Source organism: Globicephala melas, chromosome 11, assembly GCF_963455315.2.
Source record: "Globicephala melas chromosome 11, mGloMel1.2, whole genome shotgun sequence".
Classification (NCBI taxonomy): domain Eukaryota; kingdom Metazoa; phylum Chordata; class Mammalia; order Artiodactyla; family Delphinidae; genus Globicephala; species Globicephala melas.
In genome coordinates, this window is record NC_083324.2 from 40,611,002 (window position 1) to 40,879,113 (window position 268,112).

The 268,112-nt window shown below is 48.6% G+C and overlaps 6 protein-coding genes, 1 long non-coding RNA gene and 1 other non-coding gene across 19 annotated transcripts; 4 read left to right on the forward strand and 4 right to left on the reverse strand.

Annotated features, from left to right (window-relative positions):
- The first annotated feature begins 23,150 nt into the window (after window positions 1–23,150).
- SETD2 (SET domain containing 2, histone lysine methyltransferase) lies at window positions 23,151–108,082 on the forward strand. 2 transcript variants are annotated; one of them, XM_030845350.2, is made up of 20 exons: window positions 23,151–23,184; window positions 24,638–28,998; window positions 32,197–32,328; window positions 35,094–35,222; window positions 38,500–38,623; window positions 39,812–39,889; window positions 41,812–41,909; window positions 43,962–44,088; window positions 52,310–52,444; window positions 53,193–53,312; window positions 54,738–55,400; window positions 72,893–72,941; window positions 77,330–77,513; window positions 84,061–84,730; window positions 92,812–92,946; window positions 95,136–95,275; window positions 98,848–98,959; window positions 104,867–104,947; window positions 106,804–106,905; window positions 107,255–108,082. In XM_030845350.2, the coding sequence occupies exons 2-20, from the start codon at window positions 24,683–24,685 to the stop codon at window positions 107,414–107,416; spliced, it is 7,557 nt and encodes a 2,518-aa protein (XP_030701210.2). In that variant the 5' UTR covers window positions 23,151–23,184; window positions 24,638–24,682; the 3' UTR covers window positions 107,417–108,082. The 2 variants fall into 2 exon arrangements, with proteins under 2 accessions (XP_030701210.2, XP_030701213.2); XM_030845353.2 differs by lacking the exon at window positions 54,738–55,400.
- On the reverse strand, window positions 29,906–30,012 carry LOC115846581 (U6 spliceosomal RNA). Its single transcript, XR_004037007.1, has one exon. It is a non-coding gene; the product is annotated as a U6 spliceosomal RNA (small nuclear RNA).
- A 2,872-nt stretch (window positions 108,083–110,954) lies between the features above and the next one.
- On the reverse strand, window positions 110,955–114,099 carry LOC115846542 (death domain-containing membrane protein NRADD-like). 4 transcript variants are annotated; one of them, XM_070046658.1, is made up of 5 exons: window positions 113,970–114,099; window positions 113,624–113,699; window positions 111,984–112,173; window positions 111,722–111,864; window positions 110,955–111,619 (listed from the first exon to the last, which is right to left on the reverse strand). In XM_070046658.1, the coding sequence occupies exons 3-5, from the start codon at window positions 112,169–112,171 to the stop codon at window positions 111,258–111,260; spliced, it is 693 nt and encodes a 230-aa protein (XP_069902759.1). In that variant the 5' UTR covers window positions 112,172–112,173; window positions 113,624–113,699; window positions 113,970–114,099; the 3' UTR covers window positions 110,955–111,257. The 4 variants fall into 4 exon arrangements, with proteins under 4 accessions (XP_069902759.1, XP_069902758.1, XP_030701184.1 ...); XM_070046657.1 differs by having other exon boundaries at window positions 111,984–113,699; XM_030845324.2 differs by lacking the exon at window positions 113,970–114,099 and having other exon boundaries at window positions 113,624–113,767.
- A 931-nt stretch (window positions 114,100–115,030) lies between these two features.
- NBEAL2 (neurobeachin like 2) lies at window positions 115,031–145,448 on the reverse strand. 5 transcript variants are annotated; one of them, XM_030845315.2, is made up of 54 exons: window positions 145,174–145,448; window positions 135,738–135,826; window positions 135,538–135,666; window positions 135,355–135,436; window positions 135,147–135,271; window positions 134,880–134,962; window positions 133,164–133,249; window positions 132,782–133,064; window positions 132,513–132,619; window positions 131,951–132,031; window positions 130,426–130,509; window positions 129,922–130,020; window positions 128,864–129,465; window positions 128,649–128,781; window positions 128,443–128,562; window positions 127,916–128,237; window positions 127,604–127,686; window positions 127,397–127,489; window positions 127,027–127,204; window positions 126,765–126,898; window positions 126,233–126,392; window positions 125,902–126,004; window positions 125,581–125,734; window positions 125,319–125,477; window positions 124,970–125,129; window positions 124,708–124,793; window positions 124,028–124,540; window positions 123,187–123,365; window positions 122,933–123,092; window positions 122,555–122,692; window positions 122,106–122,462; window positions 121,869–122,018; window positions 121,558–121,715; window positions 121,291–121,415; window positions 121,072–121,207; window positions 120,437–120,597; window positions 120,022–120,338; window positions 119,826–119,921; window positions 119,394–119,518; window positions 119,169–119,309; window positions 118,871–119,001; window positions 118,645–118,754; window positions 118,438–118,555; window positions 118,233–118,330; window positions 118,046–118,162; window positions 117,332–117,421; window positions 117,136–117,245; window positions 116,795–116,967; window positions 116,587–116,681; window positions 116,213–116,329; window positions 115,958–116,116; window positions 115,733–115,881; window positions 115,253–115,388; window positions 115,031–115,168 (listed from the first exon to the last, which is right to left on the reverse strand). In XM_030845315.2, exons 1-54 carry the CDS (start codon window positions 145,222–145,224, stop codon window positions 115,067–115,069), a joined length of 8,247 nt encoding a protein of 2,748 aa, XP_030701175.1. In that variant the 5' UTR covers window positions 145,225–145,448; the 3' UTR covers window positions 115,031–115,066. The 5 variants fall into 5 exon arrangements, with proteins under 5 accessions (XP_030701175.1, XP_030701177.1, XP_030701178.1 ...); XM_030845317.2 differs by lacking the exon at window positions 145,174–145,448 and adding an exon at window positions 136,434–136,491; XM_030845318.2 differs by lacking the exon at window positions 131,951–132,031.
- A 2,233-nt stretch (window positions 145,449–147,681) lies between these two features.
- On the forward strand, window positions 147,682–197,892 carry CCDC12 (coiled-coil domain containing 12). Its single transcript, XM_030845330.2, has 7 exons — window positions 147,682–147,833; window positions 180,328–180,395; window positions 191,020–191,099; window positions 192,719–192,780; window positions 193,026–193,060; window positions 194,122–194,198; window positions 194,296–197,892. The coding sequence occupies exons 1-7, from the start codon at window positions 147,723–147,725 to the stop codon at window positions 194,379–194,381; spliced, it is 519 nt and encodes a 172-aa protein (XP_030701190.1). The 5' UTR covers window positions 147,682–147,722; the 3' UTR covers window positions 194,382–197,892.
- A 14,300-nt stretch (window positions 197,893–212,192) lies between these two features.
- PTH1R (parathyroid hormone 1 receptor) lies at window positions 212,193–234,047 on the reverse strand. 3 transcript variants are annotated; one of them, XM_030845321.2, is made up of 15 exons: window positions 233,893–234,020; window positions 232,746–232,868; window positions 222,103–222,205; window positions 220,067–220,201; window positions 218,339–218,449; window positions 218,109–218,227; window positions 217,847–217,941; window positions 217,429–217,621; window positions 216,773–216,926; window positions 215,104–215,164; window positions 214,674–214,740; window positions 214,293–214,387; window positions 213,491–213,632; window positions 213,344–213,385; window positions 212,193–212,673 (listed from the first exon to the last, which is right to left on the reverse strand). In XM_030845321.2, the coding sequence occupies exons 2-15, from the start codon at window positions 232,818–232,820 to the stop codon at window positions 212,296–212,298; spliced, it is 1,770 nt and encodes a 589-aa protein (XP_030701181.1). In that variant the 5' UTR covers window positions 232,821–232,868; window positions 233,893–234,020; the 3' UTR covers window positions 212,193–212,295. The 3 variants fall into 3 exon arrangements, with proteins under 3 accessions (XP_030701181.1, XP_060163736.1, XP_030701182.1); XM_060307753.1 differs by lacking the exon at window positions 222,103–222,205 and having other exon boundaries at window positions 233,893–234,047; XM_030845322.2 differs by lacking the exon at window positions 233,893–234,020 and having other exon boundaries at window positions 232,746–233,145.
- Window positions 221,518–223,347, forward strand: LOC132598091 (uncharacterized). The gene is made up of 3 exons (XR_011377823.1): window positions 221,518–221,846; window positions 222,076–222,219; window positions 222,941–223,347. It is a non-coding gene; the product is annotated as an uncharacterized lncRNA (long non-coding RNA).
- Window positions 234,048–252,043: 17,996 nt separating the features above from the next.
- Window positions 252,044–257,450, forward strand: MYL3 (myosin light chain 3). Of its 2 annotated transcripts, none has more exons than XM_030845331.2 (7): window positions 252,044–252,178; window positions 254,399–254,426; window positions 254,564–254,713; window positions 255,532–255,705; window positions 256,788–256,865; window positions 256,981–257,023; window positions 257,226–257,450. In XM_030845331.2, exons 1-6 carry the CDS (start codon window positions 252,044–252,046, stop codon window positions 257,007–257,009), a joined length of 594 nt encoding a protein of 197 aa, XP_030701191.1. In that variant the 3' UTR covers window positions 257,010–257,023; window positions 257,226–257,450. The 2 variants fall into 2 exon arrangements, with proteins under 2 accessions (XP_030701191.1, XP_030701193.1); XM_030845333.2 differs by lacking the exon at window positions 257,226–257,450 and adding an exon at window positions 257,119–257,210.
- Window positions 257,451–268,112: the final 10,662 nt, after the last annotated feature.

The window sequence follows — 268,112 nt, forward strand, 5'->3', positions numbered from 1 at the left end:
GTGTTAGTGGGACTTTTGTGTTTCAAATCTTCTCTGCCACTTTTCACTGTAGTGATTAATTTATTTAATCTATTCCCCTTTAGATTGAAATGCATTATGATTTACTCTAGCAGATATTTATAATTATTTTTCTTAACCCTGATATTTAGTGTTGTTCTATGAGCATTGTCAGTTTTTTCAGAGAAGCTATAATAGTCATATGCTAGAATCAAAAGTTGACTAGCTTCATCATTTCTGTTAATTTTTCCGGGATACTATAGAGCATCTTATTTTGTAATGCATTAAGGGCCATTATTGTAAGACCCTGAGAGACGTTTCATATTAGAAACAAACATTTACACCTAGCGTAACTGAAAGTCAGGTTTAGAATTCTTCCTTTCCCTTTCTGAGAGAGATCCACTCTCTAGAGGGAAGGAATCTTTTATTTTGGGAAAAAAACCAAACTTGCAGGGAAATTTTAAGAATAGTATAGTGAACTCCCATATTTTCACCTAGATTGACCAGTAGTTGAAATTTCACCACGTTTGCTTTATCTTTCTATATAAAAACATATAAACCTGTGTTTGTTTATTTTTGGCTGAACCATTTGAGAGTAAGGTGTAGGCTCCATCACCCTTCACCGCTGAATAGTTCATAGTATTACCTAAGAATAAGCATTCTCTTAGATAACCAACATGCAGTGATTAAATTCAGGCAATTTAACATTTATAATATTACACCTGATATATGTTCATATTTAAAGTGTGCCTGTTATCCCAATAGTGTCCTCTTTTTTCAGTCTGGGATTACACATTGGATTTAATTGTCATGTCTCTTAGTCTTCTTTATTCTGAGGATAGAGCTTTAAATTCAAGGTTTGAAGGCACTTTACTACTATTATCTCTTTGTACTAACCATCAATGTGATGTTTTGAAAACAATAACAATGTCTGGTAATAGTTTTGAAATGGCTTCTTTTTTAATTTTTATTTATTTATTTTTTTGGCCACGCCGAGCGGCATGCTGGATCTTAGTTCCCTTACCAGGGTTCGAACCTGTGCCCCTTGCATGGAAGCGCAGAGTCTTAACCACTGGACCACGAGGGAAGCCCTGAAATGGTTTCTTTTTTTAATTACCAAAACAATAAATGCTTATTGCGAAAGGGTAAGATAATACAGATGTTTATAGAGGAAAAAGTAAAAATCCACCTTTAGCATCTCTTTCTGGCTCCATCTCTTCAAATCCCACATTCAAGAGGTAACCACTACTGACAATTTAGTGTATACCTTTCCAGACCTTTTGTTTTTGTCTACTACACATATTGTATCATCTACATACTTGCGTTTACGTATAAGATGTGCTTATCTTTTTTTAACAGGGAATATTCTATACTGTGGATGTCCTATGTTAAGTTGCTTTGTTTTCTTACCATGTTAAGGAGTTTAAAAGGGCCTTAGGATATGTGCTGTGTGGAAAGTGTCTCCTCCCAAGTATATCTGGTAGTTTATGATGGTGTTTTGCGATTCTCTTTAGAGTTTGATTCCTATATTTCTCTCTTTTCTTTTTTAAAATTTTATTTTTTTGTCCATGCTTATTTCTGTTTGTCCTGTCTGGTGCTGATGTATTAAATAGCTTTTATTCCTGCCCTTTGATTAGTTGGTTGCTTATTTTAAAAACTCAAGATATTTAAGTATAGTCTCTTGAAAATGGTTGATTTGAAGCTAGCCAACAAACTAGCCAACTGAAAATTCAATAGGTTTGGTTTTTTTTCATAATGGGAATTATATTTGGAAGTGTACTTTCATGGATTCAAATGAGAGGCAATTTTTGTCATTCTTGGTTACCATACACTAATCAGGTGTTGTATTTGAGTCCCTTAGCTTTAGAATTAATGTATAATGTCCTTTATGTTTAATTTGGTAGTTTTTTTTTTAATCAAGCTCGATGGTTGCTTCAATATCTTTTCCAGCTGAGCAAATACTTTGGTCATTTAGATGGAGGTTTAAAGTTGGTGTGAATTCCTAAAGATGCTTTTTATTTTAGAATGCCTTTTCTGCCGATGCTAACGTCTCACAAGTGAAAATATCCTTACAATGGTGCGGGTATTGATAGGAATTTGATCGTGCTGGCAGGCTGCTACCAGGTCTGCTTATTGGGAGCACTGCTGTGAGCTTGTAAAAACCTGGAGCAAGTGGTGGTTTCTGACTGTAGCTCTTCCTGCTGCCCACTTCCTGCCAAGTGCAGTGACTCTCTTTGGGGAGGGCTGTATAGTAATCACCAATATTTGCTTCATGATTAGCTCTTTGGAGACTCATGGACTAACTTGTATTTTGAGTCTTTTGTGTGATATTTTGCTTCTTGGTGGATAGTTGTTAATTACATATGCTCTACTTTAGTAGGCAGAAGGTGCCATGTTTAAGATTTCTATGAATTTTGTATGAATGTAAATTAGAGCTAACATTTTTCATAAATTGTATCGATGGATGCAAAAACCTTTTTTTGGAAGTCCATTTTTCTGAACCTGAGCACACAGACTTTCTAAAATTGCCTGGTTAAATATATAACTCTTCCATTAATTTCTCAATTCTAGTATCTATATCAACTCTAAAACATAAGCTACACATTTTATGGTACTGCTTCTGTGCTGAAAATTTAGTTAAGGATTATCTATAGTAAACAGTTGAATTTTGTTGAGGTACAACAAAACATTTTGTTAGAAATATGTGAAAATGTACTACTAAAGTTTTCCTCAAGGTCACCATCATAGGTATCTTATTTAAGCTTAAGTTTACTGTATCCATTAAAAAATTAAAAAATCTGTTATGGGTGTATTATTATTTAGGAAACCAATTGTATAAATTATGAGAAATATGGAGTTTTCTTGGCAGATTAACAGCAGTTTGACGAATTAATGTTAATAACTACATAGTAACAAATTGAAACAGTGGTAGTTGAGTATAAAACAAGTATTTCCCCAGTTATAGAATGCTCACGTGTGTTATAGAGAGACAGTGAGACTACCAAAAAATACTTGGTGCTCACCTTTCTTTGACTCCTTTTCTTTATTACTAGAGAAGATACTGATAGTGTCAGAGGATATGAAATTGGAGCAGGAGTTGGAACCAATGATAGGACATTTTTTTCAGTTGTACATATGCTAGCTGCAAAATTTGTTACCTGTGTGCTTTTGTGAAATGTACTCATTGCTTAAGTATTTTCATTATTATTTTTTTCCATATAAGTATTTTAAAAGATGTATTTGTATACATGTGTATTTTTATAATTCTCCAACTTTTAAGATGCTTTGGGTGGTTACTAATACACAGCATCAAGAAAGACTAACATTTCATTGGAGCCTGTCTGTCTTAGCATTCATCCGTTCTCTTGCATGATCTAGACTTGTTGGTTCTGTTGCTAGGACCTAAGGGATTTTGTAGTTCTATGTACCAGAAAATCCAAGGACCATGATGAATATGTTTTAGAGACTTATTCTTTTAAATGGAGGAATCCCAGTGACTAGCAACTGGGAACATAGTAGTATGTGCTTAGTATTGATAAATGTTTGAGTTGACCTGATTCTTCATAACTATCATTATTCTATTTTCCTCATAGAGTGAATAGCAGCATTAATAATAACTGACATTGAAAGACCGTTTTAAATAACTATTACATTAGGAGAGAGGAGGTCAGGGTACTGAGTGGTATGTGTTGAGCTGATGAGAGTGATTGGTGCTCAAGACACTTTTTAGTCTTCTGTTGATCCTGGTGGAGACAAACTAATGAAAATTAGAGATCTCATGGTGGTGGTCTGAGAGAGATTATGACAGCTGCCTTTGCTGGGACAGTGTAGTGTGCTTTGTTACATCCCCCGCGCCCCCGCCCCAGTCTTTTTAGTTGTTTTATACTTGGGTGTTTTCCGGAATGGATAACCTATTTAAACTAGGCCTGTGTGCTTTTACTCTTGTTTGTCTTTTATTCAAATCCTTCAGCTCAACAGTTTCATTTATCTCTTTATGAATATTAGGGGCCAAAAGGAAGTGAGGAAGCTACAAATGCAGTGGTAAATCAAGGGGTGTTTTTGGATATACCATAAAGCTGTGACATTGAAAAATGGTAGAAAACGTGGTACTCTAAAAATTGAGGCTTTTGTTGCTCTGTAGGATAGTTGATGCTTTTTTTTTTTTAGTGTAATTGCTTAGCTCTATAATTTTCTTTCTTAAAAATTTTTTATTGAAGTATAGTTGATTTACAATGTTGTGCCCATCTCTGCTGTACAGCAAAGTCACTCAGTTATACACATATAGATGTTCTCTTTTTTATATTGTTTTCCATTATGGTTTATCCCAGGAGATTGGATATAGTTCCCTGTGCCTAGGACCTTGTTATTTATCCATTCTAAATGTAATAGTTTGCATCTAACAACCCCAAACTCCCAGTCCACCCCTCTCCTTCCCCCACTTCACCTTGGCAACCACAAATCTGATCTTTATGTCTGTGAGTCTGTTTCTGTTTTGTAGATAAGTTCATTTGTGCCATATTTTATTTTATTTATTTTATTTATTTTTTATTTTTTTGCGGTACGCGGGCCTCTCACTGTTGTGGCCTCTCCTGTTGCGGAGCACAGGCTCCGGACGCGCAGGCCCAGCGGCCATGGCTCACGGGCCCAGCCGCTCCGCGGCATGTGGGATCCTCCCGGACTGGGGCACAAACCTGTGTCCCCTGCATCGGCAGGTAGACTCTCAACCACTGCGCCACCAGGGAAGCCCTGTGCCATATTTTAGATTCCATATATAAGTGATATTATATGGTATTTGCCTTTCTCTTTCTGACTTACTTCACTTAGTATGATAGTCTCTAGGTCCATCCATGTTGTTATGAATGGCATTAGTTCATTCTTTTTTATGGCTGAGTAGTATTCCATTGTACATATGTATCATATCTTCTTTATTCATTTCTCTGTCAATGGACATTTAGGTGGTTTCTGTGTCTTGGCCACTGTGAATAGTGCTGCTATGAACATAGGGGTGCATGTATCTTTTTGAATTATAGTTTTGTCTGGATATATGCCAAGGATTGGGATTGCTGGATCATATGGCAACTCTATTTTTAGCTTTTTGAGGAACCTCCATACTGTTTTCCACAGTGGCTGCACCAATTTACATTCCCACCAACAGTGTAGGAGGGTTCCCTTTTCTCCACACCCTCTCCAGCATTTGTTGTTTGTAGACTTTTTAAGTTTTATTTATTTAATTAATTAATTTTTTGCTGCGTTGGGTCTTCCTTGCTGTGTGTGGGCTTTCTTTAGTTGGCAGCAGGCAGGGGCTACTCTTTATTGTGGTGCGCAGGCTTCTCATTGCGGTGGCTTCTCTTGTTGCAGAGCACAGGCTCCAGAGCGCAGGCTCAGTAGTTGTAGCACATGGGCTTAGTTGCTCCGCAGCATGTGGGATCTTCCTGGAACAGGGCTCCAACCTGTGTCCCCTCCATTAGCAGTCATATTCTTAACCACTGTACCACCAGGGAAGCCCTTACTTGTGGACTTTTTAATGATGGCCATTCTGACCGGTGTGAGGTGGTACTTCATTGTAGTTTTGATTTGCATTTCTCTAATAATTAGCAGTGTTGAGCATCTTTTCATGTGGCTATTGGCCATCAGTATGTCTTCTTTGGAGAAAAGTCTAGTTAGGTCTTCTGCCCATTTTTTGATTGGGTTTTTGATTGTTATTGAGTTGTATGACCTGTTTGTATAATTTGGAAATTAAGCCCTTTTCCATCACATCATTTGCAAATATTTTCTCCCAGTCTGTAGGTTGTCTTTTTGTTTATGGTTTCCTTTGCTGTACAAAAGCTTAAAAGTTTGATTAGGTCCCATTTGTTTACTTTTGCTTTTATTTCTATTGCCTTGGGAGACTGACCTAAGAAAACATTGCTAGGATTTATGTCAGAATGTTTTGCTTACTTTTTCTTCTTGGAATTTTATGGTGTCATGTCTTATATTTAAGTCTTTACGCTCCATGGCTGTGATTTTAAAGGGCATGGGAGCTAGTGCCTTCATTTCACAGAATAAGGAAGGAAAAGAAGACCCAAAGAAGTTCACACTATGCTCCCTAGCTAGTTTAATGGTATACCACAACTTGAGCAAAGGTCTCTTCATTTACCAATTTGTCAAAGACTATCTTTTTAACGGTATTAAGAAATAATATTTGGAATAGCTGCCATTCATAATCAGCTGGATTTCTGTATTCTGAGTTTTCCTAGAGGTCTTCTGGATTAGTTTTGAGGTGCTTATAATAGTTCAATTTGGAAGGTGCAGGTTGATTGAGTTGGTTCTTTCGTCAGACTTTGCAGATATGTATTCTAGAGGATTAGAGGCCTGGACATCATTTCAGCAAAAGGTACACTGGATATGTGGATCATCCAGGTCTGCCCCTTTGGCCAAGTGCCTTTAGTCTGAAATCTGCGTTGGAAATGAGCTTCTAGGAACTTTTAATCCCATTTGAAACTCAAGCCTTGGTTTGTCGTCTTTCCATAAACTGAGGAAAACTATGAGAGGTACACATGTAGAGAACTTGCCTTTTTTTGAGAGGCGTAATGTTTGTTTTTATGCCTTTCACGTGTCATGCATACTACTGCACCGCTGCTTGTGCTTTTTTTTTTTTGTCTTACCAGTGCATACTGTGTCCAGGTCTTGAGGTAGTCCTAGTTCAAGGGTGCTCTTAGGACTTTAACTCATAGGTTTTGGACAGATGGACACAGTTCATAAGTAGCAATAATGAACATATTTGTGGGAGCATAAGATGCCAAAGAGACGTTCCTCATTGCAGATACTAAGGAATCAAAGTAGTTGCGGATTAACAGGAGAGGCTATACAGTCATGGTTACTTTGAAATAAGAAACTTGAGTGTAACTTGCTAATGTCTGTAGATGTTTTTTCTACTTGAAGAATTGTTTGGGAAATGGGGACCATTATTACTTTAACTTAAGTTCTTCTCAGTTGAACATCATTAAGACCCTAATTCAATTAATCTCTGATTTAGAAATTTACATTATTCAAGGTTAATTTTAAAACCAGTGCTTATTTTATGGTGCTGCAGAGGTAGAAAGAAGGTACACAAGTTTGGCAAATATTTAAATTGAACCTGGATCATACTTTGAAATTTCCCTGTTAGTAAATTTTCTTATCTTTAGTCTTCATTAAAAGAAAGATTGAGGAGGGTAAGTAACATTGTTTTGTCTGTTTCATTAATGTTTCAGGTTAGTTACATTATAGTTTAAACCTAGGTTTGCTAGAGTAATTTTTTTTCTTTTTTTTTTTTAGTCCATCAGTGAACATAATACTTTGATTTTGGAAGAGGCACAATGTAGAACGGGGTTGGCAAACAGGCCACTGGGCCAAATCCAGCCTGCCTGCATGTTTTCTTACAGCCTGTGAACTAAGAATGATTTTATATTTTTAGATGGTTAAAAAAAATCAAAAGAATAATATTTTGTGACATGTTAGAAATTTCAACTTCATATCATTTTATGTCCATAAATAAAGTGTTATTGGAACACAGCTATGCTCGCTCATTCACAGCAGTCTGTGGCCCCTCCCGCCAGTCCTCCCTCGATCCCTCCCTCTCTCCCTCCCTTCCTTCCTTCCTCTCTTTCTCTCTCTTTCTTGTCTTTATTGAATTTGTTACAATATTGCTTCTGTTTTATGTTTTGGGTTTTGGCCAGGGAGGCATGTGGGATCTTAGCTCCCCAACCAGGGATCAAACCCGCACCCTCTGCATTGGAAGGCGAAGTCTTAACCACTGGACCACCAGTGAAGTCCCTGTCTATGACTGTTTTCACAAAAAAACGTTGGGAGTTGAGTAGTTGTGACAGAGACTGCAGGGCCTGCAAAGCCTAAAATACTTACTTTCTGTCTCTTTATAAAAAATTTGCATACACTTGCTCCAGAGCACTAATGAACAATCATATATTGAGTGTCTCATTTTCAAGACTGCTTATGTACAGTTTTTAAATGTGTTACGTTTTCCAGAAAGCATGACCCATCCCAGTTTCATGCTTTTATTTTATTATTTATTTATTTTTAAAAATTTACTTGTTTAGGGGCCTCCCTGGTGGCGCAGTGGTTGAGAGTCCGCCTGCCGATGCAGGGGACACGGGTTCGTGTCCCGGTCCGGGAAGATCCCACATGCCACGGAGCGGCTGGGCTTGTGAGCCATGGCCACTGAGCCTGCGCGTCCAGAGCCTGTGCTCCGCAACGGGAGGGACCACAACAGTGAGAGGCCCGCGTACCGCAAAAAAAAAAAACAAAAAAACTTTGTTTATTCATTTATTTTTGGCTGCATTGGGTCTTTGTTGCTGCACGCGGAAGCTCTCTAGTTGCAGCGAGCAGGGGCTACTCTTTATTGTGATGCGTGGGCTTCTCATTGCTGTGGCTTCTCTTGTTGCGGAACACGGGCTCTAGGCGTGCGGGCTTCAGTAGTTGTGGCACATAGGCTCAGTAGTTGTGGCTCACGGGCTCTAGAGCTCAGGCTCAGTAGTTGTGGTGCCCGGGCTTCGTTGCTCCGCGGCATGTGGGATCTTCCTGGACCAGGGCTCAAACCTGTGTTCCCTGCATTGGCAGGCAGATTCTTAACCACTGTGCCACCAGGGAAGTCCCCAGTTTCATGCTTTTAGAGTGGCTTGGTAAGAAGCCCCAACTTGGCATTAGAGTGGTGATATCACAGGTTGGAATAATTACTTGTATTTTATGTTTCTCTCTTTTTTTTTTTTTTTTTTTTTGCGATACGCGGGCCTCTCACTGTTGTGGCCTCTCCCGTTGCGGAGCACAGGCTCCGGATGCACAGGCCCAGCGGCCATGGCTCACGGGCCCAGCCACTCCACGGCATGTAGGATCTTCCCGGACCGGGGCACGGTGTCCCCTGCATCAGCAGGTGGACTCTCAACCACTGCGCCACCAGGGAAGCCTCTGTTTCTCTTTTATAATAAGCTTTCAAGGAAAGAGTTTTAAAATTTCATATTCTTCTCATACTAGTCAGGAGAACAGAATTTAACGTGAGGAATTGGTTAAAAGCGTTTTTGGAGAACTAAGAAAATGAAAAGGGGACACTGAGGTAACAGAAAGGCAGAAGTAGCTACTTGCCCTAGGGCTGGGAGAAAAAAGGGAAGAGGGTGTGGTTACCAGAACCCAGAAACTTGGAGTAGGGCCCCTCTTGGAGCTGAAATTTCCAAAGGAGGGGTATTGGACAACTGGTTCTTGTGTGTGAGGAATTGCAGTCAGGTTGGTCTGGGATTTTGGAAAAAAGGTAGAAACTGGAATCAGTGCCAGGATGAAATGCATTAATGGGTCCATACACATAGAAACTGTGACCAATAATAAGGAGCATATATATTCCTTCTTATTCTTCCAGCCTTTGATTCTTCCTCTAGCACATGCTATTACTATCAAAGGAGAAATGTAGTTTATAGGGTCCTAATCATACTTTAACAAACTAGAGTGTGGAAAGTGTGGGCTAGAAGCTGGAAGAAATGTCTTAATAAATGGCATGTGGTCTAAACATATTGAAAATTTCTCAAAGCCCCAGGTAAAAAATGATTGTAGTATATTTTCAGGAATCTGGGAAGGAAAAAAGAAATCCAAAAGAAGATTTTTGGATGAGCACTGTGAAGCTTCTGGGAACCTTTTTGTTTGGTTTTGTTTTTTAAAGTCATAAGGTCTGTTGAATCCCCACACATTGCACTCTTCTGGAGGCATTGTTTTAAAGTGAAAGCCTGGCTTTCTGTTTTGCTTGGTCTGTTGGGTACGAAAGGAGTGAAAGGAGTGAAGAATAGAACTTTATTAGCAGTTAAACCCTAACATACAGAAAGTGGACACTTTCTGTATATGCTTCAACTTAGCATTGTCTGCTACCACAAAGTAGAAAAATAAATACTTACTTTCTCATTGCAGTGGCTTCTCTTGTTTTGGAGCACGGGCTCTAGGCACTCAATTATCAATTACTTAGAAAGTAAGGGGTTCCAAATAGAATAAAGACAATTCATGCATGTTCTGGTTTAGTTAGTGTTTCTCAAACTGTCTGTGGTGAAAGACCAGGTTTTTTTTTTTAATTAATTAATTTTATTTATTTATTTTTGGCTGCGTTGGGTCTTCATTGCTGTGTGCGGGCTTTCTCTAGTTGTGGTGAGCGGGGGCTATCTTCGTTGCCGTGCGCGGGCTTCTCATTGCAGTGGCTTTTCTTGTTGCGGAGCGTGGGCTCTAGGTACGTCGGCTTCCGTAGTTGTGGCTGGCGGGCTCTGGAGCGCAGGCTCAGTAGTTGTGGCACATGGGCTTAGTTGCTCCGCAGCATCTGGGATCTTCCCGGACCAGGGCCCGAACCCATGTACCCTGCATTGGCAGGCGGATTTCTAACCACCGCACCACCAGGGAAGCCCCATGTTTATTTTCTAGTAGTGAAGACTGTTGTTAGAGAATATTTCAAATACGTAATTCAGATAGCTCACAGTTCTTATTTGTTGAGCACTATGTGGCAGGTGCTCTATGGAGGGTTTCACTTTTTATTTTTTTAACTGAAGTGTAGTTGATTTACAGTATTGTGTTAGTTTCAGGTGTACAGCATAGTGATTTGGTTTTTTTGCAGATTATATTCCATTGTAGGTTATATTACAAGATACTGGGTATAATTCCCTGTGCTCTCCAGTCAATCCATGTTGCTTATCTATTTTATGTATAGTAGTTTGTATCTGTTAATCCTTTACTCATTTGTCCCCTCCCCACCTTGGTAACCATAAATCTGTTTTCTGTGTCTGAGTCTCTTTCTGTTTTCTATAAAGATCCATTTGTATTATTTTTTAGATTGTACATATGATATCGTATAGTATTTGTCTTTGTCTTATTTATTTCAGTAAGCATATTCTTTAGGTCCATCCACATTGCTACAAGTGGCAATATTTCATTCTTTTTTATGGCTGAGTAATACTCCACTCACTGTACGTATATATCCCATTGTCTTAAGCCAGTCTTCTGTTGATGGCACTTGGGTTGCTTCCGTGTCTTAGCTATTGTAAATAGTGCTGGTATGAACATTGGTGTATATGTATCTTTTTGAATTAGAGTTTTCATTTTTTCCGGATATATGCCCAGGAGTGGAATTGCTGGATCATACTGTAGTTCTATTTTTAGTTTTTTAAGGAACCTCCATACTGTTTTCCATAGTGGCTGCACGAAGTTACTTTCCCACCAACAGTGTATAAGGGTTCCCTTTACATCCTCTCTAGCATTATTTGTAGACTTTTTGATGATGGGCATTCAGCCCCGTTTGAAGTGATACCTTATTGTGCTTTTGATTTGCATTTCTCTAATAATTAGCAATGTTGAGCATCTTTTCATGTACCTGTTAGCCATCTGTATGTCTTTTTTTGGGGAAAATGTCTGTATTTAGGTCTTCTGCCCATATTTTGATTGGGTTCTTCCTGATACTGAGTTGTATAAGCTGTTTGTATGTTTTGAATATTAGCCCCTTGTCCGTTGCATTGTTTGCAGATATCTTCTGTACGGAGGATTTTAAATAGATATTCTCTGCTCATCATCTTTGAAGTAATTACAGTACTACTATCTCAGTTTTATAGATAATCTGTTTGGCCACCATTTCTCTTAGCATCTTAGGTTAAAAAGTATTGTAGTTGGTTTTCAAATCCAGTTTGACTGACTTTTCAAGCTTTTGCTCTTATATATTACTCTGTTATGCCTCCTCATCAGGTGTTTTGAAAACATATAATGGGGGAGAAAAGGAATTGGATGGAGCATGCCTTCTGGACAGAAGGCCCTAGAACAGAAAACTTTGGCTGAACCGTGTACTGGTTAGTGTTTACATAGTGTCAGCTTTGATTTTCAGTGCTGTCATCGGTGTAGATGGTAGGCATGAAAACCAGCTGCCTAGTTCAACTTCTGGGTATGGTATTAGTTACCTGTTGTTAATTCTAAGTCATAGTCCTGTCATAGTCCTTTTATCATTTTATTTTACCCTTTGTTGTTTCTCTGTGAGGTGTGCATCTACCTTGTCAACTTGCAGCATTTCTTTGTCATAGAGCATGGGATTTGACCTCTTACAGTGAGTTGTTTATGTCACTTACTGCCCCTCTGTGATGGCGGGAATATTTTAGAGTGGCTAGGGACTTGACGGCTAGGGCTGTAGATGAGCTACATTTTCTAAATTGTAATATAGTATAACTTGACATTTGAGAAACAAAACAAAAAACCCATGGTATAGAAGTTCTGATATAATTCTATTTTATGGAATAGCTAGCTTTATTGTCATTATACATTATTATTATAATATAGTATTTATCTGGAATTTGGTATCTGGAAGTGGAAATTCCATCCAGACTTCTCATTTGCAAAATGATGTACAAAATACTCTATTGTTCTTAGGTTTACCTTGAGAACTCAAAAGATAATTTTCACACGAAATGAAAATTTAGCACAGTGGTGCCTTATCCAGAGAGATTGGCAGATGGGTGGAAAATGGATTCAAATATTCAGAATATTAATATTCTCCTTCCCAAACACAAAACAGTTTTATATTTACCATTGCTGAGTTTTTTGTTTTTAAAGTCTCTCACCTTGAGTCTTTTCAAATAAAATGACTCTAAAGTAGGGACTTCCCTGGTGGTCCAGTGGCTAAGGTTCCACGCTCCCAATGCAGGGGGCCCAGGTTCGATCCCTGGTCAGGGAACTAGGTCCCACCTGCCGCATCTAAGAGTTCACATGCTGCAACTACAGATCCCACATGCCGCAACTAGGACCTGGAGCAGCCAAATAAATAAATAAATATATATTTTTTAATGACTGTAAAGTAGAACTATGTATTGATGTTATTTGGCAAAAGTTAATTTATGGAAAATACTTCCCATCATAGCATAATGTTTACTGTGGTTACATATTTACGATTTTTTTGGGGGGGTTATTGTTGGGGAGTTAAATTCTTACAACCATAGAGATAAGTGCTAAATCAGATGGGTGAATCCTGGTGATTACTTTTGCTTGGGTCAGGGGATAATGCTTAGCTACAACCTGGTAAATGGGCCCTGACTGTGGGTAAGTGGGTGATTGGATACTAAAAGTAATACATGTCTTTTGCCAGCATACGTCTCTGCTTGCTGCATGTGCGCACATGGTCTCCTGTTGTTTACTTGTTTGGAGATTTGTTATCCTCTTTCATATTGCAATTAAACATTAAAAATTTTTTATTATGGAAAATTTCAAACATTCATACAAGAGAGAATGGTATAATGAATACCCCTTGCCCCTGCCCAGTGTACTCATCCAGCTTCAACAGTTATTAACGTTTTACCATTCTGGTTTCATCTGTCCCCTACTGTTTTGTTGTTGTTACTGGAATATTTTAAAGCATGCCAGATACTCTCTCATTTCATACTTTAATATATAGAAATAAGAGAGGCTTTAAAAATAACCACAATGCCATTATCATATCTAGTGCAATAGGCAGGAAATATTTAATGTTATTTAGTACATCATCCCTGTTCATTCTTTTAAAAAAATAGTTATGTAATTTTTTTAAAGAATTTTAAAAAATATTTATTTATTTAGCTGCATTAGGTCTTAGTTGTGGCACACGGCATCTTCGTTGCTGCATGCAGGATCTTTCATTGTGGCGCATGGGCTCCACAGAGCGCTGGCTCAGTAGTTGTGGTGCAAGGGCCCAGTTGCTTTGCGGCATGTGGGGTCCGAGTTCCCTGGCCAGGGATCGAACGTCCCTGCTTTGGAAGGTGGATTCTTAACCACTGGACCACCAGGGAAGTCCCATTATGTGATTACTAGATCTCAAATCTCTCTTAATCTGTGATAGTCTCCTTATATGTTTGCTATATATTTTTTTGAGGCTGGTAGTTACATCAGACCCCTCACCCCCACGACTGCCAGTAGTTTATCAGTTACCTATTGCATCATATGTGGGGGGCACATACCCTGTTGTCTTACTTTTAGTGATGTCAGAATTAATCAGTGGATTCTGGTCTAGTCACTCTGATCCATTCATTACAAAGTTCCTCATCAAACTTTAATCTACTGGGTTTTGCTGCCATTGATGATTGTTGCATTTATTAGCTAGAATTCTGCTATAAAGTACAGCTATTACTCACCATCTGTTTGATTGCCCTGAAACACAGACACATGATCATCAGGACTCTAGTTTGAACACTTCTGTTACTCTTTATTTCATGATACAGCCCCTTCTGTTGTTAGGCAGATACATTGACTATTATACCGAATCAAAATACATTTCTCTGAAACTTTTTACACTTTTCTCCCAGTTTTGTGTAATAGCTAATAAATATTTGACTTAAAGAGCAAGGGCTCTGCAGTCAAACAGCCTGGATAATTGGCTCTGCCACTTTGCCAGCTATAACTGTAGGTTTCTTCATTTGTAAAAGTGGGAATACAAATACGTAGTATACCCTTCTTAGGTTTGAGGATCAGATGAGCTAGATGTATGTAAAGCATTTAACGAAGTACCTGAAAAATGGAAAACATTCTATTAGCTACTTGTAATGGTGATGGTGGTCTAATAATGGGGCTATAAGACAGTAGTGTACATAATGTAATGAGGTTACTGAGAACTACCTTTAGCTCTTTCTGCTGTGATTTATTGACTAGTAGTAGAAATGAATTTCAGCATTTATGCATTCTGTGTTTTGAAGGTTATTTGGTAATGGATATCCCCTCTCCTACAATTTGCTAATGAGAAAAATAAAACAGATAATTTAAGAGATTTAACTCAAAGTAATGAATAAAAGTAGTGAAACTCATTTGTATGTAACAAGCCCTAAAATGTTCAAATTAGATCCCCATGCAGCCTAATTATGGGTTTTGGAGAACAAATTGCTTGAACAGGAGAACATAATTCACTTCATTCAAGTGTTCCTGCAAGCTGATTTGGAAGAAAAATTTAGAAACAGATTTCAGGTATATACAATTGTTAACATTCGGGATCATATTCTTGCCTTTCCTCACTGACTAGGAACTGTACAGCGAAACATTCGAGATCAGCTGTGTTTGTTTACAAAGTGATTTCTTGTTTAAAGAAAATAGCTTTACTTACTATCTATATAGACACTTGGCATTAAAGTTGCAACTGTTTGGCGGTATAAGAGTAGTTGATGAGTATGACTTGGGGGAGAGAAGTGCTGTTTTGACCTATATCAGAGATAGCTTTTTTTTTTTTTTTTTTTTTTTTTTTTTTTTTGCAGTACGCGGGCCTCTCACTGTTGTGGCCTCTCCCATTGCGGAGCATAAATATTTACAATTGTTATATCTTCTTGGATCGATCCCTTGATCATTATGTAGTGTCCTTCTTTGTCTCTTGTATTTTAAAGTCTCTTTTGTCTGATACGAGAATTGCTACTCCAGCTTTCTTTTGGTTTCCATTTGCATGGAATATCTTTTTCCATCCCCTCACTTTCAGTCTGTATGTGTCTCTAGGTGTGAAGTGGGTCTCTTGTAGACAGCATATATGTGGGTCTTTTTTTTGTATCCATTCAGCCAGTCTGTGTCTTTTGGTGGGAGCATTTAATCCATTTACATTTAAGGTAATTGTCGATATGTATGTTCCTATTCCCATTTTCTTAATTGTTTTGGGTTTGTTATTGTAGGTCTTTTCCTTCTCTTGTGTTTCTTGCCTAGAGAAGATCCGTTAACATTTGTTGTAAAGCTGGTATGGTGGTGCTGAACTCTCTCAGGTTTTGCTTGTCTGTAAAGGTTTTAATTTCTCCATCAAATCTGAATGAGATCCTTGCTGGGTAGAGTAATGTTGGTTGTAGGTTTTTCTCCTTCATCACTTTAAATATGTCCTGCCAGTCCCTTCTGACTTGCAGAGTTTCTGCTGAAAGATCAGCTGTTAACCTTATGGGGATTCCCTTGTGTGTTATTTGTTGTTTTTCCCTTGCTGCTTTTAACATGTTTTCTTTGTATTTAATATTTGACAGTTTGATTAATATGTGTCTTGGCGTGTTTCTCCTTGGATTTATCCTGTATGGTACTCTCTGTGCTTCCTGGACTTGATTAACTATTTCCTTTTCCATATTAGGGAAGTTTTCAGCTATAATCTCTTCAAATATTTTCTCAGTCACTTTTTTTCCTCTTCTTCTTCTGGAACCCCTATAATTCGAATGTTGGTACGTTTAATGTTGTCCCCGATGTCTCTGAGACTGTCCTCATTTCTTTTCATTCTTTTTTCTTTATTCTGCTCTGCAGTAGTTATTTCCACTGTTTTATCTTCCAGGTCACTTATCCGTTCTTCTGCCTAGTTATTCTGCTATTGACCCCTTCTAGAGTATTTTTAATTTCATTTATTGTGTTTTTCATCATTGCTTGTTTCATCTTTAGTTCTTCTAGGTCCGTGTTAAATGTTTCTTGCGTTTTTTCTATTCTATTTCCAAGATTTTGGATCATCTTTGCTATCATTATTCTGAATTCTTTTTCAGGTAGACTGCCTATTTCCTCTTCATTTGTTAGGTCTGGTGGGTTTTTATCTTGCTCCTTCATCTGCTGTGTGTTTTTCTGTCTTCTCATTTTGCTTATCATACTGTGTTTGGGGTCTCCTCCTTGCAGGCTGCAGGTTTGTAGTTCCCGTTGTTTTTGGTGTCTGTCCCCAGTGGCTAAAGTTGGTTCAGTGGGTTCTGTAGGCTTCCTGGTGGAGGGGACTAGTGCCTGTGTTCTGGTGGATGAGGCTGGATCTCGTCTTTCTGGTGGGCAGGTCCATGTCTGGTGGTGTGTTTTGGGGTGTCTGTGGACTTATTATGATTTTAGGCAGCCTCTCTGCTAATGGGTGGGGTTGTGTTCCTGTCTTGCTAGTTGTTTGGCATAGGGTATCCAGCACTGTAGCTTGCTGGTCGTTGAGTGAAGCTGGGTGCTGGTGTTGAGATGGAGATCTCTGGGAGATTTTCGCCGTTTGATATTATGTGGAGCTGGGAGGTCTCTTGTGGACCAGTGTCCTGAAGTTGACTCTCCCACCTCAGAGGCACAGCACTGACTCCTGGCTGCAGAGCCAAGAGCCTTTCATCCACACGGCTTAGAATAAAAGGGAGAAAAAGAAGAAAGAAAGAAAGGAAGGAAGGAAGGACATAAAAGAACATAAAATAAAGTTATTAAAATAAAAAATAATTATTAAGAAAAAAGTTATTTTTAAAAGTAAAAAAAAAAAAAAAGGACAGATAGAACCCTAGGACAAATGGGGAAAGCAAAGCTATACAGACAGAATCTCACCCAAAAGCATACACATACACACTCACAAAAAGAGGGAAAGGGGAAAAAATAATAAATCTTGCTCTCAAAGTCCACCTCTTCAATTTGGGATGTTTCGTTGTCTATTCAGGTATTCCACAGATGCAGGGTACATCAAGTTGATTGTGGAGCTTTAATCCTCTGCTCCTGAGACTGCTGGGAGAGATTTCCCTTTCTCTTCTTTGTTCGCACAGCTCCTGGGGTTCAGCTTTGGATGTGGCCCCGCCTCTGCGTGTAGGTCGCCGGAGGGCGTCTGTTCTTCCCTCAGACCGGACGGGGTTAAAGGAGCCGCTGATTCGGGGGCTCTGGCTCACTCAGGCCGGGGGAGAGGGAGGGGCACGATGCGGGGTGAGCCTGCGGCGGCAGAAGCCGGTGACGTCGCACCAGCCTGAGGCGCGCCGTGCGTTCTCCCGGGCAAGTTGTCCCTGGATCCAGGGACCCTGGCAGTGGCGGGCTGCACAGGCTCCCTGGCAGGCAGGTGTGGATAGTGACCTGTGCTCGCACACAGGCTTCTTGGTGGCAGCATCAGCAGCCTTAGCGTCTCATGCCCGTCTCTGGGGTCCCCGCTGTTAGCCTCGGCTCGCACCCGTCTCTGGAGCTCCTTTAAGCAGCGCTCTTAACCCCTTCTCCTCACGCACCAGGAAGCAAAGAGGGAAGAAAAAGTCTCTTGCCTCTTCGGCAGGTCCAGACCCCCCCCCCCCCCCCGGCCGCTGGACTCCCTCCCGGCCAGCCCGTGGTGCACTAACCCCTTCAGGCTGTGTTCATGCCGCCAGTCCTCTCCCTGTGCTCCAACCGAAGCCGAGCCTCAGCTCCCAGCCGGTGAGGAGATAAGACTCTCGGGCTAATGAGTGCGGGTCCGGCTAATGAGTGCGGGTCCGGCACCAATCCTCTGTGCGGGAATCTCTCCGCTTTGCCCTCCGCACCCCTGTTGCTGTGCTCTCCTCCGCAGCACCGAAGCTTCCCGCCTCCGGCACCCGCAGTCTCCGCCCGTGAAGGGGCTTCCTAGTGTGTGGAAACCTTTCCTCCTTCACAGCTCCCTCCCATTGGTGCAGATCCCATCCCTATTCTTCTGTCTCTGTTTATTCTTTCTTTTGCCCTACCCAGGTACGTGGGGAGTTTCTTGCCTTTTGGGAGGTCTGAGGTCTTCTGCCAGTGTTCAGTAGGTGTTCTGTAGGAGTTGTTCCACGTGTAGATGTATTTCTGATGTATCTGCTAGTGTTGGAGGGTCTCCTGCAGAGGCGGTGGGTGGCTGTGGCTCACCGTGAGGACAAGGACCCTGGCAGCAGAAGTTCTGGAAAGTATTCCTTGGCGTGAGCCCTCCCAGAGTCAAAAGTAATGTATTTGCTCATATATGCACACAATTTTTAGAAGGATGTACGAAACTTAACAATGGTTGCCACTACATAGAGAGATCTAATTTTAGTTGTATATCTTTTTGTATTACAGAGTTTCCCCCTGCGTACATGTATTACTTTTTCAAATAGAGAAGGAAAACTAGTGTAAAATGTTCTAAATTAAAATGAGGTAAAATCTGTCATTCTATACTTCTCTTGGTCATAGGTCCAAGTTTTGGAATTGAGCAAAATAAGACTATTTTATCTTGGAAGTTTTCTGATATTTTGAAATAAATCACTAAGGTTCTATAAATCAGGGGTCCCCAACGCCTGGGCCAAGGACCGGTAGCGGTCCACAGCCTATTAGGAACCGGGCTGCACAGCAGGAGGTGAGCGGTGGGCCAGCGAGCAAAGCTTCATCTGCCGCTCCCCATCACTCACATTACTGCATGAACCACCCCCCCAGCCACACCACAGTCCGTGGAAAAATTGTCTTCCACGAAACTGGTCCCTGGTACCCAAAAGGTTGGGGACCACTGCTTTAAATTGTCTTTTTTCCACAGTAAATAAAAATACTTCTGTTTTAACTATAAACATTTCCTGTGTAACATGGTATCTAGAATAGATTCTTACTATCCAACTTGTTTACATTTATGAATATTGTTGATATGGCCAAATATCTCTCATTATACCAGGCCACCCTTTGGAAACTTTACTTACGTTCTAGCCTGAGAAGTTGGTTGGTTGTTGATTTAAATAATCATGTCATTCTTTGGTTCTTTGAGATTGCTATGACTAAAAGTCTTAATTAAGTGTTTTCCCACATGTGTCCTGTGACCTAATAGAGATTTGTCTCTGCGTTGACATGGATTAGTCAGAATTCTTTATAGTTCTTCAGTAAGCTGCAGATCTGCATACTGTACGTTTTTGACAGAAAACTGGCTGCGGTATTCCTCTGGTTTTTCTTCTGTAGTAGCTTTTCAAAAGAAGAAATAAGGCACTCTAGCACAATCCCATGCTGGAGACTTAAATGCCTGTTTTCGCATGCCTCATTTTTTATGGCAGGGGCACAGGAGGCTTAGTACTCTTACCTGTGGCTTCCATACCCTTGTTCCAACAACTTTCCTTCAAAAACCCTATTCTTTGCTCTTGACATTATATTATTTACCAAAGCAAGTGTTCTTTTTTCTTAAAAGAAAATAAATTTATTTATTTATTTTTTATTTTTGGCTGCGTTGTGTCTTTGTTACTGCACGCGGGCTTTCTCTAGTTGCAGCGAGTGCGGGCTACTCTTCGTTATGGTGTGTGGGCTTCTCATTGTGGTGGCTTCCCTTGTTGTGGAGCACGGTCTCTAGGCACGCGGGCTTCAGTAGTTGTGGCTTGCGGGCTCTAGAGCGCAAGCTCAGTAGTTGTGGCTCATGGGCATAGTTTCTCCATTGCATGTGGGATCTTCCTCAACTCGGGATTGAACCCGTGTCCCCTGCATTGGCAGGCGGATTCTTAACCACTGCGCCACCAGGGAAGTCCCTGCAAGTGTTCTTTTATTAGAAACATTTGTGGCTGATTCTTGCTATTAATTATGGCCTCACAATTTCATTAATATCTTTAAAAAGGGCTTGTCCTCTTATTGCTGTGGCAGTCTACTCACCTGGCCACACCTAGGTATTATCTTCTGAAGGGTACTCCAACTCTGAAATATTAGTCTGACCATAATGTCCAATTCCTTCACGATACCCTTCTACTTCTCTTTCTGGTTTCCACCAAATCTACTCTTTGAAGCTGCTGCTATCTTGTCCCTACCCTGTTCCTTCAGTTTATCAGCTTCTTTCAGATTTTACTCCCTATTCTATTATCTGTGGATCATTCTTGGGAATGCCTTCAATTCTCTCAGCCCCTTGCCGCCTTCTACCTCTCTTGTCCCACCCAACTTGATAGAGTAACTCATCAGTCGTTTGTCCTCATTGCTTCTAGATAGCCTAATGCTGCAAGGGGAAGTAACATAAGTGTGCCAATGACTCTGATTATAAATTAGTAATGTCCAACTTGGGGCAGCAACATTGAAGATTATAGTCTGCTTCCATTTTTGTTCCCCACACTTGAATTTTTCCAAGTCTTTTACCTTGTCCCTGCCCCTAACTTTCAACTAATGATGTCAGAGAGAAATACAGGCCAAAAGGAATATTCTTGCTTTATTTTGAAACTTACCTATGTCTTTACTCATCTATATCCCCTTCTCTCAAGATCATTCCCTCCTCCATCTGTTGCAGTGATTCCATTTTTTTCCTTTGATCTAAACACATCGTTTGCTCACCTGCTGTATTTATGATGGGGGGTGGGGGAAGCAAGGTACAGAATGGCTTGTGTGGTATGATTACTGTACTCAAAAAGAAAAACAAAAATCTCTGTTTTAACACCCTCCCCACACACAAAAGAAGTGTTAGAAGGCTCTGTATACCAAGGTGTTTGCAGCAGTTGTCTCTGGATGGGTTGGATTGTGGACTTTTCTTTTTGCTTGTGTGTAATTTGATTTCTATTAACATGAAATGATTTTAAGATGAGAAAAATTGGATATTTTCCCCCATATTTTCTGTATGTGCTTATATTGTTTTTATTATAAATTTATTTTTAAAAATATTTATTTATTTATTTGGCTGCACTGGGTCTTTGTTGTGGCATGCAGGGTCTCTGTTGAGGCATGCAGGGTTTTCGTTGTGTCATGCAGGATCTAGTTCCCTGACCAGGGATCAAACCCGGGCCCCCTGCATTGGGAGCGCAGAGTCTTAACCACTGGACCACCAGGGAAGTCCCCTTTTTATTATAAATTTTAAAAATATTATCAAGTTATGGGAAATGCCTTGCTATCTTTGTCAAGCAGTTTTCTGATTTCTGAATTGAAACTTTATTTCCTCCCCCCACATGCCCACTCAAGTCCCACATTTATAATGTTTCCTTAGCCCTTTGATCATGTGATCACTTTGATTACAGCTTGTCAGAATTCTTTTCACTTGTTTATCCAAAGTATAAGTGCTGAGACTTAGGAAAGGGTTCTGGTAACCTCAGTATTTCCAGCACTTTGTGTGTATGGATACCGTGAAGACAACCACGAATGCTTTTTCTAAAACATCCACTGAAAAGAGGAGTACAAATACGAATGACATTGCGAATGCTTGGACATCTCCAGGTTCCTTTTCTGTTCTTTAAAAAAAAATTTCACATGGTACTAATTTAAATCGAATGTAGTATGCCGTATTGTGAGACACAATTATTTTTTTTAATCACTAAGAAAGGAAAAAACTCTGCCAATTAGACTGTGATGTTATTGATAGTATGATGCATTGTGTAGAGGTGTTATACATGGGAAAAATGTATATCATAGAATTGATGAAATACAGCAGTTCTAAGGTCACATCTCTGTAGTCTTTGTGGCTTTAGAGTAGAAAAAAGTGTTTAACCCTGGCACTGCTTTAGATCTCATCCATGTATTGCCAACTTTGTTTCCCCTTCATTACTTTGTTTTGTATGGCTACCATGGACTCTGGTGAATGCGCTGAATTATGGTGGAGTAAAGCCTACATTTAGGAAAAGGATTTTTAGTACATTTCTTTTAAGGGGCATTTAAGACAGATTATTGTACTCCAGTCTTGCCACATAGTCTACAGAGACACTGGCTTAAAATACAAATCTGGCTGTTATAGCGTAAAACCCTTTTGTATCTTCTCTTCCCCCAGTGTGCTTCAGTGCACTGGTATACACCAGACTTTTAGCTTTTGATTCCTCAGTCAGGACATAGTGTGGTTATCTTTGTTAGAATATAACTGTGAGCTCAGAAAGCCACATGCTCTGATGTAGAGTGTAAACCTTGCATTAAGCAAAGGGACTGCTGAACAGATACCAGAACAGGTTGAGAACCACTAATTCATAAGATAAAATGTTTCTCATCGTAAGAGACCTGGTCTCTGGACCTGGCCACTGCTCCCTACTTTGGCTAATTATTGACTTCTTTCTGCCTTACGCTTTATACTCAGGTAACATTATTTTATAGTTTCCTTGCTCATATTGTTCTATGTTTTAATCTCTATATCTTTGCCTGGGATCTTCCTTCGTTAAGGATCTCCCTTCAAATTCATTCTTCAAAAACTAATTTTTCTTTTAGAAAGGATTCTTTGCATTCCTATCCTTCCACTAAACTGAGTTGCTTATCTTCCTCATTGCTGTTACATTTGTGCATATTTCTATCCTTGTATTTACTCCATTATGTTGGAATTACTTTTATAACAAAATTATATTTTGTATTTACAGGAAACTGTAAGAGCTTCTTGAGGGCAGGGACTCTGCTTTATTCACCTTTTCTCTCCATCACCTAGCACAGTGCATGACACTATCTTCTTTAAACATTTGCTATGCTAAATGTAACTAAGGCTATGAAGGAACGGACAGCCTATGTAGAATATACCTGGAGGTTGTAGGTATCCTAAGTTTTAATAAAAAACAACTTACATTTCAATCGGTTTTAAGTATTTATGATTTCTTTTTATTCTTTTGCATGCTTTCTTGGCTGGATGACAATAGAGAAGAAGAAAATGAGGTATGTATAATTTAATTAGGTATTCAGCGATTATGAGCTTGAAAACATTCAAAATTTAGCTGTCATTTTGAATGTGAAATGAAGTAATAGTTTTTGCTTAGTTTTGTTTTTGGATCTATAGTAATTCATTCCAGTGAGGGATGTTGTATATCTCAAGAAAATGGTTTTTAGACTTCGGAGTTTCAAGAGCTTTAGTCAAGGTAAAGGAAGCTGGCAACTTTGGAGACAGCTTTTTACCTGTTTTTACGCATTGAGCTTCCATGTAAAATTCAATTTGAAAAGTGAATTTTCTTTCTTAAAAAGTATTTGAAGACCACTGCTCTGTGATAATGCATGTGAAAACATTTACTTTCCCACTTGAATGGTAACTGTATAATTTTGAAAACTGATCTCAGATTTTACCATGTTGAAGTAGAAAACTGTTCTCTTAAATAACCAGACTTGATTAAAGAATGTCAGTTAGAAAAATGTTGTAGATGGCAAGTGTACTATCTTTAATTTAGGCTTTAGTTTGTTGCTATAGACTTTCCTGCTGTTCTGTCTACAACCGAGGTTATGCCTTTAACTTCTAACGCCCATCAGTTCCTTTGGTGGTTTGGCAAATAAAGAAGGGTGAAGTCTTCTTAGATGTATACTTTGTAGTTGTCGTTCACGGTAGGATCAGACTATAAATCAGCATGGCCTGGGTGTGTGGGGCCCAGGCAGATGCAGTAGTAGTTTGCCAGGACAGAGTAATTTCCAGGAAGGCAGAAAGGCCTGGTCCCCATTTGGTTACCTCATCTGTGAAATGAGTGAGATGGGAGACTGCTCTATACCGGTGGTTTACCAAATCTAGGAAGTCCCTCAGAATTGCCTGAGATGCTTGTTCTCAAAAAACAAAACAAAATAAACTTTATTCACCTTAGAGCTATTGAATTGTTATTTCCTGGAGTTTTGTCACAGATCTATATTTCTACCAAGTACCCAAGTGATTCTATGTGATACCAGAAGACCACTGGTTATAATGACTTCTGATGTTTCTTCTCAGATAGGACACAAGAACAAAGTATTTTCATTACTGAGATGTTAGCTGTTGCTCTCTATCCACATGTCCTCTTGTAGTGTATCTTGAAATACACATCAGATTATTTTTTAAATTCTCATTAAAAATTCTGCCTGGAAAATAGTTATAAAACTGGATAAAATTCTTTAAGATAAGAATGGAAAAATATAGATAATTGTTGAAACTGAGGATGTTTACTTAGAGGTTTATTAAACAATTCTCTGTACTTTTGGGTATGTTTGAAAATTTCCATAATAAAGAGTTTTTAAAAATGCATATATAGCTTAATGAAATTCATGCTGTTTGTCATTAAAAAGGACTTTTCATTTCCCTTACATTTTAAACTGTGATGCTAGCCATTTGAAAGTAACTTTATTGTAGTAGTAACTGCTTTTTTTTGTTCATTTATAGGCAAAGATTGAAAATGTGCAGAAAACAGGTTTCATCAAAGGACCAATGTTCAAAGGTGTTGCTTCTAGTCGGTTTTTGCCCAAAGGCACCAAGACAAAAGTTAATTTGGAGGAACAGGGACGACAGAAGGTGTCATTCAGCTTCAGCCTTACAAAGAAAACTTTGCAGAACAGGTTTCTGACGGCACTTGGCAGTGAAAAGCAAAATGATACTCCAAATTCCCCAGTTGTACCTCTTCAAGTAGACTCGACCCCTAAAATTAAAATGGACATTGGAGATACATTATCTACTACAGAAGAATCTTCCCCACCAAAATCAAGGGTAGAATTGGGCAAAATCCATTTTAAGAAACATCTGCTTCATGTAACATCCAGGCCACTGCTGACTTCTACCACGGCAGTGGCATCTCCATCTCCTCCCATAGTACCATTACCAGCAGTCATAGCAGAATCAACAACTGTAGACTCGCCACCCTCATCTCCACCTCCACCACCTCCACCTCCCCAAGCCACAACACCCTCATTACCAGCACCAGTAACAGAGCCAGTGGCCTTGCCACACACACCAGTGACAGTTCTGATGACAGCACCAGTAGATGTAGCTGCTAGAGCATTGAAGGAACCACCAGTTACAATTGTACCAGAATCATCAGAAGTGGACACTAAGCAGGACCCTGTGTCTAATAGTTCAGAAGAACACATAACTCACAATTTGAATGAGCAAGCAGATATTCCTTCACAAAAAGAAGATTCCCATATTGGGAAGGAAGAAGAAATTCCAGATAGTTCTAAGAGTAGTCTGGGCTCTAAAAAAACAGGTTCTAAGAAGAAATCCTCACAATCTGAAGGCACCTTTCTTGGTTCAGAATCTGATGAAGATTCTGTACGGACTTCCTCAAGTCAAAGATCTCATGATTTAAAATTTTCAGCCAACATTGAAAAAGAAAGAGATTCAAAAAAGAGCTTAGCAACTTTAAAAAGTGAGGATTTAGGGAAATCTTCACGATCTAAGACAGAGAGAGATGATAAATATTTTAGCTACTCAAAACTTGAAAGAGATACTCGTTATATATCTTCTCGCTGTAGATCAGAGAGAGAGCGAAGGCGGAGCAGGTCTCGTTCTAGATCTGACAGAGGTTCTAGAACTAGTTCATCCTATTCTCGGTCAGAACGATCCCATTATTATGACTCTGATCGTCGCTACCATAGGAGTTCCCCTTATCGAGAGAGGGCACGCTATTCTCGGCCATATACAGATAACAGGGCAAGAGAAAGTTCTGACTCAGAAGATGAGTATAAGAAGACATACTCAAGGCGCACCTCATCTCATTCTTCCTCTTACAGAGACCTAAGGACACCATCCTCCTATTCTAAATCTGATCGAGACTGTAAAACTGAGTCCTCTTATTTAGAGATGGAGAAGAGAGGAAAGTATTCCTCAAAATTAGAAAGAGAATCCAAAAGGACTTCAGAAAATGAAGCAATGAAAAGATGTTGTTCTCCCACTAATGAACTGGGATTCCGACGGGGGTCATCATATTCCAAGCATGGTAACAGTGCTTCCCGTTATAAATCTGCCCCTTCAAAACCTGCACCCAAGGCTGATAAATTTAAAAATTCTTTCTGTTGTACAGAATTGAATGAGGAAATCAAACAGTCTCATTCTTTTAGTTTACAGACTCCTTGTTCAAAAGGTAGTGAATTAAGAATGATTAGTAAAGTTACTGAAAGAGAGAAGATTGGGTCTCCATCTCCATCAAATCGATTAAATGATTCACCTACTTTTAAAAAGCTAGATGAATCACCTGTTTTTAAGTCTGAATTTATAGGACATGATAGCCATGATAGTATTAAGGAATTAGACTCTTTATGTAAAGTGAAGAATGATCAATTAAGAAGTTATTGTCCCACAGAATTTAATATAAATGGATCTCCTGGGGCAGAATCTGATTTGGCAACATTTTGCACTTCTAAACGTGACACTGTTTTGATGTCTTCTGATGATAGTGTGACTGGATCAGAGGTATCCCCTTTGGTCAAAACGTGTTTGCTTTCATCAAATGGATTTCAAAATATTAATAGATGTAAAGAAAAAGACTTGGATGATACTCGCATGCAGCATAGTAAGTCAGAAAGCCCATTTAGAGAAACAGAACCTCCAGTGTCGCCACACCAGGATCAACTCATATCTTTGCCAGTTATGACTATAGATTACTCCAAAACAGTAGTTAAAGAACCAGTTGATGTGAGAGTTTCTTGCTGTAAAACCAAAGATTCAGATATATACTGTACTTCAAACGACAGCCGCCCTTCTTTTTGTCATTCCGGAGCTGAAAATACTGAGCCTTTAGTAACGAAGATTTCTTCAAATAGCTTTATGAACATGCATTTGAAATCAAAAACAGTTATATGTGATAATGGAAGTCTGACAGATCAGCACTCAAAATTTGCATGTGGAGAATATAAGCAGAGTGTTGGTAGTACTAGTTCAGCTTCTATTAATCATTTTGATGATTTATATCAACCTACAGGGAGCTCATGTATTGCTTCATCTCTTCAGAGTCTTCCACCAGGAATAAAAGTAGACAGTTTAACTCTCTTGCAATGTGGAGAGAATACATCTTCAGTTTTGGATGCTGTGCTGAAGAGTAAAAGCTCAGAGTTTTTAAAGCATGCAGAGAAAGAAATAATAGAAGTAGGTAGTGGCCTTCCTGATTCAGGAAGAGGATTTGCTTCCTGGGAAAACAGGCATAATAATGGACTATCTGGGAAATGTGTGCAAGAGGCTCAAGAAGAAGGGAATTCCATACTGCCTGATAGAAGAGGAAGACCAGAAATCTCTTTAGATGAAGAAGGTGGAAGAGGACATGCACATACTTCTGATGATTCAGAAGTTGTATTTTCTTCTTGTGATTTGAATTTAATCATGGAGGACAGTGATGGTGTAACATATACCTTAAAATGTGACAGTAGTGGTCATGCCTCAGAGATTGTATCTACTGTCCATGAAGATTATTCTGGTTCTTCCGAAAGTTCAAGTGATGAAAGTGATTCAGAAGATACAGATTCTGATGATAGCAGTATTCCAAGAAACCGTCTTCAGTCTGTTGTGGTTGTGCCAAAGAATTCTACTTTGCCCATGGAAGAAACAAGTCCTTGTTCTTCTAGGAGCAGTCAAAGTTACAGACACTATTCTGACCACTGGGAAGATGAGCGATTGGAGCCAAGGAGGCATTCATATGAGGAAAAATTTGAGAGTATAGCAAGTAAAGCCTGTCCTCAAACTGAGAAGTTCTTCTTTCATAAAGCAACAGAGAAGAATTCAGAAATTTCTTTTATACAGCCCAGCCGAAAACAGATAGATAATCACATGTCTGAAATTGCTCATCCTCAGAGTGATGGGGTTGATAGTACAAGTCATACAGACATAAAATCTGACCCTCTAGGTCATCCAAATTCTGAGGAAGCAGTGAAAGCCAGAATAACTTCTAGGCAGCAAGAAGAGCTGCCAGTTTATTCTTCTGATGATTTTGAAGATGTCTCAAGTAAGTCTCGGCAACAGACCACTTTCCCTAACAGGCCAGATAGTAGACTGGGGAAAACAGAGTCAAATTTTTCTTCTTGTGAGATCTCCCGAGTGGATGGTTTCCGTTCATCAGAAGAGCTCAGAAATCTAGGGTGGGACTTCTCTCAACAAGAAAAGCCTACTACCACATATCAGCAACCTGACAGCAGCTATGGAGCCTGTGGTGGACACAAGTATCAGCAAAGTGCAGAACAGTATAGTGGGACACGTAATTACTGGCAAGGCAATGGCTACTGGGATCCAAGATCAGCAGGTAGACCGCCTGGAACTGGGGTTGTGTATGATCGAATTCAAGGGCAGGTACCAGATTCCTTAACAGATGACCGTGAAGAGGAGGAGAATTGGGATCAACGTGGAGGATCTCACTTTTCAAGCCAGTCCAATAAATTTTTTCTGTCCCTTCAGAAGGACAAGGGATCCGTGCAAGCACCTGAAATAAGCAGCAATTCCATTAAGGACTCTTTAGCTGTGAATGAGAAGAAAGATCTTTTGAAAAACTTAGAAAAAAATGATATGAAAGATAGAGGGCCTCTTAAAAAAAGGAGACAGGAATTGGAGAGTGATTCTGAAAGTGATGGTGAGCTTCAGGACAGAAAGAAAGTTAGAGTGGAGGTAGAGCAGGGAGAGACAGCAGTGCCTCTAGGCTCAGCATTGGTTGGGCCTTCGTGTGTCATGGAGGACTTCAGGGACCCACAGCGGTGGAAGGAATGTGCCAAACAAGGGAAGATGCCTTGTTACTTTGATCTGATTGAAGAAAATGTTTATTTAACAGAAAGGTAAGCCAAATTAATACTTGTTGGACAAGTATTAACCTCGTTTTGTAGGAAAAAAATTAACTTTCAAAAGTTCAGAATATATGAGCTCAATTGTATGAAATATGGTTGTGTGATAAAATGTAACTTAAATTTTAAAAGTGTATTTACCTATTTAGATTTGATGGTGTACAGTCCCCCAATTTTCCCCCCCACCCCACACACAGGAAGGGGATGTCTAAATTTTTTTTTTTTTGGTCCCATTACCTCTTTGGTTCTAGAAGTACATTAAAAAAAGTATATAGACCAGCCCAGTTTTTCTTAAATTTCTTTTACATGTGAAACTGTGGCAGAAAGTGAAACAAAACTCCAGCAAAATAGTCTGCTTTTAGAGAAGAAAAAAGTTACGTTGGATTTTTTTTTCCTTCATTCTGAACATTTTTTTTAACATCTTTATTGGAGTATAATTGCTTTACAATGGTGTGTTAGTTTCTGCTGTATAACAAAGTGAATCAGCTATATAGATACATATATCCCCATATCTCCTCCCTCTTGCGTCTCCCTCCCACTCTCCTGATACTATCCCACCCCTCTAGGTGGACACAAAGCACCGAGCTGACCTCCCTGTGCTATGCGGCTGCTTCCCACTAGATATCTATTGTGCATTTGGTAGTGTATATATGTCCGTGCCACTCTCTCACTTCGTCCCAGCTTACCCTTCCCCCTCCCGGTGTCCTCAAGTCCAGTCTCTACGTCTGCGTTTTTATTCCTGTCCTGCCCATAGGTTCTTCAGAACCTTTTTTTTTTTTTTTTAGATTCCATATATATGTGTTAGCATACGGTATTTGTTTTTCTCTTTCTGACTTCACTCTGTATGACAGTCTCTAGGTCCATCCACGTCACTAGAAATAACTCAACTTCGTTTCTTTTTAAAAATATGGAACCCTTCACGAATTTGCATGTCGTCCTTGCGCAGGGGCCGTGCTAATTTTCTCTGTATTGTTCCAATTTTAGTATATATGCTACAGAAGCGAGCACCATTCTGAACATTTTTGAAAAATATCATTAGGTACTTTACAAGCTGGAACTCGATTAGAATATAGTTTTCTTTTGTCATGTTTCAAAATCTGTTGCTAGTAGATTAAACTTGGCAATAGCATAACAAGTCTTTAAGTTTTAAATGGTGAAATCCCTAACATGAAACAAGGTATAATGAGACTAGGATAATAAAAACAAATTCCTAGAGCACAGATTCTCAGTCGACTTTCTTACACCTCTCTTTGATAATCTTGTTTTCCCAATGTAAATATATGTTGAATATGCCTTTAAAAAAAATTTATAGTCTCCTAACCACCTACCTCCTTTTGGAAATTTCTCCTCTAGTTGAGAATCAACTTAGCCATCATCCCTTTAAGCATTCAGAATTTTTTAAAATGAAGACATTTTCCACTGTGGATAAGGTAAAAGACTTCATCTTAAAGTTAGACCCATCAGAAGTTTTTCCTATTTAAATAGCAAAAAAAAAAAAACCACTTTTTTTTTAAGGATAAAGCGGGCCTCTTACAATTACGTTCATTTGTAACTAGTTGTAAATTAGGTTTAACTTCAAAATATTGAATATTTTAAGTGGTACTCCTTAAGAATTTTGTGAGTAGAGTGATGCAACTTACATGATCTTTGTGAAAGAATAGAAATAAAATTAATCAACCCAACCCTCTGGATTTTATTCAGTGAGTTTCATATACATAATTGGTTGGTGAGAGGCCTTTTAAAGTGCTTGATATAAGCTGGGCATTTATAGAAGCCACTAAGAAGACAAATTATTGTAAAATAGTATGTGCATTCTTATGTCTAGTGAAAATAGGCTTACCTGAGCGAAATCTGTGCCCGTTAGTCCTCATCTGGCCTTTTTGGAGCAATACAAAATAAAGCTACTGTTTTTACACATAGCTCTTAAGTACTTATAAAAAGATAATTTGTTTATCTTTAGTCATCTTTCTTCAGGCTAAGCATGTTCTTATGCTCATTAATGAATTATATCTTTAATTGATCCAGATGAATCATACTTGTTATTCAAACTTAGTGGAAACTATCATGACACACTAGGTACTTTATAAAACTGAGACTGTAGTAGAACATATGTTGGAGATGAAAGCAGATTAGTTAGATTAAGACAGTCACTTAGAGCAGCTGTGCTCTTCACTTGTCTAATAGCTGAAGAGTAAGTCATAGTTCCCTAATCTTAAGAAAGGGATCTTATTCGTCTGTCCTTGATTTTTTTTTTCCTTTTTGACAAAGATCAAAAAATAGAGTTCAACAAAAAGACCAGTAAATAATCACATTTTCACTTTTGCTTTGCAAACTCTGGCTTAGGTTTTTATGAACCCAGTCAATTTCGAACATTTATCTTCTCCCCGCCAAATCTACACTGAGAAAGTTTAGTCCTCTGTAGTAATGCTATTCTATAATAATATATACGTCATTCTTTTTTCTTTTTTAAATCATTCAGTCTTCTTTTAAACAGGATTTGTACAAAAGTGATGTTGCTAAAGGATTCTCTAAAGGATTTGATTGAGCTAAATTCTTAATTAAAAACTCCTTTTTCTTTCTAAAGCAACTCCTTTTCTTCCTTAGCCTTGTATCTCAACTATTATTTGTATATCCATGAGGCCTGATTCTTTTTTTTTTTTTGGGCTGCTCCACTGCATGCGGGATCCTAGTTCCCCGACCAGGGATTGATCCCTCGCCCCCTGCAGTGGAATCGCGGAGTCTTAACCACTGGACTGCAGGGAAGTCCATGAGGACTGATTCTTAAACCTAACTTTAATTAATCAGCTATGTTATTATTTGATATTCATGAGTTTTCCTATTTCTCTGTGGAGCCAAATATGACTATTAACATTTGAAACTGCTCAGAGTTCAAGGTTTAGATGACAAGGACTAGGAAATAAGGACTGAGTCCAAAATGATAGACCTGAACTTACCCCAGCTTCCCATTTGCCAAGGCTGAGGTTGTCTCTCTCACCTGTTTTGCAATACAATTCCTAGTGTTTTCAGTCTCATAAATGCTTAATGGTTAGATGTTTTCTTCTTTTTGAATGATTGACTTAACGAGAATCATTAAATGGGAAACTAGTGAGATTTAGCACATTTTTGATTGTGTATGTTGTATCATTGCCAGGACATCTTTTTAACCAATTTTAATAAAATTTTACCCACTAGAAAGAAGAATAAATCCCATCGGGATATTAAGCGAATGCAGTGTGAGTGTACACCTCTTTCTAAAGATGAAAGAGCTCAAGGTGAAATAGCATGTGGGGAAGATTGTCTTAATCGTCTCCTCATGATTGAATGGTAAGTAAATTAGAATGCTCTGCTTTTGCTCAACTATTAAATGTCTCTAAATTTTAAGAAGAATTATTAGGAGTAAAATTTAACTTTTCTCCTTCTACCTATTGTGGAGTATTTCTGAGCAATGAAATCTCCAATGTGTAATAGTGTTTATAAGGAGGCAGATTTCCCTTGCATTGTGCGTTAGATTATAGTACATATTGTAAGTGCTCTGTAAAGTAGCCCTAATGGTAACATAGTAATACTAATTTTTACCCAGTCTCCTTTTATCTTTTGTAAGGTTCACGTCCTGAAAGGTAAATGTTGGTATTTTTTAGCTTTTACTATAAAAATAAGCTAAAACCCTAACATTTCAAAAGTGCTTAAAGTAAAATGTCTTGCTCCCCCAAGCCTCAATCCCTCTATTTGTAGTCTTTCCAGATAATTTTTATGCCTATACCAGCATGGGTAGACGTTTCCTCTTTTTATGTGTAGAAATGAAGTCCTTACTATATGTACTTTTTGAAACTTTGTTCCCTCTCACCTGCCACACACGCTTTTCTTTTTTTTAATAATTTTTTTTTTAATGTAACTTTGGCTGCAGTGGGACTTCATTGCTGTGCGCGGGCTTTCCCTAGTTGTGGCGAGCGGGGGCCACTACCTGCCACCATGCACGGGCCCCTCATCGTGGTAGCTGCTCTTGTTGCAGAGCATGGGCTCTAGGCACGCGGGCCTCAGTAGCTGTGGCTCGTGGGCTCTAGAGCACAGGCTCAGTAGTTGTGGCGCACAGACCAAGTTGCTCCGGGACATTTGGGATCCTCCCGGACCAGGGCTCGAATGCATGTCCCCTGCATTGGCAGGCGGATTCTTTAACCACTGTGCCACCAGGGAAGTCCCCACACTTTTAATTAAATATGTTTTGGAGACCTATTCAGAGCTACATATTTAGACCTATCTAAATCTTTCTCTTGACTACATTATGTATTCTATTCATAGTTAACCCATATTTATTAATCTTCTATTGATAGACATTTGCTTCCATATTTTTCATATAAACAGTAAATATCTTTACATTAAAAAATGTGATTTTTAAAAAAAAACCAGTCGGATTGAAAATTGTATCATTTTTAACATGGAAAGAATATTAAGGTGATTTATAGTGTAGGTACCTTATTTTTAGTGTTAATGAAGTGTTTTTTCCCAAAACTCAGTTTTTGGTTTTGCTTATGTAATAGTGTTACAAAAATAAAACATATACCTCAAAAAATAAAAAAGAGAAAGCATTTTTGGTATTTTTAAATGTAAACTAAAAGCAGAGATGACAGTAAACATATAAGGAGAGAAGAGGGATTTCCTTGGTGGCACAGTGGTTAAGAGTCCGCCTGCCAATGCAGGGGACACGGGTTTGAGCCCTGGTCTGGGAAGATCCCACATGCCGCGGAGCAACTAAGCCTGTGCGCCACAACTACTGAGCCTGCGCTCTAGAGCCCACAAGCCACAACTACTGAGCCCGTGTGCCACAACTACTGAAGCCTGTGAGCCTAGAGCCCGTGCTCCGCAACGAGAAGCCACCACGATGAGAAGCCTGCACACTGCAACTAAGAGTAGCCGCCACTCACCACAACCAGAGAAAGCCCACGCACAGCAACAAAGACCCAACGCAGCCAAATTAATTAATTAATTAAAAAAGAAGAGAAGACATAAGAACAGTATTCTCCTAATTTGACATTGTTGCCCTAGTCTCTGCATTTTTCTGGTTTTTCCTGTCAACCTTGTTGAACAGATATGAAGTACAGAAATTCTTTTTTCTTGTTATTCCCACGCTCAAAACTTAGTGGTTCTCAAGATTAGGTTCAAATATAACCTTGGTATTGAGAGCCCTTCATAGTACATCAACAACCTGCCTTTTCATCTTCCAGCAACCCACCTTTCTTATCAGTTATCCTTAGCTATTTTATTCCCCTTTTCTCAAGTAGGCCTTGTTTCCTATTTCTGCACACAGGTGGGCACTGTCATTGTACCTCTTGTTTTCCTTATCTGTCCATATCCTCTGTGTCATTAGAAATTCTGCTTTAATCCTACTCCTTCCGGAAAGCTTTCTTTCACTGCTTCTCTCCAGAGTGAATCCTTTATCCGTTGGACATCTGTAAAAATGTTGCTTACTACTACTGGTTTGGCAATAAATAATAATATGTTGGAAATAGTAATTTTTATTGTAGCCTTAGTATTAAAAACCTTTGTATCTGTAAGCTTTGGAATATTAAGAATTCAGTAAATTTTTGATTTTATTTTTATTCTAGGATCCATGAGGGAAGAGCCTTGCCAGTTTTTATTGTGCTTACTCTGAACAGAGATATGTTTAATGACGACTTTGGTTTCTCTTAAATGTAGCTCAAGTAGTTAGCTACATTCAGAAGATGAAATTAGTGATGATTGGAGTGGAATATAAGAGAAGGTGCACTGATTGAAAATAAGTTAGCTCTGCATAGTTGTCAGAGTACTGCAAACTTACATGCAGCCTGGAAATGTATCTTAGACACTCAGGGAGGGGTAATGACCAGTTGACAAGACTGTATTTTGGGCATCATCTGTTTAACAATGTAGACACTCAATTTTAAGGAATCCCTTCATGATGGAAAGAATTATTGAGGAAGTCTCACTTGGAGGTTTACCACACATATGCTGATTATGCCATAAAGATATGGATATATTTACATAACATTCTAGTGAACATGTTTTTGGTTCTTTTGCTGCTTTGAAGAATTAATTTTCTCCTTTTCTCATTTCAGTTCTTCTCGTTGTCCAAATGGGGATTATTGTTCCAATAGACGGTTTCAAAGAAAACAGCATGCAGATGTGGAAGTCATACTCACAGAAAAGAAAGGCTGGGGCTTGAGAGCTGCTAAAGACCTTCCTTCGTAAGTTGTTTTAATCGTCTTTCACTTCATTTGTGTTGTTGAAGTTGGTTAGATACTTTTTAGGAAAATAATTTGCCTATTACACTGAAGTTTAATAATGATTATTGTGCAGAATGACCACTTGGTAGCTACTTTGTTCGTTTTAAATTCACTTCTTTTAGGAAATTAAACAGAAATCTCTTCTGTCTATATATGAGAGAGCAGTTTGTCCCTTGTGATATTTGGACTAGGCCGGTCCTTCTTTGTCTGATAGTTATGTTACCTTAATTCCAAGTAATTACCAAGTATTTGCTGTAGATCCCCACAATCCCTATGAAACTCTATAAAAAGGAGTTAGGACAGAATCTATAAAGTTGAATCTATATAAAGTTTAGTTGGGATAAGAGTAGTGGAGAGTCTGAGGATATTGAGATAGAGAATTAAAGCATACTTGATAGATACTCATTAAACATTTTTGAATGAATAAATGTTGCCTTCTAAAGTCATGTAACTTTTATATGTAATGCAATAAAAGGTTCAGTTTTATTTTCTACCATATTCGGTATTTCCTTTAACCACCAATTTTCTTACATATAGCATATTTAAGTATTCTTATGAAAGTTGAGTACCTTTTTCTTTAAAGTTAAGTATATACAGATTACATTTGTTTATGATTGAAGAATTTTTAAAAATACATCAAAGGAATAAAGGAAGAAAAACAGTTGCTGATTCTAGTGATTCAGGCACAACTATTCTTTCAGAATCCTAAGCATATGGCCAAACTTGAATGGGAATTGGGATGGAGTGAGGGGTTTTAGTCTTTTTATTGTGGGGATTCAAAGCAACCAGGTAGCAAAAAACCTAATAATAACCACCACCACTACCACCAGGTAATTTAGTTTTCTGACAGGAACCTCATATATCTTTTGAAAGCCAAATCATTTAGTTTTTATTGTGAAAATAGGAAATGATCTTATCCTTTTGAGAACCAACCAGAAAAAAACCATGTTTTATTATATAAAAAAGTAGATAGTAGGAACCTCATATATTTCCCTTTTCTGCAAAGTATTATCAGAGTATTTTGGTTTATAACCATTTTTAAATTGTTTATTTGAAACAAGTATCTCAGAATCATCTCAGTATGTTTCATATCCAAATTCATTGGATCCTTTATAATATTTTAAATAAATAATAGACTAAGCTTCCCTTGAACACTGTTAACAACACTGAACTCAGTACTTGCCAAGGCAGTCTGGTGCATTTCTAAAATCACTAACTCTGGTCTAGATGCAGGTTTTTAGGTATGCTTTCTTTTATTCTACTCAAGCCAGCCAGGCTTTTCTTTTGGAGAGTCTTTTTAAAATTTTTTTAAAGGAACTCCAGTTTGGACATAACCCTCTCTTACAGGGGTAGTAATGGACACTGCCTCTTGGCAGAGTCTGCACTAACATAGCTTCAACTTTAATGTAAATTCTTGTTGTATGCAACAGAGACTATTTGATGGCTCAGGAGTCCGTTTCTGTTATGAGGAAGGAGATGGGAGAAGAGAGGAGAGAATGCGTGACTGGTTCACATAGCAGGTTAAAATTTCCTAAAGCTCTTTAGCTTTCCTCAGCTACTCACAAAGAACCCTGCTTTGGTAAAATATACCAGGACTTAATGTTTCCATGATTCCCACACTTTCACTCATGTACTTCCATGTGCTGATGGTAATACCAATTTTATAAATTTTTAACTCTAAGCTATTTAGGTGTTCACTGGTAGAGTATTCCCATTTAAGAAGGGCATACTGTCAGATGTGCACAGTATGAGGAGGAGGTATTTGGAACAAACTGCTAGTTACTGTTAAAATACCATGACAGACTCCACCAAAAAAAAAAGCAAATTCTTACCAAAACCCTCAAGTTTTAGGCTGTAGGAATGGAAGGCAGTGCTGTCCAGGTTGACTTAATGTTATTGGATACCAAATGGGACTTCGTTTTTTTGGGATGGGGGGGTGGAGTAAAATTCAAACAATATATTATTAGCCTTTTTAAAGTGCATGATTCAGTGACATTTAGTACATTCATAATATTGGGCAGCTATCACCTCTGTCTAGTTCCAAAAATTTTTATCACCCCAAAAGGAAACCCCTTACCCATTAAGCAGATTCTCCCTATTGCCCCCTCTTCCCAGCCCTTGGCAACCTCTAAATCTGCCATCTCTGTGGATTTACCTATTCTAGATATTTATATGAAATATAAATGTGGCTTTTTGTTTCTGGCTTCTTAAAGCTGTTAAACATAGCATTTTTTTAGCGTGGCCAAAAAAAAAAAAAGGGAGAAGTATACTGATTATGTCAGTATATCATAACAAATACGAATGATTTACATTTTTAAATTTTAAAAATCTCTTTGGTTAGTGTTAGGGCACGTTTGTTTATTTTCTCTCTGCACGTCTTGTGGGGTCTTAGTTCCCCGACCAGGGAATGAACCCAGGCCCCAGCAATGAAAGCGCTGAGTCCTAACCACTGGACAGCCAGGGAATTCCAGGGCATGTTTATTTTGAAAGGGTAAGACAAGACTTCTGGGTAGGTCACTTCAGGTCAGAACTTGGGAGTAAACCGTAGAGAAGCATTTGTTTACATGGAGGTAATACTTGAAGTCATTGGTGAGAATGAGCTTTTATAAAATAAAGGGAGAGGGAAGAGACTGAGAATATCTTCAATAGAGAAGAAATAGGTAAATAACCATGAACAATCAAAGGTAGAAGGTAACTGAAAGAAGCCAAGGAGAGAGCTTAATCATGACTGTTGATAAATGCTAGAGAAAACTCACAGAGAATGCAGTCAGAGAAAAGGTATATTTGACCTTTAACATCATTAGAGACCTTTGAGAGTAAAGGTAGTAGAACGGCTGCTGTATTTAAGTTGCCTTCTTTTTTCTTAGGACATAAAGCCTCTTATTTTTCACTGCTTCTGATTTCTTCACAACCATTTCTCAGTTGTGAATCATTGTTTTCATGATAATGTAAACCAGACTTGAAAGTTCGTTTTAATATCTAGTGAGAGCAAGGATATGCATTTTGGTATAAGTGTAAATTATAAAAGCTTCTTAGAGTCAACATTCTTTGAAAAGTATTAGGAAGGAGAAAATTAACCTCGATTAGTTGCTAGGCACTTTACATATATTTTAATTACATCTTGTGTAATAGCAAATCTGTCCACTTTACAATAGTTTTTAAAATTCATTATTTTTGCATGGATGTATGTGTTTTCCGTATATCTCCTAGGCAGGAAATACTGTTTTTCTTTTGCCAGGAACACCTTTGTCCTGGAATATTGTGGAGAGGTACTTGATCATAAAGAGTTTAAAGCCCGGGTAAAGGAGTATGCACGAAACAAAAACATCCACTACTATTTCATGGCCCTGAAGAATGATGAGGTAAGTGGCATGATTGTGTTTGTTTTGAAACAGATCTGGAAATTCTTGAGTTTGAAAGGGGTCATTGATATGGACTGATCTTTAAAATATATTAAGTGACCAAAATAAGGAGCTGAACAGTGTGGATAGTTTTTTTCTATTTGCTTACAAAAAGGATGAGGGAGAGGGGGGTATTTACATGTATATGTAAATGTAAACATACATGCTTCATACTACAATTCTTAAAAACTATTGATAGCCCCCAAAGAGCTTTTGTTTATGTAGATTATATTTATCAATATTTATATTAAAGACGAAAGCTGAGAAGTTGAAAATACTTACTTTTTATTAAACCATTTAAAAGTGACAATAAGCAAGCCTATTACGTTGACACAAATAGCATATGCTTTTGTGAAAATTAAGTATTTTCCAAAAAGCTTTTTTTTTTTAGTGAGGAGTACCATTTACAAATCTCTTTAATGTCTGACTTACTAGAATTTAGCTAGATTCTCATGTCTGCCTCTACATCCAATCTGGAAATGCAAGTTGTAGGGAACTATCCTAGTAGGACCTGTTGAATCTCACTCTGAGGGTGGGCTCAGCAAGAGTTTTAACAAGCTCTCAGTGGATTCAGATACATACTCAAGTTTGAGAGCTGCTGCACTGTGGTATCGCATGCATTTGAAAATGAAGTTTTAAAAACTTGAAGTAAGATTGGAATATAATAGGATGTAAGAAATAGCTAAAAGAAAATGAGACATTGATAGATATGGAGATAATTTTGCCCCCTAGGTAAAATGTTGATAGTTAGAGATCTTTCTGAGGAAGACATTGGATATTTGTCACTTTGATGTGTAAAGTGATATGAGAGAGTTCTCAGAAGGAATGGGGGATTAGGGGTAAGGGTCTTAAATTTGCTGGATGCCTTGCCTTTGCAAAATGCACATATGTTTTAAGGTCTCTTTTTTTTTTTTGCGGTATGCGGGCCTCTCACTGTTGTGGCCTCTCCCGTTGCGGAGCACAGGCTCCGGATGCGCAGGCTCAGTGGCCATGGCTCACGGGCCCAGCCGCTCCACGGCATGTGGGATCTTCCCAGACCGGGGCACAAACCCGTGTCCCCTGCATTGGCAGGCGGACTCTCAACCACTGCGCCACCAGGGAAAGCCCCTAAGGTCTCATGTTTAACTGTTAAATTATCCTTTTCCCTAGATAATAGATGCCACTCAGAAAGGAAATTGCTCCCGGTTCATGAATCACAGCTGTGAACCAAACTGTGAGACTCAAAAAGTAAGTTGAGGTAGATTTAGAGTTTGGGATATTTGTTCAAGACTGCTGTTCTGACTGTTAATTTTAGATTCTATACCAAAGGTACGCATGGATATTATTTTTTAATCATTGTACTGATTTTTTTCTTACTCTTAAACTTTTTTTTGAAATAAGTTTAGATGTATAAAATAATAAATAGTGTTGAAATAGTACAGAGTTCCCATATATTATCCTTCACTAACTTCTGCAAATGTCTACATTGAACATAACCATAATATAATTACCCAATCCAGGAAATACTATTAACTACTAACTAGTCTAAAGACCTTATTCAAGTTTTGCCATATGTCATTTTTCTAGTCTAGGATCCAATCCAGGAACTCCAGTTGCATTTAATTGTCACATCTCTGCCCATAAATTTTAGATATTGTTTAAGGTGCCGAAATGAAAAACTAAATTTTAATTTTGATGAAGTCCAGTGTGTACTGTTATATTCAGATTTTATATCAGTCTTATCCAGGTGCCAAATTTGGTAGTTTTAATAACATTTATAAGGGGCTGAATGGCCACAGATGAGAGAGACGATATATGGTATGCATGTGGATATACTGCTCCTCCTCAACAAGGCCAGACTTTGGGTCTTGGTTATCTTTATGTCCCTGTGCCTGGCACACAGTTGACACTTGATAAATTCATTTACCGAATTCGATGTAATATTTCGAGGTAATGATCTTGGTACCCTCTAATTTGTGTTTTAAGCTTAGAGTTAAAAAAAAAAGCATATAGATACATATATATGCACATTAGAATATTGGTTCTTTTTTAGGTTAAGAAAGCTGTGGACCCACGCCCTAGAAAAATATATCAGTGATTTCCTCTCATATTGAATAGTTTTGACTCTTGGATATTTTTTGCCCTTTGATATCTGTACTTATAGATCTTAGATACAGCTCTTCCAAGAGCCAAAACATACAACGAATAGGAGAACCCAGTGTGAAATTATTTAACCTAATTAAGTTCTGGTTCTATTTTTGCCTGCAGCTGGTGGCCACATGTCTAGCTGTGAGACTCCAACTGTACTGTTTCCCTTCACCTCTTTAAGTCTGGGTTTTTCATCAGTAGCAGGTTCAAATGGTCTGGACAGGCGCTTTCCAGTCAATTTACATATTCTGGAACTACAAGGTCCAATCCCTGTGTATTTACCCCCATTTTAATTTTTGAGTTTTATGTATCTGCTCTGATGCTTCCCTTCCCTTTCTCTACACTCAGCATTATGACCACTGTTTCATGAAATTAAACTTCTGGCATTGTTGTTTTCCTTTTTCCACGCCCCATCTTATCTTATAGTTACTTTTAACATAAGGTAGTACAAATTCGCCTGGTACTCAGTGACACCAAGCATTCCATATTTGCCTATTTTTACTACAAGTGAATCTTTACTGTGTGAAAATGTGTATTAAGGTAAGTTAAAGTAGCAGTTACTTTTTTTTTTTTTTTTTTTTTTTTTTTGCGGTACGCGGGCCTCACTGCTGCGGCCTCTCCCGCTGCAGAGCACAGGCTCCAGACGTGCAGGCTCATTGGCCATGGCTCACGGGCCCAGCCGCTCCACGGCACGTGGTATCCTCCCGGACCGGGGCACGAACCCGCGTCCCCTGCATCGGCAGGCGGACTCCCAACCACTGCGCCACCAGGGAAGCCCCAGCAGTTACTTTTATTAGAGTTAAATTATAGATGATATTCATCTGGTAGCTCATTAAATAAGAGTGATACTTAAGTTTATTTTGTTTTTTAATTTTCCTGTTAGCTATTTGGAAAAGCCTTTATTATCTAAAGAGGCACATGCATAATTAAGGCAGGTGATGATGATCTTTTTTTAAAAAACACCCACACACACATAGATTAACCAGTTACTAATTTCTTTTCTTTTAAAAACAACATCTCAGTGGACTGTGAATGGACAACTGAGAGTTGGGTTTTTTACCACCAAACTGGTTCCTTCAGGCTCAGAGTTAACATTTGACTATCAGTTCCAAAGATATGGGTAAGTATTGATTCCGTTCTGTTTTGCTGCTTCTGATGCAGAAATAGACTGTTCAGATATAGGAATCTAAAACCTAGATGTGAATTACTAAGAAGTTATATGTACTGTCAGTTCTTATCTATAGTGTTCTCTTTTAGTTCTGTGTATTTTCCTTCTGTATGACACTTCAGGCCATTAAGGGATATTGTACAGGAACTACATGTTCCTCCTCTGAACTTCATGCTGCCTTATTTATATAGTTATGTTTCTAATATAATTTTAAAACTTTCTATTACAGAAATGTCAACAGGGTGTTGACATGGTATAAAGAGAACAATATAATGAATCCCTGTGTGGCCATAATTCATCTGTCAGTTATTAGTTCATGAGTTTATCATGTCTCATCTATACCATATTGTACTCTGAAAAATAATTTGTTACCTAGTTCTACCAAAACCAGTAACTGATGCAATAGCACTGAATACCCCTAGCATTTATATTGTGGTTTTAATAAAACCCCACTAAAAGGAACAGGGTTCCTCGGAGAAATGTCTGGTGTCAACTTTGGGACAGGTATTAAACAAGATGACTCTGGATTATCTCCTCATATCAGAAAACCAGTTATAAAAGATAAGGAGGGTCATGTCAAAGGGACTTCGGAGATAGCTTGAATAGAATCTCACTTACCAAAAGTGGGAGGGTTCTTATTAACACTTAAGCATCATTAAGAATAATAATGGCGAGTGGTTTGAAACACACTACATAAAATCCATGAGTTTTAATGACATTTTAAAAATAAAAGCGCATTAGTCATAATTGAAAGGAACCAATTCATGATCTTGAAAACTAGTTTTTGGTTTTTTTTAATTGAAGTATAGTTGATGTGCAATATTACATAAGTTACAGGTATACAACATAGTGAATAACAATTTTTAAAGGTTATGTTCCATCTATAGTTACTACAAAACACTGGCTATATTCCCTCTATTGTACAGTACATCCTAGTAGCTTATTTATTTTATGCATAATAGTTATATCTCTTAATCCCCTATCCCTCTTTTGCCCCTTCCCCTCTCCCTATGAGTAACCACTAGTTCAAAAATTAAAAGAAGAAAAAAATCAAGCATTTACCCTTCCTTTCCCAAGTGAATTTTTGATTAAACCAAGCAGTTGGTGAGAGGAAATTCTTTATAGAGGTTATTTTAGCTAATAAATGAAGCAGTAATGGTATCACCATTTTGCAACACCTCATAAACTAGTGGATCTAGGCAATGGTCAAGTATTCTGGGGTTGACCAGGTTCCATGTAGGGCTCCATTATTTTTTTTTTCCTCTTGTATTTGTACTGTCCTCTTTGAAAGAAAGGAAACTGGAAATTAAGTGCTGTTTGTGATTCCCTGCTGTATTTATCAAATATTTTTGTGCCTCTGATTGCTACTGTTATATACTAAATCTATCAGTTTACTTTTGGAATAGTCCTTCATGTTTTCCTTGGGTAGCTCTGGTTGCAGAGTAAATAAATGGCAGAGGGCTGTAGACTTAGGCCTGTATTCTTTCTTCCACTTTACCTTGACACCATGGTTACATTTACTTATTACTATATTTATTAGTAGTGTCTCATCCTTATGTAATGATAACTTTTAATAACCACGTGTTTCCTTCTAAGTGTCCTTTACTAATTATGCTTTTTATATCTGTTCATAATAATACATTTTGTTCTGTGTGTCAGTTAAATATTTACATATAAGTTATAGGTGTTGATCTATTTAAGCAATTTTGTTCTTAGCCCCAACAGGTATATAAGATCTCTTATTTTCATACATTAGTAGAAGCTCTCATAAATGGAGAAATTACTTATTAATTTCTTGGCTAGTTTTGTCTAGCTAATAAAGAATGACTTTTAAGAGCAATTTTCAGGCATTTCTATTAGTATCAGGTTTGTTGGTGTCTCTTAAAAAAACTTTTTTTCCTTTAAGCTGGATTGACTCTTCTCCTGTATGTAATTGCTATACTATCAACATTTTTTATGGTTTACTTTCACATAATTGACATCTTTCTTATGCTCCTCGAACAGGAAAGAAGCACAGAAATGTTTCTGTGGGTCGGCTAATTGCCGGGGTTACCTGGGAGGAGAGAACAGAGTCAGCATCAGAGCAGCAGGAGGGAAAATGAAGAAAGAACGATCTCGGAAGAAGGATTCGGTAAGTGTTCCATTCTTCTTTCAACTGTCACCATGTGCATTTTAAGAAGGGAGGTAGCTTTCCTGATTGAACTTTGAAAAGTCAAACTACAACCAGAGAAATTCAGGGTCAAATGAGATAATCATGGAAAAGTACGATTGCTATTTTTGTTTCATGGAGGTTAGACGTGGATACTGAGAACTATTGAAGGCATCTTGAAAACAGACAGGTTAATAGTTTTTGAGAGCCTGTAAAACTCCTAATCTTATGTATAAGTAACATGTTTATCTGTTGACTCACATAAGTCTGATCTACATTCCTAATCTTTTAATATTGTTTTGTCTTTTGTTTGCATGTGTTCTTAAAATCTCTCAAAATCCTCCTTGGAGAGTAAGGTGAGTTTTGAGAGGTAACAGGCAACCCAAGAGTGAGAAAGGGATAGTCTCAGATGGTCTTTGTATTTAATCCGTTAGAACAGTGGTTGATAGCCTTTTTTCTACCCCAGTTCACCTGAGTTACAACTGGAGGTGAGTGGTATCTTGCTACTACAGGAGCTCTTAACTGGGACAAGAATTTTGTGTCGTTTTTAAAAAATCCCCCCTGCCCTTTTTCTGAGGATCCCTTTGTCAGAGCAGTGTTTCTCCACCTCAGAACCACTTGGCAGGGTCCATTGTAAAAATGCACATTTTGGGGCCTATCCGCAGACCTATGAATCTTAGTGGAGGGCCAGAAGGAGCCAGGGGGCCAGAGGTGTTAGCCAGCAAATCCACCTGTGAGTCTTTTGCAGTTAGCTCATTCCTAGGCTTTTCAGGAACCCATACTTATGTTAAGAATTATAAATGACAGCAGTCTTACTATTTAGTTGAGCAGGTAGAACACATAAGTCAGGAAAGGGATAAAAATATAATAGTTAAAAGGTGATGTCAGTAAACCCAAATTAATTGGAGAGAATTAGTTATTGAGAATCTGAATTCTATAAGAAGACTTAGATAGCAGGAAGCATTAGAAAGGGCCATTTAAAAATTAAAAAAAAAAGGGGGTCATTTAAAAAATGCAAAAAGGGAAAGTTTACAAGAAACACCCATGCTTCTGCCACCCAAGATGAACAAATGCTCTTTAGAGTATTGTTGCTTCAGTTCTATTTTTTAGAGAGCATATATATTGTAACTGTGTGCTAAGCACTCTTCTAAGCGCCTGACACATTAACTCATTTAATTCTCACAATAAGCCCTTTAAGTTAGGTACAAGGATTTTCCCTCTTTTACAGATGAGAACACTAAAGCACAGAGGTTACAAGGTCGCCCAATAAGCGACGGGAAAGAGCTAGTCTAGCTCTTTTCTTTGCTTTTAACTGTATTGAGTTCCTTTGTGTAGAGTTTTAGAAATGATATATATATATATATATATATTTCTACAGTTTTTAAAAAAATTTTTATTTATTTTTTGACTGTGTTGGGTCTTCGTTGCTGCACGTGGGCTTTCTTTAGTTGCGGTGAGCGGGGGCTACTCTTCATTGCCGTGCGTGGGCTTCTCATTGCAGTGGCTTCTCTTGTTGCGGAGCACAGGCTCTTTCTTAACCACTGCGCCACCAGGGAAACCCCCACAATTTGTTTTTTACTCTTCCATGTTGATATATGTGTATGTATATATATATGTACATTTTTAACTGCTGTAAAGGTTTTCATCATATAACAGTTTATTTACATATATTCCTACTGATGAACACTTGTGTTTCCAATCTTTTGCTCTTAATGTCTTTGCACATGTCTCTTCTGTACATGTTTCTTTAAGGTATATCCATGGAAGTGGGGTCACTGGGTCATAGCCTATTAGCTTTTGGACCTGACTATTACAGGAAATTTTTCTTTAAACTTCATCAAGATTACTTTTATTTTTAACTCTTGTTTCATATAATTGATAGTTTACCAGAGCAACCACAAAGTAGTCATTAAACATGTTGACCTAAGCTAAAATCTCCATAAAAGCTTCCCTTTGGCTATTTTCTGTTTTCAAAACTTACATTAAAAACTGCATTATTGGTGGGGAGCGTTGTTGTAGTGTGATGGTTTCCTGGGTGGTATTATACTGCCATCATAACAATATCAGATGGCTTTCTACCTTCCTGGTAAGATTCAAGAACAACCCCAAGGGACCAAGACGTAGGTATTCCTGGTTTTTGCTTGCTTGTTTTTATTCTGGTAATAGTGTGTCCATATCAGTATTTTATGGTATTGTAGACTAAATTAGATGTAAAGTGAATCTAGTCAGTTGGTGGGCTGAAGTCATGGGTTGCTCCAGATGTGAATTTATTTATTTATTTATTTATTTTTGGCTGCTTTGGGTCTTCGTTGCTGCACACAGGCTTTCCCTTAGTTACAGTGAGCAGGGGCTACTCTTTGTTGCGGTGCATGGGCTTCTCATTGCAGTGGCTTCTCTTGTTGCGGAGTATGGGCTCTAGGTGCGCGAGCTTCGGCAGTTGTGGCTCGCCGGCTCTAGAGCGCAGGCTTAGTAGTTGTGGCTCATGGGCTTCGTTGCTCCGCGGCATGTGGGATCTTCCCGGACCAGGGCTCGAACCTGTTTCCCCTGCATTAGCAGGCGGATTCTTAAGCACTGCACCACCAGTGAAGCCCTCCAGATGTGAATTTGAAGCTGTTCTGGAACAGGGATGTTTTGGATGAAACTTTGCCCTGATAGAGGAATGACCCAGAGTGAATCTGGGTTCCTAGAAGGGTCATTTGTCCCTTGACTGTAATGAAGAGTTTAACTCCACTTTGGTTTTAATTGGATTGGTCTCCTACTGAAATTGTGGCTGGATGCTTAGATTCTGAGTTCTGGTCAGGTACAGTTGAATAGAATCACAAAAGTAGCACCTCTTGAAATTCCCAAGTGTTAAGGAGTTCCCTGGCAGGGAACTCGGTGCTTTCACTGCCATAACCCTGGGTTCCATCCCTGGTCGGGGAACTAAGATCCCACAAACTGCGTGGTACAGCAAAAAAAAAAAAAAGGAAAGAAAGAAATTCCCAAGTGTTAGTTTTTGGAATTCTTTTGGGTAGGGGATGCCGTGGAAAGGAAAAGATAGCAGCAGTTTAAGATATAGTTTTGCATATTTTAACTATTAACAAGAATATTTTAATGGCACTGTAGTCTGCATCTGCCCTCCCATATTAACCTTTGATTGGTGAACATTTCTTATTCCTTGCTCTTATGATTGAAGCTATGTACATACAGTTTATCCACTTAAAAACTGTAAGCTCTTCCAGGACAGGTGATTGTCTTCTTTGGATATGTCACAAACTAGGTACTTAATTAAATACTTAGTTGATGGAGGTATAATAAATCCACACTATTATCTGATGTTATTTGTAGATTGTAAATTATAAACAGGGAATAGTCCGAAATTTACCTTAATCTCTTTTGAGTTTGTGAAACAAATTAACAGTAACTAATTTACACAATAAAGAGGGTGAAGAGCCACATAAGAAAAGAAATAGTTGCTTTCAGCAGATAACAAACAAATCCTGGTATCTGAAATATATAAAGAGCTCTGTCTAATCAATAAGAAAAAAATAGCCCCAAAAGAAAAATAAACAACTTCCATAGACACTTTAGTAATCCAGATAGCCAGTAAACATGTGGAAAGGTGTTCAACCTCATTAGTAATCAGAGGAGTACAAATTAAAACTACTGTCAGATGTTATTTGCATACTGACTACATTGATAAAAATTAAGTCAGATGATACACAGGAACAATAGATCTCATACACTGGTGGTGGAGGTGTAAATGGATACAATCACTTTTGAAAACACTTTGGTGTTATTTACTAAAGGTGAATGTATGTATACTATATGAGCCAGCAGTTGTACTCCTAGGTCTATAACCTGAGAGAGACTTATTTAAAATGCACATCAGGAATCATAGCAGCATTGCTTACATTAGAAAAAGTAGAAACAACTCAAATACCCATTAACATTAGAATAAATAACATATGAATAAATTGTAATCATATGATGAAAAACTAGTCATGAAAATAAAGAAATTTATGGTTGCGTGCAACAATGATGACTTAAAATGTAAAGTTGATTGAAAAAGAACCATGGCACAAAGATTTTTTGTCCAGTGTGATTTCATTTATATAAATATTAAAAACAGACAAAATTATAATGTTTAGGAATTTATAATACATGTAGTAAACCTATTTTGAAAATCAGAACTATTTCCTAAGAAGTTAGGAGACATTGTCTCTAGAGTTAAGAAGAGAAGGTATTATAACAAGGAAGGGGCACATGGAGCACCTCAGGAACACTGGCAGTGTCCTCCCCATCCCCCCACCCTCCCTTTTACCTGAGTGTTGGTTGCCATGGATATTGCTCAACTGTTTATTTATTAAACCTGTTTATTTACTAATTGTTTATATACTTTTCTATACGTATGTTATATTTATCAGAATGTATTAACAATGGTGCTTTAGACCCATTAAAGACAGTTCATACCCCAAAATAAAGAATAAACATTTTTCTCGAACTGATTAGGTAATTAACAGAATTTTTAAGTGCTACAGAATTGTATATATACATATAAATTTTCATTTATCAGTAATTTATTAAAATACATCCTAATCCTCCTTATACTTATCACAAATCCTTTTTGGAAGGTGGTGACCCATAAATGAAAAATAAATACTTTTAGTAAATTTAATGAAAGCAATCAATGTCAGTCATCTCCTGGCTTCCTCCCCTGTAGGTGTCCTAAAAGTTATTAATTCCACAATTGATTGTTCACTTGAGTACCCAAAATTATGGAAGATGTATCATATCACCACTAGGATTGGCATGCTTACTTTTATGTAATACAACCATTAAGCTTATCATTATAGTAGGAATGTTCAAAGATTGTTCACCTTCTGTATTTTGTTTGCAAAATTTTGTTATTTATACTTCTACATTTTTACTGTTTATTTCCTTAAGAATGCTACTTTTTTATATCCCAGTAGTGCCTTTTATACAGTAATATCTACTCAATTTATTGATGAATGAAAGTAACAACTCAGTTTTAACTTTTCAGATTACATGCCTAATTATGAAAAGGAAATAACCCCAAAAGGAAATATAATCTTAGTGAATATTTGCATCTCAAAACTGTCAAAAGCAAGATTCTTGTATTTGAGAGGGAAAGTAGTATTTTAAAGCCCTTGGTCTTTCCTATGCTAATCCTCTGGGATTTGGGACACAGGAAATTTTTACATTTAGGTTATGCAAGGAAAAAAACATCTTTAAGGAAATTGTCTTACATTAAGATTTAACTGTAAATTGGCTTTTCTGTTCATGTATTTAATCTATTCAAAACCTAAGAAATAATACTGGAAACGAAAGAGGATGAGCCTCAAATGTACTTTTTAGAAGGAAAAAATGAGTTTATGTATCTTCAACTTCTTGCAGGCAGCATTTTATATTTTCTCATTTATTTTTGTTCTATATACCATAATAAAGAGTTTTGGGGTATAGTATGAAATAGAAATGTTTCAATGCCTTGCCTAAAATTATATTAAGTGAGACACTTAGCCAGTTAAGTAACAGAAAATTTCAAGATATTTTCTTTTATATTTGCTTTTCTCTAATTTATTATCAGCTCATTCTGTACTTTTATCATTTCATGTCAAGTTGATTTAATGCTGTCGTTTATATCTCTTCTCCTTCAATCTCTATCTTGTCTAGATTTCATCCTGTTATTGTCAGACTAATTATTCTCAAATTCCATTTTGATCATATTATTCCCTTTTTGGGATTCAGTAATAGAGCTCTCTTACTTAGTCTCATCAAATCCAGATTCTTTTATATTACATCTGAGATGTTCTAACACCAGCCTTCTTTTTTTTGCTGTACGCGGGCCTCTTACGTTGCGGAGCACAGTCTGCAGACGCGCAGGCTCAGTGGCCATGGCTCACGGGCCCAGCCGCCCCGCAGCATGTGGGATCTTCCCGGACCGGGGCACGAACCCGTGTCCCCTGCATCGGCAGGCGGACTGTCAACCACTGCGCCACCAGGGAAGCCCCAGCCTTCTTTTTGATAAGATTTTTCTCAATTCCTCACTGCACCTTATCCACTCCAGCCAGGCTGAGCATAGTATGCACTGTCATAATTTTCCATTTCCGGTTGTTCAGACTTTTCCTTCTGCTTCCTCCCTCCTCCCTCCTCTTGTATTTATCTTACCTATTTCTAACCCCACTTTGGTGAATTCATTTCTGGTGACTCTCATTTTTTTTTTTGCGGTACGCGGCCCTCTCACTGTTGTGGCCTCTCCTGTTGCGGAGCACAGGCTCTGGACGCGCAGGCTCAGCAGCCATGGCTCACGGGCCTAGCCGCTCCGCGGCATGTGGGATCTTCCCGGACCGGGACACGAACCCGAGTCCCCTGCATTGGCAGGCGGACTCTCAGCCACTGCGCCACCAGGGAAGCCCTCTGGTGACTCTCATTTTAAGCACTCCCTTCATCTTAGACCTCTTAGGTTTCTTAACATTAACATTTATATCATTGTTCGTTTTCATATGAGTTAATTTTATCTCCCCGATAGTAAGTTCTGTGAGGGTGTCTTTTCTTTTTTTTTTTTTTTTTGCGGTACGCGGGCCTCTCACTGTTGTGGCCTCTCCCGTTGCGGAGCACAGGCTCTGGACGAGCAGTCTCAGCGGCCATGGCTCACGGGCCCAGCCGCTCTGCGGCATGTGGTATCTTCCTGGACCAGGGCACGAACCCGTGTCCCCTGCATCAGCAGGCGGACTCTCAACCACTGTGCCACCAGGGAAGCCCTGTGAGGGTGTCTTTATATCTTTTATAACTGCTGCAACACAGCTAGAAAACAACCTTTGGAACCTTGATTTTTGTTGCTGTTGTTCTCTATTATTTAATATCTTTGGAACAAAGAATTTATGTTAAATTATAAAGCCTATAATTATACTTTATATGTGCTTGTGAGCATTCTCTGCTTCCTTCTCGCTGCTTATAGCTCCTGGAGGATACCACCATTTTGAATTTTGTGTCTTACCTCCCTTGCCCTTTTTTAAAAACAAACAAACAAAAAATCATTTATTTTTTTATTTATTTATGGCTGCGTTCGGTCTTCGTTGCTGCGCGCGGGCTTTCTCTAGTTGCGGTGAGCGGGGTCTAATCTTCATTGTGGTATGCGGGCTTCTCATTGTGGTGGCTTCTCTTGTTGCGGAGCACGGGCTCTAGGTGTGCAGACTTCAGTAGTTGTGGCATGTGGGCTCAGTAGTTGTGGCTCTTGGGCTCTGGAGCGCAGGCTCAGTAGTTGTGGCCACGGGCTTAGTTGCTCTGCGACATGTGGGATCTTCCCGGATCAGGGATCGAACCTGTGTCCCCTGCATTGGCACGTGGATTCTTAACCACAGTGTCATCAGGGAAGTCCCCTTTGCCATTTTAAAATAGACTTTTCAGATATGTATCTGTAAAAAATTTGTTTTTGAGGTGCAGAGAAACGGATTCATACAGCATGCAATATTCTGTAACTATTTTTTTACATAGCATTATGTTTGCTAAGATTGATAATTTTTGTTGCATTTGGCTGCACTTGATTCCTTTCATTGTGGTATATGCCATTATGTGAACATGCCGGTTTATCCAGCCTGGCCACAGGCATTTGGATTGTTGGTAGTTTTTTGCTCTTATGAATGGCTGTTCAGTGATCATTGTTCTGATTCTTAGAGTACACATGTGCAGAAGTTTCTCTAGGGTTTATTCTTAGGTGTACAGCGGCTAGGCATAGGGGATACAAATATTTATTTTTCAAGCTTTATTTCAATGCTTTATTTTTTCTGACATACTTTTTTTTTCCTGACATACTTCTCACCTAATATAATTTTTCTTCCTCCCATAAAGGCATATTTTTTTGTTTTGCTTCATTGCAATGTCTTCAGCACCTAGAACTATACTAGATGTATAAGTGCTTGGTAAATATTTGATGATTGAATGAAATGCTTTTCAAATTGATCATACCAATTTATATTTTCATTAGCAGTGTACAAATGTTTGTTTTGACCCACATCTTTGCCTAGACTTGATTTTATCAGACTTCTTATAGTGAGTGTAATATGGTTTCTTACTGTGGTCTTAGTTTTCCTTATTACTGGTGAGGTCGAGCATCTTTTCAGATTGTTTGATTCTTAGATTAGTGGGGGTTTTGTTGTTGTTGTTGTTGTTGTCTATAACCAGATATTTTTCCTTGCTGTGGCAGGTGGATGGAGAGCTAGAAGCCCTGATGGAGAATGGTGAGGGTCTCTCTGATAAAAACCAGGTGCTCAGCTTATCCCGGCTAATGGTTAGAATTGAAACTTTGGAACAGAAACTTACCTGTCTCAAGCTCATACAGGTGAACACTGTGATATTAATTTATTTTTTATTTCTGAATTTGAGGTGGGACATTTAAACTACAATCCAGAATGATGAAGGGAAAAGGAATAATTCTGATATGAGAAGAGTTACTCATTTTTAAAATGGATATATGAGTTCTATATGACTTTGACAACTTGTACTCTTAAAAATGTCTTAAGAGTTCAGCATCATTTAATCTATTAGTAGATATTGTGTGTTTTCTCTCTAGTCAAAGAACATGGTGGAATTTTTTTTGTGTGTGTAACAATTCATGACACTTGATAGAGGGTCTCTCCCCACCGCCGCTTGATTATTAGCATGGCAAGGCCATTTTTACCATAGGATCTCAAAGCAAGGAATTTTAACAGTAATCATATTTACTCCAGTTTATTAAATATTCCACAAGAAGTTGGATAATAAAAGATTTTAAAATTTTTTTATAGTTATAGCTTTTTCAGTAAAAATTGTGAATATAATTTTTTTCTTAGTCCTTCAAAATTTGAACTTTAGTAAAGTCCAGGTTGACATTTTAAGTATCAAAAAAGATTATAATCTCTCACTTTAAAGCATTTGTTAATTGCGCAGTTCTAGTAGATTAATCAAAATAGAATTTCTAGGTTTCTTTGTGAATATAAATGAACTCTAGTCCTCTCTGTGGGCCCTCTTTAACGCTCTCTGTGGTATTATGTGTCTCCCTCCTCCCACCCCCCAATACACTGCATCCTGCTTCGCTTCCCCCATGGAAGAACACACATTCACAGTCTTGCCTGAAGTCCTTTCTGGAACGTCATGGGCTGTCTTTGTTGTGGATCTGGATGGCAGAACTAGGTGATGGCCGGGAAAGTAACCAGAAGCTTCAGGAAGAGGTCAGTTCACATTCAGCTGACCTGCTTGTTTCTTAAAACTACTGTATTTATTATTTAGGTTGAGGGTATTGTGATAATATCAGTGATAATGAATTTAGCACTATATTTACCACTCATATTAAATAATTACATCATTTTATCATCCCAATATCATTCCTATAACTGTAACTTTACATACACCTTGCTGGAAGTGAGTTTGCCCAGTGGTTTTCCCTATGGTATCTTTTAAAGCTTAGTACTACATAGTTGGGAACTGCAAGAGCAAGATATACTAGTATCATAGTTAAGTGAAAGATCCAATGTGTTGCTAAAACCATAATTTTAAAAAGATAGGAAACCATATGGAACTTAAATTCTGGGGTTCTAAAAAATTATGAAGAGCTGAATTCTGGATGACAAGAGTAAGAACATTTTGAGGAGTAAATTGTTTTAAAAGATCTAAATAGATGTTCATTGACAATGTCGTTAGTGGAATTGTTATATTTATACCGTCCCGTGAAATACACAGTATTTTCTAACTTGGTTTAAATGTAGTTCTTTTTAATCATAAGTGCTAATATAATCCCCAGGTCATTTAATAATATACTTTTAAAAACAAAAACATGAGTGGGCAAATGAGTGATTGTCTTGCCTCCATCCTTCTCCCAGGAGATTCAGCAATAAGCAGGAGTTGGGGAAGCCTTGGAGTTTCTGTAGAACTACACTGGGGGAGTACTTTGGAAGAAATTATTGGATTTCAGAGTGTGGGGTGGGGGTGGTTATCTCAGAATGAAGAGAGTGTCTCTCTTTGCTAGACAGCTGTTTGTCAAAGGCTAAGGAGGTTAAGTAATATCTGCATTTTTTGTTTGTATGCAAGACATTTAAATATATATTGTTGCTTAGTTCCCAGGCCTTTATCACAGTCACTTGGGAAACTTTTTAGAAAAACGTACCCAGGATGAGGTCCAGTAGTGTTTATATTTTTAAAAAATCTACCTGGGTTTGAGAACTACTGGTAGAGAATATTAATTAAATTAGTCTTATTTGATGTGTGAGCAGTCACCTGCTCCACATTTTATTCTTGCTGGTCAGGCTTATTAAAACACTTTTCTGGGACTTAGCTGGCGGTCCAGTGGTTGAGACTCTGAGCTTCCACTGCAGGGGGCACGGATTTGATCCCTGGTTGGGGAACTAAGATCCCATATGCCTCGTGGTGCAGCCAAAAAAATAAAAAAATAAAAAATCAAACACTTTTCCTTCCATACTAGAGGAAACTAATATTATGACATTTAAATCCATCTGTGGTTACAAGATTTAGGTCTTAATTTAATAAGACAGTAAAAAAAAAACACTGTTTCTACAGAATTGATCTGAGTCCCATGGAGAGGCTTGAAAAGTCAGCTGTACAAAGTGATGTTTGTTTTTTTTTAAATTATGTTTAATCAGATTATAAAGACTTTGGAACATTTACCCATTCCTACTAAAAATATGTTGGAGGAAAGCAAAGTACTTCCTATTATTCAACGTTGGTCTCAAACCAAGACTGCTGTCCCTCAGCTGAGTGAAGGAGATGGGTATTCTAGCGAGAATACATCACGTGCTCACACACCGCTCAACACACCTGATCCTTCCACCAAGCTGAGCATAGAAGCTGATACAGACACCCCCAAGAAGCTAATGTTTCGCAGACTTAAAATTATAAGTGAAAATAGCATGGACAGTGCGATCTCTGATGCCACCAGTGAGCTAGAAGGCAAGGATGGCAAAGAGGACCTTGACCAGTTAGAAAACGTCCCTATAGAAGAAGAGGAAGAGTTACAGTCACAACAGCTACTCACACAACAGCTGCCTGAATCTAAAGTTGATAGTGAAATTGCTGTGGAGGCCATTAAGCTACCCACATCTGAACCAGAGGCTGACACTGAAATAGAGCCTAAAGAGAGCAATGGCACAAAACTAGACGAACCTATTGCTGAGGAAACACCATCCCAAGATGAAGAGGAGGGTGTATCTGATGTGGAGAGTGAGAGGAGCCAGGAACAGCCAGATAAAACAGTAGATATAAGTGATTTGGCCACCAAGCTCCTGGACAGTTGGAAAGACCTAAAGGTAAGAAAACATTTCTGTTCATTTTAACCTGAATTACCCAGGTTTAGAGTTCTGTAAACCTTCAGTCGAATTACCTACTTTTCTAGCTGTATGTATTTTTGAAAAATGGAATACTATCTCTCTGTCAGCTAATTATAAATGTCTTTATAAATAAATAATGTCTTTTAAACCTTGGCCAGAGATACCAGCCAAACTAATATACAAACATCCCCCTTTTCCTTGTTTACAAAAGTATATCACAACAGTAAATTCAGGTGGTAAATTCATTCAGGTGGTCTTTACATTAAAAACAAAAATCCTTTTAGTAACAAATATGAATTCTACATTTGAGTCTATGTAAGAAAAAAATGAATGTTTAAAATAATTGGAAATTAATTTATTGGATTAACTAGAAATTAATTAAAAATAAAATTAATTGGAAGCCAAGGTAATTTTGCAACCTCTCATCAAAAATGATTGAACATATAAAGCTATAGAATCATGCTTGTTAGCTTGGTGGAATGTCTCATGACAAAAAAAAAACCCAAAGCAAACTATTGAACATAAATACCTGTTCCAGTAAAACAACATTATATGGAGCTAGTTCATACTCAGTTTTATTATTGTTTCTGAAATAGGCCTACTTTTAAATGCCTATTTTTCTGGCCAGAAGATGTTATCGAGAGGAAAAATATAGAGTTCTGGAAACCTTACATCTAATACTTGCATAATCACTTGTTAAAGTATGTAGCATGATGTGCAGGGTTTTCTTTGCAGAGAACCCAGTCTGGGTCTTGGATAAACACAGAAGTGAATAACAGGATGAGCCTAGGAGAGATGTGGCAAATTCTGATTGTAAGTGGGATCCTGGGATCCAGGTCTTGAGGACCCTGTGGGAACAGGTTACTACCTAGCCTCTGTTTTTCTGTTCCTCCTTTCTTGCGCCAGAGGTGAAGCAACCAGATAAACCAAGAATACAGATTTGCAGCAAAATGGACTGAGTCTTCTCTGTTCCCAATTATGACTACAAAGCTCACCCATTATATCCTACCATTTGACCCATAGGGAACTATCCTTATACTGAGCAGAATGAGTGTAGTTGGTTGGTTGTGCACTGTGCTTATTTTTGCATTTGTAATTTACTGTGTTGAGACCCTTCTTTAAGTATGGTGTGGTTTCAGCTCTCATTTACCCATTTGAGCTCTTACTCATGCTACTCTTTGATCACCTACAGTTCAGCATAAACTCAGCCTTATTATTTGAAATCTGACCTTTTTATAAATATAAAAGGAAAGATTCAGAGTAAATCTGTTTATGACACAACATGTGAATGCAGGAACTGGAGTTGCAATTAATTGAAAGAGCTGCTGGGACAGTCATTTGTGTGAACCTTTATTTAAGGCCTGCTTTGTGAGGGCACAGGAGTCCCTGGACGAAGTCCCTCTTGTGTTTGGAGACTGCTAGTAGAGCCTGTACTATGATTGGCTCAGTAAGGAAGGTGGAAATGGAGACAGGCACTCAGGTGAAGGTAGAAAAGGCCTTACAGACATAGTTTTATAGAGAGGGGGGTTGTAGACCTAGTAGTTCACTTTTGCCTGAGAAGGCTCTGGTTGACGTAATTTAAAAAAAAAAGATATAATCATCTTAATTTCTTAAAAACCTGTCTCTTCTTGAAATCTGGAATAAGTAAATGTTTTTGTTTCTCTGTATGGTAGTTTTTTTAATTATAATTGTAATGATATAAATTATTCTCTGGAATATCCTTAACTCAATTAGATATAACTGGTACTTTAAACTCACACTCCAGACATAAATGTTTTTGAGTCCTACACAATTATTTCTTCCCTTGCTTGTCCTCTTCACTCCTATCTGAAAGATCGAAGTGGTTGCACAGTACTATGTAGACTGATGATCCTCTTGACTTGAGGTTTAAAATTTTATTTGTACCTAAAATATATTCTTCTTAATGTTCATACTTTGGATTTATCCCAATTCTTAGCATCAAGGAAGTTATTAAATAAAATCCTCCTTCCTCAAACTTTATAGTTTGCTCTGGAATCATTACCCATCTAGAATTGCATTACTGAGAAATGTTTTTGCTTGCCTGAACTGTGATGTTTTGTTATGCATTGGTGCTGGGGTTCTTAATTCATCTATCATTCTAATTAACATTCACTGTGGTTCTAATTTCAAAACCGGTTATAGTTGTCCTTAAAAAATATACTTCAGCTAGGGAACCCATAATTTGAACATGTTTTAGAGAAACACCTTGACTTGATGTGATTACTATATATCCATCCTATTCCCGGCATTGAAAGAGTTAACTACTTCTGTCTGACTTCCACCTGTGTGTTCAAGTAGATGTTGGCAGAAAAGAAAATGTGTTATTCAACCAACTTTTATTAAGCACCTGTTGCCAAGCATGTGTTAGTTGCTGATGTTAATTTCAAGATTATACTAAAAAGCATTGATCTAAGATTGTGGTTATGTTAGCCACTCCAAGCTTCCCTGACCTTCCTGGGCCACTGTAACATTGCTGGACAGGTGTTCCACTTGTCCTTTCTACATACTGGATGGAGTGAAGAACTGAAAGAGGTTGCTTCAGATTTCTTAATCTTGATTTTGCTGTGAAGGCAGACTATAGGGATCATCAGTAAATGAAAGAGGGTGGGAGGGAAGGGAATGAAGCTTCATGAATTACTCTTTGTCCTCCCAGATCTGATGATGATCCCCCTTGTAACTTGAACCATTTCCATCTAGCTTCTCAGGGCAGCAAGGAGCTTGTTAACATCACCAGCTGACCATGTGTCTCCTTTTCTCAACTCCATTTTCAACTTCGTGCTGAAGAAAAACAAGAACCTAGCGTGCATTCTGTGAAGAAAACAGGAAGATGGTTGGGAAGTTGGATGATGCATGAAAAATATAATAGGTGAAAAGAGGACAGAGGTGGTTAACTCACTGGCACCGGCGTTATTTTGGTGCGTCCATTGCCGACAATGGATGTCGTTCTGGGAAAATCCCGACTCCTGGCGAGAAAGGATTAAGTGAGCTACTTTTTCTATACCTCTATACACAGGACCACTGCCTTGGCTCCACAAGGCTTACACATTTTTGACTCCTAAAGTAGACCTCGACAAGAAACATCACTTAGCACATTGCTACACATGAGCATGTATTCATTTTCACATGCAAATTAACTGGGCTACATTTTCAGCAGGGACATGTGCATATATTTCTGTTTGTAAAAGGAATTACTGTACATCACCCCTCATGCTGAAAATATACCCAACACTTCACAGGGCAAAACAGCTGGTTATAAGTGATGATTAATTATAAACTTGACTGGAAAATCTTCATTTGGATCATGAGAAGAAGAGGTAAGGTTCCCATGAATTTGGCAGTTTCAGTTGCAGTTAAACAGCTGAGAGATTGTGATGGCTAGTGATTCCAGAGCCTCTCTTATAAACACTTAGGTTACAGGATGTGTGTCTCCTTATAGTGAAGTCTGAGTAGTTATAGTTACATCTGGGTTAGATGATTTAGGGACATTTTGTACATGTGATAAGTTGGACTTTTCTTAAGAACCATCCTTATTATCTTTTTCATCTTTATCTCAAGACATTATCTTTAATTAAACATATTATTTTCCTAGAAAGTTAAGCATTGAACTCTACAGAAGTTTTAAATAATTCAGAGAGTTACCCAACTGAAAAGTTTTGCGTCTGGGGAAACTCCCTGGCGGTCCAGTGGTTAGGACTCCATGCTTCCACTGCTGGGGACCTGGGTTCAATCCCTGGTCGGGCACTAAGATCCCAAAAGCTGCATGGTCAAAAAAAAATAAAACAAGTTTTGAGTCACTGCTTGGAATTTCGGTTCCTAACTAATATGTGAAATCTGCTATGCAACATTTCAACATGAAATGATGTGCCCTGAATTTCTGTAATAAATTTCAAAATCCTTAGTAGACATTATTCTGTATCCAAAAGGATCAGTATTACTCACCCTTTTGTTTAAAATACAGAATTGCCCCCAAAGAGCACTATTTTAGGTACCACTACATTGAATTTTTGTAATAAGAATCTCATTTGATAAAAGGCAAACATGGTCTAAAACTTACTAGTAGCCTGGTTTCTTTATTATCAGATAATACTTTCATCTAAATTATGGGGTGACCTAATCTGCCCTGCTGCCTTTTTTCATAAATGAAGTTTTGGGGGGAGCCCAGCCAAGTTCGTTCATTTACATACGTCTGTGGCTGCTTTTGCACTGCACTGGTAGAGTTGAGTAGTTGCATCAGACTGGATGGCCAACAAAGCCTAAAATATTTATTGCTTTGTCCTTTACAGAAAAAGTTTGCCAACACCTAATCTAAATGATAAAGTACAGAATCTGGCTGCTCTAAACATTCTGATTTTGAATGAAGTCATTTTGACACTTTATTCTTTTGGGTGAGCTCTTTTTTGTTTTGTTTTGTTTTTTGCGGTACGCGGGCCTCTCACTGTTGTGGCCTCTCCCGTTGCGGAGCACAGGCTCCGGACGCGCAGGCTCAGCGGCCATGGCTCACGGGCCTAGCCGCTCCGCAGCAGGTGGGATCCTCCCGGACCGGGGCACGAACCCGTGTCCCCCGCATCGGCAGGCGGACTCCCAACCACTGCGCCACCAGGGAAGCCCTGGATGAGCTCTTAATTCTGTTTCCCTAGAGACATGATGACCATGTTTCCATACCCCACGAAGTTACTTTTAAAAAAAAAAGAAGTCTTGACTCTGTTTAGGAAAAGTTACTTTAAGTGATTTGGATATTGGACTATCTGAGAAGTGGGAGAGTATATACATTATAGAATTACTGGGCTAGAAGACACCTGTAAGGAATGTCATTCTTCCCTCAGGACCATGATCAAGTTAGTCGGAAACTTAAGAGACTTGTAGAGTACAGATAAGTTGGTATAATCTAGTTTTATATATAACCATAATGAAAATATATAAATTTTCCTTCTTAATGTTCTTAACTTTTGATTTTGATGTAATTTCAGACTTAACAGGAAACCTGCAAGAATACTGTTCTTATGTATTCTTCACGTAATACACATCCAGTGACAGATGTATGTTAAAAACAGTAAAAATTCCTCTAAACCCTTCATCCAGATTCCCCAGTGTTAACATTTTACCAAATTTACCTTAACATTTTCTCTTAATTTCTTTTTAACTTTTAAAGAATAAGTCACAGATATCATGCCCACTGCGCCTAGATATTTTTAGTGTGTATTTCCTAAAAACAAGGACATTCTTCTTTATGACTTCAGTGTACTTATCAAAATCAGCAAATTACAGTGACACAATACTATTAATCTGTTAAACAGACCTCATTCAGATTTTGCCAGTTGTGCCCATAATGTCCTCTATAGAAAAAAGAAAATTTCTGATCCAGAATCTAACCTGAGATCAAGCGTTAAATTGAGTTGTATCTCTTTAGTATCCTTTAATCTGGAATAGTTAGTTCCTCAGTCTTTGGCTTTTATAAACGTCACATTTTTGAATATTTTTAAATTTTTTAGAATATTCCTCAATTTGGGTTTGTCTGAAGTTCTGTTTGGAATGTTCGTTTATCCCATTACTGGCATTGTCAACTTCAGTCACTTGGTTAAGTTGGTGTCTGCCAGGTTTCTCCAATGTAAAGTTACTATTTTCCCCTTTATAATTAAAGAGTATAATATAGGAGCACCTTTGGAGATAATAAATACTCTTTTTTGTGAAATTCAGCCATCCAGTGAATTTGCCTGAATCTTGTACAACTATGATTGTTAACAAATGGTGATTTTCTAATCCATCATTCCTTTTTCTGTATTTCTATACAGTGGTAGCAGTCTTAACAGGTTATTAAAATTACTTGCTTAGATGCTTGTTTCTCCTCACAGGACCTCACAGGCCTTGAGATCTTCAAGGGCAGAGACCATTCCTTAATCGTTGGTAGTAAGAGTTACTTTCATCATGGTATCTTTTTAGTAATGGTTGTAATAAGTTACCACTTAATAATAGTGAATGACTACTCTGTGACCCCTACAGTGTGTGCTACATTCAGTATCCAGAGTGATCTTTTTGGAAATATACATCTGTTCATGTCAAAGTCCTATTTAAAACTTTTAAATGGTTCCTCATTACATTGTTTAGTTAAATCCATTTCTCTTAACAAGGCTTGCATACCATGGCATAATCTGGTTCTTATTTATGTATGCATTTTCACCTCAAAAGAGTTTCTGGCCTACCAGTGGGACAGTGCTACTAATGTTCACACACACACACACACACATACACACTCTCTCTCTCTCTCTCTCTCTCTCTCTCTCTCTCTCTCATTGACTTGTTTCTGAGAAGACTTTCTTTTGTTTAGATGTCTCTTCTCATTTAAGTTTCATCCTTTCCCCTGAAAACCATTCCTGTTCCTCCAAGACAGAGTATTCTGCCTTTTCTATATGCTCCCATAACATCCTTTCCAATCATAGCAGATAACATTTCATAATTGTACATTGTGCAGAGGCAGAGACTGTGTCTGTCTTGGTCACTTGAGTCTCCCCAGGGCACAGTGAGAGCGTACTATGTAGTTTGGCACTTCATAAATATTTGAATGATGAAGTGAAGAAGGTCCTTCTTTTTCCATGGTACCACACTGCTGCTATTTTTTTTTAATTTATATTTTAATTTTTTGGCCACACACCATGGCATGTGGCGTCTTCGCTGACCAGGGACCGAACCCATGCCCCTTGCAGTGTAAGCACGGAGTCTTAACCACTGAACCACCAGGGAAGTCCTGATTCTTCTTGAATCCCTAATGTGTATATTTTATTTGATAGGTGGTCAGAAAATACTTGAATGAGTGTCATGTAATCTTTACAACCCTGCAGAGTAAGTGGTGGTGTTTGTATCAGCTGTGAAAGGGAAACAAACAGGCCCATGAGTTTGTAACTTAACTTTAAATGACATAGCTGAAAATTATCTTCTGATTTAAATCCTATGTTCTTTCCATTCCTTTTTCTGATCCAGCAAATAGTGATTGCTACGTCCTTGCTAGACAGTTCATGCAATTATGTATCTTTACTGAATACTTTTCAGACTTCTCTCAATCTGTTTCTGTTTTAATAACTGTAATAAGTTCAAATTCATTCTTAAATCATAGAAATTATCATTTTAGTGTTTTGTTCAAGTATCTTTTTTTCCTTAATGCTGCAGAGATCAACCTGTGATCCATGATTGAATTTCAAGGGATTTTCAGAATGCTTGAAATCATATATAAAACTGTGGGGTTTTCTGGGGCAAGGGTCCACAAATATGAGCAGTTTCTCAAACAGGGGTGTATATATATGTGGGTTGGGAAAAGAACCAATTGTGGTCCAAAAAGTGTTTGCTGGATGGTCTTAGCTGCAGTGTTGTATTGACTAGTGCAACATATAACTTCAGTGAAGTCTCTTGGAGGGCTGTGGTGATTTTTAAGTTTTAATTAGAAAAATTATAGAGGAGGTAAATTTGAAAGTGTAAAAGAAAATCTTAGATTTGGAATTAACTTGCCTAGAAAACAGAAATCTGAAATTTGAGAAACATTTAATCATCATGACCTTGATTTTTCTTCAGTGATTACTTACCAGCATAAAACTTTAATTTTTCTACACACATGTTTTACTACTGGTCTGGGGAGGCCTTGAAAGCAGGCTCATGTGTCAGGTGTTCACCTTGTGCTTCAGTACTAGTGGAAGCCCGGCACATTTTAGATGCGTGTTGAATAAAACTGAGTGTTGTTAAGGTAGATTTTTTGAATTAGAGTCAAGGTGGGTAAGGCTAGAGAAGGAGGAAGTTCGGGGAACAAGTTTAAACTGAACGGCAGAGACTCCCCTGGTAGCTCAGTGGTTAAGAATCTACCCACAAATGCAGGGGAGACGGGTTCGAGCCCTGGTCTGGGAAGATCCCACTTGCTGCAGAACAACGAAGCCCGTGCGCCACAACTACTGAGCCTGCACTCTGGAGCCCTCAAGCCACAACTACTGAGCCCACGTGCCACAACTTCTGAAGCCCACACGCCTGGAGCCCGTGCTCCACAACAAGGGAAGCCACCGTAATGAGAAGCCCACACACCATGACGAAAAGTAGCCCCCACTTGCTGCAACTAGAGAAAGCCTGGGCACAGCAACGAAGACCCAGTGCGGCCAAAAATAAATAAATACATTTATTTTTAAAAAAGAGAGAGAAATGGAATATTACCAGTGCCCTGGATGCCTTCCTTTAAAAATAAAAATTAAACAATGTCAGTGAACTAGGAAAGCTTTTTAAGGTATGGTACTTGCTAAATAGCAGCATTTAGAAGTTGCCTTGGGAATCCCCATGTTCCTTAGGCCTTTGCCTGAGACTTTACAGCCCCTCATTCTGTACCTTGAATGCAATCACGATGCACAGAAGTCTTTTGGTACTGTGTCTAGGGCTGCTTCTGAGGCATGTTACCTTTTCTTTTAATTTTTAAAATAGACCATTCCTGCACACGACAAAATTCAAAAGGCAACATTTCACTCCTAACCCTGTCCTGTGTCCTGTTCCCTGGAGGCAACCAATACAACTAGTTTGTTGTGAGCGTTCTAGAGATAATTTGTGCATACTATATGTATATATTTTGCCTTTTTTACAAAGCTGGCACCACTGTTTAGCTCCTTTTTACTTAATATATTGTAAAGATTATTTCATACCAGTTTATGAAGAATTTATTTTTCATAACTGCATAGTATTTTATTGTATAAATATACCATAATCAGTTTATCATAATCATACATTAATCAGTCTTCTATTTCGGCCATTTAGGTTGATTCCTTTCATTAGCTTAGCAGCAAGTAACTTTTTGAACATATTCACATATGTGGGATATACATGTTGGATAAATTACTAAAAGTTGTGTATCTGAGTCATAGTCTGTGTTATTTGTAATTTTGATAGGTACTGCCAAATCTCTCTTCATAGTTGTACCAGTTTAACTCTCATCAGCAATGTTTATGTGTAAGAGTGCCTGTTTCACTATACCCTGGCCAACACAGGTGTTGTCTAACTTTATGTTGGTCAGACGGATAGGCAAAAATGGAATATTATTATAGTTTTAATTTGCATTTCTCTTATACATGAAGTATTAAATATATTTACGTTTATATTTCCTATTGTAAGAACTATGTCCATATCCTTTGCCCATTTTTCTGAGTGGCTGAAAACTGAAATTGGATCTTATTATCTTTTGTTTGTTGGGAGCCCAGCTGTCTGAAGTTAGAGTGTTTATTCAAGGGTTTAAAAGAATAAATAAAATTATTCTACTCCCTCTTCCCCTTACTCTCCCTTCCTCCGCCCCTCTCATGTGTGTGATTTTATAAAACTTCCAGACACGTGTATTATCTTCTAAGTTATTTTTCCAGTCAAATCTCAGGACCTCTGTGACCTAATGGAGATACCCCTACTCCCACTTTTTGTAATACAATTTATGAGATAAAATCATAGACTCTTAACACTTTACAGGGGTATGATGATCGAGGTACAGTTCTTCCTTCTATTAAAGGAAGCTAAATCTGGGTTATAGAACCATTACCACTGAAAGCATTTCACAGAATTATGCTGAGGGAAAAGGAGCCTAGGGTATTTACTTATCAGTATTTGCCCAGTAATTTCTTTCTTTTTCTTTTTTTTCTTTTTAACCTTAGAGTGGTATAGGGCCATAGACATTGAAGTTATATGTTGTATGTTCATTTTTAAAATTTTGTTGTTGTTAATCAAGAAAATGGATCTTTAAAATCTTTATGCTAGTATATAGAATTATGAATCAGGTTCCAAGACAGTCATATATTACCCAAAGATGTGCTTTTATTTCTCTAGATCAAGGGTTGGCAGTTTTTTTCTGTAAAAGGTCAGATAGTAAATATTAAAATACTTAAATTTAAAATGTGACTGTGAGGCCTCAGTCTCTTCCACCCTTCTTCTTCTTCCCTTCTTTCTGCCCTTTTCTTCCCCTTCCTTTTTCCTCTTCCCTCCCCTTTTCTCCCTCACTTTAAAAATGTAAAAAACCATTCTTAGCTGGGGTTGAAGGGGCACTTAAAGAACCAGGCTGCAGGTCAGACTTCAGGGCGTAGTTTGCTGACCCCTGCACTGGTGTGTGGAATTGTGAATCAGGTTTCTTTACAGTCTGATATTACCCAGATATAAGTGTTTTAATATCCTTAGCCTAAATGACTAACAGAATTGATTTAACCATGTATTTTCCAAGATGATTTGTCTGTAAGCCATACGGTTTCAATGGGAACCAGATGAGCTTAGTTTTTTCTGTTGTCATTTTTTGGCTGCACCGTACAGCTTGCGAGATCTTAGTTCCCCCACCAGGGATTGAACCCAGGGCATGGCAGTGAAAGTGCCAAGTCTTAACCACTGGACTGACAGGGAATTCCCAAGTTTATTTATTTATTATCATTTTATTTCTCTAAGTTCTTACCTCTTTTTCTAGATTTTCAGTGTTCAGTAAATTCACGTAAATATTTGGTTTCTTTGCTTCTAACCCTGAAACTTCACAAATACCTGAAAATCCTGGGAAGAAGGATTTTTTTTAAATGGGGTTTAAAGTAGGGTTTTAAAAAATCTTCTAATACATTCAGTTATCTTGGAGAAGCTTATCTCTCACATGTAACTAAATACATAAACATTCATATATACATATACACACGTATATAGTATTCTCAGTATCTTCAGTTTCAAAATTGCTTAGAGAAACAAAAATTATGACAAAAAACATTAGTGAACTGAACACTTAAAAAAATTCTTATTCAAAGGTCCCTTCTCAGTTAACATCAGCATGTATCATTGTCCAATGGGTTTTCTTTTTCAGCCAGTCTCACTGTTATAAAAGTTGGCAGACCTATTGTGAAGTAAAAATGCACTGATTTCATAAAGTCAGTAAAAATAATATTGAAGAAGTTGGAAAGGAAATATATAAGACCACTAGTGTACTAGAAGCATTTTCAGAAAAAGTAATGAAAAGATTCTGAGATACTCCTGGGAAAAGAATGTTGCATCATGTTATCAGTTAATTATTTGGGAAAAGTATATCAAAAAATATCAACAATTGACTCATCTTTTGGGGGGGAGAGTTGGTGAAGTTTTGTCTCATGTATTGATTTTGGGATTACAAATTAATGTTAGTGAGTTGGTGAATTTGCAGATACAGGATCTCTGAATAATGAGGATAAATGGAATCATGAAATCTGTGGCTTTTTGTGTCTGGCTGCTTTTACTTAGCATAGTGTTTTCAGGCTTTATCCATGTTGTAGTATGTATCAGTAGTTAATTACACTTTGTAGCTGAATAATACTCCATTGTATGGATATCATTTTCTACATATTGTTGTATGAGCCAATATGAAATTGGGGGGGGGACGGATGGATAAACATAGATGCAGAATTGCTAGGTCATAGTCTTTGTTTCTTATTTGATGCTCTTTGCCTTTTTAATGAAAGGTATTTTATGTTTCTTTAATTCTGGAAAACTCTTCATTATTTCTCAAAAAAGTTCCTTCTCTCCTAGAATTCCTTTTACCTGGAGTTGGCACTTTAACTTCTAGCCTCCATATCGCATAACTTTGCTTTCACATTTTCTTTCTGTCCCTTCCTGCTTTTTATCTCCTCTTCCAGCTGTAAAAATGGCACCTTGCTCAGAGTCTCTTTCTCTTTTTTGTTCTTAGTCTTGCTGTCATTTAGGAATAAAGATTTGTTTGACACATACACTACACAATTTTATCTGTACTTGCTAATAACAAGGAAAAATAGTCTTAGTTGTAAAAAGTAAATGTGTTATTACAGAATATATAATCTGATCTGTATATAATAAAAGGTAAAAAATTATACTCTCATTGTAAATTATTTTGTTCTCAAAGTCTTGTTTAGCTAAAGAACAGTCTACATCAGTGTTAAATTTTTACACTTTCCAGAAAAAGTATTGTTTTGTAATTTTGTTTTAATCTTGTTTTTTTCTACAGTCTATTCTATTTGAGTCTATTCTGTATCATTTGAGATGTGTTAAAAATGTGCTGGAGTACTTTGCCAACAAACTTCCAATGAGTACTTTTTGAGACTGTTGGAAGAAAACATCCCAGTTTAGACCGATTTAGTGTGACGTATTAGCAGTAGGTAACTTTTTCAAGTGTTGTTTGTTTTTTTAACTAAAAATGGGTAGTATAAAAACTGTATAATTAAAAGTAAACTTTTTTTTTCCATAAGAGAATCCGTTTACTCAGAATCTATTTACTGTACTTTAAATATAATCTAACTGCTTTTGGGGAATCATGATTCACATACAATAAAGACAAAAACATCGAACTCATAGCTATATAATATTTCTCGAGTTAAAATGGTCCTTTGTTTTAGTATCTACATTCCTTTCTTTTCTCCCCAGCTTTATTGTGATATAACTGACATTTAACATTGTGTAAGGTTAACGTGTACACCTGTTGATTTGATGCACATATATATTGCAAACTGGTTACCACCATAGTGTTAGCTAACACCTGCATTATTACCATTTCTTTTTTTCGGGGAGAATATTAAAGATCTATTCTCTTGGCAACTTTCAAGTATATAGTACAGTATTATTAACTGTATCACTATGCTGTACATTAGATCCCCGGAACTTACTCATCTTATAATTGGAAGTTTGTAACTCTGACCAAGTTTCTAACTCTACCTCCCTTCACCCCTGGTTTAGTCTCTGTTTCTATGAGTTCAGCTATTTTGGATTACATATAATAAGTGATATTGTACAGTGTTTGTCTTTCTCTGTCTTATTTCATTTAGCATAATACCCTCAGGGTCTATCCATGTCACAAGTGGCAAGGTGCCCTTCTTTCTCCTGATTGAATGATATCCATTGTATACATATACCATAGCTTCTCTATCCATTCATCTCTTGATGGACACTTAGGTTGTTTCTGTATTTTGGCTATTGTGAATAATGCTGCAGTGAACATGGGAGTCAGGCATCTCTTTGAGATCTGCTTTTCATTTTGTTTGGATACATACACAGAAGTGAGATTGCTGGCAGGTGTTTATTAAGAAATGGAAAACTTACAGTATGAATCAGGTATAAAGACTTTCCACCTTTTAATTTCATTTTCCTTCAAGTCAGTCTGTTTTTCTCTATGTACCTTCTCTCTTGGCAATCTCTGACAGTAACACTATATATCGATTGTTTTCTTAAGGTTTTCCCAGATTGTGGATCTCTTGCTTTAGCCTATTTCCTGAATTTTAGGTCTATATTTTCGGCTTTCTCTCTCCTTTTTTTAAAAAATAAATTTATTTACTTATTTATTTTTGGCTGCATTGGGTCTTCGTTGCTGTGCATGGGCTTTGTCTACTTGTGGTGAGCAGGGGCTACTCTTTGTTACAGTGCGCGGGCTTCCCATTGTGGTGGCTTCTCTTGTTGCAGAGCACGGGCTCTAGGTGCACGGGCTTCACTAGTTGTGACACGTGGGTTCAGTACATGTGGCTTGTGGGCTCTAGAGCGCAGGCTCAGTAGTTGTGGCACACGGGCTTAGTTGCTCTGTGTCATGTGGGGTCTTCCCGGACCAGGGCTTGAACCTGTGTCCCCTGAATTGGCAGGCGGACTCTTAACCACTGCACCACCAGGGAAGTCCCTTCAGGCTTCTCTTGGCTCTCTCCTCCACTTGCCCTTCAGACTCCAGCTCATAATCTTGTTTTATAAGCTAATTCTTCGTCTTTGGTGTACATTTCTGTTAATATCTTCATCATTTTTCAAGTAACCCATAGTCAAAACATGTACCCCTTTTGTAAAAAATTTATATTGCTAATTATAACAGTTGCTTTAAAAACACTTTCTAGATAACTAAACTTTTCAGTTAGGGACAGTATTGTTGGAAGACAACTTTTTTTGAAATTCTGACAGGTTAGAATGACATCTTCGGATCTTTTGCAGGTGTTATTTTAAATAGCCACCACCGCCTAGTTATTTGCACAGAAGTAGAGCTTGGACACTTGATCTATTTTGAATGCCCCATTGTTGAATTTATGTACATATATTTATTAATCTATGCCTATATCATCTAAATGCTGGGTAATTCATTTACAGTAACTTTCGAAAGATTTTCCATCACTCTGTCAGGAATTATTGTTAGGTCTTATAAATTATTGTACGTAGTATGGTGCAATGTACACTGTAGACAATTTATGAGATGTATTTCACACAATCTAGAATCTTGAATTTTAGGCCCTCCACATTGGAGTGTCTTTAACATTCTCTTCTGGTAGACAAAATTTTGAGACCTTATAACTCTGAAAAATACCTTTATTCTATTCTTGTTTGGCAAATCATATAATTACCATTTGGAAATAGATTTTCCTTCAAAATGTTCAAGATGTCATTGTATCATTTTCCAGCTTACAGTGTTGCTATTTTGATACTATTTCGACTCCTTTGTTGTGGGAGGTGCTCTGAGCCCTCTCTATCTGGTGACTTAATATGTCAGTTCTAAAAAATTTTCTTTTCTTTTTTTTTTCTTTTTAATACTTTTTTACCCTCAGTTTTCTCTCTCCCTGCTTTCTGGCTACCTGTTAGGAGATGTAGGACTTCTGACTCTTATCCTCTAATTTAATTTTTTTAATCTCCCATTTAGATAAAGGATTAGTGTGAATGAAGGCAACTCAGATAGCAGTTTCAGCAATGGATTCTGTGCCATGCGGGTGTGACATTATTCCAAACAGATTTTCATATCATGTAGGCTAACACTATTGCTGTTTATTCACAAGACAGAATGATCCTAAGAAATGTTACAGTAATCTTTATAGGGCTGCTTCCTTCTTACTTTTTGTTGTTGTGGGACTTTGGAAAGATTCTGTTGCATTTCAGGGCCTCAAAGTAGATAATCTTAGTTTCCAGCTTAAATTTTGTATACAGCTTTGACAATATGAAGAGGAGGAAGTTAGTAATTCCAAGTGCTTAGGTGCATGTTGATAGAACTTCCCCATAGTGTTAGGCATACTCTAATAGTCAGTAGCTCTTGGTCACTAATCAGTAGTAATCAGCCATTTTGTGAACATCAGAATACTTAAAATTTTTATTTATTTATTTTGGCTGCACTGGATCTTCCTTGCGGTGTGCGAACTTCTTAGTTGTGGCATGCATGCAGGCTCTAGTTCCCCAACCAGGGATTGAACCCGGGCCCCCTGCATTGGGAACTCAGAGTCTTACCCATTGGACCACCAGGGAAGTCCCTGAATCCTTTTTTTAAATTTGAAGTATGTTTGACATACAATATTAGTTTCATGTGTACAACTCAGTGATCAGAATACATTTTCTAGTTAGCAGTTGCTCTAAACTTTTGAATGGAATTAAGAATGTATCTTTGAGAAGCATTTCCTCGGTATATTAACCGCCACCATAGAATGGGCCCCAAACTTGAGGTCTGTAATAAATTGCTATAAATGTTTGTAATGAATACCTGTAATGCTGAGACCTTCTGCAAAAGAAACTGAGTTAAAATTGTGTAATTCTTAGTTGACTCAGATATCATCCTCGATATATCTGTTTTGAGCACCCTTCATGAATGAACTCTTTTGGAGTGCCTAGGTTTACAGAGTACCTAATGCAACAGTCATTTTCAAACTTTTAAAATTAGCAGAATACCTGTTTTTCCCTATAATGTGGGTAGGTGCTGATAAGTGGCGTTCTTTTTCCTGAGTTTGTTAACCCCTCCAAGAGGTGGATAGAGAAGTCAGAGCTAAAAGTGTTAAGTCCTTCCTCTCTTTATCCCTGATTCATACCCACAGGTAGACATTGAATTAGACAACTCCAAGCATCCCTCAGAGGAATAGATTAGAATGTATCCTCTCTACAGGCAGAAGCAGCCCAAGAGGAGAAAGAGCCCAGATGGCTCTGAACTGAGGATAGACATACATAGTTCTTTCTCTCAAATTCTCCCTTGTGAGGAAGGAATGAGTGAGGGCTGTTAAGAGAAGCCAGTAATTCAGTGATGTCCACTTTCTCTGGACATCAGAATCATCTGGGGAACTTCTAAAAAATACAGGTGCCTGGGACCCATTCCCAGAATTTTAGATTCAATTTGTTTTGGATAGTGTATCTATAAAAGTTGCCTGGAGTGGTTTAATTCTGCAGCCAGAATTGAGAATCCCAGCTGTAGTGGAAGTTCTACTTAGAAAAGGCTAGGGGGATAGTGGATGTTACCTACATTTGTGGATAAATCCCCAAAATGGTACTCCTTCCCAGAATAATGCCACTGTGTCATCTGGTACAGATGATAAAAGGCATCATAACCTTGGGCAGGTTGCTAAACTTTTTAAGTAAGTTTTCCCATTTGTAAAATGGAGATAGCAACCTCATAGGGTTGTTTTGAAATTCAGATAAGATAATGCATTCATACAGATTGCCCTGCATCTGTAAAGTCCACATTGGCATTTTTACTGGCAGCTGAATATTACATCTTGAACTTTCCTCAGTTGTGTGACATGTGGGTTATTTCGTTTTCCACAAATGCTGCTAGAACCAAAAATCGTGTGGAAAGATTTTTCTTGGAGTACATTTCCTAAAAAATGGGATTACCAGGTCATATAGGTGTGGTCAGTATTATGAGATTACTCTGAAGGAAGGGTTTTATATGATGTACCATTGAGAATGTGTGGGTTTGCCATTTGCCCACTTAACAAGGTGACTGGATAAGGAAGTATGTGCCCAAGAGCTACTTGATGGACTTAGAACAGTGAGAGATTGTCAGGGAACAGAATTGTTGCTAGGCTTTAGATTCATACAGCAAGAAAAGGTACCTCAAGGCTTAAAAACGTAGTTTATATTTCTCAAGAACAATTTTGATAAAGTATTAGATAGTATTTGAAGAGCAACAATGATCCAGAACTTTCCTTTTTTAAAATAACTGCAGTATAAAAGTAGATTTGGCCATTAGCCAAGTTGATTTTGTATTTATAGAAAAATACGCTGAATAGCAGGAATTGTGTTTACACATGTAATTTTTCTGAAGTGTGTTTATATAGCTGAGGTATTACTAACCTTTTCTTCCCTTAAGTAGGGATGGCAAGTGAGATGTTTGACTTGTTCATATGCATACTCTCAGTAAATGAACTATATATGACTTCATTTTATGTGCAGAAGGCATATAGAAATTAAGATTATCAGGAGGTGTATTCCTGCCAGAAATAAAATGTCTTAGTTACTTAGTCTGCTACTTGGCTAATGAGGTCATACAAGCCTGGTAGACGTTTAGAAATAAATATGTATTTGTGCTATATGTTTTTACTTGTTTTTTAAGGGACCAGGATCTATTTTTATTTAAAGCCAAACATAGGTAAAATTTTGGAGAATAATTAAATACCAGATTGTTCCTCCCCATTTCTTTGTTGCCATGTGAAATCATTCAGCTTCAAAGCAATCACCACTTCCATTCCACACTGATAACTTTTCTTTTGGTTTATTTTTTGCAGGAGGTATATCGAATTCCAAAGAAAAGTCAAACTGAAAAGGAGAGCACAAGTAGGTATTCAGAGATACTTTGTGCATATGACTTTACGAATATTCTTTTAGAAATATGCAGATGTAACTGATAAGTTTATTGTGTTTTTGGAACCAGATAATATGTCATTAGGTAAATGAAATATTTTTGGTATAAGTTTGAAAACGTGTTTTTAAAACAATTTTCTTGGAGTACAGTTGACTTACAATGTTGTGTTAGTTTCAGGTGTACTGCAAAGTGAATCAGTTATACATATACATATATCCACTCTTTTTTAGATTCTTTTCACATATAGGCCATTACAGTGTATTGAGTAGAGTTCCCTGTGCTATACAGTAGGCCCTTATTAGTTATCTGTTTTATGTATAGTAGTGTGTATATGTCAATCCCAATTTCTCAATTTATCCTTCCCTTCCTTCCCCTCTGGTAACCATAAGTTTATTTTCTACATATGTGACTCTCTGTTTTGTAAATAAGTTCATTTGTACCATTTTTTTAGATTCCACACATAAGTGATACATATGATATTTGTCTTTCTCTGTCTGACTTCACTCAGTATGACAATCTCTAGGTCTATCATGTTACTGCAAATGGCATTATTTCATTCTTTTTTATGGCTAATATTCCATTGTATATATGTACCATATCTTCTTTATCCATTCCTCTGTTGATGGACATTTAGGTTGCTTCCCTGTCCTGGCTCTTGTAAATAGTACTGCAGTGAACATTGGGGTGCATGTATCTTTTCAAATCACAGTTGTCTCTGGATATATGCCCATGAGTGGGATTGCTGGATCATATGGTAGCTCTATTTTTAGTTTTTTAAGGAACCTCCATAGTACTGTTCTCCATAGGGGCTATACCAGTTTACAGTTCCACCAGCAGTGTAGCAGGGTTCCCTTTTCTCCACACCCTCTGTAGCGTTTATTGTTTGTAGATTTTTTGATGATAGCCATTCTGACCAGTGTAAGGTGATACCTCATTGTAGTTTGATTTGCATTTTCTCATAATTAGTGATGTTGAGTATCTTTTCATGTGCCTTTTGGCCATCTGTATGTCTTCTTTGGAGAAATGTCTATTTAGATTTTCCACCCATGTTTTGTTTGGGTTGTTTGTTTTTTTGATACTGAGCTGCACAAGCTGTTTGTATATTTTGGAGATTAATCCCTTATCTATCACTTTGTTTGCAAATATTTTCTCCCATTCTGAGGGTTGTCTTTTCATCTTCTTTGTAGTTTCCTTTGCTGTGCAAAAGCTTTTAAGTTGAATTAGGTCCCATTTGTTAATTTTTATTTTTATTTTCATTGCTCTAGGAGGTGGATCTGTGCATTTTTATTCTTAGTGATTTTTTGTCAAAGGAGATGTCCCTTTATACTCCCTGTGTTGTTTCTTTCCTTGAAGTCATGGCCTTCTAGTAGCTTTTCTTCCATTCATTTCTTCCTCTAGAGCAGACATTCTTTTTTTTTTTTTTTTTTTTTTTGGCGGTACGCGGGCCTCTCACTGTTGTGGCCTCTCCCGTTGCGGAGCACAGGCTCCGGACGCGCAGGCTCAGCAGCCGTGGCTCACGGGCCTAGCGGCTCCGCAGCATGTGGGATCTTCCCGGACCAGGGCATGAACCCGTGTCCCCTGCATCGGCAGGTGGACTCTCAACCACTGCGCCACCAGGGAAGCCCTAGAGCAGACATTCTTAAACCTATACTCCTTAGGTGTGTGTAAGTTTTTACCTGTAGATGTTTATATGCAAAGTCCTTGGTATACGTTCATTTTACTGGGGAAAATTCAAAACTTTCATCAGATTCTCAAGGAATCAGTGACCCCTCACAAGGTTAAGAATCATTATTACAGAACAGATAATAGGGAGACCATTGCAGTATGGTTTCTGGGCTTTACCACTTAGCTGTGTTTCCAACATACTTTAGAGATTAAAGCAATGGTATAAATTATGGTGGCTCTTGTTAGTCTCTTGTGCCCCTCCAGCAGTGACCCAGTATAAATAGAGTAAAGGAGCCAGTGTGATCATGTTTTTGGTCTTTTTCTTTATTTTTGGCATGAAGAACATTTTGTAATCTTAAATCTTATTGGTTAAATAATCTTATTGGTTAAAGCCCTGTAAAGTATCCTTTACATCACTTTTGTATCTTTTGGATATTTTTAGTTCTACTGGTTTAGTCTCTTCGTAGCCAGACATCCTACTTAGGGCTGCAAAGATTTCTTCCCATAAGAAAGAAAGCTGGATTGAGTAGTACTGGTTGGCAGTATCAGCAGCACCACTATAGAGTTGATCATCAGAGGCTGGCTTCTCTGGGCCCACTGAGTTGAAAACATTAGCAAGACAGGCGAAGTTTCAATACCTATGAAGGTCCTCCCACCCCACCCTGCCACCATTGTTTTGTAAATATCTAGTCTAGTATGGCCCTCTGAGAGAAGCAGGACATGGTCTGTAGTGGACAATTATAATCTTTTCAGGGAGCAGCCTTTTGTGTGCCAACTTCAGTCTCATCCTCACATGTGGGGAACCCCGCCTCCATCTCAGTATCAGGCTTTTAGATTAGAGAAATGCTTATAATGCAAACCTGACTTGCTATGTTACTACTCAATGTCAAGCGATTAAAAAGCTTAGAACTTTTAAAATTCATAAGGATTGTGAAATACTTTGGGAAATATGCAGTCTAGCTTTATCCACGTTTTAAAATACGAGAAAATCAGCCTGAATATATAAGATGATTTCTCTGCCTCACATATTCTAAGATGGAGAGTCAGAATATACTGTTGGTATGATTCCTTTTCTTGTTTTACCAATATATAGTGAAGAAATAGCCACATTTTAAGGAAATTAACACCAGGGTAAGGAACCTGGGTTTGAAGGAGGAAATAGAGAGTCATGGGCAGATCCAGATGAAACTAGATAATAATACTTCACAAAAAGATGTTGTGCTAATACCTTCTGAGCTGAACAGTTGTTTTAATTGTATGGTATTTTCTGCCAGCATGTGGTATTAGATGAGTTAGTTCTGTTAGCTTCTCACTGACAAATACTCATACATGGCTGTAGATTAGTAACTTTTTTGTAAATAAATGGAGTTTTTGGCCAGCTAAAAGAACTGTGAGAATGGTATATGTAAACCTGATCCTACTGCTGGGGGAAAAAACAACTGATAGCACATTTTTCTGAGATGAGAAAAGAAAAAACAATGTTTATCAAGAATCCGCTTTGCGCTATGAGAGATATTTTATAAGAAATTCTCTCCTTATGAAGAGAGCAATATGATTAGTAGGTAACAGTACTAACATACACAAAGCAACAGCATATAATACTAGTCAGTTTATATTGAAATGTTCATTGGTGGGATCTAGACTACTTAGGAAAATGAAAGACTAGGTGGTGTGATCAGTGAAAAGTAGTACTTAGGGCAGCTTTTGGGAGCAGTGGCAATGGAATTGGGTGAGAACCATTCTAGGTAAAGAGACTGAGTGAAGAAGGTTAGCTTCCATCTTTTTTTTTTTTTAATTTATTTTATTTTTGGCTGCGTTGGGTCTTTGTAGCTGTGCACGGGCTTTCTCTAGTTGTGGTGAGCAGGGGCTACTCTTCGTTGCGGTGTGCGGGCTTCTCACTGTGGTGGCTTCTCTTGTTGCGGAGCACGGGCTCTAGGTACACAGGCTTCAGTAGTTGTGGCTTGCGAGTTCTAGAGCGCAGGCTCAGTAGTTGTGGTGCACGGGCTTAGTTGCTCCGCGGCATGGGGGATCCTCCCAGACCAGGGCTCAAACCCGTGTCCCCTGCATTGGCAGGTGGATTCTTAACCACTGCACCATCAGGGAAGCCCCCAGCTTCCATCTTTGAATAGGAAGCTGGCGTTCTTTTTTTGAAGATGTAGCTCTCTGGTTTTGATAACTTACTGAGTTACCACCTGTTTCACCTGTGTTTGAAATATTTTTCTTTTGAAATTGTAGTTCATAAAAAGTTGTCTAATTTTTTTTTTAATTAAAGAGATTTTTCTATTGAGGTTTTTATGTTTAGCATGCCAGGCTGTTTTTCTACCAGTTGTAAATATGTAGAGTTATAAGGGCAGGGGAAGGCTTTTACATTTTGAACTGACAAGCAGACTGCCTTACTAAAGGTATCAGAAACATTTTGCATGCATGTGTTCCACAGAACTAGTTAGAAATGATGAAAGCTTGGACTGAGACTTTGGTGGGAAAAGGTAGAAAAGGGCAGTCATGGAAGAGACTTTTAGGAAGTAGAGCACACAAGCATATAAGACCTTATGTCTCGTCCAAATTTGGGACTGGGTATATGAAGGAGGAGTCCATAGATCTGTTTGTTGGATAGAAATTTTATTATACAGTTGGTATACTATCATGATGGAGAAAAGTCTACCAAGTAAATTTTTTTAAAAACCTTTTCCCCTAGTAACCGAACGAGGAAGGGATGCTGTTGGCTTCAGAGATCAAACAGTTGCCCCAAAGACTCCTAACAGGTCAAGAGAGAGAGACCCAGACAAACAAACTCAAAATAAAGAGAAAAGGAAACGAAGGGGCTCCCTCTCACCACCTTCTTCCGCCTATGAGCGGGGAACAAAAAGGCCAGATGACAGGTAAGTGACCTATGTGAGTTACTCTCTTTTCTGAGCAAGTCAAAAAGTACCCAAGTGATACACTTCTGATTTGGGGGCAACAAGTGCTTTTGTAATAAATGTATTCTCTTGTGAGTGAGTATAAAAGGAAACTCTACTCATAACTATTGAGAGTCTCTTTTGACAGTAGTAATAGCTGTGAAGACGAATAGATTTTTGGTACTCGAATGGCTTCTACTTCATAACGTTTAAATGCTATTTGAGGAGCCAGAGATTTGTTCTTTAAAGGGGAATGGGGGTTGATGGGAGATAACCCTATGTTTTCTAGTGAATCTTACACCATACCAGTTCAAAATGTTGTTTGATCCCTGTGTCAGAGGCTGTCTTGTGATGCTGGTAGAAAAACAGGCCACATAATCACCTGCTGGGCACTAGAAAACATTTGTTCCCGAGAAGTTCTTTTTAAATTAAATATACTTTAAAAAAAAATTGAGATATAGCAGTCATGTAATGCAGTTGTCAGAATTTTTAATTTTGGGTTCTCTGGGTATGTAATAGTAATTCATCATGATTTTAATTTACATTTCTCTAATTACTAAATAGATTGAACATTTTGCCATATGTTTATTGACCATTCCTATTTACTCTTCTGTGAAGTGTCTTTTTATATGTGGTGTTCATTTATTAAATTTTGTCTTTTTAAGCTCTAGGTATTCTTTTTTTATATTCTAAATATAATTTTGCAAGTATTTTTTCCCAGTTTATGACTTGTATTTTGACTCTTTCTGTATCTTTCAATACACAGAATTTATTAATTATGGTGTAATTGAATATATCATATATATTGTCTGTTTCCTTTATGGTTAGTGTTTACAGTGTTTTAAGAAATTCTTCCCAACTCTTGAGATGACTTTGTGTGTGTGTGTGTATATACATTTTGTTTTAGCAAGATTTAAGTCCTTAATCCATTGGGAATTAATTTTTGTATATATTTTAAGGTAGGAATCTGGTTTCATTTCTTTCTAGGTGAACACCCAGTTGTCCCAGCATCATTTACTACTTGAACGCTCCTCCTTTCCGCACTGATCTGCAGTGCTGCCTCTTTCCAACAGGTTTTCACATATGGGAGGATCTGTTTCTGGGCTCCTCATGACTATCTTATATTTAAGTCTTGATAGCAAGTAGGGCAAATCCCTACTTGATCTTCTGGGATGCCCTGTCTTTTCTCAGATTTATTCTTCCTTAGAATCTGCTTTGAGTATTTGAATATTCTCTATCTAGTTAGGTCTTCTTTAATATTTTTAATGAAGATAAAGTTTTTCATTAATGTCTTTGTTAATAGTTTTCTCCAGAAAAACTTGTTTATCTTTTGGTGTATTTATTTCTGAGAACCCTAACTTCTGTTACATATTCAGTTTGGTTTTGGTGTTTTGATACGCAATTCACCTTTGTATATTGATCCTATTTTTGTTAACCATTACAAAACTTGTATTAATTTCAAGAGTATAGGATTTTTATTTTGCCCCACTGTCTCCTTTTTTTGTCATTGTCAACAGTCCATATCATATGAATTTGTTTTGGTTTTCCTTTCTAATTCTTATGCCTTGTTCATGTTACTTTGCTAGCAATACCTCCAATGCAAATCACAGAATGATAGCATTTTTTATCTTGGTAATTGATTTCTACTCATATTTTGTTTCCTTCCACTTTTTTAGGCTTGTTATATTGTTTTTTTAATTTCTTAACTGGAACAATTGGGATTCTTAGCTCATTAATTTTTCTCTTCTGATAGAAGTGTTTAAGAACTGTAAGACTGCTTGAACTACTCTTGTTAATGCAGCTTCATAATCTAGTTCTAAATACTATTAGGATATACAATGTGTTTAAATTTCTTTTTGTTAAATTTTCAATTTGTCATTAATTGATCTGTATGATAACAGTTCTTAGAATTTTATTGAAGCTTGCTTTATAGTCTCTTTTGTTTGATATTCATAGAAATATGCTTATCTTCCTTTTAGTAGGATTTAACTGGTATATCTTTCTTCCTTTTATTTTATTTTATTTTTTATTTTTTGGAGCAGGGAAAGGTTTATCACAGGGCCATGCAAGAAGATGGGTGGCTCATGCTCTAAAAAAAACCCCAAGCTCCCTGAAGGGTTTCCACAAAGCATTTTTAAAAGCCAGGTGAGGGTAAGGTAACAGGGGTTAATATTATCAGTCCTTAGGTTTAAGGAGGCCTGGGGCTATGTGCTCCTGGTCTTTAAGTAGTTAACATCTTCCATTTGGTGGGGGTTTTCACATCTGTAAAACAACTCAGGAAATGTGCATCAAATACTGTTGTCTAGGTACTTCAGAGAGGAGCTAAAGCAGAGGATAGGGGGCAAGTCCTGTCCCAGGAAGCCTCTTCCTTCCTTTTACTTTCAACTTTTCTGTGTCTAATAAATAGCTTATAGCTGATTGGGTGGTTTTGTTTTTGTCTTTTTTAATCTTTTATGGCAACTCTTTAATTCTTTAACTGGTTGTTCCAATTTAATAAAATTTGAAGCTAATCAATATCCTGAACAACATAAGTACTTACTCTGACCATTTAGCCTTCCCAATTTACATGGTATTATTGTCCAGTATTATAATTCCTCCTCTCTCCTCCCATCAGTTATTGTTAATTTTTTTATGTAGACCAACTGATGTTTTTAGTTTGTTTACATTTACTAGTTTCTCTTCTTTCTTATCTCAGACCCCTTTAAATGGTTTCTTTTTTTAAATTATTGTTTATTTATTTATTTTTGGCTGCGTTGGGTCTTTGTTACTGCGTGCAGGCTTTCTCTAGTTGCGGCAAGAGGGGGCTCCTCTTCGTTGCGGTGCGTGGGCTTCTCATTGAGGTGGCTTCTCTTGTTGCGGAGCACCTGCTCTAGGTGCGTGGGCTTCAGTAGTTGTGGCTCGCAGGCTCTAGAGCTCAGGCTCAGTAGTTGTGGTGCTCGGGCTTAGTTGCTCCCTGGCATGTGGAATCTTCCCAGACCAGGGATCGAACCCATGTCCCCTGCATTGGCAGGCAGATTCTTAACCGCTGCGCCACCAGGGAAGTCCCTAAATGGTTTCTTTTAGTGAGTTTCTCTTCATAATATTTCAGTTTTTGTCTAAAAAGTGTTTTTCATGTTTTGTTTGCATTGCTCACCCTCAATTTTAAAAATCAGCTTTATTTAACCAGCAAGTATAAATTGCTTACAGTAAAATTCATGATTTTAAGTGTAGTGTTCATTGAGTTTTGTCAGATGCATACAGTTCTGTAACTACAACCACAGAGGTTATATATTGGATTGGCCAAAAAGTTCATTCGGGTTTTTCCATAACATCTTACGGAAAAATCCAAACGAACTTTTGGGCCAACCCAATAGAACATTTCATCACCTCATAAAATTATCTCTTACCCCTTTGTAGTGCGTCCCCTTCTTCTACTCCTAGTCCCTGGCCACCACTGATCTCCTTTCTGACTTGGTTTTGTCTTTTCCACAATGTCATTATATATGGTATCATATACTATAAAATATATTCTGTCTTCTTTCACTTAGCATATTATATTTGAGATATTCATCCATGTTATTATGCATCTCAGTTCTTTTTTAGTGCTTAGTAGTAGTCCATTGTATAGATATACTATAGTTTGTTTATAAATTCATTAGTTGATAGGTGTTTGGATTGTTTCCAGATGACTCTTGTGAATATTACTGGCTATGAACAAGTCTTTATGTGAACATTTATTCTCATTTTTGAAAGGAAGTTCTTTTGGGTTGACAGTTTTTCTGAATACTTTGAAGCTGTTATTCTTCATTCTTCTGACTTTCCTTATTGATTTTACGAAACTTGTTGGTTGCTATTCTTTGTTAAGTAACCTGGCTTTTCTCTTGGCCTGCTTTTAAGAAGTTCTCTTTGTATTTGGTGTTCCGCATTATCGTTTCCCTGTGTTTATATGAGGATTTCTTTTTTTTTTCAACCTGGTTGAAATTCATCTAACTTTTTAAATTTGAAGATCATCTTCCAAGTTACTAATTCTCTTCAGATCTAATCTCTTGCTTAACCATACCATGGCTCTTATGGGCACTGAATTGAATTGAATATTAGGTTATTTCTTGGTTCATGACACTTATTTCTATCCCTGGACCTTTTCTCCATACATTTACTATAATGTAATGAGCCCTGGAGGTCCCAGCACAAAAGTCAGGATCTTAACAATTATATAAATCTTGCTATGTCACTTATTTCTGCACCGTCCCCTGTCTTTACTACTTGTGATAGCAAGTAGTATCTGTTGGATTCTGTTGTTCATTGTACCCTGGCCTGCCTTTTTTTAAATATAGTTTTATGTCATCTAATATATATTTCTTAAAAATATGTTAGTTTTAACTGTATGAAAAGGCTATTATTTTGCATTTAATTTGACAGTACTTTGTTTTGACTTGATATTTATTTACTAAGATTTATTCATAATAGTATCAGTTTATTTTTATTACTGTATAATGTTTTGTTATAAAACTTTTTCTATTATGTATAGTGCTGTTATCTTATTTTGGTGTACATGTGCAAAAGTTTCTCTTGGATATTTAAGTAGAATTTTGCCACGTATGTGCAATTTCAAATGATAATTGAGTTTTAATTTTCATTCTTTTTCCTTTTTAGATGCTTCATGGGGTTCTTATTCAAATCTGCCTGATAGTATTTTATGGTCCTGTTCCTTAGGCATATTTTTAATAGCCTCTTTTATCGTATTAAACATATTAAACATCTCTAATATTTTGTGTGTGATAATTCCAGCATCAGCTGTCTTTATATGTCTCTTCCTCTCACTTGTGTGTGTGTGTGTGTGTGTGTGTGTGTATTTTATAATTTTATAATTATATACCTTTTTTTTTGCTTTCGGTGAGATATAATTGACATACAGCACAGTATAAGTTTAAGATGTTAAGCATATGATTTGACTTACATACATCATGAAATGATCATCACAATAAGTTTAGTGAACATCCATCATCTCATGTAGATACGAAATTATAGAAATAGGGGAAAATACCTTTCCTTGTGATGAGAACTCTTAGGATTTACTCTCTTAACTTTCATATAGAACATACAGCAGTGTTCATTATATATGTATCATGTGGTACATTATATTCCTAGTACATGTTTATCTTTTATGAGTTTGTTTCTGTGAGTGTTTTTGAAGTATAATCGACCTACAGCATTGTTAGTTCCTGTTACACAGCATAGTAATTTGATATTTCTATACCAAAATGATCACCACAGTAAGTCTAATTACAGTATGTCACCTTACAAAGATATTACATAGTTTTTTACTATATTCCCCACACTGTACATTTCATACCGTGTGATTCATTTATTTTGCAACTGAATTTTTGTACCTCTTAATCTCCCTTACCTGTTTCTTTCTTCCCCTCTCCCCTCTGGCAACCAGCTGTTTGTTCTCTGTATCTGTAACTCTGTTTGTTTTATTTGTTCATTTGTTTTGTTTTTTAGATACCACATACAAGTGAAATCGTACAGTATTTATCTTTGTCTTACTTATTTTTCTCAGCATAATACCCTCTAGGTCCATCCATGTTGTTACAAATGGCAAGATTAATTTTATTGTCTAATGAACTCCTGTTCCTTAGAACTTAATCTGTAGGAATTCATTGAGGCCTGGATTTAAGGTGCTCTCTTCTATAGACTGTTTGCATTTGTTTCTGCCAGGCAGCTAAGGGTACTACCACCCCACTAACACTTTAAAGGAAGTTTTCAGCTAAGAGGTTTTTAGACCATATATTTTTTGTTGTTTGGATAAATGCTGTACCCTTATCCATGAATCTATTATTAGATGTTTCTTTGCAATGAAACGTCTTGAAATTAGTTGTCATTTTTCATTTTTGCCAAGAGCCTTTATCAAAAGTTCGATTCAGTCCATAGAACTTCACAAAAGAATCTTTTAAGTTCTCAGTTCTCTTGTGAATGTTAGAGCTGATGGTTTCTTGGGGGCTTACTGGGGATACTTGTCAAAACTATCACAGGATATTAGGTTTAGCAATATGATATTATACTTGGTACTGCACAAAGAAGAGTATGTGAATATAACCCCCCATACTTTTATGTGTACATGCTTGTCTTTCACTTAACTAACCTGTGTTGATATTAATGGGTGTGGTCAGACATACATCAAATTCTGTAGCTTTTATTAGTGTATTTGGGTTTTTGTTTTAATTTCAGAATTTGTAGTTACAGAACTACAGAACTTAACTATAAAGAAGAATCTATTTAGGATACTACATGTATCTTTAGTTTGAAGTTCTAGAAGCTGAGGATAAGGATGAAGTTATTATTTTCATCTAAGTGTCTATTTCCTTGAGGTTCTCTCCTATCTGCAAAACTCCTTAAGTAATTTTGAGTATGATTTTCAGCCTGTGCCAAATTGGAGTTGGTGTGGTTAATGGTTTAGTATCGAGTGGCATAACATTTATTAGTGCTTTGGTTATGTCTCTGATTTAGGGAAAAACTTTTTGTGGTGCTCTTATTGTTTTCTTTCTAGATATGATACACCAACTTCTAAAAAGAAAGTACGAATTAAAGATCGCAATAAACTTTCTACAGAGGAGCGTCGAAAGTTGTTTGAGCAGGAGGTAGCTCAGCGGGAGGCTCAAAAACAACAGCAGCAGATGCAGAACCTGGGAATGACGTCTCCACTGCCCTATGACTCTCTTGGCTACAGTGCCCCTCATCACCCCTTTGCTGGCTACCCACCAGGTTACCCCATGCAGGCCTATGTGGATCCCAGCAATCCTAATGCTGGAAAGGTGCTCCTCCCCACACCCAGCATGGATCCTGTGTGTTCTCCTGCTCCTTATGATCATTCTCAGCCCTTGGTGGGACATTCTACAGAACCCCTTGCTGCCCCTCCACCTGTGCCAGTGGTGCCACATGTGGCAGCCCCTGTGGAAGTTTCCAGTTCACAGTATGTGGCCCAAAGTGATGGTGTGGTACACCAAGACTCTAGTGTCACCGTCTTGCCAGTGCCAGCCCCAGGCCCAGTCCAGGGACAGAATTACGGTGTTTGGGATTCAAACCAACAGTCCGTGAGTGTACAGCAGCAGTACTCTCCTGCACAGTCTCAAGCAACCATATATTATCAAGGACAGGCTTGTCCAACTGTTTATGGTGTGACATCACCCTACTCACAGACAACTCCACCAATTGTACAGGTAACTAATTTTGGAAATACTTTTGTCTGTTTTACTGTCTGTTTATGGGATGTTAAATCTGATGTGAGGGGGAAGTCCTGCCGTTGATCACTTTTACATATTGGCTAATTTTATATATACTAGTTATCTATTGTGTCACAAATCACTTAGCAGTTTAAAACAGTAAGTAATTATTATCTCATAGTTTCTGTGGGTCAGGAATTCAGAAGCGGTTTGGCTGGGTGGTTCTGGCTCAGAGTCATGAAATTACAGTCAAGCTATTAAGCAGGGTTGCAGTCATCTGAAGACTAGACAGGGGATGGAAGGTTTACTTTCAAGCTCACTCACATGGTTGTTAGCTGTCCTTGGTTCCTTACCACTCTCAATAGCGCTGCTTACAACATGCCAGCTGGCTTCCCCAAAAGCAAGTGATCAGTGAGAGAGAGAGAGAGAATAACTTTTGAAGTGTATTTTTGTGGTTTTAAATCAAATTTCTTTTCTTTTTTATAAAACCAATACATTAAAAAAAAAAAAAAGACTAAGGCATCGTCTTCACCACATTCCTATGTCTCTCCCATCATTCCTTGTCACCCCTTAAAGGTGAATTATTGTGGATGGCAGAGACTCCCAAAGGTGTTTCCTGTACACATTACTTAGTATTGAGGTAACAGAAGTGATTTTTACTTCGGTTTGTATTTTTGTTATGAAGCTGTATCAAAATTTTGTCCAAAAGGCCGTGACAAAGTGTCCTGCTTTAATTCTGAAAACGTTAACTGTTTTAACTGCCTTCATTTTTTAAAAAAAATTTTATTTATTTATTTATTTTTGGCTGTGTTGGGTCTTCATTTCTGTGCGTGGGCTTTCTCTAGTTGCGGTGAGCGGGGGCCACTCTTCATCGCGGTGCATGGGCCTCTCACTGTCGTGGCCTCTCTTCTTGTGGAGCACAAGCTCCAGACGCGCAGGCTCAGTAGTTGTGGCTCACGGGCCTAGTTGCTCCGCAGCATGTGGGATCTTCCCAGACCAGGGCTCGAACCCATGTCCCCTGCATTGGCAGGCAGATTCCCAACCACTGTGCCACCAGGGAAGCCCCTCCCTTCATTTTTTATGATCTCTTTACATGTTTATATATTTTATGAATTTGTAATTTTGAAGACTTGGAAGTTTTTTTGTCCCATGTTTTTCTGTGTAACATGATTCTTAACCATTTCTCCAAATTACTCTGTATTTTTATATGTGTGTGTGTGTGTGTATATATATATATATATGCATACATACACTTTTTTTTTTTTTTTTTTGGCGGTACGTGGGCCTCTCACTGTCGTGGCCTCCCCCGTTGCGGAGCACAGGCTCCGGACACGCAGGCTCAGTGGCCATGGCTCACGGGCCTAGCCGCTCCGCGGCATGTGGGATCTTCCCGGACCAGGGCACGAACCCGTGTCCCCTGCATCGGCAGGTGGACTCTCAACCACTGCGCCACCAGGGAAGCCCCACATACACATTTTAACGTCTGTATAATACCACATTTGCTTATAAGGTCGCTGTTTATCCATTTTCCTGGGGTAGTTGTTTAAATTGAAAGTTCTTTTTCATAATTATAAATAATACTGCACTGAACATTCTTATACTTAGTTTTTGTGTGTGTGTGTTTTTCCTTTCATTTTTGGCTTAAAATTAATGTTATAGGGCTAAATACAGCAGGTAAGAAAATGGGCATTATTGGTTATTGGCTATCAATTTTCTTAGCTTTTTATTGTTGTTGGTGGTGGTGTTTGTTATGCATAATTCTGCCTCCTACAGAATTAAAGACTCTTTAGTAGAGAGCTCAGTGATCTTATGGTTGTTCTTCTAAAATAGAATTTATTTTTCCATCCCATTGAGCAAAAGATTTCTCTAGGGTTTAGTCATAGCCTTAAGACTCAAGTATTACAATTTTTTTTTTTTTGCGGTACACGGGCCTCTCACTGTTGTGGCCTCTTCCGTTGCGGAGCACAGGCTCCGGATGCGCAGGCTCAGCGTCCATGGCTCACCGGCCCAGCCGCTCTGTGGCATGTGGGATCCTCCAGGACCGGGGCACGAACCCATGTCCCCTGCATCGGCAGGCGGACTCTCAACCACTGAGCCACCAGGGAAGCCCAAGTATTACAATTTTATTTCCAGTTTTCAGTCTGTTCCTACCAAGGAGTCATTTATTGACTCCCTAATCTGCTTTTCGTGTGCTAGAGTAGTTGATAAATGGACTAAGATGGTTCAGACTATCCTTCCCTTTATGAGATTAGTTGATCAGAGATGATGTTCGACTCTGGGTAATGAGAAGCATAGACCATGTTGTTAGCGTGTGTATTTTAAGTCCTAGTCTGTCACTTACTGTGTGTCCTGGAGACAGGCACTTAGATTCTTCAGTTTTAGTTTTCTCATTTATTAAATGAGCAGAATGCCTCAGAGTGGTTGAGGTTTGTATGAGATAATGGATATTAGTAATGATAAATTTAAAGCACCATATACCTTGAAGGTTTAATTATAGTTCTTACTTAGTTACCTTAATACTGAGAGTATTGACATTAGTGGGCTGTGAATTACAGCTGATCAAGGTCATCTATCTGGTCTGTGTTGAGGCCTGTGTTGTTCAAATCAAATATCAACCATACCAACATGAGCTGAGGTATAATAACCTTGACAATGAAGTAGTATGTGATATGGTATAATAAAAATTTGTGAGTATGTGTACATATGCAGTATCTTTGAAATTTGGAGCAGTTGTGTTATCAGAAGGTGGCTTTAATTTTTTGCCACAGCTGCTTATTAGACATACAAGCTCCGTTTTAACTGAGGCCATGTGCTTTATAGTGGTCTTGTGACATTAGAGTGACCTATTCTTAAAAAGTTACACTAAATTACATCTCAAAAAATTTGAGTGCTTAGACTATAAATTGTTCACATAAGTGAAGTGATTCAGATATAAAGTAATAGCTGTTTTTTTCCCTTTAGAAGTGGGAGCAGAACAATTATGTTTTCCCCTCTATAACATATTGGACCCTCTCTTAAAATTCCCATTAGAAGTCCCATTTTAAAGATATTTCTAGATTGGATTTATGTTTTGTATAATTTCAGGTCCCTTGTAGATAGAGCCAATCTCCAACAGACTTTCTTCCAGTAAATGGATAAATTTTGCAGGCACATGCTATTTGGATATATCTCACAAATGTGTACATCTTTTGTATTATTTCAGTGGGACTGCAAACCAGTTTCCCCTTTTTATTGCTGTTAATTGTTTTGGCTTTGGCGTATGATTGTCAGCTAGTTTGGGTAGGTACTACAGAACCCTAGAAAATGTTTATTTTCCCTTTACTTTTTGACAGTTTGAGTTTCAAACACTATATCTGCAAATGAATGTTGCAATTTTGGGTGTTTTTGTTTGTTTAGGTTTTGCTTTTTGTGGGTTTTTGTGTTTTTTTTTTTTTTTTTTGCAGTGATGTTGTTAAGATGTTTTTGGCATTGCATTTCCTTTGGGAATTATTTTCAGTATGTGTAACATTCTTTCCTGTTGATAAATTGTTATCCTTTAAATATATCTTTGCACTTTAGAAACAGATAAAATTTGTCTGGAGCCATATCTAGTAAATACAGGGAATGATCAAGCTGGGTAATGCCATTTCAGTTTAGAAGTTATCTCACAACCAACATTTGTAGCCAGACTTTTCATGCTAAAGAAACCACAGCTTTACTACACATTAATTGAATCCTTTAGAGTGTCTCCATGATAAGCCTTACACAACTGTGATCTTGTCAGATAAATTCTTCATGAACCTAGTTTCACTGAAGGTCAAAGAAATTTTACCCTCCAAAATATTAGCATTTTTCTATTGTAGATCTGGGTGTTTAACCTGTTGATCACTCTGAAGATAACATGTTTCATCCTGTTGACAGTTGTTCTCAAAACTAGTATCTTGATCTAGCTTTTAAATTTTTTTTTTCAAAATCAGGATATGAAATGTTTGTCATTCAAAATGTGTGAGATAATTGTGAAGCCCTTCCTTTTCCAAATGAGTTAAGGTGACAGTACAGGCACACCTCATTGTGCTTTGCAGATACTGCATTTTTTACACATTGAAGGTTTGTGGCAACTCTGTGTCAAATTAAGTCTGTTGGTGCCATTTTTCCAATAGCATTTGCTTACTTCATGTCTCTGTGTCACAAATTGATAATTTTTGCACTATTTCAGACTTTTTTATTATTATTATATTTGTTATGGTGAGCTGTGATCAGTGATCTTTGACATTACAATTGTAATTGTTTTGGGGTGTCATGAACTGAGCCCATATAAGCCAGCGAGCTTAATCGGTAAGTGTTGTGTTCTGCCTGCTCCACCGACTGGCCATTTTCCGATCTCTCTCCCTCTCCTTGGGCCTCCCTACTCCCTGAGACAAAATAATATTAAAATTAAGCCAATTAATAACCCTACGATGGCCTTTAAATATCAAGTGAAAGGAAGGGTCATACATCTCTCACTTTAAATCAAAACCTAGAAATGATGACGTTTAGTGAGGAAAGCAAGTTGAAAGCTGAGATAGGCCAAAAGCTAGGCCTCTTGTGCCAGTTAGCCAAATTGTGAATGCAAAGGAAAAGTTCTTGAAGGAAATTGATAAGAAAGCAAAATAGTCTTATCAGCCTTATTGCTGATATATATGAAGAAAGTTTTAGTGGTCTGGATAGAAGATCATACCAGCCACAACATTCCCTTAAGCCAAAGCCTAATCCAGAACCAGGTCCCTAACTCTCTTCAGTTCTGTGAAGGCTGAGATGGGGGAGAAGGCTGCAGAAGAAAAGTTTGAAGCTTAGCAGAGGTTGGTTCATGAGGTTGGAGGAAAGAAGCCATCTCTGCAACATTAAAGTGCAAGGTGAAGCAGAAAGTGCTCATGTAGAAACTGCAGGAAGTTATCCAGAAGATATAGTTGATTCAACTCTAATTGATAACTTGGAGGGGTTGAAGACTTCAGTGGTGGAAGTAATTGCAGATGTCGTAGAAATAGCAAGTGAACTAAAATTAGAAGCAGAGCCTGAAGATGTGACTGAACTGCTACAGTCTCATGATAAAACTTGAATGGATGAGGAGTTACTTCTTATGGATGAGCAAAAAAGAAAGTAGTTTCTTGAGATGGCATCTACTCCTGGTAAAGAGGCTGTGAAGATTGTTGAAATGATATCAGAGGATTTAGAATATTACATATATTTAGTTGATAAAGCAGAGGCAAGTTTAAGAAGATCGACTCCAATTTTGAAAGCAGTTCTACTGTGGGTAAAATGCTATCAAATAGCATCACGTACTCTAGAGAAATGGTGAAAGGAAGAGTCAGTCAGTGTGGCAAAAGCTTCATTGTCTTATTTTAAGAAATTGCCACAGCCACCCAGTCAGCAGCCATCAACATCGAGGCCAGACCCTCCACCAGCAGACAGACATGACTCTCTGAAGGCTCAGAGGATGGTCAGCATTTTTAAGCAGTAAAGCATTTTTAAATTAAGGTATGTACATTGTTTTTTAGACCTAATGTTACTGTACACTTAATAGAGTCCACTATAGTGAAGCATGACTTTTATATGTGCTGGGAAACCAAAATATTCATGTGATTCACTTTTTATTGCAATATTCACTTTATTGCATGTTCTGAAACTGAACCCACAATATCTCTGAGGTACACCTGTAGTAGGAAATGAGGTCAAGGCCTTGGGGAGGAACAAGACGGTCAGGGCTTTGTGAGGATTTGGGCTGTTAGTCTGAATAATGTGAAAATCCACTGGAGCAGTTACAGCGGACTGGCGTGATTTGACGTATTTTAAGAGACTCGCTCTGGTTGCTCTGGGTGAAGAGATCGTGGGAGTCAAGGGCAGAAGTAGAGAGATCAGTTAAAAGACTGTTGAGTAATCTAGGCAAGAGAATATGGCCATTTATACTGGAATAGTAGAAGGAGAGATGTAAGAAATGATCAGATTTTATTTTTATGTGTGTATATATATATATACACACACATATATATAAACTCATACGTACAGATAGACGTGCACATGTACATACATATATAAAAAATGCAGAGCCAACGGAATTTGCTGATAGATTAGATTAGGAGAGTGGGTCAGGAAGAAATTAAATTTGGGATTCGTTACAGTATCTGGTGTTTGGCTTAGTGGGTTGGGAAAATTCCAGTTTATCCATCTGTCCTCTTCAGCCTCCCAGAAACTGTTTCTACTCAGAATCAGGGTTACCAGCACATACGTGTTAACCTCCTACATGCACAGTAACTTGCCTTTTGAGGATGCTTCCTTCTGGGTGTCGGCCCTTAGAAACTTTCTTGGAAACTTAACTTTCCAGATAGATTGGTGATCATAGAATAGAGCCCAGTTAGATATGTTTTGTTTTATGGTTTATTTTATCAGAGTTAAAGGAGAACTTTAAGAATTATTTATATTTTACCTTTAGAGTATGCTTTTTAATTTTTTAAGCAGTATTTGGTCATCTTTGTTGCTAATACTTCTTTGGTACTGACTTCTGATTCAGTATTGTCTGGTTATATGTCAGTATTGAAAAGTGTTTTGGATTTAATCAGATTTCAGGCTTTGGGGCAGGAGTTAGGTGAGGAGATAAATTTCTACAAAATTTTTGATGTTGCACATATTTCCCATCTTGTATCCAAATACCTAGAGATGAAAATATTTCTGAGGTATACATTTTTCTCTCAGCTTTGTGATACTATTCTGACAATTCTGCTTTGACAGTTAGCATTGAATCTGGTTTATGATAATGTGTAGATTAAGCTGTTTGCAATACTGAATCAAGTATTGTATTCTTCCTCTTCCTGTGTGTCTTCTCAGTAATTATTCATCCAGAAATCTGCCAGGCAGCTACATTTACCTATTCATACTCCTTGGGTCTTTACTGGTATCATTTGGAATAATTATATTTTGATTATATTTTGTATTTTGAGTACTTATCAATTAATACTTCTGAATCATTTTACCTGATAGAATCTCAGTTTATAGGGTCAAAATCTGTCCTTAAATACGTATCTGTTCAGCTTCTTGGTAGTCATCACCTTTTAACAAAACAAGGTTGTTTTCAGGGCTTCTTGCCACTTCTTTAAACAGTTTTTCTATCGTAATTTCAGAGTATGTTTGAGTCCTAGCTAGCCATGGTACTTATTAGTTATATAACTCCAGGTGTGGGAGATACACCCACCTTTGATGGTGGTCAGGACTGAGTGAGATAATATATGCAAAAGGGCTTTTCTGCTTGATAAAGCACTATATATAAATCAGTGTGTCATAAGGATTTTAGATATATTGAATTCCGCTGTCTTTCTTATAGAAGCCTACAAAAAGCTAGAAAACTAGTTTAAAATTTGATCACCTTCAGCTTCCTCTACTGTGGATCACTCCTTTTGACCTTTTCCAATCAAAACAAGCTGTTAGGGCTTCCCTGGTGGCGCAGTGGTTGGGAGTCCACCTGCCGATGCAGGGGACACGGGTTCGTGCCTTGGTCCGGGCGGATCCCACATGCCGCGGAGCGGCTGAGCCCGTGAGCCATGGCCGCTGAGCCTGCGCATCTGGAGCCTGTGCTCTGCAACGAGAGAGGCCACAGCAGTGAGAGGCCTGCATACTGCAAAGAAACAAAACAAAACAAAACAAGCTGTTAGTTATTAGGAGTTGGTAGTTAAAACGCTCTCTGTAAAGAGCATTGTGTGGAGCTCTTTCTCAGGTATCCTAGGAGTAGCACTTCAGTTGTCATTCAAGTCTCATTGAAGCCAAACAATTAGACAGGTTTCATGAGTACTCCACCCCACCCCCATCCCCGCCTCCGCCTCAAAAAAGTTTTCTAACTTTTTATGATAAAGTAAAATCAAAGTAAGTAAATGACTAGGGAATTATTCAAAAAAGAAAAAAAGAGTTTGAAGTAAAAGATTGTTTTACACATTTGTAGTAAAATATTCACATTTAAAGTTAAAAAAAAATTAATGGGTGTATCTTCCAATAAGATTTGTCAACTTGGAAGTCAGATACTGCTTATTAAGAACTAGAAAACTATAAATTGTGAATTTCTTCATTTTATCTTTTAGAGTTATGCCCAGCCAAGTCTTCAGTACATCCAGGGACAACAGATTTTCACAGCTCACCCACAAGGAGTGGTGGTACAGCCAGCCACAGCCGTGACTACAATAGTTGCACCAGGGCAGCCTCAGCCCTTACAGCCAGTAAGAAATATTTTGGTTGCTAAAACTCTCCTTGGCTACCTACCTTATCTTTAGAAAGATTACTTTTTGTTTGGTTTAGTTAGGGGGTTTTTTACTCCTTTTTTGTTTGTTTGTTTTTTATAAAAATTTTTGTAGTCTCCAATTTCACTCAAGTGCCTGTGGACCCTGAGGGAGCACTACACGACAGTGCTGTCAATTAAAAAAAATTCTGTGGAACTTACAACTATGTTAATTTATATGTACTTTGCCCTTAGGATCCTTTTTATTTGTAATTTAAACTGACTGATCTTGTATTCTTACACTTTGCTATGAATTTCTGAAGTAATAGTTTTCTAGACTAGCTCCATCATTATTTATGGAGAACTAGACTATGATACTGTACTGAGGGCTAGAGATATAAAATTGAATGATATAGTTCACTTTACATGTTGTACAATATATATTGAAAGAAGCTTTTGGTATTCTGCCACCTGTGTAGAAGGATATGATGAAATCTTGATGAAATGCTGTTTTTAGATGAAATGGGAAATAGGAGCTGGCACTAGAAGCAGTTGAGAAACTAAACATGAACAAATTAGCAGGTTCGAATACTGACATTTCCAGAGAAGGCTCTTGTTGCATTCTGGTGGCTTTCGATAAGTAGGGCAGTCGGTGGAGATGGAGTAAAAAGACTACATGTGAAACACTTAGAAATAAGACAGTGTGTATGGCAGGTATTTGAGGGCTTGCCGTGAATTGGGTCCTTCTAGGCGTTTTGAAAACAAACGTAAAATTCCATTCCTGTGCTTAAAAGCTGACATTCCAGTAAGAGAGATGAGGATCACAATGAATAATACTAAAAGTAGTCAGCGTTTAGTGTCATGAAATATGCAGGTAGAATTTGAGGAGGGGAAAAAATTATTCCCAAATTGGAGAAGGATTGGTAATCTAGTAGATATTGAATAATTTGGAATATTCTTAAGTGACACGAAAGCTTAGGGGAAAGAGATCACCTTGTAGGCTAGATAGAGGACTACAGGAATGGAGGAAGTGGAACTTAAGTGGGGCCAACAAAAAGCAGCTCTGCGAAGTAAGGCTTGGGGGGGTATGCACAAAGCAGCAATGCTTGGAGACTTAGGTTTGCTTAAAAGTGGCCATGTTTTATCTGAGCCTGGGATCTTAGGTTCCTCTTTAACTGCTCAAGCAAAGGTAAAGTTGGAAATTTTTTTCTTTATTAACTGGATTACATAGAATGAACAATTAAGAGTATATATCCTTATCATGATTATATTATCAGTTTACTAGAGCTACTTTAACAAAATACCACAGACTACATAGCTTAACTAACAGAAATTTATTTTCTCATAGTCTCGGAGCCTGCAGGTCTAAAATCAAGGTGTCAGCAGGTTTGCTGTCTCCTGAGGCTGCTCCTGTTTTGCAGATGGCTGCTTTCTCACTGTGCCCTCACCTGGTCTTTTCTCTGCGCACATTCCCTGATGCCTCTTCCACTTCTTATAAGGACACCAGTCCTGTTGCATTAGGGCCGCACTCTCGAGACCTCATTTAACCTTAATTACCTATTTAAAGGTGCTGTCTTCAAATACAATCGCATTGGGGGTTAGGGCTTCATATGAATTTGGGGGAAGCACAATTCAGTTTATAACAGTGATTATGAAGTTTTTATGTTTTTCAAAATGTGGCATTAAATTTTTAAAAGCTATTTATTTAGAAAATTTTTTTCAATTAAACTGAAAAACAAGCTTTTCACCCATTTCTATATTTTTAAAATATAAATATGAGGTTTCAAACATACAAAAAATATATAATGGATAAATGTTAACATTTTATCATATTTGCTTCTATCTAAAGCCCATTCAGCTAATTGGTATCTTGGAGTTGGTTATATGCCATTTAGCATTGGTTTTTTTAAGGTTGAAAAATATTGTTCTACATAATGAGCTGCTGAATATTTTTAAATATGGTGTAGTGGATGGTGAACTCGAAGCCTGCTGTGAATTTTCTGATAGATCCCTAAAGCTCTTCATATACACTGTCTCTGATCATTTCCCAGATTGTACCTTTACTTTTAATCTTTTTTTAAAAGAAGAGGAAGATGTATGTTTTTACATACTGCTTAAGTAGACTATTTTTGTCCTTCTCAGCCAGATTAAAAGAAATGTCACTGATCAAGAACTTGTGTGTCTTTTTAGCCTGAAATGGTTGTGACAAATAATCTCTTGGATTTACCACCCCCATCTCCTCCCAAACCAAAAACCATTGTCTTACCTCCCAACTGGAAGACAGCCCGAGACCCAGAAGGGAAGATTTACTACTACCATGTGATCACAAGGTAAGAAGAGCTGTCTGAGCATTCCCAAATCAGCTTTCAGTTGGTCAAAGAAGCTGCCACTGTAAGGGGAGTTTTATGGTTATAGACTTGTTATTAGCTGTTAACTGTGCCTGAGGGCTGCTGGTTTTCCAGAATCCCATCATAAATGTTATGACATACTTTAGACTTTGGTCCTTTTTAGGTATGTTCTGGTGTTTTTAATCTGCAAGACTCTTGGAGAAAACTAAGGAATTTATTTTATTTATTTATTTGGTTGCGCCAGGTCTTAGTTGCAGCAGGTGGGCTCCTTAGTTGAGGCATGTGAACTCTTAGTTGCAGCATGTGGGATCTGGTTCCCTAACTAGGGATTGAACTGGGGCCCCCTGCGTTGGGAGCGTGGAGTCCCAACCACTGTGCCACCAGGGAAGTCCCAAACTAAGGAATTTTTTAGAAAATGGTAATGACTTCATCTAACATTGTAGATAATCAGGGGTCGTGGGCAAACCTTTTCTGTAAAAGGCCAGATAATAAATATTTTAGGCTTTGCTTGCCAAACATTCTTTGTCACAACTGTTCAGTTCTTCTATTGTTGTGTAAGCAGCCATAGACAATACATAAATGAATGGGTATGTCTCTGTTCCAGTAAAACTTTATTTGGTTCATGAGCCATAGTTGATGACTCCTGCAATTTATATAAAAAACCTGATACATCTTTTTCTTAGAATTAAACATATATTTTAGGCAGATAGCTTTATGTGAATATATGTGTTTTCTGTGTGTGTATGTATGTATTCATTGGTATATAATGTGAGTTATTGGGGTGCATGTTTTGTCATCTGCTTTGTTTACCAATCTATTTATAGAACTTTCTGTACCAATTAATGAAAAACTACATTATTTTTAATACTTGCTTATTTGTTGCAGGGCTCAGCAAACTATGTCAATGGGCTACTTGTTTTGGTAAATAAAGTTTTTTTGGAACACAGCCACACCCATTTATTTTAGGAATTGTTGATGGCTACTTTCATACTCCAATGACAGTAGACTAGTTGTGACAGAGATCATTTGGTCCACAAGGTCAAGGGTATTTACTCTCTGATCCTTTATAGAAGAAGTTTGCCTAAACCCTGCTCTTCTGTATGGCTATACCAAATTTTGTTTAACCCACCCTGATTGATGGATTTTCACTATTTTATATATAACTCTAAACCTGGACATCCTTACAGACACTAATACTAATCTTACTGCCTTCTTCAGGCAGATTCTTAGAGGCAAAATATTTGATCAAAAGAGATACACATTTTAAGTTGATAAGTATTGTCAGCTTACCATTAAAAAAAAAAATACCAATTTAGACTCCCACAAAAGGTACACAAAAGTGCCTTTTTCTTCATGTAGGTTCTTTAACTCATGTAAAATAGTAGATGAGAAATCTTATTTTTATTTTCAATTATTTTTGAGATGGAACGTCTTCATTAGATTATTGGCTATTTGTATCTTTTGTGAATTGCTTGTTTGGGGCATCTACCCATTTTCTGTCAGCATTGTTAATCTGTTTATCAAGAATATTGCAGGGCTTCCCTGGTGGTGCAGTGGTTGAGAGTCCACCTGCCGATGCAGGGGACGTGGGTTTGTGCCCTGGTCCGGGAGGATCCCACATGCCGCGGAGCGGCTGGGCCCATGAGCCATGGCCACTGAGCCTGCGCATCCGGAGCCTGTGCTCCACAACGGGAGAGACCACAACAGTGAGAGGCCCGCGTATCGCCCAAAAAAAAAGAATATTGCAAATGTTTTTGTTTGTAATGTCTTGTGACGTGAAGAAGTTAAAAATTTCATGCAGTCAAATATTTTCCCTTTATGTATTCTACTTAGAAAGGTCTTCATTATTCCCATAAAAATACCTTTATAAAACAAGCCCTTGGGACTTCCCTGGTGGCACAGTGGTTAAGAATCCCCCTGCCAGTGCAGGGGATACGGGTTTGATCCCTGGTCCGGGAAGATCCCACATGCCGTGGAGCAGCTAAGCCTGTGTGCCACAACTACTGAGCCTGCACTCTAGAGCCCGCACGCCACAACTAATGAGCCCACACGCTACAACTACTGAGGCCTGCATGCTCTAGGGCCCGTGTGCCGCAACTACTGAGCCCACATGCTGCAACTACTGAATCCCGCATGCCTAGAACCTGTGCTCCACAACAAGAGAAGCTACCGCAATGAGAAGCCCGCTTGCCGCAACTAGAGAAAGGCCGCGCGCAGCAATGAAGACCCAATGCAGCCAAAAAAAAACCAAAGAAACAAGCCCTTGTTATGCTGCTGACTGGAAGTTGTGACTTTAAAAACCAGTGTCTGCAAATTTTACCAGAACTTTGTTTTTTCAATACCAAAGCAAGCTTTATAATGGACTATCACTTTTCAAAAAAAAAAATTATATTTCTTACTTATGTGTGTAATTTTTCCATCTTTTTTTCAAGGTTTTCCTTAGCTAGCACCTAAGAGCATAATACCTCCTGTTTAATTCCCATAATAAAACCCACAGCTGCTTGTGCTTCTTTGATTACAATAGAAATCTTGAGCCCATTTTATAATTAGTTCTGTCGGTCAGAGATAAACCTACTTTCATAATCATCTGCAAAACTAATTTACATCAAATGCCTTTAATGTTGCTAACTAAAGATTGCTGTGGTAGGAAAGCACAAGACTGTGATGGCAGGATAGACCTGTCAGATATGTCGCTAGCTTCTTGGAGGCTTTTGACGTTTTAAGTGATTCCCCTTAGAGCATTTCCTGTGACAGCTGACTTCTGACTCCTGAATAGAATTTCCTTACTTCCACATGTTACTTCACAGGTCTAGCTTTAAAAACAAAACAAAAACAAAACCATCTTTGCCTGCTAACTTTCAAAACAGCCATAAACATGCAATGAGGGAATTCCCTGGTCGGGAGCTAAGATCCCCAAGAGCTATGCGGCGTGGCCAAAAAAAAAAAGTATGCAAAGAGTTAATGTGGTTGAACTCTTTTTTTGTAGCCAGCTGAAAATATTTTTAGCAGAGGGCACAAGTTTTTAACCTGTACATCTTTTCCATGCTGTAAGTCATCAAGCCAGAGGAGCAAAACTACAAACAAGAAGACTCCTAAGGCAAGGAACGGTTTTCTCACATGATCAAGGATTGTGAGGAGGGTGTTGTGATTTATTTTACTTTGCTCCAGGTACATGCTAGGTACAATCATGATTGATCACCTGCATAGGGGTGGCATAGGCAGGCACCTACTCCATGTACTTTCCTTAGACTTTGCTGAATCCTGTTTTCAGGACTTTAATAGTCAGGTGAGAGACAAAGATGTTTGGTTTTACTGTTGTCTTTGATACCCAGCAAATGTTGCCACAGCGTTGGCTACAGAAGTACAGTGGGCTAAAAACAATGTATGTCTATGGGATAGAATCATTGCTGCTGGGAAGAATCTCTCTGTCTTATGGAGCTGACTTGTTCTGTTTCATTGCATCTTGTATATTATGTATATATGAGCAGAGATACCTATGCCAGAGTTCTCTGTTTTCTGGCCATGACAGCATGGCTGTTCTTACCTTCTTCTAGGCAGACTCAGTGGGATCCTCCTACTTGGGAAAGCCCAGGAGATGATGCCAGCCTTGAGCATGAAGCTGAGATGGACCTGGGAACCCCAACATATGATGAAAATCCCATGAAGGTGAGTGTGGCTTACAGATATGTTTCCTGATCATTTGGGATTCTTCGTCTTCTCATTTTGTAGAGTCAGTAGCCATGTTATCTTGGAATTCTATTTTTCTTATTGTTCTGGAGAATTATGCATATAAAAAAATGCTTGGGGGTGGTAGGACGTCCAAACAATACAGAAGTACAGTATATAGAACAAAAAATAAAAGCTCTTAATTTCTATTTAGTTGCTCTCCTTTCATCATACTTCCCTCTCCAGAGATAAATACTGTTAACTATTTAGTGCACAGGTTCTCAACCAAGAGCAGTTTTGCTCCTCGGGAGACTTTTGATAATATTTGGAGACATTTTTGGTTGTTACAGCTGTGGAGATGCTACTAGCTTCTAGTGTGTACAGAGGCCAGAGAAGCCACTAAACATCTTAGAGTGCACAGGATAATCCCCCACAACAAAGAACTGGCCCAAATGTCAGTAGTGCCAAAGTTGCAAAACCTTGCTTTGTTGTATGTTCTTCCAGACCTTTATGGAAAACACACACAGATGTTTTTCTTTCTTTTCATTCTAAACATACAAATAGAATCATAGTATTCTTATTCCATTATAACTTCCTTTAATATATCTTAGCTCTTTCCCTGTAGATTACAGCATTCTTCTTAATGTTATGTTTCTTTTAAATGTGTTTTTTCTGTTTAACTGCAGTCTTTCTTCGTTTGCTTTAATGTCTTGCCATTTTGGGATTGGTGGGTCTGGAAAGAAGTTAAACTGGTTGCATTAAAACCTCACCAAAGGGGCTTCCCTGGTGGCGCAGTGGTTGAGAGTCCGCCTGCCAATGCAGGGGACACGGGTTCGTGCCACGGTCTGGGAAGATCCCATATGCAGCGGAGCGGCTGGGCCCGTGAGCCATGGCCGCTGAGCCTGCACGTCCGGAGCCTGTGTTCCACAACAGGAGAGGCCACAGCAGTGAGAGGCCCGCGTACCGCAAAAAAAAAAAAAAAAAAAAAAAACCTCACCAAAAAAGTATAACTGGGCCCCCCCTTTTTTTAAGATTTGCAACTGAGATATTTTACTCTGGAAATACTATTCTAGAGTAAAGCGAAAGAGAGCTTATTCCTCGTCTCTCCTTCTAACAAGAGAGTAATCGGGATTAGAGGTCATGTGAATCAGTGTGACTCTCAATGCTTGAATTAAAAATTTTTATCCTTTTCCACTTGGAACAGGACTCACTGTCTCCAAGGATGTGGTGTCTTGAATGAAATCAAAGACAATATATCTATGCTCTAAGATTTGAATAGTATTTAATTTTGAAAATAAGAGACACATAACTAGTTAAGTCAGTGGAAAGAGGTGGAAGAGGGAACGAAGGAATGGGAATGAGAAGGAAAGTGGAAACAAATCCATACCTCCTTTTATATTTTATTCACTTTGGGGGAAATGTTTTTCTTTCTTCAGCATTATATTTAGCATTCCTTTAGTCTGAACAATTTCCTTTTTTTTTTTTTTTATAAATTCTATCCACTATTTTAAAAATTTATTTGGCTGCGTCAGGTCTTAGTTGCGGCACGTAGGAATCTTCCCGTTAAGGCGTGCGAGCTCTTCGTTGCAGTGCACGGGCTTCTCTCTAGTTATGGCACGTGGGCTCAGTAGTTGCGGTTTGCGGGCTTAGTTGCCCCGTGGCATGTGGGATCTTAGTTCCCTGACCAGGGATCGAACCTGTGTCTCCTTCAGTGGAAGGCGGATTCTTAACCACTGGACCACCAGGGAATTCCCAGTCTGAAGAATTTCCTTTAATACTTTGAGTATTTCAGGTCTAATTGTGATGAGCTGTCTCATTTTTGTTTGTCTGAAAAGGTCCTTATATACCTCTTTTTCTTAATATATTTTATTTTCAGACAGTTTTAGGTTCCCTTTAAATTTGAGCAGAAAGTACAGAGTTTCCATACACCCCCTGTCATCACACATGCATAGCGTCCTCCACTATCAACAGCCTGCCGGAGTATGATACATTTATTGCAATCAGTTGATCTACATTATTATCACTCAAAGTCTGTAGTTCACATTAGTGTTCTTGGTATTGTACATTCTGTGGGTTTTGACAAATGTATAATGGCATGTATCCACCATTATCATCTACAGAATAGTTTCACTGCATTGAAAATCTCTGTGCTCCCCCTATTCATCTCATCCTCTCTCCCCGCCTCCCCCCATCCCCATCCCTATCCCTATCCCTGACAATCTCTGATCTTTTTACTTTCTCCAGTTTTGCCTTTTATAGAATGTCACATATTTGGACTTGTAGCCTTTTCAGATTTGCTTCATTCACCTAGCAATATACATTTAAGGTTCTTGCATGCCTTTTCATGGCTTGGTAGCTCGTTTCTTTTTAGCATTGAATAATATCCCATTGTATTAGATGTGCCACATTTTTATTTATCCATTTACCAGTTGATGGACATTTGGGTTGTTTCCACTCTTTGGCTGTTGTGAATAATGGTATATGAACAATTGTGAACAAATCTTTGGACATACATTTTCAGTTCTCTTGGGTAGATACCTAGGAGTGGAATTGCTGGATCAAAGTTAGACTGTCTCTGTCTAACTTTTTAAGAAACTGTCAAACTGTTTTCTAAAGTTGCTATATCATTGTACATTTCTACTGGCAGTGTATGAAGTTTCTGTGGGAGAGTTTTTATAGAGACAGGTACCTAAGGGGAAAAAAACCCATAACTGTCATGTGCTTCCAGTAAAAAACTATCTGGATGTTCATTCACTCTCTATCTTAGCTTCTTAGGCTTTTGTCTCTGACTTGTCAGCTTTACCTTTTCTTGTATTTCTAATGAGAAAATATAAATGAAGTCATCTATTTTGTTATTAACCCTTTGATAGTTTATGAAGGAACAAATGAGTTTTGATATTCCAACCAACCTTGCCATGATGCACAAGTCAAAGGCTTGAGGTGTCAGTCTTTGGATTTCTTTCTAGACCGTTGTCTCTATCATTAGGACCTAGTGTGACGTGGATAGCCAGGGACTTATTTGGATCTAACATTCCTAACCAGTTTACTACTGTATTCACCTAGCTAGCATCTCAGACAGGAGAAGGATGCCTGTGGGTTATGTGTTTATTCCTTCTGCTCCAATTTTTTTTTTCCCATCTTTAGGGCCTTCATTTAGATTTTAAAGCCCTTGGAGATGAAGACTGTAACATTGTAAATTTTCCGTAATTCACAGGCCTTGTGTAAGGTATTACAGATAGAAAGAGAAATAAATCTGAGTACTAATCTTCATGAAGTTCAATCTAAGGAAATAACCACATCTATAAACCAAGAACACAACGGGATAATTGCTGTAGTAGAAGTATGTACAGAATGCTATGGGAGCACAGTGATTAATGGTCTAAGAAAATGCACTAGTGATATGTCACAGAAAACATGATTTTACCTATAGCTAAGGTGAGCAGAAAAGAGGATTCTGGGCAAATAAAGCCGTTTTTGCAAAGGTATAAAGTCAGTACAAGACAGAGCCTATATAGGGAACAATAAAAATAATTTGGTTATGGTAAGAATTTAGATACATATGGGGTAGGTAGTGAGCAAGATAAAAATATGGAAAAGTAGGTCAGATTTAAATTGTCTAAGATCTTGGTGTCTTACCAATGTGATTATTGTATGCTTAAAGGCCAGTGGATGCTTTTAAAGCAGCAAGACAGGCAATCAAATATGTGTTCCTTGAGTGAAACAGGCCCATTTGAAAAGGTGAGATTGGTAGCATTGGAGATCAGATTGAAGAGTATTTTAATAGTTTAGGCAAAGTGAGGAACTAAGAATGGAGATGTTGAAGATGCACGCAAAGGCATCTGAGAGGCATCATTTGGGGCTGAGCAAACAAGTGGATATGGAAGAGGCAAGGAATGGCCTGCCAGTTTCTTGAAAGTGTCGTAGAGATGATTTGTTCCTGTCCTCTCACTTCCTGCACCCCCTCTCCCATGCCTCATTTGACAAACTAAGGTGTGGTATATAGTGCCTGATCTAGAACCAAACTGAAATTATTTTGCTCTTTTTGTTAGCAAAGGTGGCGGCAACTTCAAAACAGAATATACTGAGTTTTTATTATTTTCAAGGATCTTTCTTTCTTAACCTTTTAATTGGTGTGTACCAGGTTCGTGTGTTGCAGAATTTAGGTTGAACCATGTGTAGTGTTTCTGATACCTCAACTTCTTCTGGACCAGGAAAGCTCCTAGAGAGAGCTCAGGGGATTGTGTGTTTTTAAAGCCCTACAACCTCACCAAGTCAGAGATTAAATTAGAAATGCACTGGAATTATTTAGCTTTCTGAACACATACCCCGTTCAGAGGGAAGCAGAACATTCCTGTTTACACAGTGCCCTCACTGAGAGCCTGGCCTCCTCTATAGGAGCCAGAGCCTTGAGATCATTGTTATACCTTAAGGGGCTTTCTGTACTCATTGCTGCTGCTACTCATTTCTGAGATCCACAAGACAGCAGCTGAGGGTGTGTTGAAATTACCTTGGCTTATTCAGGCAATTCTTGATCCCATGCTATATGAGGTCTTATTGTGAAGCACAGCTACACTCTCTACTGCTAGAAAAAATAACCACAAAATCTCAAAGCAAAACATTTGAAAACAGTTATTTGCATTTTGTTTCCTAAAACCAGAGGTAGAATCTGTATGTTCTTTCTACCCTGCCCTCCCTTTCCTGCTGCCACAGCCACAGAAAGAAAGTAGAAAAGTAGAAAATATGCAAAGCTTTTATAACAAGTCAGGGAAAGCTGATGTATAGAAGCCCAGAAGCCAGGGGAGTGCCACCTTTCTCTGGAGCCAGTCCAGAGTAGAGGGAGTTGAACAGTCCCTTCATCACCAGCACCTTCATACTGTTTCTGGAAAGAGAGGAATCAGAAGTGGGGGTAGGTTGAAAAAATTTTGTGCTCTAAGCAGCTAGCAAAAAAATGAAGTACCTGTAATGCCAACTGCTTCTACATCCATCTGAAGTGAGTTGCATTCAAAGGGGAATGCTCATAATCTTTTCCATGGAGAAGTACATTTACTAGGAAGGGGCTTGATGACTGGTGGTGAGCAAAGGTATGGGGAGGTGGCCTTGCATGCCAGGTGCTCTGAATGCCAGGGCTGCTGACCTCTCACCTCTCAGCAGTGCCTAATCAGGCAGGGGGCGCGGGGCAGGGGGACTGGCAGCCTCCCCCTTGCAGTGCTGGAAGGGAGCATTCCTAGGTTTGTCATCATCTTTAGCATCTTGGGACAGAGTATCTTCTGTCTTAGGATCTACTCATCTGTTCACTGACTTGCATGACCCTCATCTCCTCCCCCGCAACACCTTGATACCTCTTTAGTGTTTCCATTCCTGAACCGAGGATACCAACCTTTAAGGAGCCTCTCTTGCATGCTGAGACTGTCTCCTACAGTCTAGGGGACTTGGATGAGGAGCATGGTATTTGGACCATGGTTGTGTGGCTAAATCATTTTGCCTTTGTCCAGGAGTCCTAGGATGTCAGAGACAGGAGAGGTGGAGCCCGTTGAGTCTGGGCCTCTCTTGACAGTGTGGGATACTGCAGCTCAGAACAGGGACCTGAGTGGTCCAAATCACACAGCACATTTCTCTGCAGAGAAGGTGACCCTGAAACAAATGTTTAACTACATCAAGGATGTAGCTTTCACTTAGGGTAGAGAATTAGAACTTGGTTTATAGGAGCGAGGCCAGTGCCAGATGACAAGATTTAAACATGAAGTGAGAGTGGTAACAGCAGCTAAGTTGACTCCAGGCCATGTCCCTTTAAGATTCTAATACCAAGAGTCAGGCATCCCAATTGCGGGAAAGAAGGGAGGTTCTCGAAGAGCAGGGCATCACTGACCTGACCTCTCATTCCCACACTGTGGTGTTTTCCATTTCTAGACCTCAAAAAAGCCTAAGACAGCAGAAGCAGACACCTCCAGTGAGCTGGCTAAGAAAAGCAAAGAAGTATTCAGAAAAGAGGTAAGGTTTGGTGGGATGTGGACACTACATTCTGAAGGCTTAAACTGAGACCCTTTCTTTCTCATCGTAAGTGTGCACAGCTGTTTGTAGTACTAGGTGGCCCTGCCTTTGGGTGTTCCTTTGCTTCTGTGATTGGACTGTGTAGTTGTTATGTGATGACATATTGGTATGGTCCTTTACAGTGGGATAATAAGCACTTTCATATCCATTATATCATTTTATCCCCACAACATCGCGTGAGGTAGGCAAGACCGGAATTGTAATTCCTCTTATGCTGGTGAAGGAGCTCTTGAGGTTTAGAGAAGGCAAGCTCTGGACAGAAGACTTGAACTCGGGCCTCTGGCTCAAAGTCCGTTTCTTTTTCTGTGATACCTCATTTGGTGGCTGCCTAATCCTCAAGTGATTGGGAGAAAGCAGCTCGTCTTTATGCTGCTGGAAGTGCAGTACAGCTCTCAGGACACTAACCTTTTCTGCCTCAGGGCATCCAGATTCTAAACTCCAGTCTTTGTTCACCGAGGGGGCTCATAGTCTGTTGGAGGAGGTAGACCTGTAAATAAGTAATGGCATTAAAAAAAAAAAAAAAAGTAATGGCAGCTGTGTGAGGAATGTGCCATGATAGGGCTTGGAGGTCTCTGTTCTGGGTGTCAGGAAAGGCTCTTGAGTCAGGGGTAGGAATTAGCCCTGATAGATCAGGAGGGTTGTAATTCAGGCAGTAGAGTGTACAGAGGCAGAAGAAGGCGTCATCCTTTTCAGGGAATCTGTGGGCTGTAGCACCCGGTATGTGAGGGGTGTTGGAAGATGAGGCTGCACAGTATTGTGCTGCTTGGTACTGTGAGTTGCAGGGAGTATTGCAGGATTTTAAGCTGGGAATAATGAAATCCCCTATTTTATTTGGGGAAGTGGATTGAGGGGAGAGAGTATGGAAACAGGAGACCACAGAAGAATTTTGAGTAAAAGCCTTCTCTAGAGTTAAAATTTAAGTTTCTCACTGTCCCTTTGTGATTATTGGCATTTCAGCCCAGCCAACTAGCAGCTGTTTATTTAGTGCCTACCTTGTGATATAGCCTTGTTCTTTGAATGTCTGAAGACTCACTGACTTTCAGGGATGGGTAGACCCTGTTCATGGTGCTCCCTCGTGAGTGGCTATCACTCACCTCCTCGCTCCCTTTTTCCCCTGGGGTCAACTTTGTGGCTTAGCGCCACAAATACTTCCAGAAATCCTGTGCCTGGATCTCTTTTGAGAGCCACTGGGTAGGACAGACACTACAGAGATAGCTCAGGAGGACATGGGAATTTGTGTATTGAAAAGGGTCTTACCCCAGATGTTCTCCAACCAGCTGCCATATCATGTGTCCCTCTGCTTCACATTGATGTAGTATGAATCAAATGAAGTGCAACACTTACAGAATCTAAGTAGCCTTCAGTAACAAAATGCCTGCATTTCCTGGAGTCACTGAGCCTCCTGGTAGCACAGAAAGGCCCTCTCTGCCCTGCCTCCAGGGGCCAGAGAATTTAGCTACAGTCTCTTTATGCCAAGAACATGAGATTTGTTAGCTGAAATCTGGGGCTGCCATGAGATTCAGCATGGAGTCCTGCTGCTCTGTCCCTCCATCTGCAAGTGAGGCTTGCTAAGTCCATCCAAGGGAGCCCTTTCCCTCCTGAGGCTGATCCAGGATTCTTTTCTCTTATACCCCACTGGCATACTGGCATTCTTCTGTCCACAACAGCTAGTGTGAGTGAGGGAAAGGGAAGGATTGGCTGGCTCGGCTTACTGCCTATTCTAAGTATTTCCTCAGTACAACTTTCTTGCCTTCTCTGGACTATTGAGCAGTGTGCTCTTCTCCCCATACCTGTAGATGTCCCAGTTCATCGTCCAGTGCCTGAACCCTTACCGGAAACCTGACTGCAAAGTGGGAAGAATTACCACAACTGAAGATTTCAAACACCTAGCTCGCAAGGTATTCCCCCCTGCTTGTGGTCTGACAATGTTCTGGGAAAACTATACCTTCCTAGAAGGCCCCTTTCATCATAAAAAGTGAGTTTTCCTTGACACATGCCCAGGCTGGAGACCCAGGAACAGAGGGGGAAGGTTTGGGAAGAGAGGGTACCCTACTTGATGGTAGCGGTTCTCTGAGAGCTGAGCTTCCCCTTTCTGGTGATCCCAGCACCAGCCTGCCCCAACCTCCCCCTCCAGTTCACCTCCCAGTCTTTGTGAGAAGGGGCCCGAGGCAGCAGACTGGCCTTCCCCCCTCAAATCATTTTCACTCTGATTGGTGGCTGTGATCTCTCTTCCTGTGTCCTGGACAGCTGACTCACGGCGTTATGAATAAGGAGCTGAAGTACTGTAAGAACCCCGAGGACCTGGAGTGCAATGAGAATGTGAAACACAAAACCAAGGAGTACATTAAGAAGTACATGCAGAAGTTTGGGGCTGTTTACAAACCCAAAGAGGACACTGAATTAGAGTGAGCTGCAGGGCCAGGGTGGGAGGACGGGCAAGCTGGTAGGAGAGACTCTGGGGAGAAGAAATCCCGTAGGCCCTCTCTCCCCACCCCACTGTCAGGGCTGTGCTACTGATGACACATCACCCTGGGGAATTCAAACCTGCAGATTTCAACTGAAAGCCACAAAAATGAGCTCCATCTACAATAAGCGGTCCCTGGTTGTGAGCTGTTGGTAGAGGCCATCTGAGGCAAGGGTTTAGGCCCTTGAGACCTTCCCTTCTGAGACCCTGGCCAGGCCTGAGCCCACTCTCAAGCCTGGGTCTCCTCCTTGGCGGTGCTGTCAGCGCACAGACTCATGCGCATCCCCACCCACAACCCCTTACCCTGACGATCTGTATTATATTTTAATGTATATGTGAATATATTGAAAATAATTTGTTTTTTCCTGGTTTTTGGTTTTTGTTTTGCTTTTAAGCCTCTGCGTGCTAGGATCACAGAAGACTTTGTAAGGATGGTTTAAGTTCTCCTGCAAGGTTTAATTTGTTATCATGTAAATATTCCAGAGCAGGCTGCCTTGCGGTTTCGGCCAGCCTTGTGCTATGTTGATAAGATTGATTTACTGCTTAAAATCACTTTACTTTATCCAATTTTTACTGAACTTTTTATGTAAAAAATAAAATCAGTTAAAGAACTTGGCAGGTGTGTTCCCTAAAAGCTAGTCAAGCATGTTTGTATATAGTGTTGGCACTGTGAGAGAAAAGAGGTGGTGGCCATAGGTGTGTGAAGTCCAAAATTAGTTCTTGAGATTGGAGTTTATCCCAGGTCTTCCCCACAGGTCCCACTGTGACTGAGGTAGGCATCTTACACACGCATTCCTGAGCAAAGGAAGTGGACCTGCGACCTCTCTGGCGCTGGGCTTCTTTACTTTGGGTAATAAGCCAGTCAAGAGAAAGGCACTTGTCTTCCCCTTTGTACCTTTTGGCTGGTGAAAGGGAATGAACCTCTTCCCTCCAGAGACTTGAGTTCCCAGAGCCCACAGGAATGCTCATTTGATGTTTGGGTTCCCTGACTCCCCACCATGTCTTCTGACACTGGGCTTGGATCCTAGAGGGAGTACCCCGATAAAGGGGTACAGTGCTCAAGTAATGAGAGCAGACATCTTCTGGAGGACACAGCTCAGTGGAGACACACCCCATCCTTGATGGACCAGTTGTCTGGGCAGTGAGAAGGGCCAAAGGTTTCAGGCCAGCCTGGGGCCCAGCCCATCTTTGCAGAGACTGGTACCATCTCTTCCTCACCGGGGTGATTTTGCTCATTGCAGCAATGCCCTTGGGGAAGAGGCTGTGACCCGCCAGATATTGGATGGGGTGGGCAGCAGTTGGAACAGTCACTGCCTGCTGGGCACTTAGAGCTCAAGTTGTGCTCCTTTGATCCTCACAACCTGGAGGCACAGGAATTGGCACTGTTCGGATAAGGAGACTAAGGTTCAGAGAGGCTCAGTAACTCATCTCATATCCTTGTATTAAAGAAATTGTGAAAAGAGGAGAAAAACACCTATTTTAAAGACATCATTAGACATGCTATTTAACAATGTAGCCAAAGTATTTTCCCATGGTACTGCAGCCTTAAACTGTTTAACTCAAGCACATTATTATATCAAATGGAGGGACCCTAATTTAACCCCCTTAACATTTTATTTTATTTATTTTTAAACATTTGAAATGTTTATAGCACATATTTTTATTTTTGGCTGTGTTGGGTCTTTGTTGCTGCGCACGGGCTTTCTCTAGTGGCGAGCAGGGACTACTTTGTTACAGTGAGTGGGCTTCTCACTATGGTGGCTTCTCTTGTTGCTGTGCACGGGCTCTAGGCGTGCAGGCTCAGGAGTTGTGGCTCGCAGGCTCTAGAGCACAGGCTCAGGAGTTGTGGCGCACGGGCTTAGTTGCTCTGCGGCATGTGGGATCTTCCCGGACCAGGGCTCGAACCTGTGTCCCCTGCATTGGCAGGTGGATTCTTAACCACTGCGCCACCAGGGAAGTCCCCCGCCCCCCCCCCACCCTTAACAGTAAAGAAAATGTTTCAACTAATGTGCTTGAGCACATTAAAAGAAAGTGTTTCTCTTTTGGGTAGGTCTCCCATGCAGAGGTGCAGCCACATGCACTGCTGCTGGCAACCAAGTCAAACTCATAGTTTTACCTGAGGGTCCAGGTTTCAGATTTTCCAAGGAAATCTAGGTAGCCTTGCATTAAAGGGTGGTGACCAGAGGGCTGTCAAGTTTCAGAAAGGACCTCTTTGCAGAGGAATTCTCAGTCATTTTACCTCCTCTGGAGTTTGGGAGGGGAAGATCTTGAAACACACACCCCTTGAAACCTTTAGGCTCAAATCCCCTCAGTGGTGAAGAGAGTTACCGGCTAATCCAGGACCTGTTCATTCCTCTCAATGCAGGATTTCACCCTCATTGCCGATCTAACCCTTGATAGCCCTCTGGCCACCTCCCTGCCAAAGTAGGTGTGATGTCTCCAGTGCTTTGGCCTGTTTACGGCTGACCAAACACCAAGCTTTTCCTCCTTTCATCTCCGGATGATGGTGGCTCCAAACCTGCCCTGATTTTAAGTATAAGATTTACAGGGTTAAGCAGCCCTGGTAAACTCTGAGGCATAGGAATAGCAGCAGTCTGATGAGTTTGGTACTCACAGAACAGCTAATGCAGGTCACATCTCAGCTAGGGGACAGGCTCTAGCCCGGGCCTCTGGATCATGACTGGACCCAAGTCTCCTGAGTTTAGGTGACTGTGCTTCTTAAGTGCCCTGATCCTGATGGACACCAGGATGGCAGCCATTGTTTCTTCCTAGGCAGGGCCTGTCTGCTTTAGCAACCCCCTCCAAAGGCACAGTAACTGACCTGCCTGCTCCTCCATTCAGGGTGGGCATATGTGAGGGGTGCAGGTGGTCTGGCTGCAGCTGCCCTGTCCTCAGCAGCCCCTCAGGTAGGTGGGATGACCTGCCTGTGCTTGGCTTGTGTGGAAGCATGTTTGGACCTCCCCCTTCGAGTCTGGAGTATGGGTCTTGAAAGGACACTTTCTTCCTTTTCCTCACCTGGAGATGACCTGAGGCCCTTGGTAACTAGCTTCCCAGGACCAGTTCAGAGGCAGTTCACTTTGCCTCGGAACTGCCTCTTGCTTTCTGCCTAGGGGTGGGGCAGGCTTCCAGCCCTTGAGGCTAGTCACAGCACAAGTCAGGAAAATGGTCTCAAACCCAAGGCCTGAGAGTCTTGGTGGGAGGCTTCTGAATGTGCCAGTCTATTTATTGTTCTCCAGCTAAGGAAGCTGAAGTTCAAAAAGGTAAAATGCTTCCTAACACAGTTCAGCCAGTGAATGGCAGATGCAGGATGTGAACTACATACACTCTGCCCGCAGAGCTCGCACATCTGCAGAACACACTGCCTGCCAACTCAGGGGCTTTTCCCACCTTCTAGGGATCCCATCCTTTTTCTGGGCCTCTGCCACATAGCTATCCAACTGTCTCACAGGCCCACGGAACCAGACAGAGCCAGGCCAGTAGTCCAAAGTTGCCTTTAATATGGGATACAAAAGTAGAAAAAACAGTTGAGGCTAAGTAAGAGGGGGTGGAGTGGGGATCAGGAGAGCAGGACTGCTCCTCACTATCAACCCCTCCCCCCAGTATCCTGGTCCCTGTCCTGGAGGAATGTAGGGCGAGGGGAGGTGAGTGGTGCCTGGATCTTCCGTGTCCCCCCAGAACAGCAGGCCGAGGTCACCAATGCCAGGAAGCCCGTGAAAGGGAAGGTGTATGAGCTGGGGGTGGTGGGAGCACCAGAGCAGGTTCCCTGAGAGGCCAGGCTGTGGAGCGTCACACCACGGAGCAGTCCTCAGCCAGTGGGCCCAGGGCCCAGACCACATCTTCACAGCCCAGGACAGCCAGCGCATCTGCTAGCACCCTGAGGGTGGCACCACTGCCTTCTTGGACAGCCCAGTACCTCAGCAGGGTGTAGGCTGGCACCTGGCTCTGAGCCATGGTCTCCACTGCCTCAGCCTGGTAGCCCAGGTGTCCCGCCAGGCCCCGCCAGCCTTTGTCAGGTTCACCCGACACCTCCAGGAGCTGTTCCACTTCCTCCTGCTGCTGCCGAGGGAGCTCCAGGAGCTGTTCCACTTCCTCCTGCTGCTGCCAAGGGAGATGGAGGTAAAGCCGGCAGCCAAGTTCAGGATGTAGCCCTGGGATGGGAGACATGAGGGACACATGAGGGTTAGGCAGGCTTTGTGGTGGGACAGAGCTAGGTAGGTGTGAAGGACTACAGTTTGGGGAAAGGGGCTCACCCTGGCTGGGGACACAGGGCTCCAGGCTGCTAGGAGAGTCCCAGAAGACACTGCTCTCCCCAAGCATCTGGTCCCTGTTGAAGGCCCCCAGCTCTGCAGTCCGAGCTTTGGCCAGCTGCTGTCTTTGTTTACGTGAGCACCAGCTGTGGGGAGCAGGGGGAACCTGCCAGCCTGCTCCAGCCTTCACTGAGACAGACAGGGAGCTGGTTGGGAGCCCAGATGGGGAGGGAGGTTACCAGAGGGCGATGCCCAGACTACCTACCACTTGAAGGCCACGTAGGCAAGCAGACTGAGGGCCACAGAGGCCAGGAGGGCACAGTAGACAGGGATATTGCTGCCTGAGGCCCCTGGAGGCTCAGGGGGGAATGAGCAGGAGGTACTGGGGGCCAGGGCTCCCCCTGCCCCTGCCCACACCCCTTCCCTGTCCCTGTCCTGCTCCCTCTGGGACATATCTGTGGAGGAAAGGACAGACAAGGTCAGGGGCAAGGAGGCAGCAGATGTAGACTTTGCTGCTAGAAAGACTAGAAATCATAGTCCCTACTGTGTAGAGTCAGAAGTTCATACCGTGGCGTCAAAAGCTGACTGGTTCGTTCCCCACCCTCATCTCCCACAGCCTCCCCTTGGCTCGCCACGCTTGGACACCTAGCCCTTCCCAGATGTACCTTCTCCGGGCTTCCAGACGTCTGCTCTTGCTAGTCTACCTTTGCCATCTGACAAATTGGCAGGAAATCTACTCTGGGAAGTCTTTCCTGATCTCTCCCAGGCTCCCTTTTCTGGCTCCTGGTGCATCTCCTCTGCCTGCTATGGCACTAAACTGTGTCCTGTCTCCCCCACCAACTCTGGACTGTGAGAGCACACTGATTCATTTTGGTCCCTGTGGGAGCCTCTGTGCAGAGGAGACCTTGTAGATTTTTGCAAAATAAAACTGATCCGAAAGGCAAGTAAATGCTGCTGCTAACTTCTGCCTGCAGGCCAGTTGTCCCCACAATCCAGTGCAGGCAGGGCACAAGAAACAGGGACTCCAAAGCCTGTGACTGGACTTGTGTATGGCCTGCAAGGCCAGGGGCCCATGGATACCTCTCATCCTACCCTCTCAGTGCCCAAAATCTGGATCAAGAAGTACTTAACCCACATGCACCGTGCCTTCCCTGTGGCTGGAGTTGTGAAGCATGGTTCTGCCAGCTAGCAGTGCTCCCAGTGGCTGTATCTTAGAGAAGGGGTTGGAATGTCATGGGCAGCACTCAGAAAAAGGAGCTGGGAGACTTCTCTGAGTCCAGAAGGGGCTGTGTATAGGGACATGGGGGAAATTCCTCAAGCCTGAAGTCAGGAGTCCCTTGGGGTAGTCTGTTCTGCTTTCCTGGCTCACTTCATCCTGATTCATTCCAGGACTGGGTACCTACCCCCCAATCTCCCCAGTCACCAATCTGGACCAGTTTCCTCCAGTGTCAAATGGGGTGGAAGTGATATTGCTGGCCCCAGCTGGCCAAAGCTGGAGGAGACCATATTGCAGCTCTGGATGGAAAAGGGCACACTGGAAACCACCCTGTCTCAAAGACCATGGCAAACCCCTGGTCTGAGTCCAGGGATAGCATAGGGAGACTCCCATCCCCATCTAAGCCAGAGCCAGGTGGAGACTTACTAGCTAGTAGGAGGCTTTCCAGAGTTGTCAGCAACAGCATAGTTCCTGGAGTGACTAAGCTCCCACTCCTGCCTCTAGGGTCAGTGTCCAGCCCTCACCTCCTGCTCAGGGGCTGGACAGGAGGGTTCCTTGGTGGGTTCAGCAAGGGCAGATGGCATGTGGGCCCAGAGGCTCCCCCTGGTCCTTTCTCATCTGGGAATTTGGAGAGGGCCTGGAGGCCAGAAACCTGAAGAACACTCAATCCAGGACCCATCTGTACTTACAAGGCTGATCCTGCTGAGACCCACCTCCTGAGGCTTGGGGAAGAGACCCTGGTCTGGGCAGAGGAGGGGACTTTGCCTGGAAAAGGGATAGAGATGAGACCTGGGGGAAGGTCCTCCAATTCCCCCACATCCACATCCGACCTGGTCCAACCCAGGCTCTCCAAACTCACTTCCCCCCACATCCACATCCGACCTGGTCCAACCCACGCACTCCAAACTCACTTCCCTCCACAAGGCCAGAGGCCCATGTGTATGGTAAAGCACACAGTCGGCAAGTGGGCCTGGCACTGAGGCTGTGGTGACCCTTGCCACCTGAAAGATGTGTATGTACATTTGTGTCACTTACCACATAAGGGGCCCTTTCTGGATCCGGGTTGGCGGGTGAGCTTGTGACTAACGGTCGCAGAGACAGCCAAGCCTTGTGCCCGACCCACCCCGAGCTGTGGGACTGGAGCCTCTACCAACTCCCACACACACCCATCTCGAGGCCCACAGAATATGCACACACGCACACACTACCCCGACTTCCCACAGGCAATCCAACCGCACAGGATTTCGGGTCTGGAAATGGGGGGCAGAGAGGCAGCCTTGGCTCCCTCCGTCCAGAAAGACCCAAAGCTGTGTCCCCAACCCGCTCCTGACCTGTGGGGGCCGACCCTCCGCGGGTCCCAGGATCTGCTCAGCCGGGCGGGACGGGGCCTCCGGGCCTTGGGCCGGCCGGGAAGACAGAGTGGAGTCCCTGGGGATACCAGGTTCTTACCCGCCCGAGACTAAAGCGGCGGCACAGACAGGAGGAGGACTGGACACCGAGTGGGCGGGGCCGCCCACGGTCTTGCCCCGCCCGGCCCCGGAACGCACACATGCGTGGAGGTGAGCCCGGAGGGGGACTGAGCGTGCAGCTGCCGGAGAAACTGCAGCCGGGGCCCCTAGGGACTAGGGCGGTGTGGTTGGGGAGGGGACGGGTCGCCGCAGGTGCTCATGGACCAGGGGGACGCTAGCCCGGGGCTGTGGCCAGGGCGGGTTGAGACGCCGCGCGTGCACATATGCTTGGAGGCGGAACAGCTACAAAACTAGTCCAGGTTTATTGCGGAGATGCGAGAGCGGGGGGCCGCCCTTAGGATTAAGGCCACGGCCCGGCCCCTGTACTCTGCCGGGACGGGGGCTTGGGAACCTGGGCTCCCCACCCCAGGCTGTGCAAAAAGTGCTGTGCGGCTGCTGAGGCCAGCGCTGGGACTCCGGGAGGCCCCTCTGCCGGCGAGGGGCGGGACTTCCAGGAGTGATATCGCCCACCAATCCCTGAGCTGGGCAGAGGTGGGGCCCCGCCCACCCCCTGCCAGAGTGTGGGCTGGATGTCACCCTCTCCTTGGACTCCTGGGCGGGGCCCTCCCAGGGCGAAGCCCGCTGGGGGCGGAGCTGCGCGGTGGGGCAGGGCAGGGCAGGCTGTCAGCGCGCCTCTCCAGGGTTGTACTCTGTCTCCCCAGAGGACACCTGGGAGATGCGCCGGGAGGATCGCCACAGCTTCCGCGCTAACTGGCTGCTGCGCACCTGGTAGGAGCAGGAGCAGGCTGGGGTCAGCCAGGACCGTCGCTTCCCCATCCCGTTCGAGGCCCTCCCGGCCCTCATCCTCACCTCAGAGGGCTGCCCTGCGCCCACCACGATAAGCTTGCCGTCTTCCAAGCCCACGAGCACGTGGCTGCGCTCCTTGGTCACAGCCACACTGCGGATGGGCACCTTCATGGGCAGGGGAGGCGCGGCCGGCAGCAGTCTGGAGGGAGGGAGGGGGGATATATATATACGAACTCGCAACTACAAGGAAGCTTTGATCCAGCAGATAGATGTCTCTCCATTCTCCCATCTACCTCCCAGTCCTCATTTGAAGGATGACTCGATTAAAATCCTGACACAGAAAGGGACCTCCCACAAGTGTGTGGCTAAGGGAGGCCCAGGGCAAGAGCTCCCCACTGGGGGATGGGAGGACAGGTGACAGGCCTTGAAGAATGTGTCCACAGACATGTAAAGGGGATGTGGGTCCACGGGGGCACCTCCTAGTGTCCTCTGCCAATGACCACCACCCTGAAGTATCACAAACCCATAAACAGTGGGGCTCACTTGTTCAAATGGAGGATGTGCAGGGCACACTGGGCTGTGCCCAGCAGAACAAAGTCCTCCGTCACCGCGAGGGCTGTGGGCTGCTCTACCAAGGGCAGTGAAGCCCGCAACCTCCCGTTCACCGAGTACAGGTGCAAGGAGTAGGTGACCTGGAGGAAGCAGGAGGTGTCAGCAAGGACAGAATCCCAACCACCCCTATCTTGGCTGGGCGCCCCTTTCCCGTACCTGGGCCCCCGGCCGCTCCCGCGCTGAGCTCTGCACCAGGATCTGGCCCTCAGACCCCAGCGCCAGGTGGGACACAGGTCCAGGCAACGTGGCTTCTGGGTGCCTTAGTGCGGCCACAAACTGGCCACGGCGTACAGTGTGGATGATCACAGTTCCATCCTGCAGGAAGGCAGCTTAGGGTGCTAGGCAGGGGTGTGTGAGCTCCAGGGGCAGTGCCCAGCAAACAGCCTCCCCTGGACACAGGCATACACACACCTCGGATCCAGACACCGCCATGTCAAGTTCAGTGCTGATGGCCACACAGCTCACTGCAGCCTCATGCCCGTATAGGACCTGCACAGGCTTTGATGCCAGCCCCACCGAGAGACCACCCTGTGGGGAACACCAGAGCTGGCTCAGGACTGGGGCCTCCCACTACCTTGGCCCCTGAGTGAGTGAGAAGGCTAAAGCTCAGAAAACTGAAGGTCTTGTCCAAAGCTGGAGAGCTGGAGGGCTGTGGAGCCCCAGACTTGCTCATGGTAGCAGAGGGAAGGAGAAGAGAACAGGGTAGGACTGGAGAGGCCCACTGAGGGGCAGACGGACTGCAGATCTGGACTATGGGGGCCCCGGAGGGCTGCCACCCAGCATACCTGCTGCAGGAGCCGCCACACCATGCATGTGGTGTCCCGGGAGCCTGAGATGAGGTAGATGCCACAGGTGTCCAGTGAAAGGCAGGTTACTACATCTGAATGGAGAGGGGAGGGGAGGGTACCAGCAGAACAAAGTGGTTACCCCCTCCCTGGCCAGCCTTGGAACCCTACTCCCACCTGCACACCCCAAGTCCAAGACTGCACATACCGAGGTGGCAGCTGAGCTGCTTCAACAGCTTGCCCCGGGGTAGTGACGTCACCCGCAGGCTGCCATCCCAATGGCCGCCACTGAACACCAGCTTTCCGTCTGGGGCTGCTGCCAGGGCCTGCCCACTCACACCACCACCTGGCACCCAAGGGCCACTCAGCAGTCGCTGCATCCTGACCCAGTGAGGAGGACCACAGGTGAGGTCAGGCCACAAAGGAGAACCCAGGCCCTCAGAAATCTTGGCCAGAGCCTGCAGCTGGCCTGCATTCTGTTTGGGTGGGGAGATGACGTGGGGTGCAGGGTATTTAGAGCCCACCCCTGCCCACAGCCCTCTGTCTTACTTGGGGTTGCCCACGGTGGGGTCTTTGCTGAAGCTGAAGTAATTGCTTATATTACGGTCATAGGGCAACCAGCTGTGGGTGCCCAGTAGCCCATTGGCACTCACAGTCACCTGCGGGCAAGAGGGGACAGAGGTGGGTTTGGGGCAGAGCCAGAAAGGGGTTGGAGCTGAGATGGGGCCCGGCCCAGTGCACTTACCAAAAGGTCTGCGGAGCCCTGGGTAATGAAGGAATGGGGCTGCCGGTGGGGAACCAGGGCCAGCACTAGGGGCACGCCATCACTGATGACCTGCAGGGAGCGGAGCAAGGCTAGCTGTGCCTGAGCAGCCAGCTAGGGCTCTCACTACACTACCGGCTCCCTGGAACACGACTCAGTCCCTGGCCCTCAACCCCCAGAGGTCACAGGCTAGGCATCATACAGACAGAGGTCTCTCAGAGGAATAGGCATCAGAGACCAGTGTGCCTTCAGGGCGTCTCAGAAAGTGAGTGAGAAACCAGATGGACAAGGAAGATCCTTCCAGGGTGTCAAGCTTGGTTTCAGCTGTGGTCATCCCAACCCATTACTCCACGGCTCTGAGCCTGCTAGCAGGAGGAGAGAAGAGCCTAAACACGTCAGACTTGGGGGCATTCTGGGATGCAGACAGGAAGGTGAGGTAGAGTATCTAAGGCCGGACTCCCTCCTTCTGGTCACCCTAAGGATGGTCAGGTGAGTCAACACCTTGTCCTGACTCTTCCTCACGAAGAAGGCATCCCACCCGCACTCCCATCTCCTCTGATGTTTACCTCTTTTTCTAAGATGTCTTAGCATCAGTCACCTTGATTTAGGTTTTCCATCTGCCCCAAGAGGCTGGTAAGGACAGTGGGATTCAACGAATTTCACAAAGTAAGAAGTCGAGACCCTGCCTCCTCTCACCTCTGCAAAGAAGGCCTTGAGCTGGTCCAGGTGCTGGAACATGCTAGGTGAGTTAGTATCCAGACGTGCAAGGCGTTGGGCTGCTTCCTCAGCTGAAAGCCGAGCTGGATGTGGCTCCTGTGGGCAAGTGGCCGATCAGCACCGTGGCCAGGGCATCCCTGACCACTGTCTTCCAAGCTGGCCTTACCTTCAGCAGCTGACAGGGTGTCTGCCCGAAGTTGCTGATAATGCCCTCCAGAGCCTTCCGTTCCCGCTCATCTGCCACTTGGTCCAGGTCCACGGCCCCTGAGCATCAGACAGGAAGGGCAGGGCAGTCAGGACTCCCTCTGTGCCCACCGCATTCACCCCTCCTCTGTGCCCCGGCTCCCACTTGAGTCAAGGACACTGCTCACCCTCATAGGTGCAGTAATAGAAGACGTTGAGGGCCTCCTCTGCAGCTGGCCCCCGCTGCTTGTAGCCAAAGATGAGGTCGATCCACTCGTGGAGGTGGGCGGACACATATTCTGACTCCTGGGGGCGGGGAGGAGGCAGTCAGTCCAGGAACGGCTGACTCCCCCACCAACCCCGGCTGCCCGCCTGTCTGCGTGTGCTCATCTCACCAGAGCCCGGCGGTGCTGCTGGATGAAGTCCTCAGGAGAGCTGGCCCACGGGGGCAGCACCACGTCGCCTACCTTCTCGTTGGTCAGCTGCAGGCAGCCCAGGTCAAAGCCTGGCACAGAAGACTGGGTCAGCTGTCTCTCTACGCCACCTTCACCTGCTCCCTGGCCACCGCCCCCAACCCGAGCTCTCCATCCCCACACCTCCTGCCCCGACGCCAGCTCCTACCATTCTGGTTCTCCAGGAAATCAGGGAAGTAGAAGAACTCTGGGATGAGCTCCTTCACATCGGCTGGGCTCTCCAGGCGGGCCTGCCAGGCTGCTGCCACCGAGTGGAACTGCCGGTCAGAGCAGTCAAAGCTAGGGAGGGGCACGGGCCAAAGTGAGGTGGAGAGAAGGGAGACAGTGGGGGAGAAGGTGTGGCCGCAGGAAAGCCGAGAGCCAGAGGGTCCAGGGTGCCTGGAAGACCTGCCTCTTCCCTTCATCCACCCTGCCCTGCCCTGCACCATCCGCCTGCCCCTCCGCACCGGCCACTCTGCAGCTGGACGTGCAGGGAGGTGAAGGGTTCCACACGGATGAGGTAGTGCATCACACCTGCTGCGTTGGAATAGTGGGTGCCATAGTGGAATCTGTCAATGGTGCCCGCTGGGTCCTCGAAGCTCTCGTACCTAGAGCAACAGTTGGGGGGAGTCAGCAGAAGCCCTCCTCTTGTCCATCCCAACCCCCGAGCCCAGCCTCACTCAGGCACTCACTTCTCTCTCACAAGCTGGGCATGCTTGGGATTCACCACACCGATGGGCTTGGACAGGTCCCGGAAGACGACTGGGTTGCTGAGGTCCAACGTTGGGGACACATAGTCCTGTAGGACCCAGGGGAACTGGCCGCCCACCCGGGCAGGAGCTGCATGAGGGTCCTGATGGCCTACCTGCCCTGCCCTCACCCTCACCCTCAAGAAGACGGGCGGAGCCCACAGGTGGGGATGCACCACGTGGAGGGGCTGCAGGGGAGCAGGAGGGACTGTCTGGGACAGGACTCCCTTCGGGGAGAACAGAGGCCAGGCCTCAGACAGCACCCGCCCAGGACCAAGCTCAGGGCTCGGTCCTGACCAAGCATCAGTACCCACACTTGGGTGAACCAGGGCTGGCAGACCAGAGGAGTGGGGGAGGTGGGGAGCAGGCCCTCACCACAGGGTACTGAGACAAGTCATTGTAGGTCCGCCCCGCAATGGTGTTGAGTTGCATCAGGTACTCGAAGTTGGAGATCTCACGCTGTACCCATTTCTGGGGGGCAGGGGCAAGAGGTGAGCCAGCTGGGCTGCCAGCCCTCTTCCCAACCGCCAGGCCCTGACCTCACCCGATCCTCACACTCCAGGGCTCTCACCTGGGTAAGGCCTGAGGCGCGCAGCATCTCCTGGGGGGAGCGGCTGCTCAGGTAGCCTTGGGTGGGGGGTCGCAGGCGCAGGAGCCACGAGTACACCTGGTTCCGCACCTGGGTGTGGGGTGGGATGGGGCAGGGTTGGGGCCTGGGGGCCTGGCACGGAGATGAGGCCGTGGCCCCACCCATCTTGCAGGGGAAGTTGAGGAAGTAGTTGGCCTGATCAATGAAGAAGAGCTCAAGCGCCGAACGGCGCAGGTTGAAACGCCGCAGGTGGACCTCGCGGAGCTGGGCCAGTGGGCGCCGGAAGTCATGGCCGATGCCTGTGGGGACGGACAGCGAGTGCAGAAGTCACTCGCCCCGGCCCCACCGTACCCCAGCCATCCCTGCCGTCCCTCCGTCCCGTTCCATCAGAACACACCCTCCTCGGTTTCCACACGCTCAGCGCTGCCGTCGTAGAAATACACGTGCTGGGTAGTGACCTCCAGCAGCCCTGGGACCACAGCCACCACTGTGACCAGCTGGCACTCAGCTGACAGCACCAGCTTCTCATGCTGCTCGTCCAGCTCTGCGGCCTCCAACCTGGGGGCCGGCACCCACTTTAGGCTCCAGACTCTGGGGTCCCCTTTCTGACAAGCCCAAGGACCACGCTCTCAGAGCACCACCAAGTCATGAGATGCACAGCTCATGACTCCCAGAGGAGGAGGAGCTGCCCAGGGTCCAGACTGACCACAGTCCCCGCCCTGAAACCTGGGCCTCTGAATGTCTTGCCAGGACACCAACCCCCATCCCCGGCTTCCCTCACTCAGCCCCTGCCTGCTCCCAGGGCCCCCATCCTAGTCTGGTCTGTGTTTCTCAGTCCTGCTCTGGGGTGCCGAGCCATGAAAGAGCAACTATCCATTCTGTTATAGCTGTGCCCAATACTCCCACCTGATTTTGGACCATCCCTTTCAGCGGGAGGGGAAACAGACTCCGGAGTCAATTCCACCACCGGCCAGCACACACTGGAGCAGACCCGTTGCCCCCATCAATCAGCTCTTTCCCAGCCCCACTCACGCGGTCTCCAGCGCAGCCAGCTCATCCTCACCCAGCTGGTCTTCCTGCAGCTCCTCGGGTAGGCTGCTGACTTTGGCCTCTTTGGTCACTGCTAGAGGCAGGGAGGCCTCCTCTGCGGGTGTCAGGGGGGCCTCACCTGCAATGGGCCCAAGGGTGCTCAGCCAGAGACAAGACAGGGCGTACGAGGTTGGGTGGACCCAGCTCAGCACACCCTCTCACCCAGGTTGTCGCGTAGGGCACTGGCTTCCAGGTGAGGGTTGAAGTGATGGTTGGGCACCAGCTTCAGACGCATGCGCGAGTATGTCTCGGCACTGGAGAGCTTCCAGCGGGGGGTGGGCGGGTCCCTACAGATACGTCCCCAGTGATGGTCACGGGCAGAAGGCTATAGACCTCTGGGTTCCTCCCAGGTTCCTCCCCAAAGGCACCCTCCCGGCTCCTCCCTCCCAAGTCCCACCCCACCCGGACTCCACCCAGAACCCCGCCCACCTCAGGGCCCAGGCCCCACAGGGGCTAGAGAGCTGACGCCACAGCGCCCCCCAGTGCAGCAGGGCGGTCGAGTGCTGCGCTGCCTGCTGCTTCAGGGCCGCTGTGTACCGCAGCCCCTCCAAGCGTGCCCGCCGCTGTGCAGGTTCCAGCACCAGCTCCTGAGGAGTGGGGGGGGGGGGAGTAGGGTGGAGGAACGGGTGAGTCCCGCTGGCTGCTTCATGTGCTGTCCCTGTTTCTCCACTCCGTCCCATCAGCCGTCCTCTGGGCCCACGTGTGGAGCAGCTCCCCGCCCCCCGCCTCGGGTCGCACACCTGGAAGGCCCGACGACCGCGTGCCCGCTCCCGCTGGCGCCGCTGCCCACTGCTCATGAGCATGTCGTAGCAGGCATTCCAGAAGCCTGACATGAGGTCGTGGCTCTTAGCATAGGTGTCCATTTCGAACTGCGACATGGTGGGCTGCACCTGGAGGATGAGACAGGGACAGGAGACCGGTGCTCGATGTGGGTCCCCAGCTCGCACTTCTCTGCCCGTGCCCCCAGCTCCAGGCACCTGCTTGTCGATGAAGTGACGCCATTCGGGGGTGGCACAAAAGGCCTGGAAGTCCTCGAAGAAGGTGGGGCTGCCGTTGGTGGGAGGCAGGGAAGGCAGCCCCCACTGCAGCCCCAGGGGCCCGTAGGCACGGTTCAGCAGTGTGCGCACCAGCGGTACCAGCCATGAGCAGCGCTCTGCAGCAGCGGCTGCAGCTGGGGGCTCCCCGTCCCCGGTGGGGGTCTCTGAGGCTGGGGTGTTCAGCGCCCGTGCCAGCGCCGCCTCCAGCTTGGAGAGCACATAACAAGCCTCCTCCCGGCGCATGGGCACTGCAGTCTGCAGCAGTGCGTGCAGCTTTACATAGGCCTGGGCGTGCAGCTGTGGACCGAAGGGGTGGAGGTGTCACCAGCTACTCCCGGAGTTCCCTATACCCACCACACACCCTCCCCTCACACCCACCCTGTGCTCACCTGTGGGTCCTCCAGCAGAATGTAGCCAAGCACGAGGCGCAGGCCAATCTGTGCCATCTCTCGGAGATCTGCTGTGCCATTGGCCAGGTGCAGCCAGGCCCCCAGGCGATCAAGCAGGCTGCACACACCTTCAAAGAGCTGCCACACACCATATATTCCAGGCGGCCATCACCAGAGGAGGCCAACAGCCCATGGGGCAAGAGCAAGGTGAGGTTTGGGCTGGAGGCCAGGGAGGGTTTGTACATACAGATAAACCTACGCTCACAGATACCGCAGCTGATGAACCCATGACGGCACACGTGTACTCATCCACCTCCCAGACCAGATGCCCTCAGGTGCACGAGAACACTGAGCACGTGCCCCTCTGAGCTATCATACCTTCTCACTCCACAGCTCCTGGTTACCGTGGCCCTCGGCACACAGGAAGTCCTGCAGCAGGCGCAGCAGCCAGAGCGCCTGCTGGGTGAGGCTGGCTAGGACCCCAAGGGGGGCCTCTTTGATGTCGGTCAGGGCTGACTCCAGCATCATCTCCAGGAGGCTGGAGAGGGGCGAGGGACTCAGGTGTCTACCTGACCGCCTTCTTGGCCCCAGGTTTCCCCGAGGCTCTTCCCCCTCCTGAGTCACCCCCTCACCTGCGCTTGATGCAGTCTGGTGGGCGCACAAGCGTGGCCGAGGCCCCCAGCTGGGTGAGCACGGAGAAGACCTGGCCGCGCTCCCGCCAGGCAGCCTCGTCACTGCCATCCACTCCCCGCCAAGTCACCGAGAACAGCACGTTGGTGAGCAGGTTACAAAGCTCCTCCTCACAGGTTTGCTGCGGACACAGGGGGTGTGTGGGGTGCAGGCTGGGGAGGGAGGCAATCACTGCCCCACTACCATCCCTGTTCAGCACGTCCACCCACCCACTAGTAGGGACAGCAGGAAGCCGAGCCTCTGGCCAACAGCCGAGCCAGTCTGGTGCTAAAGGCCTAAACAGATGGTGTGGGCCTCAGCCACTGCCCGAGTTCCAGGGAGGATCCTGGGATTCCAGGACTCCTAAGAGGAGATGAGGTAGTTCACACGGTTACCTCACAGTCCTCACAGGCCTCAAGGACTGTCCTAGAATTCTCTGGAAGCATGCCATGGAATAAGCAGACGCCCATCCCCGGATCCAGAAGCACAGGCAGGACCCTTAGAGCAATACTGCCCACGGGCCCCGTGAAGTCCCTGCCTCACAGGCTCTCTAGGGCCTTCTGAAGCCTGGTTAGTGCCCCCAACTCTGTCTCAGCATGACTTGCCCTGTTCCAGAATACTCCCCACCCCCCAGGGAACACACTGCAGATAAAAGCTACGAGGCAGCAGCGCCAGACCCGAATAGCAGTTGTAGCCCTGATGTCAAATAGGGCAACACCTGTGGAAAAGCTACGCTGCCTGCCCCGTGTCCCAGAGGTGCCCTCCCTTGGTGCCGTACGATGGTAGAGGGTGGGCCCGCCTCACCTGAGGGTTGCTTGTATTAGAGGTGTCATCCCCACCGATGGTGGGCTCTGGCAGGCTGCCATCCTCCAGCACATTGGAGAGACTGGAGCTGTGGCGGCCCTGGGCAATAGGGAAGGACCGGGGCCCATCCAGCGGGGAAGGGGTGCCAGGCTGGCTGGCTGGAGTGAGAGTCCCACTGCCACTGCCACCGCCAGCAGTATTGCCTGAACTCACACTGGCCCGTTCCGGGCCCAGCTCAAAGGGTGTGGAGAATGGGGAAAGAGCCTGGTAAAAGGCGTCAGGGTCAGGGCAGGGGACCTCCGCGGGCAGGAAGACGTCCGAAGGCTCAGGTGACTCAGTGGGTGGCTTGTGTAAGGCTGGCTCCGGGGAGGTGGGTGGCTCGGGGGTAAAGGGCAGGGGACTGCCAGCTGTGACGGCTTCCAGGACAAACAGCCGGGTCAGCACATCCTGCCAGCCGGCCTGTCGGGCCAGCAGCCGCACTACGTCTGGCTGTCCGTAGATGAGGTGGAAGAGCTGCCGGGCCAGGGCACAGCAAGTGAGGGACTCATCCGACAGCCTGCCCCAGCCCCTCCTCCTGGGGCCTTTGCATGGGAGGCCTCCAGAGACCCCTCGTCACAGGCAAAGGCCGCAGGGTAGAAGCCGCCCCCCAACCCCCAACAAAGCTTTCACTTCCCACTCACCTGACGACAGATGTCTAGGCGGATGCTGAGGTCAGCCTGCAGGGACAGCTGCACCACAGCCAATAGATCTGAGAGGTTCAGGCAATCTGGGAAAACGGCCAGAAAAGGCCTGAGGGACTGACCCCAGAGAGGGACTGTGCTCCTCTGCTGGCTCAGCCTTGGTCCCTTGGTCCCAACACCTTCCCTATTCCCACCTGCCCTGGTTCCTGGATCCACATCACCCCTCTACTTGGCCTGCCTCTTGGCCCCAAACAGGTTGTACCTGCCCCCAGGAACAGCTTGAAGAGGCCCTGGCAGAGCTGGGGGGAAACAGCCCCCTCCGGCAGGCAGGCAACGAGACCCTGGAGGCCACACTCTCGCAGCCGGAGCCGCTGGCGGCTGCGCTCAGGTAAGCGCTCATTCTGCTGCAGTCTGCGCAGGATCTGTGTAGGGGTCGTCATCATGGGGAAAGAGTTACTGGAGGAGGGTGAGTCACCACGCAGGCGTGTGGCTCCAAGAGAGGTCGGCAAAGGCAGCTTCACCCACCAGCCTAAGGCCTTCTGCACCTCTCTGGACTCAGGCGGGGGCCCCCGTGAATTAGGATGCCAGGGTCAGGAGTGAGCTGAGTGTACCTTGCAGACTCGGTCGGGCAGCAAGGGCATGGGCCTTGGCCGCACCAGCAGTGCCAGCAGCACCTCAAGGTTCCCTGGCTCCAGCAGGAAGACAGCCAAAGACTCCTGTGCTGGCGAGCCCTGCAGCAGTGCCAGCAGCAGGTCCAGCGCACCCAGCACCTGGGGATACAAAGTCTCACACTGAGCCGGCCACCCCCAACCCTGAACGTGGTCCACACTCCACCCCTCCCCCTAGTCTCACCCTCGCCAACCTCCAGCTTACCTGGCCATCATCACCCGCAGCCGCCAGAAAGTTCAGCACCACCTGCAGGTCATCAGCGGAAGAGCTCCGGACCAGAAACTCCCGCGCCAGGCCCAGGAGTGAAGTCTGCACTGTGCGCAGGTCATCAGCCGCTAGGGGGTGCTCCCGCTGTAGGCTGGGCAGGTCCCAGCAGAAACATGCACCCAGGGCCAGGAGAACACAGGGGCATGGAGGGGAGAACAGGGCAAGTGGGCAGGTGAGCTGGGGGACTGAACAGACCTGCCCCCAAGGCCAGAAGCTGCAGTGTCAGCACCCCACCCCATCTGCCCCCACCAGCCTCACCTGTAGTGAGCGCGCAGAGCATCGAGGATGAACTGGACCCCATACTTCTTCCGCAGCTTTTGTCTATGCTCACGGACTATGCTAGACACGTACTGGATGTGGCCTAAGTGGGAATCGGCAGAGGGCTCAGGCTACCTGACTGAGCCGGGTCCCTTCCATCCTCCAAGACAGGGGCCATGCCCCTGCCAGACCTCCCTGCCCACCTCCACCCCCCACCAGGAGAGGGTCATGGTCCCCTCAGACGCCTCAGGGCAGATATGTCCCCTCAGATCACCCACAGGGTTATAGCTTCTCAGAACCTCCACCAACATCCCCAAGTCCCCACACCTACCCAGGCGCACAGCAAAGTCACTAAGGGTCCAGAGGTGAAAGTTGAAGAGCAAATGCTGGTAGAGCAGGTACAGGAGGGGCCCACCGCCCTCGGCTGCCACCTGCTCCATCAGAAGCTGGGCAGACATGAGCACATTCATGTCCATGGCCCAGCTGGGGACCTGGGGGAGGACAGAGGAGCTGGGGTGAGATATCAGGCCCTGCCCGCCCACTCTCAGGCCTCCCAATTTCCACCCTGCCCTGCACAGGCAGATGGACACAAGCATTCTGCCTGCTCAAAACGCTTCAGTGGCTCCCTGCTGTCTCTGAAGTGCAAGCTCCCAGACTGCTGTGCAGGTGCCCTGCGGTTCTGCTACTCCCCCCAGACCCTCTTAGCCAAACCCTGCCCAGCCTTTCAAGGCCCTGCTCAAATGCCACCTCTCCCAGGAGGCCCTCCCTGACTGATGCCATCAGGCTCCCCTTCTTGGTCCCTCCAATCAGTCCCCTTAGTCAGACAGGGCAGTCCCCTCCCCGCCTGCCCCAGCAGGCCCCACCTTGCGCAGGAGGGCCCCAATGATGGCAGGCCCCTGGCACTGCACCAGGCTCTCCTGGTTCACAGCATGGCCCTGTAGGAAGTTCCGCAGCATCAGCAGAAAGGCAGCCACTGCATTCCTCTCCATTCGCTCCTCTACCGCCACCAGGAAGGGAACAGATGTACCTCAAAGGCCTGCCAGTGGCCACAGAGACCTCAAGCAGTCCAGTCCCCCAACCATGCCAAGATCTCCTCCCCCCAGTTCAGGCAGCAGGGACACTTACCTGAGGACCTGCCCAGTGGGAGAAGCAGTCCCTGGGTGGTGTTGTGGCCAGAGGTCAGTTCGGGCCCCACAAGGTCATGTGTTTCTGCTGGACCTGCCTCGGCTTCTTGGGGCTGTGTAGCCACTCGTTCCAGCAGGGGCAGCAGGGCACCCATGCCTCCCACGCAATTCACCACATCCTGCGGGTGGGGGCCCCCATGAGAGGGCAGCACCCAGCCATTTCCTGCTCCACTCCATCCCAGCAGACCCTCCAGCCTGGAAATCTGGGTCTCCTCAAGACCTCCCAGGGCACAGTGCCACTCCCCAGCCCGCCCTGTACACATGTGCCCATGCTCATGCTTCCTGCACACACTGCTCACGTGAGCACACACCTTCACGTCCCAGGTCTCCACCCTGTGGCCTGTCAGGCGGCCATCCAGCCCGTGACCAGGGGACAGGTCCAGGCAGATGTTGTTCTTACAGGCCTGCGGACAGGGGGTGAGCAGGCAGCAAGGCTCAGTGGAGGAGATGGTGGGAGACAGAGGGTGTGAGGCAGGGGGAGGGAGCGGGATTAAGCCAACTGCCCACCTCCGCAGTACCTGAGGTGAGTAATGGAGGAGCAGCTTGGTGCCAAGTTCATGCAGTTCACCCTCGGGCTTGAAGGGTGCTGTCTCATTGGGCCCTGGGGGGTGGGCAGGGGGGCTTCAGACCTGGCTGGGCTTCTGGCCAAACCCCACACACAGCCTGCCTCTTCTCTGCCTGATAAGAGGATAGACCCCGCCCCTCCCAGGGACACCTTCCCCCCGCCAGACCCCTCGTTTCTGGCCTGGGCACTTGTTGAGACCCAACCAGTTGGGTCCTGGGGCAAAGCGGTAGGGGCTGGGGCAGGGCACGGGGACGGCGCTGCATACCCAGGGTGCACAGGACCCGCAGGGCTGCCGCCTGCAGGGCTTCATGGAAGATGGCCACAGCCCCCAGCTCGCCCTCCAGGGATGTGGGGCTGCCCCACCGAGTGTCCTGTGTGCCTGCGAGGGTGGAGCTGATGCTGCCCTCCTGCAGAGGGGCCACCAGCCCGGACCCCCAGCCAAGCCCTGTGGTGGCCGGGACTGACTGGGAGCGGGTGAGGGAGGGGTGAGTGTGAGCCAGGGCAGCGGGGACAGGTGGCGCAGGTAGGCCCGTGGTGGTGGTCGTTGTGCGGTGCCCAGCAGAGCCGATACAGCAGGAGGAGAAAGGCTGTGGGGCCAGGGTTGGGGGAGTGGTCAGGTCACAGCAGAGCCTGGGGTTCCACCTGCATCCAGTTCCTCGGTGACCCCCAAGGCTGCACAGGCCCCAGAGGCTGAGGCCTGTGGGGTGGGGGAGGGGGAATACGGGGCTCCAGGTCCCACCCTGTCCAAGTGCCCCCAGCTGCCCAAGCCTCCCTAAACCCTGCCTGGCACACCTCACTAAGGGAGGGGCAGCGAAGGGGTGCCGTCTTCACCAGATGGCCGTCTTTGTAGACATGCACCAGGTTCTGGCTGAAGGGCCGGCGCCCGGGCACATGGACAATGGCCACACAGTGCTAGAACAGAAGCCACAACATCAGGTCACAGGTTGGGACGTGGTGTCCCCTCCACCTCCCTGGGCCACATGAGGACGGAGGCTCACCCAGGCAGAGTCGGCAAAGGACACTTCAGGCAAGCTCATGGTCAGGTACTCCTTCCGGGTGCACACGGCCACCACCAGGGTCCCAGCCGCCATGAAGAAGGCTTCAAACCCTGAGCCGCTGCTGGTGAAGAAGCTGGGGGCAGGCCAAGCCAGTTATGCCCGCTGGTTCTCCTGCTCACCCTGGCACCGCGCCCTGGTCCCTAGCAGTCACCCACCTGTACAGTTGCTTTCGCTGGAGCGGCCGGGTGGGGCCCGGAGCAGGTGTTACAGCCGTGGGGTGCAGACACAGCCAGGCATGGAAGGTGAAGCCAGGTCCTGGCCATCGCTGCACAGGGGGTACCATGATACCCGCCATGCTGGGCGTGAGGTCAAAGTAGCACAGGGCTCGTGCCGGGCCCTGGCGCCGGGCCATGCCTGAGAGCGCGCGGATGGTGGCACCTGCGTGTCGGGCAGCCCCGGCCTCAGCTCCACCCGGCCCTGAGTCCAGACCTGCTGGGGGACGAAGCAGGCGACGCAGCTCCAAGGGCCTTAGTGACACGTGGCCCAATGCTTGCAGCAGCGCCAGCAGCTGCTCCTGGCAGCGGGCCCCCAGGGCTGCCCCCTCGCTGAGTGTCTCCAACAGGCAGCCCACCAGACCGGCCTGGACACACGTGGCACGGCTGGCAGGGCAGCTGTCACAGAGCCACCAGAGGCGCTGTGCTAGGAAGAGCCGCAGCTCAGCTGTGGGCAGTGCTGGCAGCCACCGCATTAGCACCAGCACCGGCTGCTCATTGCGGATTGGTGGTGGCGGACACGTGCTGTGGTTGCCCTCCACAGCCTGCGGGTGGAGAGAATGATAGTTCCCGGGCAACTGGCATGGAACAGGCCACCCTACCAACAGTGGGACTTCCTGTCTCAGTTTACTTGCCTCCAGCATGGGAACACAACGTGTGCTACCCCATCCAGCTCACAGGTTGTGTCTGAGGCTCAGGAAAGCCAGAGGTGCTCAGACAACCATTGCTACCAACAACAACCCTTGGCTTTCAGTCTAGGTTGGCCTAAACCCCAACTGCCTATTCCTAGGATCATCCTGGGGCTTGCTAACATGTAGCAGCTTCTGTTGGTAGCCCCATGCAGCTCAGAATCCTCACCCCAGTGACCCTGACACACAGGGTCAGGCCCCAGGTCACACATAGTCAACATGGTCCCCTAAGGTGGAGAGCTCACCTTCCGTGGTAGCCCTGACTCACTCCTGGCTGCCCTTGGGACCCTGCCCCCAAGCCCTTGCCCTCACCATGTTGAGCAGCTCTTGCAACAGTCGATGGGTGGGGGGACCGTGACTCTGCAGAACCTCTTGCAGGTGAGGGTAGCCGATGCGCTCCTTAAACACCTCCTGTGCAGGGACGTGTGGGAAAGGAGTGAGTGTGTATGTGGGCCCCAGGGCGCACTCACACCCTACAGGAACCCTGGAGGAGGCATCAGCTTTCAGAGCCCCCTTGCCTGGCTCTGCCTCTGGGTCACAGTGCTAGCAGGGGAATAGGTCTACCTCGGAAGGCTGCAGATGGGGGTCAGCCACAAGCATCCTTCCACCCTCCAGCTCTGAGCCAGGATAGCCAGCTCCCAGGACTCACTAATGACCACGCTCGCCCAGGGGCCTGAGCCGTACCCCAGAGGGCAGGATGGTCACCTCCCCAGCTCACTTGCTCTGACAGCCATCAGCCAGGCCTGTTCTAGAGACAGCTGATCAACTGAACTCCCATCCCACACCCCTACTACAGCAAGACCGCAGCATCCTCACCTTGGCGGAGGGGGAGCCGCTCATGATGCAGGTCAACACTCTGACTACGTGGACTGCAATGGCGTCTGTGTCCTGGTCCAGTACCTTGGGGTGGGGAGGTACAGTCAGGAGAGGCAGGTGCCAGGACGTCGCAGCTGGCGGCACCCTGCAATAAAAGGGGTGCAGGGACAGGAACAGATGCCCCAAGGCAAGTAGCTGAGCTGGCTTGGGGCCCTGGGAGTGTGGAAGCCCTGTCTGGGCCATACAGTGCTAGAACAGAAGCCACCAGGCCCTCTACCCTTGCCCAGGCTGCCAAGCAGCTTGGCAAGGCCCACTCTGACAGAGAAGCCAGGGAAGAAACCAAGGCTGGGAAGGGCCTCACTGGGATACTGGGACAGATCACCAGTGAACCTTTTGGCCACAGCCCTCTGCCCTCCACTGTCTGGTGGGTTTATGGGCCCCGGTCTCCGCCCATCGCCACCCAAGCTAAACACATGTGCAGGCAGGCTGGCAAGTGTCCCATCACCCACAATGATTGACAGGGGGTTGGGGAATTTAGGGACAATCAATCACAAGACGTTAGAACCAGAAGAACCTTCGAGACCTTTAGGTCCTACCCTGCCCCTTTCCCCTAGATCCAGATGGGGCTGCTGAGGCTCGCCCTGGCTGCACCCAACAGCCAGAGGCAGCTCCTCCTTCACCCTGCCCTGCTGAGGGGCTGAGGAGTCAGGAGGGCTTGGAGAGTTTGTCAGCAGGTGCCAGGCTGTATTTTGGCTCCATGGGGCCCTTGGTCCCAGCTCTGCCTGACTCCCTAAGGGACCTCCGGCGATCTTTTCCCTCCTCCAGGCCTCAGTTTCCTCATCTGGAAAAAGCAGGGGTCTCACTGGCCTTGCCTGCTTTGTAGATGAATGGACATGCAGGTTCTCAGAAAACAGCCAAGTGCAATAGACACACAGGGCTGCTTCATGAGGACAAAGCCAGGGCGGGGCTCTGGAGGTGGGGGCCCAGGTGTTGAGCCACCAGAGAGAGGATGCCCCATGCAAAGCCCCTGACACCCCGCAGCCTCCTACAGCCCCCATGCAAGGTGAGGCAGGGAGCACGTCATGAGGGCATGAGGGGATAGGGAACTCCCAGTGACCCGCTTAGGGCAGGTGCAAGGATCCAAGCAAAGAAGTAGCCCCACGTGGGGGACCTCCTTCTCTGTGAGTGACCACAGCCAAATCCCTGAGTATCTGGCCTCTTGTTTCCCCTTCTGTGCAATGGGGGTGGGGTGGTTGAGTATCGAAGGTTCCTTCTAGGTTGGCATAGCCAAACCCCAGCTCCCAAGACTAATACAAGGCAGGGAACAGATCACAACTGTGCCATTTCCTAGGACTGGGATTTGGAAGGTAGGTGAGACAGCATGGGGGACCCAGCCCCATCACTAGGCTATACCAGGACTGGCATCGTTCCCCCTGCATAGTGCAGAAAGGCTCAAAGAGGGAGCCCCGGGGGGGTGGGTGCCCAGGGATGTGGGTGCCTGAGCTGGTCAGCCCCAGGGTGGTACCTTCTGGACATCGGGCTCGGTCAGTAACCAGGTAGCCAGGTCACTGTCCCCCTCAGGGGGCGCCCGGGCCTGCAAGTACAGCTGTCGGTGGGGGGGGGGGGAGGCACAAGGTAGAGGAGGCAGAGGAGAGAGAAGATGAGGGAAGGGTGGGATTAGAGCAGGACCTGGGGCAGTTGCCAGGGCTCCGCCCCATAGGGAAGGATGTGCCCTGAGCCCCAGGCCGAGCGCCCTACCAGGCACTAGGGAAGGGTAGGGGAGCCGAGCCACCCATACCCTGCCCAAAGGGACAGAGCCAGGGGCAGATAAGTAGGCAGGGATAGGCACGGCATCCGAAACAGCTGAGCCTTCCTCCTGCCCCTACGTTTGGGGTTGGGGAAAAGGGAAACAAGGGGCCAGGGCAGCTCCCGTCCTTCTACAACACCCTCTTCATGTGGGGTCCAGAGCCATCCTGAGCCCCAGGCCCTCCCACTGAAGTGCAAGCCATCCCACCAGCCCAAGTTTGCTCATCAGCAGCTCGGCATCCACACGTGGTGCCCCCAGCCCCAGCCTGGGCCCCACCCACCTTGCTGTTCTGGATGAGGCGAATAAGGTGTTCAAAGCAATTGTTGCTGAGGAAGGTGGCCTGCAGCACTGGCCGGTCCTCACATGCCAGCATCATGGGGATGGCATCTGTGGAGAGGTCAAGGGTCAGCCCTGCCCAAGCCTGTCTCAGCAGCGCCTCTGGTCAGCCTTAAACCTTCTTCCCATACTGCCCAGGCCAGCCTTTCCATCATAACTTGGGCCTTCCCCTGCTAGTGCCACCTCCCCAAGAGCCCAAGAGGCTATACCCACCGAGCATGCTGACCCGTAGGGCGATGAGGGCCTCTTCGGGGTCCAGGCTTGGCCCGGCTGGCCAGTCGGCATTAAGGACACGGAAGTAGCCCTCAAGCAGGGCTCGGAGCTCTGGCCCCCGGGGGGGTGTGCGGCTGGCGTGCAGGACATGTACCGCACCCACCAGTGCCTCCAGTGCCAGCGGCACTAGGCGGGGGTCCTGGGCTGGCCCGTGGCCCCAGCCCCGCACCACATCCAGCAGGCCCTGAACAGTGCCAGCGCTCACAGCCTTCTGCCCGTTCTCCTGCAGGTGTGGGCAGAGACGGGCAATGGGCAAAGGGCTCACCCAGCAGAGAGACTCTGAGACAGCCACCCTCGGGCCCCCAGGCTCCTCCAGGCCTACCTTCCCTCCTGCAAGGACAGCACCAAAGAGATGGATGAGACGCAGCAGGAGCACAGGCGGCAAGTGATCTGCATCCTGCAGGCTCTCTGATGGGGGTGGGGAGCAAGACAATGTCACAAAGCTTGCAGGGCTGTGGGTCCAGGGGACCACACAAGAGGTGGGTGCCCTGGGGTGGGAGTGGGGGGCTGGGTCAAGGAACAGGGCTGGGAGGCCCAATCTGAGGGAGAAGACCGGGTTCTGTGCTGGGAGTCTAAAATGTCATGATTCTATGCTAGGAGGTCTGAGGACACAGCCCTTCGTTGGGGAGCTTGTAGGGGGCATGGCCCTGCCCTGAGAGCCTAGCCAGCTCCCTGGAACCTTAAGCCCCAAAATGAGGACCCCAGGGTGAGCACCCCCCATGCACTTCCCCATGGCAACCCAGGGTTTAGTTTCTTAGATACAAGTCTCCTGGTCCCTCTGCCCTGTGATGGCTGGAGCATCCCATGACCGGCTCTGGGGACCCTGCCGTACCTACCATACAGATGGTCCACACACCATCCCCCTACACCCCCACTGGGGACTTCTAGGGGCTTTCACAGCGTCATATCTGGGAGGCCCACCTGGCCCTGCTCCAGTAAAGCTGGACAGGATGCCAGGACACGAACTGAAACCCAGAGAGCAGAAAGGACCAGCCCTGGGTCACATGAGTGTGTGTGCGTTGAAGGGGGGAATGCAGAGCTGCCTTGATACCAGTGGGATGGGGTGGGGGTCCTCCCAGGGGACAGGGCTTTCAAGGTGAGGCCTGATAATGCAGTTGGCCTGGAAAGGAAAAGGAAACAGTATGGGCAAAGACCAAAGGTGGGATAGTTGGATTCTAGGAAGGAGAGGACAGGACCATGGCTGGAGAGCGGAGAGCAGAGAGCCAGCGGGGCTGGAAAGGAAGGCTGTGGAGACGATTGGATTCTGAGGGTGTCAGGTCCCCACTGAGGAATTTACAGTAGGGGAAACAAAATCCAGTGTGTTTTAAGAAGAGTACTCAGGCTGTGGGAGAACAGAGGCAGGGACTTCCCAGGGGCATCTCCCCACTTGGAGCTGTTGCCCCCGTTCCAAACCCAGGCCCGCAGCTCCCTGGTGCATCCCAGAAACACTGAGGTATTTCCTAGGCCACCACCTTCCCAAACCTGGCCTGCCCCTGTCCAGACAGCATCCTGCCAGGAGCCCATCTGAAATCCTGGCCAGTGTCTTCCAATGAGAGGAGAGGGGACACTCAGGAGCAGAAGGTACCCAGGGAGAATAGGTGGCCAGAGATGTTCTGGGGGGTCAGCTTCCCCGGGAGTATGGGAGCAGGAAAGGGAGACACCTAATGTAGACACTGTCCTGTGGAAGAGAGGAGACTGGGTGGAGCTACAGGGACAAAGAGATTGGACCAGGGAGTTTTAAGATGGTCCAGATCAGAGTGGGGTACAAGCAATGGGGGGTCCCAAGAGACAGAAGAGAAGGGGGAAGGGAAATCGACTCCCCCGCAAAAAGAAATTACTCATTTTGTGCAGACATGCCCTTCCTCTCCTCTCTGCCCCTGAACTCCTACTTGCCTTTGGAAGCCCACTCAAATTCCCATGGTTCTTCCAGCCCTGAGTACAGCCACAAGAGGGTCCTATCCTGCATATGCAATGGGGAACCAAAGGAGGGGGCTCATGTTTGGGGGTGGGGCCAGGCGGGCCGGGGGTGGGGCCTGACCTCGGAAGAAGGTGCTGAATCCACAGGGCAAAGCCGCAGGAGGGAACTTGTACTTGCTCTTCTCCTTGGAGCTGATGACTTCCCTGGCAGGTGGGGACAGGGTGGGCAGGGGCCGAGGTGAGGCCAGTACTTCTACTCCTCCTGCGTCATCCTCCCCCTCAGCAGCCTGCACACCGGCCCCTCCCACCTCTGCACCTTGGCCAGTGCGGCCACCCCCATCCTGTCCCGGGCCTCCTCTAGGTCCTCCGCCTGCGGGCCGCCTCTCACCCACTGTGCTGGCGCCGCCAGGTCTGGTAGGGGTCGAAGAGGCCCTCACAGAGGAGCAGGGCATGCAGGGCTACGTTTTCCAGCTGGGACCCATGGCCCTTCTCCGGTGGTGGGGGTCCTTTCAGCTGTAGACATGCAGAGAGGGTGAAAGGGGGTTAGCTGGGCCGTGGCTACCACCTGCCAACCCCCAGGGTAGAGGCCACCTCACCTTGGCCACCAAGCAGGTCAGCAACGCCAGCACCCGGGGCACCAGCACCTGGCCCCAGCCTGCCGCTACATTCTCCGGGTTCCTGGGAAGTGAATGACGGGAGAGGTCCCGGTGACAAGCCAGCCCCCACCCCGGCCCATAATTGCACATTCTCTCACCGTGGAGAAGACAACAGGGACCCACCTGCAGAGGATGACGAAGAGCTTGAGCAGCAGCAGGGCTTGCTCCAGGTCCCCCTCGTCCAGCCGCTCAGCCAGCACGTGCAGCGCATCCCGAGGGAGCAGCGGCACCTCCGCACCTGCCTCCTCCGGCCTGCAGGGAGCGGGGTCACTAGGCGCCGAGCATCCCTCAGCCTCCCGCCCTCCATGTAGCTCCAGCCTCACCTGCGTGGCTCCAGAGAGGATAGTGAGATGCTCTTCTCGAAGGTACCCACAAAGGCCTTCAGCCACTGCTGCAGATAGCCCAGGTCCTTCTGCAGGCAGAGGAGTTCAGGGGAACAGTGGTGGGGGCAGAAGGGGCACAGTGGACAGGGGAGGGACAAGGGGATGTGGACAGAGGTAGAAAGTGAATGGGGGTACACAGGGATTGGAGGCAGAGCAGTGGGGGTGGAGAAAGGTAGGGATGGGTTGGGGAGGAGGACAGGAAGTGGAAGGTCAGCATCAGAGGACTGCCTTACATATTGACCACTCTCTCAGGGCCCCCATCTGCTTTTCTCAGCCTCCCAGTCTCCTCTCCCACTTCCTGAACCCTTGGGGACCCAGGCAAGCCTGACACAGGCAGGGGAGGGACTTAAGTGTATACGTTCCTAGGGCACGGCTGTGGCCCACAGGGGTGCTATGGGTAAAGGTCTCCCACTCACCAGCCTCCCTGAACCCAAAGCTATGAGCTGGGCTCTCGCCTGCCACCTTCTCCCAACTCAGCAGCCACCACCTCCAGAAAACCTTCCTTGACTGTATATCCCAGGCTGCATGTGCACTATCGACCAGGCAGACCCACGCACACACACCCCCCCCCCCACCTGTACAGGCAAAATGCCCTGCCTCACCTTGGGAACCTCCGCCCACACCCTGGCTGGTTACCTGGACCCCAGGCCCCAGAGCTGGTTCCATGGGTAAGAGGGACAGCGGGCTGAGCCCGAGTTTGGGCGCCGCCACCAGCCAGGGAAACTTTGGTGTGAACGGGAAACGTCCCCTCCCACCCTGGCCCCCGGGGCAGGAAGCGCAAAGTCACGGTGGGGGAAGGGGGCCGCTTCCTCCCGGCAGACCGCAGGGATGTGGGAGGGCCTGGGGCACCCAGGGCCCAGCAAGAGAAGCTGTGAAGGACCCAGCCTAGCACCGGGGGTGGGGCCTGCAGCACAGATGGGCAGGGGTCACATTGCCCTGGGTGGGGCTTGTGGACAGAAACTAGTTCTACAGGCGTGAGGTCCAGGAGAATTCCAGGACAGGAGTCAGGCCAAGCCTATCCAGGGACAGGTTGTGGTCCGTGCTACCACAGTGCCCTTCATTCAAGGCACCCACAGCTCCCTGACCTGGGGCTAAGGCCTCAGGCCCAGGCAATGATGCTGAAGGACTCATCCATACCGCTGCCCCACCCTCCTCCTGCATCCAGGCTCCCCATCTGGCCCTGCTGGTCTCTTTGCTCCAGGGACACTGGCAAGCCCTGGACTAGCCCTAATCTGTTCTAACCTCTAAGCCCCTCCCAAGGCATGGAGTGGGTGGTGGCCTGGATCTGAGCTCCTCCTTCCACACCAGCCCCATCTGGAGGACCCACCCTAACCAGCATGGCCCAGAGAGCAGCTTTCTTTCCCAGGGGTGGGGGGGGAAGGGCAGGGACTATACTGAACATGTAGGGGCAAGGGACACACCACAGACGACACCCTGAGACTGCTCCCCAGGTGCCACGGGCCTCAAATCAAGGACCTCCACAACTACTTTTGCATGGACGGCTAATTTTTTTTGCCGCTTGTGGGTCCCAGACCACAGGGCCAGGGCTGAATGGGCTCCAGGGAAGGGGCCTGACCCCAGCAGACTGGGCCAGGCCCCCAAAAAACCTAGACAGAGCAGCCCTCCACCCTGTGGTTGGACACCTTCCTTGTACATTTTATCACAGAGCCAAGGCCCAGGCAATTCAGAGAGGGGCTGGGGCCACCAAGGTGCAGGCCCACACCGCTGTGACTTTTTGCCTGTCAGTTACCTTTGGCGACCTCTCCACCCTCTGCCGCTGGCAGCCTCCCTGCTCACCTACCTCTGTCTATACCTCTCCTCTCCACAAACCAGCAAGGACATCAACATGCCCAACCCTGAAAACACCAGAGCAGGCCAGGGCTGTTAGACCATTTCTTCTGAACCCTTCCCACTGCAAATGGGAAAACGGGGGGCCCCAGAGGGGATGCCTCGTCCACTAGCACAGTTGCAGCTCAACCTCTGTTCTAGGCCAGGATCACTCATGGTGGCTAGAGCCAGTCAGCCCAAGCTGACCACATGACCCACGACCCTGCCTCAATGACCCCACACATCCCTCCCTACCTTCAAAATTGTCCCAACACCATCCTCCCTTCTTCTAGCCCCAAACCACCCCCAGTCAAGCCACTGTCTCTCCCACCCAAAACCTGCGTCCTTCTTGCCCACTACAGCTCTGCTGAGCACCTGTAAGCCCCCATTTGACCATGTCCTCCCTCCCTGACCCAAAGATAAAAGGCTTAATTGGTAAGCCAGGCATTCTGGGCCCCTAGTCCAACCAGGGACTCCTTCTCCAGCCTCTCTGCCCTCCCACATCTGTGATTCACATTCTCCTGTGCAGGCCTCTGATCTCCCCATGCCCCACTGCCATCTGTGACTTGGGCTTTTGGTACTTAAGCAGGAAACTCCCACCCTCCTCATGGCCATCACCTGGATCGACCCTCCCAGACCTGATGGGCCCCTCAAACTCTGCACACCCCTGCTTTCTGTCCCTAGAACCACACCCTCAGCGTGTCCAGTCCTGCAAACTTCCAGCAGGTCCAGGCTGGGCTGGGTTCAGGTCTGAGGCAATCAAGGCAGCAGCCTTTGTGGGTTCTGGAGGGGCAGGAGGGGTCTCTAGAGCACAGTAGTAGGCAGGGGTAGGGGTAACTGCCGGTCTTGACTCTGGGGGTCTCACCTCTTCTCCCGGGGAATCCTCAGCCTGGCTCTGACCTGGGCCCCATGGCTTGAGGCTGCAGTGCTGGGGGGTGAGGGAGTCCCTGCAGGCACCGGGGCTGGGAGGCAGGGCAGAGCAGGGGCCTTGAGCATGGAGGCACTGCTGCATGCCGAAGGCTCCAGAGCCGGCAGGAGGTGGCTGTGCTGCTCAGGAGCCCCACACTCCTCTCAAAGCTCTGCCTCGCTGGCTCCTCCTTCCCTTTCCAGCTCAGAACAGGAACATCGGTGGGCCAGCCCAGTCCCCACCCCAACCTGGCTGGGACGGGGTCCCAACCCTGCCCCTCCCATGAAGGCAGGTCAGGAGCAGTCACACTCCTCCCAGGGCCTTGCAGCAGGGGAGAAAGCTGTGGGTATGGGGGTCTCAGAGTCACCCCGGTAGGGACCCCAGTCTATGCCCAACCAGCCCTGAGGACACTCAGTGCTGGAGGAGGGGAGCTCCCACGGGTTGGTTAGGTCCTGGGTGAGCGTGGAACTGCCACTTCCTCAGAACTCTGAGGTAACGCGGCAGGGCTGAGGGCAGGCGGCTGAGGCATGGATGGGTGGGTAGGGCTGTCTTTCAGAGGGACAGGGACCACTGAGCTCCTGACACTGTGCTGCCTGAGACCTGCGTGCCTTACCCCGAGCCTGACATCAGGCCTGGCTTGCCCTGTGTCTCAGGGGCCAGATCTTGCCCCAAATTCCCCATCCCCAAAGTTCCTTAAGCAGTACCCAGCGCCCCCAGGACCCATCAGTTACCACTACTGTCTGAGCAGCCAGTCAGCCACCCTACCACAGGCCCAGGGCACGTCCACAGCCTCCCCCCGACATCCGAAGCCCGCCACGGGTGGTGCCCACCTCATCTCCAGCCCCACATGCCATATTCACTGGCTGCCCCACTGGATATTACTCACTGTCCCCACTGCCACAAGTCTGCATGCGCTTTGCTCTCCGTGTTTCCTCGGCTTAAATGTATCCCCATCAGAGCCAGCACCTTCCCCAAGATGCAGCCCTGTCTGGTACTTCAGAGGCCGGGGGTGCCAAATTGAATGTGGTTGAGGGCATGGGTTCTGGAGTCCAGACCTGATTTTTACACTCGGTAGCTTACTAAATATTAATCTCTCAAAAGGGAACTCTCCTACACTGCTGGTGGGAATGTAAATTGGTACGCCCACGATGGAGAACAGTATGGAGGTTCCTTAAAAAACTAAAAATAGAGCTACCATGTGGTCCAGCAATCCCATTCCTGGACATATATCCGGAGAAAACCATACTTTGAAAAGATACATGCACGCCAATGTTCATGTATCATGAACAGCACTATTTACAATAGCCAAGACATGGAAGCAACCTAAATGTCCATCAACAGATGAATGCATAAAGATGTGCTACATATACACATTAGAATGTTACTCAGCCATAAAAAGAATGAAATGCCATTTGCAGCAACATGGATGGACCTAGAGATGATCATACTAAGTCAGAAAACAACAAATATCATATGTTATCACTTATATGTGGAATCTAAAAATTGATACAAATGAACTTAATTACAAAACAGAAACCCCATCACAGATTTAGAAAAAAAACTTATGGTTACCAAAGGGGAAAGGTGGGGGGGGGAGGGATAAATTAGGACATTGGGATTAACATATACATGCTACTATACATAAAACAGATAATCAGGGCTTCCCTGGTGGTGCAGTGGTTGAGAGTCCACCTGCCGATGCAGGGGACACAGGTTCGTGCCCCGGTCTGGGAGGATCTCACATGCCGCGGAGTGGCTGGGCCCGTGAGCCATGGCTGCTGAGCCTGTGTGTCCGGAGCCTGTGCTCCGCAACGGGAGAGGCCAAAACAGTGAGAGGCCCGCGTACCACAAAAAAAACAAAACAAAAAAAACAAACAGATAATCAACAAGGACCTACTGTATAGCACAGGGAATTCTACTCAATACTCTGTAATAATCTATATGAGAAAAGAATCTGAAAAAGAATAGATATATGTATAACTAAGTCACTGCTGTACAACCGAAACTAACACAAATTGTAAATCAACTATATTCTGATATAAAATAAAAATGAAAAAAACAAAACAAACGATTAATCTCTCTGCTTCAGCTGCCTCTTTAAAACCATCTCTTTGCTTAACAGGTAAAGGCTCTCCAACCACACCCACCAGCATGTGGTAAGGTGAGTGGGAGCTCCACTCCCAAATTCATGGGCTCTGCCTTCCCAAGCCCTTGGCATTCCAGGGCAACACTCATCTTCTCCCCACCCACCTCCATGAGTGACAGATGAGTGGCAGACCTTGGTTCACTGGCAGAGCCAAGGTCCCATGGGCCACTCCCCAGGTGGCTGTCCCAGGCAGGTGGAATGGGAGGATCTTCATGGACCCCAGGTTAGCGCTAGAAGGAGGGTAGGGAGAGAAGACTGAAGCTCCATAGTGGTGACTCTTCCCAGTCAGAGCTGCCTAGGTGGTAGGGAGCACCCCATCTCCTGGAACAGGCAAGCAGAAATGGGATAGGGTGGGGTGGGGCCTGACCAGGATGACCTCCTTCACGTGTGGGGGTCTCCCCACTCAGCATGAGGGGGATGGCAACGTCAAGCTGAAGGTGGCCTTTGGCTACACCAGGACGACTGGAGGTCAGACTTGGAGGGCCTCGGGCCAAGGAACGAAGCAGGAAGATGGGGACTTTGCCAGGGGCAAGGACAACTGAGGCTAGTGGTCCAAGGGCCTAGGTGGCTGGGCCAGTCTCTCCCCCTTACCTGGGGATGGGGTCTTGAAAGGCATGGACCTTCTGGTCTCCATAACACCCTTCAGGGTTTAAGCTTCCCCTTGTCCTATCACTTTGGAAAACAGGCATTTCCTTTCAGGGTCCCCATGGTAAGTGACCTGTTTCCACAGTGACCCCACACTTCCACATCAGCTCCCCAGTTGCCATAAAAGCTCCAGGGATTACCAGCCCCTCCCCCAACCCTGGACTCTGTGCTACTCTCCCCATCACCTCAGTCCCTCCGTCTTCAGTTGCCTCAGTAATAAAGGCAGGTAGGAGGAAACTCTGGTTGCCCCTTTAAGGTACGGAAGAGGGTTGCGGGGGGGGGGGGTCAAGCACCAAGGAGGTCCTTTTTCCCATTTCAAGATGGTAAACTGAGGCAAAGGAAGAAATATGACCCAGCTAAGGTCTCGGAGGGAGCAGAGGGCCTGACTAGGTTTCCATGAGGCAGTAGAGCTCATCAGTCAGGGGTGAGGGACCAGGGAGGGGCGGGCAGAGCGAGGTCAGCTCGGGCTCTGACCTGACCTTCCTAGAACCCTGAGTCCTCAATAGCATAAGCAGAGAGTTCAGCCTAGGCTCCCCACCTGAACCCTGACTGTTTGCCCTGTCCTGACTTTTGGTACCCTAAGTACCCCTCAGCTTTCATGCTCCCCAACGCTCCCTTTCACTGGAGGGCTACTGAGCAGCACTACTGCTCCAGCCTGAAAGAGGGCCACTCAGCTGCATATTTTGCATAACCTCGACAGCCACCCAACTGCTAGCCTACTGGGTGCGGCCCCAGTCCCCTTATCCTCTCCCCCACTTCCTAAGCCCTCACTGGGGAAGCCCTGCCGGGTTGAGTCCTCTGGATGTGCCCCCACCCACCCGACGAACTTGCCGCTCACAGTTCCCACTGCCGTGTGCTTGCTCCTCCTGCTCCTGTGCGCTCAGCCCTCCAGGCCCAAACTCAGGCCTCTGGTAAGACATCCCTGATCAGTCACCCAGACATTCAGCTAATACCCAAGGAGCACCGGCTAAGTGTGAGGCGTGGGGAAACCGCAGAGTAGCAAGCACAATGAGGGTTCAAGTGGGGACACGCCTGGGCTGAGGTCCAGCTTGGGCTGCGGGAACAGGCGGGGAAGGCCTCCTCAGACAGGAGGGAGAAGGCTCCAGGCAGAGGACACAGCCTGTGCCGTCCCAGGGTGCAGGCCCACCTGAGTCTTCCCGCCCACAGGACTACACCTCTCCTGGGTAAGGGAACACAGGATGGAGACTGGGCCAGAGCTCTGCCAGGCTCTGCCCCAAATCTGTCCAATGACCTTGGTACAACCCTGCCTTGGTTTCCCCACTAAGGCTCTGAGGGGCTCAGACTGAGTGATGTCCAGGGGGCACTCTGACCCTCCTTCCTCCTTCAGTAGCCACCCACAGCCCCCTCACCCATTCATGGCCCCAAGAGGTAGGGGGTGAGCAGGCATGAACCTGGGGTCTGTGAGGGGAAAGGAAGGGCAGAAACAGGGGTGCTCCCAGGGCGGGCCTAGACCCACAACTGGGGAAACAGGTTTGCCAGCTGATGTCAGCTCTCACTGTTGAAGGGAGGGGCGAAAGTATTGGGGGAGCCTACTGGCTGGGTAGCTGGCCATTTCAGGGGTCTCTTAATACCCTCTCTCAGTTCGACCCCTTACCTTATCTTCCCCTCTCCCCCAAGTACACACACAATAGGTCCCTGGCAGGGCTCAAAGTAGCACAGCCACCACTCCCTAGGAGCTCAGTACAGAGGGTGGAGACCACGTTCCGGGAGCAGAAGCAGGACCAAGCCGGCAGGAAGGCAGTGCTGGGAGGCTGGCTGAAGCTTCCTCTCCCCAGGAAACCTGGCCCCTCCCGGCTCCTGGGTTCACACTCATATCCTGGATTTGTTTGCCTGGCCCCAGGCCGTACCCTGCCTGCCCAGGCTTCTAAGGCTACAACCAGCTAGCCTGTGCCCCACACCCGCCCTGTGAGGTGAGGAGCTGGAGCGGGAGAAGGGACTCAGCACAGATGAATGCTAAACACCTGTGAGGGACTGACCACTTGCAGAGGTCAGCTAGAAGGGGCAGCAGGAGGTAACCACGTCGGAGGTACAATCCTGGGAAACTGCCGAGACACCCTTCCCCAGCAGCATGCCACCCAGCCTGAAGACCCACCATTCACAACCCTCAGTCTCGTCCCCTCGCTCAAGCCCCCCGCCCCGTCGCCTGATCACAGCTGAAGAAACTGAAGACCAAGAACCTGCCCACGACCACGGAGGCAATCAGAAGCTTGATTAACATCCCTCAGACTCATCACCTTGTTCAAGCCCCCCTTTGCCTGGTCACAGCTGAAGAAACTGAAGACCAAGAACCTGCCCACAACCACGGAGGCAATCGGAAGCTTGATTAACATCCCTCAGACTCATCACCTTGTTCAAGCCCCCCTTTGCCTGGTCACAGCTGAAGAAACTGAAGACCAAGAACCTGCCCACAACCACGGAGGCAATCAGAAGCATGAGGGCCAGGGGCAGGTTTCCTCCCAAATCTTTTGCTCCTTCACAAGGACCAACCTTTGGCGATGGAGACAGAGAAGCTGGGGTGAGGGGATCCAATGGGGCGGGGAAGCAGGAAACTTCTCTGGCCTGGACCAGCCATACTGGCTATCCCTCTGCACAGTCCAGGCCACCGGAGGCCAGGACTGTGCCAAATTTACAGATATGGAAGCAGAGGCTCAGGGGTGTAAAGAGCGTGCCCTCGGTCACACCAAAGACAGACTCTACTCCATGCACTGCCTCTTGCCGGGTGCCTGGACTTCTCACCACCTAAGCGGGCTCAAGAAGCTATGGCCCTTATGGCCTGGACTCCTGATCTCTGGGGCCCAAGTCCTGGCCTGCAGTCCTGGGAGACAGTCGGCTAGCCTCTTCAGAGGGCCAGCTGATTCGAGCATGAACTTCCCCCTAGTGACGAGATCAGGGGCACACAATAGTGCATTGTGCCCCAGGCACACCTGAGCCAGGAGTATGATGCCAGGCAGGTGCAGGGAGGAAGGCTGGTGCTGGGTGAAGGGGAGAGGGAGCCTTACCCTGGGTTCTCTCCTTGCTGTGAATACAGAAGGAAAGTGGGGGCCTATGTGTGCGAGACACAGTTTGGGGTACACCTGGGTCAGAGTTGCTCCCTTCACCTTCTGAGGCCACTTGAGGTAGTCTCTGAGGAAGGACGGGGAGCTCAGGAGAAAATGGCCTCCCTCCATCCCTTTCAAACATCCCTCCCACCTCACCCGCATTCCCCGTTTTCACCCCCAGCATCCAAGGCGAATCTTTGCTTTGGGCTGGACCCCCTCTCCCCCGTAATCCACACCCTGCCCCCCCGGGGGTTGAGGTGGGGCCACCTGGGGTCAAGGAGGAGCTCACCACCGGCAGTTCACCGCAGGGTATCTGAGGAGTTGACTCAAGTCAGACCGAAGTAGGGACGTCCCCCTTGCATGCCTGGAGACCCCCCAGCCCACTCAGACCCATCAGGCGACCACCCAACTGGGCTGCGCCCACAGGAGTGGCACGCCCAAATTCAAAGTAAGCCTCCCGCCCCTTTCGACCCGGCCAGCCTTTTTTTTCCCCCCAGGCCTCAGTTTCCCCATCTGTAAAAGGGGTAAGTGCCCTAGCTTGGTCCAGGCCCCTCTCCTCAGGGACAACCGAGGCTGCACTGTCCCCACCCAAGAGGCTCTTGTAAGGTCCGCGCCCGCGAGGGCCGACCCCCAGGTATAAGTGCCAGAGGCACCAGCCGGCCGGGGTCGCACACGTGCGTGCGGAGCCCGAGCACGCCCGGCGCGTGCGTATACACGGCCCAGGTGGCGCCGGGCGCAGGTGCAGCAGACGCCGGGCGCGCGGAGCTGTGGGCACGGCGGGCGCGGGCTCACCTGCGCGTAGTAGAGTAGCCACAACTCGTAGAGCCGCTCCGAGGCGGCCATGGCCCGACCAGGCTCCAACCCTGCTGCACGCCACCTGCCGCCGCCGCCGCCTCCTCCGCGCCGCCCGCCGGTTGCCCTCGGCCAGGCCCATGGGCGGAGGGCGTCACTCCAGGGCGGAGCGGCGCGGTACTACTGAGGGAAGTAGTACTGGCCGCCGTCGCGCTCCTCCTCCTCCCGGTCGGCCACCGCCCGGCTTCCTGCGCTTCTGCAGCCGCCACCGCCGCCCCGCCTATCCCGGGACCGTGCAAAGGGCGGGGAGTCCGACAGGAGGAGGAGCCTGAGGTCAGGGCGGCCCGGGAGGGCGCCCAGCAGCGCGCCCAGCAGCCCCGCCCCCCCCGCAATCCGCGCCCTCCGGAAAGGCCAATCTGAGCCCCCCGGACTAGGGTCTGGGTCAGGGATTCCAGGTTTGCCCTACGTCTAGATCTAACCGGGACACAGCCCGCCTGGCTGGAAAGGCCACCATTCGTGGAAGGGACAGGCTCGCGGGATTGGGAGAAGGGGCTGCGGGCCGCGTGCAGATGGGCAGGGTCCTTCAATAACTAACGAGGACAACAACCGTGACAACCACTTGTAGAGTTTACTACGTGCCAGGCGTTGGTATAAGCGCTTATGGGGAGACCGAAGTGTCACTTTTTTAATCCTGTTGTTAGTGGAGCAGGATTGTGTGGCAGGAGTGCGGGGGGGGGCGGGAGGGGGGATCAGAAAACAGCAAGACAAGCCTGAAATAACTCCGGGGGAGCAGTTCCTTCCATCTGTTGGGCAGATCCCTGGAAGATTTAGGTACTCCTCACCTCGTCTGGATCCCCTCCTCCAGGAAGCCTTCCTAGATACTCCAAATGGAGGCACCCTTCACTCCGGGGCTCAGCACTTGATTCACATTTTTTTTCTTTAACTTCAAGAGGTTAAAGGCTAAAGGGTACCTCATGCTTCTGTTTAACAGGCAGAGAAACTGGGGCCCAGATGGGCCAAATGAGGACCACCTGGGCAGCATGGACAGGGACAGAGGCCTGACTTTCCAGAACCACTGCCACCATCACCCCTGGGCCTCTTCCCCCACCTCTCCCTACTCTCCTGGGAGGTGAGGAGGGCCCATGGTGTTGGGCAGGGGTGAGGCCCTTTGTTGGGGCTGGGGGGAAAGTTTGTGGGACCCAGAGAGTTACCATCAATTGGAGGAACTGACCAGCCTGGAGCCCCCTAGACCTTGGGTGGCCAAGAAGAGACAGACTCTGTCCCCATACCCATCCTGTTCTGTCCTCCTGGCTTCTTGGGCATCTCCTCCACTCTGGCCTTTTCTTCTGCCCCATCCATCCTACTTCTGACATTTCCTGAACACTTACTACATGTGTATTGGGTACTACCTGCATACTAGGCCCTGGCAGGGCACCCCACCTGATGCAGGAGAGAGGGCACCAAAAGGCCCAAGTTACAGAGGTCAAGAGGGTCGTTTGTGGGGGCCAGTTGGACAGGGGTCTGTGGCACTGGGGATCTCTGAAGGGAACTGGGAAGCAAGGAGTGGGTGTCCACCTGCTGTCAGCCTGGGAAGGGAGGCCACAAGCAGGGAACAGCTTTGCTGAGAGACAAGTCACTCTCCCTAGGTGGGAGGAGGTGTGGCTCTGGGGACCTGGATAGGCTGTCAGAAGATACTGACTTCAGTCAAAGTGGTCTCTCAGTTGTCAGGGCATGGTAATTGACTCGGGAAAGGATACCCTGGCAGCTCCTGCTGGGAGGCAGTGCACCTATCGGCCGAGGCGAAACCAACTCTCAGCTTAGTTCTCAGGAACTAAGCTCAGGGTGGTCCCTTAGGGCCCACTGGGCCCAAGTTGGGGTTTGCTCTTCTCCAGGTTAGGTAGTCTGACCCTGGGTACTTTGCCACCCCGGGGGCGGGGGCCGGGCAGGGGGTTGGAGGTGGGAGGGGATCATCCATGAACCCAGAGGAAAATGGCCATTCAGCCAAGCCCTGCTCTGCTTAGGTTTTGTCTGAGCTGAGAGTGGACAGAGAAGGGCCCAGAGGCCCATGAACAAGTGCATCCAGGAAGCCACAGATAGCTTAAGAGGAAAGCAGAGGCAGACCTCTTAGGCTGGGATCAGAGTAGAGAGTCAGGGAAGGCTTCGTGAAGGCATTCGAGCCTTTAAGAATCAGGAGAAGTGGACAAAGATGGGTCGGCGCATTCCAAGTGGCCAGCCAGCATGGTTGGCGCTTAGGTAAAACCAGAGCGATTGACGCGCTCTATCCTCCTTCACTCAGGTCTGGTTCCTCTTGCCGCTTTTTCCCTGATCGGCATTGGACGAATCGAGCCTTAGCGCCTTCTTTGTCGACCCCCGAAGAGTTAGACGTTCTGTGGGGGAGGAAGAGGGAGGGTCCTCCTGTAGCAACTCAGCATTGGTTGGCTTTCAGGACTTCCTGCTCTCCCATTCTCGTCCCTGGATTGGCCGTGAGGGGTTCGTCTAACACCTTGGGCCTGCGCGCTGCGGGACAAGAGAAGAGTGGGGGCGGGGGGATGTCTGTGGGCAAGATGGCGGCTACTGCGGCCGGTGTGGGCCGGTTGGAGGAAGAGGCGTTGCGGCGGAAGGAACGGCTGAAGGCCCTACGGGAGAAAACCGGGCGCAAGGTGAGGAATGCAGAGTGAGGCCCGTGGCTGAGGTACCCAGCGTTTGGTTCCGGCATCAGGGCGAGAGGGCAGGGGACTACAGGGAAAAGGCAAGTGCTGGGGACGCGCATGCGCGCTGCTGGAGCATGCGTACGGCGTCGGCGACCGCCCAAGTCTGGGTCTGCGAGAGCGGTACCATGCTTGGCGCTAGTGCTGTCGCGCGTGCGTTGGTATGGTAGGGCAGTGGTCGACGCGCCGCAGGCCCTTTGGCTCCTGGCCGGTGTTTCCCGTGTGGATTTCCAGGGCCAGTTTTAGTTTCATATGCTCGTTGGTTTGGGCGTGATTTGTTCGTGTCTGAGCACGCTGAATCTTCCGTTTTCCCATGACCAGCCGGCCTCCCATCCCTGGTGAAATACCGCGAGTATGGCCGACTCTCCGCTGTGTGCCAGAGCGCCTTGGGCAGGGCAGTACGAGACTGCCCTGGGAGCCTGGCTGGATCGTTGAGTACAAAAAACCAGAAGGAAAGATCCATGTCTGGGTTAGGGTAGACCTAAGGGAAAGAGGCGGGCGCTTAGTTCTTTTCCAGGCTCTTCTTTGGGGATTTAGTCCTATTAGTTGCCAAACTTGGAAGCATTTTTCCTTGGTCTTGTTTGACAACAAAATGGTCTGATTCCATTTCTACTTCGTTGTTCTTTCCGAAGTAATCGAGGGGAAGGAGAACTCTGAAGTTCACTACTTTTGTGCGAATCCTGGTCCTGTCACTTGGGGTTGTAGGATTTGGGACTAATTGCTTCATCTCATGAGCTCCGGTTTCTTCATGTCTCCAGTGGAGGATAACAACCCCAAAACATTCATTCTCACTGGGTTATTTTGAGATCTAACAGGATAATCTGTTAGATTATCTGTATGCAAGAGCCCTAGAGAGTATATAGAGTACAGAGGATGGACGTTGTTCGTTCTGCTGTTTTGGGGTGGGCAAAAACTTTGTCCTCAGCTGTACAAAATACAAAGGATATTAAATATCTAGACCTGTAATGGATGGGGGGAAACAGGGACTCCATTTTCCAACTAAAAAAAAATCAGGCAGGTTGGTTTGGCCCGTTTCCTTTCTGCATGGCCGTCTGGTGTCCTGTGAGAAAGTGTAAGGGGAAGTAATAGAAAGTGAAAGCCAGCGGGATTGGCTTCTGTTTTTGTTGGCAATTTGTCGGCTCTGTCAGTCATCCCTGCAGACTGCTTGGCCTAGGGATACTCAAGACCTCAGCCTTTCAAACAGCAGCTAGTCAACCTGAGCTGTTTCCTTGGATTTAGGGTCCAGATTATGGAATTGGGTTTGAGAGCAGAATACAAAGGACAGAATGGCATCCTCAGGCCCCCTTACAATGGGAAGGATGCCCCAGGCTATCAGGAAAACTGGCCTTTTAAGAGGGATTCTCTCAATGCGCTGAAAATATGGACCTATTTTTTTCCTTTACTTTTTAAAAAATTGTAGTAGAATATACATAACATAAAATGTACCATTTTAAGTGTACAAATCAGTGACATTAAGGATAGTCACAGTGTTATATAATTAAGCCACTATTGCCAGAACTTTTCATCATCCCAAATGGAAACTCTGTACCCATTAAACAATAACTCCCCTTCCCCTTCTCTCCCCAGTTCCTGGCAACCACCATTCTTTCTGTCTCATTGAATTTGACTACTCTAAGTATCTCATATAAGAGAATCATATACTACTTGCCTCTCTGTGACTGGCTTATTCATTCAGCGTAATGTTGTCGGGGTTCAGCCATGTTGCAGCATGTGTCGGAATTTCATTCCTTTTTAAGGCTGAATAATATTCCATTGTTTGTATATAACACATTTTGTTTATCCATTTATCTGTTAGTGGGCATTTGGGTTGCTTCTAGCTTTTGGCTGTTGTAAGTAGTGGGTGTACAAATATCTGTTTGAGTCCCTGTTTTCAGTTCTTTTGTGTATATATCCAGAAGTGGAATTTTGGGATCATACAGTAATTCTATGTTTAACTTTTTGAGGAACCGCCATGTTTTCCATAGCTGCCACATCATTTTACATTCCCACCAGCAATGCACAAGGGTTTCAGTTTCTCCACACCCTTGCCAACACTTTTCTTTTTATGTTTTGTTGGTTATACACACCCTAATTGTGGCTGTAGTTTTGATTTGCATTTCCTTGATGAGTAGTGATATTGAGCATCTTCTCATGTGCCTGTGGCCATTTGTTTATCTTCTTTGGAGAAATGTCTATTCGATCCTTTGCCCATTTTTAAATTGAGTTTTGGTGGTTGTTGGATTGTAGGAGTTCTTAACCTATTCTGGATATTAACCCCTTATCAGATGGGTGATTTGCAAATATTTTCTCCCATTCCCAAGATTGTCTTTTTACTTTCCTGATAATGTCCTTTGATGCACAAAGTTTTAAATTTTAATGAAGTTCAGTTTATCTTTTTCTGTTGTTGATCCTGCTTTTGGTATCATACCTAATAAACCATCATCAAATCCAAGATCATGAAGCTTTTCTCCTGCGTTTTCTTCTAAGAGTTTTATAGTTTTAGCTCCTACATTTAGGTCTTTGATCCGTTCTAAGTTAATATTTGTATATGGTATAACATAAGGATCCAGTATATTCTTTTGCATGTGACTATCCAGCTTTCCCGGTACCATTTGTTGAAAAGACTGTCCTTTCTCTATTGAATGTTCTTTGTATCCCTGTTGAAAATCATTTAACCATATATGCAAGGGTTTGTTTCTAGACGCTCTATTCTGTCCCATTGGTCTGTATGTCTGTCCTTATGCCAGTATCACTGTTTTGATTACTGTAGCTTTGTAGTAAGTTTTGAAATCAGGAAGAATGAGTCCTCCAACTTAGTTCTCTTTCAAGATTGTTTTGGCTGTTTGGGATTCCTTGAGATTCCATATGAATTTGAGGATAGATTTTTCTATTTGTGCAAAGAACGCCATTGAGATTTTGATAGGGATTGCACTGAATCTGTAGATCATTTTGGGTAGTATTGTCATCCTAACAATATTAAGTCTTCCAGTTCATGAGCATGGGATGTCTTTATGTTTATTTAAGTCTTTAATTTCTCTCAACAAAACTCTTTAATTTACATTGTACAAGTCTTTAGCTTCCTTGGTAAATGTAATCCAAAGTATTTCGTTCTTTTTAGTGTTGTTTTAAATAGGATTGTTTTCTTAATTTCCTTTTCGGATTGTTCATTGCCAGCATATAGAAATGCTGCTGATTTTTGTTCATTGATTTTGTATCCTGGAACTTTGCTGAATTTATTATTTATTCTAACACGGTTTTTTTGGTTTTGTTTTGTTTTTTTGTTTTTTGTTTTTTTTTTTTTTTTTTGGTGGACTCTAGGGTTTTCTGCATATAAGATCATGTCATCATTGAAGAGAGATAATTTTACTTCTCTTTCAATTTGGATGCCTTTTATTTGTTTTCTTGCCTAATTGCTCCGGCTGGAACTTTCAGTACCATATTGAGTAGAAGTGTTGAAAGCAGGCATCTTGTTTTGTTCCTGACCTGAGGGAAAGAGTATTCAGTCTTTCACCATTGAGTGTGATGTTCACTATGGGTTTTTCATATATGGTCTTTATCATGTTGAGGAAGTTTCCTTCTGTTTCTAGTGTTGAGTGTTTTTATCAAGAAGGGGAATTGGATTTCATCAAATGCTTTTTCTTAATCAATTGAGATGATCCTGTGGTTTTTTCCTACATTTTATTATTGTATTATGTTGATTAATTTTGTAAGTTGAGCCATCCTTGCATTTCATGAGTAAATTCCACTTAGTCATGGTGTATAAACCTTTTAATATGCTGCTAAATTCAGTTTGCTAGTATTTTGTTAAAGATTTTTGCAACAGTATTCATAAGGGTTATTGATCTGTAGTTTGTCTGGCTTTGCTATCAGGGTAGTGCTGATCTTATAGAATGATTTAGGAAGTGTTTCCTTCTCTTCATTTTTTTCGAAGAGTTTTAGAAGGTTTGGTGTTAACTGTTTAAGTGTTTGGTGGAATTCACCAGTAAAGCCAGCTGGCCCTGGGCTTTTCTTTGCTGGGAGGTTTTTGGTTACTTATTCAGTCGTCTTTTTAATTATAGGTCTATTCAAATTTTTTATTTCTTCATGAGTCAGTTTAGTTACATCGTGTGTTTCTAGGAATTTTTCCATTTCATCTAGGTTATCCAGTTTGTTGGCATACTGATTACTACTTTAATTGGTTTAATCTTCACAGTTCTGACTTCAGAAAGCTCATGGTTGTGAACTCATTTCTGAAAAATGTACATTTGGAAATCACATGACTTTCCTCTTGGAATTGAGAGTTCACTGGCCTTTGGAGTTTCCTTACATTCATTTTAAGAAACAAGAGTTACTGTGAAGCCACAATTTTGATTCCGTTGGAAGCTTTTTCCTTTCTTGGCATGCGTATCTAGGAGCTCCTGATTTTTCCACTCGTATAGTCCTTTTCCTGCTTAGAAAGCGAAGTTAGAATTTTTAGTTGACTCTTCGATTTCCATGCAGTGGTGTCAATAGTGCATTAGCAGGAGGTGATGAAATATTGTTTGGTTTGTTTCAAAATGGATTATTAGAACTAGTAATCCATTCCTTCAACAGAGGTGTACTGAACAGCTACTGTGCACCAGTGATTCAGGCACTGGAGGTACCACAGTGAACAAAGCACACAGAAGTCTGTGCCCCAAGCAGCTTCCATTTAGTTGGGGGCACAGATGGTCGTGCAAAATATATCTAGTGTTAGACGGAGATGGTGTTATGAAGAAAAGGAAAGAAGGAAAGAGAGATGGGGAGTACATGATGCTCCTGTTTTACTCTGTAGCTCTAGCAGTTTAATTTCTTTATTAAAGGCAGCAGTGTTTTCAGACTTAACATGGCTAATGATACCGCCTGCCTGGCTTATCTTATCTGGTCTTGATGACAGCCTGGAGAAGAAGGAAGAAGGAGGGCTAATTTATAGGTGGCAGCACTAAGGCCAATAAATGGGAGGCGGTTTTATTTGTCACATAAGGAGGAGGTATCCCAGGTGAGTGCTGCGGTTAGGGACCGTGAGAACAGGTGGTGGCTCTCTTTATGCACTGACTTGGGCTGGTTTCTCAGAGGCAGGGTGGGGACAGGTTGAGAAGCTTTCCTACATAATTTCTGGCTCCTTGAGGTTTTATGAATTACATCCCCAAAAAACAATAGTGGAAAAAGAGTATAGGCCCAGGACTTCCCTAGCAGTCCAGTGGTTAAGAATCCGTGCTTCCACTGCAGGGGGCACAGGTTTGATGCCTGGCTGGGGAACTAAGATTCTGTATGATGCATGGTGTGGCCAAAAATAAATAAGTAAATTTTAAAGTAAAAAAAAAAAAAAGAGTATAGGCCCCAAGTCCAAGCTGCCCGTATGTACATGCCTTAATCCCTACTGACTAAGATCCCAATTAGTCCTGATTCTGGCCCTTCTTCCCACTGACAAGGATGGGTGTAACCTTATTTGCCACAGTTCTTTTTTTTTGGTATTTTTTTTATTATGGTAAAATCTGTATGACATAAAATTTGCCATTTAACCATTTTTCATTGGCATTAAGTATATTCACAATGTTGTGCAACCGTCACCACTATTTCTAAAACGTTTCATCACTCTAAACAGAAACTCTGCACTCATTAAGCAATAACTCCCTATTCCTCTCTTACCCCGGCGCCTTGTAGCCTCTAACCTACTTTCTGTCTCTCTGAATTTGCCTGATATAAATACCTCATATAAATGGAATCTTGCAGTATTTGTTCTTTTGTGTTTGGCTTATTTCACTTAGCAAAAGTTTTCAAGGTTCATCCATTCTAGTATGTAACAGAGTTTCATTCCTTTTTAAGGCTGAATAATATTCCATTATATGTACATACCACATTTTGTTTATCCAGTCATCTGTTGATGGACACCTTTTGGCAGTTGTGACTAATGCTGTCATTGGTGTATTGGTGTACGTTTTGGTGTATAAGTATTTGTTTGAGTCCCTGTTTTCAGTTCTTTTGGGTATATACCTAAGGAGTGGAATTGCTTATAATTCTGTGTTTAACTTTTTGAGAAACTGCCAAACTGTTTGCCAGAGCAGCTGTACCATTTTCCACTACTACCTGCGATGCATGAGGGTTCCAATTTCTCTACATACTTGCCAACACTTGTGATTTTCCTTAAAAAAAATAATTATAGCTCTCGTAGTAGGTGTGAACTGGTATCTCACTGTCGTGTTTTTTTTTTTTTAATTTTATTTATTTATTTTTTGTCTGCTTTGGGTCTTCGTTGCTGTGTGCGGGCTTTCTCTAGTTGCGGTGAGTGGGGGCTACTCTTCGTTGTGATGCACGGGCTTCTCATTGTGGTGGCTTTTCTTGTTGTGGAGCACGGGCTCTAGGCGTGAAGGCTTCAGTAGTTGTGGCACGCGGGCTCAGTAGTTGTGGTGCACGGGCTTAGTTGCTCCGTAGCATGTGGGATCTTCCCGGACCAGGGATCGAACCCATGTCCCCTACATTGGCAGGCAGATTCTTAACCACTGCGCCACCAGGGAAGTCCACTATTGTGGTTTTGATTAGCAATTCCCTAATAATTTTTGCTGTTGAGTATCTTTTTATGTTCTTATTTGCCATTTGTATATGTTCTCTGGAGAAATATCTACTCATGTCCTCTGCCCATTTTTTAATTGGGTGGCTTGTCTTTCTGTTGTTGAGTTGTTGATTTTTTTATATGCGCTGGATATTAAACCATTATCAGGTATGGGATTTGCAAATATTTTCTCCCATTCTGTGGGTTGTCTTTTCTCTCTCTTCGTAGTGTCTTTTGATGCACGAAAGTTTTTAAAATCTTGATAAAGTCCAAATTATCTTTTCTTACCTTCTGTTACCTGTGTTTTTAGTGTCATATGTAATCTCCACAGTTCTTTTTTTTTCCTGCAGTACGTGGGCCTCTCATAGTTGTGGCCTCTCCCTTTGCGGAGCCGCGCAGGCTCAGCGGCCATGGCTCACGGGCCCAGCTGTTCCACGGCATATGGGATCTTCCCGGACCGGGGCACGAACCCGTGTCCCCTGCATCAGCAGGCGGACTCTCAACCACTGCACCACCAGGGAAGCCTTCTCCACAGTTCTTGAGTGACGTTACTTTTGGGGTAGATGCCTGGGGAAAAGACAGTCAAGGGTCTAAAGTCTGAGTTAATTTTTCAGTCCACAGTTATTTCTCGTGGGACCTGTGAGTGCGGAGGAAGTACGGCCTGCCTACTGCTGGCAGATAGGAAGCAAGTGGTCTCCTCCCTCAGGGAGGAAGTGGTGCCCCACTTTTAGTTCAGTCTTCTGATGTTAGGACGAGGCCTCTGTGGGACAGACTCCAGGGTTGAGCGCTGCCTCAGCCTGCCCCTGTTGATGGAGAGTGCCTGTCTGCCCCATGGGGTGGCTCCCTGCTGGCCCCCTAGACTCTGTGCAGGTCCTTCGTTGATACCTTCTGTGCACATGGTTTTGCAGGAGGCGTCAGGGTTTCGGGCATGAGGTTGATTTTCCTCATGGTGTTATCTTACTTTCTTCCCCCACAAGACTATAAACTTATAATTTAGTGTAGTGTGGAGGAATCAGTGCTGAGATTGTGACAGATGGACTCAAAATTATAGTCATGAAGTTTCTGTGTATTATTCAGCAGTAAAGCTCCATCGTGGTTGTGCAGCTTAGCAGTTTTCCAAAGTGCGTCCTTGCTACCCCACCTGATGCAGCTGATTTGAGAGGGAGCAAGACAAGAAGAGGTTCAGGTGCCCAAGGTTATGGAACATAAGTGACTCTCCTGGATTCCAGCCCAAGCAAGACCCCCTGCTAGACCCCCTGCTAGAGGGGGCTTTTATGCAGGGACAGCCCTGCTTGTAGCAGCATACTGTAGGTCAGCCAACCCAGGTTGACAGGTGGAAAGACCACATACGATGTTCGACTGTGCTCCTGGGGTTCATTTCCTGGGAAAGCCAAGCTGGGTCCAGGGAGGCTTCATGGGAAGGCAGAGTGGAACATGGGCTGAGTTGTGGTGGATGGGACTGGGAAGGGAGTATTAAAGTAGCTGGAGGGGAATGTTCCAGGGGAGCAGTTCAGAGATGGGAACATTCAGGGGCACAGAAGGGAGAGTGGGGGATGCTCCAGAGGGTTTGACAGCAAGCAGTTGGCAGGGATTGGGGCAGGGATGAGGTCTGAAAGTGCTGCTGGGTGCTTTGGTGGCCAAGTTCTGCAGGAGCCAGGGCTTGCAGCTTCAAGGGTAGCCAGCTTGCCCGGGCACATATTTCTGTACTGCAGTATTTGAACCTCATTTCTTGATGCTCATCCAGAAGTTCCAAGCTGGGTGAGTAGGTGAATAGTTCAAGGCTGTAGGTGAAGTTCTGTGGCATCTCTCTACCATGCCATCCAGCAGGGCACTGTGAGGCCACTTTCTTTTCTGACCTCTTCCTCAGCAGCCAAATGGTGGCTTCTGAAGGTGATTCACTTGGCACAAACACTTGCCCCTTGGCTGTTGGCTCTACCGACATTTGGCCTGGATTGGGCTGTCTCTTTCTGCCCTGAGACAGGGAGACTGGTTGTCGGCCTGGCCAGCCCCTCAGGGGTTGGGTGTGATCTCGGGGCCAAGGTCTGGCTGTCAGCTTTCAGGTTCAACAGCAGTTCCTGTTTTTCACCTGGCTCTAGAGACCAGAGCAGCACTGTTCAGTGTTCTACATCTAATCTGTGCTGTCCAGTACCATAGCCACAAGCCACATGTGGCTCTTGAGCCCTTGAAATGTGGCTAACAGGACATTAATTTTATTCCATTTTAATTAGCTTACATTTGAACAGCTACACTTGACTTACGGCTGTCTTATAGGATAGTGCATCTCTGGAGGACTTGCTTCCTCTAGTCCATCTCATAAGAGACCGTGTCTCTACCTAACTCCCATTTATTGAGAGGTAAGAGGGAGAGGGCAGGTGGAAACCACCCAGGGGACCATCAGATCAGCCTGGGGGGCCTAAAAGTCCAATGTGCTACCCATTGCACTACAGAGCCAGGTCTTGGGGGGCCTAGAGTTGGGGCAGAGAGCTTTGAAGTTGCCAGTCTTCGTGGCTGGTGTCTCCAGCACATGCATATCCCTGACCTTCTGTGTGTGCATCCAGTGCAGTTAAATGCTGACCATTCAGTGGTACAGTTGTGGTCTTCACACTCAAGGGATGTGCATGTGGAGAGTGGGAGCAGTGCCAAGGCAAAGGGGGAGCATGTTGAAACTTTCTGACTTTGGTGTGCCGGGGAATGTCCTGGCCAGATAGGGGCAGAAGAGGGAGCTGGAGGGAAGGGCTAGCAAGTTGGGGCGGGGGGGGGGGCAGAGTAGGGCAGTGAGGGGGGCGGTGGAGGAGAGCCCAGGGAGCTGGGGGGAGTCTGACGTGTCCATGTCCTGATCACCTCTCAGGAAGTTGTCTCTGTCCCCACCCCATGTGGCCACACCCCATGCCCAGCAGCCTGATTGCTAAGTCACTTGAGGAGGTGACTGCCTCTTGGGTTGACAGCCTTTTGCAGGTGGGCAGTCACAACATTTACACAGCCGTTTGTGACGGGATCTCGTGACTTGTTCAGTCCCCAAAGCAGCTCCTTCAGGTAGGTGTTGGTTTCTCCCTATTTAATAGACAAGGAAACCTGAGGCTGAAGGGACCTCTTGTGCCTATGCGTTGCCGTGTTGCCAATCCTGGATGGTCCCTTAGGCCCTGGCCCTGTATCCCTCTCCACTCCTCAACCCCAGGTGCTTGGGAACAAGCGGTCCCCAAGAAGGGGTCTCCTTCCCATCACACACAGAAATTGCCATCAGGCTGCCTGGTGGGAGCTGCCTGGCTTAGCGGAGAGCATCTGCTTTGGAACCAGGTAATGTGGTTCAAATCTCAGCTCCATTCATCACATCTTTGGGATAGAAGCAGATCTTCAAAACTCTGAGCCTCCCTATCCTAGACATGGCTTCTGACCTCTTCAGTAGCTAGGAGCCCAGAGAAAGAGGTCCAAGAAGTGTCCAGCTCAAGATCTTGCCCATGGGCCTTTTATAAACATGAGTGTCTGTCCTTTATCCTCTGCCCTCTTGGAAGCAGGGAAGTCAAGTGGTCCTCCAGCCCTCTCTGCTGAGTGACAGTGGGTGGAGCCCGCTCTGTTTCCGATGGAAGCAAAGAGGACATCCTCCTGGTACCCTGGCTTTACTCAGCCTAGCCCTAATTCCTTGAAGGTGGAATTCATTTTTAGTGCCAAATGTTAGATTAACAAAGTGGATTTGCAGAGCTGCAACCTTGACGAGGTTTGCAGTTCCCATTCATCTTAAGGACTGACCTCTTCCCCACCTCTGCTCAGACCCTAAGGTCTTAGAGCCAGTGAGAGAGAGAACCTTGTGGGTGGGAGGTTTGGGCTCCCAACACAGATACCTGTTGATGAACCAGTGTTGAAACTTTGGATTCAGTCATCCCCTTGGAGGGCCCTGACTTGTTCATTTGTGAAATAAAGATGTAGGTTCAGTCAGAGGTCCTCAGACCTACCAGTACATCAGGATCACCTGGGGAGACAATTTGCAATCTCTTCTCTGGCCCCATCCCAAACCTCCTGTCAGGATCTTAGAATCAAAGCATTTTTAAAGTTCCCCAGATGATTCTGATACAGCATTTTTCTGGAAATCTCTGATCACGCCCCTGACATTCTCCCTTGACAAAAGGAAGTAGAACATCTCCTTTCCCTGGAGCATTAGCTGCCCTTTCTGACTGCAGGAACTCTGCAGCCAGCTACCAAACAAGTATTATTGAGCACCAGCTGTGTGCCAGGCCCTGGGGATCCAGCCTGTGAATAAGACTGCCTCCCTGCCTCCAGGGGCTTCCATGGGAGGAGTGGGTGGTTAGTAAAGTACACGTAAACAGGGAAGATAACACGTAAACAGGGAAGATAACTTGTGAGGGCTAGGATGGGGGTGTTGGGGTGGGTGGGTGGGTGTGTGCGCGCGCGCGCGCGCGCGCGCGTGCGCGTGCGCGCGCGCTGCACAGCCGCCTTCAGTTGGGAAGATCTCTTTGAGTGGGAGATTTGAGATAGAGGGGGTAGGAGTGAGGGGTGGGGAGCAGGGAGGGATGGGATGCCAAGATCTAGGGAAGAGCAGGTGGAGCTTGGCTTGTTTCAGTGGCAGAAAGAATCCCTGTGTGGCAGGAGTAGAGTCAAAAGTTGGGGGCGTAGGGTGGGCATGAGAGTAGAGAGGCCCTGGGAGGCTGGGGCCGCAGGGGCTGGACCTCCCTCTGAGGGTGATAGGGAGCCACTGGAGGCCTGAGCGAGCACCAGTGCCCTGCCCTGACAGTGTGTGGCGGTAGGAGGCTGCTGCATTAGGCCAGGTGTGAGGCAGTGGCCGTCGGACAGGGTTCCCGGATGTCCTGACAGATGGGCTGTGGGGTGAGTGAGCTGAGTGGATGGCGGGGCCTGTTCCTGAGGTAAGTCCAGGGGACAGTGGTCTTGTAGGGGAAATCAGGAGTCCAGTTTAGGTCACTTTAGGCCTGAGGCGACTATTAGACATCTAAGTGCAGAGAGACTGGCAGGCGGGCATCTGGACTGTTAAGAGGTGCTTGTGTAGTAGGATTTGAAGCTGTAGGTCTAGATGAGGGCCCCTGGGTTCAGAGCCTAGACAGCAAAGGGGGAGAACTGGGGGCACCATCAGTGCCCTGAGGCTCGCCCTGCGGGCGTTTCGGAGGAGTTGGTGGAGGAAACTTAGAGGGAGGGGGCAGTGGGGCTGGGGGAAGCCAGGTGAGGATGGAATGGCTTTGGGCAGGACGAGGTGACAGGCGAGCTCGGTCCAGCTGTTTCAGGGAAGTGTGTGTGGGAGGGGAGGGTGCCAGTGGGGTCCAGGCCGGCTGGATAGGGGTGCAGCATGGCAACCACAGCCTCACTGTGAATTGGGCCTCCTTTCCACTGTAGCAAGGCCTCACCGGACCCCAGCGGTAAGACTCACTGGTCTCTCAGGAGAGGTAGCACAGGCTGAGGCAGTGCCCCTGTGGCTTGGCTCTCTGGGCTGGCCCTGTGTTGTGGAGCAGGCGACCTTCCTGCTTCCTTCTCTCTCTTTTTTTTTTTTTTTTTTTTTTTGCGGTACACGGGCCTCTCACTGTTGTGGCCTCTCCCGTTGCGGAGCACAGGCTCCGGACGCGCAGGCTCAGCGGCCATGGCTCACGGGCCCAGCTGCTCCGCGGCATGTGGGATCTTCCCGGACCGGGGCACAAACCCGTGTCCCCTGCATTGGCAGGCAGACTCTCAACCACTGCGCCACCAGGGAAGCCCGCTTCCTTCTCTTTTGCCCTTACCCATCCCTGTGGGTGGGCAGGCCCCGAGGGCTGCCTCCATTTGAACTGAGTGCTGCCTCTGAGTCAGGCTGGTGGCTTCTCTGAGGTTCCCTGCACCAGGGTTGCCTAGGCAGATTGCATTTGCCACCTTGCCTGCTACTCTGCTAACTCTGAGACCGATAGGTAAATCTCCTCGTGTTCCTGAGCTTACACTTCTTCAGCCGGCCACGGTAACCCCGGCCCTCCAGGATGAAGATGAAATGGGGTGGTGGGTGCAGAAAGGTGTTGAGAAATGAGAAGTGTGTATGTGCGTTTATTCTTTCTGCTGTACTCTTGTTCTACCCCCAGTGAGGACCCCTTTACTTTACAGATGTGACAGTGGAGACCCAGAGAGGGTCAGGGGCTGTACAACGTCACACAGGACTGCCCCCCTGGAGATGGGCACAGAGGAGCCCACCACCTCATGGCTGAGTCCCTTGGAGCCCTCCCGATGGGGTGGAACTGGTGCAGCCTCCCCCTTGGAGCTGTGCAGGGAGGGGCTTTGCCATGGGCTGCAAGGAAGAGAACGAGACCTTCCCTCAGCTTGCTGTGCTAATGTGGGGAGAAGCTACTGAGCTGGGCAAAGGGTGCACCTCTTTCTAAGTTTCCCGGGAGGGTAGGGCTTCCCGAGGTAGATGCACAGCTGTCTGGCTCCTTTATGGTTTAGCTCACCTGCGGTGGCTGAGGCAGCCTCATGTAGCAGAAAAGACCCTGGACAGGAAGCCAGAAGACAAGATCCCTCTTTCTTGCTCCTTCACTGCACTGATGCAGTTATTCAGGCCTCAGTTTCCCTTTCGGGTGACTTCTGTGGCATTACAAGATGTAACCAGGTGTTCTCAAGGCCCCACTGATGGGGGACAGGAATTGGAAAGCAAAGGAATCTTGAAATTCAAGCTGGTGTGTAATCTTTCTGTTAGCTTTTGCAACAAAAGAATTTGTGTGACCTTGATGGTGAATCCCTCAGTTGTATTCGCTTGTCTCCTAGAGTCAGGAGGGTGTGAGGGAGTGTGCTTCCCTCTTGGTGTCCAGGTAGCTGTCTTCTTGGTGTGCTTGGGGGCCCCGAGATATTCTTCTCTTTGGAGAACTTACTGTCATCTAGACAGAATTAGCCCCCGCTTTAGGTTTTAATGATTTATTTTTGGTTTCTAAATGGATGTCAGTTTTTCTGTTTTAACAGCAATGAAATGGCACTAAAAATTTTAAAAAAACAACTCTTAATTGAAGTATATTATACATAAAGAAAAGTACACAAATCAGCTCCGTTATTTTCACTAAGTGAATACACCCATGTAATCAGTAACTCAGATCAAGAAACGTGGCAGCATTCCAGAATCCCCCTCCTGCCCCCACCCAGGTGCTTACATCTCCGAAGTAATCAATCCCTTGGGACTTTTAATACCAGAGTTTGGCTTTTCTTACTTTTGAACCTTATGTAAATGGATCATACAGCACATACTCTTGTATCTGGCTTCTTTCATTCATCATTATGTGTGTGGGCTATTTTACTGAGTGTGGCATTACTTCATTCTTATTGCTGTACAGTGTTCCATTGTTTGAATACACCGCATTTTATCCATTCCACTCTAGATTTTCAGGGCGGGGCTATTATGGATTATGCTGCTGTACCCAATCTTGTGCATGTCTTGGTGAATCTATGTACATATGTCTGCTGGGTGTATGCCTGTGAGTAGAATTGCTAGGTCATAGGGCATATATAGGGTAGATACTGCCTAACAGTTTTCCAAAACGCCTGTACCATTTTACACTCCCACCAGTGGTGTATATGAGGGTTCTCTCTAGCACTTTTGTGGTTTAAATTTGCATTTTCTTCCTAACTAATAGAGTTCTGTATCTTTTCATATGTTTATATGAAGTACCTGTTCAGGCCTTTTATTGGATTGCCTGATACTTTTTCCTCTTGATTTTTAGGAGTTCTTTATTCCAGTCCTGGGTGAGTCCTTTGTTCTATATGGTGCTGCAACTGTCTCTTCTACCGCCTCTGGGCCTTCACTTTTCTTGCTTTTAATTGCATTCTTTGATGAACAGAAGTTCTTCATTTAATGTAGGCCAGTTTATCCATTTTTCCCCCTAATACCTTCTATGGCCTATTTAAGAATATGGTTGCATACTCTGGGTCATGATGATATTCTCTGATGTTATATTCTAGAAGTTTTACTGTTTTACCTTTCACCTTTAGATTGCCAGTCCATCTGGAATTTATTTATTTTTACATGGTGTGAGATAGAGGTCAAGATTTTTCCCCCATATGGATATCAGTGACTCAGCACTACTTATTATTTGGCATTTGTTTTTTTAGAAAGAAGACTGTTTCCTTGTGAATGGTTGGCAGGCATGCAGCGTCCTTGATAAGCCATACTGCTAACCTCCCACATCTTGATAATAGTTGTAGTTACTATAATAATAATAGTAGTAACTAATTTTTTTTTGTTTTGAATGTTACTGAGTCCCAGTTCATGCCAGCCCCTCAGCAGACAGGCAGCTCCTTGGGGCAGGGACAACTCAAACTTATTTTAACAAAGCATTTAGATATTTCATGCCATTGGCAGTTGTCCTGGGTGTTCTTTGTCCCATGACTCTGAGCCCCTTGGCTTTGTGCACCAGACCACGGACTCACACAGAGGGCAGGGACCTGCTGAGCCTGGCTCCCCAAAGCTGCTTGGACTTGCCATCCACTCTCTCCATGTTCTGGACCAACTGACTGGGGTGTTCTGACTAGAAATATGAGTTGCCTCGAACAATTGCTTCTAGGTCAGCTGTTTCAAACTCGGGCTGTATGTTTTAAATTCGCTCCTGCTAACACTTGGACCGGGATGTGGTTGCTCCATAGTACTAAGTATTGTAATACAGAATTGAAATGCAATTTGTGTTCTTTGTTATTATTTTTAAAATTTTTATTGGAGTATAATTGATTTACAATGATGTGTTAGTTTCAGGTGTACAGCAAAGTGAATCAGTTATACATATAACTGATCAGTTATACATATACATGTGTCCACTCTTTTTTAGATTCTTTTCCCAGGTAGGCCATTACAGAGTATTGAGTAGAGTTCCCTGTGCTATACAGTACGTTCTTCTTAGTTACCTATTTTATATATATTAACGTGTATTTGTCAATCCCAATCTCCCCATTTATCCCTCCCTAACTTTCCCCCGTGTTCGTTTTTTTTTTTTAACTTATTTGTTTTTGGCTGCATTGGGTCTTCATTGCTCTGCGCTGTCTTTCTCTAGTTGTGGTGAGCAGGGGCTACTCTTCGTTGTGGTGTGCAGGCTTCTCATTGTGGTGGCTTCTCTTGTTGCAGAGCACGGGCTCTAGGCTTGCGGGCTTCAGTAGTTGTGGCTCATGGGCTTAGTTGCTCCGCAGCACGTGGGATCTTCCAGGACCAGGGCTCGAACCCGTGTCCCCTGCATTGGCAGGCGGATTCTTAACCACGGTGCCACCAGGGAAGCACCCCACACACACACACCCTCCAACCCCCGCTCACTCCCTTACATCATCGTATCCCACACCTCCTCACACTTCCCCAACCCCTCCCCACGTACCCCACACAGCAACCCGCCAGACTACACCCACTCCCACTGCATTCTCAACCCTCAGTACCTCCATCCCACACCTCTACACATCCTATAACTCCCCAAAACACACACATGAACCATACCCCACACCCTCAACACTGTCTCCTCTCCACCCCCCAACACATACAACCCTAAACAGCTGGGAGGGACTCGCCATTTCTAGTTGCTAAGCCATTGCAGAGATCTGGGAGACCTCAAGGCAGAGCTTGCTGTGGCTTGGTCACGTCTGGCCCTCCTTCTTTCAGGGCCTTCCCTTACTCCTCGGTGCCCTGGCTTCTCCCCGGTTTTGTTTTTGAGGGAAGCAACAGCTTGTACTCTTGAAAGAATTCCAAGAGGAAAAACAGTTGCTGTGGTAATGAGGCCCCGTGGCCAGTAAAATCCACACTCCAGGGCTGTTTTGATTCAGGGCTCTCAAGAGCTGCTCTGTCTAGAGAAAATGTGAATGGCTGGAGCAGAAAACATTTGTCCTTTCAAGGATGGCACTCCCTCTCCCCCCACACCCTGTGTTCAGGGCAGGGCCACACTCCAGTTCTGGCAGGGCAGTTTGAATCCTAAAGAAGAAGCACCTGTGTGTTTGATAGCTGGGAGAGGCAGTCCTTTGGTGAGAGCAGGACTTTCCTGACCCGGGTCCAGGAGTCCATGAGTCCTTAGAGAGTGGGGCTTGAGGCCTGGGCTCTTTGGGGCGAGGCGTAAGTTTCCAAGCCCTTCTTTGCAACCGCTGTCCTTACTCTTACTGAGGAGCGCCGGCTGTGTGCTGGGCTTGTGAAGAGCTTGGGGACCGATATCAGTGAGGCTGGGCCCAGTGGGGTGACAGACCCGCGCACACCAGTTATAATACTGCGTACTGCTGTGCATTGCGGAGGGACGGGAGGGGTGTCTGAGAGAGCTGTGAGCCTCCTGGAGGGAGGGCTTGCAGCAGGGTGTGGGCTGCATGGAGGAGGGAGTCCTGAGCCCAGGATTTGCTTTCCCAGTGAATTGCTTTCCCCGCTGTGTCTTATTGGTTGGCTTTGTGCCCCAGGCAGCATAACTGACCCAGCAGAGGTGCTGAGAAAACACTTGAGCAGGGATTGAGTGGAAGGCAGTCTGGAGGCCTGGGAGAAGGCGAGGGGCTGGAGCACAACTGGCACGTGTGGAGGTGTCTGACTTTGAGGAGAAGCTCCTGCCTCAGTTCACCCTCCCACTGTGACTAGCTTTCCTGACCTGGACTCATGTCCTCTGCACACGTGATGGATCTGCCCTTCTAAAGTGAGGTCAGCTCAAGGGCGAGGGATCAGTTCTTCTCTAGATGAAGTGAGGGGAGGGGAGAGGCATGCGTGTGGGGATCTGTCATATGACCCCTTTCAGGGATGGGGTGGGGGGAGCAGGCCTCACTTGGGCGGTAGAATTTCGGGGCCTCACTCGGACGGTGCAGATGAGAGCATCCGGCCCCGCCGTTGGTCATCACCGTGTTGGCGCCTACTGATCGGCCGTAGCACAGAGCTGCACACATCACATACGCTCCCTCATTTAACGCCCCTCTGCAGTTTTGGAGAGTGCAGCTCTGAGAAGCTCAAGAACTCAGCGTAGTCCCACAGCACAGCTTCCTTGTGTGCTTCTGCCTTCTCAACCTTTCAGCCCAGCACGTGGTTAAAAAGAAAAAAAGGCTTTGCTTCCAGAGGAAATATGTGTAGGTGAAGACCGAAAGACCTTGCTTAAGCGATATTTTCCGCAACAAATAAATGTGCCAATTCTGGCTTGTAGTTTAAATTTGGTTCAATTAGGATTTTTATCACTTGGAGATCACACCAGCGAGGACACAGCTGTCTTACCTTTACTTCTCAGACTGTGACACTCTGAGAAGCAGCTGATCAGAGGTTAAAATAGCTTCTAGTCTCCTAGGAGCTTCAGCGCACTTTGTTGCTCTGTAAACCGCTGACTTGCCTGGGAATTGACTTGTAAAGAATTTGCTTTTTGAACTGGGGTGCCAGTGTTGGGACCCTGCACATTTCAAGCTCAGCTCCAGCTTGGGATGGAAGGACGGTGAGAGGAACCCCAGGCCAGGTGAGCACCTTGGCTTGCCTGCATCACCCATTGGCCTTTGTGTTGGACTTGGGGGAATGCTGGGACCCAGTCCACAGAACACGTTACATCCTGAGCCCAGCTTCTCCATTTGCAAGCTAGGCATCAGAACCTTTGCCTTGCTTGCATCCAGTGTCTCCCTGTGGATCAGATGAGTCAGGGAATTTAAGAAACTTGGAATGCTTAAAGTGATGCCCATAATTATTGTTAGGCTATTGCTGTAAGTGGTCACATGAAGCTAGGGTACTTAGTTGCAAGCAACAGAAATCTACTCTGACTGGTTTGTTTGTTCATTTTTGAAAAGAGAGAGAGCAGAGCCTACCTTGGAGGTTCGCAGTCAGAAAGAAGCCCAGCATTTCACAGGAAAATGGCTTGCTCTCAAGTACTAGACACTGCAGCTTGCTCTGCTACCAATGCTGCCAGAGAGAAGTCTGTGCTGCTGGCGCCTCCCCACAGCTGGGACAGTGAGTGGGGGGCACTTTATAGGCTGCAGCTGGCTCTTCTTCCCTCGAGGCTCCACGTGGAGCCTTCCCAAGTAAGGGAGGGGCGTGGGCATTGGGCAGCCCATAGAATGACTTGGGAATTGAAGTTCCAGTCACCTTCCTCCATGGCTCCAGGCAACATGGTAAAATAGACAACATACCAGTCAAATTGAAGTCCAGAGACCTGAGGTCTAGTTTAGCCCTAGCTCTTGCCCTTCTTGTCCTGTACTTTACTTGGGTCTCTTGTGGCGCTCAGGATGTCTGTGTTGTATGAGAGATTTCTGTGTTTCTTCTCATCCTGCCTGCTCTGATCCAGAGCCCACCCACCCTGGTGACCACAGTAGGCACTCAGGCAGCTTGGGGTGGCATCATACAGGTCACTTCCTCCCGTGGGTCAGCCTCTTTGAGAGGAGGGATGTGGTCTGACTCAGAAGCTCCTCAATCGGGCCATGTGGTAGAATCATGACCTGGGAGTGGGCAGGCTCTTGAAACATTCAGATTCCTGGGTCTTACAGTGGAAGATTCTGATGTGGTCAGTTTGATTTCTAACACCCTCCCTGGGCCACTGGATCTAGTTCATGTTGTACCGGATGATATCTGAGGTCTTTGCAGCCCTAACAGTTTATGGTTTTGGTACTTTTCTCACTTGGTAATGGACATGGTCACACTTCTCTGGCTACTGTGCAGAAAGCACACCCAAGCTTTGAGGCTATTTATTTGAGTTTTGGAAGCATGATGCAATCAGGAACTTTAGTTTAAATGCTGACCTGTCTTTTATTAGCTGTGAACCGTTGAGTAAGTTCCTTAGTTGTTACGAACCTTGTCGTTTGGGCGGGATGATAACGCCTGATCCCAGGGTAGTTGTGGGGACGAGAGGCCCTGTGTGCCTGAGTGAAGTGTGGGCAGCTTTGCAAGCACAGCATGGTACCGTGCAGCTGGAAGAGTCTATCCCTCCAGACAGACTCAGAGGCAGCTGCCATCTGCCATCCTTGGGGTAAGGAGGTGGCTTTTTGAACCCATATGTGGCTTGTTTTTCCAGTGGCCTCAACCAGTGAGCCCTGCACTTTCTGGCCCTTTCTGAATGTTCTTTATAAATAACACTCTCAGCACATTTTTGCCACCTCCTTGCCTGTCCTTTCACTGGCTTCTCAGTGCTCATGGGATAAAGTCTGTAGCCCATGGGGCAGGCCTTCCTATGCTGGGTCCCTCCTCCAGGTGCACCTTGGGGGTCTCTGCCCTCTCCATGGACACAAGGCCCAGCCTCAGTACACCCACTCCTTCCAGTAACTCCGGCGCTCCCTGCCATGCCCGCTCTGCCTTGAGTGTTCCTCCAGGTGAGCTGAGGTTTTGTCTTCCCCTCAGCTGTTAGTCACTCTGCATTCCCCTAGCACCCAGGAATTCACGGCCTCGCTGTGTGGGGACTCTCCGTTCACCTGTCTGCTTCCCCGTTCACCTGCCCCTCAAGTCCCTGAGGACAGCAATCACATCTTAGTCACCTTCTTGTCTGCCAGATGACAAGACCCAGAGGCACTCTGTAAACATTCGAGTGAAGAAATGAAGCAATGTGGCAGGCACATGGACTTGGGAGTTGGTTGGGCTGAGATTTTTCTGAAGGAAAAGCAGACCTGCCCTTTGGGAGGAGTTCAGGGGCTTATTTAAACGTCTGCAGGCAGCAGCCATGTCAGCAAGATCAACTTCACTGTGTGTGAAGTCTACTAAGACAGTTAAGTTTCCAAAATCTGTTGTTCAGGCATGGACTGGGGTTGCTTTGACACCTGTCCACGTGGAGAAGAGCTGCTCGTGTTAGTTGATCACAGGCTTTTAATAAGCCAGCCACGTGATGTTGGTAACAGGAGCCCTGATGTTGTCCTGTTGGTGGCTGTTGGGGAACCACTTGGGGGCACCCAGCATCGGTGTGAACAGGCACATGTGCTTAGGTGTGTGTGGGGCGTGTGGAAGGGTGTCATTTCAGGGGCCATTCACTGGGGTTTTCAGACCCTTGCTTGCTGCTTCCACTGGATCCAGGGATGGTGAACACACAGGAGATAGGCTCCCTGGGACCTCCCTTCGGGACTCTGCCTCAGAATCCCGCCCACCAGCCAGAGTTCAGGTGCAAGGGGGAGGCCTGTGTGCTCTTCAGCCCTGCGGATCTGAAGAGGGTCAGACACCAGCGGCGTGTCCTCAGGACCTGAGCTTCCGGTGGCTCTTCCATTCCCCACAACTGATCGTCTGGGCCCCCCATTCCCCGTGCCTGGTGACTCTGGCTGTCCCCTGTGATGCAATAGGGAGGGGGCTCCAGACCAGCTCCCCCCGCAGTGCCATGTGAGGCTGTCCCATACCAGGGCAGGGGAGCTTCAGGGACCTTATCATTTGCCATTGGGATTCGCTTGCTCTTGTTTCAGCTGTGAGTCTAGCATGGTGAGGAAGTCCTGGTGGTTGTGAGTTCTGCTTTATGGCAGGGGAGACGTTTTCCCCCTCCTTCCACTAAAGGGAAATGGTGGGGCAGGGGGAGGGGAGGGGAGGTAACCTCATCGTTTGCCATCAGTTAAGTTCTTAACTGAAATTTTCACGCTGATTATTCAGCAGGAGATGTTTGGCCTGATTGGAGGCCCCTCGGCCTGTAGTGTGACTGCGGGGCCTGTCCCTGGGCGCACAGGGAGGCTGGTGTGTGCAGGCCTCAGTCTGTCCTCTTCTTTCCCCACCAATGCTGGGTTTTTAGTTTTTGCTTTTTTTTTTTTTTAAGCTTGAGAAAGGTCATTAAAGATTGACTGGACTGTGTTGGGCCTGAGGGCCACCCATGGTTTCCTGCTTTCCTGTTGAGCCAGGTGAAGGTCAGGAGAGTCTGTTTATGGTGTGAGTACAGTCAAGCAGTGAGCCACAGGCAGCTGGGTTCCTCGTGTCACTCTTGTTTTTAAATCATTTTGCTATTAAGTCATTTTGACAACAGAATTAAAGGAAACGGAAGAAGCACTGCCCACAGCCCTGCTGTGTGAGCCTGTGAAGTCTGTGACCATTCTGCGTCAGGTGTTGCCGCGGTCTCACTCATGGTTACGTGTGTGGGCTCCACACCCCTCACAGTCCTATTCTGTCTCACGGTGATGCCCATCAGGTTGCTACTTCAGCGAGCAGCTGGCCTGCCTCACTGTGTCCGGCAGGTCACATCTCCCTCCTGGCTCCACTTCTGCCTGTTATGAGAAACACAGCTGTGAATGCCTCTACATACATTGCTCTTTTGTCTCCTTTGGTGCTTTCCTGGGATTGGAGTTCCTGGCCCAGAAATGTCTGTATGTGGGCCTCCTGATGGTTTGGTCATGTCTCTCTGAAATGTCACCGGGAAGAGATATCAGCCCTGTAATGTGATGCTGAGTGCCATTGGATGCCAGTGAGACCACCTGTGTATTTGAGGTGGGTGGGAGTAGGATCAGAGCAGAGGGCTGGGCTTTGTGGGGGAGCCACTTAGGCATGGGGCCCATGCCACCCTTTGGGCGCTGGCAACCCCAAGCAGTGTGACTCTGGGTGGGTTACTTAATAGTAACAGCATTGGGCCTCCAGTTTTATCTGTGAAAGGAGAAAGCGGTATTGACCTTATTAAATTTTTATGCTGATTAATTTAAATGTTATTTCAATTAATTGAATAATCAATTGCCTGGCATACTGTTACAACTGCTGTTGTAGGAAATACAGTAGAACAGAGTTGAATAACAATTGGGTCCAGCCCTCCCCAGAGCTCACCTTTTATTGGGAAGTCTTCTAATTTTATGGAACCTAGTCAGATTTGATTCTTACCACTCTCTTAGGGAGTGGGCACGGTTGAGATTTTTGCCCTCATTCTCTGGGAAAGAAGCAGAGGCGCAGGTAATTGTCAGAGGGGAGGATAGAACAGACAGCTTAGCGGTGAACAAGCGGATGTGTTGGTAAAAAGGAACTGTGTGTGTAGAGGCAGGGAAGTGGGCTTCCAGTTGTCTGTCTCCTCAAACTGACGGAAAGAGTGTAGAGTCCAACATCACAAGCCTAGTGATGCCTGAGGCACGGGCGCTGTTTGGAGGCTCAGACAACCAACTTGGGGAGGAGAACCTCATCTGTAAGCGGGGGAATTAACATGTGCATCCTGCCTACCCCCGACTTGTCCATTCATTCATTGGCTATTGTTACCCTGCTGTCATGTGCCAGGTGCTGGGGAACAGTGATGGACAGGCTTCTTGAAGCTTGAATCTAGGCAGGAAGACAGGTGATAAACAAAATCTCTTGTAGGCAACTACAGGTAAAATCGAATGTCTGGGACAGTTATCATTAGAGGGCCTGCCTGGGAAGAATGCCCTCTGCTAAAAAGGGGTGTAACTTTCAGCCCGCACAGCCAGGGGAAAGTGCTGTAACCCACCAACCATCTTTCAGCTGCCGTGGAGTTTTGTGGTGGGTGCAGAACACGGTTTCTGTAGGGAAGCCTCACAGATGTGGTATCTGCTCTTCCAGCCTGGGGCCCCTGAAGGAGTCAGACAGGTCGTTCTTAATTTGAGTCTCAATTTTAAAAATTAAATTTTGTCATTTACAGAAACTTGGCAGAAAATAAAGAAGCACTATCAGAAAAGGACATTGAGGGGTCAGGCAAGCAGGTGGTGGCGGGGGAAGGAGAGGGAACATCTGGTTCCCCAGGAGGATGCAGCAAGAGTTAGGCTCACTGCTGATGGATGGCAGGACTCGGAACACCCCAGGATGCCAGCAGGTTGTTTCCCATAATGGGTGTCATGGGGGGTCCTGTACCAGATGGTGGACCCCAAGTTAGCTTGTTTAATCCTCAAACACCCTGTGACATAGCACCAGCCCCACTTTAACAGGGGAGGGAACAAGAGCCTCGGAGAGGTCCTGCAGGTGCCCACAGTCTCACCGTTGGTAAGCAGTGGAGAGTGATTTTCCTACCATCCGGCCTGTCCAGTCCTGCTGCCTGGCTTCCTGCAAACCACAGTGCTCCCTACAGGTGTCTGGGCGGGAGTTGGGAGTCTTGCCTGGCTGCCCAAAGGAACTGGTCCAGGCTGACTGTGTATGAAGGAAAGGAGGGGACTGGTCTTTGCTCTGCTCTCAGTGTGACCTTCCAAAGGCTTTCCTGCAGGGGATGTGGGAGCAGTGGAAGGGCCCTAGCAACCCTGTGCACACTCACAGTGATAGTTGTTCCCTCTGCTGCCCATCCCCCAGCCCCTCTTCCCACTCAGCCTTTAAAATGAAGACAGAGGGCTTCCCTGGTGGCACAGTGGTTAAGAATCCACCTGCCAATACAGGGGACACGGCTTCAGGCCCTGGTCCGGGAAGATCCCACGTGCCGCGGAGCAACTAAGCCCGTGCGCCACAACTACTGAGCCTGTGCTCTAGAGCCCGTGAGCCACAACTGCTGAAGCCCATGTGCCACAGCTACTGAAGCCTGCGCACCTAGAGCCCATGCTCCGCAACAAGAGAAGCCACCGCAATGAGAAGCCCCCGCACCGCAATGAAGAGTAGCCCTCGCTTGCCGCAGCTAGAGAAAGCCTGCATGCAGCAGCGAAGACCCAACGCAGCCAAAAATAAATTAATTAATTTAAAAAGATAAAAATAATAAAATGCAAGACAGGTGGTACTGTACTTCCTTTGGAGAGCCTCCCCAGATACCTCAAGTGCCACCCAAAGAACCTCCTTCCCCACCATGCTGTTGTCACCTTCCCTTTCCTCCTCTGGGTCGTCACCCCCTTGAGAATCTGAAGAGCTGTGGATTCTTACTCCAGAAAAATGAGCCTTTGCACACCTGGCCTGTGTGTGTGTCTGATCATGGACCTCTGGAATCCTGTGCATGGACCCAGGCTGAGTCCCCACCCTGGTCTGTGAACACTAGGTGCCTACTTGTTCTTTTTTTCTCCTTGGCCAGTGTGGAGTACCTAGCAGGAGGGAGCCAGTCAATATTTGTTGACTAATAGTCTGCTGGAGGGGTTATCTGCCACCCCCTTTGAGCACGACTGGTTCCCCAGTTGCACTTGTGGCAAGAATAGGGCCCGACTTGGCTTGGGGCCACCTCCCCACACTAGTCTGCCACACGCAGGACGTCAGCAGTCATCTGGGGCAAGGCCATGCATGCCGTTGCCTGGGCCTCGGGATGGGGTATCAGTGGTGGGGCCGGCCCTGCCTCTCCTGAGGAGTGGGCCCATTTTCTGCTGCTGAGGACACCTTGACAGGCACTGGAGCCTCAGCCATTGTCTGCACCGGCCATCGCCAGACTCCAGGCATTAGGCCTCAACCCTGGTCGTCCTGAAAGCTGCCGCACCCTTTCTCTTTGTCGCCTAAGCACTGCCACCTTTTTTGTTAAAGGCGCCTTCATTCTCCCAGTGAGTCAGGGTCAGGACCTCAGTCGTCCCTGACTTCTTCCTGTCCCCTCGCAGCATTCAGGCACCCCCTTGTTCTATCCCATCGCCACTGACCTAGTTCCGGCTCTTATCTGCAGTCCTTATCTCCCGCTCCCTTTCTGTTCTCCCAGCCCTCAACTCCCTGCGAGCTTTGTTCGCTTTGTTCTCTCCGCTCACAAGCCTTTAGGGAATGTCCACACCCACAGGAGAGCAGTGGCTCTCAGCTCTGGGCCCACCCTCCCCTTCTGAACTCTCTGATCCTTGGTGAAGCACTGAACGGGGAATCAGAAGACCTGTTCCCCCTGTACAGATTGTCTGACATGTCTTCTGACGTCGTCTTCGTGGAGCAGATGTTATCATACTGCCCATCTCGGGATTGCAGAGAAAGCCTGGTGAAAACAAAGTGAAAACTTACCGTGACCGCTGCAGGTGCCAGCAGTCTGGGCCTGTGGCCTCGTGGTTTCTCTGCGGCCCTTCCCTTCTTGCCCTGGCCCGATTCTCCCTGCCCCTCAGGGTCTGCTGTCCTGTTACCCAAGCCACAGACCTTCCTCCTTCCTCCCTGGTCATTTCTTTCTTGTAATATTGCCATGATGTTGGTATGATAGTCCTGGTTTTCATACATGGGGAAACCCAGGCCAGACAGATTGAATGGCTTGCCCAAGGTCACACAGCAAGGTGAAATTGAGCCGGGCTTGCCAGACACATTCCCACCCAGAGCCCATGAGCTCAACCACTGTGCTGTGCCTGCTGTAGGCGGTGTCAGGCCCACGGGTACAGGTGGCTAAGACAAGCGTCTGCCTTCAAGGTTCTCTCCGCCTACTGAGCAGTGGGCACACCGGCCAGGCCATCCTAGCAGCAAACTGAGTGCCAGGGCCCAGAGTCAGGGGCCCTGCTGCCCAAGCTGCCTGTTGGAACCTCCCCTCCCCACCCCCTTCCCTGGTCTCTGGGCAGTAGAGAGCCATGCAGTTTCTGTGCCCAGGCGTGGTGGTGTTCGGCCCAGGGCTTATCATTGCATCTTCAGGGTGAGTCAGACTCTGGGTGACTGCCCTACCCGCTAAGTGCCCTTGGAGCACAGCTCCGGCTGCAGCTGCACCCGACAGGAAGTCCCTTTGCCCCACATGGGGCTGCCCTGGCTCTGAGGATGGGCAGCAGGGTGATACTGTGAAACCTGCCAGGTTTGCCCTCAGCATTGTTAGTACCTTCCTGCTCCCCACTTCCTGGCATCTGTGCCCATGTCTCTTTGACTTTTCCCCACCCTGGGCCAAGTTGGAACTGGAAAGGCTCAAACCGGGGCCAGTTTCACCTCTTCTTAGGGAACTAGGGTTTGGAGCCTGTTCTCTTGATTGTTGAACAGAAGGGCTGTTTCCATGGACAGTACCCCAGGCATACTCAGAGCTAATGAGGCATGTTTGCCTGGGCACTGGAAAGTGTTTCTGTACCTGTGAGTTTCTGTTGGCTCTCCAGCTGCTTCAGTAATGGTCTCATGGTGGGAGGAACCTAGACCAGAAGTTGAAGTGTCTCTCTGTTAACCCTTTCCTGCCTCTTTTTCTTCTGGAAGGGAGAGCCCCAGGCAGCAGCTCCACTTCGGATGAGGGAGGGGCTTGTTCCTTGTCCCCTCAAAGCAAGCGCCCCTGCCTTGGCACATCTGCCCCTGATGGCACCCACCTGGCCCTCAGTTACTCTTAACCACCCTCCCCAGCGCACACGCACAAAGAACAGGTAGGGACAGGTCCAGGCTGGGAGTGCAGCATCTCACCTGGTTTCTAGTCTCCGTCCCCTCCCACCACTCACTCTCTAGGCTGCCAAAGTGCCTTTCCAAGCATCAGCCTCCGCCCACCCAGAGCACTGGAGGAAGACCCTGTCAGCCCCCCTCTACTCCTGACCCCCGCAGTCTTGGGTGGGCCAGCCACCTGGGTCTGCCCTACAGGTCTTATCAGTGCCCTTGCTCTGCTCTCATGTCTGCCAGGCAAGTACCATTCCCAGGAATGTTCTGCCTTCTTTAGCCACTTGGCAAGTCCCCATTTGACATTTAGAGTTGAGTTGAAAGGTAACCTCCTTCCCTGACAACACCTGTTCCTTGCCGATTCTCCAAGTATACAAAACATTGAATGAAGCTTTCCTCCTCACTCTTGGCACAGTTACCATTGTCTAAACCTGCTCCTTGAGCTTCTTGTGGGCAGGGTTCTTGTTTCCTTTATCCTTGTGTCTAAGGCAGACCCAGCACACAAAGGGGTCCAGGGGTACGAGGGAAGAGGGACCCTTGTCTTTGCCTGGGTGGGGAGGTCAGCAGGAGGAGATGCAGCAGCCTCCCTTCTCCCCCTGCTTTTCTACATTTCTGGTGGTTAATTGAGCTACTTCTGGTAGTCGCCCTACATTCAGGCAGCAAGTATGGATTGATCTCCCCGCCCCCCATTTTGTATACCATCCAGAGGCAGGTGCATTCAGCTAGTGAGGGCTCCTTCTGAGAGGGGACTGAGGAGCAAACACGGAGTTAAAACACCAAGTCTTGGGACTTCCAGTGGTTAAGACTCCGTACTTCCACTGCTGGGGGCATGGATTCGATCCCTGGTCGGGGAACTAAGATCCTGCATGCCGCCTGGCGTGGCCAAAAAATTAAAAAAACAAAAACGAAAAAAAACACCAAGTCTGGACATGTCCCAAAATTGATAAATCTTCAGCTGGTCTAATAAGGAAAGAGAAAAAACACAAATTATCAATATCAGTGGGTATCACCACAGATCCTACAGACATTAAAAGGATAATAAGGGGGACTTCCCTGGTGGTGCAGTGGTTAAGAATCCACCTGCCAATGGAGGGGACACAGGTTCGAGCCCTGGTCCGGGAAGATCCCACATGCTGCGGAGCAACTAAGCCCGTGTGCCACAACTACTGAGCCTGTGCTCTAGAGCCCACGAGCCACAACTGCTGAGCCCATGTGCCACAACTACTGAGCCTGTGTGCCTAGAGCCCGTGCTCTGCAACAAGAGAAGCCACCACAATGAGAAGTCCGTGCACTGTAACGAATAGTAGCCCCTGCTCACTGCAGCTAGGGAAAGCCCGCGCACAGCAACGAAGATCCAACGCAGCCAAAAATAAATAAATAAATTTTTAAAAAAAGGATAATAAGGGAATATTATAAGCGACTTTATGCCAGTAAATTCAGTATGAATGGATATTCCTTGAAAGACACGATATAATAAGACTGACTCAGGAGGAAATAGAAAATCTAATGAGCCCCATACCTAAAACCTCACAAAGAAAACTTCAGGCCAAGATGAAGTCTTGTCATATATTTAAAGAAGAAATAACACCAATCTTGCACAATGCTAATTTTATGAAACAGGTCGGTCAGGCTCTGTTTGGGGCAGAGCTGTTTTTGAGAGGCCCTGAAGTCCTGCCTCAGGGGCCCCTTCCTCCTGTGGGCTCTGAGGGAGGTGAGAGCAGGGGCAGGGCCTAGGTGTGGAAACCTGGGCCGGGGTCAGAAATGTGGGGTACCTCCAGTAACAGGCAGGCGGGCTGTGGGGAGGACCCCAGTCCAGGCCTTGGCTTTCCTGCTCTCCAGCCACCAGTGTTCTAAGAATTTGGCTCTTCTGGAGTTGGTGGAGAGAGTGGTAGTTAAGTTAGCACAGAGTTAATGAAGGTGATGTAGTCCAGGCTCATGGCTACGCCTACAAGAGCTCTAGGAAACGTCCCCACACTGAGAGGGACTTGGAAGGGACACAGAGGCCTGATGATGAGTAGGAATGACAACAGGCTTGTGTCTTGGGCCCAGAGGAGTGACAGAGCCTGTTGCCTGGGAACCTCAGAAGGCTGCCTTGAGGAGGTAGCCTTTGAGCTGGAGTCCAGAACTGGCCAGAGGGTGGGCTTTGTTCGGGGTAGTCAGAACGGACAGATCAGGATTTGGGACAGAGGGTCCGGTGTCAGAGTATTCTGGACAAGGCCAGTATGGATGGGCTACAGGGAGAGTGCTGAGGCCTTGGGAGGCTGCACCTTGAGGAGAATGCTGTTCCTCAGGGTATGGGGACCAATGAGAGCTTTGAGCAGAGGACACCCTCCGTCCATGTGGATGGATAAGGTGGAGAGAGATGTAGGGGAGATGGATTAGAAAGAGGAGGAGGGTGCAGCAGGCTGCTGTGTTCTCCAGAGTGTAGCGGGTAGCTGGCGGCAGGCAAGGGTGGGGGGAATAGCTGTGGGCTTGGCTGTGGTGGGGACCTATCAGGGTGGGACAGAACATGGGGTTGGAAGGAGGGAGAAAGGCGGGAGATTGGGGAAGGGTGTGTGTAGGCAGGGCTAGGCAGCGAGTTACATTTAAGGGTCTGGGGGTGGGTGAGATGTCTCTAGATTCCCTGGGATGCTGTGTACCTCGGGCCCTGCCTGCACTCCCATGGGTGTCCTCCAGGGCTTAGACCTAGGCCCAGGCTGGCTGTGACTGGTCTGAATGCACGTGGCCAAATCTGAACTGTGAGGGGAGCATGGGAGAGGTGACTGGGTTCAGAGCTGGTTTTAGAAACTAAGTGCCTCTCCTGTCTCCTTGGCAAAAATGCAAGAGTTCAGGAGGACCTTGATCCAGAACCCCAGCTACCACTGACAGATGCTGTGACCTTGGGACAATCTTTCCTTTCCGTGGCGGTCATTTGCCAGCTTCCCCCATGGGTTGATTTGAGGACTCGGAAGGCGGTCGTCCTGTGAGCCCTCCAGTTCTGAGGGCCTTCGAGTCTCTCAGGCTGGGTGGGCCGTGAAACTGGTCAGTGCCTCCTACCACTGTCCCAAGCAGTGCAAGTCCTGCCTTGTGACCTAGGCCAGCGTTGCCCCAAAGCCATTTCCCTGCTCAGAGATGCTCACCGTGCTACCTGAGTTGCCTTTGAGTGGGCCGACTGGAGCGCGCCTCGTCCCTGCACTTATGTGGCCTGTTCATTTGTTCACCGGCTCCGGCTCCACGCACATATGGGTACCATTCTAGAGCCCCTGCTCTTGCACAACCTCCCAGGCTGGGGTCTTCCTTAACCTCAGCAGTCTGCACGGCCCACCAGACTGCGGGGCATGTTTTTAAAATGTCATTTAGATCATTGGGTGTTTTCTCATTAATGAATAACTTGGCCTTTGCCGAGACACTTGAGTGTCTCCGGGACCCCAGGAAGGTGGTGGCAGCTGCGCTGCTGAGTTTGCCCTTGCTCAGGGGCTGTGAACGTGCATGGTGTTTGCAAAGGAGTTGCTCCCAAAGGCTGTTTCCACAGTCCCCAACCTCTGCCTCCAGCTGGCCCAGGTTAACAGGGCCCTCATGGAAAGAAGCCTTCCTGTGGGCTTGCCCATCAGCCCACTTCGGGGGAAAGCTGAGCCTTTGCTGCTCTTCCACCTCTGTCCTTTCTCACCAAGGGGAGGTGTCTGCCACCTTCTTCCCCTGCTGCAGGACCTCTGGCCATCAGGGAGTCCACTGGCTGGCAATTAGGAAGGAGCTTTTAGTTCCTATGTCCTGGCTTCTGGCTTCCCATAATCACTAGCATTTGTCAGGGAGGGGTGCATGCAGCCTGGGAGCCATGTGGGGAGCCTTAACATGTTTCTCAGTTGAGAGTTTGTACGCCTGCTCCCCTTACCTCTTTGGCCATCACCAAACAAATGCTTCTGCCCCAGGGCCTCCCTGCCCAGCCCTTCAGCAGGCTCTTGGGAAAGGCCTCTGGTCCTTCCTCCAGCAGCTCTGCTCCCGTTGCCCTGGAACACTGGCCAGAGCCCTCTGTGATCGGCCCCACCCCTTGACAGCCTTACCTGAATTCACCTGCGCCCTGCCTGCTGCTCCAACCACCTGTGTGTTCTTCAGACCACACCCCGCCTTTGCTCAAGCTTGCTCCCCTCTGGGAGTGCCCTTCCTGTTCCTGTCTCTCCATCCTGTAACACCCAAATTCTGCCCACCCCTTAGTAGAAAGGTAGGAAGCCCCCTACCTACCCCACAGACCCATGTTGACCTCACTCATGTAGCTGTTGTGGTTCCTGCTGCCTCATCCCCAGGAGACTGAGCCGCCCTGGGTTGAGAGAGCCAGGGGAACATCTTGCTCTATTCACATCACAGAAACCTTTCTCTCGTCCAGGACTCCGAGCCTGGTTTGGGTGGTCTCCTTGCCCATAGGTGTGTGGCCAACAAATGGCGCAGTCTGGTGGTTTCCAGGGTCTCCATGATGAGCACTGGCAGGAAGTGACTCATAATGCAAATGCCACTCTCGGGGAGGCCGTTGTCAGTGACAGAAACAAATCTCTAGGAGAGGTGGTACAAGGAGCTATTTTACTTACAGTTTATATCTTCTTTTCTCCATTGCAGCAGGTCCCCCATGGCAGGGGCTTCCAAGTGTCTCCTCGGAACATGCTCCAGCAAGTCAAAGGCAGGTCATGGCCAGTTATCAGGGGCACATTGATCCCCTCTGGAGGGCCAGCCGTGGCACGCAGGGAGACCCCGGGCAGGGCTCTGTCCCAGATTTTCTCAGGACAGACACTGGGGGCGTGGGCGCATGCGAGAGCACACCCAGTGCACGCCCTCCATGTTCGTTTGTCTGCAGGCAGGTCTGATCCAACTGCAATGGTCACATGGTAAGGAAGAAAGCCCAGGAAGGTGTTTCCTGCTGCAGGTGGAAGCAGCATGGGGGTGTCCTTCTGCTGGGCCCTCGGCGCACCTGAGAGCAAGCACACTCTGTCAGGGTTGAGAGGAACATGGCTTCTCTAGACTTACAAAGAGGTGGGGAAGGAGGAAGAGGAAGATAACCACATTTAGAAATTTTTCCCATGGAAACTTCAAACTAATTCCCCTTCCCTCCGTCCCCCTGAATGCATTGCAGGAGTGAACCTGTTACAAGCCTGGTCCTAATTCGAGTTATGCTGCTCCTAAAGGGAACCAAATAGGTGTTTCTGGAGAGGCCTCTGGCCTGGAAGGCAGGGGGTGGCGGTCAGGAGACCTGAGCTTTTGTGCTGCTCTGCTTGCTGGTGACTCTCCCGACACATGAGGGTGGCTGGTGGCCTGCCAGCGTGGGCCCTCGGCGGCACTGACCAGCATCATCTCTCACCACCTAAGACCTTCCAGCTCTTCCTGCTAGTGTTCTCTGAGGGCCACCCTGGGCTGGGCCTGGGCTGGGATCATGGTTTTGTTTTGTTTTGTTAATTTATTTATTTATTTTTGGCTGCATTGGGTCCTTGTTGCTGTGCCTGGGCTTTCTCTAGTTGCAGCAAGTGGGTGCTACTCTTCGTTGCAGTGCGCGGGCTTCACATTGCGGTGGCTTCTTTTGTTGCAGAGCACGGGCTCTAGGCGCGTGGGCTCAGTAGTTGTGGCGCGTGGGCTTCAGCAGTTGTGGTTCGTGGGCTCAGTAGTTGTGGTGCACAGGCTTAGTTGCTCCGCGGCATGTGGGATCTTCCCGGACCAGGGCTTGAACCCGTGTCCCCTGCATTGGCAGGCAGATTCTCAACCACTGCGCCACTGGGGAAGCCCAGGGTCATGGGTTTTAAATTCTGCTGAGGGAGTTGAGGGGTGGGAATTGTGGCTCCAGCATTGTGCCCCGTCGGTTGCAGCAGGCATGTGCCCCGCTTGGAGGCTGGAATGCCAAGCTGGTCCTGGCCAGGCTGTCTAGCTCCTGGAAGGAGTGTTAATTTGAGCAGCTCGTTTTCTCCCTTCCTTTGCAGGACAAGGAAGATGGGGAGCCAAAGACCAAGCAGCTCAGAGAAGGGGAGGAGGAAGGCGAGAAGCACAGGTAATGCCTCACACGCAGCTCTCTGCCCTGCGCTCTCCTCCAGTACCTGTTGGCTTCCACATCCTCCCAACTCTGTGTTCAGTCTCTACCCCGTTGCTTCCTCTCCACCCCATGGCTGCCTTGTTCAGACAGGACAATCTTACAGTTGGAACCTTCTCTGCACCCTTTCCCCCACTGGCTATCTGACTCTTAGCCACCAGCCTTTTATTCCAGACCCTCATGTCCCCTCACTCTTCTCTGAAAACACTTTGGGTGACATGGTTCTACAGCACCTGCAGAATCAGGTCCAGACTCTCCCTGGTGTGTGAAGCTCTGTCTGAGCCAGCAGCCTGGGTGCCTGCTCACTTCGGGGAGTAGATCTTGATGCCCTGAGAAAGCTTATCTCAGTGGGCTGTGCTTTGAGGGGGTGCAGCAGGTGGGGAGGGGTGTTCCCCAGAGGAAGCTGGACCAGCACTCGGAAGCAGGCCTTCCTGACGCCACAGCCTGCTGTTTCCTTCACCAGTGTGACTGGAACCCTCCCCAGGTGCAGGCCCCTCATCCCTGCCTTCTTATTCAGGAGCTGATCTCAGACGAGATGGGGCTTTTTCAAGTCCACAGGGGCGTGTGTGTGTCTGTGCACGTGTGACTTAACACTTTACAAAGTGTGTTCACGCCTTCCTCACAGCAGCCCTGCAGGGTCCTTGCCATCTCCCTTGTTATCACAGAAGGCGACAGCTCTGTGCTAAGAGGCTGGTGATGCTCAGTGGTGGTGCAGGGACCCTTGTCACCCTAGCACTGGGCTCTGAGGTGTCTTGTTGGACCTTGGCCCCCCCCAGCACAGCACGCGGCCCTCTCTGGTGACAGAGATGAAGGCCAGGTCATTGCTCTTTTGCCAAGTGACTGCAGACTTGGGCGCTTGGGGGTGGGTCTGTGGTAACTGCCCAGAGACTCTTTGGTTTTCTTCTGGTTTGTCCTTAGGTTTTTGATTACTGACTGGAGCCTTGAGTCATTTTGCAGATTCAGTTGTCTAACCAGATACAGTGCGGGGCCAGGGGTTATGGCTGAGGAAATGGGAAAATCCAGCAGGATTGGAGGCAGGCACCCCAGGACCTCACCCCTCACCAGCCATGCTGGAGAATCACCCACCTTCCTCTCTGCCCATGCTCCTACCCATCTGTCCAAGGAGACCTATTTAGAATCGTGGCTGTTTTAGTTCCTTTGGCTTTCCTTATAGGTTTTAGAATCAGCTTGTTAATATCTATTTTTAAAGCTTGCTGAAGGTGACTGAGAGTAAAGAGTGACAGAGGAGGACAATGATGTGTTGTGGAAACCAGGAGAGGAGGGGGGGTGGCTTTCTGGAGACGATGCCCTTCCCTTCATCCTAACCCATTCCTTAGTGGCCCTGTGCATGGGTATTTCAAGGAGTGTGGAAGGGATGGACCGTCTCATGTCAGTTCCTCTTAAAATTTCAGAACGTAGGCATCATTCAAATGTACGTGTTTGTATTGTTGCCTACTTATTTAAAATAAACTAATACAAAAAAGAATAAAATAAAAATAAATAAAAAGTTTGCTAGAGTTTTGATTGGTATTACATGGAATCTACAGATCAGAATACCTTTAAACATTTTTTTATTACTCTCTTCAGGATAAATCCTACCGTATTCCCCTACAACCAAATCCCCATTGAGTGGGAGTCGGTCCCCCGAAGGTCGACTAGCGTAGGCCAGGCTCTGTGGGAAGGAAAGACGAGTTCCCACCTCCAGAAGGACCCCTGCTTCTCCTCTGGGCTGGATCTGCCCTCTCCCAGCCAACCTTCCCTCTTGGTTAATTGCACGGGCGCCCATGACTCATCTCTAACACAGCCCCCTCCTTGCCGCCTAGGTAAGATGTGATATGGCAGCCCTGGAAACCTGGCCACAAAAAGGGGCATTTATGTCAGTTGCTGTTGTTTTTTGTAAGCCCTCAGTCACTTCCTCCTGATGGCAAGTTGGCTAGTGTATGCCGTGGAGGTATGTCTAGGGTAGGGTTTGTGGCCAACAGTCGTGGCCACCCTACCAGGTGGGAGGAGAGGGCCGATGTTGCACACTCTGTTGGGCATGGAGCGGGGGAGCGTGTCTTAAGTGCCTGAACAAGCAAGCCCCAAACCCTCAGCTCCCACAGCCGTCACCTCCCCTTGGCTTAGGATTGAGGTCTGCACCCAGCCAGAGCTGTCACCATTCAGGGACACCCTGGGTGAGTGTCACATACTGGAGAAGGAACTAGGCCACGAACCTTCCTTCCTCGGGGATGGAAAACCGGTTCTCCAACTCCATATGGAGAAAGGTCCCACCCCAGCTGAGGCCCGGCCCAGCCTTGTCCCAGTGCCCAAGCCCTTTAGGCTGACAAATGCCAGGCCTTCTCGCATCTGCCGGTTGGGTCCCCAGGATGGTGGCTTTGCACCAGGACGTGCTTGCAGACCCATGACGTCAGCTTGATTCGGCAGATATTGCTGAGCTCTCGCGGTGATGCTCAGAGCGGCCCCTGCCCCCACTTGCTGAGTTACCTCACTCCCGCTCCAGGCCGGAATGTCGTGGCCCTGGATAGAGGGGCTGGACTGTGGCTCCGTGACTCGTGCTGAGGCAGCAGCACAGAGACCTGCGGCCGCCCTGTTTTTCCTGATCCTGTTGCTCGGGACTATGCGCAGGAATGTGGAAGAGTGAATCAAGAGAGAACTGGTATAAGGGATGTGGTGTCGTGGGAAGCCGACTCGATGTGTGACCGGGCCAGGTGCTTCCCTTCTTGTAGGGGGAGAGTGGGAGCACGGCTGGGGCCTTCCTACATGGAAGACAGTCTTCGTCTTGTATGTTGTGATCTCCAGTGCCTCGAAAGTCCTTCTTATTAAACCTGTTCTGGGGGAACGTTGTGATCCACCATGAGTGAGGAAACCACAGTTCACACAAGTGAAGTGACTCGTCTAAGATTCCCCAGCTGAGAGGGAGGGGACCGGCACTGGGACCCCTCCTCCATCCCTGTCTGGTGTGCAGGCAGGGTGGAGAACAGCTGAGCTCATCCAGCTGTCATGTCACAGATGGGGAAACGGAGCCCTTCCCATCCTCTGCATGCGAGCTCCCGGGCAGGCCAGGCCTGGTTCCGTTGCACCACCTTCACTCTCAGTGCAGTGGCCTTTGTCCCATGTGTCCTCTTGGCTGGGGCTCTAGGGGTGGGCATCAGGGCTGCCGACAGCTGTGCGGTGGAGAGTGTTTCTCTTGGGCAGCCTGCAGCCTGCATTCTGCAGCCCAGGACGGCCCCCAGAGTGGTCTGAGGGATAGATTGGGCCCCAGGAGAGTGGGGGGCAGTGAACTGTGCAGGCTCTGGGCCCTGCCACCACCTGGGCCCCGACAGCCAGTGTGGCCACTTCAGTTCTCATCTTGTGGGCCCTTTGGGATTCAACTTAGCTGCCATAAACCTTTACTCCACGCCTCTTTTTAAATTTAAATTGATATTCAAAGTACTTAAAGATTTTTTCAATTGTTGGAAATTTAGTAAATCCTATTAGCCTGTATCTGTGAATATCCTTCTGTTTTGTAACCTTTTCACATACTGTATCTTTTTTGTTGTTGGTGGTGGTGGTTGGTTTTTTTTTTTTTTTTTTTTTGCGATACGCGGGCCTCTCACTGTTGTGGCCTCTCCCGCCGTGGAGCACAGGGTCTGGACGCGCAGGCTCAGCGGCCATGGCTCACGGGCCCAGCCGCTCCGTGACATGTGGGATCCTCCCAGACCAGGGCACGAACCCGTGTCCCCTGCATCGGCAGGCAGACTCTCAACCACTGCGCCACCAGGGAAGCCCCACATACCATATCTTGATCATCTTTTGATAAACATGCTTCTATAAAATTCTCAGTGGCTGCTTAGTATTTCTTTGAGAGTGCCATAATTAATTTTTCAGTCCTTGAGTTTTGGCATATCAGCTGTTTCTACTTCTTTAAGTGCCCATCAGCTATGCATTTTCAGGTGGATTGGGGGCAAAGCTCAGCCTGTAAATTTATTTATTTATTTACTTAAAAATTTATTTAATTTAATTTATTTATTGTTTTTGGCTGCATTGGGTCTTCGTTGCGGCGTATGGGCTTTTCTCTGATTGTGGTGAGCGGGGGCTACTCTTAGTTGCGGTACACGGGCTTCTGATTGTGGTGGCTTCTCTTGTTGCAGAGCACAGGCTCTAGGCGCACGGGCTCAGTAGTTGTGGCCTGTGGGCTCTAGAGCGCAGGCTCAGTAGTTGTGGTGCACGGGCTTAGTTGCTCCACAGCATGTGGGATCTTCCGGGACCAGGGCTTGAACCCGTGTCCCCTGCATTGGCAGGCGGATTCCCAACCACTGTGCCACCAGGGAAGCCCCTCAGCCTGTAAATTTAGAGAAGCTGGGCTGGGCTCTGTGGAGTCTTGGGTGGGAGTAGGTGCAGACCATGTGGCTCAGATGCGATGGCAGCTTCAGCTGGGCAGGGGCCTGTCTGAACTAGCTCTTGGCACATTCAAAATAACCAAGTGAAAAATCACTCTTAGATAATCATTGTCAACTTTTAAATTAATTAATTAATTAATTTTAGTTTTGACTGCATTGGGTCTTTGTTGCTGCGTGCGGGCTTTCTCTAGTTGCGGCGAGCCGGGGCTACTCCTCGTTATGGTGTGCGGGCTTCTCATCGCGGTGGCTTCTCTTCATTGCGGAGCACGGGCTCTAGGCCTGTGGGCTTCAGTAGTTGTGGCACATGGGCTCAGTAGTTGTGGCTCATGGGCTCTAGAGCGCAGGCTCAGTAGTTGTGGCACACGGGCTTAGTTGCTCCATGGCATGTGGGATCTTCCCAGACCAGGACTCAAACCCCTGTCCCCTGCACTGTCAAGTGGATTCTTAACCACTGTGCCACCAGGGAAGTCCCTCATTGTCAACGTTTGGTTGTTGTTTTCTGTCTGTTAAATTTCTGTTATATGTTCAGAACAATCCTTTGCAGACATTATTTTCAGTGGTTATATAATGATCCATGTAATGTCTGGGTGTATCTTTATGTATTTTATATATATTTTATTTTATTTTTTGAGTATGTAAAGGATTCATGATTCATAATGCAAAAGGTGTTAAAAGACACACAGGGGAAAAAAATCTTCCTTCACTCCCAACCTCCTAGTTGCAAGACCACCTTGAGGGCCAGCTGCTTGGCTCCTTTCAGAGGTGGACTGTGCACAGATATTCCAATATGCTGATATATATCCCCCCAACCCCCCACATACACATGCTTGTTGTTACACACGTGATAGCACACTATACTGCCATACTACTGTTCCTCACCTCGCTCATGTCAATTTGACAGTACATCTTGACATTCATTACACAGAAATTCATAAAAAGCATCTTCCTTGTCCCTTTGGTCATGTGGCGTTCTATTGTTCATATGGGCCAAAGGGCACATAAGCAGGGTTTGCATGATGCACTCTCCCCGCTAGGAGAGGGTTGGCTCCAGGAGGGGGCTCTTAATGTCTGTGTCCTCCAGAGCACCGTAGCACAGGACTCCCCTGTTTTGCAGCCTTAGACCGGGGGAGTCTGAAAGGCTCCTGGTTCTTCTCTGGCCTGGCTCTCTCCACCATCTGCCTTTGGCTCCTGGAGAGCTGGGGATCGGCTCACATTTCCTCAGTGTCTGGGCATTGCCTGGCGTAGGAAGAGCCCGTGCATTTGGAATCTGTCTTCTTTCCTTATCCAGAAGATTTCAGTCCAGGTCCATTTCACACCTAGTGCTGAGCAGAAAGGGCTGTAGATATAAGCAGTAAGATAAGAAGCCAGGCTCCTGGACTTACCAGTAACAATGCCAAGTGCATGGAGATCAGACATACTGGAGAGGCAGGTAGTAGGCTGTTCTTTGGCTGGGCCTCAACTGCTGGGGTATGTCCTGGCCAGCCCTGCCACTTGATGTGCAATGTGCAGAAACAGGCGCGTCCCTGCCACCCTGTGGGCCACACGAGGACCACTTTCGATCTGCTTGCGCAGTATTTTGAGAAGGCTTGGTAGGCCATGCGGGCTGGGCATGGCCTAGCCATGGGCTGCTGGGCTGCTCATTCCCACCTGCACTCAAGGGTTACTCTCTGGGCTTTGGAGGGTTGACCGTCCCATTTTGGGACAGTCTGCCATATTCCCCTCATAGCAGTTAGAGAGCTCTCAGGGTTTAGGAAGGGGCTTCTGGGGCAGCAGTGTGGAGTGGGAAGGTAGCACTTCTGGGCAATTTGACCTTTGCTCTGCAGGACACCACTCTGTGCAGTGTTGATGTCCACATTCTGTGTCACCCACAGCCTCATGAGAAATGATACCTTTGATTTCCATATGGAAGCCAATGAAAGCATGACACTTTCCATCCTGTCTCAAAAGCTTCAAAGCTGGATTTGAACCCAGGTCACACTGTTGGAAGGCCAAGGCTCTGTACCCTCTCACCCGAGCAGCTTCCTTGTTCTAAAATGGGGATAGCAGAACCAGCGTTTGGCTCTAGTGGCCTCCAGAAGGGTGAATTCCAGATGCCAGTGCTGCCTGATGAGTGCAGTCACATCCCACCCAGTCTCCAAGAGCTGTGACAGTTCCAGTCACTGCAGGGGGAAGCCCCCAGGATGGCAGCCTGGGCCCACCTCGTGACCCTCTTGTCTTACCGTTCGTTTCTTGGCTTTCCTGTTGTGTCTCAAGTCCGGTCTTCTTTTGGATTTTTTGTTTTTAATCTTTCCATGTCCTTCCTGTTATCTTGCTAATAATATACTCCTTTCCCTTATAGAGGTTTCCACAGCGATACAACATACATCCTTAACTTACCAAAGTCTAATAACAAGTCACATTTTACCATTTCCCATACAGTGCCACAACCTCAGAACACTTTAAGGCCATTTGCCTCTCTTCCTGTCTTCTGTACTGTTGTTGCTATATTTGAAATCCCACAAGTCATTATTACTGTTTATACAGTCAATATTCATTTAAATTTACCCACGTATTTACTCTTTCATGCTTCTCAAGGAATGCATTTCATTCCTTCCTGAGTTCCATGCTTCCATATGAGATCATTTTCCTTCAGTCTAAAGCATTCCCTTTAGTATTTCTTAAAGAACAGATCCTCTGATGACTAATCTTCCCAATTTTTCTTTATCTGGAAAAGTCTTTCTTTGAAGGCTGTTTAACCTAGCTTTATAATTCTGGTGTGGCATTTTATTTACTTTTGGCCCTTCCCATGTATCTCTCCATTGTCTTACGATTTTCATGGCTTCTGTTGAAAAATCAGCTGTCATTTTCAGTTTCTCCTTTGAAGTTTGGGTGTCTTTGTCCAATTTAAGAATTTGTCTTTGGTGTTAAGTAGTTTGACAGTGATTTGCCTAGTTATGCTTTTCTTTGGAGTTCATAGAGTTTCTTTAATCTATGGCTTGATGTTTTTAATTAATTCTGTAAATTTTTCACTCATTATCTCTTTAAATATTGGTTTGCGGACTCTAATTACATGTATGTTAGATCTTTCCACCATGTTCCATATGTTTCTTAAGTTATTTTCTATATTTTTCAACTTTTTTACTTCTGTCCCTCAGCCTGGATATTTTCTGGCTTATCTTACAGTTCACTAATCCTTTCTTTAGCAGTATCCACACTGCTGTTGAACCCATTTATTGATTTATTAATTTTGATTCTATTTTCACTTGTAGAATTTCCATTTGATTGATTTTTACAGTTTCCGAAATTCAGATCTCTGCTAAAATTCTTTTTTTTTTTTTTTTTTTTTTTTTTTGCTGTACGCGGGCCTCTCACTGTTGTGGCCTCTCCCGTTGTGGACTCTCAACCACTGCGCCACCAGGGAAGCCCTCTGCTAAAATTCTCAATCTTGTGGTATACCTTCCTGAACTTTTAATAATTTCAATTAATGCACATTTCATTTCTGATACTATATTCCAGTATCTAGGTCTCCTGTGAGTGCATTTCTGTTATCTTTATTTTTTTCTCTTGGCTTTGATTGAATTCTGGATATTGCATATGAAAAGTTCCAGAGATGATTTGGGATTTTGAATAGTTTATTTTCCCCCAGAAGGAGTTTATTCCAGCTTTTGGCAGACATGGATACCCTGACCTACCCTTTCAGGACTGATAAAGAGGCTTCCTCTCACTGAACACAAATTTTTGTCTCTTCAGCCTCATGAGATCGCAGGAAGCTCTGCTTGGTCTCTCGGCTTTTCAGCTTCTGCTTGTAAAAAGACAAGTGCTTTAAGGGGAAAGAAATGCCCAAAGCCAGGCTCACCTTGTTGCGCTTCCCTTCTTTCTGTGATTGCAGCCCCTCAGGTCCTTGTTGCCGTGGTAATTCACCAACACACAGATTTTTTTAAGCTTGCAGAAGGAGGGAATTAAACCTTGTTCCTTTGTTAGAAAGGCCAGGCCCCAGAGCAGAACCCAGTGCCCCATGACCTCTCCAGAAACTTTTGCCATTTGGTGGTAAATAGGGGTGGGGTGGGAGGAGCAGTTAATTGGACATTAGTGAGGGTCAGTCTCTTCATTATCTCTCAACAGACTGAACCAGGGAAGGACTTGAACCTAGCTTGACAGAGCTCGACACACCCAGCATAGCCTTCTTGTTTACAGATGTGAAAATCGGAGCCCAGCATGGGGCACTTCCACAGTGACTGGGACCCAGGTGTTCTTGAGTGCTTGAGCAGTGCTCAGCTCTAGGGCAGAACAGGGGACAGTGGCCGGCGGGGCTACCGGGGGTGCTGGGGGTGGTTGCTGTGCAGCCAGCCCACCAGATGCTGCTGCTCTTTCCTGTTGCTTCTGGCCTCTCTGTGTCTCCTGCTGTGTCCTCCCTCATTCCGGCTAGTCTTCTGAAGCAGGGCAGCAGGGGGTACTGGAGGTGTGGGTGCTTGTGGTTACTGCTATGAGCTCTGGGTACAGCTGCCACCAGACTCTCCTCTCTCTGATCTCTTACAAGACCCTGGAGCCAGTTTCTGAGAGTGACAGTTTTTTTTTTTTATTCTCACGAATCCCCCCAGTTTTCTTCCCACACCCAGTTTCTCTTCCACTTTTCTCCCCACCCTGTTACAAACGAAAGTCAGTGTACCGATCATGCCCCACTTTCTCTCCCAGTGCCTTAGTGACCTGGCATTTACCTCCAGGCATTAGGGGATGGTGTCCCTGCTCCTTAGAGGAGGTAGACCCTGGGAGTAGGCAGCAGGCTTCCTCCACACAGGCCATGCTGGTACTACTCCCAGGCACACAGGTTTAGCCAAGCCCCAGGACTGCAGGCCCTGGGGGCCCTGGCAGAGGGCAGGGGGGCAGGTGAAGCTGGTGAATAGGGGACTGATTTGGTGTCAGAAAAACCCCAAGTTGAGACCACTGTCACTTGCTAACTATGTAGCCACAGACACCTCCTGCCTCCCTTCTGGAAAAGCTTGCTTGCCCAGGGGCTGGAGAAATCAGCCACACATTTCCCTGGCACAGACAGAGGGTTCCATAGATGACAGACCACAGGAGGCCTCCTGTTGAGAAAATGTTCCCAGGATTTCTGAGGCGCCAGCAGCCCTGAGAGGGCTCAGAAGAGGTAGTGGGGAAGAAAGAGGACCCACATCCCAGTCCCATCTGGCTAACCGGTTGGGGAGGCCACTTCTGCCTCCCGCAGGGCCTAGATGGTCTGTCCTAGTGTCTCTGTCTTGCCTTTATTAAGCAGCAGCCCCCAGGAACTCTCTCTTTGCTACCCTGTGGAGTTAGCCAAGGGCCCATCCTGCGGGCAGGGTGCTGTGTGTGGGAGTCGGGGTTTGATGAGCTGCTGAGCCAGGGAGGCCTCCAGTGAGCACTTGGTACAGCCAGCCCTGCCCGAGGAGACTGCAATAAGAGGAAAACAACACCACGGTCGCTGGTCAATCCTAGTGTGCCATTCTGGCTCCTTGTGGCCGCTACCCCTTCGTGGAGGAGGTCGTGGGATCTGCTCTGGTAGATTTAAAAAACCCCTTGCAGGGGTGAGGTATGTGAACTTCTCATGGCTGTCCAGGTGCATTGTGGCTTTCCCAGCCTTGCACACTGTCATGCCTGTTCCCTCAGCCCTTGCTGGCCAGCACACCAGACCCTTGCCACCAGTAGCTGAGGCTCCAGGGAACGAAGGCTCTGAGGAGCAGGTGGGGCTTGGGGAACCAGTGGGTGACCACTGGCTTCCTCTTTTAGGAGTAGCTCTGGCCCTGGCTTGGAGTCACAGCTTGCCTTGTCTCAGATGCTGCGACCACTGCTGTATGACCCTATAAAAATGGTGCAGTCTCTTTGACCCCCAGTTCCCGTAACTGTCAAATGGAGATAATGCTGGAGAAGACATCCAGTGAATGCTCTCTGTACACCCCTGACCCCAGCTCTTGATGAGAACCTACAGTGCAGGTGGGGCTTTGGGAGAGCACCCGGCCCGGCTGCTAACTGGAAGGTGAGGAGGCTGAGGCTCGGAGAAGGGAGCCTATCACAGTGAAGCTTCTGTTCCTGTGCTGTCCCCCTTCACCAGGTCATCTCCAGAGAGACCAGAGGAAAGTCCAGGAAGTAGCCAGCTCCTATGGCTTCATCACATGCCAACCTGCAACCTGTATAAGGGGAATGAGACTATGTTATACCTTACTTTCTCTCTGCTTGTTCTCTCTGCCCTTTAGGGAACTCAGGCTGCGGAACTATGTCCCAGAGGATGAGGACCTGAAGAAGAGAAGGGTGCCCCAGGCCAAGCCAATCGCAGGTAGGTGGGCTGCATCTCCACCTCTGTTCCATGGCACTGTTGGTTGCCTCCACCTTGGCAGGTGTCACCGTCTCTTGGAGAATAACTGACAGTGCCGGGGCTGGAAGTTGGGCATCCAGGACCCTCCGTCACCATCTCGTGGCAGATGCACAGCTAGAAGCAGTCTGGGCACTGAAGCGGCCTGTTGTGCCTGCTCTGCCCTGCTCACGCCCTGCCTTGGAGGCTTTCCAGGGGCCTGTGAGGGAAGTGGCCACATCCCCTCAGAGGACCTCTCCGGGCTGAGAAGTGGAAGTGGCCCTGGGGCCCTTGGACAGCAGGGGCAGGGTGATGGGTGCTGCGGGCCCTTGGAGGGTCAGAGTGAGAGACGCTGAAGACGGGCTGACCATCCAGGTGCTTGGAGAGTAGTGGGCAGGCAGACACCCGCCCAGCTTGGGGCGTGGCAGTGCCAGAGCACAAAGGATGGGCAGAGGTGTTCTCACTGGTGGGATGAAGGGCCTGGCCCGGAGGCTGCCCCGTCACACCACGGTGTGGGGAGCTGCACAGCAGCCGGAGCATCTGGCCAGCTGCAGCCTGTCCAGAGCCATCCATGCTGGAGATGCTGGGGTGCTTCCTATCATGCAGATCCCTGGCCCTGGCCGTGTTTTTTATTCTTTGTTTTTATCAATTTTTAATTATATGAGTAATAAACTAATAGATACATTTATCTTATAAAAGAGTAAAGTGTTGCACATTCAGCCACACTCCAGTCTGCCTCCCCATCTCCTTCGGCCCTGAGATGCACACACTTCCCAGGTGATCTGCTTCATGGTTTGGGCCTTGCCGTGGTGAGGCAGTGGCATGGTGGGGAGAGTAAGGCAGGACAGAGGACAGGGACGGGGAGCTGGTCCCATGTCTCAGGGTCAGCACTTGTGGCTGGAGGGAGGTGAGGCAGGGCAGAAGGGCCATGAGGAGACCCGGGACAATGGTGAGGGGGGTTAGAGGAAGCCCATGGAGCCCAAATCTGTTGTTCTTGACATCTGTCCCCACAGGGTCAGGGCCCTCCTGGTCAGGCCACCCAGAGGCCCGTTGTGCTGTTGGCAGCTGGGTGGAGCCGGGAGGTACACGTGGGCAGGACTCCTCAAGGTGGCTGCCCCGCTGGTCTTGGGAGCACAGATCTAAGAGTGGGATGGGAAGAAATGCCACCTGTGCCCTGGCCATTCCCAGGGCACGTCCTCAGAGCCCAGGAGCCCCAGGAGGGTATGGGAAAAGCCAGTCCTCAAGGTCCTTCCCAAAACCATACTTTGGATATATCCAGGCAACTGTCTCATTTCCCAGCTGGGGACCCTGGGACTAAGAGAAGCACCCATGCTTCCTGGCTAGAGGTCTTGGCTCCATCTACTCTAGCTGGCTGCCGCCTGCTGGCCCTCCTTCATCCCCGGATTGCCTTCGTCCTGAGAAACCCAAGCCCTTCCTCCAGAGCTGCCTTTGCAGGATCTTCACCTCTAGGTAGTTAGGGGCCAAGGGGAGAGGCGGGGCAAGAAAGCCCAGACTCTCCCAGGGACCTGCGGCTGCAGTTTGCCTATCTGGGAGAGTGGTGGCTCCTTTCCGACCTGCCTCCGTTGTTGTCTTGCGCCCTCTAGTGGAAGAGAAGGTGAAGGAGCAGCTGGAGGCCGCCAAGCCAGAGCCCATCATTGAGGAAGTGGTGAGTGCCTGGGGGTGTCCCCATCCTCCCTTGCTCCTTCTGTGGGTCCTTTTCTCCTTCCCACCTGCTCTCTTCACACATCCTTCCTTCTCGTCACTTCTTTATTCCCTTTCTACCTCCCTGTTTCCCCTCAGCCCCCTCCTTCCTCCTCCCTTTTCTCCCCTTTTCCTACCTCTGTCCCCTGTCTTCTACTTCCCTTGGGGCTAAGCCCTTCCAGCCCTGACTTGTGTCTCCTCCCTCCCCAGGACCTGGCCAACCTCGCACCCCGGAAGCCTGATTGGTGAGTGTTGCCCATGTAGGACCAGTGCAGACTGACTGGGACACTCTTGGTGCTAGGCATGGGCTCCGGCTGGGCCTTTCCCAGCCTCGCAACGGGAGGCAGGCAGTGTAGACATACTGCCTGAATTATTATGTTCAGATTATTAATGTCTGAAGTAAGTGCCGAGAAGGACGTGAGTGGAGAATGAGAGGGACATGACGGGGAATGACACCTAAGGGTGGGGAGGGGCTCGGGCAGAGGGGGCTCAGCAGTCCCCTCCAAACGTCCCTTCTGAAAGGATGAGGGCCCGCCCCACCTCAGAGAGCTCCATTTGAACAAGACTGACCGTTGCCCTCAGGGAGCCATAGGGTAGAGGCCAGACGGTGGGAAGGGCAGATGAAGGTTTCTGTGCCAGTTCTGCCACCAGCTAGCCTGTTTACCTTTGGCCTCAGCTTCCTCTGCATTGAAATGGGGATGCTCATCCTTCATGGTGCCCCTTTGACTGGGCAGAGAAAGAGGGCGAGAGAGGGCCGTGTGTTCGCTTTACCTTGGTCCAGAGGCACCAGCCATTTCCCTCTCACTTGCAATTCTGTGTCAAGTACGGCACTAGCTGAAGGTGTTCTGATATGATGAAACAAAAGCATGGGGCGCGTGTCCTTGGAAACCCAGATCCGGGGAATAGGTGTGTGTGTGCACTTCTGGAAGCTCCTGGTGGTGAGGGTGAACGTGTGGTCGAAGGAGGAGCAGGACCCCCAGCGGGCCAGGGCAAGTCACTCCCTGATGGAGACCAAGGGGAACAGACAAAGAGAGGACCCTAAGAACCATCTGCCTTGTACACCTTGACTCGGTCCCCTGTGTTGGGTGGGTCTGTGGTGCTAGTCCCTGCCTCACTGGGACTGGCAAGGTTGGCTGGTGCTGGGTTTTGGAGGACACAGAAAGAGAGAGGGGAGGAGCATCCTGACCTCAGGCACCTGAGTGTGATTCCTGATGCCGGAGGGGCTGTGGGAGGGGAAGGCCCCAAGGCCACACCAGGCCAGCCTTCAGCCTCCGGCCTCCTCCCACCTCCCACCTCCCTGCTCCAGGGACCTCAAGAGAGATGTAGCCAAGAAGCTGGAGAAGCTAGAAAAGCGAACCCAGAGGGCCATCGCCGAGCTGATCCGTAAGTGCGGGGCCTGGTAAGGCAGCGTTCCCTGCCCTCTGGGTGGTGGCGCAAACACACGGCCCCTCTCCACTCCTCCTGTCTGCCACCCTTCCAGGTGAGAGGCTGAAGGGCCAGGAGGACAACCTGGCCTCTGCAGTGGCGGCCACCACCACCGAACAAGAGGCTGGTGACTCCGACTGAGGCACGCCCTATCCCCTCGCCGCCCGCCTTTCAGGCCTGTTCTATAGGAGGATGGTCTTGGGCAAGGGTCAGGGCTGGGCTTGCCATCACCTCCAGTTTGGCCTCAGAACAGTGACTCCCTGCCTAGCAGTCTGAACCCCACCCCTCCCCATGCTGTGAGGTCGGCTCCTTGTCTCCTGAGTGGTCCCCAGCATGCTGAGTTGGGGCAGAGCCAGCAACAACTCTGTGGGCTTGCTGTATCTCTACATATATATGTTATTTTGAATTTTTTTAATGTCTGGAAATAGAAACAAGCAGACCCCTGTGTATGGCAGAAACCTCCTGAATATTTGGGATACTCTGGGTTTGGGCCCCAAGACGGGGCAGCTGCAGAGGTGATGTTTAATATGAGTAAGCCCTGTGTTGGGCTGAACATGTTGAGGCTGGAGGGGTGGAGAAGGCCCAGGCCTGACCTTCTGGGTCCAGGTTTCTGGTCCAGTCCTTGGTCAGCGGTGATCATCTCAAAATCCTTGGGTGACAGAGATAGGCCTTACAGTAGTTTGTGGGATACCTTGGAGAGGCTCCCACTCTGGTCCTCTGTGGACGCCCTCGCAGTGAGAAGGAAGCGACTGGGCCCATGAAGGGGGTGAACTGTGCCTTGGCAAAGCCTCGACTCTGGGCCACTACAGATTCGGGGCCCCTGGCAGTGCTCGTTCACATTCCACCCACAGCCCCAGCAGCCCATCTCCCCACTTCACCGGCCAGAGCTAGACGCTGGCTTCCCTGGCACAGGGCACCCGTATGGGGGAGAGTGGCCCATTCTGCTAAAGACTGGGGTATTGTAGCCTGGGTTTTGGGGGTGGTCTTGGACCCTGGGTCCCCAAGGTCCTGGCTTCAGGACCATGAGCCTCCTCTGTGGAGCTGACTCTCCAGAATGACCAGCTGGCCACAAGTCTGACTCCAGGTACCTGTGACCATTTAGAGTTTCATCTCCTCCAGGATGATCACACTCTTAAGTTTCCTTCATGGTTTCCCCTTGAGCCTCCCGCCCCTGCCCTGAGTCATCCCAGTGTGTTCCTCCCTCTGTGCCAGCTTCTAGGAACACAATGGCCCAGCTCTGGTAGACGGTGCTGAGGACTAGGGCGGTAGAGGTGGAAGGAGTGTGTGCACACGGACTGTCACTCATACAATAAAGTAAATGGTTTAACTTAAAATTATGCAACTCCTCTAAGAAGATAGTTCTTGGGAAGGGAGCAGAAACTGGCAGCTATGAGTAAGGGCTGAAGTGGTAGGTGGCTGACTGCTGTGGTGAGCAGTGAGACAAGGCCAGGACTGATTCCCACAATGGACAGGGATCAGACATGCCCCACAGGTGTCAGGACTGGAGCCAGGCTCTCTCTGCATAGCCAGGGTCTAGAGCTGGGCTTCCCTTCCTAGGAATAAAGGGTGAAAAGATGCCCCCACCTCCTGGGATTGCAGTTGGAAGCAGGATGTTTGTCTGTGGCAGTGTAGGACTCAGACACCTGTGACTGGCAACTAGGCTCCCACTCAGCACCAGAGTAAGGATATCCCCACTGTATGAGAGCCCAGAGAGTTAATGAAAGGTTTGCTTCTGCATTTGCAGCCCTGTGTGCCCTATAGAACAACGGCCCTGCAGGGAGAGAGAAAAGCAAAAACTATCACCCATGAGGGACACTCAAAAATTATAAAATGCATGAGAAAATCCAGTGCCATAAAGAATGGCCAGCAGCCCAACAAGTGGGAGAATTTCTACTTGAAGAAAGTAAAACGATAATATCCTAACAGGCTTTAAAATGAGCATTTGTTTTATCACCAGTGAGATCAAAGAGGGACTTTCTGATCTCACACAACTCAAGAACAGGGATTTGGTATAAGAAACAACTGATTAGAAATCTTGGAAATAAAGAATGTTTATTTATTTATTTATTTAAATTTATTTATTTATTTTTGGCTGCGTTGGGTCTTCGTTGCTGCGTGCGGGCTTTCTCTCATTGCGGAGAGCGGGGGCTACTCTTCGTTGTGGTGCACGTGCTTCTTATTGCGGTGGCTTCTCGTGTTGCGAAGCACAGGGCCTAGAGTGCGTGGGCTTCAGTAGTTGTGCCACGTGGGCTCAGTAGTTGTGGCTTGCTGGCTCTATAGCGCAGACACAGTAGTTGTGGCGCACGGGCTTAGTTGCTCCGCGACTTGTGGCATCTTCCCGGACCAGGGCTTGAACCCGTGTTCCCTGCATTGGCAGGTGGATTCTTAACTGCTGAGCCATCAGGGAAGCCCAAGAATGTTTATTAAAGTAAGAAACTCACTGGAGGAGCTAAATGATTACTTATAGTCAAAGAAGGGATTAATAAATTGGAAGTAAAGTTGAAGATCCAAAAGGTGGCAGAGAGAGAGAAGGAGAGAGAGGGGATAGGTTGAGAGCCCTGACGTACTGGTAGCTGTCCTTTAGCTGATAGGAATTCGTTTGGGAAAAGAAAACTGGAGAAAAAAGGTACTTGAAGAAGGAGTAGCAATCACTTCTGTTTCTGGCATCTCGGTAGGATGGTTGCCTGAAGTGATCTTCCCTTGGAAAACAGCTAAAAATACTAGGTAAATAAATATTGACAAATGCTTTTTAAATGCATCAATGATCTGGCAAGAAAGTATGGAATACTCAGGCCAAAAGGTAAGAGAAGTGGCAGAATGCTGAAGCCTGACCTTTGCCCTGGAGGTATATGACAAGCCAGGTGAAATCGAGCCTTGGTTTTGGAGGCCCTCAGTGCCTGGTGGGGCCCCAAAGGGCAGCACCCTCTGTAAACTAATAATCAGTCTGTACTCTTGACATCCCAAGGGGAGCTTGAACCCTGCCAATTACTGGAGTAGAATAAAGTCTCCCTTGAGAATTGAGGCAGCCCTCCCTCATGTGGGTTTGCACACGGGAAACCTCAGGTCAAGATTTACAGTGGTCCCAGAATGTGGTGGTCTCAGACACTTGATAGAAGGAAATGCAGATCCGACCTGAATGAATCTTTATTCATCTGAGTCCTCAAAGAATCCCCACCAATAAAGTTCCAAGAAAGAGGAATAGCTTACAGAAAAGTTCACGAGATATACTAGGCAACAAAGCACTCAGAGCAAAGGACATCAGAAAGAACATGGTAGCATGAGAGTTGCAAAGACTTCAGACATTAGAATTATCAGTCAGATAATTTCAATGTTTAAAAATGATTTAAGAACTAAAAGAGAAGCTTGAAAACCAGAATAGATTTGCAGAAGAACCAAAGTGATGCTCTAGAAGTAAAAATTATTATAGCAATTTAAAACCTTGTATCTGTGAATTAGAGCCAAAGAGACAATTTGTGAATAGGAAGCTAGATCTGAAGAGGTTATCCAGAATGCAGCCAGCGCGATAAACAGATCAGTAGTGTAAACAAGAGGCTAAGAGATATGAAGGATAGAGTGAGAAGATCCAACTTGTGGTTGGAGTTCCAGGGGGAAAAAAAGGCAAAAATGGGGCAAAGGTCTTTTTTTTTTTTTACATGACTGAACTTTTCAAAATCACCAGTCCACAGGTTCAAGGTCAGCAGTTCTCAAGCTGGGCAACCAAAAGACATCTGCAGTCAAATGTTCTGTCTCTTGTTATGGGTGGTGACTCATTAGGTATGTTCACTTTACAAATATTCATTGAGCTGTACATATACGTTTTGTGCACTTTTTGTATGTTCATTACAGCTCAATAAGCAAGTTTGCCTCAAGTTTTTTCACACTTTGTATTAATTATAAATTGCTGCATACAAATTACCCCAAATCTCTGTGGCTTAAAACAACAAATCATTATTTTCTGACAGTTTCTGTGGATCAGGAATTCAGGAGTGGCTTAGCTGAGTAGTTCTAGTTTGGGGTCTCTTTGAAGTAGCCGTCAAGATGTCCTCCAGGGCAGCAGGCAACGCAAGGCTCAACTGGGGCTGGAGGATCTGCTTTAGGACCGTTTCCACTCCCAGCGCTCACAGGAATGCATAGAGAAGCATTACGCACCCACAGTTCTTGCCGCGTGCACCTCTCCATAAGGCTTGCATGAGTGTTCACATGTGGTAGAGGCTGGCTTTCCCCAGAATGAGTGATCCCAGAGAGGAAGCAGGAGGAAGCTTTAGGGTCTTTTATGACCAGGTCTTGGAAGTGATATTCTGCCACAGTCTGTTTGTTAGAAGCAAGTCACTGCGTCCAGCCCACGCTCAAAGGGAGAAGAAAGGGAGAAGAATTAGGTTCCACCTCGAGGTGGAGTCTGAGAATTTGCGGACGTGTTTAAAAACCAGTACATACGTGAACACATTGTAATAAATTGTCAGAACGAAAAGACCAAGAAACAGTCTTAAAATTAGAGATTATATTTTCTTTCAAAGAGCAAGCCCACAGCAAATGTCTCAAACACAGCCGGTGTTAACTGGAATGGTACCATCTGGCATCAGTGTTAACTGGACAAAAGGTAATTGTCAACTTGAAATTCTATACCCAGAGAAAATATGTTACAAGTACAAAATATTTTTAGACAAACAAGATCAGAGGTTTTGTCACCAGCAGACTTTTTAAAAAAAATCTATCTTGAGGTAATGAAAATATTCTAAAGTGGATTATGGTGATGGTTGTACAAGTCTGTGAATATGCTAAAAGCCATTGGATTGTACCTTTAAATGGGTGAATTGTATGAGGTATATATTATATCTCAATAAAGCTGTTTTTTTAAAAAAGAAATAAGCATTCTCCTTAAAAAAAAAAAAAAAAAACTGAATGTCTTTTTTTGAATGAATGTCTTCAGACTGAATCCCAGATGGAAAATCTGAGATCGTAAGAAGGAATGAAGAGAAAGAAAGTGTAAATTTAAGTAGACGTTAACCTTATAAAACAAATACGTGTTGTGAAGTAAAAGTAAAACAAGGGCTAGGGTACATAACAACAATAATAGTAAGTCCTGAGGTGATCGGTGATTGGAATTACAGCCACCTACCAAGCTCACTCAGGAAGAGAGCAAAGACTCTGGTATACAGACAGGCTGACATTTCTAGGATAACGCTAAAAATAGAAATAGAGTGATAGAATGTACCCCTTCTTTTTTTCTTTTTTTTTTCTTTTTTTTTTTTGCTTCACCATGCAGCATGTGGAATCTTAGTTCCCTGACCAGGGATCAAACCCCTCCCCCCTGCATTGGGAGCACAGAGTACTAACCTCTGGACCGCCAGGGAAGTCCCTAGTACCTCTTCCAAAGAAATTAAGAAAAAAAAAATGGACTGAGAAAAATAAATTATCCAAAAGAAGGCAAAGAGAGAAAAAGGTGGGACAGATAAATCCAAATATGTCATTAATTACTATTAATGTACCTGTTCGCTTTTTTTAAAAAAAACTCTTGTCTGATGTCATTTAAAAAAAGAAACCTAAACCCAGTCTTTCAAACAGATTGAAAGGGATTAGAAAAGCTCTGTCATGCTCAAAATCAACAGAAGGAAGCTCAGCTAGCTGGGGTGATGCCAGACAAGGGAGACTTTCAGACAGAAGGGTTACTAGCTACCCTGGTGTGCTGTGGAGCAGCGGGCCTCCCACCTGCCACATGTGGGAATGCTGGTTGGTAAGACCACTTTTGCAAAAGTTGAACTGGTGCACAGCCAGTGACCAGCAATTCCACCATTAGTGTCCTAGAGCACTGTTGCACAAGAATACCGGGAGACAGGGACAGGAACCCTAATAGAAGCAATGTTCATAATAGCACACATACACACAGTAAAACACAATGAGTTATTGTTTTGACAGTGGAATACTCTATAGCAAGGAAATGAGCTATAGCCCCGTGTAAGATTGTGGATACATCTCAGAAGAAGCAAGTCAGACTTCCCTGGTGGCGCAGTGGTTAAGAATCCACCTGCCAATGCATGGGACACGGGTTCGAGCCCTGGTCCCAGAAGATACCACATGCCACGGAGCAACTAAGCCCGTGTGCCACAACTACTGAGCCTGCGCTCTAGAGCCCACGCTCCACAACAAGAGAAGCTACCGCAGTGAGATGCCCACACACCACAACGAAGAGTAGCCCCCGCTCGCCACAACTAGAGAAAGCCCGCACGCAGCAACGAAGACCCAACGCAGCCAAAAATAAATAATTTTTTTTTTTTTTAAAAAGAAGCAGGTCACAGAAGAAAAGAAGTATGAGACATTTGTGTGATGTTCCAACACAGGCAGAGTAGAACAATACACTCTCTAAGGATACACACATGGGTGGTAAAGTCGGCACAGAAGAGCAAAGGCAATGATCCTCATCATCAGGCTTGTGGTTAGCTCTGGGAAGGGGCCCTCTGAGGTGTTGATAATGTTCTTTTTCTTGGCTTAAGGGGTGGGAATTCATTTTATTCTTTATCCATTCATTTTCTCCATTTTTTTTTTGGTTGTATATACTGTATTTCACACAATTTTAAAAGAAATTTCCAGAATCCACAACCTAAATTACTCAATGAGTATGAAGTAGAATTTTTTTAATGGCTACATCTGCAGTTTCACTACAATGGTCAAGATTAGAACATTGAGGGGAAAGAGGAAAATCCAACAAGCTACAGGAGGGGAAAAAAAACAACAACAACGGAAAGTTTGCCTACTAATGAATGAGTTCCACTTTTCATCAGTCAATGGTAGATAGTAGAAGACAAATTTTTCCTAAGTGCTGAGGAAACATAAATGTCAGTCTGCTCAATAATAAATAATAAGGGCAAGATAGACATTTTCAGGCTTATGACACTAAGTGTTTACTCTGCACTGATCTTTGCTGAAAGAACTACTAAAGGATGCTCCGTAGCAGGAGGAGGAGGGAGGGGGCAGGGAGAAGGATATGGGAATCAGGATGACATTTGGCAGATGCTCACCTACAGGATTTTAAGTGAGGAGGGGTTTTTTCTTGTGTTATGTCTAAGGTGGTACAGTGACTCCTTGAGACCACGAAGGACGTGAGTCCCTTCTGTGTCCTCAGCTGCTGTCCTTAACTCTCTTGGAGGCCTTCACCCCCCCCCCCCAACCGACCTCCCAGGTTTGAGCTACAGGCAGGAGGGGGAAGGGCAAAGGGCAAGCCAGCTGAAGAAACCATGACTTCAAGCCCTGTCCCCCATGCTTTCCTTCACATCTGATCAGCCATTACTGTGTCAGATCCAACCCTAACTGCAGACATGTGGGGAGTAAGGGTATTTTAAGCTGGGCACATTGCCACCATGATTGAAATTGAGGTTCCATGAGAAAGGAAGAAGGGTAGAAAGAGTACCGGGAAGGCAGCCAGCAGTGCCTGCCACAGGATGCAGGAAGAAGTGGTGAGCAAAGAAAGTGGTAAACATTGCAGAAATCAGTAATTGACTAACAAGAAATAAAGACTGACGAAGAAAGAGGAGACAGGGACTTCCCTGGTGGTGCAGTGGTTAAGAATCCTGCCAATGCAGGGGACATGGGTTCAATCCCTGGTCCAGGAAGATCCCACATGCTATGGAGCAACTAAGCCTGTGCGCCACAACTACTGAGCCCATGCTCTAGCGCCCACGAGCCACAACTACTGAGCCCACGTGCCACAACTACTGAAGCCCACACGCCTAGAGCCCGTGCTCCACAACAAGAGAAGCCACCGCAATGAGAAGCCCGTGCACCGCAATGAAGAGTAGCCCCCGCTCACCACAACTAGAGAAAGCCCATGCGCAGCAACGAAGACCCAGTGCAGCCAAAAATAAATAAAAAGAGAAAAAAAGGAAAGAGGAGACACACATTAGGCATGTTAGGAATGAAATAACGCTATCACCATAGACCCCATGGACATCAAAAGGACAATAAAGGGGTACTGTAAATACCCACATTTTGACAAGTTGATGAAATGGACCAATTCCTTGAAAAGTGCAAACTGCCATAACTCACCCCAAATGAAAAAGATAATTTGCATAGCTCTGTAACTATTAAGGATATTGAATTCATAATTTTTAAACCCCTGAAAAAGACATCTCCAAGCTCAGGTGGTTTTACTGGAGAATTGATACACAGGTTTAATGCAATTCATATCAAAATCTCAGTAAGATTTTTATATATAGACAAGATTATTCTAAAATGTATCAGGAAGGTTACAAGAACAGCTTAAACAATTTTTAACTAGAAGAATAAAGCAGGAAGAGTCAATCAACCCATTTCAAGACTTATTATACAGCTACAGTAATCAAGATGGTGGTATTGGTGGAAAAGTAGGCACATAGATCAATGGAAGAATACAGAGAACTCAGAAGTAGCCCCACATAGGTATGGCTCACTAATTTTTGGCAAAGGTGCAAAATGAGCTCAATGGAGGAAGGACAGTCTTCAGTAAATTGTGCTGGAGTGATTGGATATCCATCCAAAGGTCCCAAAAAGGAACCCCAACCTACACTTCAGACCTTATACAAAAATTAAAGTGGATTATAGGAGAAAACCTTCAGGACCTAGAGCTTGGTGAAGAGCGTTCTTAGACATGAGAAAGCACGATTCATAAAGAAAAAAAAAGGGCAAATTTGACAACCAAAATGAAAAGCTTTTGCTCCAACAAAGACCCTGTTAAAAGGATGAAGAGAAAATCTACTGACTAAGAAAATACTTGCAAACCCCATATCTGATAAAGGACTCCTACCTAGAATAATACAGTACTCTTGATTGGAGGGACAGGCCCCAGCAACAGACTCTCAGGCCCCAGCAGCCCCTTTGTCATAGGGCTGAAGAAATGGGCCAAGTGGCAGTGCCCAGCTCTGTGGATGGAGCCCCGGTGTGCCCACTGCTACCTGGCTCACCAGGCACTCCTCCAGGACAGCCCTGACCTCCTAACACTCCAGGCCCCTCTTCCTGCTGGAAATCCTCAAGGACATCTGGCCTCTGGGTCATCTCAGGAGAGGTGTCAGGTTTGAAATGTTCGGCAACAGCATGGATACCCCTTTGCCAAGCAGAGGACAGGAGTACAGGGCCTGCTGGCCCAGAGACTCACGCTTGATGCCTCTGGGTAAGAGGGAAGGCAGCACGAGGGCTGGGAGGAAGTCATACCTGGGATTGCAGGGACAGGACCCTAGAGGCCAGGTGGACATCCGGGCTGGTATAGGGCCTGTAACACGGTGAGGAATCGCAGACGCAGGGTCACAGAGAGGCATAGCCCCTAAAGTTACAAGGGAAGATTCTGTCTAGCCCAGTGGGCTGCAGGTGAATTGTGTGAAGGTGACCAGTTTGGGCAAATCAAGTCCCCTGGACTCTACCTGTGCATCCTCAAGCCCAAGGCATCGTCCAGGCCAAGTCCCCTGTTGGGGTTTCATGCTGCTCTTCCCCACCCCTGGCCTTCAGTGTGCAAGACTCCTGCTCACCTTCAGGTGACCTCTCCATGGGGCTCTGAGCTGCATCTGGGGCCTGCTGCAGCACCCTTACAGGAGCTGGGGATTCAGGCATTAATTCATCCTGTTTCCTGAGTATCCACCTTGTGCTGGACACTGTTCCAGGGGTTAAGGATGCAGCTGTAAACCTGACGTTGCCCTGCTCTCCAGGAGCTGACCTTCCAAGTGGTCTCGGGATCTGTGCTAGGAGCCACGTTCCTTTCCTCAGACCAGTCTAAAAGACTTGGCTTTCCCCAAACCATCTCACTGGGCATCACAGTGCGGGGTAGTGAGTGGTGGGGATCTAGGGCCAAGAGCCCAGCAATTCTATTCAGCCAGCAGACCTTTATGGATAAGAATCTCCGTGTAGCCTTTATTTCCCCTGTTGCCCACACACGGCCACTGGGGGGCAGCAGAAGACACCGACCCAGGGCCCCTGCAGGGGGAGTGTGGGTCAGCATAGCCTGCTTTTCCCGCTGCTGAAGTGGATCTTCTGTAAGGAACCTCACCCCACCAGAGGAAGCACCCCATCCTTTCCCGTGGGGCCTGTGTCATTTAAGGGGCTGATATCAGAGGTGATCCCGGGAGTGGGGCTCAGTCAGCCTGAAACCCAGAACAGTGGTGGCCATGTCCTGGGGAGCAACAGAACCCTCCACTCTGCCCCACCGACACCAGCCTTCCGCAGGTTCCAGGCACCAGGCACTTTCGGGTGTGTGGGCTCCAAGTGGAGTGTATTGTGTACCCTCCCAACCCTGTGGGGAGCACCAACCCTGCCAGGTCACAGGCAGCCTCATCCCTCCCGAGGGAAGGTCTACGTATGTGTGAGACGTGTGTGGACCAAATACTCAGGGATGTGGACCCACTGTAGCCTGGCTGGGAAAGGGGCCCCACCTGGAGGGTCAGGTCCCCTTAGCCCCTGGGCCAGGTCTGACATGGCACCCCCTGGGCCTGTCCTGAGCATCTGTTGCTCAGAGCCAAGCTGCAAAGATGCCTAGATCCAGGGGCCATCCAGGTGGTGTAGGGGACTCACCCACTGGATGGGCAGAAGTGGGTATCCATAGAGCACAGTGGTTGAGCATGCTGGGTTCTAGGGCTGCTTCCCTCCCTGCCTTAGGCCTGGACTCAGGGCCTCTGGCAGCTGTGGGCTGGGCAGGGGTGTCCAGCCTATTTCCCGGCCAGCCTGCCCTTTCTCTATGTATTTACTGGTTTTCTTAAAATGTTCCCATTACTCAGGGCTCTGGTCGGCACTGAGACAGAAATAAATCCCACAAGGTGGCCCAGCCAGAAACCCGGAATCCGATTCCCCCTCAAAGGCCGAAAGAAGCTCCTGTGCAGAGCATGCTCAGACCGCAGTGGCTCACACACTCCACATGGCCACAAATATGTCCACACAAACCCCACGCACACACACCTGCAAACGCATGCATTCACATACCTAAACCTCCGCACGCACAGATGCCCTACACACATGCAGGCACTCACATGTCCCCCACACACTCACATTTGCCTAATGCACACACGCACACATTCACACATGCGCTCAGCCCACTGACACAGATTGACCTCATATGCACACACGCATTCACGTGTACACGCCCCCCATTGCAAAATGGATTTATGCGCACACACACCCTCCCCCCTACACACACACACATGAACTCGTCCCATACACTCGTGCACACACTCCCTGGCAACGAGGCTTACACTCAGTCATGACCACACACTCTGGGATCACAAACTCAGTCATCCTCAAGGTGCTGCTGGGCGAGAAAAGTGGTGAGGCTGTGGAGGGTGGGAGGACGAGGCAGCCTCTGAGCAGCTCTGGAGGAGAGTGGCCTCATGGGAACGCAGGCCCGAGGCTGCCAGGGCTTCTGAATTTTTAAAAGAAACTGAAAAGCTGAATTTTTATGTGAAATATCCTGATTTTTAAATGTTGGCTCAAGATGTTGAAAATACTATGAGGGCCAAACCAAACATGTCTCTGGGCCAAATTCCACCCACAGGCGGCGTTCTCAGACCACGGGTCCACACAGACACACACACACAAATAGACACACACATATACACAGACATACCAATAAATACAAACAGACATATTGGTACACACACAGTACAGTCACGCACACAGACACACCAAAAGACACACATGCAAATGGACACACAGATACATATTACAAACATGAGCACATTACCAACACACAGACACAGGATACAAATAGAACTACAAACTGACAGTACGAATAGACACAGCAGATACATATAACTAGGCACATATACAAACAAACACACGCAAATGCAAATAAGCATATATACAAACACATACACATAACAACAGACACACAGCACACCTCTCTATCTCACTGGTTGGGGTGCGCTTGTTGGGGGCAGGTAGCCTGACAGTTTCGCCTCTGGGCAGGGCCAGGACGTGGTTCACACCAAGGCCGTCCCCTGACTCATACGTGCTGCAGCAGGAAAAGGGTGCTGGGGCAGAGGCCCCCAAGGAGGGCTGACTGGAGAGCACCGCGTGGGGAGTGGAGAGGAGCAGGTGGAGGGCCTCGTGCACCAGGGCCTGGAGTCTGGAGCCACAGGTACTGAAGCTCTGAGAAGGGAGCTTGCAGTGGTCACAAGCCCGGTGTCCCATGCCCAGAACCCCGTCCTCCCAGCCTGGCCTCGTCCCCTCCTCCTCGCCATTGGGAAGCAAAGCCAACAGGAGCCCCATGGGGCTGTCCATCAACAGAGTCCCCTGCCAGAACCGCTGGCCGTGTCCCCACCCTGCAGTCTGTGAACTGGGACTGAGAACCATCAGGCCTTCCAGTCAGGAAGCCTTTGGGGGCGTTGAAACTCTCCTCTCTACCCCCCTAAAACAGATGCTGCAGGTGGCAGGGGCATAATTAATTCAGGCACACGAAGGGCCCCACCTTCCCTCCTTTCACGCACAGATGGAAGGCTGAGGCCTGAAGGGATGGTTTTAGGCCTGGGATACAATTTTCTGCCTCCCAGACCCTGGCCCCTTTCCTGACCCCCAGCCTTTGGATGGGAAGGAGATGCCCAGGATCCACACCCACCCTCTTGGCCCCACTGCCTGCATGACCGGGATGCCGAAGAAGGAGGGAGCCTCTCACCTGGGGATGTCCTGGCCTTCAGTGCTGAGGGCCCCAGGTCTGCCCAAGGGAAAAGTAAAGTCCTTGTCCAGGCAGCCAAGAGCTAGCCTGGGGGCCCACCAGGGAGCAGGTCGGGGTACTGAGACCACACAGGCCAAGAGACCTAGACAGGAGCCTGACCTCAGAGGTGAAGCTGAGGCTCAGAGAGGGAAGGCAGCTTGCCCTGGATCACACAGCAAACACGGGAAGCCAGCCAGGGCCCAGACCCCTGTCTGGCTCTAGAGTCCCCTACGCTGCCCAAGAGGAGGCTCCTCTGCCCCAGGCAAGGCTTGTTTCAGTTGGCCGTGGGAGCCTCGGGCTGGGATCATTCTGGGGCTGGCTGAGGAGACAACAGGGTTATAGCTGAACACAGTCCAGCCTGTGTGTCCCAGTGCTCAATGAGAGCCACTGACCCAGCACCCTCTGACCGGGTCCCCACAGCCAGACCTCACTTCTAAAAATGAAGGCAGAGCCAGGACCCTGTTAGGACCCCTGATGGATGGATGGTCCACGTCCCCTCTAGTACCCTCAGAGCAGGACTGCACCCCCTCGGACCACCGCCCCCGCCCCCCCCCCCCGGCAGGTCCATGACCCCTCACACCCCCTAGGAGCAAAACTGTATCACTCAGACCCCCTGGGGCAGGGTCACGTCACTTCATGTGCCCTCAGAGCAGAGCTGTGTCCCTGCTGACCCCCACAGAAGGTCTGTGCCCCATCAAGCACTCTCAGAGCGCTGCTTTTTCCCCTCAGAGCCCTCAGGAAGTCCATGCCCACAAGCACCCTCAGTGTAGGGCTGTGTCCCCGCAGTGTTTCCCACCCCAACGGCTCCTTGTCCCTTCATGTGCCCTCAGGGAAGGATGGTGTCTCCACACCACACAGGGCAGGTCTTGCCCCTCACGCACCGTTGGAGCAGAGCTGAGTCCCCTCAGACTCCCCGTGGAGGTCCATGTCCCTCACGTGCCATCAGGGAAGGATTGTGTCTCCTCAGACCACACAAGGCAAGTCTTGTCCCCTCTTGCACCCTCGGAGCAGAGCTGTGTCCCCTCAGACCACATGAAAGGTCCATGTCCCCTCACTCACCCTTGGAGCAGAGCTGTGTCCCCTGAGACCCCCTTAGGAGCTCAAATGTCCCCTCATATGCCCTCAGAGCAGAGCTATGTCCCCTCAGACCCTCACGGAAGGTCGATGTCCCTTCAGGTGCCCTCAGGGAAGGATTGTGTCTCCAGGCCACACAGGGCAGGCCTTCTCTCCTCACATGCCCTTGGAGCAGAGCTGTGTCTCCTCAGACCCCCTCAAAAGGTCCATGTCCCCTCACTTGCCCTCTGGCACAGCTGTCCCCTCAGGCCCCATCGGGAGGTTCATGTCCCCTCACGCACAAACAGAGCAGAGCTTGTCCCCTCAGACCCACTCAGGAGATTCAACGTCCCCTCACATGCCCTCGGAGCAGAGCTGTGTCCCCTCTAATCCCCTCAGGTGGTTCAATGTCCCCTTACGTGCCCTTGAAGCAGAGCTGTGTCCCCTGAGACCCCCACAGAGGGTCCATGTCCCCTCGCGTGCCCTCAGGGAAGGCTTCTGTCTCCTCAGACCACACAGGGCAGGTCTTAGGCCCTCACGTGCCCTTGGAGCAGAGCTGTGTACCCTCAGACCCCCTCAGTTCTCCAATGTCCCCTCACGCGCCATTGGAACAGAGCTGTGTCCCCGCAGACCCGCAAGGACGGTCCATGTCCCCTCACGTGCCCTCAGAACCGAGCTGTTTCCACTCAGACCTCTTCAGGAGGTCCAATGTCACCTGTCATGCCCTCGGAGCAGAAAGTGTCTCCTCAGACCCCCTCAGGAAGTCCAAATTCCCCTCACCTGCCCTCGGAGCAGAGCTGTGTCCCTTCAGACTCCCTAAGGAGGTCCAGTGCCCCCTCACATGCCCTTGGGGCAGAGCGGTGTTCCCTCAGACCCCCACGGAGGGTCCGTTTCCCCTCACCTGCCCTCGGAGTAGATCTGTGTCTCCACAGACTGCTCAGGAGATCCAATGTCCCTTCACGTACCCTCGGAGCAGAGCTGTGTCCCCTCAGACCACACGGAAAGTCTATGTCCCCTCACTCACCCTTGCAGCAGAGCTGTGTCCCCTGAGACCCCCTCAGGAGATTCAATGTCCCCTCAGGTGCCCTCGGAGCAGAGCTATGTCCCCTCAGACCCCCATGGAAGGTCGATGTCCCTTCATGTGCCCTCAGGGAAGGATTGTGTCTCCTCAGACCACACAGGGCAGGTCCTGTCCTCATGCGCCCTCGGAGCAGAGGTGTGTCCCCTCAGACCCAAGCATGAAGTCCAATGTCTCCTCACATGCCCGCAGGGCAGAGCTGTTTCACCTTAGACCCCCGCAGGGGGTCCAGAATCCCCTCACATGCCCTCAGAGCAAAGCTGTGTCCCCTCTGATCACCTCAGGTGGTTCAGTATCCCCTTGCATGCCCTTGGAGCAGAGCTGTGTCCCCTCAGACCCACTCAGGAGGTCCAGTGTCCCCTCACGCACCCTCGGAGCAGAGCTGTGTTCTCTCAGACCCCCTCAGAAAGTTGAGTGTCCCCTCTAAAGCCCTCGGAGCAGAGTGTGTCCTCTCAGACCCCCTCGGGCGGTTCAATGTCCCCTCACACGCCGTCAGAGCAGAGCTATGTCCCCTCACACCACCTCAGGATGTTCAATGTCCCCTCACGCACCCTCGAAGCAGAGCTGTGTACCCTCAGACTCACTCAGGAGGTCCAATGTCCCCTCACACACCCTGGAGCAGAGCTGTGTCCCTTACGACCCCCTCAGGAAGTTCAGTGTCTGCTAACACACCCTCAGAGCAGAGCTGTGTCCCCTCAGACCCACTCAGGTTGTTCGTGGTCCCCTCACGTGCCCTTGGAGCAGAGCTGTGTCCCCTCAGACCCACTCAGGAGGCCCAATGTCCCCTCACACACCCTTGGAGCAGAGCTGTGTCCTCACAGACCCCCACAGGAGGTCCAGAGACCCCTCACACGCCCTCGGGGTGAAGCTGCGTCCCCTCTGATCCCCTTAGGTAGTTTAATGTCCCCTTACATGCCCTTGGAACAGAGCTGTGTCCCCTGAGAGCCCCACGGAGGGTCCATGTCCCCTCACGTGCCCTCAGGGAAGGATGGTTTCTTCTCAGACCACACAGGGCAGTTCTTGTCCCCTCACGCACCTTCGGAGCAAAGCTGAGTCCCCTCAGATTATGATGGAAGGTCCGTGTCCCCTCATGCGCCCTTGGAGCAGAGCTGTGTCTCCTCAGACCCCCACAGAAGGTCCATGTCCCATCATGTGCCCTCAGGAAAGGATTGTGTCTCAGACTACACAGGGCAAGCTTTGTCCCCTCAGGTACCCTCGGAGCAGAACTGTGTCCCCTGAGACCCCCTCAGGAGGTTCATTGTCCCCTCCTGTACCCTCAGAGTAGAGCTCTGTCCCCTCAAACACCCATGGAAGTTCTATGTCTCCTTACCCGCCCTCAGAGCAGGGTTGTGTCCCCTTCTTCCCCCAAGGAAGGTCCCTTTTCCCTCACAAACTCTGATCTCTGAACAAGGCTCTGATCAGACCGCTGGACTGGGTCTTGTCCCTTTCATCTTCCAGGGAACTCAGTCCCCTTTCTCCTCATTCTGTTCTCTGTCCTCCCTCCACCCCGGGTTGAGTGGTAATGGGAGTGGACTGTCAAAGCCTGCTCACTCTCCGCTGACATGTGGGCCCCACTTAGTCTCTCCTTCTCCAGAGGCTGGCATGTTGTGGGTCGGTAGAGGCCTCTCTTCTATGACCCTGGACCCTCTCGATCCTGCTCTGAGCTGAAGCTTCCTCTTGATGCTTGGCCTGTGTTCTAGGAGCCCCCAGCAGGGTACATTCCTTCCATGGGTCTTCAGAGGTCCTCAGCCTGGGCTGCGGGGAGACAGGCCAGAACAGGCCGGGCCTATCTTCATGCCCAAGACAGGTGGGAGCTGGAGCTCATCTTACTGGCCTGACTTGGAATCTAGAGCGGCACCATGAGGTGTCCAGACGCCGTGGCCAAGGAGGCTGATGAGTCAGGGTCTTCTGGGCTCCTCCTCCCTGCCTGCCTGCCGCCCGGCTCGGCTGGTGTTTACGTGTTCCCTGCGGCTTGGCTGGGCTGTGAGGCCTTGAAGGGAGAAATGACTACCTGGCTCCAGCCCCTGTTCAAGGCAAACAGGGTCCTGACTGCCTGCCAGGCCCTCTGAGGGCTCCCACTTCCTCTGCCAACACCTGGATGGCCCAGGTGGGGCTCAGGGTCTCTCTGAGTGGGGGGGCTGGCCCTGGCCCAGGAGCTCCAGGTCTAAGGGAGGAGACCTTGTCCTGGACTAGGAGCTTAGACTGATGTAAGAGGTCCAGTTCTATCCTGGACATCCAGTCAAGGGGGCAAATGCTGCCCAGTCTAAAGGGGGAGGTCTGGCCTTGGACTGGGTGCAAAAATCCTGAGGAAGGAGGGCCAGCGCTTGGGGAGGAGGTATCCAAGTGGATATGGGGGAACCTTGCCCTGCTTGGGATCACCAAACCTGAGGGGGGTACCCAGCATGTCTTGGGGGCATTTAGTTCAAAGGGAAAGCACAGCTCTGTTTTGGGGGTTCATCTAAAGGGAAGGTGGTAACAAGTCTGAGGGGTGAGTATAGCCCTGTCCTGGGGGGTGCCCGGTCTGTGTGAGGGGTGAGCATAGCGCTGTTCTGCGGGGTGCACAGTCTGCAGGATGAACACAGCTCTGTCCTGGGGGTATCCAGTCTGAGGAGTAAACACAGCCCTGTCATGGGGGGGAAGAGGTCCTCAGTCTGTGGGAAGAGGTTAAACCATGTTCTAGAGGAAATCCAGTTTGAGAGGAGAGGCTCCACTCTGTCCTGGGGGGCACCCAGTCTGAAAGGAAGACATAGCTCTGTCCTAGAGGTGGCCAATATGAGTGTTTCAGGGTGAGTAGGTCTGTGGACTCAGCCTGGGCCAAAGGCAGCTTGGGTGCCCATGGAGCCTGTGTACAAGTGCAGGGAGCAGCCGAGGGACAGCTGGAGACAGGGAAAGGCTGGGGCCCTCCTCCTGCATGGGGCCACTGGGGTGCTGATGACCCAGCAAACCTGAGCTTCTCTAGGCTTAGACAGGGGCCTCTCTCAGGCCCTTTCTGCCGGGCTGGGTCCCGACCCCCCAGGGACTGGCCCATGGTTCCTAGACCCCCTCCTGAGGTAAGACCAAGAACACCCCCATGGCTCCCAGCTCCTCCCCTCCTGGAATAGGTGCCCAGTTCAGACCACAGGAAGCCACACGCTGCTTCCTTTTCCTTTTTTTTTTTTTTCCTGTTTTATCCTCCCAGCCCCAGTCCTGAGTGGGCAACTGTCCAACAACCTGTCTCTTGGTCCGCTTGTCCACCCTTATGTCCACAGGTCCAACCCTCGGGTCCCCAATCACATGACTGTCTCCCATTCCTCCTGCAATAGGACAGGTGGCCTGTCTGGTGCAGACGCCTCCTCATCCAGCCCCGAGCAGGAGCCGTTGAGGAACCCATCGTCCTTAGGAGCGGCCACGGCAGGTGGTGTGGTCTGAAGGGCTGGGGACCCTGGCTTGGTGTGGCCGGGCAGCTGGGGGTGGCCATTGGCTGTGGCAGCAGGCAGCAGGCGGGGGCTGAGGGGCAGGCCAAGTCCCGTGCGGGGCCCTACATTGGTCACACTCGTGTGAGACACCATTGGACCGTAGCTGTAGCTGCTGCTCCCGCTGCGTGCCTTGCGCTTGAAGTCCAGTGCCAATGTCCAGCGGCTCCAGGATTTCTTGATCTCAGCCTGTACCTGGGATGGCAGGAGGAGGGTGGGTGGTCAGGTGTGCCCCTAACCCCTCTGCCACATGTCCCCAACCCCAGCGGTGCCCCCATCCCTGCCCCTGCAACACTCAGCACTGAATGTAAAGAGGCGCAGGCTGTTACTGGAAAATTTCAAGGCCAAGAAGAATCCCGTCATTCTCAGAACATGGCGCCTGGCTGCAGGCAGTTGACACACCCAGAATCTAGAAAGCTCAAATGACCCCAAGGGTGGATGAGTGTTCAATCTGGATGACAGACGATTCAACCGATTCAACCATGGGGCTGGGAAGATACTTGGCTTTGCCCACAAATCCTAGCGCATCCTCAGCCTGAATCATCTGGGAAGACTTCTCTCTGCCTTCAGAACGTCCTCAGGGATGTTCTTGGAGGAACAAAGTAAGAACCAGGCAGAAGAATGAAGGGACAGGACTCGGGAACCCCCGGAACTTCTTTTTCATTTTTTAATTAAAAAATTTTTATTTATTTTTGGCTGCACCTTGCGGCTTGTGGGATCTTAGTTCCCCGACCGGGGATCGAACCCGGGACCCCTGCAATGGAAGCACGGAGTCCTAACCACCGGAACACCAGGAAATTCCACCCACCCTCCCCCGGCACTTCTGCGTCCTTCCTGCCTTGCCCCAGCGTGGCCCACCGCTTACCTCGCCGTTACAGAAACAGTATATGATGGCGACAAAAAATCCCTGTGGAGAGAGGGTACTGGGTCAGGGCCCAGAGCTGCATCTGGAGAGGGTGGAAGCAGCCTTCCCAACCCCACCCGCCCCTCACCCTCAGACAGGGCTGCGCACCTGGAAGGAGTTGAAGAGCATCTCGTAGTGCATCTGGACTTGCCAGAGCGTCCCTGAGACCTCGGTATATGGCGTGGCCATGAAGACGATGTAGTGGACGCCAAAGAGCGGCATGAGCACCAGTGTGGATTTGAGCAGCTTCCTGGGCCAGCGGGGAAGGGGGGTCAGGGTGGAGCCACTTCCCCCTCAACAGGCGCTGTGTACCCCGACCTGCCAACCCCAGGCTCCAGAAGCCACTAAAAGGCCCGAGGCTCTGGCAGCCAGTGGGGGAACCCAGTTCACCTGAGCCAATGACACTTTGTTTTCTCAGCAAAGTGTTAACAGGGCCCCTTAATTCTGAGGTGTCCCAGAGTGGACCATAAGTTATGTCGCCCTGTCCCAGGGCCCTTTGCACCTGCTGGTCCCTCTGCAGGCACTCCCCCACTCCCCCGTGGCCTTACCTCGGTATCCCAAGGTCCCTCCTCAGGTTTCAGTCAAGCTTCCGCCTTCTCAAGGCCACCCACTGCCCACCTGTCTCTCAGACTCCCTGCGACCAGCTCTCTGAGGAGAAGTCTGGGTTTGTCCTGCCCAGACCCCAGCTCTAGTGCAGGGCCTAGCACCAAGAGGCCCAGCCTGGCTTTGGGGTGCCCCCAGAAGCCAGGCAAGATCCCATCACTGCTGGCAGGGCCAGCAAGGGAGTCAGGAGCTGAGTCCTTCCTTGAGACAGGCTCATTCGTGGAGCCTCTGTCTGCTTTTGTACATGGTGCTGGTGTTGGATGACCCCTGAACTCTGAGGAGCCTGGGCATGGTGGGTGTGGCTCACCGGTACTGCTGCCGCGTGTCACACCGGCCAGCGTTTGTCTCCCGCAGCTTGGTGGCGAGGACCCGGACAATGTTGATGAAGAGGATGAAGTTGAGCTGTGGGAGTGAGGGAGGGCTGCGTCTCGAGGCTGCACCCTAGCAGAGAGGGGCAAGGACTCTGGGACCCATGACCCTGCTCAGGCTCTGCTCTGCCACTGTGTCTCCAGGTGGCTCCTTAGGCCCTTGGTTTCCCCATGTGGACTCGGGTGGGGATCAGCTGCTTCTTGGGCCTTGTGGCTCCAACCCTGGGGTCCAGGGAAGCCTCTATAGGTCCCTGTCAGGGGCTGGTCACTGGGACCCACGGTCCATACCCCGACCCAGCTCTGTGGCCACCCCTGCTTACCACAATGGAGGCCAGGATGGGCACCTGGATGATCCACTTCTTGTTCCCGGAGCTCAAGTCCCAGCACCTGGGGGAGGTTGAGGCATCAGCCCCCACCCCCTGCCGTTCCCAACCTGAGCCTTCCCACAGGGAGGCTCCAGAGCTGGTCTGCTCCGACATTAGCTGTCCCCCGACTCCCACCAAGAGCACAGGACAGGGGAGTGTCATATATGGCCAGGCCTGAGGCCACCCTCAGAGGTCCCTTCTGAAGTAGCCTCCGCTGACCCTGAGCGGGTACCCAGCTTGAAGCTGAATTGAAAACTCCCGAAACTGGGCCACTCAGGGCCAGGGTACAGGAGGTGCCCCTCACGTGCTCTACAGAGAAAGAGGGTAGCAGGGGTGTTTCTGGCCTGTGTCAGAGCCTCCTGCCCACTTCTCCACCTGGACCTACCCGGTGTTTGCCAGGGTGGCTCTCACACTGACCCACACAGCCACGAAGATGGCAGGCAGACCTGTGGGCACAGAGGGAGACAGTGTGTGAGGGACTGTCCATGATGTCTCTCTCCTCAGCCCACCTTGCCAGTCCCATTCCCCTCATCCCTGGTGACCCCCAGCTTAGCCCACCATTGTCCCTGACCCCCCTCACCCTGGGCACATGGGCTAATTGGTGACAGAGCCCTACTCTTGCATGTGCTGCCCTGCTGTCCGCACAGCCTCCCCTCAGGGCTCCAGCCCTCACGACCCTGTTCAGCCCTCTGCCCTCATCTTGGTTCCGCATCTTGTACCACACATGCACTCCTGCTGGGCACTTGGTGAATAAGGTATCACTAATTTATCCACACCCAGTCCATTCTGCCCTCCCCTCCCCTAAAGGGTGCTGCTCTGGGCTAGGGGTTCCCTGTGAGGGAGGGAGCTTATCATCACGGGTTTTCTATTCCAGCACTGCCACCCTTTACAAAGTCCTAGCCCCGTGGATGAGGCTGGATAGGGTGTGCTGTTGTTCCAGGATGGATAAAGGGCTACAGGGAAATCTCAGTGTGCCCAGGCCCAAGCCAACTCAGATGGCACATGGTACCTCTGAGTGAGTTTTGCCTCTAGGAAGGAGCCCAAATCCCCACCCTCTGCCCCCACACACTTCATTCTAGGCCCAGGGTACCCTTGGGAAGGGCAGGGCATGACCTGGGTTTATGCAAGGAAAGGAGCTGTGACATTCCTGTGCCACAAAGTTCTCTGTGTTCCCCTATCTGTGTGCTTCTCGCCCACACTGATACCCTCTAGCCCCAGAGCCCACATCAGCCTGCAACTCTGGGGCTTGCCATGGATGAGGTCAAGGTCAGAGTGTCCACCAAAGGGCAGGGAGGCTATGGCTGTTGATGTGAGGGCCTCTAGGTGCTGAGCGCAGGGAGGGCTCCAGCCACCCAGCCTACCCTTCTGCAGTCTGGCCAGTTGCCCCGGAGCCTGGCCAAGCTCTGGAGCTGCCAACAATAATGGACAATTATTGGTAACTCGATCCCACAGCCTGTGGGGGGAGGAGTGCAGAACCCCAGCAACCCATTCTGCAGAGGAGCTGCCGAAGCCTAGATGATGCTAGAGCCAAGGCCTGCAGTTCTGGGCCATGGACCCTGTGGGCAGGGTGGCAGAAGCATGGACAGCTCCATGCAGCGTGGGGACTGGTGGAGAAGTGGGGCTCAGGGTGGAGGGAGCGTTCCAGATCCCAACTCCAGCCCCAGCAGTGGTGATACAGTGGTGAGAATAGCTGCCTTCCAACTCCAGCCCCAGGCTGACCTCTGACCCAAGATCCACTCTGATCCTGAGTGGAATCTTGACCTGAGAGTCCCCCCCTCCCTCTCCTGAGCTGAGCCTCAACCCCGGGTGAACCTGCCTCCAGGTGAGCCCCAACTCCAGGCTGAGACAACCCCAAGTGAACCCTAACCCTTGGCCAAGCCCTGTTCCCTGAGCTTGGGGTGGGGGGGGCAGTCAGTCACAGACGGCTCACCACCTGCTGCCCCACATCCGGCACAGGATACGCTGTATGGGTGCTTTCCCCTCAGTGGCACTTTCTGACCCTGCTGCCCATGGTCCCACCCTGCTTGCACCTCACTGCCTGCGTGCCTGCGTACCCCAGCCGAAGATCGTGAAGCCCCAGAGGTACTTCTTCTCTGAGAAGAAGGCCATGAAGATGAGACTGTGCAGGTACAGCCCCTCCACCAGAATCCAGTAGTAGTTGGTAGCCAGGAAGTAAAGGAAGAAGGTCACAGTCACCCGGCAGCCCACCTAGGAGACCAGCTGGTGTTAGCCAGAAAGCAGGACCTGCATCTGGGCAGGGCTGGGCTGGGCTGAGGGATGGGCAGTGGGAGGGGGTGCTGGTAAGATACGACAGGTGCTAGTCAAGCTGGTGAGGAAGGGACAGTCTCTACCAAGGGCAGGGGCTGAGGGGTGTGTGTGGAGGCGATGTTGCCCAGGCAGGAGGGCACGGACGACGGGGGTGGGGGATCAAGGTGAAGAGGTGGGGTGACTGGTGGTCGGGGCCGAGGCAGGAGTGTTGATGAAAGTGCGGGGAGGGGGAACACTCACAAAGCTCTGGGCAACAGGGCCTGGAAGCAGGGCTGAGAGGTGCAATGCACGCAGAGAGGTGGGTGTGAGTGGCCTGAAGCGCGTGGCTGCAGGAGACAGGCGGGGGCGAGGGCAGAGGCGCCGCAGGGTGGGTGGGGCTCCCGCGAAGCCATTGGTGGCTAGGGGCCCCGGGCGGGCGCGGGCCGCCGGAGGGGGCACTCACGTAGCCGGCGGCGGCGGCGGGCGGCGGCGGTGCCTGGGCGATGGCGCGCAGCTCTTCCTCCGTGAGGCGCTCAGCCTCATCAAGCGTGGCGCCGGAGTAGAGCACCGCGTCCTTGACGAAGATGCTCACGGCGCGAAGCATGAAGGACAGGAACAGGTGCATGTGGATGTAGTTGCGTGTGCAGTGCAGCCTCCTGCGGAGAGCGCGACAACACCGTGGGTGGGGGCACGGGGACACGCGGCGGGAGGGCACGAAGCGGCGCTTGGTGTGCAGGGGTACAGTGAGCGGAAGAGAGACATTATGCCTCCGCCCGGTCCAATCACGCCCTTGGCCACGCCCCACGCCCCCCACCTCGGCCCCTCCCCGACCACGTCCCCTCCCCACCCCAGACCCCCGACCCACTCCTCGCCCCGCCCACCTAAAGTAGGCCAGGATGAGGACAGCCACGGTGAGAGAGGCCAGCGAGACGGAGTAGCCCACGGTGTAGATCATGCCCAGGCGGTCAAACACCTCCTGTGCAGGTGGGGAGTTACTGTCAGAGCCCTGGGACTGGGATGAGCATCAGGTTAAAGGTCAGAGGCCACTTTAAGGTTGCTAGATGAGTCAGGACTAGGTTCAGGGGTCACCAGTGGAGTGGGGTGGCCTTACACGGGTCAGGTTAGGGAGGGGAAGCCTCGCACCCGTTCACGAGTCTCATTGGTCAGGAACTTGACACACTCGCTGTAGTTGGCCCATGTCCGGTTGTGCCCTGGCACCAGCTCCCAGCTGCCATTACGGTCACAGCGACGGTAGGCATGGCCTGCAGGTCCATAGGAGGGTCAGGGCGGGCAGAGAGGTCTGGCACCACTGAAGCCCTGAGCTCCAAGTCCTGACATCCCTGTGGTCCCCACCCTACTCCAGCCCGCCTTACCTTTATGATTGAAGTCATAAATGTAGTCGGGACAGGGCATGGCCACCACCTCACCTGGTGCCCCCAGCGGCCAGCACAGGATGTGGTCCCACTCTGGCAGGCAGGGGCGCCCTGTGACCACAGAGATAGACAGAACAGGTGGGGGACATCAGTCAGATCCATGGTTAGTGACCCAGAGGAATAAACACACCTGTGGTCTCTGGCTCCCTCAGGGATAGGTGTGCCCCAAGACTGGAGAACTCAGGCCTGGAGCATTCTGGAGAGAATGTATTGAGCCCTTACTCCCTACTGTGCCCTACAGCCACCTGGCCTCATAGAATTCCCTCAGACCCTCTATGCAGGTGCTGGTAATGGTCCTATTTTCTAGATTGGCTGGTGGAGGCCAAGAGAGGCGAGTGATTTACCAAGGTCATACAGCCCGGGGCCCTGCCCTCCTCTGGTGCTCAGCCCCTAGCCAGGCCTCTCTCTTTTCTCTCTGTTCTTGGTCCCACCTTCCAGGTGTCCCTAAAGAAGAGCAAGTTCCCAGACTAACTGTCCCTCAGCTGAGAATGTTTCCTATGTGCTCCTTGCCCAGGGACCATGGACTAGAGGAAGAAGGTCTAGTTTCCAGTGCCAGCCGGACTCCTGAAGAGCTGCCCACCTCACGCAGGTGTCTACTCTCTTTGCACTTCAGTTTCTTCATTGGGAAATTGGGATTGATATGCACTTCCACCACTGTCCAAGACCCGCCCTGAGCACCTGCTGTGAGACTCTGGTGACCACTTGTGGGGGTACATATAATCCCCCCAATCTAAGTGCTAACTGTGGGATTCAAGGCAGGGAGACACATCCCACTTTGGGGCTCCAGCCTCACAGCAGAGATGCTAAGTGACCTTGGAGCGTCTCCAGCCTCTGAATCTTCCACTTTCCACTCCCAGCTTCCTTCTTCCCCCTGCAGGGCTCCAACCACAGGACTCTCCAGCCACCCTGGAAGGTTGCCTTGATGGCTAGACCCACCCCAGCTTGGTGAAAGGCTCTCTGTCCTGGGCACCATATTCCCAGCCCCGCCTGGCCAGGCCCACAATTCCCTCTGATCCCTGGGGAGCCACAGGGTGACCACAGCCTCCCAGATGTGGCCCATCTGGAATCTGCTGCCCACCCAGCCGGTTCAAACTGGCCCTGTGGCTGCAGCCTGGGCTCTGCGTTTGTCTCTCCTTACCTCCCTGAGGGACAATGCAGCCCGCATCTCCCTCCTCTTCTCTTCTGCCCTCCTTGTCCCACTGTCTGGCCCCACCCCTTCACAGCCGCCCTTCTGTCCTGCTCTGTCTCTATGGCCAAGCCCACTATGTGTCTTGATGCACCCTCCTATGACACCCTGAGTCCCAGTCCCAGTGTGTGCCTCCTGGTCCCCTCTCTGTCTCTTCCTGCCTCTCTTTGTCTCTGGGTCTCTCCCAGCCTCTCCCTGCCCCTCTGTCTCCTGGGTTCTCTGTCATCTCTCTCCATGGGAGGGGCCACAGCCCTGGGTCCACCCCTGAGGTGTGCAGTCAAATTCTCTGCCCACATCTCCTGGGGGCCCTAGTCCATCCAGCTTGCCTGCCCCCTCCACACTCTGCCCCCTGGGCTGAGTCTCCTCCTAGCACCTCCCCTCCTACAAGAGCCGAGGAGCATGAGCTCACATGAAGGCTGTGGAGCCGTGGGGCAAGTGGGTCCGAGTCGGTCTCAGATGGATGCATGGAAGCACAGACGTACCTCGGTGCCTGCTGCCAGCGGACACCTCCTTGTCCTCCTCAGACTCAGGGTAGAGCTTCCCAGATGCCTTCTCTTTCTTGGGCTTCCCTGATGTGGATGCAGATGCCCATCCTTTGCCTGATTCCATTATGTCAGCTGGAGAAATTAGGCCAGTTATGGCTGTTGACAGCACTACAGCAGAAGACCCAGGGTACCCTCCTGCCTCAGACTCCCCCTTTGTACCATGGGGGTTGTCCCCTGCCCTGCTGACACCTAGGCTGATGACAGGTAGGGACGTGCTTTACAAACTGTAAAGTGCTTGCCAGGTGCAGAAGTAATCAGTCAGCATGGAGACTGTAAACAAGGGGTTCAAATGGTAACGAACACAATTCAGGTGTGGGATCAACTAGTGAGTGGGTTGAGCAGTAAATCCGGGCAGAAATGTCTGACCCAGGAGTCACAGCCAAAGCCCACGCAGGAGGCGAAGGCCCCACCAGGGGGCGCATGGCAAAAGTAGACAGTAGTGGTGATGTCAACAGAGGTGAAACAGTGAAAATGAATCCCGGCCAGAGCGCTGTGTAGGTCGAGAAGCTGGTGGTACGAAAGACAAGAGCAAGATGCAGTTGTCAAGGGAAGACAGATGAGCCCACCTACCCCATCCCCTGCCCTAGGATACCCAAGTAAGGGGTTCACAGCTTCCACAAGGGACCCTGGAGACTCTCCATCTGAGATGGGGCCTGGCCTTTCCCTCCACTGGAGAGATGCCTGAGGTCTCTCTTCCTTGCTGAAAGTCTTCCTCATTATCTAACCTTCAGCTACAGCCCAAGCCAAGGCCCCCTGGCCCTCCCATGTCGGGGTTTGTGGCAACAATGAGAAGCTGAGTGCAGACACCCTGGGCTGGGATAGAATGGCTGTGCCCATTTTCCTGCCTGCACCCTGGGGCATCAGTAGGGTGGGGGTAGCAGGATGAGGTAGAGTGGGAAGGGAAGGCCTCCATCGTGAACAAAGAGAGGGCAGAGGGAGGTGCCTCCATGCTTCCACAACCAGAAAGACGGCTGGGTTCAGGACTGCCCAGACCCTGATGTGACTGGGGCAGGGGAGCAGGGAGCCACCGGCGGGGCCAGTGTAGGCAGGGCTGTGACTGCAGAGACCATGTCAGTCCCTGTGAAGGGGAGCAAAGTCTGTGGGCTCCAGGGTACGTCACTGTGTGCTTGCGTCCTGGGTGTACATCAGCATCCCCTCCCAGCAGTCTGAGGGCCAGCGCAGGGGAGGAAGCTGTCTTCCCTGCCAGTCAGGTGGGGTCTGGGCCTCTTCCAGGTTGAGGAGATTAATCAGACAGAAGTCAGAGGCCTGGACGGTTGCTAATGAAGCTCCATTTCCGCTTCCAGGAAAGGGACTCAAGGAAGAGACCAGCTTGAGACTGGGGCAGGAGCTGTGAGGTCAGGTGAGTGCCCCTCCCAGCTTCACCATGGCAGGGGTCCCATGGAGATGCTGTGTTGGTAGAAGGAAGCCTTCCTACCCCATCAAGAACCCTTTACTGGACAGTGGATGTGACTGACATAGAAACCCATCCGTATCCCTCTATTCCCCTCCCCTTCCAGCCCCATTCTCCTGACCCTGGACACCTCTGCCTTGCCCTTTGCCCAGGGGGCCTTTTTCAAAGACCTATTCTTCCTTCTGCACCTGCACTGGGTAGCTCCTCCTCCTGCAGGAAGCTGTCCCAGCCCACTCCAGCGGGGTCTGGAGCCCTCGTCAGTGCTCCTGATCGTGGCGTGCCTCACTAGATCTAAACCAGTTCGAGGTAATTCAGTCAGTAGCTGCCTCAGTAACCTCCTATCCCCACCCTGGGAGGGGAGGCTCAGTGCATCTCTGAGCCTGCTGACTTTAATCTCACCTGACTCACCCCATTTTTGGTCCTCACTTTGGCCTGGCCCACTTTACCTGGACCTACCCTCCCTTGGTGCCACTTGGATCTGCATCCTGGGCTCCCACCTTCCTCTGGCCCCTCTGTCTCCTGACCTTGCCCCCAGACCCTCCTCCTTTAGCCCCGCCCCCACCTGGCCTCTGCAGGACTTCTTTGAGCCGCTTCTCACATTGGGCCTGGGCACGGTGCAGCAAGAAGATCTGCTCCTCTTTGGTCATGACGTCATCTGCATCCACCTACCAAGCCGAAGGTCAGATTGCAGGCAGGACTTCCCAGCAGAGCAGCAGACTCCACAACTATCCCAACCTCCTTGAGGGATTCCCCCCCCTTTCCAAAGAATGCGGGAAATCTGCCTTATGTAGCTCCATTGTACAGACGGGAAGCCTCGGCTTCAAGGGGAAGGGCCTGCCCCACCATAGGGAAAAAAGGGGGAGGGGTGCTGTCCCCTGCTTGCCCAATAGTAACCCCATAGGCTGCAGCCACTGATATTCTCTGTCCAGTCTGTTCCCCAGGGGTACATGGGAAAGGGATGGAATGTCCCAGGGTGGATCCTCACAGGATCCTGGCTGTCTATTGGGGACCTGGGTGGAGAGGGGGTGGATAAGGGGTGGTGAACTCTGGGGAAAGAAACAGGGCCTGGATTCCTTCAAGTCCTAGTGCCCTCGGGACCTTGGGAGTCACCAATTTCCATCCTGGCCCTCTCCCCAGTCAGTGCTTTCCCCGTGAATGGAGAGTGCCTCAACTCCTCCCACCCTTGAGGTCCCAAGAGGGAGAGGATGGAGAAATTGCTGGCAAGTGGTCTGGGTTGGGCGGGGCACTCCTGTGCAGGCTGTGGGTGGGAGTCACCCACATCCATTGCTTATCTGGAAGTTTCCCTACATCCAAGTAGACCCTGTGTTCTGATGATGTGGACCGGCCTTTGCTCCTGCTGTTCCCTCTGCCTGGAATGTCCTTCCTTTCTTTCCTTCCAGCATGTACACCCTGGGTATTGGCTGCCACCCACGAGGATTCACTGGCATCATTTTAAGGAAGGGAGCAGGAACGTCACGGAGGTGGGGGTGAGATGGGACTCACTCTGAGCCTCTGTTTCCCTGACTTAGGGTTGGAAGGAAGTCAGGGGGTAAAGGCAGCATCCCGCCCTGGGAAAAACTCAGTGTGCCCAAGCCCAGCCACTCCCATGAGTGGGACCCACAAGAGGTTAATGCATCCCCTCAGACCCCACCTTCACCCCCAAGTCAGGGCCATGTCCCCGCAGACCCCCAGGACAGAGCCTGGTTCCCTTAGACCTCCAACAGGCAGAGCTGCATCCCCTCAGACATCCCCTGTCAGGGCCCGGTCCCTTCAGTCTGAGCGGAGCTTTGGAGGGTGGGAGAGCCCAGAGGAGGCAGGGGAGGGAGGTGGAGGTGGGGGGAAGGGGCGGGCCCCATTATGCGGGGGCGGGCAGCCGCCGGGAGGGTCAGGGAGACCGCTGCAGGGAGAAGTTAATTGACCGAGTCTCTCGGTGGCAGCAGCAAGGGCTTCTAGGGCCAAGGAGTCTCCAGTTGGCTCGGCTGGGATTGGGTTCTGCTGGTTTCACTTAGCAGAGGCGCGTGCGCGTCTTTGCGTGTGAGTGGCGGCACAGCCTTGAGTGGCCGCGCACAATGCTGTCTGGCTGGTGTGTGCACTCGTGTGTGCCCCTGTCTCTGTATATTCTCACGTGGGGATCGTCCAGCACGCACATTTGGGACGTGAGCCTGAGGTGTCTGTGAACATGCATGTGTACCTATGTTTCTGGGCAAAGGTCCGCGTGTGTGTGTCTGCGAGTGTGTGATACGGTTGCTCATTAGCCTGCATGTCTGTGGGTGTCCGTGCTTTCGCGGATCACTGGCGTCTGAGTTGGACCCTGAGATCTCAGCTGGACCCAATGCCCGGGAACTGCTGGAGAGATTCCCACGTGCTTGCTGCTGGCCCCTACAGCTCCTCTAACTTCCCCCACCCGCAGCTAAGGCTGAGCAGGCTGGGGCAGAAGTAGCCCTGGGGAGATGGGGCTTGAGGGAGGACAACTAGGGTTTTCCCTAATCCAGGGGGCTCCAAGACTAACCTGAAGTTCTCTTTGTGCCTCTGGCATTGGGGATCCAAGCTGCTGAGGGGTCTGATCCCTGGGTAGCTGCCCTGCCCATCCCACCCCCACTACAGCACCCTTTCACCTCCATTTCCATTACTGCAACTAGTACCTCTGTCAGTAACCACCACCACCATCACCACCACAACCAACACCACCACCACAACCACGCCGCCCACCGCCAATACCACCGATACCACCGGCAGCGGCAGCAGCAGCACCACCATTACCCCCATGAGCACTAACTACTATTACCATCAGTATACCCACCATCACCATCACAACTGGTAGAACATCATTACCATCACCACCACCAGTGCTGTTTCCACCAGCACAATTACCACCGTGACCATCACCACCACCTCCAGTATTACCACCAGCATTGCCATCCCCACCAGCACCATTACCACCAAAGGCAACATCAGCACCATCACTGCCACCAGCCCCATAACCACGGTCAGTACCACCTTTCCTATCATCTTATCCTTACTCCCTCAGCATGCCCCCTTCCCCACCACCCCTTCCTCCTTCTGCCCACCTTCATCTCTTTCAAGATGAACAGATAATCACCAGATTTTTTCCAGCTGAGGAAAAGCTCCTGAGTGGCTGACAGGCTTCCACCAGTCCCCAAAGTCTGGCACACCAGCCCTCCCGATAGACAGACTAGCCCACTGATGTGACCCACTGAGGGTTACGGCTGATGGCCTAGACTAAAGGCAGGCAGCCATGGGTTGAAAACTGCCCATTTGGCAGGCTGACAGACAGACAGGTGTGCAGCTGGGTGACGACCAGGAACTGAGCCACACCCCCTATCACAGGCCCAAGGCATCTGCTCAGCCGCCACCTACTGCTACTGCTGCCCTCTGTGGCCAAGAGGAGGCACATCCTCTTTTCTGGAGTCTCATTTCCTGGTGGGTCTGGGAATGCCCAGGAGAGGGGCATGTGCTTCAGGCACCAGATAGCCCCCAGATTCCTTCACCCACAGGGACAGTGGCACCATCTCTGGCCTCCCTGGACTGTACGACCCATTTCTCTGTCACCCAATCATGGCAGAACTGCCATTGCAGCAAGAAGAATTCAAGGCAAGGAGTCAAGAAAGCACTTTCCCAAGGAGTGGAGGGCAGCTCTACACCAAGAGCATCCCCACTTTCTTTAGAGTACAGCTCCCCTGCCTGGAATTCATCCATCACCTCTCCCTCCAGCTGCACCCTCTCCTCATCTAAGGAGATTCTGCCCAGCACCGGAACTTGAATCCTGTCTCCACCACTGACTGACTTTGTATCTTTGGCAAAGCTGTTTAACCCTTGTGCCTCAGTCTCCCATGTGTAAAATCAAGATAATAATAGGGCTGTTGTGAGGGTTAAATGAGGTCCTGTATGAAAAGCTTGGGCAGGGGTGGGGCCCACAAAAAGCTGGTTGCTATTATTACCACTGGGTCAGCAGCAGCACCAAGTCATGGCTCCCCACCTCTGGCTATGGGCCACTGTGCTGCCGGGCACCATGGGTGCCCCCAGGCTCAGGGCCCAGAGAGGCAGGGGGAGACTGTCTGAGTAGATGACTGAGACCAGGGGGCCACAGTGAGGAGCAGGTGGGTGGTGGGACTCCAAGGAGGATTGGGAGCAGGGGGTACAGGAGGGCCTGCAGGTGAGGTCTGCCTGGCCAGCTTTTGGGGTGAAAGGACACCCCGATAAATCTCTGCATTTCTGGATCCACCCTGGACTCACACTAAGATTCAGGGTCACTGCCAGACCCCCATACTTGGGCTTAAGGGGCAGGAGGGCCCCTCCTCTGCCTCTGCCCTGAGTGAGGTCTTTTCTAATGGAGTGATGCAGGAAATGCTGAGAGCTCTGATTCTCCTCCCGGCCTGGCCACTCCATCCGCTGCACCCTCCCCGACCAGCCCCTTTCCCCCTGCAGAGTTCAGTGTTTCCTGGCCTAGCTCCTGGTAAGGAGGACTCAGACTTGTATCATTTTAGATCCAGAGAGTCTGTGCCTCTCAGGTCTCACGGATGAGGACTGAGGGACCTGGAGCTGGGTCATGGCCAAGGGTCAGTTAGTCCATACCCACCACTGATAGGGTCACCTAGCCCTGGTGCCAGGTGTCCCGAACCCCTCTTCCTCCCACACCCTCCTACAGTCTCGGGTTAGGGCTGACTTCCCCTGACCTAACCATTGGAGGGCTCGGCTGTAGCACTCTCCCCATGTTCAACCCTCCAACGTGGAACCTTCCTGTGTGCACACATGTGCGTGATCTGCAGTTTGTGAATATGCAGGGAGAGAAGTGGCCTGGGAGCCTAGGGCTGGTTTTTGTGGGGCCACAGGCAGGGTGCAGATGCGGGCTGGAAGCCAGTATGTTATCTACAAACATAGAAGCTGCTGTCTCAGAGAGAAAGTAATGTGTGGTCAAGAAGCCCGGATGTGCTTCTCATTTCCTGAGTTCAGAAGCTCAAAGGAAGAGAAAAGCCATCTGCTCAGTACCCCTCCCGCCAGGGGGCAAGCAGCTCCTTCTAACTCAGCTCCCAGGGAGACCCCACTGAGAACGGTGTTGGAGCTGCAGATGACAGTGATGGGGGCTGTGGGGGTGGAGGTGAAGACAGTGAGTGGGGCGATGTCAAGGCTAATGATGGTGATGGAGGTGTGACGGTGACAGTGGTGGTGGAGAGTCAGTTTCGTGCCACTGACCAAATGAGGGCCACTCCTCTCAGTTCCTCTCCTAACTGCCAAATTCCACACACTTGCTGTCTGTGATCCCAGACATGCCTACATTCTCCTCCTCCAGGCAAAACAAAGGAGGAAATACAAGGGATCCTTCTTCAGCTGCTGACACCTCTGTCTCTGGGAAAGAGGCTCCTTCTACTGCTTGGTGTCCGCCTCAGGATGTCCTCTTGGGTCATCTCATCTATCGCTCTGACTGGCGTCAGCCTGCTCCCCCAGGGGAAGACAGCTGCTGGCTTCTTGCTCACCTCTAGAGAAAGCAGATCTACCAACATTCATCCCTGGATGTGACCAGTGTCTCCCACCCCATGAGAGCCCCTCTACATGTTGGCAACAGCCATTGCCCCTGGAGCTTTAACTACATCTCCTTCAACATCCCCATCTTACGAATGAGGCCACTGAGGTGAGAGTACAGTTCGAAAGAAGAGGGCCAGGAATGGAGCTAAGGTCTGCTTGATACTGAAGCAACAACCCCAGAGGAAGGGAAAGAAAGGAGGAAGTACCCCGCCACATGGGTCCTCTAGTGCCAGCCTCAATACCAGTTTTCCACAGAGTTCTTCTGGATTCTATCTTTCACTGTGTCAAGCAAGAGCCTCTTTGCAGAGCACCTAAGGCAGCTTCCACAAAGGTAATTCAGGAATGGACGTAGACTTAGAGGTGATCAGGTGGTGATGGCGTGGGTGATGGCAGCTTGTGCTCAGTTCTAACTGGGCAGAGGATAGTTGCACCCTCGTATTAGGAGGGAGGAGAGTTTGTACCTTCAGAAAAGCCAGGAGGAGAAAACCTTGGCTAACAGGAGACCCCCTCGTGACCTCCTGGCCTTCCTGCCCCTCTTCTCCAGGTTCCACTACTGGGACCTGTGCTGGCACCCCTCCATGTCTCCCATGCCGGCTGGCTAGGCACTGCTCCCTGCCCTTGCTGCCTTCTGTCTGTCTGTCTGGCCTGAGCAGGCTGGGACGGGTTCCCTGCCGGGGACGCTCCTGCCCCACCACGCCATGGCTGACAAGTGCTGACTTTTCCTCCCCTCCGCCTGGCCTTCCTGAACAGGCTGCCTGTGTTCGGGGCTGGGAGGGGCTGGGGGGAGGCACTGTGACGCCTCTCATCCTGGCCAGCGTAGAGGCCTTCAGGGCAGGCAGTGGGATGGAGCCTGGGATGGCAGAGTTGGCTGCTAGGACCCTGTGGATCTTCATAAGTGGCCTCTACCTGGGCTTGGAGACCAAGGCCCAGAAGGATGGTATGACCTAACCTAACCATAACCTGGTCAGCAGAACAGAATCCTACCAGGTCTCACCTCTGCACAAGGCAGGTCCCAACCTGGTCAGCAGAACAGAATCCTACCAGGTCTCACCTCTGCAAAAGGCAGGTCCCAGAGTTGGGGTTCTGAAAGGTTTGGAGGTTTCTGATGTCTTTGAGAATCTGAGCAAAACTTTGCACCCTCTCCCAGTCACACTATATTTTGCAGACAATTTCAGGCATCTGCAAACCCCCCACTCCACCCTTTCTTTTTCCTGGGGGCTCTGAAAGAGCTGCCTTCCTGATGTGGTGGCCGGACCAGGGAGTGTCCCCAGAAGGCCCACAACAGGAATCTGGGGGAGGCCTCTTGATGCCTCATTAAAACATTCCGAAGAAAACCCAAGTTCCCGGGAGGGCTCGGCCCCCCTCCTCCTGCTCTGTCCACAGGCAGCTCCCAGAGCTGGGGTGGAGGGTGGAGGTGTTTAAGGGCAGGTGATATAAAAAGCTTCAACGAATCAATACGAAAAAGACAAATAACCCGTAGAAAGATGGGTAATGGCTCTGAGCAAGCTCTTAGAAGACGGAAAATAAGCCAATGTAAAAGTCCAAAAGCTCACTGGTAATTGGCATATTAAAATGGCAAGAGACACCATGGCCAAGGTGAGGAAAAGAATCTTCGGGCTACCCTGTGAGACAGAGGGTGTGGGGAAGAGACCTCCTCCGTCATTCCTAGTGTTGAGTACAAACCCACACAGGCTTTTTAGAGGGCAGTTTGGCCATATCTATTAAAATAAAAAATATGCATGTTCTCAGACCCAGCAATGACAGAATCTAGAAATATCCTACAGGGAAATGGTCACACAAGGACATGAGAAGGCACTTCAAGGAGTTTCCCTGCCACCATCTGGAATCTCTCTCTCTCTCTCTCATACACACACACACACTCATACAAACACACATGAAACTATCTAAACGTACATTCCTAGGGACTGCTTAATGAATCTCAGGTTTTGGAACACTATGCAGCCTTTAAAAAGATTTATATTCACTGACGTGAAGATCTCCAAGACACACCTTTAAGTAGAAAAATGCACATGGCAGAGCCCTATCTACAAACTGCTATCATTTACTAAAAAACAAATAGAGGGGTTTCCCTGGTGGCACAGTGGTTAGGAATCCGCCTGCCAATGCAGGGGACATGGGTTCGAGCCCTGGTCCGGGAAGATCCCACATGCCGCGGAGCAACTAAGCCCGTGCGCCACAACTACCTAGCCTGCGCTCTAGAGCCCGTGAGCCACAACTACTGAAGCCCATGCACAGCAATGAACCCAATGCAGCCAAAGATAATACATAAATTAAATAAATAAATTTATAAAAACAAACAGACAGCAAATGACAGAATAAAACTATCTACTTTATATGCACACAAAAAGGTACCTGTTTGGAAATATACAGAAAAAGATCTGGGAGGACATCCCCCACCCACACTATTTAAAATTGCTTTCTCTAGAATTGGGAATGGGTTTGGGAGTAATCAAGGATAACTTCTGTTTAATCCGTATTACTTGACTCTTTTATAAGAAAGAACATATTCCAGTATTAGTTATGAAATTAAAATAAGAAAATAAAAGTAAAATAACCAAAGGATTTTACTTAAAAAAAAAAGAAAGAAAGAGAGAAAAGGAAGAAAAAGAAAACCTAAGTGGGACATAGGGATCTCCTGCCAGCATAAGCCCTCACCCTGCTTTGGAGGAAGAAGCTCAGTGCAGGAGTCTGAAGACTTGGGTTCAAATCCCACCTCTGCCACAGACTCACTGTGTGACCCTCAGGGCCCTTTCCCATAAAATGGGTGGATGAACAGCTGGAATGAGAAAATATCTGTGACCATTTCTAGGTCAGAATCCGGGGATGGCCACTGTTCAATACGTGTTGGTTCCTTCCTGTCTTTAAAAGTGAGCCCCTTGGCTGAGCTGCCCTGGGAGCCTGCTGAGAAGGGTTCCCTGGGTCCCACCTACCCCAATCTCTCCTGAATCTGACCCTGAGGTCATATCTCTACACTCTAAGCCTCCCAACCCCACAACGCTGACCTTCAGCCTCTCCCACTGCAGTTTCTCCTTCGCAAGCGTGCATGCTGAGGGTGTCCTTAGGACGAGGCATCCCCAAGGATAAGACCACCCGTTTCCTCCCACTCACAATCTGTGGGCCCATCCCTTCCTCCAAACTTCAGCCCACCTGACTCCCAACCTCACAGCTACTCTTTTCTGTAAGGCACAAGATGGACCAGCTGAGTCTGGCCACAGCCAGTGCCCTCCCAGTGGGACACTTTTTGGTCCTCCAACCATGAGGTCCCTCCCTCATGGAGGATGATGTGAGCCTGGTCCTGGGGCGGCTGGGCAGGCAGCATATAGGTTTGGTGACAGGGTCCATCAGCTGAGGGTGGAAGCAGTATCCCCTGGGTTGAGGAGAGGGAGCTGGCAGACTCAGTTTCTTGCTGGCTCCAGCTGAGGCCAGGGGGCCTACAGGATGTTGGGTGACCCTCAGGCCATATCCTCTATCCCCGGAGCCACGGAAGGTTCATTGCACTCATGGCCTGAGTGTGCAGCCATAGATGTCTCAACAAGGTCCCAGGGCAGACCCAGCCCTGGCATCCCTCCTCCTTTCCTACCCTCAGCCTTGGGCCAGGGCTAAGCTGGGCAAATTCTCTGCATGTGCCTCAGCTTCCCTGGAAATCAGTGTGGGTCCCTCATAGAGGCACAGGGCTTGGCACTTGTTGACATGCAACAAATAATGGTCATATCGGTTGTGTGAAGGTCAGTTAAAGGGGACAATAACAGAACCTTTCTCAGAGGGTTGTTGGAAAGATTAAACTAGCTAATATTGTAAAGTGCTTAGAACAGTTTCTGGCAAGCAGACAGCACTACAGAAGCATTTATTAAATAAAAACAAGAAAACAATAGACCTGGATGCACATGTGACCACAAACACACACACACATGCATAACTATGCTTCTACAAGTCATGTGCAGACCGCAGCCTCAGACACACGTGAGCTCACACACGGTCTCAGACACTCGCACTTACGCAGACCCAGAGAATACCATGCTGAGTCCCTGCTTCGACACACAGATATACTCACAGGTCACCCACGCCCATCACCCTGTCTATTCCTCTACAGTCACTTGCACACATGTGTGCACGCAGACCACACTGGCTGGCTCTGCACAGTGGCTATGCTCACACACCCTGGAAGGGGCCCTGGGAAAGGTAAGCCTGGCCCGAGGGGAGGCTGGGGAAATGGCTCTGGGCCCCGGCATTCACCAGTGTTTGCAGCATCCCTGCACAGGGTGCTGATAGTCTCTGAACCTCAGTTTCCTTATCAACAAATCCTTGTATGGGGCGATGTCTCTGGCTTTGGGGTGCCATGCTTTGTGGGCATGGACAACAGTGAATGGGGTGTACTGAGGCCAGCAGAGGAGAGGAGAGCCTCAGATCAAGGGATTCTTAGGCAAATGTTTCCTTCTTGGTATCTTTTTACAATAGGGAAACTGAGGCGTGGAGAAGGATAGCCCAAGGTTGCACAGGTGTTGGCAGAGCTGGAGGAATCCAAGAGCTCCTGCCTTCCTGCCTGGGGCTCCACCTGGATAGGGAGCTGGTCAGGGGAAGGCTGCCTGCCTGTGTCTCTAGATGGCAAATAGCCGCACCTGGGAGGTGAGGGGGAGGCAGCGGGGGGGTCTTGAAGTCAGACACAGGCAGTCTCCTCAGCAACTGCTGATTCCCCCAGGACAGGGCTGCTGTGGGATCTGACTGACTCCCCAGGAAATGGTCCCCAGACCCTGGCCCAGTCTGACGAGGGTACTCAGCTCTTTGTCTCCAGCTCTTGGCCTCTGCCAGTCTCTCCCTATTTTTCTTTGCTATTCTTGGTCTATCTACTCCTCCTGCTCTGGGGAGCTCTCACCCCCATCTTCTTTGTCTCTGTCTCTCTCTTCTCTCTCTCTAAACTTATCTGTCTGTCGCTTCTTCTCTCTCTGGTCCCCTCTTGGCCTCTGCTCTCAGGAGGGTACGAATGTGGGTCTCCTCACTCACCGGAGCATGTTTCTCCTGTGGGAGTGTTCTGTGAGGTCAGTCTCCTTCAGGGGAGCTCCATCCCTCCTCCACTGCCACACCATACCCGCCTCCCTGGGCAGACATCTTCCCGTCTGGGTGAAGCTGGGCATGAGTGCACGCATGTGTGTGTGTGCATGCGAAGGTGAGAGCTTGAGGGGCCCTTAAATCCTACCCCCTGACCTCAGACCCACAGCCCTGTGTCCCAGATTGCAAACAAAACTTGCAGAAAACAGAGGACCCCAGAGCAAAGTCTGTGTGACCCTCCATCAGGGCCAAAGCCTAATCTTCTGCTAGATCACACTGTCATCTTCCAGGGAGACACAGAGCAGTGATGCTCAGAGAAGGAGAAGATAGGAGGACCCTAACCACAGATTTCCAGACCTGGGACCCCAACCCAGTCTTCAGAAATAGGGAAATCTTAGGCATCTGGAACCCAGAGTTCAGACATCCCAGAGACAGCAGGCACCGAGGATCCCGGGCCAGAGGGGACGCCCACCCAAAGTTCAGGATACTGGGGGAACTCAAGCCTCTGAGCCCTGGACACCTTCCCCCCACCCCCAGCCCCCGCCCAGGGACCCCAGAGCAAGCCCGAAGCCTGTCCTGGACTGCGAGCGGGGGACTTACCAGCACGTATGCGGAGCTGAGCACTGGGCAGCACAGCAGGAGCGCCAGGCCGGGCGCGATCCGGGCGGCCCCCATCGCCACCGCCTAGGGCCCCGTCCCTCGGGGCAGCCGCCGCTGCCGGCCCTGGTGGTGGTGGTGGTGGTGGGGTACAGAGCTGCGTCAGGCCGGGCTGCCCCGCCCACGCCAGGGCCTAGGGGACCCCGGAGGCCCGGCGGCCCGAGGCCCCGGGGCCCGGCGCGGGGCCCATGCGCTGAGGGCTAGGGAGCGAGCGCAAAGGAGAGAGAGGGAGGGAGGAAGGGAGGCAGCCGGGGGCCGGGCGGGCGGCGGGCGGGCGCCGAGAGCTGCGGAGCTGCCCGTCTGCCTCGGAGAGGAGAAATCACATCCATATGGCCGGGCCCCCCGCCCCCGGCCCGCCCCCCGCCCCCCTCTCCCCCCGCACCGCCTTTTCTTTTCTTTTCTTTTTTTTTTCTTTTGGGGAACTGGGAGCTGTGGCTTTGCCCCACGCCCAGTGGGGGAGGGGTCGGGGGAGGGGTTGGGGTCGCGGTCTGCAGGGGGCGAACGGGCTGTTATTTTTAGCTCCGCGGCTAGCGCAAGTAGGGGGGCGGGGTGGGGGGACGCGTTTTGCGCAGCTCCGGGCGTGCAGCTTGGGTACTCGATCCCAACTTTGCAAAGACACTGAGCCCTTCGGCGATCGGGCCGCCAGCTCCTTGCCCCTCGGCCCCCTCTGATCCTCATCCCGTCCGCGGCCGCCTCCGGCACTCCCTCCCCATCCTCGGCCGGAGCCCCGCCTGCGCCCGCGCCGCTAGAGCGCGCCTGCGGCCGGGACGCCCGGTCTCTCTGCCTGTCTGTCAGTCCGTCTCTAGCTCCCCCGGCCTTGGCCTCCGTTCTTCCAGCAGCCCCGAGCTCCGTTTCGGTCACTCCCTCGCTCCCTCCCTCCCCTCCCCCTTTTCTCTCTACGAAAACATTTGCAAGTTTCCAAAAAAGCCACGGAGCCGAGCGGCGCGGGGCTGGCGGCTCCACGGGGCTCCGAAGAAGCGCCGCTGACTGACACCGAGACAAACCAGCCCGCCCGCCCCGGTCAGGCCCGGAGTCACCCTACCCAACTCCAACCCGCTCCCCTCGCCGCTGGCCCCCAACCCCGACTTACTCCGAGCGCGCCGCCGCGGCCCCCGCCTAGCCATGGGTGTCGGGGATCCCCCGACAGCCTCCCCAGGACAGCGCCCCGTCCGCGGCCCCGGGGAGACTTCATGGAGCTCTTGGGATTCCCCCCTGGCCGGCCTGGCTTCCAGCGCCCCCCGCCCGGCCGCCTCTCGGAGCCGCCGCCCGCCGCGCGCGTCCCTCGCCTCGGCGTCTGCCGCTCCCCCTCCCCCCCCACCCCGCGGCCCGGGCGCCTCTTCCCTCCCCCGCGCCCTCCCTGGGCCTCTCCCGCCCCCGCCCCCCCTCCGTCTTCTCCGACGCGTGTGTGTGGAGCTGCAGAGCGGAGCTCGCCGCCCCCTGCCCCGGGACATTTCTCTAGAGGCCGCGGCCCGGGGTCGCACAGCGGCGGGATGTGAGTGTGGAGGGGACGGGGCCCGGGGAGCTTTGACATCGGGGCCCGGGAACGTGGCCCGAGCCGCTCCCGCCGCTTCATTTTCCTCTCCGGGAAGGCACAGACGTTATTTTTTCTGATCGTCCGGCCCCGGCCGGTGAATAGGGGCCCTCAGCCGCGAAGCAGGCCCTCTTCACTGGAGGTACCCAGCGCGCCCCCGGCCGCAGCGCTGTCTGTCCGCCCGCGGGACTCCCGCTCAGGCTGGACCGGGATCCCCGGAGAGGCTGCTCTGCCGCCAGCCCCAGAGCCTGGCTCCGCCACCGCCCTCCTACCCGCCCCGCCCTCGCCTGGACCCCCAGCCTCAGGAATCTCCCAAGTGGGTAGGTCTGCTGTGCCCCAGACCCGCCCCCGTCCCTGCCCGCGTCTCTGGGCTCACGTCCCTCTCTCTCCCTCCCCAGTCTCTCCCGGGTCCGGGTCTCTCCGAGTCCCTACCCATCCAGACGCCCGCCCGGCCTCTCTAGCTCCGCCCCTGACTCCACCCCGGGCGGCTAGAGGCCGCAAGACCAAGGGCTCAGCCGGGACCCCCACCGTGGGGTTCCACCTCCCTCTGCCACTCCTTCACACCCCCAAAAGCTCTTGGCTGGCTCTGGTCCACTGGGGACCCTCAACTTGGGAAAAGGGCGGGAGGAGACTTCGGGGGCAGAGGTCAGATGGGGGCGGGGCTTATGTGCTCCTGCCCAGGGGGGGATGCAGGAGGGCTCAGAGGAGGGGACCTCGGACCCCAAGCCTACAACCTCTAAGTATCAGGTGGGGAAGCTGAGGTTCAGGGAGGGCCTGGGGATGCCTGGAGCAAAGGGCTTTAAGGATGGTCAGGAGGAAGCTAATGCGACTGTCAGGGCCCTAGGAAATATCCGGGCTAAGTGGCAACCCCAGGTCTCCCACTTACCAATTGTGTATCCTGGACACGACGACTCTCCTGCTGTCTGAGCCTCAGTTTCCTTATCTGTAAAATGGGGAGCTGACCAGCTGATTCAAAGGGCACTTTTAACTTTACTGTTTCAGTGCCTCCGAGGGTGGGTATCTCTCTGGGTTTCTGAGAGACCCATGGACTCTGGGGGCTCCCCAGGCTCAGCCTGTGGAAATTGAGCTCCTCAGAGCCCTCAAACCGGCCCCCTGTCTCAGGGATGACCCCTCTCTTCAAAGTGAATGAGTGCCCAAGCCCAAGCCCTAAGGCCACTGGAGTCCAATTGCAGCCAACTTTCCTGGCAACCCACCACCTCCTCCTGCTCAAACCCACCCATCTCCCAGACTGTACCCACAAGGGTCTTCTCCATACATCTCTATGGCCATACTCTCTTCCATGCCCCACTACCCTCAAGTTTCTTGTCCTGGTGTTTAGACTGCTGTTTGAGGCAGTTTCCTCCAAAAGTGACTCTCCTCAACAGGCACTGTTGACTAGGCTCCTGGTCTTCTTTCTGTGTTCACTGTGCTGCCTTTGCCTTTGTAGTTTCCTCAGCCAGGATCATACTTCTTTGCCTGGTGTAGAGGACATCTCTCTCTCCTTGTGTCTCCATCTCTTCCATTATTGGGGGAGGGGTGGCTGTGGTTTGGGGACTGCTCCCTATGGTGTGTGGGCTCTTTGGGAACAGGGACAGAGGCTCAGGTGCCCAGAGCAGGCACCTAAAGAACACTCATGGTTCTTCAAAGAAGCTTTACGTCTCTGTTTCTAAGCAATTCGATTCCAAGTTTTATGATTTGATGACCCACACCCCTTGATGATAGGAAAAGAACATTCATGGAGGGATTGGAGGTACTGAGAGGTGAAACTAGGAGTTGATGGAGGAAGTCCTTCTCAGATCTGACACCAGCAAGCTTGAGATTGAGAAACAAACAATACCCTGTGCTTGGGAGGACCAGGATGGGCTAGCTGTGGATAGGGCTGCACAGAGGGATCATGGGCTCTGGGCCCCTTAAGGGTGTTTCCCTAGCCGTCATTCATGTGCCTCACTCCAGAGTCTCCTGCTGGACATTCCACCACTGTGGGCGGGGCCACTGACCCCCTAAATCACCCCCGGGCCTCTGGTTAAAGTGCCACCATGGGGGTGGGAGTGTCACACATTAACTGGTAGCACCCCAGTGCCTGGCAGAGCACAGCCCACCCTTTTTGACCGGCAAGCCCCAGGGCCCCAGGGTCAGTTTCTGGTCAGTTTCAGGTCAGTTTCAATGGCGTTTAGAAAGTTCTGGTTGGGGGTGGGGAGTGGGAGTAAGTCCCTGTGGGGACTCCCCTCTTTGATCCCCAGGCTGGGGCCTAGGAGGAGGAGCCAAAGCTGTCACCGGAGCTCAGAACTGGAGCAGGGGCTGCACTTTGGTTCAGCAGCCCTAGGCTGACAGGCCTCTGCTGCCGCCACGGCCACCAGGAGTAGGGCTCTGGCCAAGGTACACAGACCCTGGGGCCTGGGTGGGCACCAGACTCAAACAGGAAAAACAGAGGCTCTCTGAGACCTGCAGCCTGGCCTCACTCCCTCAGAAAATCCCTTGCCCGAGCCTGGAAGCTATCTGGTAAAATTAGCCCATAGACCCCGACCCTTTGTTCCCTCAACCCTAGCCCCAAAGTCAGCCTGAATCCCAATCTCAGTCCTGATCCCAGAGTTAGCTTTACCCCCAGGCTGAGTCCTTTCCTTGTCTGATCTCTAACCCCTGGTTGAACCCTGACCCCAGGCTGAGCCCCCATCAAGCCTCAATCCCAGACCTCTTTCCAGGTTCCCAAGCCCCTCTGGAAGCTTTTCAAGGCAAGGGGCTGGTAGGGGAGGGAATGGCCAGGCCATAAGTGAACCTAGGTGCCACTTTTACAGCCGTTTCAGCTGCTCATAAACACCCCCCACCCGGATGAGTCACTGGAGGCTCCCAGGCAGCTGGTCAAGCAGCCCCCTCCCCTTGCAGCAGGAAGCCCGGCTTTCTCACTTCTCAGGAAGGTGAATGGCGGGAAGCTGGGGACACAGGGGGCCAGACTGCCCTGTCCCAGGCAGGGAGCATTCCCGGGACAGGCGGCTGGGAGTGTGGGATTCCTGTCCCTTCTGATCACATGGTCACAGGACCCTGCTGCGGTAGCACCAGATCCGTAGATAGATATCTCCTAGTGGGCATACGTTGTCTGCCCTACAGGCACAGGTACACACACACTAACCCAACTGGGTGCCCCAGCCTCACCCCTTCCAGCTACACTCAGGTCTCAGGGCTCCCCTGAACCCCACTCACCTGGAGCCCACAGGATGTTCCAGATTGGGCCTAGAGCCACAGAGTAGACTCAAATTGGCCATGGGGAGGCTGTGGATAGCCCTGAGCAGCTTCTGTGGTTCAGGCCTAAGCAAGGATGTTGCTGTTCGGGACAGGAAAAGGCCTGAGTCAGAGCTTTCACTTGAAGAGAAAAATTAATTATTTTTTACCAAACCCTGCACCAGCCTAGGACTTTGTCCCAGACCCCTGGTCAGGAAGCAGAGGCAGGTCCAAGTGTACCAGTGTTCAGGTGCCCTGGGCTGGGCCCTCCCCGCCACTGTCCATGGGCTTGCCTGCCAGGTGCCCATGCCCATTCAGTCCCTCAGGTGTGTGTGTACCTTAGTGGTCCTCTCCTTACCCTGCCAAGGCTTTCTCTGATTAGCTCTCCTTCTCTCTGTTCCTGTGTCCCTGCCTGCCCCTTCCAGCCTTTTCCACATCTCAGAAATTTCAGGCCACCACGAGGTATGAGCACAGCCCCTATGAGTGAGTTCATTCAAGTTTTGGGCACCTGGAGCAATCAGATGGTGGATGAGGGTAGTTCAAACCCAGGTCACAAGCAGGAAAACTGAGGCTGAGAAGGCTTCCCCTCCAAGCGCTGAGCACCCAGTGTCCCTGAGCTAGGAGTGATGGGGACCCTCGTCCACCCAGCCCTTGTCCTAATCCCTGCAGACCCAGAGCCACCCTCTCTCTATCAGACTCTTTACTTACTGGAACATGGGCTCCTGGTGTTAACCAGCCAGGAAGTCCTGACTGGCTGCCCCCCTACCCCAGTTCCCCCCAGGCTCAGGGCCTGCTTATGTAGTTAGAGGTCACAGAGGCAGGGGATTGTAGACAGGATGACCTCTCTCTGTGGTTCTGCAGAATGAGCTGTAGCAGAACCAGTGCTGGACCTGGACGCTAAGGGTGAGGACGTGGACACATGGTGAGGAAGAGACCATGCAAGATCCTGGAACCTCACCTCAGGGCCCAGAGATCCTAGTTGGAGGCTGCCCTTCTGCCAGAGCCCAGTCTGAGCTGGTTTGAGTCTGGAAGTCCCAGGCTCAGCCTGACGAGGTGTAATGATTCACGTGGCAGCTGCCTCTCCACACATTCCAGCCACAGCCCCCAGTGCTTAGCATGTGAGGTGGCTGGCCTGGAACCACCCAGTGGCTGGGGCATGTTCCTAGGGCCCCCGCACTCAGGGGCGACCTCTCCCCAGGCCTCCCAGGCTCCTGGGGAGGGTAGCACTCTTTATAGTTTCCAAAGTACTTTCTAGTTCACAAGCTGGAAAGAGGGGCAGGGAACTTGCCAATACCTGGCCTTCAGGGAAGGGAAATGAGGGAAAATGGGGCTTAGAGAGGAGACTGGGCTGGCCAGGGCCATATAGCGAGACTATGACAAATAGCACTTAGCAGGGCTCCTGCCCCTGACCCGGGCCACTCCCAAGTGTCTGGCTCCAAGGGGTATCCCAGGGCATGTAGGACCCATTCTGTGACCAGGGCCAATGGAGGGGGGGCAGACTTCAGCTTTACAGGTCAGTGGGCAGCTGTGTCCAAGGGGGAAGACCTCCTTTGCCCTCTGTAAAGCTTCCCACTGCCCTGAGCCTCCCCCAACGGAGCCTCTCCCTCCTCTGAGCCCACACACGCCCCCTGCCCTTCCTGCTGCTCCCATCCTCACTGGCCAGAGAAGCAAGAGGCTGGGGCTCAGTGCCTGTTCTGTCCTGACCTGTTCTGTCATCCCCTTCCTATTCATGGCCTCAGTTTCCCAGTCTGTCATTAACAGATGGGCAGTTCAAGGCTCGAAGGGGCCCCATAAAGTGCCCAAGCACTCGGGGCCTGGATGCAGACCCGTGACTTTGAAAACCTGAGGTCCCATCTCCCCCGCAACCTTGGGGGCTGCCCGTGCAGGCCAGGCTGTGCTCCTCCTGTGGGCCCCAGCCCAGGGCTCTGAGGGGCGAGTCTAGCCCTCAGCTCAGGGACAGGAAGTCGTATTTTCCTCCTGGGTCCTGAGGAAGGAGGCAGGGGGAGAATGGCAGCTCAGACCCAGTCATGTTTACTCGGGCCCGGCCCCCTCTGAGCTCAACGGGCCCATTCATTAGGAGCCCCATAAACCCTTCGGGGCTCCCTGAGGTTCAGAGCGCCTGGACGCCAGGCCTGGCTGCTGCCCCCAGACCTGCGGGGGGCCAGGGGCAGCAGGTGGGGCACAAGTGAGGCAGAACTGGGGATGGCCATGGGGAACTCAGACACGCCCTGGCTTCCCAGTCTCTGCATTGGAGTAACGGTTCCTGCCTATGCCTACTGTGGAGCAGGGGGGAAAATCAAAGGAGTCTTCATGGCTGTGTTCCCTCAGACCGGGCTCCTGAGAGCATGTCCTCGAAGCGTATGGCCTTCAAGGCAAACCTGAGACTGCAGTGGCCCAAACCAGAGCTGAATTCCTTGTGAAGACCCTATACCTGGCCTTGGGTTGTCCACAAGCCACACTCTGGCAAGGTGGGCATGGGTGTGCAGCCCTCTGGGGTGGGGGAATCCCTTGCCCGCTCCAGCGCTCCCTTCCTCATCTGTTCAAAGGCAGATCTTCATCAGAAGTGGAAACGTGGGGACTGGACGGGCTATTGAGAGATGAGGCCCTAGGGTCTGTTCACCCCCAGATCAGGAGGGGATGACTCATATCAGGGGCCTCTCCACACAGTTTTCCAGCTGTACTTAATCAGGTGGGGTAAGGTGTTGTCCTGTGGTCCCCCAAAATGGAAGGGATGCAGCAGCAGCATTTGGTGAAAAGAACTGTGGGCTGGGGGTCTGACTCCTACCCAGCTCCTGTGTGACCTTGGAATAATCCCTTCTTTACCCCGGGCTTATGCTGACCGGGGTTAGAGGGGACACAATCCGAAACTCCTCTCAGCCCCCGGGGTTCCCGTGTTGGGCAGAGAGGGAGAGGGTAGGAGCAAGACCTCCCACCCCAGACCGCTTTCAGCAGCGCCCCCAAGTGCCCGGGGCGACCTGGCCAATGACTCAGGGACCCTGGCTGGGGGCAAGAGCAGAGCCTCCTTTCCCAGACACCTTCCAGGTGGGGTGTGACTTCCCACTCCAGTGGGAAGGCTTCCACTGAAGCCTGGTGAGTCCCTAGTGGTGGCGAGGAGGGGGTCTGTGCCTTGGAATGCCACCTCCCATGTGTGTTTGACACGTGTTTCCGCCTCTCCCGGCATGGGCTCCTGCTGCTGCTATTTATAACCTTTAAGAGCTCCTGCCGACTGCAAAGTTTTCTTAAACTCAAAATATCACCGAGGTCCTGGGCATGCTTTCCAGAGGCCGGATGGGCCCTGCGGTTTGAAGGGATGAGGGGGCCAGGAAGGAGGAGGCAGTGGGAAGGGGGTTAGCTCAGACACTGGGTCTTGCCTGGGGGCGGTGGTGGGGAGACCTTGGGTGAGGGACCCTTAGTTCTTGACACTGGGTCCTGCTTGGCCTGGAGGGACCGTCTATGTGGGTGGTCCTTGTTCAGACTGGGCCATCTGGGGACTGCTGGGCCATCTCTCTGGGCCTCAGTTTCCTCTCACCCTGAATGCCTCAGGGCACGCTAGCTGAGCTAAGCAATGAACTGGCAATGACACTGGGAACATCTCGGGCTGGGACCAGGGCTGTGTCTTACTGGCTGTCCGACACCCAGCACAGAGGCTGGCCCAGAGGCGCCATGGACGTGGCTGAACTGGCCAGAAGGGGAAGTACTTTGGGGAAGTTTATAAAACTGTGTGGGAGAACGATGTTCAGAGAGGGGCAATGGCATGCTAGAGGTCACCCAGCTCATCCAGACCAGGTCTCCAGCCCTTCCCAACACCCAGGGCCCTCTCAGGCTGTGGAAGAGGCTGAAGGGCCCCAGATGGAGACAGGTGAGTTGCCACCTTGGAGGAGGTTCCAGGGTGACAGAAGAATGGCTATGCATATCTCAGAGACCTCCCCGGAGCTGGAGGGAGCACTGGTCACCAGCTGGGCCCAGTAAGGACAAGAGGCAGCTCAAAGTCACACACCCAGCTCCTACCTGCCCTGGGCCGCTGCTCCATCTCCGGGGCCCCTCTGCCTCCTCAGAAGTGAATGAAAGCCTCAAGCCCCGTTTCCCAGGTGGGAAGCAGAAGCCCCGGCGACTATGGACTCAGTCATGCTCTCTCCATAGGTGGTTTAGCCTCCCCCCACCTCCACTGCGCCCCTTTCCTTCCCTGCCTTCCTGAGCTGGTGTGGGTGTACAGAGGCAGGGAACAGGAGTGCTGACTTCTAGGCCAACTAGCATACGCCGCCCCTCTGCAACACCCTTTGCCCCACAGCCGGCTCTGGAAGCCATTCCTGGCCCAGGGAGCAGAGCTGGGTCCCTGACGGAAGAGTGGCCACCTCCGCCCCTCCCACTTAGTGCTCCACATATATTTTCCAATTTAAGCATGATCACAGAGGGCTATTTGGGGGCGGACGGGGGCAAAGACGTGATGACCTAGCAGAGAGAGGAGAGGGATGAGAGAGAAAGAAAAGTGTTCTGGAAGGTCAGACCTGATGGAGCCGCTCCATTGCTCAGACGCCTTCCTGTGACCCCCTGGATCAGATCACTTACTCCCCAGACGCTTGAGAACTTATTGTGTGCGGGGCTGGGCTCAGAGACTTGGAGGCTCCACTTCTGGGAGCTACTTCCCTGCAGGCACCGCTGCCCTGGGGTTCCCATTGCCTGAACCCTAGTGAGTCTCTACCCCTGCTTCTCACTGTCTGACTTGCCCTCCCCTTCTTGGCTTGTGGGGGGGTCTCATATACCCTTCAAATGTCCCCTTTTCTCCTAGGTCTTCCTGGATCTGCTTCTGAGCCCCCAGCAGAGTAAGACATCTCCAAGGTCTTCCTGGATCTGCTTCTGAGCCCCCAGCACAGTAAGACCTCGGATTCTTGATTCTTGCCTCTCTCTTGATAGACTGCGAGCCCTGAGGGCAGGGACTGGGTCATCTCTGTGGTCCTGCTGAGTCTTTCATGGTAGAAAAAAAAGCATCATCTTGTCCCACGTCTCTGCAGGAGGGGAGAATTAGTGGCTGGAGCTTTGGACTTCAAATATTCTCCCCGCCCCTTGCCCCTCTTATCTCTCAGTTGCTATGGAGACAGCCTTCCTCTTCGTAGCCTCAGTTTCCCCAAGAGGAGGGAGGGAATCCCAGGATCTCAGAAAGAACCTCCTCTGGCCTCTGGACGAGTCTCTTGTCATTGCATTGTTAGAAAGTTCTTCTCCAGGGAGCCTTAGGAGATTAAACCTGATGGATTGGAAAGTTCTTAGCAAATCAGGGAGCAGCCCAAGGGTCAAGCTGGCAGGACTGGAGCCCAGCTCCTAGATGGGAGACTGAAGTTTGGGAGGCCTGGGGCTGCAGGGAGGGCCCGACTGCAGTGCTCCAGCCCAGGCCAGCCCATCTGAACCTGTGGCCTCTGTTCTCAGTGGGATGATGGGTTCGGGGGGACCCCAGGGTCAGGCAGCGGGGGTGTGAAGGTGGTGAGGGCTCTTGACTGATGCAGTCAATGGTTCCTCTTCATGGTTCCTGACCCCAAACTGCATCTACAGTGATTGTAGTTCAGGCAGGGAGCTGCAGGCAGGCTAGGTGGGGTATGCGCTGGGGGAGGGGCCTGCTACACCTACCAGAGAGGTTCCTGCTTATCCCCTCAGACCAGGACTCCCGAAGGCAGGGCCCCTCTTCAGTGGGGTGGGGCTTGCCGTCAGGCAAGGATACCAGGGGACACAGGAATCCCCCAGTCCCTCCTCGATTATCTGTAGCCTTGGATGAGCCCTGTATTCATGCGGAATTCCAGCCGATTGTTCCCTTATTGACTTGACTCTAAGCTCTAAGCTCCAGCAAAGAAGCTCCAGCCTTCTCCGAGGCACTGAGACCTGGGCAGGGGGTAAAGGTTGGTGCAAGTGGGGGAAGGAGGAGACTCAGGTCCGAAGATGCCCCAAACTGACTGTGTTGGGGGGACTGTGTGTCTGCTGAGCTGACCTAAGACCCCACTCCATTGTACAGGTGTGAACACTGAGGTCTCCAGAGGGCAAGAGTCTCTAGGAGTCAGTGATGGGACTAGGACCAGAACTGGGTCCCCTGCTGGCCCCGATAACCAATCCCAGGACCAGCACCTGGATTTGTTTTGGATGGGACATGGTGCTTTGATGTCCCCCAGCACTCCATCCATCTCAAAACAGCCTCTCCATCCAGCTAAGCTACAGACTTCTCAGACACCGAGTCTCTGACCATTAGCCCTGGCTGCAGAACCTAATGAGCCTCCCTGGAGCAGAGGGTCTCAAGTCCAGATTGTGCAGAGAGCAGGGTGTCTGGTATCATCCCTTTCTGTCTGCTCCAGGCCCAACAATTGGAGGTCCCTGGGCTGGTTTGAGGGGTCACTGCACATTCCTGGGCCTCTGTGAATCTGAATCTGCTGTGGACCCCCTCCAGTTCTCCAGCCCAGCATGATGGGGCCCTACCTGTCCCCCAGCCATCCCCTTTGCCCTCCTGCTGCCTGCTCTGGGGTCCAACATCTGGGAAAGGAATGGGTCGGGAGCCTTCCAGAGAGTCCTTTCCCACGAGAGCCGAGCTCTGACCCCAGTCCTTATCTGGCCTGGGTGTTCCAAGAACAACACAGATGCTAAGGCTTGCAAGCCCCAAACTTGGGGACGCTGACCTCCCCAGGCCCAGCTGCTCTGCTCTGGCCTCTATTTCCTTCTGTGAGCAGGATGGGGGTGGGGATGGCCCTCCAGGGGGTTTGGAGAGGAGGCAGTGGAAAGGTTCCAAAATACTGGACACACGTTCAAACTCACACACACACGTGCACTCACACTGCCACCTACCCACACCTCACCAGGCAGGCCTGCCGTGGTTCCCTGATTGCTATTGCCCTCGGCCTTTCTCCTCCTTCCCAGCACTCCTAATTCCCACCCAGAGCTCTTCCTATACCGTGAACTTGAAGGTGTGATGCGTCAGGGGTATGTGTATGCAGAGGCATGTGAATGTGTGTATGTACGCACGCAAAGGGAATGTGCGGGCAAAGTGCCTGTGCACCTGTGTATGAAGGTGTGTGTGCACAAAGGCATCTATGGAGTGTGAGGGTTTGTGTTTAAAGATGTGTGCATAGGAGTGTGCCTGCTCTGGGTCCAAGCACCCGTGGGTGGGGTTCCTGAGTGACTGTGAGTGCGTGAGTGTGTATGTGTGCATGGGTGCACATACACACTTCAGTGTGGTCCCTGTTGGCCCCCGTATTGGTAGAAAGGGGCCAGGTGACGTGAGGGGTGTCCAGGGACCAGTAGGTATCTTCAGACAGACACAGACACACACCGGGGGTGGGTTAGCCTGACTGGGGTATCCTGTGAGTGAGTGTGTGTGTGTGTGAGTGTGCGTGTGTGTGTTGTACTTTAGACGTGAATACACCGGGTGGGCGGGCAGATACATAAATAGCCACACAGGCAGGTACAGCAATTGACCCTGACTATTCCTGGCTGGGGGCTTGGGCCATTTGCAATGCAGCTCCACACCCTGAGCCACAGAGGGTGTTTGTGTGGCCACTGGAGGCAAGGACACAGCTGGTGCTCGGTGGGGTGGGCTGGGGACAACCCTGGCTCTGTGGGGCCACCACAGCTAGGTGTGGTCTGCAAGGGGACAGGGAGGGAGGCTCTCCCAGCTACCTTTCCCTCTTCTGCTGTCATCACTACCATCACCTCCTGCCTTCACTTCCACCACTGCCATCCCGGTCCCCTGCACTGCCTTCATTCCTGTCACTGTCTCCTTGTCATAGCTGCCCATCCCACCCTCCCTTCCTGCATCCCAGTCTGGTGCCCCCTTCTGGTCCAGCTTGGGCTGCTTGAGGGTGAGTGAGAGGAAAGAATGAATCTGCTATCGACCGGGCTTGCAGCTGGGACTGGGGGCCAGAGGGCTGTGTGCACATGCATTGTCTGTAGGCTCTGGGAAGCTCCATCCTGCCCTGGGCACTCCCTTTGTCTCTGGTCCTCCTCAACAACCCTCCCTCCCCTCTTTCTGAATCTGTCCCCACCTCTGTCTCTGTCTTGGTCTCTGTGTGTCGGTCTCTGCCGTAGTTGGGGTCCCCGTCTCCAGTTTCTCTATGATGGCCCAGGGGAGCTGGTTCCTCCTCCCAGCCAGCGCAAACTGTTTGCCTGAGACAGTTGGTCCATCCAGTCAAACAACCACCCAATTCAGACTCCTCGTCTGACTGACAGGGTTTTTTTCCTCTGCTAAATTTACTTGCATTTTTGACTGAATTGGCCATTCAACAGAGGTTGTGTCCACATGCCCCTACCCCGCCCCATGCCAACAGATGAACAAGCTCCCAGATGGACACGCACACAGAGCCAGGAGTGCCCAGGCGTGCTCCTACACACATGTGGTCACAGCCTCGTGTGACACACGCCCACAGGATCACACATGTGTTCCCATCCTCCTGCCCACAGTGATGCATCTGAGCACACACAGACTGCACACATCTACCCGCTCACATACACGTTCATACCTCATAACGTGGGGACAGAGTCTGTACACCCTCAGACCTACTCTGGGGAAATTTTGGAGAGATGGAGATCTGGGCAGAGCCCCCGCCCAGCAGCCTGGGGCAGCCACGGCCCCTCTCCTCTGAGGCCAGCTCATCCTCCTTCCTCTGCCTTCAGCCTCTAGGTGGGGTTTCTGGTCATCTCAGGCCGCTGCTGAACCCCTGCAAGCCTCAGTAGCAGCTCCCAGACCCTGATCCTAAAAGGGGACTCTTTTTTTTCTTCCAAGGACAATAAATATTTGCTCTTTGGGAAACTGCTGGTGGGAGAGTACAGGGTTTGGCCCAACGGCGGGGAATGTCCAGGGCAGTTCAGAGAGGCCGCAGGCCATGCTGGGGGATGGGCTGGGCCCCTCTAGAAGCTACACCAGCAGGCAGAACTGGGAAGCCAGGGCTAGGGCTGCACCTCACTCCCTTCCCTTGGACCCCGGCTTCCGGCCTTTGTTTTCTCCAACCCTTTGCGTAGCATGTTGGCGCACCCTGCTCCTATCCCTCGCATCTCAGACCCCTCTGCCCCATACCTCGCCCTCTGAGAGCCTTTTTCCCACTCCCATTCATCTTGTCAGCACCCCCCTCCCCTTTCTCATGCACTCAGACTTTCAATCTACCTCCTTAGACCAGCCATTGAGGGCAGGGATGATGACCCCCAGGCCAGGCCCTTGAGAGCAGAGCACGCCCCTCAGATTGCGCCCCTGAAGTCAAGGCTGTGCCCTCCTTCCTTAAGGGAACAAGCCTGGCCAACAGTGTCCCCCACCCTGTCCCCCATGAGACACTGGTCCCTGGAGGCTCCTGCCTGCCCACCCCTCCCTCATCCTCATTTGGGCTCCCAAATATAGCGGCTGTGGCCACAGCCGGCCAGAACACCACAGCCCCAAGCGTCAGTCCTGGGCCGGGATCAGAGGGGCAGGAGCTGATTATAGGTCCCTGGGCCAAACCCAGGGCTTGTCTGCCAGCCCGCTGGGCCCTGCCACCCCCACCCCCAGAACCACAAGGTTGGAGCATCTGGTCCCCGTCAGCACAGTGGGCAGGAGGAGGGGCCTGAGGGGTGTGTTTGGCCTGCTGAGGACAGAGTTGTCTGTGTGTGGCATGGGGGTGGCGAGGACGGGCTCATCACTGCTCAGGGGCAGTGACTGTCTTTCGAACTCAGGATCACTTTGCCCCACCCATGGCCATTGTACAGATGGGGAAACTGAGGACAAAAGGAACCAGGACCGGCCTGGGTCACAAGAGCATATGAAGTCTCCTGCCTCCCCCTTGGCCACTCCTTCCCATCTTTCAAGGCCTGGGGCTGTGCCTACGGGAAGCAGGCCACATCCTGTTGGTGGCAGAGCAGCTCTGCTGGGAAGTCCTCCTTGGAGTCAGACTTTCACCCAAGGCTCCAGGGGCGTGGGATGGTGCCGAAATTCCTCTCCTTCTCTGGGTCCTCGTGGCTGCCTTGTGCCACCTCTATCCAGAGTTGCTGGGCAGCTCCTGCCCCTCTTGGGGCTTCAGTCCCCTCATCTGAGCAGTTGGGCAGGAACTAGTGGCCCTGTGTAGGGTCTGTATTTATGGGTGTGTAGTGGTGAGTCCACATCTATGTGAATACACACTTGTGCCCTGGTGGGTGAGCTGCAGCCCGTGGGCCTGCCCATGGCCAGATGGGGTCCCCAAGACCTGCTGCACAGCAACATCTGACCTACTTCTAAGGCTCTGGGTCTGGCCCAGGCCACGTTCTTGACTCCTCCGGGAAGTTTGGGCCTGCGTCCCAGCCCAAAGGCTTTGGACAGGAGGGGCGGTCCTGGGCGGGCCAGGGCAGTCTGAGGAGCCTGTGGCCAGGGGGACAAGGGCACGTGGGGAGCCTGACCCTCCTTCCCTGACTTTGGTTCCTGGGTCCAGGGGATAGCCAGGCCTCACCTATCCATCCCTCTCCTCACTCCCCACCATTCCCTGCATGTGGCCACCGTATTCTGAGTTCCCCAAATTGGCTCTGACAGGATGAGGGACATTCCTCATTCCCCTCTGAACGCTAGCAGGAAGGTCTGCCAAGCACTCACCCCTGCTGTTAGCCAAGAGCTAACCCCTCCCCTGCTCCACCCTCGTCTACACAGGGCAGGAGGCAGTGCCCATTTGGAAAACCAGCAGCCCCTGTCCTGGGTCCAGGGTCTGGGGTCTAGGTTTGGGTTTACGGGCCTGGAGTCTGGGTTTAGAGTCCTGGGTCCTGGGCCTGCTGTCTAGGGTTTGGAGTCTGGGTTGAAGGTCTGGCTTTGGCATCCTAGGTTTTGGAGTCTGGGTCCCCAGAGCAGAATCTGGTCCTGGGCTCTGAGTTCCAGGACCTAAGTTTGGGGTTCGGATTCTGCGGCCCGGGTCTGTGGTCTGGGTTTGGCGTTCCAGGTTCCAGATTTGCAGTCTGGGATCTGGTTGGGATCCTGGTTTCTGGGGTTTGGGTTCAGGATCCAAAGACCAGTTCCTATCCCTTTTACGCCCCCTGCTGGCTGGTCCTCACGGTCAAGTCACTGCCTATACCATCCGGTCGTCCCTACCACTTCAGGCTCTTGAGAGGAGTCTTAGCAACGGATGGGGAGTGGCATGAAGAGCAGGCCTGCGTGGAGCGAGGCGGCAGGTGGGCTGAGGGGCAGCGATGGCTGCATTGCTGTCCGGGGTGCCCCCGGCAGACACAAGTACTGTCAGTCAATCTGCAAATCTCCCCTTGCCTTACTCCAGAGATGGGGTTCAGAAAAGCGTTCCGGTCCCCTTGTGAGAGGTGGGTAAGTTGAGATGTTTGGGACATTTGCTCCTCTGACATTTATGGAGTGCCTGCTGTGTACCAGGCTCTGTTCTAGACCCTACGGATATACAGCCATGGAAGACCAAAAACTCCTCCTATGCCAGCTGACATTCATGGGAGGGGGGACACACATAAGAGACAAGATAACAGGGAAACAGCTCGTTTTAGGGTGTGCAAGGATGGGGAGTCCAGCTGGGAGGCAGGGCAGAGGGAGCAGGTCCAGGGTAGTCTGAGGAGGCTTCTCGTAGGAGGTGACATCCCACTGAGACCCAGAGGTGACAAGGAACAAGCCATGGCCAGGGTCCCAGACAAGGGCACCAGAGGGAGGAAAGCCTCTGCAAAGGCATGGGGGCTAGAAGGAAGGAGGCCAGTGTGGCCAGGGGTCTCCTGCCTCTGCTCATGGGCTCCTCAGAAGTCAGGGCCCACAGTTTCCTCAGGTGGGGGAGGGGGAGGTAAGGTGGCTGCCCCCAGAGAGGGCTCTGGGATGTGCTGTCTGCATCAGACTGGGCCACAACTCAGACCATGGAGCTGGGGGAGTCAAAGAAGAGGGATCCAGACCCTTGTCTCTCCCCGCAGGCTCTGCCAGGATCTTGTCTGCTGGGCTGTCATTCCCAAGGGGCATGGAGCCCAGGCTGGGACCTGGGAGAGAGAGGTGAGTGCCAAGCCTTGTGTGGCTCGTCTTTGCTACCCAGTGCCTGCCTCTCCCTGTCACTAAGTCCCCTCTCCTGTCCACCTGCCTGCCCACCTGCCCACCCCTTAATTTCCTCCTGTCCTCGGCAGGCATGTTGCTGGCAGTCAAGGGGGGTGATCCCTGCAGAGTCCCTGCTGGGGTCTAGGCATTAGTTACGGGTTGAGAGTGGCCCTGTGGGGTGAGCCTAGGGCACTGCTGCTCCCAGGAGCCAGAGCTCGGACAGTCAAAGGCCCATCTGAGCCCTGGGGAGGGAGTGGAGGATGGCTCTGTACACGGCGTCCCCACTATAGGACCATATCTGCCCTGTGCTCGAGGGAAGAGGACCAAGACACCCCCTCCCCAAGCAGAGGAAGATGGCTCTGTGTGGCTGTAGCAGGCTGCATGAGTCTGCAAACCTGGGAACCAAGCCTCAGGAGGCCCATGTCACTCATCTACTCCTGTTCCCACTGATGCTGAGTGGTTTCCAAGGGATAGCAATTGCGTGTGGATACAACAGTGAGATCGGTGTTCTGGGCACCCCTGTGGATGTCCAAGGCTCTGGGCCTCGGTTTCCCCCATGATGAGTGAAAGAGGATTGGGTGGTGTCTTGTTGGCCGTGCCTGTGGCTGGTGGGAGCCCTCGAGGGTGTCCAGAGTCAGTTGTCCTGAGGGTCAGCAGGTCTGGGTGATGGGGCCGCCCAGAGGTCTCTCTCTCTGTGTCCCCCTCTGTCTGCCTTCTCCTCTTGTGGTATTTCTGGCTGGCCTCTGAGGATCCTCCTCCACCCCTTTCTTTCTTAATACTCTTGCCAAACATCTGGAAGAAAAGTGAAAAACTTGCCTCTCCCCCAGCGCCGGATGTTGTCAGATTTCCAGATGTGGGGTGTTCTGCCCTCCAGATGAGGGGAGGAATGTCCTGTGTTGCAGCTAGGAGGGGACCCAGCCCTGTCCCTGGACTGCTGTTCCCCTCACCATGAGGCTGAGTGACAGGATGAGAGGGACCTGGGCTCAGCAGGGGGACGTTGGGGGCATCCAGGTAGAGGCCCAAGTGAATCTTCACCTCAGGCTCCACCCACGGTGCCTCCCTACACCTGGGAAATCCCCGGGGGCCAGGAGAAGGGGCAATGCCTCTGAAGTTTCTATCAAAGGCTCCAGGCATTTAAAAATAATAGGGAACACCTCATTCCCACCCCCCCCACCCCCCGGCACAGACACTGGGCAAGGAATGGAGGCCAATGTGTTTGCAAGATGTCCCCACTCTCCGAGTTCTGTGCCTGGAAGGGCCTTACGCCACCTCAGCCTTCCCTCCTCCCCCCGACTCCTGAAATGGTAGACCAGCCAGGCTGCCCTCTGTCACTGCCATCTGGGGTGGCATTGTGGGTAGGAACTGGGGGGGGGCGTACCCTAGACTGGGCACCTGGGAGGCAAACCTCTTCCAGTGCCCTGGGGTCCTTCAGAGAGGCAGACCCTCTCAGGACCCCACCAAAAGTGTCAGCAGAGGGCAACATGGGGCAGTGGAAACAGCTTCCTGGAGGAGGGTGCAGTGCGGCCAAGCCTTGAATGCTGCAAGCAGAGGGGCAAGGGCAGAGGGTGCAGTGTGTGCCAGGGTCTGGCGGGGAGCAGGCCCTGGGGTGTGTGGGGAAAGTGGGTCGCAGGGAGCTGTGGAAGAGGGGCAATAGGAAGTGAGGGTGAAACCAAGAAACCGACCTCAGGGTCAGGCAGGTGCGGATGCGGGAGGCTGTGGAGGCTGCTTGGCTGTTGAACTAGGCTGGGTGACCGCCCTCGAGGGAGCAGACCCCATCCTACTGCCATTTAGGGTGTTCTCAGAGATGGGCTGCAGCTGCCTGCAAGCCATGACCAGACACTCACGCAGGCATGATAAACACCCAGACACAAACACACAGAAGCAACACCCGCGGACTGGAGTAGGTCATCCCCCACGTGGACACAGACCCTCCCACCATAGATACACAGAGACCCTCTCTGCATACAAACACGCAGCCAAACGGAGACAACACACATGGACACACGCAGACCTCCCTCTCCCCCTCCGTGTAGACACACGGGCACAGACACATGGGAATTCGATGCACAGATGGGAAGTTTAACTCAAGGGGTGCCCAGTCCTCCTGCCCCCAACACAACACACAATACATGCTCGGTGCAACCTTCTGCACCCTTTCAGTTTATTGACCTGCTGAGGGACAGCAGGGCCCCTGCGTATGTGCGCGTGCTTTTGAGGGTGTGTGTGGGGGCTGAGCACCGACCTCTGTCCTCCCCTCCCCCGCTCTCTTCCCAACAGGTGATTGGGAGGAATGAAGAGCCCTCCCTCTCCCCCACCCATTCCTGAGACTGAACAATGCCCCCCCAGGCCCCAAAATAGCCACTGAGCCTAGCCAATGTCCTTTTATGGCTCTGTCCCCATTGTGCCCTGCAGGGGTGGGGCTGGGGTCATGAGGTGTCCAGGCAGGATAAAGGCTGGTTACGGGAAGGCTCACCTACCCGGCTCTCTGCTTCCTTCTCTCCACGTCCCTCTCTGCTTACAACCTCCATGGCTCCCAAAAAGCCAGAGCCCAAGAAGGATGACGCCAAGGCAGGCGCCAAGGCAGCTCCAGCTCCCGCACCTGCACCCGCACCTGTACCAGAGCCCCCCAAGGAACCTGAGTTCGATGCCTCCAAGGTCAAGGTGGGTGTGGGAGCTGGGTTTCCGTGGGAAGGGCAGGGTAGGTCAGTGGATCTACCCCGTGGAAGACCAGGCTCCAGAAAGTGAGTACTGAACTGAAGCTGGAAGCTTCAGGCATCAGGAGGGCTGCAGCAGGAGGGAGGGTGGTCAGACATCAGGCAGGACTCCCCCAGTGCTGCTGAAGGGACTATTTTTTTGGTGATTGGAAACTGACTCTCCCTTGTCCTTTTCCCTGGACCTCACATCCTTGGGGAATCCTGGACCTGCCTGTGCCCCTCACCCCCGCAGCCAGGCAGGGATCTTTCTTGTCCAGCTGTGGGGTCTTAAGTCCATACCAAGTTCCCCAGGGTGGACAGGGTGGGGAGTAAAGGGAAGCAGGGCTCCTGCCCAGTCTGGGTCACACTCACCCCTGCCAAGGTCCCTGAGCCCCAGAGCTGGTGGGGCCTCAGCTTTGAGCTGGCGATACTGAGCCAGTCTGGGTAGGTCATGGAGGAAGCTGGTCTTGGAACTGTGACCAGTGGCCCCAGGAGCCCTTCCCCGGCTTGGCTTGAAAGCCTTTCTCAGAGTCTAAACCTGGAGAACGAGCCATGAGTCCCACCTGCGGCATCTGCATAGTGGCACGTACCCGTGTCCTGCCCGTTGCCTGTTCTCGGCTGGCCACTGGCCACTGCTGCCCTGGCTGCTGGCTGAGGGGCCCCATGGAGCCCTCCCAGCCCTTCACGGTCCCCAGCGAGACCTGCAGCCCATCTGCACAGGTCCGTCTCCATTCCTGAGCCCTTCCTGGAGGCACCTACCTTGTCCCTCAATACACGGGCTCAAATCCCAACTCTGCTCCATTCCCATCACTGCTCTAAGGCTTAGTTTCCTCAGCTATAAAATGGGACAATAAGTCCTCCTCACAGGCTGTTGGGAACCACTCATGGCAAGTGCTCCGTGGAGTTGACTCTGACTCCTGACCATCCCCAGACCCCAGGTTTGTGTCCCACAGGCCCCCTGGTGAGGGTCAGCCAACCCTAGGGCCCAAGGTGGCATTGTGTGGTCTCACCGGATCCGAGGCTGCACAGACTCCCCTCTGAGCAGAGGAACTAGTGCGGCCTCTCCCGTGACCCCTGCGGAAAGCTGTACGGGGGGCCCAGGGCCCGTAGTCTCAGCAGGCTTCTTGGTGGAGAGAGCTCTCGGGGGCGCCAGGAGCAACAACTTGGTCTTCCCAACACAGGGCTAAGCCAGAGGGTTGGGAGGGACAGCCCAGCAGGGTGACAGGGGCAGGATCCCCCTCTGCACTGGTGTGCACTACTGAGGTTGGTGGAGGGGACTCCAAGGGAGCAGCAGTGGGAGAGGCGCCAGTCAAGTCCCCCTCCCCCAAGCTCCTTTCCCTTGTGCGACCTTGACCTTGGGGCGAGTGACTGCAGTGATAAAAATAGACCTGGTATCCAAGTGAGGAGGGGGAAACCGGGTCCCAGGAGGCCTCCTGACCTCAGGTGGCCCCGATGTGGCCTCAGCAAACACTCAACCGCTGGGCCCTGGCCCCCTGCTGTGCCACGCTGGGGGCTGCCCTGCGCTTATGGACAGGACTGTGTAAGACTCAGGTGTAGGCAGGGCCACGTGAGTGAAAGTGCCCAGCCTTGAGGGCTCTGTGAGGGGCAGACACATGCAAACAGATGCACACACAGGTGTGCGAACGCACATGCACATCGCACACACACCCCCTCCTGCAAATATGTTCTCATGGTGACAGGGCTCTGCGGCCTGCCCCCTCGCCTTTCCTCCTCCCGCCCCCGCCCTGGTGAGATGAGGCCTCCCATCTCACTTATGTGGACAGTCTACCCACTGGGCCCCAGGCCTGGCAGAGCTGGCAAAGCCAGTCTGTGCTTCAGGCACGTCTGTCCAGGACCAGGGGCCTCAGGTAAGGCCCACCCCGGGCTGGGGATTCAGGGCACCAGGCCTCCCTCCTCACCACTTCCCCTGATGAGGCCTACCTGGTGTCAGGGTCTGGGCACTTGCAGACCCAAGGTCCTCAGGTGGGATGGCGGGAGGGGTAAGGAGGCAGGAGGGAGTCAAGGTGGACTGCAGGAGGTCCTGGGCAGTGGAAGCTGGAATCCTGGAATGTGGACGGGTTGGGGCATCTGAGGGGTTGAGGCCTGGTCTGGGCGTGGAGGCACCAGGAGGACGCCTGGCCCCATCCTCTGAACCAGACACTCAGAATCTTTGGGGGTCTCCTTTCAGATCGAGTTTACGCCGGAGCAGATTGAAGGTGAGTGGGGGTTTTGAGCCAGGGGCTGCAGGGTTGGGGCCCGGGTCCCCCAGGCTGAGTGTCCTCCCCTGCAGTGTGGGGCGAGTCGGGGGGGGCTGACTCTAGAAGTGTCTGCAGCTCACGCCCTCTCCCGGCAGAGTTCAAGGAAGCCTTCATGCTGTACGACCGCACACCCAAGTGTGAGATGAAGATTACGTATGGGCAGTGTGGGGATGTCCTGCGGGCGCTGGGCCAGAACCCTACACAGGCCGAGGTGCTCCGAGTCCTAGGGAAGCCGAAGCAGGAAGGTTGGTACGCCCGGCCTGAGACGTGTCCCCATTAGGGCCAGTCCCGGGGGAGACCCCCAGGGTGGGCCGCCATCGCTGGTGGGACAACCCGGGAACTCCCCTGCTGTGCATTCTCCTAACATCCTCCCGCTGTCTGGAGGAGGACCTGGGGGCCAGTCTCAGGTGATGCTGGCAAGGTGACGAGCAGTGAGGGTTCCTGTACCATCTGGCCCCACGCCTATTTGCCAGGCCTCCTGGTCGTAGGGGACTGACAACAGCGCGAACTAGCTTCAGCAGCAGGTGTGAGGGCAAGCCAGGCCGTGTCTGGCCTCAGCATCCCATATGCTCTCCCTGTCCTTCCCGGCCTCCTGGGCATCCCTCTGTGGGGCAGGGTCAGCTTCCCTCACCACCATGGCCAGAGAGGGTTGCCTGCTTTGCCCCAAGGAGGAGTGAGACCCAAGCCCTCGCCACAGGTGCGGAAGTCCCAGAGAAGGTCTCTGATCGGCCCAGCTGCTCTCGACCAATCACAGGTGTGGGGAGAGCGGGGTTGATAAGAAAAATAGAGAGACGCTAGCGAGAACTGTTCCCCAAAGAAGAGCAGAGGTGCTAGTCAGAGCCCACTGTCGTGCCACTGTCCTTGTGAACAGCAAAGGACGATGTGAATAATGCATTTCTCAGTTGACTGTAAAGTGCCTTGTGATGGTGGAGTGCTTTGTAAATGACAGACTGGTGTAGACTGCATTGGGGGCTGGGTGAGGGCAGTAGCTCCTCATTGCCAGACACAGGGGAGGGATGCCCATCTCCCCTCAGAGCCTGATGCTTGGGCCATCTCTCCCCAGAGCTTAACTCCAAGATGATGGACTTTGACACGTTCCTGCCCATGCTCCAGCACATCTCCAAGAACAAGGACACGGGCACCTTCGAGGACTTTGTGGAGGGGTTGCGGGTCTTCGACAAGGAGGGCAATGGCACGGTCATGGGCGCTGAGCTCCGCCACGTGCTGGCCACGCTGGGTGAGGGCAGCCTCCTCCCCACCCCACTCTCTCCTTCCTGGGGCCTCCGGGGGAAACCACTCTGTCACGCACCGGGCCTGTTTCTCACTTGTGAAATGGAGGGTGATGCAGTCAAGGTGCCTCGATGGCAGGAGACGGAAATGTGGGGAACTTAGAAATTTAGGTGGGGAGTAAAGAAAGCCAGCCGGTGCAGCTCACAGAACTGGAGGGGGATAGGAACAGCTCTGGGGACAGGGTGGGGCAGGGCGGTACATCCAGGGGGATCAATCCAGTCCTTGTGTTCATTGCCTCAAGGTCAAATTCCAGAGCCGAAGAGGTACTGTGCCTGCCTCTTGGGCATCTTGACCCCCGCTGTCAGGTGCCTGGCTGGCAGGAGCGCTCCTTTCTCAAAGAGAAGTTTTCCTACAGCAAATGTTCGTTGAGCACCAATTGTGTCCGCGCAAAGGGAACTTTTCCCGCACCAGACATTTACTGAGTGCCTACTGTGTGCTCAGCCCTGTGCTGGTCTCTGGGGTTTTGTGTGTGTGTGTGAGACTGGGGGCTAGGAGGTGTGAGGGAAACTGCAGTGGGCATTGCAGTGGGGGAAGCAACACAGCACATACAAAAGCACAGAGGCGGGAAAGTTCCGTGGGGAGCAGTGGTGGTGTCTCTTGGTACCCTCCATGGTCATCCCCTAAGGTCCCCAGCTCTATCTTAGGTGTCCTTCCTCTAGCCTTGAAGGGCTGCCCCGACGGACTGCTTCCAGGGAGATGGGGGACCTGGCCTACTCCTGATGGAGGGAGTCCCGCCAGCCTGTTGAGGACAGGGGACAGTATGTGCTGGTGGCCTGAACGGCAAGATGGCACTGTTACGGACAGAGCCCAGGCTCGGAGAGAGTGCCAGGCCTGCACCCCAGGCCTTGCCCTTTTTGACTTGTCACTGATTCTTCTGGTTTCAGAAATAAGGGTGACAGCCCAGGTCTCGTGTGTACCCATATGAGGTGTGGGAATACTGGAGAGGCACACCCACCATCCAGAGGGGCTCAGGGGGCCCCCCACCCTTCACACCTCAACAGTGCTGACTCAGCTTTCCACTCCTGCCAGGTGAGAGGCTGACAGAAGATGAGGTGGAGAAGTTGATGGCTGGGCAAGAGGACTCCAATGGCTGCGTCAACTACAAAGGTAAGCTCAGCAGGGCAGGGAGTCTGCAGGCGGGAGCGGGGCGTTAGGATCCTAGGTCGCCACCTTTGGCTACCCAGGGCCGAAGCCCTGCTGCTCACTCCTTCCTTCTTTTCAGCATTTGTCACGCACATCATGTCCAGCTGAACCTCTTGCCCCAGGTGAGACCTCCCACCCTCCCTTCCAAACCTGCTACCACCTTTGCCACCTCTGCTGATTTCAGCCCCATTGTCCCCCTCCTGCCTCTGTCATCCAGATCCCCTGTTGCCACCTCCCCAGCTCCACCAAGTCCAGTTCTCAGCTGACATCCCGCAGCCTTGCTTGCACCTCTCCACTGTAACCTGTGACCGCCTTTGCTCTCAGGGAGCCCGGGGAGGCCGTGCTGGGGACAGCTCATCTTCCACTCGAGTTGCTGACACCCGTGGCCTGCAGCCTGTGGGACGGAGGGGAGCACCTTGACACTCCTGCACAGGCTCTCTCTGCACAGCTCTGCGGGGCTGTCATCTCTCCCCATCAGGCTGCACTTGCCTGTGACTGCATCTCTGTCCCCGGCCCTTGGGCCTCATGAATAAATGGCTTCTTTCCTTCTTTCTTTCCTCCCTCCTCCCTCCCTTGCTTCCTTCCTCCCTTCTTTCTCTTCTTCCTTCCTCCCTCCCTCCCTCCATTCGTTCATTCATTTGTTCGTTCGTTCCTTCCTTCCTTTCCTCCCTCCTTCCTTCTCTCTTCTCTGTGGCCCTTTGGTTGACTTTTATAAAAATCTATGAGCCACACACGGTGAGCCCTGGACAAAACGAGAGGAATCACTTTGAAATCTTGCCTCCTTGCTCACCGCATCAAAACTGTCCCATCCGGTGTGCCAAACCCTCTGAGCCTGCCCACCAGGACACTGGGCTGAGCTGGACGAGGACTGGGTGCCCTGCCCCACTTCTGGAGACAGTAGCCATGCTCTGGCCTCTAACACAGGGTTGCCACTCAGTGCCTGAGAGCGCTGTCTGAGCTGTCTCACTCCACAACCAGCAGTCAGGGAACTGCAGGGCACTGGCCCAGAGCCACCCATGTCACAGGTGGGGAAACTGAGGCCCAGAGCAGAGAATGGCTTTGCCTGACTCACTGTCCCCAGGCTGTCAGAGCCGAAGAGGCCTGAGACCCCTGCCTGACTCCGGTCTCTCTGCCTGTGCTGTGGCTCTAGGTCAGAGGGCGAGAATCCGGGGTCCACCAGTGGTTTCTCAGCCCTGGGCTTCTCAGCAGAAGACAAGTGCACAACCCCTGCAATGACAGGAGGAGATGCACACACCCTTGCACATGCCAGCCCCACTGTCACACCCTGCTCTGGGGCCAGGCCCTCCCCTCCTTTCGGAGCTCAGTGGGGAGGGGGAGGGGAGGCTTCCTGGAGGAGGTCATCCACTCTGGTTTGAAGGGGAGGAAGAGCAATGCCCTGTAGAGAGTCTTGGGGGCCCTAGAGATAAGGGTTGTGGAGAGATCAAGGGCCCAGAGTGTGGAGCGGGCCACACAGGGTAGGAAACAGCTTGCAGGCCGGGAGGACACAGGAGGTCAGGGCAGCCCTGCTAGGGTGCATTTGGATGTGAATGCATCTGCTTGTGAGATGAGCGTGTGGGTGTATGAGAGCGGGTTTGAGGCTTGCACGGATCAGGCTGCCTCAGGGCGTTTGTGTGGTGCGGCGAGCATGGCAGGACTGTGAGTGTGAGAGTATGTGTGCGCGTATGTGTGGGAGGAGTGGCGGCAGCGTATGTGAGAGTCTGTGAGGGGCTGTGAGTGTGTACGCAGGAGTCTGTTTCCCTTCCTTTCATCCTTTCAGCATTTATGGAGCACCTACTGTGTGCCAGACTCTTTAGGCCCTGGGAACACTGCAGTGGAGGAAGCAGCCAAACCCTTCACCCTCGTGGCACTCATACAGAGCTGACAGATCACCAGAGCCGTAAAGTGTGTCAACCAGTGATAAAGGCTGGGGAGGGGCCCAGAGGAGGGGCGGGCTGTGCAGTCTGTGTGTGTGTGTGTGTGTGCGTGTGTGTGTGTGTGTGTGAGTGTGTCAACCAGTGATAAAGGCTGGGGAGGGGCCCAGAGGAGGGGAGGGCTGTGCAGTCTGTGTGTGTGTGTGTGTGTGAGTGTGTCAACCAGTGATAAAGGCTGGGGAGGGGCCCAGAGGAGGGGCGGGGCTGTGCAGTCTGTGTGTGTGAGTGTGTGTGTGTGTGTGTGTGTGTGAGTGTGTGTGTGTGTCAACCAGTGATAAAGGCTGGGGAGGGGCCCAGAGGAGGGGAGGGCTGTGCAGTCTGTGTGTGTGTGTGTGTGTGTGAGTGTGTCAACCAGTGATAAAGGCTGGGGAGGGGCCCAGAGGAGGGGCGGGGCTGTGCAGTCTGTGTGTGTGAGTGTGTGTGTGTGTGTGTGTGTGTGAGTGTGTGTGTGTGTCAACCAGTGATAAAGGCTGGGGAGGGGCCCAGAGGAGGGGAGGGCTGTGCAGTCTGTGTGCGGTGTGTGTGTGGGGTGGGGGGGGGAAGCAAATGACATGTTAAATAATGAGGTCAGTGAGTATCTGAGAAGGCAATGGCTGGGCAAAAATTGAAAACAGGAGAGATAATATCCTGAATATATAAAGGGTTCCTACAACAACAACAAAACGAACAACCCAATTCAAAAATGGGCAAAGGACTTGAATAGACATTTCTTTTTTTGTTGTTGTTGTTGTTGTTGTACGCGGGCCTCTCACTGTTGCGGCCTCTCCCGTTGCGGAGCACAGGCTCCGGATGCGCAGGCTCAGCGGCCACGGCTCACGGGCCCAGCCGCTCCGCGGCATGTGGGATCATCCCAGACCGGGGCACAAACCTGTGTCCCCCGCATCGGCAGGCGGACTCTCAACCACTGCGCCACCAGGGAAGCCCGAATAGACATTTCTTTAAAGAAGATAGACAAATGGCCAATCAGCACCTGAAAGATGCTCAATGTCACTAATTAGGGAAATGCAAATCGAAACCACGATGAGATACCACTTCACACCCATTAGGATGGTTATTATGCAGAAAACAGAAAACAACAAGGGTTGGCGAGAAGGTAGAGAAATTGGATCCCTTGGGCACTGTGGGTGGGAATGTAAAATGGTGCAGCTGCTGTGGAAAAACTACGGAAAGTCCTCAAAAAATTGAAAACATTATTACCATATGACCCAGAAATTCCACTTCTGAGTATATATCCCAGAGAATTGAAAGCAGGGACTTGAAGAGATATTTGTAAACTCATGTTCACAGCAGCATTATGCACAATAGCTGAAAGGTGGAAACAACCCAAGTGGCCATCAACAGACGAATGGATAAACAAAATGTGGTCTATACATACAATGGAATATTATTCTGACTTAAAAAGGAAGGAAATTCTGACACATGGTACAACATGGATGAACTTTGAGGATATTATGCTAAGTGAAATAAGCCAGACATAGAAGGACAAATGCAATATGATTCCACTCCAGCGAGGTTCCTAGAGTCGTCAAATTCATAGAGGCAGAGAGTAGAATGGTGGTTGCTGGGGGTTGGGGGGAGGGAGGAATGGGGAATCGTTGTGGAAGATAAGAAACACAAAGAAGAGAGGCGAGATGGAGTGTCTTAGGCTGGACTTCCCCAGAAGCAGAGCTGAGACAAGGACCTGAATGTAAGTAGTGTCCCTGGGAGGTGGCCCCAGGAAGCACGGGAGAGCAGCTGGGCAGGGAAGGAAGTCCTTAGGGTGCATGGGAGCAGAAGACCCTGTGGGCAACGGGGGCTCAGCCCCACTGGGGACCTCCAGGAGACGGTGGTGGTGTCTCACTGAGGGCATGAGGAAACCAGACTATTTATCTACCAGCTCCCACCTTCGCTGGTTAGGGCAGGGCCCCAGAGGCAGGCTGGAACATTTGTGTGGGGCAATACTTCAGCATCTGCTCCAGGGAGCCATGAGGGCATCAGAGCAAAGACATTCCAGCAGAGACGGGAGCAGAGAGTGCGGTGGGGAGGCGACAGGATGTGGTGGAGGGTCCTTGGGCCGTGGGAAGGGCTTTGGTGTGTGCTCTGGGGAGATGTTTTATCAGCATCACTCTGGCTGCTATGTGGAGAGTAGACTGGGGCACGTGAGCGGAAGCAGGGACCGCAGGTAGGAGGGTCCAGGAGAGAGAAGAAGATGCATGTGTGGTCCAGTGGAAATGGTGAGAAGTGATCAGATTCCAGGTCATTTTTTAAGACACTCTCAGCAACATTCTGGGCAGATTTTGAGGCTTTCTTTGTCCTTTCCTTATCTAGACACAGTCCACTCCAGCCCCAGATCTGGCGTGGGGTGGGAGTGAGGGACCGTAGTCTGCCCTTTCATGGTGCATAGTCTGGCTGGCTGGTAGGGCAGGGAATGGAGGCACTAGTGGACTTGCTGCAGTGGCCTCTGCTAGTAAGGGTGTCTGCTTGTGCATGTTTGACTTTGCTGGACTCTGGCTAGCCTCCCTGGCCTTGGTGGCCGCAGACCCCCACAGAGGAGAGCAGGGTCTCCCTTTGGCCCCAGTCAGGGCAGAGAGACTGGCCAATATCCTTCTGGGCAGGCCCCAGCTCCTGCCTGCCCAGCCACCTTGCTCTTGGACACCAAGCCCAGGAACAGCTGAGTTCCCTTTCAAAAGTCTCCAGGACCCACATGGGACTGAGTGGTCCCAGCTTTTTCTTTCCACCCTTGACTGGGTCCTGTAGGCAGGGATCACACCTGTTCTCAGCCATCCCCAGGCAAGAAGCGGTCCTGCCTCCAAGCTTCCGTGTATCTGGGATCCCAGGGAGTATGTGTCCTGCTCTCGCAAGAAAGCCTGCCCCCTCCTCTGGTTTCCAGAATGGTCCTACAGTGCCCCCAGCCCTCCCCCAAACACACCCTCCTTCTTGCAGGCTCCCCTGGTTCCTGGGAGCTACCACCCTACTCGGCTCGGCCTGGCAGTGGAAGGGAGTATCCCACACATCCCCCGAGACCCTCTGCGGCCCCCACCTGCCAGTTTTCAAGTGTGGACTGGGAGTGGACAGGCTGTGGGGGGCTGGCGCGGGCAGAGCTGGGGTGGTTGTGTCTGTTGAGCTCTGCCTGGGGCTGTTTGGTCCCCCTTGTTGGGGCTCTACTCCACTTAGAATGTGTCTCTGTCCCAGTCATGGTCGTGATGCCACTCTGGGGCATCTTGCCTGTTATATGTGGCTGTGCTGACCACGTGTGGGCTTGGGTCACTGGCTGTGGGTGTGAGTGTCAGAGTGGAGGGGCCTAGAGGGTAGAACCCAGCTGCAGGGGTGAGGCTTCTCCTCACTCAGGAGCCTCTCACCTACCTTGGCTGGGTGGAATGTGTGTGCATTTCTGTGTGTCCCTGTGTCTGTGTGTGCATACGTGCACAAGTTTGCCCGTGTACTTGTGTCTGTGAGTGCGTCTGTGAGTGTGTGTCTGTATACCAGCGAATGCCGGTGTCCATTTGTCTGTGCACATGTACATGTGTGTTTACCTCTGTGTGTGTGTCTGTGTCTGCTTGTGTGCATGTCTGAGTGTGTACGTGCTGGGGGGCTCTGCTGAGTCAGTGCTTGTGTTGGGCGGGCAGCACTGCCAGCCAGGCTGTGGCCTCCCCACAGTTGCATAAACACTGGTCCCAGCTCCCCCTTCAAGCAGGGTGGTCCAGCCTATGTCCCTGCGGCCGGTGGAAAGGGGTGGGTGTGGCAAAGGGTTTGCCCTCATGTCAGCCTGGTGCCCTCCATGCCTCAGGTGCCAGGTCACGTGCCCCATAAGGCTGGAGTCTGGTCTGGGGTCTCTCTATGCCTTACTTCCCCCATCTGGCCCGAGGCCTCATCTCTGAGGTCTCCGTAAGGTGTCAAGAACATTTACCTATCCAGTCCTGGTCCAGGCTGAACCAGAGGGTCAGTGGGGCAGGCAGGGGGCTAGGGGGCCAGGGGCAGAGTTCAGCCTCACAACCCCAGGACCAACCATCCCTCCTCTGCTCTGATGTCTCTGCACGGCTCCCTGCCACAGCCTGCATCTTCTCTCCAGATGCCTGCCATCTGCAGAGATCCTGGGGTCACCACTGGGACATGGATTAGGTAGCACTGAGTCGGGGGGCGAGAAGGCCAGAAATTCAAGTCGAGGCAGAATGAAGTCAGGCAGGGTCTGAAGAAATCAAATATTAGAGGAAATCCTTAAGCAGGTCACAAGAAGGAAGGAAATCAAACTGTAGGGATGAGGCCCTGGACTGTGGGGCTCAAAGCGCTCAGTGGCACAGGGGCTGACAGACTGAGGATAAAGATCTTAAGAGAATGTGGGGAGGGGCGGGGAGACTAAACGGGTCCAAGCAGTGGCGTGCACAAAATCAGAGGGGGTGTGAAGATGAGGTGGGAGGGAGGAGGGGCAACAGAAACTGGGCAGTGGTGTGAGGCAGTCCTCATGCTGCATAAGGGGTGCTTGGGGGCGTGCCAGGCCGGAGTGCTGGGCTGTTGCTTCCGAGGCCTTGGGAGGTAAGGAGGGTTTAGGGGAGGGGGCTAGGGCGAGCCTGCCTGGGTACAGGGCCAGCCACACCCCAGGGAACACAGGTACCTCAGGGAACAGCAGGAAGACCCTAGACTTTGAACCCAGTGACCCAGCACAGAAGAGCCTCCCTGGGGTTCCCTTTCCAACCAGCCCCAGGTCCACCGTTGCCCAAGTTTGGGGGTTATTTGTTCCTGCCCTCCCAAAGCCACACAATGCTGGTTTGCCTAAGCGCTGACAGAGCACAGCTGGAATGTAGAGTGAATGTGTGTACACGAGGCTCCCCAGGGTCGCCCGCCCAACAGGCCCCTCTAGTCTCAGCAGCCAGGGACCAGGTCCCCTTGGATGGGGAAGGGCCTAGAAGGTCAGGGCTGGGAAGGGCGCCTGCCTGCCATTCCTCCCCAGCCTGGCTGTGGACACCTGAGGTTCCACCGTTTTCTTCCAATCTCCACTCTCTTCTTTGGCCTGTGGGTCCGGGTACTTTGCACATCTACTGAGGCCTTGGTGAGAATGAGAATGGGTGTGTCAGAGCCTTTCTGGAGGGCTGGGGAGTGGAGTGAGGCAGTGGAAGACTCTGGAACTCCAGAGATGGGGAAGACAGTGCTCCCTGGGAAGTCTCAGATCTTTGCCAACTTCCTAATTTTTCTACTTTGGTCCAGTTGAACACGAGCACCCCTTTTCCCCACCACGCCTATGCCCTGGGTCTGGAGGTCTGTCTTCCCTCCCATCAGTACCTTGTCCATCTCACTCCCTTCTTCGTCTCTTTTCCTCTCTCCCATAGTAGGCTTGCTTGGAAGCCACTTAAAGGTGCTTAGGATGCCAGCCCTAGCTCCCAAGCTAACTCGGAGAGACAGTGAGCACCCTGTCCCAAGGGATGTGCAAGCAGAGGGGAACCAGTTCCAGTCAGGAAGGCTGCAGAGGGATTCTTGCTCTGCTGGAGACTGGAAGCACCTGGGTGTCCTCAGCCTCCAGGGCCCAACGTGTGACAATACCCAAGACGATTTTCATGGGAGAAGAATAAGGCCCATGTTGCATGTTTTCCATGAAGCTCAATTTATGCATCTTCAAGGCCTGGCTGTTTTTATTCAGGGACTGCATCCTGCCTTACTTCATTTTTATTTTTTTTGCCTTAAGAATATTATTTTGTTCCTAAAACAATGGTGATGATAGCTGGTGCAGTTGTTTTCCTTGTCTTTACTTGGCAAAATAAGACCTTACAAGTCCATTTTTAAGTTCTGAGGCAATCACACAGTTTGTTGCAGTGAAAATCTCCCCAAGTCCCTGGATAGAGACCCTTGAATGGGGCAGGTCCTTTCCAGGCTCAAGCCTCGTATGAATCAGGTGCCGACTGTGCTCCACCATGATGACTAACAGAGGCCTGGCCCTACCAGTTGGGATGGAGCGGTGAGTGGAGACGTGGCAGGGGCAGTGCAGATGAGCTTGGGGGTGGGGCACATGAGCGAAGATGCCTCAGCTCCCTTCGTTGGGGTGTCTGGGACCCTGAGATTCCAGGTGTCCCCAGATCGCCAGATGCCCATACCTGTGTGCACCTCTGGTGGGAAGCCAGTGGCAGTGACCTTTCACTCCTTGCTGCAGCACATGGTGTGGGACGGTGGCTGCTGGGCAAGGAAGGCAAACACTGAATGGCTTCTAGCTTTTGTGAAGAGAAACCGTGCTCAGGGCTGAGGGATAAGAAGGGAAGCTGGGCACATCCCAGGAGTACCAGGGGCTTCCTCTGCACGGCCTGGGCTGGGGGCCCCCAGGAGGGTAACACACCCAGATCCCACAGCTCTAAGTGGAGACAGCTCGGGCCAGCTAGTAGCAAGCTGCTCTCTCTCTCAGGGGCTCGGGTGCTGTGTAGTCCGTCCCCCAGAGGGTGCCTTCCTTGCAGTAAGGGGGTCCCTGGGGTTGGTCTGGAGAGTAGAGCTGGAGGTGTGGGCAGGCCCTGGGCCCCCAGGCTTGCTGTGGCTCCAGGGCCACATCACGGAGTGATTCCTACCCTCCTGGGCACCTAAGGATCCATCCGTCAAGCCCCATACTCAGGGTGGACAGGCCTGGCTATAGGGTCAGCAGGGGCAAAATGGTTACAGAGTGCCAAGAATGACCTTGAGATTCATTTCCCAGCACGCCCAGGTTGCCTGCCCTGCCTGGGCTCCTGCCTCAGTTTCCTCTGTGGTCAGAGTCCCTCTCCTAGGTGGAGGCCCTGAACCCTGCAGGCTGCCTTCCTCTCCTAACTCTAGTAGGGCCCATTTAACTCATCAGTACACAGTGATCACACATCTACTGTGCTCCCAGCACTTCCCCAGGTGCCAGGAGCTTGTAGTGAACTCACGAAGAAAACGCTTTGGTCGGGTCCTGCTCTGGCCCTGGCCCAGCTCCCAGGTCTCCTGTCCTTGTGTTGTGCCTGTGACTTCAGACCTGAGTGAACAGGGAGGTGCACCTAATTCCGTTCATCTGGAGTGGGTACTGCGCCTGCCAGCCCGACTCTGACCTCAAAGTTGGGCAGGAAGGGGCCTCAGATACCTGGGCCAACGTCTTTCCCAGGGTAAGACTGATGAGCTGCTGCTTACTTGAACACCCCCAGAAACAGGGAGCTCACCCCCTGTTGAGGCAGCTTGGCCAGGCAGGCGGCTCTCCGACGTAGGGCCAAAATCTCTCCAGGCGTCTCTAGTCCTCAGAAACTGGGTCCTTAGAACTGTTTTTCCCCTGACCTGAACCCTCTGTGATCCACTAGGGTGGATTTCTAGGTTGATCCCTTGTTCCAGGATGGGCCTTGCCCTCTGTAAGGCTGCTGAGCCAGTGGGGGTTCAGGGGTGTTTAGGGTTTTTTTTAATAGAAATCTTTTTTTTTTTTAAAGCACCCCAGTGTTTTCTCTCTTTCTCCCTCCCTCCCTCCCTTCCTGCAGGTCTTACTTGCCACATGCAGGATCTTCGTTGCAGCATGAGGGATCTTTTTTTTTTTTTAGTTGCAGAATGAGGACTTAGTTGTGGCATACATGTGGGATCTAGTTCCCTGACCAGGGATCGAACACGGGCCCCCTGCATTGGGAGCATGGAGTCTTATCCACTGCGCCACAAGGGAAGTCCCGGCACTCAGTTTTTTAGGGCCCTGAAGACTATCCCAGCACCTGCTCCCGGAGCTGGAAGGCAAGGGCTGGCTCTGCAGTGTAGAGGACCCTGAGGTCACCTGTGTGGAAGGTGGCCGGGAGGGGGTGTTTCCGGACAAGGAAGACAGTGTTATGGGAGAGGGAGGTCCCTGCAGGTTGCCCTGGGGCTTCTTCTCTGGGCCTCAGTTTCCCTCTGGTGCGGGCTGGAAGTGTTCTGAGCTCCCACCAGAGGTGGGAACTTCTGGTGTTCTGAGCCCTGGAGAGGCCCCTTCTGGACTCTGAGCTTCGGGCTGGGGGCGGTCGGGGGAGGCGACAGCTGCTTTGAAACGTGGAGAATAATAAAGCAAGGAATGTCTGAGCTCAGGGGAAAAATAACCCCCGCCTGCTGGGCCTCCCACCCTGCACGTAATGAATTAAGTACAGGGAGGCATGTTTCAAGTTGGGGTGCTGGCTGGGGGAGGCTAGAAGGCTCCTAATGAGAAACAGGGTCCTGGATGGGGCCACTGGGAGCTGGGGGTTTGAGGTCACCTAACCTGACCCCTGGGGGTGCTCTCACTCCCCAGAAGCTTCCCCTCAATCTCCCTTTGTCTGAATGGGTGAGGGGGCGGTCATCCTGTCCCATCTCCATGCTGACCTCTGATCCCAGGCTACACCCCAGTGCTGGCCCTGAAAGGTCAGAAAGGGGAGACGGTGAGGCTGATTTGGATGGATCATCTCCTCATTCTCTCCCTTCTTCAAGCATTTACTGAATACCTACTGGGTAGGTATCTCCTGCCAGCAGGATTGTGGGGTCGACGCTGCCCCCTGCTGGACTGATTGAATCCACAGAGCCCATCAGCATCTGACCAGCAAGCCCCCAGGCCCCAGGCCACCTCCTGTCTCCAGTCTCCACAGCCCTTCCCCTTCCTCTGCCAATCCCTCTGTCCCCTATGGCCTCACCCGCCTTCCACCCCTATGTTCCTGGCCCCAGCTCAGTACTACCCCTGCCCCCTTCGCTGGGGCTTGGACATCAGTGGCTCTGGGTCCAGCTCTACCTTTCCAGTCCACCAGGGATCTGGCTTTATTATGGGTCACCTCCCCCCACCTCCTCTCTCTCCCTCCCCAGTAAACTTAATGTTCCCCCAACAAGGTCCACACTCTCGAACTTCACTCATACTCTTCCTTCTGTCTGGTGGACCCCCATTCATCTACTCCCCAAGACTGCTTTCTAAAAAAAAAACCCACTCCTTTCCAGAGGGGCCCAGGGAACAGTGGATAAGTGAGTAATTAAACTGTCAGCAAAAGGGTAAATTCTCAGCAAGGGAGCTGTAGAGGAGTGGAGTCAGGTAGGGATGTTCCTAAGGCTCCCCAAGGATCCTGGCCCCCCAGCCTCTGCCAGCTTGGGGCAAGTCTCCCATTTTATTTTTAAGAAGTCTGACCAGGGCCCTGGAGCTTGAAATATTCTCCCCCACCATCCCTTCTCTCCCCCCACCCACTTTAATTAAAACCATTGTTTTTCAAGCACATGTTAATTAAAAAGCAAACGTGTTTTGCTAAGTAATTTGGAAGCTCTGGTTATGCAAACCAGCGTCATTCCAGTTAAAAAATCCCTCACCCAGATTGCCCCAGTGTCTTGGGAGCTGAGGACCCTTGTGGCTACAGTAGATGCACGTCCC

What these genes read in the sequence shown, in the direction of transcription:
- CCDC12 (XM_030845330.2), top strand. Translation starts at nt 147,723, where the DNA reads ATGTCTGTGGGCAAGATGGCGGCTACTGCGGCCGGTGTGGGCCGGTTG. An exon ending in GCACCCCGGAAGCCTGATTG is followed by an intron (nt 193,061 to 194,121) that starts GTGAGTGTTGCC and finishes TCCCTGCTCCAG; the next exon opens with GGACCTCAAGAGAGATGTAG. An exon ending in GGCCATCGCCGAGCTGATCC is followed by an intron (nt 194,199 to 194,295) that starts GTAAGTGCGGGG and finishes CCACCCTTCCAG; the next exon opens with GTGAGAGGCTGAAGGGCCAG.
- MYL3 (XM_030845331.2), top strand. Translation starts at nt 252,044, where the DNA reads ATGGCTCCCAAAAAGCCAGAGCCCAAGAAGGATGACGCCAAGGCAGGC. An exon ending in AGGGAAGCCGAAGCAGGAAG is followed by an intron (nt 254,714 to 255,531) that starts GTTGGTACGCCC and finishes ATCTCTCCCCAG; the next exon opens with AGCTTAACTCCAAGATGATG. An exon ending in TGGCTGCGTCAACTACAAAG is followed by an intron (nt 256,866 to 256,980) that starts GTAAGCTCAGCA and finishes CCTTCTTTTCAG; the next exon opens with CATTTGTCACGCACATCATG.
- PTH1R (XM_030845321.2), bottom strand. Translation starts at nt 232,820, where the DNA reads ATGGGGGCCGCCCGGATCGCGCCCGGCCTGGCGCTCCTGCTGTGCTGC. An exon ending in TCAGCTCCGCATACGTGCTG is followed by an intron (nt 222,206 to 232,745) that starts GTAAGTCCCCCG and finishes TCGGCTTGGTAG; the next exon opens with GTGGATGCAGATGACGTCAT. An exon ending in CGCTGGCAGCAGGCACCGAG is followed by an intron (nt 218,450 to 220,066) that starts GTACGTCTGTGC and finishes CTGTGGTCACAG; the next exon opens with GGCGCCCCTGCCTGCCAGAG.
- NBEAL2 (XM_030845315.2), bottom strand. Translation starts at nt 145,224, where the DNA reads ATGGCCGCCTCGGAGCGGCTCTACGAGTTGTGGCTACTCTACTACGCG. An exon ending in GCCTAGACATCTGTCGTCAG is followed by an intron (nt 124,541 to 124,707) that starts GTGAGTGGGAAG and finishes CTGGCCCGGCAG; the next exon opens with CTCTTCCACCTCATCTACGG. An exon ending in CCAGACTGCATCAAGCGCAG is followed by an intron (nt 123,093 to 123,186) that starts GTGAGGGGGTGA and finishes GCCCCTCTCCAG; the next exon opens with CCTCCTGGAGATGATGCTGG.
- SETD2 (XM_030845350.2), top strand. Translation starts at nt 24,683, where the DNA reads ATGTTCAAAGGTGTTGCTTCTAGTCGGTTTTTGCCCAAAGGCACCAAG. An exon ending in CAACTCCACCAATTGTACAG is followed by an intron (nt 84,731 to 92,811) that starts GTAACTAATTTT and finishes TTTATCTTTTAG; the next exon opens with AGTTATGCCCAGCCAAGTCT. An exon ending in AGCCTCAGCCCTTACAGCCA is followed by an intron (nt 92,947 to 95,135) that starts GTAAGAAATATT and finishes GTGTCTTTTTAG; the next exon opens with CCTGAAATGGTTGTGACAAA.
- LOC115846542 (XM_060307422.1), bottom strand. Translation starts at nt 113,759, where the DNA reads ATGTGGATGTGGGGGAATTGGAGGACCTTCCCCCAGGTCTCATCTCTA. An exon ending in GTCTCAGCAGGATCAGCCTT is followed by an intron (nt 112,174 to 113,623) that starts GTAAGTACAGAT and finishes TTTCCTCCACAG; the next exon opens with ATATGTCCCAGAGGGAGCAG. An exon ending in GCCTACGTGGCCTTCAAGTG is followed by an intron (nt 111,865 to 111,983) that starts GTAGGTAGTCTG and finishes TGCTCCCCACAG; the next exon opens with CTGGTGCTCACGTAAACAAA.